This window comes from Bombina bombina, chromosome 2 (genome assembly GCF_027579735.1).
Source record: "Bombina bombina isolate aBomBom1 chromosome 2, aBomBom1.pri, whole genome shotgun sequence".
Lineage (NCBI taxonomy): Eukaryota > Metazoa > Chordata > Amphibia > Anura > Bombinatoridae > Bombina > Bombina bombina.
The window spans coordinates 1,141,336,840-1,141,625,197 of NC_069500.1; the positions used below are offsets into that span (position 1 = coordinate 1,141,336,840).

At 37.7% G+C, this 288,358-nt stretch overlaps 1 protein-coding gene across 1 annotated transcript; it reads left to right on the top strand.

Annotated features, from left to right (window-relative positions):
- Positions 1-58,018: 58,018 nt before the first annotated feature.
- ANXA10 (annexin A10) lies at positions 58,019-215,979 on the top strand. The gene is made up of 12 exons (XM_053700841.1): positions 58,019-58,036; positions 65,088-65,169; positions 113,016-113,110; positions 121,055-121,168; positions 130,322-130,412; positions 131,794-131,873; positions 146,038-146,091; positions 146,439-146,532; positions 166,375-166,470; positions 176,465-176,523; positions 192,411-192,533; positions 215,911-215,979. Exons 1-12 carry the CDS (start codon positions 58,019-58,021, stop codon positions 215,977-215,979), a joined length of 975 nt encoding a protein of 324 aa, XP_053556816.1.
- Positions 215,980-288,358: the final 72,379 nt, after the last annotated feature.

Below are 288,358 nucleotides of genomic sequence, written 5' to 3' on the forward strand. Positions count from 1 at the left end.
ACATGTTAAATAATATGCTGTATGAGCACAAGGTTTAACATATACAAATGCTATCCAAATGCCCTCTAGTGGTCAAATTGTATAATGATTACATGCACTCTTCAAGCTCTAAGAAATGAGCACACAAACCTCATAGGTTTAGCTAGCAAATTAAAATAAACACAGACAAATGATTAATTGGTGAGAAACCTTTGATATCATTGATATTACAAAATTTACTTTTAGAATAATGCAAAACATTATTTGTTTTCTAAACTGTCCCTTTAACAAAATTACATATGCTAACATATATTTGAAGATTGTTGGTATATCTACATGTACTTGTTCAAACAATAAATATTGAAATCAGATTTATATTGACGTGTTAAATAAAGTCTATTTTCTTAAAGAAACATTATTGTGTTCATTTATTTTTAGAAAGACATTTGTTTTAACAATGAATATGGTTTAAAGTCCTTTTAGGAGTGGGGGGTGAAAATATGCTAACAATAATATATTTGGAGATTAACCAATGTGGAACTCATACAGGATACAAAAATAAACATTTGCATTAAAGGGACAGTATACTATATTTTTAACAGAACTGTATGTAATAGACACTACTAGAAACAACAAGATTAACATATACTGATATCAATATTACAACTTTAAACACTTTCAAAGAAAATAGGGTTATCTCTATTGAAAATATAGATGAACCCCCATTACAACCGTAAAACAAGACAATACCCCATCATTAACATATGAAAAGACCCTTTACACAAACAGGAGAAAGCTGGAGATGGTACTCACATGAAACTCAGAGGCTTGGCGAGGAGTCTGAAAATTACTTACATTTTCTTTGAACAGAAGCAAAATGAAACGTGTATTTGTTAAACAATGGACTATTTAACTAGAGACAAAATAAAAAGTTTTGATTTATAATGTGAGTGTCTAATGAACCTTTAATAGAATATACGACAAAATTACATTTAGAAGAAGTTGGCATCATATATTTAGCATATGATAAAGATAAATGCATATTGATTACTTGATTCTAACACAATAGCGCATATTTATGAATTAGATATCTTTAACATTAAACACAACAGTCATTTTACATAAAAAGGAACATATTGTTGACAAACATATTAAACAACATGGACTATAGAGATTTGCACTTGCCTCGAAATATCTTATGCATGAAAACATTTTGCTTTTGTTCGTTTATTCAACCAGACATCCAGCAAAAGAGAATGTGGTGGTCTTTATCAGCTATGGTTCAACAATGTAACATGATGCAAACAATCCATATTCGCAATGTTTTTAAACTTGGCTTCATTCACAAACGTGTTTAACGTGCACAAACAAATATTGCGGGACTACGTAATACAATCAGACGTTTTTTTACCTTTGCATGTGACGTCTTAATTAACATGGCGCTTCCTTGATCACGTAAGAACGCAATCCAATAAAAGGCACATTCCTGATCACGTAAGAACGCAAACAAAAAAAAAGGCGCATCCTTGATCGCGTAAAAACGCCATCCAATAAAAGGTGCATCCTTGATCGCGTAAAAACGTCAGTCAATACAAGGAATCATTGGACAGCCTGGCAGGTGACGTCTTAAGCAACATGGCGCATCCGCGATCGCAGAAAAAACGCAGCCAATACAAAGACTCAGTTGACAGCTTGGCATATCACTAAGAAACGTATTTATATTTTTGAAACTAGTATGTGTCTAGATTGATATCTAGGAATGTCACGAAATCATGATTCATCTTTTCGGACTTGACTGTCCCTTTAACTATAGCTATGGTGTATATCTTTAACATTTAAAAGATACACATGAGAAATACATATGCCATTGATGTTTTAAGATATGTTTAGATTGTTTGGGAATAACAATAATGACACATGTATTGAACAAATGGGTCATTTATTCAAGTTGAAATATGGTCAGACTACCTATAGCCATATATGGGAGGAGAAGTATTTTTTAACAATATTTTGAAAAACATATTCCTCATATAAAATATGCGCATTACACACAGAGATTGATTTGGTTACACTTTTACAATAAGATAGAATAGAAAATGAAATACATGTGCTGTCAACATTACAATAAGATTGTTTATTATTAAGATTATATGTCCTTGTTCATGTAAAAAGGACAAAAACGCTTTAGAAATGGAAATACATTCATTAACAATTGTGCTCACCATCACTTAAAGGGACATGATTTTTATTTATAAAAAGAGGATACACAGAGACAATACTATTTCAATAAAATGAACACTTTACAGGGATTATATCATTGTATCAATCCTCAGATCATTTGTTAAAGGTGCATCAATTCATGCAGAGTTTATAAATACACACATGGATGTGAAATTAGAAATATACATATATAACAATCTTTATATACATATATAAAACAATTACTATGCTAATCATAATCATGCAATGATAAAGATTTTAGATAACAATATAAAGACAAAAATAAAAATTACATTGGAGATGTTAATCTTAAAGTCATTTACAATTGTATTACATATATGATTCAGGAAACAACATTATTTTGGGTATGTCCCTTTAAGGATCAACCAGATAAAATAGAGATTTCAATCAATTACATGAATAAGGAGGACAAAGAATTGTGCAATGACATGTCTTTTATTAGTATGTCAGAAAACAACAACGTTTATAAATAATATGGTAAAGATCTGGAAAATGGAGACATATGACAAGGTAACAGAGTGCATCACAGTCCATGAAGAGAGTTGCCAAGGGCCACCATAGCCCCATTGTAGATATATGACAAGGTAAAAGAGTGCATCACAGTCCATGAAGAGAGTTGCCAAGGGCCACCATAGCCCCATTGTAGATATATGACAAGGTAACAGAGTGCATCACAGTCCATGAAGAGAGTTGCCAAGGGCCACCATAGCCCCATTGTAGATATATGACAAGGTAACAGAGTGCATCACAGTCCATGAAGAGAGTTGCCAAGGGCCACCATAGCCCCATTGTAGATATATGACAAGGTAACAGAGTGCATCACAGTCCATGAAGAGAGTTGCCAAGGGCCACCATAGCCCCATTGTAGATATATGACAAGGTAACAGAGTGCATCACAGTCCATGAAGAGAGTTGCCAAGGGCTACCATAGCCCCATTGTAGATATATGACAAGGTAACAGAGTGCATCACAGTCCATGAAGAGAGTTGCCAAGGGCCACCATAGCCCCATTGTAGATATATGACAAGGTAACAGAGTGCATCACAGTCCATGAAGAGAGTTGCCAAGGGCCACCATAGCCCCATTGTAGATATATGACAAGGTAACAGAGTGCATCACAGTCCATGAAGAGAGTTGCCAAGGGCCACCATAGCCCCATTGGAGCCATATGACAAGGTAACAGAGTGCATCACAGTCCATGAAGAGAGTTGCCAAGGGCCACCATAGCCCCATTGTAGATATATGACAAGGTAACAGAGTGCATCACAGTCCATGAAGAGAGTTGCCAAGGGCCACCATAGCCCCATTGGAGCCATATGACAAGGTAAAAGAGTGCAACAGGCACAGCAATAAACTTAAAAAAAGGCCAAATGGCAACAATAACAAAAACATCAACATGTGGACGGAGGATTCTTATCTGCGACCTTGGAGCATCTCCAGATCCTCCACTTACTGGTCATCCTCTTCATCGTCCTGTGCATGTCCAGCTCCAGATTCAGGCCTTGAATTTAATAGCATGATTTGACGCAGAGTCAAATCCTGAACCTGGAGCTGGGCCTGCATGGTGTCGTTCATCCCTCTCAGGACAGCTGCGTTCCTCAACACGGCCTGCTCTACTCGTGCTATACCTTCTAGCATGAGCCATGCTGAGTCACAGCCTAAAATAAAGAATAAATCAAATATTAAGGATAATTACACAACAGAAGAAAAAATAAGCAAAGATACATTGTCATCATAAAGACAAATCATTCTTTACATCAATTTGTTAAAATTGATTCTTTACACATTAAATATGTTATTCAGACAGACCGAAATCATTAAAGGGACAGTTTACTCAAACATGTTGTCCCCTTTAATTGGTTTTCGATGATCCACTTATACAGCTTGAGTGTATAAAATCTTGTTAAAGGATTTACATTGTACTTACATTAGCAATTTAAATATTTTAATTATACTGTGGTAGGCACACCTATCCTTAAACATTTTGGCGTTGAGGACAAGCTGTGTAAACATAGCAACCTGAAGAAATTACATTCCCACTGGGTTAGACAAGAGATAATGTATCAACATTTGTACATAAATTGTTGGATCCAAGTAGTGGTGATTGGTATATGTAGTGATATCAAATTAAAGGGACACTGAACCTAAATATTTAATTGACTGATTCAGATAGAGCATGACATTACAAATATTAAAAAATTACACATATTCTTTAAATGTTTGAATTCTCTAGATAAATTTTGAATGCAAGAATGTAGGTTTATAGGGCAGGCCATATTTGTTTATCAACTTTGGTTGTCCCTGCTGGTTGATGGATCCATTCATCCAACAATAAAGAAATGATGTCCACAATTATTTTCTATTTAAAATTAATTATAGGCATATAAAGATAGCAAGAGAATGAAGAATAATTGATAAGAGTAGTAAATTATAAATTTGATTAACATTGCATGCTCTATTTCAATCACAATAGAAACAATTTGCCTTCAGTGTACCTTTAAGTATCTTATAATGTGGATTTTGAATGATACTTACAGCTGTGCCTGGGAAGGACAATCCGACACCCAGGACAATGAAGGTTGAGACAGGGGGGAGGGATGGGATTGGGTTGGGGAGGGATGGGCTGCTACTCTGGGGTAGCCCGTACAGCTGGGGAGTGGTGAGTTGGGGGCTGGGCAGCTGGGGTAGCTGTACGGGCCAAAAGACGGGGAGAGCAGCGGAGGGGGGCGAAGGGGCATTTTTTGGGAGGGATACGACAGGACAAATGGGAAGGGCCGGGAGGGTAAGGGGACTGGGCAGGGGGCTGGGCAGGGGACTGGGCAGGGGGCTGGGCAGGGGACTGGGCAGGGGACTGGGCAGGGGACTGGGCAGGGGGCTGGGCAGGGGACTGGGCAGGGGAGGAACAATGATGACCAGAAGCAGAGGATCCATCTGAAATAAATATAATAAATATATTAACATCTCATACATGAAATCAAATCAACGCATTTCAACTTGATTATGTTTGCAATATACTTAGAAGTGTGTTTGAATTTCTAAACAATGAGGATATGGTATGCATATAGGCACTCAGATGAATATCAATGACTGTCTGTACAATTCTAAAATTATTATTGTGGTTTGGGCTAGAATATGCATGTGACATCATGATGGCATGAATTTAAAATCCAAATATTTAAACAAATCCAAGCATATCTTCATGCTGCCTGACATATAAAAGGGGCAGTAGTGTATTTGAACAGACAAATAATATTCATTTTTAAAGTGCAAAAGCTGTAGACTTTGAATGTCTTCAATAAAATGATTTCCAATAAAGCAACATGTTGTAAACATAATAGATATATTTCACATACCATCAGACTTCAAGGCAGCCTCTTCCTCCTCCGTCACACATGTTAAATCAATCTCTGTAAAGCATAACATGTTGTGTACACGTTAAGATCAGATATTATAACATATGTTACTGTTGATCAAAGACACACATCAATGTTGCATTAAAGATATACACACCCAAAGTTATGATTTACATCATTTTGATGGAGCATACAAATAACATTAGATTTGTTATTCTCAATGATTCAGATTTTCAATTTATTGTTTGTATTAATTTTAAAATCATAAAAGCATAGTACATAGAACATTTAAGATTTCTCATGTGTGTATCACTTGATGATTGTTGTCAAAAATGAACATGGAAACAAACATATGCTATACATCTTCTGAATAACAAAGGTGTAGACTAAGAAAGTTTTAATTATTAATCTTTCAATATTCCAAGAAAATTAATATATAATCAGAGGAGTAAATTATATGTTTGTTTCAAATGTTATGCTTCATGAGAATCATGCTCATAATATTGATTACCAATACACCTTCAATGACATATAAATGAGTCAATGGACTTACCAGAAGACCGCAAATGCGGCTCTGTGTCAGTGCTGGATTCCTCAGGGCTCCCCACACCAACTCTCTCTATGAATGATATAGATATATATTAGTGAACACATTTGGGATAGCACTAAATCACATCTGTAGCGATTTTTAAGAATAATCAACTTGAAAATGTGAAGAATAGACCAGTCATTATCCAAAAAAATGCTTGATTGAATCAAGGGGATTCTGTTAAAAATGATGTATTGAACATATGTTTAATTTCTGACTATATTAGACATCAAAATCATCTCATACAATGCTATTGCATATCTAAATATACCCATTGATCAATGTTCTTAAAAGAATACACACAAACCACATTTTGAATAACAGCTGTTGACAAATATAAACAAAGACATGTGGCACATAGAGCCATTTGTGCAATGTACATTAATCTTGTTTAGGACACAACACATATTTATCACAATACAAAACCAAATTGATTAGTACAAATATGTAATCATGGTGCTGTTAGAGTATGCTGATATCTATAAAGTAACTCCAACAGTGAATATGTGAATTATATATAAATATTGTCTAATCCAAAGAATGTAAAGATGAATGAATCTATTGTTTATTAAAGGGATACTGACATGATTTATGTTCCAAATGATTTTACATTGACTCCTATTATAATTGGAATGTTGCTACATTTTAATCTTAAATGCAGATAAGCAATATTGGATTCAATAAATATTGTTTGTTGAAGGTATCCACCAATCATCAATCAAAACCCAGGTTGGTCAACCAAAATTGAGCTGCAGATAAACGTACATTCTTGATTTTAAAATACATTTAGCAATAGAATATTTCACATATGATTATAGTATTATATTTAAATGTTGATTAATATTGCATGCTCTATCTGAATGACAACATTAATAATTTTAGCTCAGTGTCCCTTTAATATAAAAATATATTGATTTGACAATGTTGGTGTTAATGAATTCTCTACTCCATATGTTGATGTAATGAATGGGATTGAGCATGCAATTCCAATCTAATATGTTATTTAAGGATATCCTAAGAATTATTTAATTTTCATCTATTAAAGGGACATGAAGCTCTAAATGTGTAATTATATACTTTTTGAAACTATGTACTACTGTTATCTGAACACATGATTTTAACTTTTGTCAAAATGCCAATTTATGCATAAAAAAACAGCCGGATAATACCAGTAATGCATTGTTTAACCTAGACCAAAATCCATTTTTTTTAAAAGAACTAAAACAATAGACTGAACCAATGTAGCTCATAAAATGTTTAAAGAAAACAATAAAATCACGTTTAAAAATCATTCTATGTAAAATTTAGTTGGTATGTCCCTTAAATGACGTGATCAATTTCAAAAATGGAATCTATATTTTAAAAATCTAAACATATGCAAAAGTGTGTGTATTTTTAAAAAATGTATACAAATATGATTAAGCAATACACAAGGGAAGAATATAAATTGGACATTCAAAGAATCTTACATTAAAATTAAGACATCCAGAATAGATGGGATATCTTAAATTCCAAACAAAATCAGAGTAGTCTTACAATGTAATCCTATTTTATTTTTTTTATTATTCTTATTTGCAAAAAGTTTTAAAATCCATTTTGCAGATACATATAAATATTGAACAATGTGGATTTAGTATGTAATGTTCTTTCCATGTTTCTAAGACAAATGTCAATTAAAATGAGACATACCATACTGTGACAAGCCCTGCCTTGAGGATCCAGCACCAACATCCAGATCTGTAATATATTAAATGAGGATTGGATATCATTAATACAAATCATGCCATGTTTAAAATCTTTACATTATTAGCAAATCAATTAAAAACTATTAATCCTTTGGTAGTCCCATGAGTTAATTGTTTCCTCAATTAAATTAATGATAAATATATCCTGTACTCTTATTTTCAATCAGTTGTGTTGTTTACTGTAGCTTTAATTATTTTTTTGTGTTATTTCATTCTCATCAATTGATGTGCATATGTTATAATTTTTTTGGGTTCTGCTTTTTTATTTTTGTATTATGTCTAATATTGAAAATAAGAATACAGTATTCTTCACATATATAATAATTCACATTTCATTTTGACCAACATGTGTAAAGCAATGCCACTTACAGCAAACCCATGTTAACGTGTATGCGCAATTCCATTTTCGCGATCATTGTGCAATGATTCCAAGCGGAATTACGCATCCGTCATTTGACCAACATGTGTAAAGCAATGCCACTTACAGCAAACCCATGTTAACGTGTATGCGCCATTCCATTTTCGCGATCATTGCGCAATGATTCCAAGCGGAATTACGCATCCGTCATTTGACCAACATGTGTAAAGCAATGCCACTTACAGCAAACCCATTTTAATGTGTATGCGCCATTCCATTTTCGCGATCATTGCGCAATGATTCCAAGCGGAATTACGCATCCGTCATTTGACCAACATGTGTAAAGCAATGCCACTTACAGCAAACCCATGTTAACGTGTATGCGCAATTCCATTTTCGCTCTGTGACGCATATTCTGTAGAGCACAAGAAACATCATTCCTATTTCATGTGTCACTAATCTAAAATCAGATATCTAAACATCATATGTAGTGTATGTTGTGAGATCTGTATAGGTTTAGTATCTGACTATATACACATTTTGTAAAAAAATTAAAATATTAAGATATTATATGAAGTTGGATAGTTACCTGGTTCAGATTCTCCATCATCTCCTCCCAGGCCACCGGACGGAGAAGCAGCTGCCCTGGCCCCCGCGTCAGGACTTTCAGATCCCGCAGCTGGGAGGGAAGAAGAGGAGGCCGAGGATGGCGAGGATCTAAATCTTTTGGGGACCCGGAGATTGAGGAGCTCGCATAAAGTCACCTCATAAGGGAGTAGGTATAGTTTCCGCGGGGCCTTTCTTTGGCCCCCTCTTTTACGGGCTTGTACCCAGTCCCTTATGAGGTTGACTTTTTTTGTTAAGCGCAACCTCATATCTCCGAATCTCCTCATGATTTGATCCTGGCTCCTCTGGACGTCACACACCAATCTAACTGCATTGGTGATAGACTCCCAGAGGGCCTTCTTAACAGGCGCATCTGTCAACCTCCTCTTGTTCCCAAACAGCTGGGGATAAAAGTTCTTGATGGCGTGGACCAGTGCAGCGCTCTCCTGCTTGGTGAACCTGGGAGCTGACATGCCTGCTGGGTTGTATAATAAATCCCGGTATATTATAATTAGAATATATACTGCCTGCAGGCATTAGAGAACTGACAAAGATGGCAACGTGTAATGGACTTTTATATGGTGAAGTAAACATCAGATGCACCATGGGACAAGTTATCTGTACATCTGATTGGATAAAAGTTTGAAATATTGTTATAATGTCTGTGAGACCATCCTGACTCAAGTTGTGTTTGTGTGATGAACTCTGATTGGCCGTTCCTTAATGTTTCATATCTTAGTAACTTCCTTACACATACCTCCTGGTGGTGCTGTTACTTCATTTTTCATGTAGACTTATTTGTAACTCATGGGCCTGTCATGCGGATATGTGTGAAGCAGATTTAATATCCATGATCCGTTAAATATTAATGATAAAATTCTATTTAAAATCTAATATTGTCACATTATTAAATGTTGTATACATTTTTCAGTTTAATAACGGTCTGTTTCTTTAATACAAATACACATTTAATATTGTATGTCTTTATTGTTCATAAAATCAATTTCTTTACTTATTGTGAAGTATTGATATTGCTCTATTAAATGTATTTCATAATGCACATTGATTGTGTGCTATTGCGTGACATTAGACTCTAATGTTTAAAGATGCTAATCTGGTGTTTCAAGATGCATTTCCCACGCAATATTTCTGAATGTTCAAATTCAGGTTATAATGTCATTAACTTGGATAATCTGTTTATAAATGTTAAACTACAGGTTTGTTTGTTATTAGTAAATAAACCTTGAGCTTGTATTTGTCTGAACTGCTCATATATGTTATTGTGCAATGGCGTCTTTATTTTTAAATAGACATTACAAACAAACAATTGTATCAAATGATCTGTAGAGATAGAAAATTGTTTAGACTTTAAAATGTAAATCAATTTATCTTAGTATTTAGATATCCTCAACAGAAGAAATTTAAATGCACATGGTTGAGCCAATCACATAAGGCATCTCTGTGCATCCACCAATCTTCATCTACTGAGCCTATCTCGATATGCTTTTCAAGTAAAGTATGTCAAGATAAGAAGAGAAGTAAATACACTCTTTAAATCTCTTAAAGGGACACTGTCCAAACAAATTTAGCGTTTGTGATTCAGATTGAGCATGAAATGTTAAGCAACTTTATAATTTAATCCGATTCTCAAATGTTAAGAATTATCTTGTTATCTTTCTTTGCAAATCAATAATGATATTTTAGATTACGGACAATTGTTGCAAAAAACCTGGGTTTTCCTTGATGATTGTTGGATAAATTAATCCAACCAAAAAAACCAAGTTCTGTCCAGAGTACTGAAGCAAATAAATTATCTATTTAATGCCTTATTTTTAAATTAATGATAGCAACATCACAAAGAACATTGATAATATGAGAAAATTTTAAAAGTTGCTTAAAATAGAATACTCATTCAGAATGTATAAATCATTAATTTTTTAACTGTCTCCCTTTAAGTATATTTTGAGTTCATGTCCATTTAAAGAGAAATTTCACAATAATGCTTGAAAAATCTGAAACCTAGGCACCTTCCTTTTGCTAAATTAGTATAACATATGAGTAAAGCATATTTAGATTAACTTCTGGATTGTTTTACACACTGACTGAAATATGTATTGTAAAGGATGTATTTCGGAGTCTTCAGCTTAGAGGGACATTAAGCTATATGTTATGTATGCATTTTGGATAAGATTATAATATTTGAACAACTTAATATGTTTTGGTATTCAATCATTAGATTGTAATTATATATATTCTTGGATTAAATACATATCTACATAGGCTATTTTGATGCTGATTGTTGGTTGCACATAGATGCCTTATGTAATTGACTAAGATATGTGCATTGATGTATCTTTTTCGAAGTATATTTAAAGACTGAATGTAATTCTATAGCACTTTCTAAATATGTTTAAATTCTTTTATGAATTTTTAAAAAATCAATACACAATATACTTTGTGAATGTCCCTTTAAGGACCAAAACATTTTGAATGTTGATTTAACATTGTCAAAATAAACTAAAGGGGAATGAAAATTATATATAGATATGTGATGTCTAACCCAAGAGGTAAGATTTTAAAAACTACATAATATTAATAACTATAGTTAAATGACTCCACTAGAAAATTAAATCTATTAACCTGGCATCCAATAACTAGCTTGTGAAAAATATGAAGTTAAATGACCTACCATTTTTAAATGTAAAAATTAAAAAAGTTTTGAAAATAATGTTTTGAGATACCTAAGGAAGATACAAGATCTTATAAAATTAATTTTACATTCAACAACACTGTCACTTTAATGTAATTGAACCACTTCCCCTTCTTAAAAGTGAAACAAAATAATTCTTTAAAAATTTTGACTACATATCTAAGGATTTCAAAAGAAAAGCATTAATGGATCTCACTCCCCAATTAATTTAAAAAAGATATTTTAATTTAATATTCTCTGAATCAGTGGATTTTCTAAAATTAATGCATTATTTGATCTTATCCATGTGCTTGTCAAATAGACAACTACCAGTCATGGGAGTCAAATTGTTTTTTATTGACAGATTATATGGGTATTTATTATAATCTGTTCAAAAGAGTGCATTTAAAAAATTAAAAGTTTCTTGAAAAAAAATAAAAAAAAATATATTCCTGGAAGTCATCAGATGACAATCTGAAATTAAAAAAGAAAATTTTAACAAAGTTAATACACACGTTGTCAAATATTCATAAAATACATTTACAATCATCTTGTGTCTATGCTCTAACTTTGTTCAACATTTTATCCAGATATTTATTAATTAAATTTAAAAATAAAGAAAATAAACATACACCATTATATTGTGTAAGAAAAATTAAATTTAAATATCTGAATTTCTAATTATACATAATAATGTATATCACATTTCAATAATATATATGTATGCTGAACATAAATGTAATATTTCATGTCCATTCAAATACCTCTATATCAACTATAATATGTATTCCTTTTTCAGATTGTGATCCCTAAATATCTAATTATGAATTAAATATGACTAATGTATGTAAGCTACTAATATTCAACATTCTTCCTGTGATTCTTAACTAGCATGCATTGGTACACCAACCTGGATAATGCATGGTCTTTGAAAGTCAATTCAGGGGTAAACAATTGATCTTCAATAGGTGTCTTATTCATCAGTTCATAAAATAGAGGACTGAAATACCATCTAAAAAAGTAAAATCATCTAAGTGTCTGATTGTGATCCCTAAATATCTAATTATGAATTAAATATGACTAATGTATGTAAGCTACTAATATTCAAAATTCTTCCTGTGATTCTTAACTAGCATGCATTGGTACACCAACCTGGATAATGCATGGTCTTTGAAAGTCAATTCAGGGGTAAACAGTTGATCTTCAATAGGTGTCTTATTCATCAGTTCATAAAATAGAGGACTGAAATACCATCTAAAAAAGTAAAATCATCTAAGTGTCTGATTGTGATCCCTAAATATCTAATTATGAATTAAATATGACTAATGTATGTAAGCTACTAATATTCAACATTCTTCCTGTGATTCTTAACTAGCATGCATTGGTACACCAACCTGGATAATGCATGGTCTTTGAAAGTCAATTCAGGGGTAAACAGTTGATCTTCAATAGGTGTCTTATTCATCATTTCAAAAATAGAGGACTGTGAAATACCATCTAAAAATTAGAAAATAATCTAAGTGTCTCCAATAGGATGCCTCCACAGCCTTATTCTATCAAATAGTTGGCACTTACCATGTGAACATGTCTTTGTATGGTTTTCAAGGTCAGCAGATTTGAAAGATAATGCCAGACATGATCCCATTGGTATACTTCAATTTCAATCTTGGCTTTTTCCACTGTCAGTCTGGGCAATCTTCACTGTCAGGCTTCTTATTCTTCCCTTTCAGTCTTTAGATTAAGTCAGCTCCCTAATGGCAGAAAAAGTTTAATAAAAATTACTACAAGTGTGTGAATCAGTTCTGTACCCCTATACCACCCCCCATTTCATAATAAATTTCTGTCACTAGCTTACTAAGCGTGTGTAGCATCTTGTGTTATGTTTTATCAAGTGTGAAGATGAGTCATATTGAGCATAACGAACCTCTAATGTGTGACATTGAACCATAGTCATGCTAGAGGATAGTTATGCTAGAGGATCCCTTTCTGAGTATTTACATTTTAAGTAATGTGTAAACTAAATACTAGTTTACAAAATGTATGCCATATGATGTATTTGTGTACAATTCATGCCAGCAACAGTCCATACATTTATACTTACCAGCTGAAGTCCTCTTTAAAAACCATGTGGCAAAGACTCGCTACAGGACCCAATGCCCAGAGCATCACCTATATTAATAAATGAAACACATTTTTAGCATTTGATGAGCAATCCTAACATGTTTGCACAATTCTCTACTTGTCATTTCCCTAGAGTTCACATCTATTGACAATACTCCAGTCTAACTTCTATTATTTACCGTCTAAAGTGGCGGTTGATGATGTCTGCTCTGACATTGAGCCCCTCGTCCCAGAATGGCCCCTCTAGAACAGGATCATCCTCCTCATCTCTGAGGAGGTTTCGGTGTGCCGGGACGCCCTGCAGCATCCCAGCCTGCTGTGCAATATTATGCAGGACGCTACAGGCTACAACGATCTTAGCCACCTTCTTTGGGTTGTACTGGAGGGCTCCTCCCGACCTGTCCAGGCACCTGAACCTCATCTTCAGGAGCCCGAACATCTGTTCAACCACCGCCCTGGTTCTCTTATGAGCCCTATTGTAGCGCTCCTCAGACACATCAGTCGGGCTACGCAAGGGGGTAATGAGCCAAGGCCGGCTCATGTACCCAGAATCACCTATAAATTATGAACAGAACATAATTCAAACAGAATCCTCAAAATAGTATTTGGAGTCCAATAAAACTTTTTTTACATGATAATCCACTAACAAATGTTTAATTTGTAAAAGAATAATCTAGTTCAATATTATTCTCTATCTTCCCATTTCAGCTAAGACATGCTACATATGTGTATTTCTCCTAAACCAGACCTTGTGTAAAATGGCAACTAAATGGTTACATTGCATTCTGTATCTGAGCATTTAAGGTAAGACATGCTACATATCTGCATTGAACTAAAAGTAGACATTAGCGGAAAGAGACAATGACATGGTTAAATTGCATTAGCTAATATCTTGCCATTTCAGCTAAGACATGCTACATATGCGTATTTCTCCTAAACCAGACCTTGTGTAAAATGGCAACTAAATGGTTACATTGCATTCTGTATCTGAGCATTTAAGGTAAGACATGCTACATATCTGCATTGAACTAAAAGTAGACATTAGCGGAAAGAGACAATGACATGGTTAAATTGCATTAGCTAATATCTTCCCATTTCAGCTAAGACATGCTACATATGCATATTTCTCCTAAACCAAACCTTGTGTAAAATGGCAACTAAATGGTTACATTGCATTCTGTACTGAGCATTTAAGGTAAGACATGCTACATATCTGCATTGAACTAAAAGTAGACATTAGCGGAAAGAGACAATGACATGGTTAAATTGCATTAGCTAATATCTTGCCATTTCAGCTAAGACATGCTACATATGCGTATTTCTCCTAAACCAAATCTTGTGTAAAATGCAAACTAAATGGTTACATTGCATTCTCTGAGCATTCAAGGTAAGACATGCTACATATCTGCATTGAACTAAAAGACATTAGCGGAAAGAGACAATGACATGGTTAAATTGCATTAGCTAATATCTTGCCATTTCAGCTAAGACATGCTACATATGCGTATTTCTCCTAAACCAAACCTTGTGTAAAATGCAAACTAAATGGTTACATTGCATTCTCTGAGCATTTAAGGTAAGACATGCTACATATCTGCATTGAACTAAAAGTAGACATTAGCGGGAAAATAAAATAAATGGTTAAATTGCATCCGATAGCTGAACATTACGCTAACATTTTAAAACTACAGTGGCAATTGTCAAACTAATTAACCATGTTGTGCACAAATACTCACCAACGAGATAACCAGGGGGCATTTGTCTTTCCTCAAACGGTCTCCACAGGGACGACAGAGAGAGGATGCGGGCATCATGACTAGCCCCTCCAAAATTCGCACACACATGCATAATCCTCATCCGTGCGTCACAAACATACTGCACGTTGAGGCTATGAAAATGTTTGTGATTTCTGAAGGGCAAGGCATCAATTGGAGCACGCAGCGCAATGTGGGTACAATCAATGGCTCCCAAGACATTGGGCAATTCAGCAATATCAAAGAATTCCCGCTTCAGGCGCCTCCAATCACCATCATTCTGTGGGAATCCTATGTATTGCTTACTGATACGTACCATGGCGTCCAGAAAGTTATCAAACACCACAGAGAATGTACCTTGAGCCAGGCCATGCATGTACATTTCTCCGGATTGAAAACTCCCAGAGGCCAGGACATATAGACAACTTAGCATCTTACTCATGGCAGGAACAGCAGTCCTTATTCTTATACGTGGCTCCAAATGAGGTTTAAGAAGATCGTAAAGGCCAATGAGCTGTTCGCGATTGAGCCGATACTTATCATAAACCTCAAAGTCGCTCATGTTTTCCAAGGTGGGTCTCACCCTGTAGACACGAGGACCGCGAACCAGATGACCCCTTCGTCTCAGTCTGAGCCACCGAGGCTGCCTGATTCGATCAACAGCTAGTTCGCCAATAGCAGCACCAGCAGTGTCTACCATGTCATCGTCATCCATCTTTCAAAACAGCGTAACAAGGTATGCACTTGATCTGATGTGGATAACAAGTGATGCTTTGGCCATGTTGTTTGGGGGATTTATAGTACAATTAGTCCAATGGTAGTGAGTTTGTAATGATTACTAATTGTATTCACTTGTTTGTATGTGAGCGGCGCAAATGCTTTCACAGTGGGCGTTTTTTTGTTGTTTGCTGAAATGTTGTTTTCCAACAATGAATCTCAATGTGAAAGTGTCAAATATCACACATACAGTACATGTTTGTAATGTTTGATCATATGCGTAATTAATATTTCTTAAACGCGATCTTATAGTAACAAACACACGTCCAGGCTAACATGAATGAAAGTGCATAGTTGTGTATAATGTGCATCGAATGTGATCGATCAATGTTGCTGCAATATTGTTTGTAAACGATAAAGTAACATCTGCCATCTGTAGTATTGTATATATAAGTGATTGCCGAGCAGTCAATATTGTACGCGTCCATTTAAAATCACAATAATAATTCAGAACTTCCCGTCTGCCATCTGTAGTATTGTATATATAAGTGATTGCCGAGATTTCAATATTGTATGCGTCCCATTCAAATGGCACTAATACTGAATAACTTCCGGCTGTCATCTGTAGTATTGTATATATAAGTGATTGCCGAGCTGTCAATATTGTATGCGTCCCTTTAAAATCGCAATAATAATTCAGAACTTCCCGTCTGCCATCTGTAGTATTGTATATATAAGTGATTGCCGAGATGTCAATATTGTATGCGTCCCATTCAAATGGCACTAATACTGAATAACTTCCGGCTGTCATCTGTAGTATTGTATATATAAGTGATTTCCGAGCTGTCAATATTGTATGCGTCCCTTTCAAATCGCAATAATAATTCAGAACTTCCCGTCTGCCATCTGTAGTATTGTATATATAAGTGATTTCCGAGCTGTCAATATTGTATGCGTCCCTTTAAAATCGCAATAATAATTCAGAACTTCCCGTCTGCCATCTGTAGTATTGTATATATAAGTGATTGCCGAGATGTCAATATTGTATGCATCCCATTCAAATGGCACTAATACTGAATAACTTCCGGCTGTCATCTGTAGTATTGTATATATAAGTGATTGCCGAGCTGTCAATATTGTATGCGTCCCTTTAAAATCGCAATAATAATTCAGAACTTCCCGTCTGCCATCTGTAGTATTGTGTATATAAGTGATTGCCGAGCTGTCAATATTGTATGCGTCCCATTCAAATGGCACTAATCCTGAATAACTTCCGGCTGTCATCTGTAGTATTATATATATAAGTGATTTGCGATCTGACAATATTTATTGATTGTCCCATTCAAATCTCCCTAATAATGCTGTTCCAAACTGATATTTACGTATATGTTGTATTGTAGTATTGAGTGGTAAATTTCTGAAACGGGCGGTACAGTCGTGAATCTGTGATGTGTATGGTTGAATCTTCTAATGACGTCATGATATTATTAACCTGCCTATGTAGTTCTGAAATCCTCATTGTGTTGTTGTATTGTGCTACATTGTTATTGTGTGCTGAATAAAATCTAAATGTGTGCTTTGTGGTTGCGTGATGGGTGATGCGTGTTATTTACATACAGGGAGTGCAGAATTATTAGGCAAGTTGTATTTTTGAGGATTAATTTTATTATTGAACTACAACCCTGTTCTCAATGAACCAAAAAAACTCATTAATATCAAAGCTGAATAGTTTTGGAAGTAGTTTTTAGTTTGTTTTTAGTTATAGCTATTTTAGGGGGATATCTGTGTGTGCAGGTGACTATTACTGTGCATAATTATTAGGCAACTTAACAAAAAACAAATATATACCCATTTCAATTATTTATTTTTACCAGTGAAACCAATATAACATCTCAACATTCACAAATATACATTTCTGACATTCAAAAACAAAACAAAAACAAATCAGTGACCAATATAGCCACCTTTCTTTGCAAGGACACTCAAAAGCCTGCCATCCATGGATTCTGTCAGTGTTTATGATCTGTTCACCATCAACATTGTGTGCAGCAGCAACCACAGCCTCCCAGACACTGTTCAGAGAGGTGTACTGTTTTCCCTCCTTGTAAATCTCACATTTGATGATGGACCACAGGTTCTCAATGGGGTTCAGATCAGGTGAACAAGGAGGCCATGTCATTAGATTTTCTTCTTTTATACCCTTTCTTGCCAGCCACGCTGTGGAGTACTTGGACGCGTGTGATGGAGCATTGTCCTGCATGAAAATCATGTTTTTCTTGAAGGATGCAGACTTCTTCCTGTACCACTGCTTGAAGAAGGTGTCTTCCAGAAACTGGCAGTAGGACTGGGAGTTGAGCTTGACTCCATCCTCAACCCGAAAAGACCCCACAAGCTCATCTTTGATGATACCAGCCCAAACCAGTACTCCACCTCCACCTTGCTGGCGTCTGAGTCGGACTGGAGCTCTCTGCCCTTTACCAATCCAGCCACGGGCCCATCAAGACTCACTCTCATTTCATCAGTCCATAAAACCTTAGAAAAATCAGTCTTGAGATATTTCTTGGCCCAGTCTTGATGTTTCAGCTTGTGTGTCTTGTTCAGTGATGGTCGTCTTTCAGCCTTTCTTACCTTGGCCATGTCTCTGAGTATTGCACACCTTGTGCTTTTTGGCACTCCAGTGATGTTGCAGCTCTGAAATATGGCCAAACTGGTGGCAAGTGGCATCTTGGCAGCTGCACGCTTGACTTTTCTCAGTTCATGGGCAGTTATTTTGCGCCTTGGTTTTTCCACACGCTTCTTGCGACCCTGTTGACTATTTTGAATGAAACGCTTGATTGTTCGATGATCACGCTTCAGAAGCTTTGCAATTTTAAGAGTGCTGCATCCCTCTGCAAGATATCTCACTATTTTTGACTTTTCTGAGCCTGTCAAGTCCTTCTTTTGACCCATTTTGCCAAAGGAAAGGAAGTTGCCTAATAATTATGCACACCTGATATAGGGTGTTGATGTCATTAGACCACACCCCTTCTCATTACAGAGATGCACATCACCTAATATGCTTAATTGGTAGTAGGCTTTCGAGCCTATTCAGCTTGGAGTAAGACAACATGCATAAAGAGGATGATGTGGTCAAAATACTCATTTGCCTAATAATTCTGTACTCCCTGTATACGTATATATTGTGATTGTGTCCCACATATGCTGACTTCTATATAGCGGTCTGGCATTGTTGTTCCTTCCCATAAAGTGACATCTGTAATCTGGTGTACTGATGTTCTTGTTGTACGTAATTCCTAATGGTTTCTGGTGATGGAATCATGATGTTAAAAGTACAGTAAAATCCATATGTTGTGTTTTGTGATTCCTAGAGAGAATGTAATGTGTTTTTCCCCCACCATTTGAATGCACATGTATGAGTGAATGTTAAAAGTAATGTATGTGCATCCATGACTGATCATGTGTTAAGCCTATGTAGATATGCTGTTGCTGCAAGCATATGAGTTGAATAAATGAAATGCAATAATAAAGGTAAATGAGAATTGTTTCCCATTGTGTATTGTTTGTGAATCCTGAAAAGTTTAAATTATTTTTGTGTCCGTTTAAATGTAATATTTTGATAAAGAAAAGTTTGTTACTAGTGATGTTGATTTGTAGTTAATGTAATATAAAAGTCTGAAACAATTTAATGGTGTTGTGAATATTCAATAAGTACAATCCATAAATCCACCATAGGGAAATAGTCATCTCTTGATCTATTTATCATAGCTGGGTCTAACGCATAAAAGCATGTATTTTCTAGCGCTGGTATTTGGAGTTTTTCGGTCTGCGCTATTTGCGTGCGTTAGGGAAATGTGGGTTTCACGTGCACGAGCACGTCTTCCCAATAGAAGTCAATGGAGGCTCTAAAATTTGGTAAATTTTTTTTTCAAAGACTGGTTTTCCTCGTAAAGTGAGTGACGTCATGAGCTTGTGTGAAAAAGTAAATAAATCGTGTTCTTTTTGTAATAAATAAATATTTTTTGTATGTCATGTGGTGTATATTGTTTGTATGCATCGATGAGTGTATATTTGTGATAATCTTATTAGTTAGATGTAGGTATATGAGGGTCTTTTCCCATGTGTCAATGTAATTCAATGGGAAAATGGATTTGTGTAGTTTTTTTTCTAACACCCGAGATCTCGCAACTTTGATCCTTTGTATTTTGATGAAAAATTATTAAATCATAAAAATAAATATACAGGGAGTGCAGAATTATTAGGCAAGTTGTATTTTTGAGGATTAATTTTATTATTGAACAACAACCATGTTCTCAATGAACCCAAAAAACTCATTAATATCAAAGCTGAATATTTTTGGAAGTAGTTTTTAGTTTGTTTTTAGTTATAGCTATTTTAGGGGGATATCTGTGTGTGCAGGTGACTATTACTGTGCATAATTATTAGGCAACTTAACAAAAAACAAATATATACCCATTTCAATTATTTATTTTTACCAGTGAAACCAATATAACATCTCAACATTCACAAATATACATTTCTGACATTCAAAAACAAAACAAAAACAAATCAGTGACCAATATAGCCACCTTTCTTTGCAAGGACACTCAAAAGCCTGCCATCCATGGATTCTGTCAGTGTTTTGATCTGTTCACCATCAACATTGCGTGCGGCAGCAACCACAGCCTCCCAGACACTGTTCAGAGAGGTGTACTGTTTTCCCTCCTTGTAAATCTCACATTTGATGATGGACCACAGGTTCTCAATGGGGTTCAGATCAGGTGAACAAGGAGGCCATGTCATTAGATTTTCTTCTTTTATACCCTTTCTTGCCAGCCACGCTGTGGAGTACTTGGACGCGTGTGATGGAGCATTGTCCTGCATGAAAATCATGTTTTTCTTGAAGGATGCAGACTTCTTCCTGTACCACTGCTTGAAGAAGGTGTCTTCCAGAAACTGGCAGTAGGACTGGGAGTTGAGCTTGACTCCATCCTCAACCCGAAAAGGCCCCACAAGCTCATCTTTGATGATACCAGCCCAAACCAGTACTCCACCTCCACCTTGCTGGCGTCTGAGTCGGACTGGAGCTCTCTGCCCTTTACCAATCCAGCCACGGGCCCATCCATCTGGCCCATCAAGACTCACTCTCATTTCATCAGTCCATAAAACCTTAGAAAAATCAGTCTTGAGATTTTTCTTGGCCCAGTCTTGACGTTTCAGCTTGTGTGTCTTGTTCAGTGGTGGTCGTCTTTCAGCCTTTCTTACCTTGGCCATGTCTCTGAGTATTGCACACCTTGTGCTTTTGGGCACTCCAGTGATGTTGCAGCTCTGAAATATGGCCAAACTGGTGGCAAGTGGCATCTTGGCAGCTGCACGCTTGACTTTTCTCAGTTCATGGGCAGTTATTTTGCGCCTTGGTTTTTCCACACGCTTCTTGCGACCCTGTTGACTATTGTGAATGAAACGCTTGATTGTTCGATGATCACGCTTCAGAAGCTTTGCAATTTTAAGAGTGCTGCATCCCTCTGCAAGAAATCTCACTATTTTTTACTTTTCTGAGCCTGTCAAGTCCTTCTTTTGACCCATTTTGCCAAAGGAAAGGAAGTTGACTAATAATTATGCACACCTGATATAGGGTGTTGATGTCATTAGACCACACCCCTTCTCATTACAGAGATGCACATCACCTAATATGCTTAATTGGTAGTAGGCTTTCGAGCCTATTCAGCTTGGAGTAAGACAACATGCATAAAGAGGATGATGTCGTCAAAATACTCATTTGCCTAATAATTCTGCACACAGTGTAGTGTAGTGTTTGTATGAGTGTAAGTGTAGTTTGTGTAATATTTGTTTTGTGATTCGTGGATGTTTATTTTGTCAGTATATGTTTACTACTGGGTCTGAGGTGTCGGTAGAAATTTGAGCGTTGGGTGATTTTTGAGTGTCGGTAACTGAACTCTAAATACCAGAGTCCGTAAGAAACCAGCGTTAGGGGCCTCTAACGCTGGTTTTCACGGCTAACGCCAAACTCCAAATCTAGGCCAAAGTATCTATCTTGAAAGTTTAAAGTTGTATCTGCCAATTAATATTTGCCACACTCCCACAGTGACTATTAATGGGAAGTTCCTTAACTGAGATCTATACCCAGCCTCTCTCCTGTCATAACAGAGAGTTATCACAGATATCACAGTCTTGTAAAGTGAGGTAGAGAGTTCCTACACGATAGGGGCCGATCTGGAGAAGAGGTAACAAGAGAGAAGGAAAGAAGGAGGTCATGCACAGAGATAAAGGGATGCAAGGGAGTAGTGTTATTGATGACTTTGAAAGTCAGAGTCAGGATTTTGTGTTTTATTCTGGAGGTTAGGGAAGTTACTGAAGGGATTGGCAGGTGAGGAGCAACGTGTAAGGAAGATCATCCTAGCAGGGACATTCACTATAGATTGCAAAGGAGAAAGCAGCTAGGGAGATCTGTTTGGAAAGAATTGAAACTATCACCTGTTATGACATTTCAACACTTGCAAGTAAGTGTGCAGCATTTGTAAAATCCAGGTTTAACAGATTACCATTTTTCCCGCAATGTTATCTAATGGAAACCAATGCTAAATACCTAATAGACTATAGGTACTGATAGTCTCAATTCTTGAAATCATTTTAAAGTGTAACAAATGCATGGGGCAGAGGCGTAACTAGAAGTCTCAGGGCCCCGGTGCAAGAATCCATGAAGGCCCCCCCAACTTGCAATACATACATATATATATATATATATATATATATATATATATATATACACACATAGACACAGATATACAACCCCCAGCCACCAAACACTGTAACTACATGTTTATATCACACAGAACCTCTCTTTATGGTTTATATTTACACCAAGTATTATTTAGTACAAATTCTAATTTATTTATATAAAGTACATAGGTAAAGTAGTGATTAGGAGCAGCTAATCACACGTAGTACAATATCTAGTTTATATATATGTCTGTACAGTGTAGTACAATAACATGGTTAAAGTGCAGCTGTTCAGTACTCGCTGCTCATTGGCTGCTCTACACAACCTCTGCAGCTCTATTGACCGATAAGGAAATGCTCCTATATAACATTATACACACACAGATGACTGTAATACTGTAAGGTAGACTATTTAAACCATTTAACCAATATATAAAGCAGTGAGCACAGTTATTTACAAACCATTACCTTTATCTGGCCTTCATTCTCATTAACCAAGATGCCTATACATTTTGAACCCAAAACAAAAATAGCACTGCAATTTATGACAAAAGGAACAGTTTAAATGCAGTTAATATTGTACAGTATGTATTGTACCAAAATAAAATGATTAAATATGCCCCTAACACGTACATTAACATAATTAAAAAGTTATGCATTTAAGCTAGAATGAAATGTGCTTGAAATGAAAGCACCATCCATGAAACTTATTGTAACTACTTTTAGTAGAAAAGCTTACATAGCATTGGCAGATAAGGGGTTATTTTATATTTCATAAGTTTATGATGTGGCAATAAGGTTTAGAATAGCATGGCAATTGCTATGAGCTCTGAGGGGGTTAACCAGTGTTAATGTGCTGGAATTCTATGTTGGAGAGCAGACTCCTTCAACATTCCAGTGGGCCCAGCACAGCTTCTGTGCAACCACAACAAGCCACCCTTTGTCCTCCTCCCCAGTCCTCATGCAGCCTTTTTATATAACACCAAAACAACAGACAAAAAAAACTTCCACCAAAGAACCACTGATATTCTTATTTGTCAAATTGCCAAGCAGTCCCTTTCCTTTATATGTTACCTACCAATTATGTTCTCAGTCAGTGAATATAACGATAAACACACATACATTTAATATGCTGCCCACTGCCCGTAGCTGCTCCAGCACACCCAGCCTCAAACAGACTCAGGCAGCAGGATAGCCATCCGGCTGTCATGTGACCAGACGCTCAATACGGCCAACATACTGGCACATTTTCCTAACCTCCAAACATCACATCTGCTCAACACTCAGCCCAGACCTATGCAGTCTCGCATATACACCGTGACCCTACCCGTTAGTGGGTCCGTCCGCAGCATTGTGCTATAGCCTGGCTGTGTGCGATTCTGATCTTCCTGCACAAGGCCTGTGCTGGAAGATCAGTGTCGCACACAGCCAGGCTATAGTGCAAGGCTAAGTGCGCTGCACCTGTGGCATTGGCAGCCTTGGGGATGATGTACCCATAAATGTACGGTACCTGCAGCAGAGCAGCATCCTTTTGCTGAGCCTCATGGTCCCCAAGCTGATGCAGTGACCTCACCCAGCCGGTTCCAGTATCCCAATCTCTCAACCATTTGTTCATTGTCCCCGTTTTAAGGGAATACCGGAGAAATACCTCACATAATATCAGCTGTGCTGCGGAGTTATGGGGTTGCAATGACCAAGTAGATTATAATGCATTCCTAAACCTAGCTATAATCTACTTGGTAATTGCGACCCCATAACTCCGCAGCGCAGCTTATATTAATGTGAGGTATTTCTCAGGTATTCCCTTAAAACTGCTGGGGCAATGAACAAACGGCTGATGGTGCCGTATTTAGGGTTCCAGGATGCAATCATAATGCACTGTCATGTTCTTACCTGCATGTGTACACCTTTAAGCACTGCTTATATAAACCTACACCTCCCCCTTCCAGGTGCCAATTAATTTGTTAGTGTACAGCGTGCTAACTTGCTAGTAGCTGCTTGTTCTAACCTCCTGGCTCAACTAAAGAATTTTCACCTACTATTTGGATTACAACTAAACTACTAAACGTAGAATTTTCAGTTATTTGTCCTCTCCTGATTACAAAACCTAAGGACTTATCTTTCATCAAGTGCTATCTCATTTTGTTTACTTCAACTCACTTGTGGAGCAACAACCAGGGGCGCCTCCTGTGAAGCTACATTATTACTACCTCGGATCTACAGCCTTCTTTAGCATTTATCATCCGGTGCTCACACACGCACCCTAAATCAACCGGAGATCCTGAAATCCCTCTACCGCAAACAGAGTCCGGCTCAGACGCTGCGCTGTGAACTCCTCACAAGCCTCTGCCTGTCAGCGTATTCCTGCTGCCGATTGGTCAGGCGCGACACACCCCTCTGTGCCTGTCAGCTCTCTGCAGCGGTAGCACCTCTCCGATCTCTCACGCTGACTCCACTCCTATCTCAGCAGTGTACTATTTCAGCACTCCTCAAATACTCACACAGTTGAACAGACCAGCTTTATATCTTCAAGGATTGGGACTTTAACTTGTAAAGTAGGTTCCTGCTGAATATATGCTCATTGTCATCTAACAGTCAGCTAGAACTTTCTTGCTCATCTCTCTCCTGTAACCAGTTAACAGGAGTAAAACTACTCATATTCACTTCCTTTGCACTAAGTTGTCTGCAGTTGAGATTCACAACAACAAAGTCAATCCATAGCTATCACATATTAATTGGCCATAATAAGCATGGATCCAGCAGACCTCCCAAATGTGGTTTACAATCTCTCCCAAAGGGTAGACCAATTGTCACAAGCACTTAGAGAGCTGCAATTGCAGAATGACAGCCTTAGGGCAGCCATTAGAGACAACACCCCTGAACCACAGGTATGTTTGCCAGAGAGATTCACTGGCGATAGGAAAATGTTCAGACAATTCAGAAACGCCTGCTACCTCTTATTTCAAATGAGGCCTAAGACATACCACACGGAGAGACTGAAGGTGATGACCGTCATCTCCTTCTTATCTAGTGAACCTAGGGTATGGGCTGACAACCTCTTCGAAAATAATGACCCTATCCTCACTTCTTTATCTGATTTCTTCGCACAAATGAGTTTATTATATGAAGACACACAGAAACAACTAACAGCTGAGCTTAAAATGCGCTCATTACGCCAGGGCCGTCGCCCAGTAGAGGAATATCTATCTGAATTCAAACTTTACATCAAGGATTCAGAATGGAGTGAGGTAGCCCTGCGCAATCAGTACCGGCTAGGGTTGTCCGATGCTCTAAAAGACGAACTTGCCCGTACGGATCTTCCTAGGACCCTGGAGGGACTTATGACCTTGTCTGTCCAGATCGACCGGAGAATCAGAGAACGCAGGTCAGAAAGACAACAATCCGATGCACCTCATAGGTATACGCCTGGGTTGTCTAGCACTAAGGATTCATCAGTACCCATGGAGCTTGGCTTTACCAAGGGGCCATTAACATTGGATGAAAGACATCGCCGCCAACAGAAGAATCTCTGTATGTACTGTGCTTCTCCAAATCATCCTGTTAAGGATTGTCCACTACTGCTACGTCAAAAAAGATGTAAGTCGAAACATATTTCTCATTGTTTGACAAATAAAGTGGTTGATGTCACTTACTGTACCTTGTCTCTATCTCTACAGTGGGACCTCCAGATGTTCAGAGCGGAAGCAATCATTGACTCAGGAGCATTCTCCAATTTCATCGATCTCTCCCTTGTAAATAAAAATAAAATACCCTTGTGTGTCAAAGCAAAACCTGTCTCCCTTCGTGTAATTGATGGTACATATGTTAGTTCTGGGCCTGTTACACACCACACCATCCCACTCAAGGTTACTACAGGTAAGGGGCACGTTGAGTACTTGTCTTTCGATGTTCTTCCTTCTCCTCTATACCCCATAGTATTGGGTTTATCCTGGCTGCAACAACATCAACCTACAATCTCATGGCAGTCATTACAAGTTGAACTGGATTCAACATACTGCAAGACTTCTTGCTATCCCCATCAACAGGTACTACAACTCTCCCAGACGACTTTACCACAGGAATATCAAGATTTCTCTGACGTATTCGATAAAAAGCAAGCAGAGACTCTTCCTCCCCATCGTATATATGACTGTCCTATTGAGCTGTTGCCTGGTTCCAGCATACCTTACGGACATATATATCCACTCTCCCAACCTGAATTAATTCATCTCAAGGCATACTTAGATGAGAACCTACAGAAAGGGTTCATCAGACCATCTACCTCCCCAGCAGGTGCCGGGATCTTTTTCGTTAAGAATAAGGATAACTCATTGAGGCCCATAATAGACTATCGTGAGCTAAATAGAAGAACCAAAAAGAACAGGTACCCTCTTCCACTGATCCCAGAATTAGTGGAACGCCTTAGCAAAGCAACTATTTACACCAAGTTGGATTTGAGAGGCGCTTACAACCTCGTTAGGATCAGGGAAGGGGATGAGTGGCTCACCGCTTTTCGGACACGCTACGGACTCTATGAATACCTGGTTATGCCGTTTGGGCTATGCAACGCCCCGGCTACCTTCCAGTATTTTATAAATGATATATTCAGAGATCTACTGGACGTTTGCTTAGTAATATACTTAGACGACATCTTGATATATTCAAACAATATGGAAGACCATAAGAAACATGTCCGATGGGTGTTAGGTCGATTAAGAACACACCACTTGTACGCTAAATTAGAGAAGTGCTCTTTCCACACCGAGGAAATCACCTTCCTGGGATACAAAATCACCTCTACTGGAGTTGAAATGGAAGATGGAAAAATCGACACCATTCTTAAATGGCCTACCCCTACCAACAGGAAACAGGTTCAGCGTTTCCTAGGCTTTGCAAATTTTTATCGCAAGTTTATTAAAGGATTTTCAATGATTGCGAAACCTCTCTGCAGACTCACAGGTTCTCAAACTCGTTTTATTTGGACACCTGAAACCGAAAAAGCCTTCAACTTCCTCAAACAGAGCTTCACCACTGCTCCTATCCTCCGATTCCCAGATGCGAATCTCCAGTACATCCTAGAAGTTGATGCATCTGAGTACGCACTTGGTGCAATACTCTCACAGCGCAAAACTCCATCAGAACCAATCCATCCAGTAGCGTTCTTCTCCAGACTAATGAATACAGCCGAACAAAATTATGCTGTTGGAGAGAAGGAACTACTCGTGATTAAGTCAGCTCTTGAACACTGGAGACACCTCTTGGAAGGAACGATTTACCCTATACTCATTTTTACTGATCACAAGAACTTGGAATATCTTCAATCAAGCAAAACTCTCTCTGCTAGACAAGCTCGTTGGAGTTTGTTCTTTACTAGATTTAATTTCCTCATAACTTATCGGCCAGGCTCCCGGAATGGTAAGGCCGATTCCCTCTCTAGGCATCTAATACGGCAGGACCAGGAGATACAACCACAAGCTATCCTTCCACCTCAACATTTCCTCGGTCTCACTAAAGACTTCATTCATAATCTACGTACACAACAACAAGAGGATACAACAATCCCCAAGGACATACAACAAGCAGACACCAGAGGAATTTCTCATGTAAAGGGTAAAATATACATACCTCCCAACCTCAGAGAAGAGGTCCTTCGTGACCATCATGATACCCCTCTATCGGGACATCCAGGTATCCACAGAACCAGCGAACTCATAGGTAGAAACTTCTGGTGGCCTAACCTTAGACATTCCGTGGACAAATACATCAAGTCATGCCTTGCATGTACTGTTTCTAAATCACAAAAGACCAAACCATCAGGCTACCTCCAATCACTGCCCATTCCAGAAAGACCTTGGCATACCGTTGGTATGGACTTTATTGTCGAATTACCTTTATCAAACCAGTCTAACACTATTCTAGTTGTGGTTGATCTGTTGACAAAGATGGCCCATTTCATTCCCTACAAAAAGCTGCCTACGGCCTCAGAAACTGCATCCCTGTTCCTGAAACATATCGTCCGCCTCCATGGCCTTCCATCCATCATAGTTTCCGATAGGGGCTCTCAGTTCACTTCCAAGTTCTGGAGACAACTATGCGCTGTCCTGAAAATCAACCATCGTTATAGTACAGCATACCACCCACAAACCAATGGGCAGACAGAGCGTGTAAACCAGTGGATCGAACAGTACATTCGCTGTTATTGTTCCCACCAACAGGATGAATGGGAGACCAACATTCCTATGGCAGAATTTGCCTACAATAACTCCTTAAATGGATCTACTAAGTGTTCTCCTTTTTATGCAAACTATGGCTACCATCCAACCTTCCATCTCTTCCCTCATCTGAACACTGCCTCACCTCATGTTGACGATACAGTAAATTCCTTATTAGACACCTTCGAATTTCTTAAAGCCAATATACATCTGGCCCAGCAAAGCCAGAAAAGATACTATGACTCCAAAAGAAGCAAGCCACCACTCTACCGAGTTGGAGATATGGTTTGGCTTTCGACCAAACATCTGAAATTGAAGACACCTTCGCGGAAATTCTCACAAATGTACATCGGTCCTTACAAGATAACTAACGTGATCAGCGAAAACGCTGTAACATTGGCTCTTCCTCCGGAGATTCCGGTTCACCCCACTTTTCATGTGACGTTGGTGAAACCCTATGTCCCGACCAGATTACAATCTTCGGATCAGCCTCAACCTCCCGTAGTTCTCGTAGAGGACGTCTATGAAATATCTTCTATTCTCAATTCCAGACTGCATCGTGGACAATTGCAGTATCTGGTCAGGTGGAAAGGCTACTCCTCTGACGAGGATTCTTGGGAACCATCCACCAACCTCAATGCTTCTCGTTTGGTTGCTCGTTTCCACCGTGATAATCCGGACAAGCCCGGACCCTCCGCTGCGGTGCAGCTTCCTTGAGGGGGGGATCTGTCATGTTCTTACCTGCATGTGTACACCTTTAAGCACTGCTTATATAAACCTACACCTCCCCCTTCCAGGTGCCAATTAATTTGTTAGTGTACAGCGTGCTAACTTGCTAGTAGCTGCTTGTTCTAACCTCCTGGCTCAACTAAAGAATTTTCACCTACTATTTGGATTACAACTAAACTACTAAACGTAGAATTTTCAGTTATTTGTCCTCTCCTGATTACAAAACCTAAGGACTTATCTTTCATCAAGTGCTATCTCATTTTGTTTACTTCAACTCACTTGTGGAGCAACAACCAGGGGCGCCTCCTGTGAAGCTACATTATTACTACCTCGGATCTACAGCCTTCTTTAGCATTTATCATCCGGTGCTCACACACGCACCCTAAATCAACCGGAGATCCTGAAATCCCTCTACCGCAAACAGAGTCCGGCTCAGACGCTGCGCTGTGAACTCCTCACAAGCCTCTGCCTGTCAGCGTATTCCTGCTGCCGATTGGTCAGGCGCGACACACCCCTCTGTGCCTGTCAGCTCTCTGCAGCGGTAGCACCTCTCCGATCTCTCACGCTGACTCCGCTCCTATCTCAGCAGTGTACTATTTCAGCACTCCTCAAATACTCACACAGTTGAACAGACCAGCTTTATATCTTCAAGGATTGGGACTTTAACTTGTAAAGTAGGTTCCTGCTGAATATATGCTCATTGTCATCTAACAGTCAGCTAGAACTTTCTTGCTCATCTCTCTCCTGTAACCAGTTAACAGGAGTAAAACTACTCATATTCACTTCCTTTGCACTAAGTTGTCTGCAGTTGAGATTCACAACAACAAAGTCAATCCATAGCTATCACATGCACTGACTTACCTCTTCCTGACTTCTTTTCCCTTCACAGACAGTCCCTGCATTACTGGCTGCATTCACACAGACAGCTCCTTCCTCCTTCTTTCCCGCTCTGACCACTCAGCAGCCATTGTTGCAGAGCGTTGCCATGGTAACCCACGGCAACTCTCTGATTGAAAACGGAAAACAATTCTGAAAACAAACATAAGTTGTTTTTTTTTTTTTTTTTAAATGGTTGTTAAAAAAAAAAAAAGGTTGTTGAAAAAAAAAGTTAGTTGTACTGAAGCTGAGACCCCCTTGAGGGTTTGACCTGCCGGGCCCGGTCGCAATCGTGGCCTCTGCACCACCACCGATAGTTACATCCCTGGCATGGGGTATTGATCAGCTAAAGTTATTACACAGATACTTGGCACTGTTGAAGTATGGGGGGGTGACTTTATTGCATACTTGAGTCACTGGTGGTTAAGAGTACAAATATACCATGTGTTCATACAGACCAGTGTCCTCTCATAAGCACAATATGGTATGCCCTATAATGAATATAGGAAAGTAATGTCTATATATGTATATATACTGCGGATAATACGGTTGTAAGGCACATTCAAAATATCCTGGTTGTGTCAAGATGTTTAAATAGTCCCATACCGGGGTACATAGGTAGACCCTCACTCAGGATATTGAACTACATAGGAGGATAAATATATATAGCTGCTTAAATGGTGCTTGCTGGATCGTATCTAATATGTAATGGCTTAGTTAGCACATTAATACAAAGCAATATATATTTATATATGCTGTATATATATATATATATATATATATATATATACTGTATGAGAAAGTTATTTTATAGGTAAGTATTTAATGACAAGACATGTCTGGATCATATATACAAAACTTGTATTGAATAAAAAGCACACTTGAAAAGAGTTAACTTATAATTGAGCAGTATGTCTATTGCATCGAGTATCACTGTCAGATTATGTACATGTTAGCTTAAAAGGTTAAAGAAAAAAGAGGGCGCCTCATAGTGTGGTATATCCTATGTCTAAGAATATAGGAGTACGGTGAATGAAGGCTTACCGGACTTAGATGCACTGTGCTGTAACCAGTGCTCTCTGGCAGTCTAGCTCTTTACAGCGGCTAGTTAACTGTTCCACGATCAACTGCGGGATACAGCTTGTCGTCAATTCAATTGCATGGAAATACAACTGCGGCTGCAAATAAATCCAACAACTTCTAAGAGGATTAATATATATAAACACTTTAATAGAATGCAACGCGTTTCTCAACTACAACTAGTCGTTTCATCAGGCAGGTAAAAAAAGCGAATAGAGTACAATGTAATTACTGAGATTAAATACAAAAAACGGAAGTTGTCAGAGGTAAATAAAACCAATGAAAACATAGGTAACAAAACGATCTAAAGGAAACCGTATGAGAGCTGTTAAGGTGTGCAAAATTATATAAGCAATTTCATTGGCAAACAAGAACGGCCACATTTGGACAATATGTGTTTACAAATGTCAGACTTCGTAATGTAACAAAATACTCAAATATGTATCATTAATATGAATAAATATAAAAACAATCATTTGTATTAAAAATCTAGACGAATGTTCTTTGAACTTTTTAGTGGCGTTAAATAATAAACCAACCAGTACTATAATTAAGTTCTGTTGGTTTGGTTAAAACAATGTAACTTGGTCTATATCCTTGATTATAACTAGAAAAATGATGTAAGTCTATGTGTTAGTATCATGATTATAATGAAAATCTAACAGAATATATCGCCTCTTAAAGGCGACAGACGTAATTTCTGTTTTTTTTTGAGAAATAATCTATAAAGTACTAGGATTTCTCTAAGGACGTACTATAAAGATAGAAAGAGTATGTTGAAATATGTGTAATGCATGTGATGTAAATAAAGAACGTATGTGTAGTATGTGTAAAAAGAGGGTATGTAAAAAATAAAAATAATTCAACGATTCAATTATTTTTATTTTTTACATATCCTCTTTTTACAAGTTTTGTATATATGATCCAGACATGGCTTGTCATTAAATACTGACCTATGAAATAACTTTCTCATATATATATATATATATATATATATATATATATATATATATATATATATACTATTATTTTTGTTACTAGAGCACTAAATATAACATCAAGGTTGTTGTGATAACCAATCAAGTCTATCTGAGTTAGACACTGGAGAATTGCAATATACTCAAATATCTACTTACTACTTGTGGCTCTTATGTTAACCACAGGGTAAAAGCAAAAATGACAGGAGCACCGGTAGATGAAACAACAGAGTTTATTCCAAGACAACGCTGAGTGTAAAATAGTGCACACAAAAGTTACTGATAATAACGATACTGTTCATAATGAAATAGTGCTCTTCAAGCACTGACAGTGGCTGTTTGCCAAAAATAGGATAGAGTGTCAAAGAACATCTGACGCGTTTTGGCTAGAAAGCCATAGTCTTAGCTGGTAAAAATTTAAAAGCAATCGCCCTTTTTCTAGGGCTAGCACTCATCCTATTGGGCAGCCAGTTGAGCCAATCCGGACTCACTTATGGTTAACAAGCAAATCTTAACTCTGAACACGCCAGTTTGGGTAATTACCATTTTAAACAATGAATAATGAATAAATAATGATAAATAAACAATGATGTGGTGTAATCAATTTAAAGTCACATATACCCAAATGTCACACAAAATTAAATGCAAACATATAATTTTCATAATTGCAAAATAATGCGCTACTGATTCATTCATTTTGTTGTCAATTCCTAAGTTATCAGGTACTCTCAACCTAACCATTTAAAGGGATATTACTTCTATTACACTCTTGATAGTTCTCTATTGTATATTTACTCCGCTCACTTTATTTAAAGGTTTGTGGAGCACATAATAATGTACTCTTATGAATACCCTCCAAGAAATCCAATTATACTATAATACATATGTAACAATATCGGTACTATCCATGTATATGGAGAGAGGTATATGGAATACAATTTTATAATTTTACATAGGGTAGATATTAATCTGTTTATGGAGTCTAGTGTGATGTATCCTCATTTTCATATTCATTGAGTTGGTGGTCTTATGTTAACCTTCATGCACAATGAATATAGTGGGTTATTTATAAATAGGCAATTGTGATAAATAATTGCTTTTTGTTAATGTGCTAACTAAGCCATTACATATAGAGTCTGAGGACTTATATATTAGATACAATCCAGCAAGCACCATTTGAACTACTGTTTGTTATTCAGGCCTCAATCAGCACACTTGGTGCTGCTTCACTTGTGAGTATATCGTATATCACATAGAGGGAGGATTTCCACATTTGAAACTTTATTGCACCAAGAGGCACCTTCTTTTGTTTTTCATAATATTAGATGTTAGACTATTCCAGTGATGAAATACCATCTGTCTAATTCTTAGCAACCCCAAAATGTTTCCTTATATTTATGGCTAACATACTCTTAAATATATCAAAGTCCCTAGCTGGGCAAAAACCAAGCATCATACACAATATTTGTAATTCAAAATCAGTTAAATGAAAGGAAGATAAACTGATAATTCCTTAATTAGGAGTACTCTCTTTTTTATTGTATTCCCCATTTGTTGTAAGTTATATCTTACAGCTTTGATTAAGTGCTTTGGATGTAGAAAAAGTGTCATTTGTGATTTGTAACCATAATTAGTTGTGTCCTTTTTGTATATTTAAAATTATATGATAAAGAGTCTTAGTAAGAGCTTACTAACAGGGCAGAAGGTCAGTATGATTTTGAGTGTTCTATTGTTGAATGTTTCGCTGGCTTTAGCTCGATAGAACTTTATGGATACCCCAACAATAGTATTAAAGGGACACTAAACCCAAAATTATTCTTTCATGGTTCAGGTAGAGAATACAATTTTAAACAATGTTCCAATTTACTTCTATTATCTAATTGGCTTAATTTTTTAGATATTCTTTGTTGAAGAAATAGCAATGCACATGAGTGAGCCAATAACATGAGGCATCTGTGTGCAGCCGCCAACCAGGAGCTACTGAGCCTATCTAGATGTGCTTTTCTGCAAAGAATATCAAGAGAATGAAGCAAATTAGATAATAGAGGTAATTTAGAAAGTTGTTTAAAATTGCATGCTCTTTCTAAATCATGAAAGAAAAAATATGTGTTTAATGTCCCTTTAAGGTCAATATATTTTTAATTAACTCATAAGAATCTGTTTGACATATTATAATATACAAAAATGAAACACAACAGCTTTACAGTTTATTATCTAAGAAGTGCACCAATACCTCAAGTACTCGGGCTTCATATTAGACCGTAATGAATTAAACTTATCATTGGGTGAAAATCCACTAATATAAGCAAAGCAACATTTTAGAGACCTTTAAATATGCAACCAAATGATGAAGTCTAAATGGTAGGATATATTGTTAGGTCATAAGTTGTCATACTAGTATTAAAATATGGTTGTGTGTGTTCATTTTCAAATATAGCAGAATCAGTGACCTATATGAAGTTTTCCACCATCTGTTCTACAGAGAAGTTCAAAACAATTTGATCAATACTGAAATTGACCATGTAATGGAGTTCCCTACAGGGAGTGCAGAATTATTAGGCAAGTTGTATTTTTGAGGATTAATTTTATTATTGAACAACAACCATGTTCTCAATGAACCCAAAAAACTCATTAATATCAAAGCTGAATAGTTTTGGAAGTAGTTTTTAGTTTGTTTTTAGTTATAGCTATTTTAGGGGGATATCTGTGTGTGCAGGTGACTATTACTGTGCATAATTATTAGGCAACTTAACAAAAAACAAATATATACCCATTTCAATTATTTATTTTTACCAGTGAAACCAATATAACATCTCAACATTCACAAATATACATTTCTGACATTCAAAAACAAAACAAAAACAAATCAGTGACCAATATAGCCACCTTTATTTGCAAGGACACTGAAAAGCCTGCCATCCATGGATTCTGTAAGTGTTTTGATCTGTTCACCATCAACATTGCGTGCAGCAGCAACCACAGCCTCCCAGACACTGTTCAGAGAGGTGTACTGTTTTCCCTCCTTGTAAATCTCACATTTGATGATGGACCACAGGTTCTCAATGGGGTTCAGATCAGGTGAACAAGGAGGCCATGTCATTAGATTTTCTTCTTTTATACCCTTTCTTGCCAGCCACACTGTGGAGTACTTGGACGCGTGTGATGGAGCATTGTCCTGCATGAAAATCATGTTTTTCTTGAAGGATGCAGACTTCTTCCTGTACCACTGCTTGAAGAAGGTGTCTTCCAGAAACTGGCAGTAGGACTGGGAGTTGAGCTTGACTCCATCCTCAACCCAAAAAGGCCCCACAAGCTCATCTTTGATGATACCAGCCCAAACCAGTACTCCACCTCCACCTTGCTGGTGTCTGAGTCGGACTGGAGCTCTCTGCCCTTTACCAATCCAGCCACGGGCCCATCCATCTGGCCCATCAAGACTCACTCTCATTTCATCAGTCCATAAAACCTTAGAAAAATCAGTCTTGAGATATTTCTTGGCCCAGTCTTGACGTTTCAGCTTGTGTGTCTTGTTCAGTGGTGGTCGTCTTTCAGCCTTTCTTACCTTGGCCATGTCTCTGAGTATTGCACACCTTGTGCTTTTGGGCACTCCAGTGATGTTGCAGCTCTGAAATATGGCCAAACTGGTGGCAAGTGGCATCTTGGCAGCTGCACGCTTGACTTTTCTCAGTTCATGGGCAGTTATTTTGCGCCTTGGTTTTTCCACACGCTTCTTGCGACCCTGTTGACTATTTTGAATGAAACGCTTGATTGTTCGATGATCACGCTTCAGAAGCTTTGCAATTTTAAGAGTGCTGCATCCCTCTGCAAGATATCTCACTATTTTTGAATTTTCTGAGCCTGTCAAGTCCTTCTTTTGACCCATTTTGCCAAAGGAAAGGAAGTTGCCTAATAATTATGCACACCTGATATAGGGTGTTGATGTCATTAGACCACACCCCTTCTCATTACAGAGATGCACATCACCTAATATGCTTAATTGGTAGTAGGCTTTCGAGCCTATACAGCTTGGAGTAAGACAACATGCATAAAGAGGATGATGTGGTCAAAATACTCATTTGCCTAATAATTCTGCACTCCCTGTATAGTATGTCACATATTGGTAGATTTACAGCCTAAATAATACTGTTCAAAATAAAGTTTCCTAGATGGCTATTCTTTCTGTAAATAAAATATTTATTATAATATTTAGGGAACATTTGTGTTTAAATAGTTTAAACCAATAAAACCTTTATTAGATTCATTTTTCCTAATGCGCGTGTAAAGGAAAAAAAACTTAAAAAAATAAATAAATAAATAAAATAAAAAATCATGTGCATTTCCATTTAGATTTTTATGTCACTTTAACACTAGAATACTGAATATTTTTTGGTGAAAAAGCAAATTAAAGAGAGCATGTTTTTGTCTCGCTAAGTTGTCACTAATTTTGTTGTTATTTACACTTAAACAATAATCTGCAAAAGTTTTGTTCTCTTAACATTTACATTGACAGATCCAAAACAATCCCTCATATAGGGCTACATTTCAAATGGCGCTAACTTTTGTGCGAAAGCAATATAGTCTTTTTTTGGCATCTTGTGCATGTCAGAAAAAATTGAAAGTAAATGTGTTTGCAATTTATGCTTGGCGGGTTTGCGCAACTTGAAAGCTTGTGTAAAGGTTAGGGGAAGAAACAAAGTTGTATTAAACACAACATAAATACACTAAAAAGTACAGTTACACTCATGAAAACACTATCTTATAAAAAATATTTAAAAACAATTATTACAAAAGTTATAAGGGCTCAAATATATATGGTATAAGGTGTGTGATGAATATGTTTAAACATGTGTATGTATGTATGTACTGTATACTGATGTATTTATGTATTTATTTATATATATATATGTATTTACATACATATATACACACACATATAAACACATATAAACATATGTATATATATAAATATATATAAATATATATATATATATATATATATATGTGTATATATATATATATATATATATATATATATATATATATATATATTGTGTGTATGTGTATGTAAAGTGGAGCCCTTTGTAGTCATATATATTAAAACATGAAGAAAGAAAAAAAAATATTTAATATTAATATTTAATGATATGTCTTACTGTAAATATTTTACATTACAAAAACAGCAACAGTGTATATAAAGGATATGTAATTAAATGTGTGAAGGTAAGAGGAGAGTCCTATATACTTGATAGAAGTTAGATGCAGAGAGGACATAATAGTGAAGACCGTTATGATATGGAACACAGCAACTGCAAGGAAATATACTCACATAATATATAGCTATTTCTAAGCTCTTAAAGGTAGTGCTTGTAGGTTTAAAACCTCATGGTTCCACAACAGTTATGTCCAAAATCCGACGTACATTTCATTGGTACAACGCCCACTTTTTCAAGCATAATGAGCTTCATCATGTGTGATCTTTTGAATATCCAGCAGTCCTCTGATTCGTCATAAAATTGTGTGATGTCATTCAACGCACATGATCCTAACAAATTGATATATTTTTCTGAATAGTAATTTAGGAATCCATACAATGAAAGCCATATAACAATATATACAATAGTAACTATATAGATCAACTTGATTAAAAACCTAATTGAATGTTTCTCAAACATAAAAAATTATATATATAAAAAAAAAAACATTTATAATAACATGTCATACTAGGGATTCGATCCACTGATAGAAGGGAGAGGTGAAAAATAAAATCTGTAGGTGAACACCCTACCTCTATGCTAAACCTAAACATGGTAAACAGTCATGTCTATAAATATAAGTGATTAGAAACCATGTTAGTGTATATGTAGTTGACTACAATAAACCCAATTAAAATCTCTGATAATAAGAGAATAATCATATATTTATGCATAACTATGTGAGAGTGCAAGATGATCCATAAAAGTATTATCTAGAATGTCTCCAATTCTAATATTTGGAAAACCCTAATAGGGATTCGAACAATGAAATAAAAAAGGAAAAGTCAAAATTCTTCAAGTTGGGTATTAACTCAATGAGCTAAATTCTAGGGGCAGTGCTAAGGAACAAAAATCATAAACTAACATATAATATATAATATGAGAGCTCTATTAACTCATGTATACCCATATAGCAACTATACAGGGTTATAGAAAATGAGAAAGTTCAAAATCTGTGTTTAACCCATTGGGTATCAGAGTTTTTAGATTAAAAATCCATTTAATTTCTGATTTACCCAGTGGGATTAGAAATGTAATACATAATGTAATGTAATACATAATTTTTATTTAAGTATTTAGGTAATAATATGTTTTATTGTGTATGTACTGTAAATAGTTATAGTAATATGTTCTAAGTATTTTTAAATAGATATTCACACACACACATATATATATACATATATATATATATATATATATATATTTACCTATATTTAATCATATATATCAATATTTATATATAGCGGTATAGATATATATTTTACCCAAAAATAATCATATAAATATATATAAATATTTATTTAAGAATATAAAGAGCATGTTCTTCTTTGTGAAGAAAATTGGAATGTAAAATATGGATAATTTATGTCCGATTTAGTGCTCTTGAACAAACGTGATCGGGTTAGCACGCATGTATGGGTGTTAGGGTTTTTACATTAATGCAATATCTGAAGTCCAACTCTTTGTGCCCATCTAGCAAAGTTAATGCGTGAACAGGAGCAATATATAACATGCCGCTAGCAATCTAGCCTATAATATGTAATTTTATCATATGACTTTTGAAGCCTCACTAATACATTTTTAGTAAAAGTAGATACTAAATAAATCTCTTTTTTTCAAAGTCCTTGAGGTGAAAATGTACTTGCTTACATATTTTTCATTTACAAAAGTGAAGGTTGTGAAAAAGCTAAGTGAAGACAGTTATCTAAAGATTTTGCAAGTCCACATAATTGGTCATTTGTGTATGCTCTGTATAGAATTAAAAAAATAAATTAAAATAAAAACACTTTGCAAATACGCCTTGTAAATAAGCCTTGAATTGTTTTCATAGATGCTGTCTTCATGGCCGGTGGCATAACTTGTTTACAAACTTACAAAAAAACATTATTTGTTAGAAACATAATATATTCATTTTACTTTCTCATATTAAATACACTTTATATCCACTTTACAGATGTAAAACGTTGGACCCTGACCTCCTGGGTATAGTTCTCCCTACACTGATGTTGTAAAATAAGATACAGCAAAAATAGGGAAAATAAATATACAAGGAAAAATGAAAGGTTGACATAATAATCAGAAAATAACATAAGGTTTTTAATGTGTGCATGGGCTACACAGTATGATGGTAGTGAACATATTTATACAAAAGATGAATTTGTAACTTTAGAGATAGGATGTATTATGTAAAGAGATGAGGAGCTTTTACTGTAGTCTCTAAACCTTGCAAGATCTAAGAGAACTATTGATTTCCTCAAACAAAATCTATAATAGTTTTAGTTTACCTCAAGGAGAATTGCCTTTAATTATTAATATGAAGAAGAACACAATAAAATACTTATAAAAACATTTATTTCATGCATATGATATGCACTATTTAAAGGGACATGAAAACCAAATTTTTCCTTTTATGATTTATATAGATCGTACAATTTTAAACAAATGTCTAATTTACTCCAATTATCAAATTTGCTTCATTCGATTTGTATCCTTTGTTGAAGAAGCAACAATGCACTGCTGGCAGATAGCTGAACACATTGGGCAAGCCAATAACAGGAAATATATATGTGTAGCCACCAATCAGCAGCTCTTGAGAATACCTAGGTATCCTTTTCAACAAAGGATACAGGGAGAATAAAAATAATGAGGTAATAGAAGTAAATTGGAAAGTTGTTAAACATCACCTGCTCTATCTAAATCATGAAAGAAAAAAAAATTGGGTTTCATGTCCCTTTAAAAATGCCTCAGAAATATGCAGGTAATGGGAAAAAGCACCATCATGAAAAAATCATGTAGAGAAACAGCCATTTGTCTCATGCAAAATCAATAGCATTTTTGGTTGCAAATGTTCATTTCAGTTCACAATGATAATGTAATAATATTTTAATTTGCTTTTTATAGTTTTCATTTAAAATAATGACATATTTGCAGGTCTTCATTTTCCAAATTTATTTCTGTTTTTATTTCCCCTTTTCAAATATTGTGATAGAAAAAAATAAAGCCTTTGTTTTCATATACTTGATAAAATAGTCAAATTATGATGCAAATGTAATTTACATTCTTTTTCAAATTATGAGTAAGTTGTTCAGTATATGTCCTAAAATGAATTCTCAGATAATAACTTAAGGACAACTCCTTATTACACACAGTAAAGGAACAGTAAACTTAAAAGAGTATTCAATCATAGCCAAGATCACAGTGGGAGGAAGCATTATAGCCATTAAAAAGGCATAGGGGCATATTTATCAAGCTCCGAACGGAGCTTGATGCCCCGTGTTTCTGGCGAGCCTGCAGGCTCGCCAGAAACAGCAGTTATGAAGCAGCGGTCACAAAGACCGCTGCTCCATAACCTGTCCGCCTGCTCTCAGCAGGCGGACAGACATCGCCGGAAATCAACCCGATCGAGTACGATCGGGTTAATTGACACCCTCTGCTGGTGGCCGATTGGCTGCGAGTCTGCAGGGGGCGGCGTATTGCTCACCGTATTCAGCGAGGTCTGGCGGACCTGATCTGTACTGTCGGATCAGCTCCGCCAGACCTTGATAAATAGGGGCCTAAGAGTCTTTGTGTTGCAGTTATTTGTCGCCCCCCTGGTCCAGCATCACAATTTCTGGACCACTTTGAAGCCTGGCTTTCACATTTTCTCTCTAGTAATGTCCCTTCTCTCATCTTAATGGACTTCAACATACCCCTTGATAATCCTAACATGCCTGCTGCCACTAAACTTCTATCCCTTACCAACTTTTTTGGCCTGTTGCAGTGGACAACATCTCCAACCCACCGTGAAGACAACTCCATAGACCTGGTCTTCACTAATCTCTGTGCTGTTTCCAACTTCCTTAACTTCCCCGTTCCTCTCTCTGACCACCATCTACTAACTTTCTCTCTTACTCTACCTGCTACATATTTGCAAGCCCCCAAGAAACTGCTACCTTACAGAAATTTAAATGACTTGGAACTCACAGACTTTTCCACTCAACTGAATCATCTGCTCTCTGACATTTCATCCCTCTTGCCCAAACCTCATTGCTTTACAGTATAATTTGGCACTAAAATCAACAATTGACAAAGCTGCACCCTCCATTGTTCGTCGTACATCAATCACTCGACGGCAACCGTGGCACACCAAACAAACCAGATCTCTTCAGCAATGTTCACGGGTTGCTGAACGGCAGTGGATGAAATCATGCACTTGTGCTGATTTCTGGCATTATAAATTCATCCTGAAGTCCTACAACTCTGTGCTCCACCTGGCCAAACAAGTCTATTTCTCCTCCCTTGTGTCATCTCATGCATCCAACCCCAGAAAGCTGTTCTCAAACTTTAACTCCCTTCTACGTCCGCCTGCACCCCTGCCCACTACCAACCTCACTGCTCAGATTATTGCTGATCACTTCAAAAATAAAATTGACACCACTAGAAAAGATATCTGCACCTCACATCCTTCAAACACAGCTATCCTACCCACCCCTTCTATTAACACAAATGCTACTTCCCTCCTGTAACAGAGGAAGAAGTCTCTGTACTCCTATCCTTGGTTCATCTCACAACCTGCCCACTTGACCCTATTCCTTTATGATGTCTTCCCTCTCTCTGTGCTTTACTAACCCCTACCCTATCTCATTTCTTTGACCAATCTCTCACCGCTGGCACATTTCTGCATACATTCATGCGTCAATTATACCAATCCTAAAAAAGCCTATCGACCGGACTCCTTACTTCCCTTTGCTTCAAAATTATTGGAATAACTGGTCTATAATCGGCTAACTCAATTTCTCACTACTAACTCCTTACTTGATCCACTACAATCTGGTTTCCACCCTAAACACTCAACAGAAACTGTTCTTGCAGGTAATGGGAAAAAGCACCATGATGAAAAAAATCATGTAGAGAAACAGCCATTTGTCTCTGTGCAAAATCAATAGCATTTTTGGTTGCAAATGTTCATTTCAGTTCACAATGATAATGTAATAATATTTTAATTTGCTTTTTATAGTTTTCATTTAAAATAATGACATATTTGCAGGTCTTCATTTTCCAAATTTATTTCTGTTTTTATTTCCCCTTTTCAAATATTGTGATAGAAAAAATAAAGCCTTTGTTTTCATATACTTGATAAAATAGCCAAATTATGATGCAAATGTAATTTACATTCTTTTTCAAATTATGAGTAAGTTGTTCAGTATATGTCCTAAAATGAATTCTCAGATAATAACTTAAGGACAACTCCTTATTACACACAGTAAAGGAACAGTAAACTTAAAAGAGTATTCAATCATAGCCAAGATCACAGTGGGAGGAAGCATTATAGCCATTAAAAAGGCATAGGGGCATATTTATCAAGCTCCGAATGGAGCTTGATGCCCCGTGTTTCTGGCGAGCCTGCAGGCTCGCCAGAAACAGCAGTTATGAAGCAGCGGTCACAAAGACCGCTGCTCCATAACCTGTCTGCCTGCTCTCAGCAGGCGGACAGACATCGCCGGAAATCAACCCGATCGAGTACGATCGGGTTAATTGACACCCTCTGCTGGTGGCCGATTGGCTGTGAGTCTGCAGGGGGCGGCGTATTGCTCGCCGTATTCAGCGAGGTCTGGTGGACCTGATCCGTACTGTCGGATCAGCTCCGCCAGACCTTGATAAATAGGGGCCTAAGAGTCTTTGTGTTGCAGTTATTTATCGCCCCCCTGGTCCAGCATCACAATTTCTGGACCACTTTGAAGCCTGGCTTTCACATTTTCTCTCTAGTAATGTCCCTTCTCTCATCTTAAGGGACTTCAACATACCCCTTGATAATCCTAACATGCCTGCTGCCGCTAAACTTCTATCCCTTACCAACTTTTTTGGCCTGTTGCAGTGGATAACATCTCCAACCCACCGTGAAGACAACTCCATAGACCTGGCCTTCACTAATCTCTGTGCTGTTTCCAACTTCCTTAACTTCCCCGTTCCTCTCTCTGACCACCATCTACTAACTTTCTCTCTTACTCTACCTGCTACATATTTGCAAGCCCCCAAGAAACTGCTACCTTACAGAAATTTAAATGACTTGGAACTCACAGACTTTTCCACTCAACTGAATCATCTGCTCTCTGACATTTCATCCCTCTTGCCCAAACCTCATTGCTTTACAGTATAATTTGGCACTAAAATCAACAATTGACAAAGCTGCACCCTCCATTGTTCGTCGTACATCAATCACTCGACGGCAACCGTGGCACACCAAACAAACCAGATATCTTCAGCAATGTTCACGGGCTGCTGAATGGCAGTGGATAAAATCATGCACTTGTGCTGATTTCTGGCATTATAAATTCATCCTGAAGTCCTACAACTCTGTGCTCCACCTGGCCAAACAAGTCTATTTCTCCTCCCTTGTGTCATCTCATGCATCCAACCCCAGAAAGCTGTTCTCAAACTTTAACTCCCTTCTACGTCCGCCTGCACCCCTGCCCACTACCAACCTCACTGCTCAGATTATTGCTGATCACTTCAAAAATAAAATTGACACCACTAGAAAAGATATCTGCACCTCACATCCTTCAAACACAGCTATCCTACCCACCCCTTCTATTAAAACAAATGCTACTTCCCTCCTGTAACAGAGGAAGAAGTCTCTGTACTCCTATCCTTGGCTCATCTCACAACCTGCCCACTTGACCCTATTCCTTTATGATGTCTTCCCTCTCTCTGTGCTTTACTAACCCCTACCCTATCTCATTTCTTTGACCAATCTCTCACCGCTGGCACATTTCTGGATACATTCAAGCATGCGTCAATTATACCAATCCTAAAAAAGCCTATCGACCTGTCTCCTTACTTCCCTTTGCTTCAAAATTATTGGAACAACTGGTCTATAATCGGCTAACTCAATTTCTCACTACTAACTCCTTACTTGATCCACTACAATCTGGTTTCAACCCTAAACACTCAACAGAAACTGTTCTTGCAGGTAATGGGAAAAAGCACCATGATGAAAAAAATCATGTAGAGAAACAGCCATTTGTCTCTGTGCAAAATCAATAGCATTTTTGGTTGCAAATGTTCATTTCAGTTCACAATGATAATGTAATAATATTTTAATTTGCTTTTTATAGTTTTCATTTAAAATAATGACATATTTGCAGGTCTTCATTTTCCAAATTTATTTCTGTTTTTATTTCCCCTTTTCAAATATTGTGATAGAAAAAAATAAAGCCTTTGTTTTCATATACTTGATAAAATAGTCAAATTATGATGCAAATGTAATTTACATTCTTTTTCAAATTATGAGTAAGTTGTTCAGTATATGTCCTAAAATGAATTCTCAGATAATAACTTAAGGACAACTCCTTATTACACACAGTAAAGGAACAGTAAACTTAAAAGAGTAATCAATCATAGCCAAGATCACAGTGGGAGGAAGCATTATAGCCATTAAAAAGGCATAGGGGCATATTTATCAAGCTCCGAATGGAGCTTGATGCCCCGTGTTTCTGGCGAGCCTGCAGGCTCGCCAGAAACAGCAGTTATGAAGCAGCGGTCACAAAGACCGCTGCTCCATAACCTGTCCGCCTGCTCTCAGCAGGCGGACAGACATCGCCGGAAATCAACCCGATCGAGTACGATCGGGTTAATTGACACCCTCTGCTGGTGGCCGATTGGCTGCGAGTCTGCAGGGGGCGGCGTATTGCTCGCCGTATTCAGCGAGGTCTGGCGGACCTGATCCGTACTGTCGGATCAGCTCCGCCAGACCTTGATAAATAGGGGCCTAAGAGTCTTTGTGTTGCAGTTATTTATCGCCCCCCTGGTCCAGCATCACAATTTCTGGACCACTTTGAAGCCTGGCTTTCACATTTTCTCTCTAGTAATGTCCCTTCTCTCATCTTAAGGGACTTCAACATACCCCTTGATAATCCTAACATGCCTGCTGCCGCTAAACTTCTATCCCTTACCAACTTTTTTGGCCTGTTGCAGTGGACAACATCTCCAACCCACCGTGAAGACAACTCCATAGACCTGGCCTTCACTAATCTCTGTGCTGTTTCCAACTTCCTTAACTTCCCCGTTCCTCTCTCTGACCACCATCTACTAACTTTCTCTCTTACTCTACCTGCAACATATTTGCAAGCCCCCAAGAAACTGCTACCTTACAGAAATTTAAATGACTTGGAACTCACAGACTTTTCCACTCAACTGAATCATCTGCTCTCTGACATTTCATCCCTCTTGCCCAAACCATTGCTTTACAGTATAATTTGGCACTAAAATCAACAATTGACAAAGCTGCACCCTCCATTGTTCGTCGTACATCAATCACTCAACGGCAACCGTGGCACACCAAACAAACCAGATATCTTCAGCAATGTTCAAGGGCTGCTGAACGGCAGTGGATGAAATCATGCACTTGTGCTGATTTCTGGCATTATAAATTCATCCTGAAGTCCTACAACTCTGTGCTCCACCTGGCCAAACAAGTCTATTTCTCCTCCCTTGTGTCATCTCATGCATCCAACCCCAGAAAGCTGTTCTCAAACTTTAACTCCCTTCTACGTCCGCCTGCACCCCTGCCCACTACCAACCTCACTGCTCAGATTATTGCTGATCACTTCAAAAATAAAATTGACACCACTAGAAAAGATATCTGCACCTCACATCCTTCAAACACAGCTATCCTACCCACCCCTTCTATTAACACAAATGCTACTTCCCTCCTGTAACAGAGGAAGAAGTCTCTGTACTCCTATCCTTGGCTCATCTCACAACCTGCCCACTTGACCCTATTCCTTTATGATGTCTTCCCTCTCTCTGTGCTTTACTAACCCCTACCCTATCTCATTTCTTTGACCAATCTCTCACCGCTGGCACATTTCTGGATACATTCAAGCATGCGTCAATTATACCAATCCTAAAAAAGCCTATCGACCGGTCTCCTTACTTCCCTTTGCTTCAAAATTATTGGAACAACTGGTCTATAATCGGCTAACTCAATTTCTCACTACTAACTCCTTACTTGATCCACTACAATCTGGTTTCCACCCTAAACACTCAACAGAAACTGTTCTTGCTAAAGTAACAAATGACCTGTTATCAGCTAAAGCAAAAGGCCACTACTCCTTACTAATTATTTTTGACCTATCAACGGCTTTTGACACAGTCGACCATCCTCTCCTCCTAAAAATACCATATTCATTTGGCATCCGAGACACAGCCCTTTCCTGGTTTGCCTCATATCTCTCAAACCTTTTTCAGTTTCTTTTAACAACATATCTTGTGATCCTATGCCTCTCTCAGTTGAAGTACCGCAAGGGTCTGTCTTGGGCCCCTTGCTTTTCTCTCTCTATACATCCTCCCTTTGAAAACTTATAGCCTCCTTTGGATTCCAGTACCACTTATATGCTGATGATAACCAAATCTATCTCTCCCTCTTTACTCAACCAGATTTCCAACTGCCTCTTTGCAATTTACTCTTGGATGTCTTCACACTACCTCCAACTCAATCTGTCCAAAACTGAGCTGCTACTTTTTCCCCCCTCTTCGAGACATCCAACACCTGACATTTCTCTGACAGTTGGAGACTTTACTCTCAACACCTCACCCAGGTCTGCTGTCTTGGGGTCACAATAGACTCAGACCTCACATTCAACCCACATATACAAGCATTTACCAAATCCTGCCATTCACACCTACGCAACATTTCCAGAATTCGTCCCTTCCTTACTCAAAAAACGTAAAAAATACTTATTCATTCCCTCATTTTGTCACGCATTAATTATTGCAATCTACTCCTAAATGGCCTTCCAAAACACAGCTTCTCCTACCTCCAATCTATTATGAATGCTTCTACTTGACTCATCTACCTAAGTCGCCGATCTACATCAGCTGCTCCGCTCTGACATTCTCTAAACTGGCTCCCCATACACTCCAGAATACAACAATTTAAAGTATTAACCCTAGTTTACAAAGCACTAACAGTCTAGCTCCCAACTATATTTCTCTCATCGTGAAATATTCCCCACCCTGTCCTATTCGATCAATGTCTGACCTATGTCTCTCAACTCCTGTTATCTCTACGTCCCTCTCCCGCCTCCAAGACTTTGCACATGCTGCTTCTGTCCTCTGGAACTCTCTACCCCACTCCATAAGACTGTCTCCAACCTTGTATAGCTTCAGACGCTCCTTGAAAACCCACCTATTCAGAGAGGTGTGCCATCTCTCCTCCATCCCTCATCCGAACCAAACTAATACATGAACTGCCTGACTCACTGCTGCAACTACAACCGATGTAACAAGCTACCCCAACCTTATGTCTCTGCACCCTAAACCTGTAGACTGCGAGCTCTCAGGAGCAGGGCCCTCTTCCTCCAGTACTGGATTTGTTTAGTTTTGTTATGTTTTGTATTTTATCAAAAATCCTTATCATTGTACCCAGCGATATGGAATTTGGCGGTGCTATACAAATAAATTATAATAATAGTAATAGTAATTAATATATGATTGGAAAAAGTTTTAAGGTTAATGTTCTATAAAATGTTTTTTTCTGTTTTGTTATATTTTTTTATTTATATGCAAATGTATTTTTAAAGGGAGGTTACATTAAAAAAAATACAGAAAAATTAAATATCTACTGGTGACCTTTGAGTGACTTATATTGATATATCTGATAAACAACACAGAAAGCAACAAAAAAGTGGTGCAAAGCCTTAGCCTAGATTCAATAAAACTACTTATTGAAACAAATATCTCACTGAAAAAAATTGCTGTAACTTCAACATTAAAAATGGCAAAATCTATAATATTTGTACCCAGCTGTCATCAGAGAGAAAAAAACCAACACCCTCTATAAAGTAGTCCAAACTAAAATATGCATGAAAAAGGTGAAAATAAAATAAGAAAAATAAAATAAACAAAAAATAAGACAATAGACTAGATACTACCACAATCAAGTTTTTTTAGAACATGGAATGCTCACAGTCAGGCCCTCGTAAAATTGGCAAAATTGTCAGTTCAAATTCTGTTCTATCCAGCAACATTACTTTACTATAACAAAACAGACATGTGAATATTGAAAAATGTCATGTGTTTAAAGAACACTTTTTTGCAAACCTGTTACCAAAATGCTGCTGTAATTATTGTTTTTCCGTTTTTGGCTGCAGTTCTTTTTGTCTAAGTGATATCATGTATAAGGGCAAATAACACAACTATATAGCAGTGAAAGGAATGCCAATGCTATTTGGCTAGAAAAGATAGATGAAGTGAGCCAATGAATTTCAAACATTGCCTCTCCTTAACAACGAGGTACCTCAGCAGCCTATAGAGCATCCACAAATCTAGCTCACTGTCACCAAGCAACTGCAGTTACCTGCAGGAAGCAAACATGTTCAGTTCCAGTTGGATTGCAGTGACTGACTGCAATTGCAAAGTATCTATGATGGAATGAGCAAATGTTCAGAACGATAACTATAAATAATACAATATTAGCTGCATTCATTCATTCTTAGAAAACAGTGAAAGTTTAACAAATGTTATAACATTTTATTTTCAAATGTGAGTCTCATAAATTTCAATATAATGTTTACAGCATTTTTGCAAGAATGTTTCAATAGAGGAAAGTATGTACTGTGTATGTAGGAATACATAGTGGGAATGTATAAAATTGATTTATTTACTATGGCCCAGATTACGAGTTTTGCGTTAGAAGCTATGCGGTGCTAACGAGCAGTTTTGTCTCACCGCTGACTTACCTACGGGTTTCTGAAAACTCGTAGTTAAAAGGCAAGAAGTGAGCGTTGAGCAAAATTTTGCTCATTACCGCACTCCAATACCAGCGCTGCTTAAGTCAGAGGTGAGCTGTTCGTACGTGCTCATGCACGATTTCCCCATAGATATCAATGGGGAGAGCCGGCTGAGAAAAAGTCAAACACCTGCAAAAAAGCAGCGTAAAACTCAGTAACGCAGCCCCATTGATTCCTAGGGGGAAATAAAAGTTATGTCTACACCTAACACCCTAATATGAACCCTGAGTCTAAACACCCCTAATCTTACACTTATTAACCCCTAATCTGCCACCCCCCACATCGCCGGCACCTACATTATACTTATTAACCCCTAATCTGCCGCTCCGGACACCGCCACTAACATTATACTTATGAATCCCTAATCTGCTGCCCCCCAACATCGCCGACACCTACATACTATTTATTAACCCCTAATCTGCCACCCCCAATGTCGCCGCAACCTACCTATACTTATTAAGCCCTAATCTGCCGCCCCCAACGTTGCCGCTACTATAATATTAGCGCTGCGGAATCTGTTGGTACTCTACAAATAACTAATAAACTAATAATAATAATAATAATAAACATATTAACCCCTAAACCGCCGCACTACCGCCTTGCAAACATTAGTTAAATATTATTAACCCATAACATTTATTAACCGCTAATCTGCTGCCCCCAACGTCACTGCCACTATACATACCTATAAAATAAACCCTAAGCTAGCTACAGTATAACTAATAGTTACATTGTAGCTAGCTTATGATTTATTTATTTATTTTATTTATTTATTTTTAAAATAATTTTTATTGAGGGTTAAAGAAACATAGTCATACAGGCACTTTTAAAGAAGGGTTGTACAGCCAGTACACTTCACAACAGTAAATCATAACCCAGATTAAAAAAAATTGCAGCTAATACAGGAGTGTAAAATTCAATAATAAAAACAATTGTCTAAATAGTACCTTCATTATATATCAAAAGACAACAAACTCTAACCCACATTTTTTGTTTTGTGTATCTCCTTGAAACTGATGAGGCCACTTTTGGGCCTCCAATTTAGCTAGTAAAAGGGATAGTAGGAGAATTGCAATCATATGAGGTCACTTTTGGACCTTTATAAACCTTTTTAACTATTGATATAACAAATATGTATGAGTATAACTTTATATAGCATAAATATATCCCACAGCAAGATACACCAATCGAACAACAATTATATGAAGTTAGTGGGGTTTTAACACAGATAGTAAGAATATTAGAAAACAAACAGTCACAAAGTATGTGTATCAAACTAGGCAATAAGGGAACTGGCTATACAGCAGCATGGGAGCCAGAGGAGATCTATCAGGGTTTAGCCTATATACAGTGCATATGGGAATGCAAAGGGTCCTAGAAGTTATTAATATGAATAATGAGGTGGTGAGCTTGATATCTCAGGGGAAATAGTTGGGGCTTCTAGTGGGAGGGAGTGCATTGAATTATATCCCCAAACAAAGAGACCCAGTGTTTCATACAAATATGCACAGGACTGTAAACTAAGCAATAGTATTAAGATCCAGTTAACAGGCTGCGTTGCACTATAAAGTAATATTTAAATACTAATAAAATATGCATTCTGCTCATAGTAAACATTATTCTCCAGACCAAATGGCAAATGAGTATTCCATCTGCAGTAGAACAGTGTGAGCGTACATTTAACATTCATGATGCCTAGTACAATTTACCGTTTTGACAACTTACACTCATCTGTAGCTAAACATCTATGCGGGTGCAACAGGCATCCAGTAACTTAACAGTGTGTTAATGAGCCTAGTCGTCTGCAGCGAAAGCAAAAGCCATATAATATATAAACCTATGGAACAAAGCAGGTCTAGCCCTGGATAGACATATACCACAGATGTTAGGAGAGTCGAGCAGAAAGGACCCTAAATGATATCTATTTTAAAGGGACAGTCAAGTCCAAAAAAAACTTTTATGTTTCAAATAGGGCATGTAATTTTAAATAACTTTCCAATTTACTTTTATCACCAATTTTGCTTTGTTCTTTTTGTATTCTTAGTTGAAAGCTAGACCTAGGAAGGCTCATATGATACTTTCTAAGCCCTTGAAGGCCGCCTCTAATCACATGCTTTTGTATTTGCTTTTCACAGCAGGGGAGCAAGTTCAGGTAGACCCTATATATAACATTGTGAGCACGCCCGTGAATTGTGGCAGACACTGCACTAATTGGCTAAAATGAAAGTCAAAACATAATGAATAAAATGTCATGTGATCAGGGGGCTGTCAGAAGATGTTTAGATACAAGTTAATCACAGAGGTAAAAAGTGTATTATTATAACTCTGTTGGTTATGCAAAACTGGGGAATGGGTAATAAAGGGATTATCTATCTTTTAAAACAACAAAAATTGTGGTGTTGACTGTCCCTTTAAGTCTGTGACTTCAGGGGCGCCAAGTCGGCAGGGCTTAAGTAGCATTTAGGGACAAATTGATTATGATGCTCTTTATTCCTTTATTATGTCCCAGTCACATAGCCATCAAGTAAATAAAGGAGGCAGCTGTTTAGTTAATATTAAGCCCCGCTCTGGAAAGGCATCACACAAAAGGAATGAATGTTAATCACTGCAATGTTTTGAGCTTGTGATCTTAGTTCAGGGGTATAACTTAGCCCTCATCACCTTTCTAACCTACTCCGTGTCAATCTTCCTGGTGACTACTCGCCTGAGTAAGGGATCCTGAATGTGGTAATTGCAACTTGCGTGAGGATCTTTGTTGAGGTCTCTTCATTCCCTGCAGGCAGAGGCTGTTGCCAGTGATAGGGGTTTCACTTCTCCTTAAGGGGAAGAAGCACTCAGTCTGTGGATTGTTTACTGGTAAGTGCCCACTGGTAGCACGATCTATTCCTCTCTGGGGAATATTTGCAAGTCCTTTAGATCTAGCCATATCAGAGTTTGCCGCAATCTGTGGGGTCCAGGGCTGCCTATACATTGTAGCCTCAGTCGAGAAAGGAACTTTAGGTCCGCGTTTATTCTCAGCAATCTGGGTCACTGATATCAAACTGTCGCAGGTCTGTCCTAACAGGTCATAGGAGGTCTGAAGTGCACCCGCCATCCGGGGATCCTCACTGGGGGACTGCTGGCCAGTTTCCATAATGCTGCGGTGAGAGGCCAAAGCTGGTGACTGCCAGGGCTCTAAAAAATCACTAGACATGGTAAGTTCCCCATTCAGAGTGTCCTTAATGCATTCTTTATATATGGCTTTCCGGATAGAGCTACAGGCTTCATGTAGCATGTCTGTAAAGGCTGCCTGGTGAGAGGCAAGGAGTGCGCTGAGTTCCCTTAAGACTACCTCCGCCACCATTACTAAGGTAAATACTGGTTACCGGTTCCTTTGTGAAATTGTTGTGGTGGTATAGAAATGAGGGCAGCAATAATATGCTGCTATTAACCCAGAGTCATCGAGATCCGGGGGGGGGGGGGGGGTAATATGTGCGGCAGCCTCAATGGCACATACTGAGTCACAAATTAAGCCTGCTTGCCATGCGGTCAGCTTCCATGCAATCTAGCTGAGGAACATAGGATGAGCCGTCTATATAATATTATCTCGCTAACTCCTCTAGGAAAACTTCAGGGCACTTTCACAAAGGTGCCAGGTGCAAAAGTTATTTTTTAAAAGAGAGAATAATAGTTATATCCAAGTAAGAGTCAGGAGCTCTTCATATACATGACCTTTCGCAACAGCTGTAGGCTCCGCCCCCAGCCGGTTTATTTTTATTTTAAAAGGCAAGTTTGTATTTATTTTAACTAGGTAGAATAGTTATTAAATAGTTATTAACTATTTAGTAACTGCCTAGCTAAAATAAATACAAAAGTACCTGTAAAATAAAACCTAACCTAAGTTACACTAACACCTAACACTACACTATAAAATAAATAAATTAACTAAATTAAATACAATTACCTAAATAAATTAAATTAGCTAAAGTACAAAAGCCCTATAAAAATAAAAAAAAAACTCCAAAATAAAAAAAAACCCTAGCCTAAATTAAACTACCAATAGCCCTTAAAAGGAACTTTTGTGGGGCATTGCCCCAAAGTAATCAGCTCTTTTACCTGTAAAAAAAATACAAACAACCCCCCCAACAGTAAAACTCACCACCCACACAACCAACCCCCCCAATAAAATACTATTTAAAAAAAACTAAGCTCCCCATTGCCCTGAAAAGGGCATTTGGATGGGCATTGCATTTAAAAGGGCAGTTAGCTCTTTTGCAGGCCCAAAGTCCCTAACCTAAAAATAAAACCAGCCCAATACACCATTAAAAAAACACTAACCCCCTGAAGATCGACTTACCAGGAGAAGTCTTCATCCAAGCCGGGCCTGGGTGAAGTGGTCCTCCAGACAGGCAGAAGTCTTCATCCAGACGGCATCTTCTATCTTCATCCATCTGGCGTGGAGCGGGTCCAGCCTCAAGACATCTAATGAGGAGCAACCTCTTCATCCGATGATTAAAGATGAATGAAGGTAACTTTAAGTGACGTCATCCAAGATGGCGTCCCTTAGATTCCGATTGGCTGATAGAATTCTATCAGTCAATCGGAATTAAGGTAGAATTAAGGTAAAATTAAGGTAGACAAGATCCTATCGGCTGATCCAATCAGCCAATAGGATTGAGCACGCATTCTATTGGCTGATTGGAACAGCCAATAGAATGCCAGTTCAATCCTATTGGCTGATTGGATCAGCCAATAGGATTAAAATTCAATCCTATTGGCTGATTGCATCAGCCAATGGGATTTTTTCTACCTTAATTCCGATTAGCTGATAGAATTCTATCAGCCAATCGGAATCTAAGGGACGCCATCTTGGATGATGACACTTAAAGGTACCTTCATTCATCTTTAGTCGTCGTATGAAGAGGATGCTCCTCGCTAGATGGATGAAGATAGAAGATGCCGTCTGGATGAATACTTCTGCCCGTCTGGAGGAACACTTCGCCCGGCTTGGATGAAGACTTCTCCCGGCTTCGTTGAGGACTTCGGCAGGTTTGGATAAAGACTTCTCCCGGTAAGTCGATCTCCAGGGGGTTAGTGTTAGGTTTTTTTAAGGGTGTATTGGGTGGGTTTTATTTTTTTGGTTAGGGACTTTAGGCCTGCAAAAGAGCTAACTGCCCTTTTAAGGGCAATGTCCATCCAAATGCCCTTTTCAGGGCAATGGGGAGCTTAGGTTTTTTTAGATAGCATTTTATTTGGGGGTTGGTTGTTTGGTTGGTGGGTTTACTGTTGGGGATTGTTTGCATTTTTTTTTTACAGGTAAAAGAGCTGATTACTTTGGGGCAAAGCCCTGCAAAAGGCTATTGATAGTTTAGTTTAGGCTAGGGTTTTTTTATTTTGTTTTTTTATTTATTTTGATAGGGCTATTCGATTAGGTGTAATTAGTTTAAATAGCTCTAATTTGTTTATTATTTTCTGAAATTTAGTGGGGGGGGTTGTACTTTAGCTAATTTAATTTAATTTAGGTAATTGTATTTAATTTAGTTAATTTATTTAATTATAGTGTAGTGTTAGGTGTTAGTGTAACTTACACATCTCCTTTTTGTTCCCCAATAGCGGACAGGAGCAAACAAACCCCTGTGTGGCAATCCAATGTGGATTTGTTCTAAATAGAATTGCAAGCGTTATTTACTTACCCTCCTCTTCACGGCCGCTCAATAACGGTGTGCTGACCTGTGTTTGTAGAAGCCCTCCGGTGGAAATTTCACTGTGCTGCCACCAATCTGTATATCTAGCCGGAGCTTTCATGCTCAACCAAGCTACTCCAACAGGCGCCGCACTCTGATTCACCCGGCTCACAGGCTTGATGTCACCAGACGGATGCCGACTTGTGGGGGGTAAGGAGTCCACGATTCTTTATTTCAATCGCTGGTCCTCATACTTGTAAATCCAAGCTGGAACATGGATATTGTGGAAGGTATGAACCTGCAGGCTCCAACAACGGCTTGATACAGCAAATGCAGAAAATAAATTCGGGAGTCGCAGGTGAGGTCAATTCAATCTTTCAGCATTTATTCAGATAAAACAGGTTACAGAAAGGAAAAAACAGCCCTTCAGTGTTACAAGCTTACGCGTTTCGGCTACATGCCGTAGTCATAGCTCAGCTATGAATCCAGATTCATCTTGAGAAAGCCCTGCAGAGGGAGAAACGAGTTGATGTGCTGCAACCACTATTGAGATTTATTATATGTAGCTGGAGCTACCACAGTGTTCATTGAGGATTCTGCAATACCGCTAATACAATTAGCTATTGGAAAAACTTGCAACTAACTCTCTGAACTTTCTATCGAATAATCAAGCTTACCTACAACTTAATTTTTGTACCTTGCGTGCTGGTTAGCACTAAGAGCAGGTATTATTCATCGGATGAACGCTACATTTTAGTTGAAAGAGCCACTACTACTGTTGGCTGGTCCCGAATTTGGACCAATCAGAAAGCCTGTCTGGGACAGCGCCTACATAAGTGATGTCATCACGCAAATGGCTGTAACTCACCCACGGAGGATATTGAGTGAAAAGTTTGGGGTAAGCCCTTGTTTGCTAGAAAACCAACACCTATTAAGGACATTGAAGTGTACACTGGATTGTCTTTATACTAAGAACCCTTTTCTACAATTGCAAAACTTATATGGCGGCAACCTAAGAACTTTTATTTACGGAGACGTCCGTTTTTATTGATAATAATATTATCTATGTGCAATAAATTTGTGTCAGATTTTAGTTAACGCTATTGTCCATGTCATATTTTTATATAAGTATATAGTCTCCTCTCCTATCACCTTTAGCTGTAGCGCTCCTGATACATACGTTTTTTGGTTATTTAATTTGTCTATTTTTGGAAACACATAGATACTCTCAGGAGTTTGGTGTTTTTCACCCTGCGCTCACTGGTTTAATATCCTTTGGTTAATAAATGTAGGTAGGTGGCGGCGATGTTAGGGATGGCAGATTAGGGGTTAATAATATTTAACTAATGTTTGCAAGGCGGAAGTGCGGCGGTTTAGGGGTTAATATGTTTATTATAGTGGCGGTGACGTTGGGGGCTACCGATTAGGGGTTAATAAGTGTAGGTAGGTTGCAGCGATATTGGGGACGGCAGATTAGGGTTTATAAATATAATGTAGGTGTCGGCGATGTTGGGGGCAACAGATTAGGGGTTCATAAATATAATGTAGGTGGCGGCGGTGTCCGGAGTGGCAGATTAGGAGTTAAAAATTGTATTATAGTGTTTGCAATGCAGGAGGGCTTCGGTTTAGGGGTTAATAGGTAGTTTATAGGTGTTAGTGTAATTTTTAGCACTTTAGTTATGAGTTTTATGTTACGGCGTTGTACCATAAAACTCTTAACTACTGACTTTAGAATGCGTTAGGGATCTTGACAGGGTAGGGTGTACCGCTCACTTTTTGGCCTCCCAGGACAGACTCGTAATACCGGCGCTATGGAAGTCCCATAGAAAAAAGACTTTACAATGTTTCCGTAAGTCGTTTTGCGGTAAGGCCAAAGAAGTGTGCGGTACACCTAAACCTTCAAGACTCGTAATACCAGCTGGCGTAAAAAGCAGAGTTAGGACCTCTTAACTCTGCATTTTTACCCTAACGCACAACTCGTAATCTAGCCGCATGCTTGCAATAATTGTGTAAATGTAAGTATGATTAATAAAAAACATTTTCTGACACTACTGTTTATTTGCTTGCATGACTTACATATCATGGCTATATAGCTCACACATTTCAGGTGCTTTTTTCTGCATATATCCTAAGTTGGTTTATCATAAATACTAGAAGAGTTTTAGTTATTTAATAAATATGTTGTATACAGGTCAGCTGCAAAATGAAACACATATCTACACAGTGACTCTAAAATATGCCATGTTTATTAATAATTAACTAAAATATGTTTTAATAGGTCTCCTTAAATGACTGGCTGCTTTCATATGTGCAGCAGTACAAATTAGATTTTATTTGTTTAAAAGGTGATTTTGATTCTTGGTATGTGATTGATGGTTTAGTACACAAACCTGGTACCAAGAGGCGATTTCCATTGCTTTAAACAAACAAAAAATGATTAGAACATTGCTTTCATTATCAAAATGGGTGGTGCCTATATATTCTCTTTGAAAGCTCCTTCCTAGCTTAATAGACTTTATTTCTAACTGGTGTCCACCTTTTGCATCTCTAGACAAAGACGGCATTACTATGTTTTGTGGAAATTATGTAAGTTAATATCTCTTTTTTTACTAGCCAACCTGATGAATATCTAGGAAAAATATATTTTTGCACATAAAATGAACTCCAATTAGTGTTTTAGTTATTTTGTGTATTTTTATGATTTATCTACCCATCATAATTATGCTGTAAATATACGTTATGTATGTAGTATGTATGCAATATTAATTATTACAACAATTATTTTGGACTTGTGCAGATTGTTTTATATTTAAATTTAGGTTTATAGGCACTCGAATATAAAAAAAAAAATATTCCCTTGACATACCTTGTTTTCTATCCATGAATTTATATGCATATTTAGTTTAATGGATGTTCCTTTTTATTTTACATTTTAATAAAATGTTTTGTGTATAATCATTTAATTGTCTATTTGTGCATAAGATGATTTCATACTGGACATATTGTCAGTATGTAAAGCAGAAAAAAATAAGTTATTGGCCTTGACCCTCTAAGAATTGTGGGTCTGTTTTTGGAGGAAGAAACCACCTCCATTAGTATATTATCTTATGGAGCTTACATGTATTTTTCAAAATATGTCTAGATTTTTAAATGCTGATGAACAGGCTTCATAGAATAACATAGTTACTGAATTCCACATTCTGTAGAGAGGCATCTCCATTCTTAGTGAAGCTAATTCCCTGCGACCATCTAAATTACTATTAAATGTACAAATATTTTAATTGTGATCATTTTGTTTACAACATAAGGATATACTGTTTTACTATGTATTGTATTTCTCAAAGGTGTAAAAAAGAGTGACATAATAGAAACAAATTTCCAATTCTAAATTTCTAAAAAGAAAAATATATCATGAAATTTAAAGGAATAGAAAGGTCAAAAAATAAATGTTCATGTGTGGATTTAAATTTAAAATAGCAGCATTTTTAGCAAATCTTTCATTAGGAAAAATACTTCTAGTAAAACAAACAGTTTTTCTGCAGCATACGCACATATTCTGTGAAGACCCATGCACTAGTATTCAAACACCACACCTTCTCAGAGGTGGCTTGTATACAAATGATGTTTTTAGAAGAATACAAACCCCCGCCAGCTCTTTTAACAGGCACAGTGTTTGAATACTAGTACACGGGCCCTCAAGGATATGTGCGTTTGCCGCAGAAAAGCAGTAATAACCTTTACTAATGCAAAAATTCTTATATTTCAAATTGAAATGCCTGCATGCACATTTTATTTTTGACCCTTCTATCCCATTAATAAATACATGAACACCACTCAATTAATAGAAAAAAAATATGAATTGAGATTTAATTTACCTTGCCTAATCTCACAATTATGATTACCATTGGATCATATTGCGATATGAAATATTATCTTTAATATGTAAGATCATGTGCCTATATCCTGTACAGCTCCTTTAAAATGAGACATATGTTGGGTGGTGGCTCAGTTCTCTGTTCTGCCTTATCTTCTTTGTATATGCCTTTGCATAATGCACCTATATTCTATGGCTACAAAATATGTGCATGCTCTACAAATACATGATAATAAAAATGATAATAATAAGATAATAGAAAGTTATAGGGGCATATTTATCAAACTCCGTATGGAGCTTGATATCTTTTGTTTCCGTCAAGCCTTCAGGCTCGCCGCAAACAGAAGTTATGAAGTAGTGGTCTAAAGACCCTGCTCCATAACTTGTCCATCTGCTCTGAGGCGGCGGACAGAGATCAACCCAATCAAATATGATTGGCCGCAAATCTGCAGGGGGGAGCATTGCACCAGCAGTTCACAAGAAATATGCTTTAACATGTTTTCATCTACTTAACTGCAAAGGGCTCCAATGCCCTTGTATGAATGTCTATATATATGTGTACATATGTATTTATGTGTTTATATGTGTATATATGTCTGTAAATACATCTTTACACATGTATTTTTATGTATTTCTATGTTAAAGCCATTTGCCTTCCTTTTTTTTTTTTCTAACACCTGATACCTTGTATCATTGAGCCTTTATAACTTTTGTGTGCAATATTTGATTTTAGTATTTTTTATTAGATGGTGTTATTATGAGTCTAACGATTCTTTGTAATTGATTTTTTGATGTGTTTTGTGCAACTTTTAAGTTTTGCAAAACAGTTAACCAGAGCTCTAAAGTTGCAGTAATCATGAAAGCTTGCAATTGTATCCACTATGTGCTAGCTATTAAAGATATCACCTATATAACGATTTTGTTATTTTCTTACAAAAGGAGTTTTACTTTTTATGAATACACTGACTAACAAGATACTGGCCTATTTATGCATCTATACCCTGTACTATCAGTAGCACTTCACTTGTAATCTAGTCCATTGTGTTGTGTAAGATGGTTTGTTAGCGCAAATGTGTTATTTTTCTATATATGACTCCAAGTGTATGATCTTAAAAATAAAGTACAAATTCTCTTCAATTATCAGTTACCTTTTTCTCTTTGTGTCCTCTGTTGAAACTTAGCTCCTTTTAATCAGAGCAAACTAGGGTAGTTGTGGGCACTTTCATGTGTATTAAGCACTATATGCAACAAAGTTTACAACAAAGTGTTCCAGACTCATGTTTCAGCAGAGAAAAAAATGTGGTGATATTGAAAACTTTTCTAAAATGTAAGTGGCTCTTTCTGAATCAGCGAAGTATAATTTTGACTTCCATGTACCTTTGAAACCCAAATAATGAAACATAATTTTTTGCAAATTTAATAAAAGATAACATGTTTGCCATGAACTCTGTTTAAATTACGCTAAAATAATTTTCCGTATTTTGTCCATTGTTAGATAAATATATCTCCTAAAAATACATAATGAGAAAAAAATTTGATTTGTAAGAGAAACCTTCAGACAAAAACATTAAAATGTATAAATGTGTGAATTCAAAGAAGGAAGAGATCTAAGAAAAGCTTCAGCACAATGGTGAGGAATAAATGGGAATAAATATAATTCACAAAACATTGAGAGCTTTATACGAGTTCTATTAATTAAACATGTATTGTCACAAAGTTTTAAAGGGTATAAAGTAATGCTGATAATGTGGTCTGGAAAATAGTGCATTTTGCACCTCACCCAAAAGGTCAACAATATTTAATCTAAAAATCTTAAGCAAGAGGGGAAGTGAATTTGTCATATCAGTATAACACAAAACTGGCACTAAGCCCTGTATTAGTAAGGATAAAGTTCAATGGTTATACACTTACCCAATTCTTTACCATTAATAATGTTGTTACTAAGCATAGCTCATTCGCATTTTATAAAATTATGCATATGAATCTTGATCAACTGTGCATTAATATATATATATATATATATATATATATACATATATACATATAATGCACTATAAATACGTATATATATATATATATATATATATATATATACCTGTATATATGTGTACACTCTGGGCCAGATTAAGAGTGGAGCACTGACAGTTAACAGTTACGCGCGAGCAATAAGGGGTATATCGCTGGTGTTTGTGCTCTTCAAGTTTAGAGCTCGTATTACAAGTTGAAAGTGCAATCAATAGAATGATTACCGTGTCCTCAGAGCTCTGGTTAACTGTTTCACGAAAGAAAAAAATCTAAAATATATTACAAAGTATAGTTACACTCATAATAAAAATTATTTTAAAAAAAATATTGCACAAAAAAGTTATAAGGGCTCAAACACATGAGGTCTCAGTTGTTAGAAAAAAAATACATTTCTAAAGATGTAATGTATATGTATGTATATGTGTACATCTGTATTTATGTTTTTATATATGTATACATGTATTTACAGACATATATAAACATATAAAAACACATAAATGCATTTGCATAGATATATAGAAATATATATAAGTGCATTGGAGCCCTTTGCAGTGAAGTAGACGAAAATGTGAAAAGACATATTTATGCAAAAATTATTTTTAATAAAGGTTTTAACTATGTATTTACTGTAAATATTTCACATTCATATTTTCTGCAGATAGAAAAACATAGAATACAACAATCAGTCCAGCACTTTTTTTCTGTAACCCCTCAATGGGTATTACTTTTTACAGGTTTACCTTTTGCATGCATAGCATAAGTAAGGGTCCAAGTGGCTCGAAATCTCGCTATGTTTTTATCTTAATGTTGCCTAAATAAAGAAGAAGTATTTTAAAGAAAGTGCTGTTGCCATTGTCTACTTTTGGAATTATATATATACTTTATAGCACCCTGGCGGGATACCCCTGCTAGACTTGTGAAGCTATATACATTTGGTTCATCCTAATCTTTTGAAACAAATATTCTGGGAAATTCTTTTCCCTGAATATTTGTTGGCTGCACTATTTAGTATTTGTTTCATTTTAAATTAAATGAATACTGAATATTCTTAGAACATTTACATTTGTTTTCGTTAAACGAATGCAAATGTTCCTCAGTTACAATTGAAAAAGTTCACCTGTAGCTTATACTTACCTTGAGCATAGAAGAGCCGCACTAACCCACTCCTGCTCTGGCCACATTAATAGGAAACTTTGTGTGGCGGCTCCTAGGGCCTGCACTAAAGGACCTTCACCTTCAATGTAGGCCCTGGTAGCCGCTGCACTAAGCCTCCTATTAGCACTGCCAGGGCTCTGTGAAGAAGAGGAACGGCTTAGTATAGCTCTTCAGTGTGCAAAAGGTAAGTAGTTGACTCCTTAAAGGTAATTTAAAGAAAAAGAATGAATACTGACAACTTTCATCAAAATACATCAAAACAACATTTACAGTGAAACCCTCTCTGGATCAGGACATTGCTCCAAACTGGATGAAAGAGCCAGGAGGAAACTGGTCAGAGAGGCTACTGACAAAGTGTGGTCATTGTGTGCATGTGACAACAATATCATGATTTTATCACAAATGTGGCTTGTATGGGAAGGTTGCAAGAAAAAGCCACTCCTCAAGAAAGGTCACATGCAGTCATAACTGAGCTTTGCCATACCACACCTAGGAGATTCTGAGGCCATATGGAAAAAAGGTGTTATGGTCAGATGAGACTAAAACTGAATTATTTGGCCTCAACACCAAACAATATGTCTGTAGGAAATCCAATACAGCTCACCATCCAAATAACACCCTACCTACAGTAAAGCATAGAGGAGGTAATATCCTGTTCGGGGGCTGTTTCTCTGCAACAGGCACTGGAGAAGTTTTCAGGATAGAAGGCATAATGGATAGGGCAAAATACTGTCATATTCTTGAGGAAAATCTGCTGCCCTCTGCCAGGAAGTTGTCAATGGGAAGAAAGTTTACCTTCCAACATGACAATGACCCAAAGCACACAGCAAAAATGACCACACAGTGGTTGAAGGAGAAAAATTTGAATGTCATTGCATGGCCTAGTCTCCGTATTCAGCTCTTGTGAGCTGCTGGTGCTGCCAGCAGGGGGTGTCAATCAACCCAATTGTACTCGATTGGGTTGAATTGTGGCGATGTCTGTCCGCCTCATCAGAGCAGGCAGATAAGTTATGGATCAGCGGTCTTTAGACCGCTGCTCCATAACTTGCGTTTCTGGTGAGTCTGAAGACTCGCCAGAAACACAGGCTCTCAAGCTCCATTCGGAGCTTGATAAATGGGCCTCGAAGACTGCAGTCCACAAACGGTCACCATCAAAAGTAAAGTAACTTGAGCAGTTCTCTTCCCTTTCCCCTTCTACTGCTGAAAAGCCATGTTAAGTAATGGCAGCTAGTCTGCCAGTATATAGTCAGGGCAGATCTTTTCTTTCTTTATTTTATTTATCCCCATTTTCTGCAGTGTAGGAATCCCTCCTCACTTCCCCCCTCACCAAAGTGTTTTATTTTTATTCTGTAATGTAGCGATCTCTGCCCACCCTCCCCACCTCCCGCCTAACCATTTTTTCTGTAGTGTAGGAAATTGCAACCTTTTTATGTAGAGTAATGACCCGCACCATCCCTCCCACCACCCAAGTACACTGTTTTTTTGTTTAGTTTTTATTGCTGTAGTGTAGATAATCCCTGCCTACCCATCCCCTACCCATTGATAGTGTATTTTTTTCTTTAGTGCAGGGAATTCCCCTCCATCCCACCGGTAAACAAAATTTTGTAGCATAGGGGCCCACCCCATCCCTCCTACCACTCACAATCAACTCCCACCCACCAAGATGACCCTTGCCCTTACCAGTTGCTAGTGAATTTTGTTCTCTAGTGTAGGGAACTCCCCTTCCTCCCACCGGTAAACAGAATTACTTAGCATTGGGACTCACTCCATCCCTCCCTCCCACCACCCCCGATCACCTCACACCTGCCTCCAATCACACACAGTGACATTTCTTATATCGGATCTTCCTTCATATGGTAATGGAGCACGATCAGTCACAGCTGACAGTGGGGCTGGAACTTGTACAAGAGTGTTGGATGTAGATATTACATTAACACGGTATGGTGGGCAAAGTACAGTGTGAAGTAATACCTACATCTATTTGGCACTAGGGCTTAAGCATAGCATTGTCATAGGATGTCACCTTGGCTACAAGTCAGTTAATTTGGGTTGTTTTTTAGGGTTAATTCCAGTGAAGGGCCATCTTAATGCTACAGGATATAAGACATTTTAGACAACTTGGCAACAATTTGAGGAAGGCTCTTTTCTTTTCCAGCATGATTGCACCCCTGTGCACAAAGCATCGAGACATGGTTTAACTAGTTTGGCATGGATGAACTTGAGTGGCCTGTACACAGTCCTGACCTCAACCGCATTGAACAACTTTGGGCCACACCTTCAGTGCCTGGCCTAAAAATTCTCAGAAGAGTGGCATCTGTTCTAGCCGCAAAGGGGAAACCGCTCTATATCAATGACCATAGTTTTGAAATGGGATGTCCAACAAGTTTAAATAGATGTTATGGTCAGGTGCCCAAATACTTTTGGATAGATAGATAGATAGATAGATAGATAGATAGATAGATAGATATAATTTATTCACCCATTACTATGTTCTTTATTGTTTTTCCAATAGATGTTTACTAATTTGAATGACAATTTGAACTTGTTATGAAGAACATTGTGTTACTATTCATATTTTAGCAGGTTCAGGGAACAATATTCCCCAATCCAAACTTTGATCCTATGATGGATGTCCAGCTGCTTGGGGGAGCTCTTCAAGGTTTTGGTATGTATAATATATTAACTTATAAGCTTACAAACCTGTTACCTTCTCTTCCTCATAAAAAGGAAAGAGAAGAATGGAGGAATCCTCAAAACAAATGTGCTATTATAAAATGAACCACCTAGATTACAAGTTTTGTGTTAGGAGGGGTGCGGTGCTAACAAGCAGTTTATGTTCACCGCTCACTTACAGACAGCACTTGGATTACGGGTATTTACAAATCCGGCGTTAGCCGCAGAAAAGTGAGCGAAGAGCAAAATTTTGCTCCACATCTCACCTCAATACCAGCGCTACTTACGTTAGCGGTGAGCAGGTAAAACGTGCTCATGCACGATTTCCCCATAGCTGAAAAAAAACCTAACACCTGCAAAAAAGCAGCGTTCAGCTCTTAACGCAGCCCCATTGATTCCTATGGGGAAAATACTTTTATGTCTACAGCTAACACCCTAAAAAAGACAACTTGGATGGTTTGGAAGCGCTAAAAAAGCCAAAGGGGTGTCTGGAGACCAATATATAAATATAGATTTGCACAATATAAATGGTAATACACTTGTAATTAAATTAGAATAATTTAATAAGAATAAGCAGATTATAAACAATAATATAATTTAGTAGACAATTCGGTTAAAACAGATTGCGGGGGACGTCTCCCTTTAAAACAATAATAATTCTATAGAAATTTCATATAAAAATACCAAATGACTAAGTTCTCATTAAAATAGAACTAAAGATTAATAAAACAAATTAAATTAACTAAGTACAGCTAAGTGCTAATTCCACCTTATGTATTAAGATTATAAAAGAACACAGTCTGTTTAAATTATAAAATGCCCTTAGTTATTTCGATTTGCAAATGCTGTATAGGACATAGGCTTACCGGATCTTCTGACACATTCAGTGTCCAATGTAGAGTTTTTCTCTCTTTATGCCTTACCAGAGTTAGACAGGTACTGGAGCATACTTTCTACAAACAAGAGCCCAGGCACCTGCTGCCGAAAACAAGTGTTGATATCACAATCACATGCACGCATGACTGTGCCCTTCATCTCTAACACCCGGCGAATCCTTGTATTGTACAAGTTTGAACAGTGAAGCTGGCTACTAAGTAAAGAAGAAGCCTATTACTATACCTGTCCAACTCCGGTAAGGCATAAAGAAAGAAAAACTCTACATTGGACACTGAATGTGTCAGAAGATCCGGTAAGCCTATGTCCTATACAGCATTTGCAAATCGAAATAACTAAGGGCATTTTATAATCTGCAGACAAAAGACATTTTATAACATAAGACTGCATCTGTCTATTGTGTCAAAAATTAGCCTCTGTGAAAAGATACATTTTACCTATTGTGTCAAACTAGCCTCAGTGCTAAGGAACATTTTATCGATTTGACACATATCTGAGAGAACCTTTATAATTTAAACAGACTGTTCTTTTATAATCTTAATATATAAAGTGGAATTAGCGCTTAGCTGTACGTAGCTAATTTAACTTGTTTTATTAATCTTTCGTTCTATTTTAATTAGAACTTAGTCATTTGGTATTTTTATATGAAATTTCTATAGAGCTATTATTGTTTTAAAGGGAGACGTCCCCCGCAATCTGTTTTAACCGAATTGTCTACTAAATTATATTATTGTTTATAATCTGTTTATTCTTATTAAATTATTCTAATTTAATTACAAGTGTATTACCGTTTATATTGTGCAAATCTATTTTTATATATTGGTCTCCAGACACCCCTTTGGCTTTTTTAGTGCCTCCAAACTATCCAAGTTGTCTTTTTTCTGTGTATATTTGGTTAACTTTAGGGAAGGTAACCTATAAGGGAGCTTAGGGGTATTATACTGGGCGCTGGAACTTATTACTTCTTTATTACACCTAACACCCTAACATGAACCCCGAGTCTAAACACCCCTAATCTTACACTTATTAAACCCTAATCTGCCGCCCACGACATCGCCAACACCTGCATTATATTATTAACCCCTAATCTGCCGCTCTGGACACCGCCACCACCTACATTATACTTATTAACCCCTAATCTTCTGCCCCCAACATTGCCGACACCTACATTATATTTATTAACCCCTAATCTGCTGCCCCCAATGTCGCCGCAACCTAACTACACTTATTAACCCCTAATCTGCCGCCCCCAACGTCGCCACCACTATAATAAAGTTCTTAACCCCTACACCTAAGTCTAACCCTAACCCTAACACCCCCTAACAAATATATTTACAATAAGTCTAAATAAAATAACTACAATTAACTAAATTATTCCTATTTAAAACTAAATACTTACTTGTAAAATAAACCCTAAGCTAGCTACAATATAACTAATAGTTACATTGTAGCCATCTTAGGTTTTATTTTTATTTTACAGCCAACTTTGTATTTATTTTAACAAGGTAGAATAGTTATTAAATGTTTATTACTATTTATTAGCTACCTAGTTAAAATAAAGTCAAATTTACCTGTAAAATAAATCTTAATGTAAATTACAATTACACCTAACACTACACTATGATAAAATAAATTACCTAAAATAACTACAATTAAATACAATTAAATACAATTATCTAAAGTACGGAAAAAAAACCCACTAAATTACAGAAAATAATAAAATAATTACACGTTTTTTAAACTAATTACACCTAATCTAATCCCCCTAATAAAATAAAAAAGCCCCCAAAATAATAAAAAGCCTTACCCTATACTAAATTACAAATAGCCCATAAAAGGGCCTTTTGCGGGGCATTGACCCAAAGTAATAAGCTCTTTTACCTGTAAAAAAAAGTACAATACTCCCGAAAATTAAAACCCACCACCCACACACCCAACCCTACTCTAAAACCCACCCAATCCCCCCTTATTAAAACCTAACACTAACCCCTTGAAGATCACCCTACCTTGAGAAGTCTTCACCCAACCGGGCCGAAGTCCTCAACAAAGCCAGGTGAAATGGTCCTCCAGACGGGCAGTAGTCTTCATCCAAGCCGGGAAGAAGAGGTCCTCCAGACGGGCAGAAGTCTTCATCCAGGCGGCATCTTCTATCTTCATCCATCCGGCGCGGAGCGGCTCTATCTTCAAGACATCCGACGCGGAGCATTCTCTTCAAATGAAGTCCAACTATCCAACTATCAGCACATCAGAATTAAGGTAGAAAAAATCCTATTGGCTGATGCAATCAGCCAATAGGATTGAGCTCGCATTCTATTGGCTGATCCAATCAGCCAATAGAATGCCAGCTCAATCCTATTGGCTGATTGGATCAGCCAATAGAATGACAGCTCAATCCTATTGGCTGATTGGATCAGCCAATAGGATTGAACTTCAATCCTATTGGCTGATTGCATCAGCCAATATGATTTTTTCTACCTTAATTCCGATTGGCTGATGGAGCCGCTCTGCGCCATATGGATGAAGATAGAAGATGCCGCCTGGATGAAGACTTCTGCCCGTCTGGAGGACCTCTTCTTCCCGGCTTGGATGAAGCCTTCTGCCCGTCTGGAGGACCACTTCACCCGGCTTCGTTGAGGACTTTGGCCCGGTTGGGTGAAGACATCTCAAGGTAGGGTGATCTTCAAGGGGTTAGTGTTAGGTTTTATTAAGGGGGTATTGGGTGGGTTTTAGAGTAGGGTTGGGTGTGTGGTTGGTGGGTTTTAATGTTGGGGGGTATTGTACTTTTTTTTACAGGTAAAAGAGCTGATTACTTTGGGGCAATGCCTCGCAAAAGTCCCTTTTAAGGGCTATTTGTAATTTAGTATAGGGTAGGGCTTTTTATTATTTTGGGGGGCTTTTTATTTTATTAGGGGGATTAGATTCGGTGTAATTAGTTTAAAAAACTTGTAATTATTTTATTATTTTCTGTAATTTAGTGGGGGGTTTTATTTCGTACTTTAGATAATTGTATTTAATTGTAGTTATTTTAGGTAATTAATTTAATTATAGTGTAGTGTTAGGTGTAATTGCAACTTAGGTTAGGATTTATTTTACAGGTAAATTTGACATAACTATTCTACCTAGTTAAAATAAATACAAACTTGCCTATAAAATAAAAATAAATCTTAAGCTAGCTACAATGTAACTATCAGTTATATTGTAGCTAGCTCAGGGTTTATTTTACAGGTAAGTATTTAGTTTTAAATAGGAATAATTTAGTTAATTGTAGTTATTTTATTTAGATTTATTTAAATTATATTTAAGTTAGGGGGTGTTAGGGTTAGACTTAGATTTAGGGGTTAATAACTTTAATATAGTTGTGGTGATGTTGGGGGCGGCAGATTAGGGGTTAATAAATGTAGGTAGGTGTCGGCGATGTTAGGGACAGCAGATTAGGGGTTAATAAAATTTAACTAGTGTTTGCGATGCGGGAGTGTGGCGGTTTAGGGGTTATTATATTTTTTATAGTGGCGGCGATGTCCGGTTCGGCAGATTAGGGGTTAAAAGTGTTATTTTAGTGTTTGCGATGTGGGGGGCCTCGGTTTAGGGGTTAATAGGTAGTTTATGGGTGTTAGTGTACTTTTTAGCACTTTAGTTAAGAGCTTTATGCTACGGCGTTAGCCCATAAAACTATTAACTACTGACTTTTAAATGCGGTATCAGTTTTGACAGGAGAGGCTGTACCGCTCACTTTTTGGAAGACTCGTAATACTGGCTTAAGGCAAGTCCCATTGAAAATATAGGATATGCAATTGACGTAAGTGGATTTGCGGTATTTCCGAGTCTGGCCAAAAAAGTGAGCGGTGCACCTGTACCTGCAAGCGCTGGGACGTCTCAACACTGCTTTTTAAGGCTAACGCAAGACTCGTAATCTAACGAAACATGTTTTCAGTTTGCTATGTTATCAGTTACAACTCTATTGATATATACTTTTTATCTTGGAAATTTGTTTTGAAGACTATTTTTGTACACAAACCCAGTGATTTAGAAATATTACTGTATTCACATTCCTAGTAATTGTTAAACATAACCCATTTGCCATTGCAACTTTAAACACATATGCAAATAATCAAATATATTTGTTGGTGTTTGACAATTCAACTGATATAAATAGAAAAGCAACTCACAAATAAAAGCAAATATAATATCTTTTCACACTAAGAAAAAATAATATTCCAGATGGCTGCAAAATAGTTGATTATATTATCATAGAAAATGTGTGCAAACAGTGAAATGTTTGGTTTCAACTATTTATTTAAAGCTACAGTCTAGGTCAAAATAAACTTTCATTATTCAGATAGAGCATGTAATTTTAAACAATTTTCCAATTTACTTTTATCACCAATTTTGCTTTGTTCTCTTGGTATTCTTAGTTGAAAGCTTAACCTAGGAGGTTCATATGCTAATTTCTTAGACCTTGAAGCCCACCTCTTTCAGATTGCATTTTAACAGTTTTTCACCAATAGAGGGTGTTAGTTCACATATTTCATATAGATAACACTGTGCTCATGCACGTGAAGTTATCTGGGAGCAGGCACTGATTGGCTAGACTGCAAGTCTGTCAAAAGAACTGAAAAAAGGGTCAGTTTGCAGAGGCTTAGATACAAGATAATCACAGAGGTTAAAAGTATATTATTATAACTGTGTTATGCAAACTGGGAAATGGGTAATAAAGGGATTATCTATTTTTTAAAACAATAAACTTTCATTATTCAGATAGGACATGCAATTTAAATAACTTTCCAATTTACTTTTATCATCATATGTGCTTTGTTCTTTTGGTATTCTTTGTTGAAAACTAAACCTAGGTAGGCTCATATGCTAATTTCTAAGCCCTTGAAGGTCGCCTCTTATCAGTGCATTTTTACAGTTTTTTCACAGTTATACACTACTAGTTCATGTGTGACATATAGATACCATTGTGCTCACTCCCATGGAGTTGTTTATAAGTGAACACTGATTGGCTAAAAATGCAAGTCTGTCAAAAGAACTGAGATAAGGGTGCATTCTGTAGAGGCTTAGATACAGGGTAATCACAGAGGTAAAAAGTGTATTAATTTAAAAGTGGGTAATGGGTAGTAAAGAGAATTTCAATCTTTTTAAATAATAAACATTTTCAAGTAGACTGTCCCTTTAAGGACAATTTATTTATTATATAAACAAAACAAATCCTTAAATGCTTGAAAGTTACATTCATTTCTAAATGAGCTTTAAAGATGACTTTTTGAAAAAATATTACCTTAAATGGGATTTCAACCTGAGAATTTAAAAATAACTCTTTATAAGGCCCGCAGCAGTTCTATATTTTGTAATCACAGAGATACAAAGACAGTGCTGTAGATATATGAGTAAAGCATGTTTATAAGAAAAATCTCTGTTCAAATGATCTACACTGAGCATTTTCTTTGTCATTAAACCATGGTTAAAAAAATCTGGGAATCTCTCTATAGGCCCCATGCATGCAGCTTTGGGGGCCCAAGAGTTGCTGGCTTGCATGAGCAGGCCTGAAAGACTATTTAAATAGTGGTCTTAAGACCACTGCTATCTATCCTCTCAGGATCAACCGGTAGGATTGACAAAATTGTTGCACAAGAGCAGGGTTCCTGGCTGGGAATTTAGTCAGTCTTGGCTTTGATAAATGGGGCCTATAAGTTAAAGTTGCAGTTTGAGCTTTGAAACATGCTTTAAGCTCTCCAAATGTTCACACCCATGTATTCCCATACCAGCTCTCAGCCACCTAACTACAATTACTAACCCCTAATCTGCCGACAGGACATCGCCGCCAATATAATAAATGTATTAACCCCTAAACCGCCGCACTCCTGCCTCGCAAACACTATAAAATTTTTTATTAACCCCTAATCTGCCGTCCCTAACATCGCCGCCACTTACCTACAATTATTAACCCCTAATCTGGCGCCCCCAATATCGCCGCTACTATATTAAATGTATTAACCCCTAAACCTAAGTCTAACCCTAACCCTAACACCCCCTAACTTAAATCTATTTTTAATAACTCTAAATAAATATTCCTATAATTAACTAAATTATTCTTATTTAAAACTAAATACTTACCTATAAAATAAACCCTAATATAGCTACAATATAACTAATAGTTACATTGTAGCTATTTTATGATTTATTTTTATTTTACAGGCAACTTTGTATTTATTTTAACTAGGCACAATAGTTATTAAATAGTTATTAACTATTCAATAACTACCTAGATAAAATAAATACAAAAGTACCTGTAAAATAAACCCTAACCTAAATTACAATTATACCTAACACTACTCTATAATTAAATTAATTACCTAAACTACCTACAATTAAATTCAATTAAATTAAATAAACTAAATTACGGAACCCCCCCCCCACACACACACACACTAAATTACAGAAAATAAAAAAGAAATTACAATATTTTAAACTAATTACACCTAATCTAATCCCCCTAATAAAATAAAAAAGCCCCCCAAAATAATAAAATTTCCTACCCTACACTAAATTACAAATAGCCTTTAAAAGGGCCTTTTGCAGGGCATTGCCCCAAAGTAATCAGCTCTTTTACCAGCCCTTAAAAGGGCTTTTTGCGGGGCATTGCCCCAAAGTAATCAGCTCTTTTACTTGTAAAAAAAAGAAATACAATACCCCCCAACATTACAACCCACCACCCACACACCCCTACTCTAAAACCCACCCGATCCCCCCTTAAAATAACCTAACACAACCCCATTGAAGATCATCCTACCTTGAGCCGTTTTCACCCAGCTGGGCACCAGTGGTCATCCGATGGGGCAGAAGAGGACATCCGGACTGGCAGAAGTCTTCATCCTATCCGGGCAGAAGAGGACATTCGGACTGGCAGACATCTTCATCCAAGCGGCATCTTCTATCTTCATCTATCCAACGAGGAACGGCTCCATCTTGAAGACCTCCGGCGGGGAACATCCTTCTAGGCCAACGACTACCCGACGAATGGCTGGTCCTTTAAATGACGTCATCCAAGATGGCGCCCCTCGAATTCCAATTGGTAGGAAAAATCCGATTGGTTTATTTAATCAGCCAATCGGATTGAATTTCAATCTGATTGGCTGATTGGATCAGCCAATAGAATGCAAGGTCAATTCTATTGGCTGAACCAATCGGATTTTTCCTACCTTAATTCCGATTGGCTGATAGAATCCTATCAGCTAATCGGAATTCGAGGGATGCCATCTTGGATGACGTCATTTAAAGGACCAGCCATTCGTCGGGTAGTCGTCGGCCTAGAAGGATGTTCCGCGCCGGAGGTCTTCAAGATGGAGCCGGTCCTCGGATGGATGAAGATGCCGCTTGGATGAAGATGTCTGCCGGTCCGGATGTCCTCTTCTGCCCGGATAGGATGAAGACTTCTGCCGGTCCGGATGTCCTCTTCTGCCCCATTGGATGACCACTGGTGCCCGGCTGGGTGAAAACGGCTCAAGGTAGGGTGATTTTCAATGGGGTAGTGTTAGTTTTTTTTAAGGAGGGATTGGGTGGGTTTTAGAGTAGGGGTGTGTGGGTGGTGAGTTGTATGTAATGTTGGGGGGTATTGTATTTCTTTTTTTTACAAGTAAAAGAGCTGATTACTTTGGGGCAATGCCCCACAAAAAGCCCTTTTAAGGGCTGGTAAAAGAGCTGATTACTTTGGGGCAATGCCCCGCAAAAGGCCCTTTTAAGGGCTATTTGTAATTTAGTGTAGGGTAGGGAATTTTATTATTTTTGTGAGGCTTTTTTATTTTATTAGGGGGATTAGATTAGGTGTAATTAGTTTAAAATATTGTAATTTCTTTTTTATTATCTGTAATATAATGGGGTTTTTTCGTAATTTAGTTTATTTAATTTAATTGAATTTAATTGTAGGTAGTTTAGGTAATTAATTTAATTATAGAGTAGTGTTAGGTGTAATTGTAACTTAGGTTAGGGTTTATTTTACAGGTACTTTTGTATTTATTTTAGCTAGTCAGTTATTAAATAGTTAATAGCTATTTAATAACTATTGTACCTAGTTAAAATAAATGCAAAGTTGTCTGTAAAATAAATATAAATCCTAAGCTAGCTACAATGTAACTATTAGTTATATTGTAGCTATCTTAGGGTTTATTTTATAGGTAAGTATTTAGTTTTAAATAGGAAGAATTTATTTAATTATAGTAATTTTATTTAGATTTATTAAAAATAGATTTAAGTTAGGGGGGTGTTAGGGTTAGGGTTAGACTTAGGTTTAGGGGTTAATACATTTAATATAGTAGCGGCGAAGTTGGGGGCGGCAGATTAGGGGTTAATAATTGTTTGTAGGTGGCGGCGACGTTGGGGGCAGCAGATTAAGGGTTAATAACTATAATGTAGGTGTCGGCAATGTTGGAGGCAGCAGATTAGGGGTTCATAGGTATAATGTAGGTGGCGGCGGTGTCCAGAGTGACAGATTAGGGGTTAATAATTATAATGTAGGTGTCGGCGATGTCAGGGGTGGCAGATTAGCGGTTCATAAGTGTAAGGTTAGGGGTGTTTAGACTCGGGGTTCATGTTAGGGTGTTAGGTGTAGACTTAGAAAGTATTTGACCATAGGAAACAATGGGGCTGTGTTATGAGCTGAATGCTGCTTTTTTGCAGGTGTTAGTTTTTTTTCCACCCAGCTCAGCCCCATTGTTTCCTATGGGAAAATCGTGCACAAGCACATTTTATCGAGCTTACCGTTACCGTAAGCAACGCTGGTATTACAGTGAGAAGTGGCGCTAAATTTGCTCAACACTCACTTTTCTGAGGCTAACGCAGCCATTGAGAAAACTTGTAATACCAGCGTTGTTTAAAGTGAGCGCTGGAAAAAAAAGGCTCGTTAGCAACACAAGTTTTTACCGACAAAACTCGTAATCTAGCCGATAATGTTTCTTTAAATAGAAACCAATTCTAATTGTTCAGCAATATGCAATTTGTAAATATATTTTCTTTTACTCGGTACTATATAAAACATTTATACTGTATAGGCAAATCTTTAGGATAAGATAGTTTTCATAAGAGACAGACTTAATGTACTGTTACTGTTTTATTTATAGGTATTAAATTCACCCTTTATGTGTAACACAGTCAAATATGTATAGTTGGTGTAATTGGTTGCAATTGAACATATTTGGCCCCATGTACTAAATTACAGGTTGACAAGGTTACCTACTCTAGAACCCGTCCTTTGCAGTCAACAGGCAGTGGACATTGTATGTCTGCTGCCTGTATGTACTGTTCTGCACTGTACAAGAACTTCCTTGTGCAACAGCCATCTATTCTTACGTAACCAATCCAATGAAAGTAAGGCCTATCAATCACCCTGAACGAACATGAAGAATAAGCTACTTCTGAAACAAGCAGAAAGCTTGTGCATCCACTTCTTTATATGTTGAGCCTAATCTGTTAAACCGTTCAACTGATGTAAAGTGTTTTCAGCTTCTGTGTTTCACTAGGTTTACATACTTCTTCATTTTGTTTTATAAGTGCACAACATTTTAACCATGTATTAGGGGTAACCATAAACCTATTTTGATTTAGCATCCAGTAGCTTGGTAGTTTTCAGAAAAAAGATAGTGTCTTACTTGTGTAATTTTAAAGCGATATTAAACACCCCTTGTTTTTGTGTAAAAACTATGATTTACCCCATTCTTACTAGAAAGGCCAAAAAGCAAAATGTGTAATCTAGACTTTGAAAATGCTGCAAACTGCCTAAGACAGCTATTTGATTTGCAGCATTTGTAGGTTAAGAAATGTGTTTTCCAGCTACCAAGGGAACATGGCACAAGCTCAATTTTTACATAAAAGTAAGTTGTGTTTAATGTGATTTTTATAATACGACTTGATTTAATGTATGGTAATATATTTTATATTTAAAATAATACAGTCGATATTTTAAAAATGTTTCACACTCTGCAATACTAGTGGATACCATTGTTCATTCATATACACATTTTTATTATTAATTGTACTTTTACTGTAAGTGTCAGTTTATCTTTAATAAAAATGCTGTATTTTTTATAACTTTATTTATTCAGACATTAAAACACATTATCAAGATATTGTCCATTCTGTTCAGAAGTTAATGAATAAGTGATGTCTTAAGTCCCAATATTAGATGAGAGATGTGTTGTCACTCAAGACTCTCCTCTTCCTTTTTCCATTTTAATAAAATAAAATTAACTTAACAAAACAATCTGAGTTATACAAAAGCATAAATAACAGCAATATTATAAATGAACAAATATCTTACCTGGAACACCCCCAGACCCCCGACCGCAGATACGCCTGGACAAAGAAGATGGAGGGATGGATGGGCAGGGCATAAGAAAGAACTATATCCAGGACAGAATTTACTGGTGCTATTGCTCTCCCTGCTCTGAGCTACACCATTTACCTCTAAGGTTTTCAGATAATACAAATAGGCTGTTCCGAAATGGGTAAAGCACTCTATCTTTAACATCACTTGGTAAGTGAAGTAGGTATGCTTCCCATTTATTGAGAATCTTCTTACTCTATTTCCATGTCTCCCTTTACGTCCACTTGATCTATGAGCATTTGAGTGTGTGTTTTTGCTAGTAATTGTTGAAATAACAGAGTGTTACTATTTGCCCAGTCCTGTAGAATCAACTGTCGCGCAAGCAATATTACTGTAGTGACAAATGTATCATGTTTTGATCTATTGTTTTGTGACAAAAAGAATCACCTGTTGGGCAATCCCAGAATATATTAATCCAATATGGAGAGACATGGCTGCATTTAGTGCATATATCTCTAGCGTTTGGTATTGTCAGGTATCTGTTCTGTTGGAGTGTATACCTTTAAATCCTGCCTTTATAGCCTCACGTCATTCAGCACCACCTGCTAATTAATTTTGTTAGCTAGTTGCACAGGTACGTTTATTACAAGCACTGTGCTTTCCAGGAAGAAGTTGCTAAACCTATTCCTAATTAAATACCTCAAATTTATCGAACTTTGTCTGAACACTGAATAGAGGAGTTCCTTTGAAATCTACCTGCACCAAAATCTAAATATCTTCAGTGGAACTAACAGCCGGCTGCTGTATATGCAGAGACCAGCTCCTACCTTTGACTCCACACCGCAGTTCTGGATCACTCAGAATTTAATCTCTTCCTTCTTCTGCCAGACGGATCTCTACAGGGAGTGCTGCCATCCAGGAACAAAACCGCAGGGTCTGCAATAATATTCCTAAAATTAAAAGTTTGTTATTACTGAAAATCGAAATGAGTCATTGGCTCCGCCCCCCCCCCCTCTGTTACATCATCGGAACTGTGATGCAGAAGCCTGTAATTGGACAAGCCTCCAGCACACCCCACTAGCTGTCATCAGCACACAGTGTACAGATTTGAATCTGCTCGCAGCAGCACATACACAGCTGCAAAAAAAGAAAAGATCCTCTGACTCTGTCACTACAAGACAAAGGACACTTCTATTACTACAGAACGGTTCTAAACATCCTCTTCACCACCAGTAAAAGCCTGAACAGGATAATCTATCTCTTTTTCTCCTGTAACCAATTTAACAGGGAAAATAATTTCCAATTGCTTTCTCTTAAAGCAACATACTCCTCAAAGTTTTATGGAATACTGCAGTTGAGGTCCACAACTATATTACTCAAAGTTGTTAGCAAAAATCAACCATTCTTACTTACAGTTGTGACAGGTATCCAAATAGATCATAGTCTAGGTGTTATAAATGCTTGATGTATGATTTTTATATGGGATTTGCGTAATGTTGCAGACAGAATTACTGTTTTAACTTTTTCGAGGCTGTCAGTGATCATGTCCTGACTAAAGTTCAAAGATCTATAGTTTAGCCATTTCAATGCAAGTTTTTGTTTAATTTGGGTTTCATGATGCTTAACAAGGAATTCATATGTGTTGGAGATTCTGTGTGATCCTTGTCTTACCAATGTACATATTCTGTCTATATTTGTAGTTTTTTGTGTTATGAGTTCTCTGATATTAACTTCGTTATGTAATGTTTACATTGAAAATATGCAAAAATGTGTGTGTTCGGGAGGCTATGGACATGTTGTAATTCTTGGAAAGGTAGGATTTCTAAGGTGAGAGGATTGATTAATTGGCCTATTTTAGGCCTAGATTTGGAGTTTGGCGGTAAAAGGGCTGTTAACGCTCCGCAGGCTTTTTTCTGGCCGCACCATAAATTTAACTCTGGTATCGAGAGTTCAAACAAATGCTGCGTTAGGCTCCAAAAAAGGAGCGTAGAGCATTTGTACCTCAAATGCAACTCTCGATACCAGAGTTGCTTACGGACGCGGCCAGCCTCAAAAACGTGCTCGTGCACGATTCTCCCATAGGAAACAATGGGGCTGTTTGAGCTGAAAAAAAACCTAACACCTGCAAAAAAGCAGCGTTCAGCTCCTAACGCAGCCCCATTGTTTTCTATGGGGAAACACTTCCTACGTCTGCACCTAACACTCTAACATGTACCCCGAGTCTAAACACCCTAACCTTACACTTATTAACCCCTAATCTGCCGCCCCCGCTATCGCTGACCCCTGCATTTTTTTTTTAAACCCTAATCTGCCGCTCCGTAAACCGCCGCAACCTACGTTATCCCTATGTACCCCTAATCTGCTGCCCCTAACACCGCCGACCCCTATGTTATATTTATTAACCCCTAATCTGCCCCCCACAACGTCGCCGACACCTGCCTACACTTATTAACCCCTAATCTGCCGAGCGGACCTGAGCGCTACTATAATAAAGTTATTAACCCCTAATCCGCCTCACTAACCCTATCATAAATAGTATTAACCCCTAATCTGCCCTCCCTAACATCGCCGACACCTACCTTCAATTATTAACCCCTAATCTGCCGAGCGGAGCTCACCGCTATTCTAATAAATGTATTAACCCCTAAAGCTAAGTCTAACCCTAACACTAACACCCCCCTAACTTAAATATAATTTACATCTAACGAAATAAATTAACTCTTATTAAATAAATGATTCCTATTTAAAGCTAAATACTTACCTGTAAAATAAATCCTAATATAGCTACAATATAAATTATAATTATATTATAGCTATTTTAGGATTAATATTTATTTTACAGGCAACTTTGTAATTATTTTAACCAGGTACAATAGCTATTAAATAGTTAAGAACTATTTAATAGTTACCTAGTTAAAATAATAACAAATTTACCTGTAAAATAAATCCTAACCTAAGATATAATTAAACCTAACACTACCCTATCAATAAAATAATTAAATAAACTACCTACAATTACCTACAATTAACCTAACACTACACTATCAATAAATTAATTAAACACAATTCCTACAAATAAATACAATTAAATAAACTAGCTAAAGTACAAAAAATAAAAAAGAACTAAGTTACAAAAAATAAAAAAATATTTACAAACATAAGAAAAATATTACAACAATTTTAAACTAATTACACCTACTCTAAGCCCCCTAATAAAATAACAAAGACCCCCAAAATAAAAAATTCCCTACCCTATTCTAAATTAAAAAAGTTACAAGCTCTTTTACCTTACCAGCCCTGAACAGGGCCCTTTGCGGGGCATGCCCCAAGAATTTCAGCTCTTTTGCCTGTAAAAGAATAAATACAATACCCCCCCCCAACATTACAACCCACCACCCACATACCCCTAATCTAACCCAAACCCCCCTTAAATAAACCTAACACTAAGCTCCTGAAGATCTTCCTACCTTGTCTTCACCATCCAGGTTCACCGATCCGTCCTGAAGAGCTCCTCCGATGTCCTGATCCAAGCCCAAGCGGGGGACTGAAGAGGTCCATGATCCGGTCAAAGTCTTCATCCAAGCGGGGCAGAAGAGGATCTTCCATCCGATTGAAGTCATCATCCAGGCGGCATCTTCTATGGTCTTCCATCCGGAGCGAAGCGGCAGGATCCTGAAGACCTCCAGCGCGGAACATCCATCCGGACCGACGACTGAACGACGAATGACTGTTCCTTTAAGGGACGTCATCCAAGATGGCGTCCCTCGAATTCCGATTGGCTGATAGGATTCTATCAGCCAATCGGAATTAAGGTAGGAATTTTCTGATTGGCTGATGGAATCAGCCAATCAGAATCAAGTTCAATCCGATTGGCTGATCCAATCAGCCAATCAGATTGAGCTCGCATTCTATTGGCTGATCGGAACAGCCAATAGAATGCAAGCTCAATCTGATTGGCTGATTGGATCAGCCAATCGGATTGAACTAGATTCTGATTGGCTGATTCCATCAGCCAATCAGAAAATTCCTACCTTAATTCCGATTGGCTGATAGAATCCTATCAGCCAATCGGAATTCGAGGGACGCCATCTTGGATGACGTCCCTTAAAGGAACAGTCATTCGTCGTTCAGTCGTCGGTCCGGATGGATGTTCCGCGCTGGAGGTCTTCAGGATCCTGCCGCTTCGCTCCAGATGGAAGACCATAGAAGATGCCGCCTGGATGATGACTTCAATCGGATGGAAGATCCTCTTCTGCCCCGCTTGGATGAAGACTTTGACCGGATCATGGACCTCTTCAGCCCCCCGCTTGGGCTTGGATCAGGACATCGGAGGAGCTCTTCAGGACGGATCGGTGAACCTGGATGGTGAAGACAAGGTAGGAAGATCTTCAGGGGCTTAGTGTTAGGTTTATTTAAGGGGGGTTTGGGTTAGATTAGGGGTATGTGGGTGGTGGGTTGTAATGTTGGGGGGGGGTATTGTATTTATTCTTTTACAGGCAAAAGAGCTGAAATTCTTGGGGCATGCCCCGCAAAGGGCCCTGTTCAGGGCTGGTAAGGTAAAAGAGCTTGTAACTTTTTTAATTTAGAATAGGGTAGGGAATTTTTTATTTTGGGGGTCTTTGTTATTTTATTAGGGGGCTTAGAGTAGGTGTAATTAGTTTAAAATTGTTGTAATATTTTTCTTATGTTTGTAAATATTTTTTTATTTTTTGTAACTTAGTTCTTTTTTATTTTTTGTACTTTAGCTAGTTTATTTAATTGTATTTATTTGTAGGAATTGTGTTTAATTAATTTATTGATAGTGTAGTGTTAGGTTAATTGTAGGTAATTGTAGGTAGTTTATTTAATTATTTTATTGATAGGGTAGTGTTAGGTTTAATTATATCTTAGGTTAGGATTTATTTTACAGGTAAATTTGTTATTATTTTAACTAGGTAACTATTAAATAGTTCTTAACTATTTAATAGCTATTGTACCTGGTTAAAATAATTACAAAGTTGCCTGTAAAATAAATATTAATCCTAAAATAGCTATAATATAATTATAATTTATATTGTAGCTATATTAGGATTTATTTTACAGGTAAGTATTTAGCTTTAAATAGGAATCATTTATTTAATAAGAGTTAATTTATTTCGTTAGATGTAAATTATATTTAAGTTAGGGGGGTGTTAGTGTTAGGGTTAGACTTAGCTTTAGGGGTTAATACATTTATTAGAATAGCGGTGAGCTCCGCTCGGCAGATTAGGGGTTAATAATTGAAGGTAGGTGTCGGCGATGTTAGGGAGGGCAGATTAGGGGTTAATACTATTTATGATAGGGTTAGTGAGGCGGATTAGGGGTTAATAACTTTATTATAGTAGCGCTCAGGTCCGTTCGGCAGATTAGGGGTTAATAAGTGTAGGCAGGTGTCGGCGACGTTGAGGGGGGCAGATTAGGGGTTAATAAATATAATATAGGGGTCGGCGGTGTTAGGGGTAGCAGATTAGGGGTACATAGGGATAACGTAGGTGGCGGCGCTTTGCGGTCGGAAGATTAGGGGTTAATTATTTTAAGTAGCTGGCGGCGACGTTGTGGGGGGCAGGTTAGGGGTTAATAAATGTAATACAGGGGTCGGCGGGGTTAGGGGCAGCAGATTAGGGGTACATAAGTATAACGTAGGTGGCGGTCGGCAGATTAGGGGTTAAAAATTTTAATCGAGTGGCGGCGATGTGGGGGGAGCTCGGTTTAGGGGTACATAGGTAGTTTATGGGTGTTAGTGTACTTTAGGGTACAGTAGTTAAGAGCTTTATGAACCGGCGTTAGCCAGAAAGCTCTTAACTCCTGCTATTTTCAGGCGGCTGGAGTTTTGTCGTTAGATGTCTAACGCTCACTTCAGAAACGACTCTAAATACCAGCGTTAGAAAGATCCCATTGAAAACATAGTATACGCAAATGGCGTAGGGGGATCTGCGGTATGGAAAAGTCGCGGCTGAAAAGTGAGCGTTAGACCCTTTAATCAATGACTCCAAATACCAGCGGGCGGCCAAAACCAGCGTTAGGAGCCTCTAACGCTGGTTTTGACGGCTACCGCCGAACTCCAAATCTAGGCCTTAGTAAGGTGTTTTGGGTGCCATATTTTGAATACCTCTGTGGTGTATCCCGGTATAAAATGCAGATTACCTCAAATAGGTAAATATTTGCTTGCGGTCTTTTTTATGCCCCACAATTTGCATACTTTTTCCCAGGCTCTCAAAGGGTCTCTATACAGGATGTGCGTTTGAATATAAAGGAGCAATATTAAATACTATGATGTAAAAATTCTTTGTGATGTTTTTTTTTTTTGTTTAAATAATTTTTTATTGAGGTTACATAAAAAGAGAAAAAATAAAATAAAATAATGGAACAGACACAATGAGTTACAACAAACAGATACATATGCAGAAAAAGACATATCAATCAAGTTGCCATAAAAAAAAAAACATATCTGTTACAGCACAGTCATATAAAAGATGAACCTCACGTTTTCCATTATTTCTTTCTCTTGTAAAGAGAAGAAGAAAATTTTAAACCTCACATTTTCAAAATAAGAAGTAATCATTACACATATATAAAGTGACCTAAATATAAGATATATAAATTGTAGCACAGCTATACTCATTACTAAAGGCCATTGGTTTTCATTAAATAGGGGAATGTTCACGATAACAATGGTGTATCTGAAGAACTGAACTATTGTAGATAGGATAGCACATGTTTCCTACTCCATAACTTAGGTTTCAACAATTAGGGCAGCACAGAAGTATAACCAGATACAGCATAGTAATAATAATAGTATCTTTTCCAACAATTACTCAGGCTATCCTATGCGTTACCATGTACAATCTCTTTGGCAGGCCTTCTATAATAAATGAGATCTATTTGTTTATTTATAGTTAAGATTTTCAGGCTAAATGGTTTAGCTCTTAGCTGCATAGCTGAAGTAACGAAATATATGAAAGCCATAATGTGTCACAAATATAACATACTATGGAGAAAGACACAAACATTATCTGTCATCTTGCTAATCATACCATATGCCAGTATATAGAAAAAGCCTAAGCCTATATATGTGTGACCTATAAATGGAACTGAATGATACAGGAATCAATTGCATGGCGGGTATAGCTGCCGATATGGGGATTGCAGTGTGAAAAAAAAATATGCAGTCCTCAATATCTATTGTCAAACTGAATATAGTGTATACCATTGTATCTCATAGTTAAGGCGTAAAATAGTAGAACATAAACAGGAATTGAGTGAACATAGGGAAAAAAAGTTTTTGCAGTATGTTACGAGAAAAAAATGCGAAAGTAACTACTGGGGGGGAAAACCCAGAGCACATTGGGACACTCGCATGAGTCAAAATAGACCAAGAATATATAAATAAAAAAAAAAAGGGCAAGAGTCATATGCTTTTATAAAACCCATCAATCAGAAGAGCACCCTAAACTAATGTTTTATGGTTGTGTGATCCTTGGAGAGTAATAAATGATAACCAGAGAAGGCATTGCCTCCCAACAAGTTTGAAAGTTACAGTTATCTGGGGACTGGAGTAAAATATTTAGATATAGTGTATATTGGTTAGCTATTGAAAACTCAGACTCCACCTGCATGTAATGAGGCAGTGTTAGTTAAAAGTAGAGGGCAGCTTAGTGTAGTTTTTACATACACCTTGGGATTATGACAGAAGTTGAGCCAGTTAACAGATAAGCATTGTGAGCAGGTCAGGGTCAGCCCCTGTAAAGAGGCTGAATCTGTTTTTGCTGGTATAGAGGTTAAGTTCATAAATATTGCTATGATTAGAAAGTATGATGAAGGGTCAATGTTGGCTTTAGATCAAGATGTGGTTATATCTAGTTTGCAATATCGGGAGAACATTTTCTTTACCTTATGTGTAGACCTTATCACCTGGGCACGGGCCCTATCCCCAAAGACAGGTCAAATAAATTGAAAGAAGTGTACTCCATTAAATAATTAGTGTACCTCACTGTAGCAACACCTAATTGGTGAAAGGTAATGTCAATTTCATAGCGACTACTACATTGCCCATGTCTCTCAACTAGATGGATTGAAAAAAATAACTGTTCTGCTGGCCTCTATAAACATTAAAAGGTGCATAAGACAGTGACCTACCTGTGTGTAATACATAAACAAGCTTTAACATCGTGAAACAGGAGTAACATATTACTAGTGAACAGATTGGAAGCAAGAGTAAGTGTTGTTAACATTTAACATGGGTATAACAAGCTAACCTTATGTCTCGGCATATAATCAGCTAAATGTAATATTGCCTGTAAAACACTTTGCTTAAGTAACTAACTATGGTCAGGTGTAGGACAATGCATAGAGTAGTAGTGCAAGGAATAATATATAGTGGGCTACCCTCCCCTATATTTCTAAAGTCATCACTCTCTTAAATATAAACAGCTTTAGTTGATGCCTGAAGCTATTAAGAGACATATAGGTAAGCACATCAATAATAGCAAACAAATACACTCTAAGATCGCAAGTGATATCGGCCCTAAGACCGCTAATAAACATAAACATTCACATATCACCGTGAAAACATTGTCTCCAAAGACCCCCTATATGCAGTTCATTGAGTCCATCTCAAATGTCACCAGTTCTCATAGAGGTATAGACCACTCATAGGAGATGCAATTCAAGATAAGGTGGTAGGAGCCTTAAGTTGTCTGGGGAACATGTCCTCCAGGGTCCCATTGTAGAACCCATACGTGTGTGTGGTAGCGATAATAGCGGCAATAGAAATGAAAACGCTGATCGGGTGGAAGTGCACACCTGGCTAGAGGCCAGGAACATCCAAGCTTGGAGCGGCTCCACTGTCGACTGCATCCGAAGAAGAAGGTAAGACTTTGTGAGCTTAAGTGTTTCTCCTTCATAAGCGGTATTAGCCAACTGAATGAATCCAAGTATGTGAGGAGGAGAGGGTTCTCTCTGTCGCTACTGCCATTCCAGGATTCACTTAGAGTTATGTTTGGGGCGCAGGTCATGAACGGTCTACCTCCCAAAATGATCGCCCTCGATTGCAAGCCATGCTGCCTCCTATTGGAGACCCGTTCATCAGCGGCTCCCTGTTCCACTATATCCTCCACGTTAGAAGGTAGTGAGGCATGATCTGCAGCTTTAAAGCAAGATGTCGGTTTTCGCGGGCAATTGGTTGTTGCCAAATTCTTCTCCCCATAGTCGAGCACGGCAGATGAAACAGTAGCATGAGTAATTAGGGGTTTGAAAGCCTCATCCACTGCATACAAAAGGGCTTCATTGTAATGATTGAGCAGCTCCTTCAGCTGCATAAAAAAGAGAGCGTCCATAGTTTTGCGTATGTGGCTTTTCAGGTGAAGCTAAAAAGTAGGGTCCTCCGGCACTATTCAGCACAGCTAAGCTGCTTCCACAGCAGCAAAATGAATGTTCATCTCTAAAGTATCCAGGTTGAGATTAAAAAAAGAGTACAGTATTCATGAAAATCTGTAAAATTGTGACTTATATTGGGAGCTCTTGAAATGTGCGTCTTGCTTCCATGCTAGTTGGCTCCGCCCCCATTCTTTGTGATGTTTAATGTATAGTAACGTGGTACTGTGATGTGCAATACAAAAATTAAATATTATACATATCTAATGGAAAGTCGATACAATTTAACATATATGTATGGTATAGACAATAACACAATAAATCTATAACAATATAAGACCAATAAGGAATAGAACAATGTGTCATCTAATGATATGTGCCAGCACAATACATATAACTAATAAGAGATCTCTTAGACTCCAAACAAACGATCCTGGAATGATAAATAGCCTCACAAATCCTGTTCAGAATAACGTTTATGCGTTTCAGTCCTATAAAAGGGCCTTTCTCAAGACAAAGGGCCATTCTCAAGACATGTCAAAATGTGTCTCTGGCTTGTTTACGTGCATAGTATGTTTGTCTATTTGTTGGGGAGGGGTTAGATAAATATTTTTTATAGGCCACTGTTCATTTTGCTAAAAACTCGTTGTCAATGCAATGGAGGGTTTTATTATGATGTGCCGTGAAATATGTTATGTTACAGCGCATGACCGCTTTAGACGCATGCCAAAACAAATCTGGATTATTCATATGTTGATCATTATCTAATGTGTAAATTAGCCAGGGTGATTTAAGGTGCTGATGAAAGTCAATATTATTCTAAAGAAACGAGGGGAACCTCCATGATTTGTTCATTGGTTTTTGAGGCAATGGTTGCAGTGTCAAACTAATCATTGCATGATCGGAGATTTTAATTTGTTCTATTGTAGTTAGCTGTATTTGCGATGCTAATGTTGGGTAGGTCAGAATAAAGTATATTCATGATAGGGTGTTATGTGTCTTTGATATGCATGCAAAGTCCCACTTGTCTGGGTGTTGTACCCTCCAAATATCTATAAGATCCAGGGTTTCTTTAAATGTGTGTATCATGTGCACCTCCTTTTTTGTATTTAGCAGTGTTTATGTTAGGTGTTGTAGTAGATCTAGGATCTTTGAATCTGTCTAGCAGCAGGGCTTGTGCTATGTTAAAATCCCCCCACCACAATTGGTGTATTGTCAAATTTGGCTAGTTTAGCTATTAAAGATGACCAGAAAAAGAGGCAATACATGTATGGGCCATAGATATTACAAATAACATAAGTGTAGGTGTGAATGTGCAAAAGGGAAATAATGAATCTGCCTTTCTTGTCTACCTCTGTATTGGAGAATGTGATTGGAAGTCCCTTGCTAACCAGTATCGCTACTCCGCGTTTTCTACTTTCTGTTGGGGTATATATGATTTGTCCCACCATTCTAGATTTTAATTTTTCATGTTCTATAGCGGATAATCTGGTTTCTTGGAGCAACACAATGTCTGCTCACAAAGTTCTAAGGTGTTGTAATATCATGCCTCTTTTTGCTGGCAAGGTTATACCTCCTATGTTCCAAGAAATTACTTTATACCTCATAGTCATCGTAAAGTGGGATAGAAGGAAAATTAAGTGGGAATTGTAACTGGGGGTTAACGATTCTTTTAACCAGCAAGAGATTTCAACAGTGGGTATACAAGTTCCTCTTTTTAATAGAGGGGCGGGTGATTGGGGAATTTCAACTTTTTTAATCAAACGTCTATTTGTCCAGAGAAACAACCAAAAAATACAAACAAACAAAGAGAACAACAAAAACCTAGGAATCTGTTTTTGGAACAGTGCACTTAGTGATGACTCCACTTTATAAAGTGAACCCAGACATTTTGCTTTTAGTAAAACCAAAATTGCGAAATAAAGAACAATATACATTATACATAACGTGACTGTAAGCAAATGTAGTCCTGTAGAGTATCCTAACTGGATAGGTCAAACTCAGCCATTATCTTTTCTTTGCTCAGAGGCTAGATAGGCCTGTATCGCTGCTGGAGAATGAAAGAATTTCGGACTAGAAGGTGTTTGAAGTCGTAGCTTTGCTGGGTATATAAGAGTGACTTGACGGCCTTGTTAGCATAAGCAGGTACAAAGCCGAGCGAAAACCTTTCTTTTCCGTGTTACTTCTGCAGAGAAGTCTTGGACAGGAGAAGTCGAGGATCTTCATATTTGATCTTATATATTTTATAGCTCTGTATGCTCTCATCACCGTCAACTTCTCTTGGTAGTTAAGGCATTTGAGGATTACTTGGCGGGGTCTTGCCTTTCCAGTCAGTCGAGTTGTCTGTCAGAACCCAAGCGGTGTGCCCTCTCCACATCCAATGGCAGCTGATCTGGGTGAATCTCTAACAGCTTTGGGGATGTCAGTGCTGTGAATTCCAACAGGTCTTTATCTTTGACGGATTCAGATATAGATATTGATTTTGTTTTAGGAGATACTTTAAGGAACCTTCTGATCCTTGTTGTTTGTCCTCAACTTCAGATATTCTCTGTTTAGCTGTATTAACTCTGGCGGAGTATTGCATCACTTCACTTGTCAAGGTTTCCATCACCATTTGTAGGGAATCCGTTTTAGGCAAGAAGAACGCTTTTAGTTCCTGTAATAGTGTAGTATTATCTCTTGTTAGTGTACTATCCTGTTCATTTTGAGGTTGGGTGGTCACATGAACATATGCTGTATGTCAGAGGCCTTTGCCTGCAGCTTTAGATTTAGAACCCATAGGGGGGTAGTTATCAAGCCGTCTACTTTTCTGGCTTCGCCGGCCCAATACGCCCGCCTAAGCTCGCCTACCTTCGCCGCCGTGGACCTGAAAAAATACGCCTAAGTTATCAAATAAAGCTGTCAAAAAGCCGCGGGGCGATGAGCAGCGGACTGTGACAGTTATCACTCATCCGATCTCGCTGCCCTTCGGCTTTTTCCCAGCTTTATTGCTAGCCTGTCACTAAGCACTCACACTAAACTACACTGCTCTACCGGCGCCCCCGGAGCCTCCCGCAACTCAATAAAGTTACTAACCCCTAAACCGCCGCTCCTAGACCCTGCCGCAACTCTTATAAATGTATTAACCCCTAAACCGCCGCTCCTAGACCCCGCCGCAAGTCTTATAAATGTATTAACCCCTAAACCGCCGCTCCCGGACACCGCTGCCACCTATAGTATACCTAGTAACCCCTATCCTGCCCCCCACTACGCCGCCGCCACTGTAATAAAATAATTAACCCCTAAACCTAAGTCTAACCCTAACCCTAATGCCCCCCTAACTTAAATATTAATTAAATAAATCTAAATAAATTAACTCTTATTAACCAAATGAATCCTATTTAAAACGAAATACTTACCTTTAAAATAAACCCTAATATAGCTACAATATAAATAATAATTATATTCTAGCTATCTTAGGATTTATTTTTATTTTACAGGTACCTTTCAATTAATTTTAACCAGGTACATTAGTTATTAAATAGTTATTAACTATTTAATAGCTTACCTAGCTAAAATAAAGAGAAATGTACCTGTGAAATAAATCCTAACCTAAGTTACAATTACACCTAACACTACACTATACTTTAATAAATGAATCCTATTTAAAACGAAATACTTACCTGTAAAATAAACCCTAAGATAGCTACAATATAATTAATAATTATATTATAGCTATCTTAGGATTTATATTTATTTTACAGGTATCTTTGTATTTCTTTTAGCTAGTTAGAATAGTTATTAAATAGATAATAACTATTTAATAACTACCTAGCTAAAAGAAATACAAAATTACCTGTAAAATAAATCCTAACCTAAGTTACAATTAAACCTAATACTACACTATCATTAAATTAATTAAATAAACTACCTACAAATAACTACAATTAAATACAATTACATAAACTAACTAAAGTACAAAAAATAAATTGGCTGATCGGAACAGCCAATAGAATGCGAGCTCAATCTGATTGGCTGATTCCATCAGCCAATCAGATTTTTCCTACCTTAATTCCGATTGGCTGATAGAATCCTTTTTGGGGCATGCCCCCACAAATGGCCCTTTTAAGGGCTGGTAAGGTAAAAGAGCTTTGAAATGTATTTAATTTAGAATAGGGTAGGGAAATTTTTTATTTTGGGGGGGTTTGTTATTTTATTAGGGGGCTTAGATTAGGTGTAAGTAGCTTAAAATTGTTGTAATATTTTTAACATGTTTGTAACTTATTTTTTTATTTTTTGTAACTTAGCTTTTTTTATTTTTTGTACTTTAGTTAGTTTATGTAATTGTATTTAATTGTAGTTATTTGTAGGTAGTTTAATTAATTTAATGATAGTGTAGTATTAGGTTTAATTGTAACTTAGGTTAGGATTTATTTTACAGGTAATTTTGTATTTCTTTTAGCTAGGTAGTTATTAAATAGTTATTAACTATTTAATAACTATTCTAACTAGCTAAAAGAAATACAAAGATACCTGTAAAATAAATATAAATCCTAAGATAGCTATAATATAATTATTAATTATATTGTAGCTATCTTAGGGTTTATTTTACAGGTAAGTATTTCGTTTTAAATAGGATTCATTTATTAAAGTATAGTGTAGTGTTAGGTGTAATTGTAACTTAGGTTAGGATTTATTTCACAGGTACATTTCTCTTTATTTTAGCTAGGTAAGCTATTAAATAGTTAATAACTATTTAATAACTAATGTACCTGGTTAAAATAAATTGAAAGGTACCTGTAAAATAAAAATAAATCCTAAGATAGCTAGAATATAATTATTATTTATATTATAGCTATATTAGGGTTTATTTTAAAGGTAAGTATTTAGTTTTAAATAGGATTAATTTAGTTAATAAGAGTTAATTTATTTAGATTTATTTAATTAATATTTAAGTTAGGGGGGCGTTAGGGTTAGGGTTAGGGTTAGACTTAGGTTTAGGGGTTAATTATTTTATTACAGTGGCGGCGGCGTAGTGGGGGGCAGGATAGGGGTTAATAAATTTATTATAGGTGGCGACGGTGTAGGGGGGGCAGATTAGGGGTTAATAAATTTATTATAGGTGGCGACGGTGTAGGGGGGGCAGGATAGGGGTTAATACATTTAATATAGGTTGCGGCGGGTTCAGGGAGCGCCGGTTTAGGGGGTAATAACTTTATTTAGTTGCGGCGGTGTAGGGGGGACAGATTAGTGGTGTTTAGACTCGGGGTACATGTTAGGGTGTTAGGTGTAGACAGCTCCCATAGAAATCAATGGGATGTCTGTCAGCAGCGAACTTGTACTTTCACTATGGTCAGACTCCCATTGATTCCTATGGGATCCGCCGCCTCCAGGGGTGGCGGATTGAAAACCAGGTACGCTGGGCCGTAAAAGTGCCGAGCGTACCTGCTAGTTTTTTGATAACTAGCAAAAGTAGTGAGAATGTGCCGCACTTGTGTGCGGAACATCTGGAGTGACGTAAGAATCGATCTGTGTCGGACTGAGTCCGGCGGATCGATGCTTACGTCACAAAATTCTACTTTTGCCGGTCTCGAGCCTTTGATAACTAAGGCGAATCAGCCTCGCCACAAATACGCTGCGGAATTCCAGCGTATTTGAGGTTGACGGCTTGATAACTAGGCCCCATAGTGTCTGGTCTAGGGAGAGACAGTCTTTGAAAGTACTTGTCAACTTTCATAGGATATTTGTTCCCTTTGATGTTTCTATGTCTCTATTGTTGTACACTTTTTCCTCTTGTGGTGTGTTATATTAGTAACCAGGTGACGCTATCGGCCCTATTATAACAAGGCCTGTAGTATGGCAAAATAGAACAGTCACTATTTAGCTAGCTATGTATGTGTAGTATACTGTTGCTCCGCACTGATGTATCCACAAAATAACCACAGAGGAACTATGATGCAGTAACACTTTCAGATAGTCAGTCTATGTATGAGAATATAGTCTTTTAAGTGCATCCCATATGGTTCCAAATAATGGGTACAGAGCAATGAACATACACTCCAACCAGTATGCTGAGTTTAACTTAATCTTTTTAACTGCAGGTTATATGGCAGGCATTTACAATAACGCAAACCAACAGAATGGAATTAAGTCCAAAGGATGCTGTATAAGCAGAATTTAGTGTGCTCACTAAGTTCTCAGAGTTGTTTCATAAAACGTTGTAAACTATGCAGTAATTATACTGTAACTAAGCAGGGGTACCTCATGACTTTTCTGGTAGTCGCTGTAGGCAAGCTGAAACTTGTGGCCTCAATCTTGTATGCAGACCGGAGAGTCTGCTGTGCTTCTGCAGTTGGACAGCTAAGATGCTGTAGATGCTGTAGGGTTTCCGATGTTCCCCTTTGAGGTACCTTTTTGCTGTGCTCTGTCTTAGACAGTCTGATGTAGGCACCTGGTGTTTAACACCCTTTCACTGTCTGTGTGAGTCTCTTTATAGGCTCTGGTGATCTGCCGATTATTGTGCAGGTTCAGACACTGCGTATGTCCAAAATTCTTCAGCTGGTGTGGCTGTGGGGCAATTAAGCTCACTGTTGGTCAGCTGATCCCAGCAAGAAGGGTGCGCAGGAGCAACCGGGACCAATGTTTTCCAAAGTGTGGACACAGAACTCTTCCACCTCGGTCGCTCCACCCACCGAAAGTTGCTGTATTTTTTTTAGTTAAGGGGGCAACATTTTTCTTACTGTATCAATTGTAGATTGTCCCTTTAATGATTCAGATAGAGCACGCAATTTTCAACAACATTCTAATTTACTTCTGAAAAGGTGGGGAATAAATAATAAAACTATATTGTAATTTTTTTTTAATGTACCCAGATAAAATATTTTTTATTAAAATATGAAGTTTTTTACTGTCCATTTAATTCATTCTTTTTTTTCCTAAACCTCTCAAAAAATAACAAATGTATGCCTCAAAACCATTCTAAATGACTGACAAATGACAGACATCATTTACTGAAATTATATCCACCAACTTTCCTTCTACTTCATTTAGCTTACAAACGACTTGAATGAACACCCAATGTTTGTGTTTAAAACAAATATTTACTGGATTAGTAAGAGTTCAAAATTCTAGCATCAGTCCAGTTTTAGCATGTCTGCGCTCCATAAATACTTCCTTACTTTTATGATTTACTTAAGCACATCAGCACCTCAGTCTACTGTCTAAAGGGTCATGCAATTCTCAGTTTTAGTTGTTAATTTAATCCTGTCAAAACCACCTGCACATTATTTCCACATTCCAGCACATTCTAAAGCCTTATCTTAACTAAAAAAATCCTTAAAGTGTCAGTAAAATAAGATACCTCTCACCTCACTGCCTGTCCCCTCGACCCCATCCCCTCACAGCTACTCCCCTCCCTCTCTTCTACCCTTATGCTCACACACATTTTCAAACTCTCCCTCAGTAAGTTTATTTATGTTTTCTTTTTATGTTTAACATATACATGTATGTGTGTGTATATATATATATATATATATATATATATATATATATATATATATATATATATATATATATATATAATGAAAAAGGATGTAGACAACACTCACAAAAATTTCAGACAAATTTAAAAAATCCATCTATTTATTAAATTGAACTTTTTGTGGATAGTCTGCTCTCCCTCAGACCCACCAGAAGTAGTGCACATAACAAGCATATAGTGCCCAAAAGCCCCTCACTCATGAGAAATCGCACTAAAAATGGCAATTACCATGGTTACAAAAACATAAATATAACCAAAGTAAATTCATATGATGAACAATCAAACATAATATGCCCTAAGCAACAATACTTCTACTATACATCAGTTATGTTTGATGGTAATGCTCGCATCTACTTTCCTCTAGAATGTAAAACAAAAATATGTCTCATAACTCAGTTGGTTATCTTAGCATTATGAAGTTTGCTCCACACTAATGAAAACATCATAAAACAGTTAAGACTAACAATGCAGCTATTGATTAAATGTAGCAAACATATAGAAGTAAAACACCCCTATGTGCATATTATAATTCACTACCTAACTACCTAGAGAATCTTTCTATGAATAGAAAGTATCGCTCATAGTATTGCGTCCACAGGTATGGGATCATACAAGTTCACCATTGATATCCCTGTTTTACTTGGTAAGATATTCAACTATTACCTCTAAATAGTTTTCTTATTTTAAAATTCTGTACAGTTATCACAAGTTGAAAGCACTGTCTTTATAGGTGGATCCAACATGTCACATTTAGCTTATGGGTGTGAACCATCATAACAACTAATCAATATATTGGAATCTTAACTTTGTATCTCAAATAGCTACCGAACAATAGTAGTTTTAGGTCTCACTCAATATGATAACATACCTAAATTACAAATGGCAATCAGGATGCAACTTTCTATGTGTAGATCAAATGTTTTCCTTGTACCAATAAGTGAGTCCCAATCAATTCACTATAGACATAACAATTGCTAATTTTACAATATTAGCGTGTCAATGTATCATGTCATCGTTTACTATTGTTCAGTGGCTATTTGAGATACAAAGGTATAGTCCCCTGTATTGATTAGTTGTTATGATGGTTCAGTCATGCCCATTTGCTAAACGTAATATCTTACATCCGACTATGAATCCCATAGCTGTGGACACGATTATCTTATTAGTTAGATGGTGAATTGTAATATGCAAATATGGGTGGATTTCTTGCATATGTTTGCTTAATTTATTCAATAGCTGCATCAATGGCCTTAACTGTTTTATGAACCTTTTTTATCGGTGTGGAGCAAACTCCACAGTGGTAAGATAACCAGATGGGTTATGAGACAAATTTTTGTTTTTAATTTCTGGAGGAAAGTAGAAGTGAGCATTATCCTAAATATCACTGTTCACTATATGTATTTACTTTTGTTATGTTTATGTTTTTTTAACCATGGTAATGGCCACTTTTAGTGCAATTTCCCATGAGGGGTGGGCTTTTGAGCTTTATAAGCTTTATTATGTGCAATACTTCTGGTTGGTCTGAAGAAGGGGAAACTGTCTCAGAAACATCTCCTACAATAAATGGCTTTTTGAACTTTGTCTCTTCGTCTGAAATTCCAGTGAGTGGGGTCTGTATCCTTTTTCATTATTCATTACTATACCAACACTATGTTTGTGGGGGTTTTTGACAGACAGTGAGAGTGCAGATATATATATATATATATATATATATATATATATATGCACACATATAGTATATGTTTATAAATGTAGATAGATAGTAAGAAAGATAGATGATTGCTAGATAGATAGATAGATAGATAGATAGATAGATAGATAGATAGATACAATTCTACGGTAAAGTAAAATAAGAATTAATTTTATAATTAAACAGTAATAACCTAAGACTGAAGTACCATTTTAATTAAGTAAAGATAATGTAATTGTTCAGGTAAAGAAGCAAGGAATATATTAAATAAAAATAATAAAGAATATGAAAACTACAATAATATAACATTTATAATAAAGCAATAAACAAAAAATAAAAAAGGCTAAAGTTGCAACTTTTAAGGACATTGTTTAGCCCAATGTTTACTGGAAATTTCAAGGTCATGTATCAAGTACATCTGCTGCTTTGCTCTTACATCAGGATATTTTAATTGTATACATATTGTATATACATTCCATACATAAATTTCATATATACCTTTTAACTCTATTGATTAGAAATAACTTCTTTGAGAGACCACTTTTCAAGACTCTCAGTAAACACTCAAAAGAAATTCAATGTCCAGCATATCTTGCATTCCAGAAAAAAACACAATTGTTCCTCAAGATGGATCTTCATCCTACTTTGTATAGACATTTCACCAGTAGAGTTGGTTGTAGTCTTCCAGAAGACTCACATCCATGGTGTTTCTGGACAGAAACTGTATCTAAGAAAACCTGTTGAGGAATCTATTCACACTACAATACTTGAGAACGCTACATGTGTTAATCACTAAGCAACATTGAAGGCAAATATATCAGAGAAAGAAAACAGCAACGGTATAGTACTTCATTTTATTGGTCCATCAAAGGTTACGTGACCGGAAAAACAGACTGTCAAGCTATAAACTAACCGCTCTAAGGATATCAAGGTAATCGGAAGCTGCGTTCAGCGCGGTTTCATCCACCAAAGTATTACATTTTACCATCTGGAAGATTGAGTACTTTTAAGTCAAAGACTTTTTGAGTATTAGTTTTATGAGCCGCACCAACCTCACAATCTTTACAAACTTAGTTCCTTTTCATCACAGACATGTTGACTCTGCCATTATTTCACTTTTTTATTTGTTATATTTTATTATATAAACTTTATTAATTATTTAACCTTATGCCTATTTATTAACCTCATGTAAATTATCACAATTCTCCTTATTTTTTTTTTTGCACTGAGTTTTTATAGTCCCCAGTATATATCAGATACATACCCATCTTTTAAAATAATAGCACCACGTATTCACATATGACTAGATTACGAGTTTGGCGTTAGCCATAAAAAGCAGCATTAAGGGGTCCTAAAGCAGCTTTTTAACGCCTGCTGGTATTACAAGTTTGGAAGGTACAGGTGTATCGCTCACTTTTCTTCCGCGACTTTTCCTTACCGCAAATCCCCTTACGTCAATTGCGTATCCTATCTTTTTAATGGGATTTTGCTAATGCCGGTATTACAAGTCTTGGAAGAATAGTTAATAACTATTTAATAACTATTGTGCCTAGTTAAAATAAATACAAAGTTGCCTGTAAAATAAAAATAAATCCTAAAATATCTACAATGTAACTATTAGTTATATTGTACCTACAGGGAGTGCAGAATTATTAGGCAAATGAGTATTTTGACCACATCATCCTCTTTATGCATGTTGTCTTACTCCAAGCTGTATAGGCTCGAAAGCCTACTACCAATTAAGCATATTAGGTGATGTGCATCTCTGTAATGAGAAGGGGTGTGGTCTAATGACATCAACACCCTATATCAGGTGTGCATAATTATTAGGCAACTTCCTTTCCTTTGGCAAAATGGGTCAAAAGAAGGACTTGACAGGCTCAGAAAAGTCAAAAATAGTGAGATATCTTGCAGAGGGATGCAGCACTCTTAAAATTGCAAAGCTTTTGAAGCGTGATCATCGAACAATCAAGCGTTTCATTCAAAATAGTCAACAGGGTCGCAAGAAGCGTGTGGAAAAACCAAGGCGCAAAATAACTGCCCATGAACTGAGAAAAGTCAAGCGTGCAGCTGCCAAGATGCCACTTGCCACCAGTTTGGCCATATTTCAGAGCTGCAACATCACTGGAGTGCCCAAAAGCACAAGGTGTGCAATACTCAGAGACATGGCCAAGGTAAGAAAGGCTGAAAGACGACCACCACTGAACAAGACACACAAGCTGAAACGTCAAGACTGGGCCAAGAAATATCTCAAGACTGATTTTTCTAAGGTTTTATGGACTGATGAAATGAGAGTGAGTCTTGATGGGCCAGATGGATGGGCCCATGGCTGGATTGGTAAAGGGCAGAGAGCTCCAGTCCGACTCAGACGCCAGCAAGGTGGAGGTGGAGTACTGGTTTGGGCTGGTATCATCAAAGATGAGCTTGTGGGGCCTTTTCGGGTTGAGGATGGAGTCAAGCTCAACTCCCAGTCCTACTGCCAGTTTCTGGAAGACACCTTCTTCAAGCAGTGGTACAGGAAGAAGTCTGCATCCTTCAAGAAAAACATGATTTTCATGCAGGACAATGCTCCATCACACGCGTCCAAGTACTCCACAGCGTGGCTGGCAAGAAAGGGTATAAAAGAAGAAAATCTAATGACATGGCCTCCTTGTTCACCTGATCTGAACCCCATTGAGAACCTGTGGTCCATCATCAAATGTGAGATTTACAAGGAGGGAAAACAGTACACCTCTCTGAACAGTGTCTGGGAGGCTGTGGTTGCTGCTGCACGCAATGTTGATGGTGAACAGATCAAAACACTGACAGAATCCATGGATGGCAGGCTTTTGAGTGTCCTTGCAAAGAAAGGTGGCTATATTGGTCACTGATTTGTTTTTGTTTTGTTTTTGAATGTCAGAAATGTATATTTGTGAATGTTGAGATGTTATATTGGTTTCAGTGGTAAAAATAAATAATTGAAATGGGTATATATTTGTTTTTTGTTAAGTTGCCTAATAATTATGCACAGTAATAGTCACCTGCACACACAGATATCCCCCTAAAATAGCTATAACTAAAAACAAACTAAAAACTACTTCCAAAACTATTCAGCTTTGATATTAATGAGTTTTTTGGGTTCATTGAGAACATGGTTGTTGTTCAATAATAAAATGAATCCTCAAAAATACAACTTGCCTAATAATTCTGCACTCCCTGTATATTAGGGTTTATTTTATAGGTAAGTATTTAGTTTTAAATAGGAATAATTTATTTAATTCTAGTAATTTTATTTAGATTTATTAAAAATAGATTTAAGTTAGGGGGGTGTTAGGGTTAGGGTTAGACTTAGGTTTAGAGGTTAATTCATTTAATATAGTAGCAGCAATGTTGGGGGCGGCAGATTAGGGGTTAATAATTGTAGTTAGGTGGCGGTGACATTGGGGGCGGCAGATTAGGGGTTAATAAATATAATGTAGGTGTCGGTGATGTTAGGGGCAGCAGATTTGGGGTTCATAGGTATAATATAGGTGGCGGCGGTGTCCGGAGCGGCAGATTAGGGGTTAATAATATAATGCAGGTGACGAGGATGTAGGGGGTGGCAGATTAGGGGTTAATAAGTGTAAGGTTAGGGGTGTTTAGACTCAGGGTTCATGTTAGGGCGTTAGGTGTAGACTTAAAAAGTATTTTCCCATAGGAAACAATGGGGCTGCGTTAGGAGCTGAACGCTGCTTTTTTGCAGGTGTTAGGTTTTTTTTTTAGGTTTTTTTTCAGCCGTCTCAGCCCCATTGTTTCCTATGGGGAAATCGTGCACGAGCACGTTTTGCCAGCTTACCGCTACGTAAGCAACACTGGTATTACAGGGAGAAGTGGCGCTAAATTTGCTCAACGCTCACTTTTCTGAGGCTAACGCAGCCATTCTGAAAACTTGTAATACCAGCGTTGTTTAAAGTGAGCGCTGGAAAAAAAAGGCTCGTTAGCACCGCAAGTTTTTACCGACAAAACTTGTAATCTAGCCGATAGTGTTTCAATATTATTGATAGATTTTTTAACAGTTAGCTCTTTGTTTTGAGCTCTTACCCTGCCTGTCTACACAATATGTGCTTCTCCTTATCCAGAATCACCTCATTTTACTAAAAATATGAATATGCTACAGTTATGCTGCAGAATTGATTCCCCAATATATCACATCATCTTTAAATTGTCATCTGAAATTTCCTCTAAAATATCCTATAATCAGATATGCTTAACATTTACCCCTTTTACAATATGTCACATAATCTTCCAAACCACAGTCTCTAGCAAATCTTATCCAGACATCAGACATTTTCTTAATGAATAATTCATGAAATTTATGTCTCTGTTAAGTCAATCACTACCCACATTTAAGGTCTCAGGATGTTTACTTAAGTTTTCTTTTTATGTTTAACATATATATGTGTGTGTGTGTGTGGGTGTGTGTATATATATGTATGTATGTATGTATGTATATATATATATATATATATATATATATATATATATATAAATGAAGATAGGAAGAAAACATCCAAACGAGGCTCCAGCGTAAAAAATGATGTGTTTATTCAGGAAACATTAAAAAAAACGGCGTGCAAGCCAGGTAGGTGCAATGTTAGACAAATTCCCATTCTAACGCATTTCAGCTTGAAACCGTACTCATAGACTTATGGGAAACCTTGTAAATACATACAATATATACATATTCATCATAATTGATTAATTTAAAAACAATTGTCTCTAACAAGCACCTGTATGTGTTTAACTCTTCATGGGCAAAATGCCTCCAGTTTTTATAAAGTTGTTAAACCTTTTCCTGTATAACATACATGTATAATGCCTAACTATTGTCATACTAAAGTGTTAAAATATGCATCTCTTTACTTATAAGTGTGCTTTTGCACCACATATATATGTCATATTTTTATTTATGTTTATAATTTGTGTCAATGAAAGCTACCATCTTTTTGAATCATTATGTAGCTAAATGTTTGTAAATGAGATGCATAAGTGTTTGTACTATCTTATTAAATTTAAAGTACAAAACATATATATAATTAAAAAGGATATAGACCTTTACTATGACAAATCCCAATGATAACCAAAAAAGGACAAAATTAGCTAAAGCATAGAGCTACTATTTAAACTACACTTTTATTAAGTGGCTTGTGCTTTTCCTTATCCAGAATCACCTCATTTTACTAAAAATATGAATATTCTACAGTTACAGTTATGCTGCAAAATTCATTCCCCAAGAACTTTATTTCTCTGTTAAGCCAATCACTATCTAAATTTTAAGTGTCCATAAGGCAGAACCCTTACTCCGTCTGTATCAGCATGTTTACTTGTGTTTTATTTTTATGTTTAAAATATATATGTATGTGTGTGTGTGTGTGTATATACAGTATATATATATATATATATATATATATATATATATATATATATATATATATATATATATATATATATATAAAATGAAAAAGGATATAGACAACACTCACTAAAATGTCAAACAAATTTAAAATTATTAAATGTAACTTTTAGTGGATGGTCTGCCCTTCCTCGGACCACCCAGTAGTGCACATAACAAGCATATAGTGCCCAAAAGCCCCTCACTCATGAGATATTGCACTAAAAATAGTGATTACCATGGTTACAAAAACATAAATATAACCAAAGTATATACATATGATAAGCAATCAAACATAATATGCCCTAGGAAACAATACCTCTACTATAAATCAGTAATGCTTGCATCTACTTTCCTCTAGAACGTAAAGCAAAAATATGTCTCATTACCCAGTTGGTTATCTTAGCATTATGAAGTTTGCTCCACACTAATGAAAATGTCATAAAATATTTAAGACCAACAATGCAGCTATTGATTAAATGTAACAAACATATAGAAGTAATTCACCCCTATGTGTATATTATAATTCATTACCTAAAAGATACCCTAAAAATAAAGGATATATGGCGAAACCTCCATCTGGATATTAAAGCTTATACATGCAAATCCCGCACTCATAAAGGATTTTCCTGATTGGATATGTTCTTGGTCTCAGAGAGAATGCTCTCCTTGGATCTGAAAGCTGATATCAAAGACTTTATAATTTCAGATCATGCTCCCATTTCTCTTTATTTACATAAAGTGGTTGATAGTCGGGCAGCCAATAACTTTTTCCCCAAATTCATGATAAACATGAAAAATCATGATAAACAACGAAAATTGTATACTCTTGCTAAAAAACAGATGAAGGGAATAAATATTAATAATCAAGATTACAAAGATAAACGTGAAATCATTTGGGAAGCAGCCAAAGTTGTTTTAAAAGGTGAAATAAAAGCATTCATGATTAAGTTCAAGAAGAAAATGCTAGCTAGTTTTCTAACCAAGTTATGAATGCTTATTTAATTAATTACACCAGGATTAATTGGTCTAAATAAATTTCATCTCACAAAGAAAGGGATCTTATTAAGATTGGAGCTGCATTTTTCTCTGAGACCCAGTATAAATCCAATGAGTTATACAAATATTATCAGAAAGTGTATGATAAGGACGGGATTGATACTCAAAACAAATTTGCACCCCTACTATATCTTCCCAGGAATGTTCAATTCTCAATGAACCTATCACAGAACTTGAGATACTGGCAGCCATCTTTAAACAAAGCAGCTCGTCCAGATCAAATACCTATTGAATTCTACAGAATTGTAGCCCTGGATATTGTCCATACTTTATTACATTTATTTAATCATTATTATTCTCAGGGGAAGATACCATCTTATTACTTTAAAAGAGCTCTTACTATATTAATTCTGAAAAAAACAGAAAACCCCCTTAGTCTCAGCGCATATCGTCCGATATTACTCTTAAACTCTGATTACAAGATTTTAGCTAATATTCTCACCAAAAGACTCAAAATACTCTTACCTAACCTCATTCACCCGGACCAAACAGGTTTCATGGTCAATCATAATTCATATGCAAATATTCACAAGGATTTAAATAAAATCTTCCCCCCGAATATTCATAAACATATACTCTACCCTTTTGAAAAATTATATTATTTTTACTGAGTTTGAACCCTTTTTCCCTCTGTTTGGAAGAGAGGGAAGTTTTGCCGAGGGAGGAAATAGCACATAGTCATTTTTTTTCTCTTTCTCCTCTTTCTCCCCTCTCCCCTCCTAGTTTAAACCCTGTGTGGTCTATATTCTGTTCTCAGCCCTTATGATGACACTACACCACTAGACACCCGAGTGGACATATCTGAGATGGTTGCCAATTTTCAGAAAAAGGTCTGAAATGATATATTCCAGAAAAAAACACAATTGTTCCTCAAGATGGATCTTCATCTTACTTGTTATGACATTTCACCTCTAGAGTTCACTGTAGTCTTCCAGAAGACTCACATCAATGGTGTTTACTGTAAGAATTCACCAAATACTGCTAAATGGTTGTTTTCCAAAAAGACTGATGCAATATAGGATGATTGTGTGTACTTCTGGATATCATATTTAATTTTTATTTATTTCTTTATAAAATATTTTACCAGGAAGGATACATTGAGATTTCTCTCGTTTTCAAGTAATGAACTATTGTTTAAATAGAACAGAGATGCTTTTGAGTTAAAAAAGTAAACATAAATGTTAAAATGACAGGATGCAAGGAAATGGGTATAAATTTGAAATTTGTCAGAAAACAATCATTTGAAATTAAGAGTCAGTGGTAGTTTCTTATTTTCTTTTGCATTTGTTCATTATGCAATTTTGTTGCATTTAATGGTCCTTTAAAGGGACATGAAATCCAACATTTTTCATTCATGATTCAGATAGAACATGCAATTTTAAACAACTTTCCAATTTATATCTATAATCAAATTTTCATTGTTCCCTTGTTATCTTTTTTGAAAAATCAGGACCATGCAAATGTCTGGAGCCCTATATGGTAGCAGTTTTGCAGGAATGTTATCCATTTGAAAGAACACTAGATGGCAGCATTATTTCCTGCCATGTAGTGCTCCAGACTGCTACCTAGGTATCTCTTCAACAAAGAATACCATGGGAACAAAGCAAATTTTATAGTAGAAGTAGATTGAAAATGTTTTTAAAATGATATGCTACATCTGAATCAGAAAATAAAATGTTTGAGTTTCATAACCCTTTAAGCTAAGAAAGAAAAATAAATAATATAGAAAGGTTGAGATAAAATAAGTTAAAGTGGAGACAGTGGCCAGTATTTTGGTGATCATTTAGAAAAAACTTGTTTAAAAAGTTACAGGTTAAATTTCTTCCTAATATGTGCACAATTTCTATCTCAAAATGTTGTCCCTTTAAGAAGACTTCAGTTTAACCAAATTCAAATCAGCCAGTAGAATGAAAGCTTTTTCTATCGGCTGATTTGAATTTGGATTTGAAAATCAGCCAATAGGAATGCAAGGGCACTGCTATATAAAGGGAATCTCACATTCAAGCTTCAGTGTGTAGTGGTGACCGCATGAAAACGGAATGGATGGAAGATAAGAAGAAAATAAGAAACTTCAGATTGAAGATTAGAAGCATCGGATGGAAGATAGAGGAGCACCTCCATCGATGAAGAAAGATGAGCACCCCTGGAGGCGATTACCTAGGAGCCCCATTTAAGTTTGGTGAGCCCCAATTTTGGGGTTTAGTGATAGGATTTTTTGGGGTGGGTTTTTTTAGTTTAGGGGGCAAAAGAGCTGTAATTACTGATGCCCTTTTCAGGGCATCATTTTTAGGATAGGTTTTTTTTTATTCATAAAAAAACTGTAATCATTTTAGGGCAATACCCTACAAAATGCCTTTTTAGGGCAACTTTTCTTAGGATAGGGTTTTTTCTAGGTTTTTATTTTTAAATAGTTTGTTTTTATTCACAAAAGAACTGTCATAATTTTAGGGCATTATCCTGCAAAATGCCCTTATCAGAGCAATTATTAGGGTAGATTTTTTTTTTTGGTGGGGTGGGCAGTTACTTTGGTTTTAGTATACTGTTTTGCGCACCAAAAGAGCTATTCACTTAAACTAGCACACTGCCCAACTTTAGTTTTAGAATAGGCCTTCCTGGTTTTTTTTTTTTTTTTTCTGTAATGGTACTTTTTTATATAATGATAGTATTTTTATGTAGCTTAGGGGTGTAAGGTCAGGGGTGTTGGGAAGTTAAGTGGTTATGAGGTTAGGGGGTACTTTGCGATGGGGGTGTGTGGCTATTTAACAGTGTTGCAGGGTAGTTTGCAATGGGGGTGTGGCGGAATAGGGGTTAATAGTGTAGTGGGGTGTTTTGCAGTGGGCTATGTTGTGGTTTAGGGGTTAATAGTGTAGAGGGGTGTTTTGTGTTGGGCTATCTCGCAGTTTAGGTGGTTAATAGTGTAGCAGGGTATTTTGTGGTGGGCTATGTCGTAGTTTAGGGGTTATTAGAGTAGGGGGCTCATTGTGATGTGGGTGAAGGCGAAGGTATGGGTTCTATGGGGGAGTTTATTTCTTTGTGTGTGTGTGTGTGTGTTGGGTTGCCCTTACATGCAAACTTTTTACTTTCAACTTATACGAGCGAAACCCGATGCATGCAGTTTACTTCTAGCAAAGTTAATGTGCAACACAGAAGCACAACATGGTGCTTTACTGGTAATCTAGCTTTAAATAAATGCTATAGTGAACAATAAATTCAAAGCAAACATTACTCTAAGTATTATTATATGTTAATGTACTGAGAAAGTTATGTTAGATGTTTGTTTACTTAAAAAATAAAATAAGTGTAAAGTTGTAGTGTATTTTAGATGTTTATTTACTTAGAAATAAGTGTAAAGTTGTAGAGTCCTTAAACCAAACAATTACATAAGGAAAAAGTGCCATATCTAATAAACGGGTACATCCCACACTTGGATCTAAAGGAAATATAGCACAGAATCCGCTCTATGTTTTATAAACCATATAATAATGTGACAAATATAATTGTTAATCTGTACAGTGCCAATTATAGAGATTCATAATTTTCAGACATTTTATTTAGATTTATGAACAATTTCTAAAGTGTCATTTGTTAATATGAATGTGACTTCTGAATTCAAGGATTCTTTTCTGGAAACAAGTAATACTCTCTGAATGGCTACTTTCCAACATATTTAGTGGCCTTGGGAACAGTACATCCAAGATATTGCAGACTTATTCAAACAATAATTATCACTTCATACAATCATAAATGCAATTTGCAATCATGAAAATTAGCCTGCTTTTTCTCCCAAAAAGTAAGCAAGTACAATTGAGGAGTTATATGATTTAGTTCTATTTAACTTTAAATTTCCTATCGTATATATGCAGATATTTTCTTTACATTTATTTATTTATTATGTAACATTTATGGAATATAACTTTTAATCTGAAAATATGTTGGTAATGAGATGTCTTCATTTATATTTGGTTATAATTCTGCCTAACCTTTATATGTTGTAAGTCAGATTAAAATTCATTGTGGATGCATTACTTAAACTATAAACTGAATGTATCTCTGAAGAGCAATATGTTTGTCTGCAGCATACAGTGCATAGTAATTAAATTACAATAAATTCCTGCTAAATGAAAGAATGTTTTGCAGCACAGTTGTTAATTTAAAAAATAATAATAATCATAAAATAGTAACAGTTGCACATCTCTAAACAAATTCCAAAATATATATATATATATATATATATATATATATATATATATATATATATATATATATATATATATATATATATAAAGTACAAGAGAAACTGTAAAACCTTAATAAATATTCTCTTTATAATAACACTGTAATAGGAAATATTTGGCTCACTGGAGAGACCTGAGAGCCATATACATTCGTGAATCTGTATCAATCTTAAAAGTTTTTTTTTTTCTTTGGTACATTATTGTACTGTTAATGCAATTGGCCATATATTCAATGAATATTATAATAATTAATTTTAGCTTTTATTTTTGTGCGTTTTTAAAAACAATCTTGCTATCCCCCATTCCCCTCTCATCTTTTCAATTAGAAATGTTATGTTGGTTTGAGAAGGTTTAAAGGGAAATTAAACCCAAAAATTATATTTCATGATTCAATGCAATTTTAAACAATAACAAGATTACAATTTATTTCCATGATCTAATTTGCTACATTGCGTACAAAATATCTAACAGCGCTCAACCTACTTCCTTATGGCTCCTGGATATAGGGTATCTAGCTTACCCTAATAAGAACACAAAAAACAACAAATAATCCGAGAGTGCCAACTAGAGGCAAAGGAAGATTCTAACAAATAAATCAATGATTATCAGACATTTATTAAACATATATCTTATTTATTGGACTCTTTTCCTCCAGAGATCATTTTATGTGACTCACATCTCGCTTATCCCCGTAATTGGTGATATTAATAGTTTTAATATATCTTTTATTGTTTTTAATTATTTTCTTTTGCTTGTTATTACTATTTATGATTGTATTTTTAGTATATTTGAGTATATAAGTTACATGGATCCATGCTATTAAGTATATGTTTAATAAATGTCTGATAATCATTGATTTATTTGTTAGAATCTTCCTTTGCCTCTAGTTGGCGCTCTCTGATTATTTGTTGTTTTTTGTGTTCTAATTTGCTACATTCTTTAAGTAACCTTTGTTTAAAAAATAGCAATGTACATGGGCGAGCCAATAACATTAGGATTCTATCTGCAGCCACCAATTAGCATGCTTTTCAACAAACAGTATCAGGAGAATTAAAGGGACAGTCTTGTACAAAATAAACTTTCATGATTCAGATAGGGCATATAATTTTAAACAATTTTCCAATTTACTGTTATCATCAATTTTGCTTTGTTCTCTTGGTATTCTTAGTTGAAAGCTAAACCTAGGAGGTTCATATACTAATTTCTTAAACCTTGAAGGTTGCCTCTTTTCTGAATGTATTTTGACATTTTTTTACCACTAGAGGGTGTTAGTTAATTTGTGTCATATAGATAACACTGTCCTGACGCAGGTGGAATTTCCTAGGAGCCAGCACTGATTGGCTAAAATGCAAGTCTGTCAAAAGAACTGAAATAAGGGGGCAGTTTGCAGAGGCTTAGATACAAGATAATTACAGTTATGCAAAACTAGGGAATAGGTAATAAAAGGATTATCTATCTTGTAAAACAATATAAATTCTGATGTAGACTGTCCCTTTAAGCACATTAGATAATAGAACTACATTTAAAAGTTGTTTACAATTGCATACTGTTTCTGAATCATGAAAGAAAAAAATTGGGTTTAAGTATTTTTGTACTACCTGCAAACATTGGAAAGTAGTCTATAGGGGCTACTTCATTTATTGTAATGACCAGAGAAATGAATGGTGACAAAGATGAAACAGTATGCAGACTTTATGGTGTGGACTAGAGTAAAAAAATAAATGAAATGAAAAACCTTATGACTTCAATAAAGATTTAAGATGTCAAACTGTACAAAACTGTTCTTTAAAAAAAACAAAAAAAAACATTGTGCAGCAATTCTTATGAAAGATTTTTTTCTCCCCAAGAATCCGAAAAAGCAAAGTTGTTTTTTTCAGCAACTGCTAAAGAAACAGATAATTCCCATTAATATCATGACCTCTGTATTCTTAAGGTATGAATACAAAGGAAGAAAAACCATTAGGCAGCCTACAGAGTAAAACAGTGTCCCCTTTGACAAAACCTATTGTTCTGAGCCAAAAAATGATGGATCAATAGCAATGTTTTATTGTTTTATCTTTCAGTGCTGGTTGTCTGTTTCAGTTGTGAAACACACTTATATAAAGGGTTAAAGCCCAGTTAGTGAAAGGTTGCAATGGTACAAAAATGATGAATAAGTGTTTTAAATGGTGCAAAAAGAAAAAAGAAAATGTTCTGATGTTGTTCTGGTGGTTGTTGCAGGATTTAAAAAAAAAGGGGTTGAAGGAAGCACAGAAAATATATAGTTCACTGGCATAATTTACTTTTAGCCTAAAGACATACCTAAAGTATCTTATTGCACATAATGTAAAAACTACTGGATATATTTACTATCCCTAGTGAAGTTGTCATCATTAAATCAAGAGTTATATTTTAGCAGTGAAAATAATGAGCTTAAAACTATGTAATTTTTCCTTACTACAAAGTGAGCCAGATTACAAGTGGGGCGCAATTAAGACTTTCGCTCATGTGCAAACATGCTGGAAGTAAACTTTTAAAGCATGGGTTAGCATGCGTATTACAATTTGAAAGTAAATTGTTTGCGTGCGAGTAAAGTCCGATATTGCAACCTTCCTAACTTCTTCCCATAGACTTTAATTGAGCACACTTTTAAAATAAATTGACTCATCACTTGTGCGCTAACCCGACAGTGCGTTATACCTACACCTGAAGGTAATTATGCGTATTTTACATTCCAATATTTTTTATATAAATAAATATATATTTATATATACTTTAATATATATATATATATATTTATAAATATATATATATATATATATATATATATATATATATACCTATATATCTACATGAATATATGCAGGTATGGATAGATACAGATATATATATAGGAATATATATGTAAAAATTCTGATAACATTTTCTACTATGTGAAGAACACTGGGGTGTAAACTATTTAGAGTAAATACAGAGTAAAACACATTAGAAAATATTAAAATTGAATAAAAATTATTTTTCATGGTTTAAGGTATTTGAGTGAAAAGGGTTCCAAAGTGTATATACATGTGTTATTGTGTGTTTATTTGTGTGTGTATGTGTGTGTATATAAATATATATATATATATATATATATATATATATATATATATATATATACACATGTATATACATATTTATACAGGGAGTGCAGAATTATTAGGCAAGTTGTATTTTTGAGGATTAATTTTATTATTGAACAACAACCATGTTCTCAATGAACCCAAAAAACTCATTAATATCAAAGCTGAATAGTTTTGGAAGTAGTTTTTAGTTTGTTTTTAGTTATAGCTATTTTAGGGGGATATCTGTGTGTGCAGGTGACTATTACTGTGCATAATTATTAGGCAACTTAGCAAAAAACAAATATATACCCATTTCAATTATTTATTTTTACCAGTGAAACCAATATAACATCTCAACATTCACAAATATACATTTCTGACATTCAAAAACAAAACAAAAACAAATCAGTGACCAATATAGCCACCTTTCTTTGCAAGGACACTCAAAAGCCTGCCATCCATGGATTCTGTCAGTCTTTTGATCTGTTCACCATCAACATTGCGTGCAGCAGCAACCACAGCCTCCCAGACACTGTTCAGAGAGGTGTACTGTTTTCCCTCCTTGTAAATCTCACATTTGATGATGGACCACAGGTTCTCAATGGGGTTCAGATCAGGTGAACAAGGAGGCCATGTCATTAGATTTTCTTCTTTTATACCCTTTCTTGCCAGCCACGCTGTGGAGTACTTGGACGTGTGTGATGGAGCATTGTCCTGCATGAAAATCATGTTTTTCTTGAAGGATGCAGACTTCTTCCTGTACCACTGCTTGAAGAAGGTGTCTTCCAGAAACTGGCAGTAGGACTGGGAGTTGAGCTTGACTCCATCCTCAACCCGAAAAGGCCCCACAAGCTCATCTTTGATGATACCAGCCCAAACCAGTACTCCACCTCCACCTTGCTGGCGTCTGAGTCGGACTGGAGCTCTCTGCCCTTTACCAATCCAGCCACGGGCCCATCCATCTGGCCCATCAAGACTCACTCTCATTTCATCAGTCCATAAAACCTTAGAAAAATCAGTCTTGAGATATTTCTTGGCCCAGTCTTGACGTTTCAGCTTGTGTGTCTTGTTCAGTGGTGGTCGTCTTTCAGCCTTTCTTACCTTGGCCATGTCTCTGAGTATTGCACACCTTGTGCTTTTGGGCACTCCAGTGATGTTGCAGCTCTGAAATATGGCCAAACTGGTGGCAAGTGGCATCTTGGCAGCTGCACTCTTGACTTTTCTCAGTTCATGGGCAGTTATTTTGCGCCTTGGTTTTTCCACACGCTTCTTGCGACCCTGTTGACTATTTTGAATGAAACGCTTGATTGTTCGATGATCACGCTTCAGAAGCTTTGCAATTTTAAGAGTGCTGCATCCCTCTGCAAGATATCTCACTATTTTTGACTTTTCTGAGCCTGTCAAGTCCTTCTTTTGACCCATTTTGCCAAAGGAAAGGAAGTTGCCTAATAATTATGCACACCTGATATAGGGTGTTGATGTTATTAGACCACACCCCTTCTCCTTACAGAGATGCACATCACCTAATATGCTTAATTGGTAGTAGGCTTTCGAGCCTATACAGCTTGGAGTTAGACAACATGCATAAAGAGGATGATGTGGTCAAAATACTCATTTGCCTAATAATTCTGCACTCCCTGTACACACATATGTTTGTATGTACAGGGAGTGCAGAATTATTAGGCAAATGAGTATTTTGACCACATCATCCTCTTTATGCATGTTGTCTTACTCCAAGCTGTATAGGCTCGAAAGCCTACTACCAATTAAGCATATTAGGTGATGTGCATCTCTGTAATGAGAAGGGGTGTGGTCTAATGACATCAACACCCTATATCAGGTGTGCATAATTATTAGGCAACTTCCTTTCCTTTGGCAAAATGGGTCAAAAGAAGGACTTGACAGGCTCAGAAAGGTCAAAAATAGTGAGATATCTTGCAGAGGGATGCAGCACTCTTAAAATTGCAAAGCTTCTGAAGCGTGATCATCGAACAATCAAGCGTTTCATTCAAAATAGTCAACAGGGTCGCAAGAAGCGTGTGGAAAAACCAAGGCGCAAAATAACTGCCCATGAACTGAGAAAAGTCAAGCGTGCAGCTGCCAAGATGCCACTTGCCACCAGTTTGGCCATATTTCAGAGCTGCAACATCACTGGAGTGCCCAAAAGCACAAGGTGTGCAATACTCAGAGACATGGCCAAGGTAAGAAAGGCTGAAAGACGACCACCACTGAACAAGACACACAAGCTGAAACGTCAAGACTGGGCCAAGAAATATCTCAAGACTGATTTTTCTAAGGTTTTATGGACTGATGAAATGAGAGTGAATCTTGATGGGCCAGATGGATGGGCCCGTGGCTGGATTGGTAAAGGGCAGAGTGCTCCAGTCCGACTCAGACGCCAGCAAGGTGGAGGTGGAGTACTGGTTTGGGCTGGTATCATCAAAGATGAGCTTGTTGGGCCTTTTCGGGTTGAGGATGGAGTCAAGCTCAACTCCCAGTCCTACTGCCAGTTTCTGGAAGACACCTTCTTCAAGCAGTGGTACAGGAAGAAGTCTGCATCCTTCAAGAAAAACATGATTTTCATGCAGGACAATGCTCCATCACACGCGTCCAAGTACTCCACAGCGTGGCTGGCAAGAAAGGGTATAAAATAAGAAAATCTAATGACATGGCCTCCTTGTTCACTTGATCTGAACCCCATTGAGAACCTGTGGTCCATTATCAAATATGAGATTTACAAGGAGGGAAAACAGTACACCTCTCTGAACAGTGTCTGGGAGGCTGTGGTTGCTGCTGCATGCAATGTTGATGGTGAACAGATCAAAACACTGACAGAATCCATGGATGGCAGGCTTTTGAGTGTCCTTGCAAAGAAAGGTGGCTATATTGGTCACTGATTTGTTTTTGTTTTGTTTTTGAATGTCAGAAATGTATATTTGTGAATGTTGAGATGTTATATTGGTTTCACTGGTAAAAATAAATAATTGAAATGGGTATATATTTGTTTTTTTTAAGTTGCCTAATAATTATGCACAGTAATAGTCACCTGCACACACAGATATCCCCCTAAAATAGCTATAACTAAAAACAAACTAAAAACTACTTCCAAAACTATTCAGCTTTGATATTAATGAGTTTTTTGGGTTCATTGAGAACATGGTTGTTGTTCAATAATAAAATTAATCCTCAAAAATACAACTTGCCTAATAATTCTGCACTCCCTGTATATATATATATATATACACACACGCACACAATTAGAAATAAATGGCACTATCTGGATTTATAGTGAACCACAATGTTCCTATATTCAAACAGAGTTGACACTGTTTGAATAAAGGAGCACTCTTGTTCACTTTAAATCCAGAGAGTGCCATTTCTAATTGTGTGCGTAGTATGTATATTTGGCACCCTGATATATTTGTCTCTACAGTAGGTGAGAGTGCAAATGTTGTTGTCTATATATATATATATATATATATATATATATATATATATATATATAATATTTATACATACACACACATATTTAGACATAAATAAATCAATTAAAGCCCTTTCCATTCAAAAACCTTGTCATATACGTTTTTTCCTTTTATTATTTATTTTTTTTAACTCTTACCCTTTATGCTAGGACTCTACTCAAGCAAACCTTAAGCCCGCTAAATTTGTTTGCACACAGGTTAGTGTGGTCGCGATATTGCTTATCGTGACTCGCCATAACAATAGTGCACCACTTGTAATCTAGCCCAGTACGTGCAATCAATTATACAGTATATTTTAATATAAGAAAATTATTTCTGCAATGATTGGTTGCATTAAAAACATAACAAATAGTTATAAAAATAAGGACTTTTTAAATAAGTAACTAAACTAATCAATAAGATGCCTCTCACTAAATCAATAAAAATGATCAAAGCAGGCACATTTAGCATAAAAGCAATTTCCACAGAGAAAAGTATTCGAAGATATTCTAATGATTTATAATATTTAAATATGAAATATATATGCTTTTGTATTGTAATTGTTCCTGTAAAAATGTTAATTTTGCTAAGCTGTACATTATTGTATGTTTTATTTTTACTGGAGGTTATGGAGTGATCATTACGTGCTCTGAATTAACTGTTAGTCAAAATAGTGTCTATTAAAGATTTTTCAATAAATCCAAGAACTGTATACTTTTGGTGACTGTTATTAAATATCAAGAGGGTATCAGTTGAAACATGTTCTTCTTTTTCTACAGGATGTGACAAGGACGTCTTGATTGATATTCTAACTCAGCGCTGCAATGCACAAAGGATTATGATTGCTCAGGCCTATGGGAACTTATATGGAAGGGTATAAAATGTCTCAAATATGCTGTCAATCATAAAAGTTCCTACTGCTCTCCTTTGACATACAAGGAGAGTTTATTAATTGGTTTTAAAATACAAAGACCTCTATGAGCAACTTAAATAGCCTTAAAACATCATATAAACCATTAGTATTTTATATTTTATTTTTTCATTGTTATATGTCAGTAACCTTTTAATAATATCCTATTTAATGTGGTTAGTTAAATAGTTAAATGAAAGATAATAAAGAAATTAATCAGGGGCCATAATTTTGAGTTTACCTTAAGGGGTTTTTGTCATATTATATAGGAAGCAATGCATAATATTACAGCATGAAGATAAGTATAATATAGTAACTGTGTTATAGATTTAGCTCCATTGTACTCTTCTTATAAACGCTGATTTAAACTCACCAAACTCAAAAAAAGTCTGCATTAATAATAAAAGTTATTTATTTTAAAAAAATGTTAGTAGTTCTTTGCATTTTCAGTTTATCTCTAGCTGTAAGATGGTGATGTGGATTGCTAAGCCTTGCCATTATAACCAAGTATAATAAGACAATAGTAATTTATCAAAAATGTGCACTTGTCTAAGGTATATATTAAAGGGATAGTAAACACAAAAATGCTATTGTTTAAAAAGATAGAAAATCCCTTTATTTACCATTCCCCAGTTTTGTATAACCAATACTGTTTTAGAAATATACTTTTTACCTCTGTAATTACCTTGTATCTAAGCCTCTGCAGACTGCCTCCTTATATCAGATCGTTTAAGAGACTTGCATTTCAGGCAATTAGTGCTGACTCTTAAATAACTTCGCGTGCATGAGCCCAATGTTATCTATATGAAGCACATGAACGAACGCCCCCTAGCTGTGAAAAACTGTCAAATGCAATTAAATTAGAGGCGGCTTTCAAGAACTTAGAAATTAGCATATGAACCTACTTAGTATTATCCTTCAACTAAGAATAACAAGTGAACAAAAGCAAATTAGATGATAAAAGTAAATTAGAAAGTTCTTTAAAATGTCATGCCTTATCTGAATCATTAAAGTTTAATTTGGACTTTACTATCCCTTTAAAGAATATAGTCTTTTAGACTGTTTTCTTTTACTAGATCAATCTTGGGAAAATGTCCCTTTAAGATCTTCACTTTTCCATGCCAGAATCCTCAAATTAAGAGAGATGAACAAAAATAATGAAGTTCTGAGATACAAATGATATATGTGAATACTACAGGGCCATACTCACACACTTGAGAGCTAATGACTGAGCTCTCAGTTGTATTCACTCAAAAATATCCCACTCCTCTTAGATGACAGGAGACTACAGGGTCTAGGTAAACATTTATTTAAAATACATAAAAACATCAGATATAGGACAATATATAAGCACACTATAAGGACAAGCAACATTACAAATGTATGATCTACAGCTGAAGGAATGCCGTGGCATCTCAGCATTCCCAGCTGAATTTGGATCAAGGTAGTTCCGTTGCATTCAAAAGTCCCGCCTTACGTGCTGTATCCTAATCGATAAGCGACGTACGTTTCCCCCACAAAGACTTTTTCAAGGAGTCCTCAAGGAGTCTCAAGTGTGTGAATATGAATATATATATATATATATATATATATATATATATATATATATATATATATATATACATATATTATATACCTTAGACAAGTGCACATTGTTGAAAATTACTATTGTCTTATTTCACTATTTATATTATTTTTTTTAGTAATTTCTCATTGTAAAAGGTAATTACCTCATTTTTTTTGTTTGCACAAAGCATAGCAAATGAAAAATTATCAGCATGCCCATATTGGGTATCACATTATAGGTGTAGTAACTGCAATGAATTACGTGTTATGCTTCTCAGTGATAATTCACAACTGGCTAGTGAATTTAGGTCAGTCTTCTAGATAAAGAAAAGCATCCTTAAAGGGACATGAACCCCCCCCCCAAAAAAAAAATAAAATATGATTTAGACAGAGAATACAATTTTTTAAAAGTTTCAAATTTACTTATTTTATTAAATTTGCTTAATCCTCATTTTATTCTTTGTTGAAGAGATATCTGAATAGGTAGCGTGCACATGTCTGGAGCTCTATATGACAGGAAATAGTGCTGTCATCAAGTGCTCTTGCTAATGCAAAACTACTGACATATAGGGCTCCATTTAACAAGCAGTGATACCTGCTTTGGTGTTCCTGCATTTCAGTCTCGACAATAGTGAGCCGGAAAGGCTAGTTAGTGCTACTTGTTCTATCCCCACACTTTAGGTGGCGATTTGCAGTTATATCAATCCAATCAGATCGAGATGATGGACAGCCCCCCTTTGCGTGTAATTGGCCTTGCACAAGTTGGCTTTGCACAATAAGGGAATTGTTTAATGTTAACTACAGGCAGCGTGCTGCTGCTCGCTAACCGGGAGGCTGGATGGATGAGGTTTAAGACTGCGAACCTCATCCTCCCAGCCTTTGATAAATGTATATTATAGTACTGCAGACATGTGCACAATCCTAAATTTACCTTCCTGTTCTTCAACAAGGGATAACAAGAAAATCAAATAAGGGCTAAATTACTAGTAGAGAGCTATTTATCACTCCTGATCTCGTCTTAACGCCACTAGAAGTAATAATTTTTCATGCGACGGGAAGTTGGGAGTAAAAGTTTTCACTTGCACGCTAACTTGACATGCACAAAAAAGTAGAACTTCAAATATCACCATCATGTTAACGTATTACCCCATAGAAGTTGGCGCTCTACAAATAACTGATAATAATAATAATAATAATAATAATAATAATAATAATAATAATAATAATAAAAGTCAATGGAGTGTGAAAAGTGGAAATATTTTTTTAACATAATTTTTATTATATGGTATTATTATGAGTGTAACTCTACTTTTAAATAAATTTTTGATGTGTCTTGCGAAAAATAAATTTAAGCGTAACAGTTAACCAGAGTTCTAAAGTTGCACTATCCAAATAAATTCCATTGCACTTAAGTGATCGCGTTTACTTTTAACTTGTAATGAACACAATACTTCCAACATGTGCAGTCACTTGCAATAAACCCGATATCGCTTGAGCACAACTGTTAGTGCGCCACTCGTAACCTGTCCCAAAATGTGGTAATAGAATTACATTGGAAAGTTGTTTAAAATTGCATGTTCTATATGAATCATGAAAGAAAATTTTTGTGTTTATGTCCCTTTAATTACTTTATTACTAGTATGGACAAGCTGAAAAATGGTTCCAAAAACTATCATATAACTTGTATAGACTAAACAAACAAGAAAAAAAAAAAACATATATCACAGTATAAATATATGTCAATACCTACAGCATATAATTTCTTAGAGTGACTACATCATGTGAAACTAGGAGCTCGCTAGAGTCCAGGTTCCAGTCCAGGTTTTGCAGCTAGCTTTCTCAGACACAGCAGCACACAGGAATCTTAAAGGAGAATATTACTGAAGAATGAAATGAATGATGTATTTTTCAGACAACCCAGAAGGAAATTCCATGTTAATGATTTCTCCCACTGTTCAAGTGAAAAATCTATAAGAGTATATCTGCTAGAAATACTACAGGATATAGCAAATTGTGATGTGTATTACTACATCAACCCAAACAAGATTGTAGCTGCTGCTCTGGGAGACAAGGGAACACGGAACGGACGGTTTTAGAGGAGAGCATCATCTAAGTGAACATCAGAGTCGTTACTAACGACCGCAAAGATCTCCCAGTCGCTATAAAGTGACCGCCAAGCTCTTCTAATCAAAGACTTTCTAGTCGTTTAGTCGTTTTTAATAACGACCGCAAAGATACACCTGCCCAAATAGTCGTTTTTGAACGACCGCCAAGTTTCAACATCAAAAGGACCCACCAGTTGCTACTAGCAACCAAAGGGAACAAACCGCACTTTTAGTCGCTACATCACGACCGCACAGCCTGCACAATTTGAGGATCATTTATCCCCATATTGCATTAAGCAACCATCAAGTCATTTATTTTGACCGCCAAGTTCTACAGTTATTCCCCCAAGACTTTCACAACCTTTGCGGAATAGGGGCTACCATAGAAACGCCGTACGCAACCGGCTTTAGTGACGTCACACCGGTCACGTAAAAGGCGCAATCAACACCATCTGGTAACGCCAAGCCGCACACAACGCGGTCTCTACCCGACAGTTAATTCGCATCTCTACTGAACACCTTAGGAGATACATTTTTACTCCACATTTGCTAACAGCAATTTAAAAACGCAAGTACTTTACACTGCCATTTGATCTTTTTTATCAACTGTTACTAAACAGTAACGAATAAGGGAGACGTCCCTGCACTTTTAGATACATATGTTTTAATTGTCTAAACACTTGATATATTGTTTTAAACCTTTATTTTAATAAATTGTATCTATATTTGTACTCTCTTCGCTTCTTTCAATCTTTTAGTTCACTATACCGATATATACAGGGAGTGCAGAATTATTAGGCAAATGAGTATTTTGACCACATCATCCTCTTTATGCATGTTGTCTTACTCCAAGCTGTATAGGCTCGAAAGCCTACTACCAATAAAGCATATTAGGTGATGTGCATCTCTGTAATGAGAAGGGGTGTGGTCTAATGACATCAACACCCTATATCAGGTGTGCATAATTATTAGGCAACTTCCTTTCCTTTGGCAAAATGGGTCAAAAGAAGGACTTGACAGGCTCAGAAAAGTCAAAAATAGTGAGATATCTTGCAGAGGGATGCAGCACTCTTAAAATTGCAAAGCTTCTGAAGCGTGATCATCGAACAATCAAGCGTTTCATTCAAAATAGTCAACAGGGTCGCAAGAAGCGTGTGGAAAAACCAAGGCGCAAAATAACTGCCCATGAACTGAGAAAAGTCAAGCGTGCAGCTGCCAAGATGCCACTTGCCACCAGTTTGGCCATATTTCAGAGCTGCAACATCACTGGAGTGCCCAAAAGCACAAGGTGTGCAATACTCAGAGACATGGCCAAGGTAAGAAAGGCTGAAAGACGACCACCACTGAACAAGACACACAAGCTGAAACGTCAAGACTGGGCCAAGAAATCTCTCAAGACTGATTTTTCTAAGGTTTTATGGACTGATGAAATGAGAGTGAGTCTTGATGGGCCAGATGGATGGGCCCGTGGCTGGATTGGTAAAGGGCAGAGAGCTCCAGTCCGACTCAGACGCCAGCAAGGTGGAGGTGGAGTACTGGTTTGGGCTGGTATCATCAAAGATGAGCTTGTGGGGCCTTTTCGGGTTGAGGATGGAGTCAAGCTCAACTCCCAGTCCTACTGCCAGTTTCTGGAAGACACCTTCTTCAAGCAGTGGTACAGGAAGAAGTCTGCATCCTTCAAGAAAAACATGATTTTCATGCAGGACAATGCTCCATCACACGCGTCCAAGTACTGCACAGCGTGGCTGGTAAGAAAGGGTATAAAAGAAGAAAATCTAATGACATGGCCTCCTTGTTCACTTGATCTGAACCCCATTGAGAACCTGTGGTCCATCATCAAATGTGAGATTTACAAGGAGGGAAAACAGTACACCTCTCTGAACAGTGTCTGGGAGGCTGTGGTTGCTGCTGCACGCAATGTTGATAGTGAACAAATCAAAACACTGACAGAATCCATGGATGGCAGGCTTTTGAGTGTCCTTGCAAAGAAAGGTGGCTATATTGGTCACTGATTTGTTTTTGTTTTGTTTTTGAATGTCAGAAATGTATATTTGTGAATGTTGAGATGTTATATTGGTTTCACTGGTAAAAATAAATAATTGAAATGGGTATATATTTGTTTTTTGTTAAGTTGCCTAATAATTATGCACAGTAATAGTCACCTGCACACACAGATATCCCCCTAAAATAGCTATAACTAAAAACAAACTAAAAACTACTTCCAAAACTATTCAGCTTTGATATTAATGAGTTTTTTGGGTTCATTGAGAACATGGTTGTTGTTCAATAATAAAATTAATCCTCAAAAATACAACTTGCCTAATAATTCTGCACTCCCTGTATATATATTTCTAGTACTGGTACCTATACAGCACTTATCACCAATCTAATATTAGATTTGAACCCTAACCTGAGGGCGGGTCTCGGGAATAAATTGTGGGAGGAGATATGAGTGGTAGTCAGCTGCTTAGGCTGCAATTGTTAAACTGCAAGCAAAAAGCATCATTACCACAACTGCAGGAGGGAAGTGCCCCTAGTAATTTGGTCATTCCAGGGACAGTCCTGCTTGAATAGCCCTGGCTTTGCAGCCTGTCTTGCAATAGGGCATATAACTGATATATTTGTTCCCTGGTGAGTCTGAAACTTTCAAACACCTGCTGCTCATTCAGGGTTTCTATATCCAGCCTCACTCTGGGGATGTCTCTCACCCTGCATTTTTAAATATCTGTTCTGAGGTTAGGTTAGGTGTGGTCTTTTTCATAGCTGTGTGTTGCTGGTTAAAATTTGTGAAAGAAGGCCCCGGGAGCATATAGTGGGAGGGGCATTTGACCCCGTAGCAGGGCAAGTGGAGCCGGGTGGATGCTGGTGGGGTGGAGCATGTAGAGGAGTTAAAGGGGTGAAGACAGGAAGTGCTGCTCGTCTTCGCATCCGGACCTGATGGTGGGATGAAGCTCCCTCCCGCTCTCCCCTTTTTGTTCAGAATTGGTTTTAAGTTGTCGCAGCGATTGGCGGGGGGGCTTGCCTGATTTGGGTGGTAGCTCCTGGCTTGGTATCTCCTGTGGAGACAGGAGAGGTTGAATTGTGGAAGGGTTAAAAATAAAATGGAGAAGTGATGGTAACTTGGCAAGCCCCGGGGTAGTTATTAATACAGTTGTATTTATGATGTTTTATATTTATGTAGTTACATATCGGAAATTCAAAGACACTGAATGTAGTTAGAATATTTTTCAATTTAAATATATTAGCCTTTATCATAACATTTAAAAGTAATTATTGTAATTATATGATTTATATAGCTCAAAGATATATATACAATTATCATACATATATACATGTAGGCGAAGATTATTATTAGATATAATTATATTTATATATATATTGAGAATATATATAGCATCCCTGGGCAAAGGTTGCATTTGAAATAGGTAGACACATGCTTGCATCTATTTTTCTAAGTACATAGATATTGATATTTCAATGAAAACATAGATGTAAATATTCCTATACATAGGACCAATAAATGTTGCATATATAACCTCTTTCTACATGGAATGTTTGCAGGATTTGCAATTTCAATGAGAAACAGGCCTCAAAAAGCTCCTTTTTCCTCATTTACACCTAGTTGAGCTGGGTGTAATATTTCTCAATGTATCGACAGCCTCCGACAGTGTATTAACGGTTTGCGCTTTTATTGGAATCCTGGTATAATTTATCAATTAATGGCTTCTATTACTTTCTATGGGACGCAAAGATTTTTTCGTCAGCCAGAGTCCGGCTGCCTATATTGAGGTATAATGCGCCACTGGAAGCAGTCAATAAACAAAATTGCTTCCAACAGCATATTTATTGGTTTGCGAGCGCATGCAAACCGAATTGCGGCTTAATGGAAAGAAGCTCTAAGTCAGCTATTATTAATGTGTTTAATGTTATAATGTACATGGATTTTATACACATACTATCAATCAAATTAATGCTGCACACACATACATTTCTGTATTTTAAAAGGGTCCGATATATGCAAAAGTAAATGGCTCCATTAATTGCTGTTTATTTTTTATCACAGAAGCATGTTTAAACAAAATGAAAACTGATATACATGTCACTTATCACATTTTATTTCAACACATTCTTACAATGTCCCAGCCAAAATTGCTTTAGCATTATGTCACAAAAGGGAACACTGATAAAGATTGTATTAATTTCTTCATTAATTCATTTCTTCTATCCTGCATTAAAGGATTTGCTTGGGGACTTAAAAGAAAATCTTGACGGTCATTTCAAAGAAGTTATGGTTGGCTTGATGTATCCTCCACCATTGTATGATGCCCATGAACTTTGGCATGCTATGAAGGTAAATATTGCAATTCAATTAAAAGTGAAAATGTTATTTGAAAAACAAGCAACAAATTAACAGTGCTTACTTGTAGTTGTAAGGTGTAAACAATGTGCTTTATATTCAATTCAATTCATATACAGTACAACGTATCCACATACAAAATACAAAGCATAATTGCACAATTAAAATACAAAAGAATACTTGCACAATATAAACAGCTCAGCCGCACTGTAATGAGGGATAAACTGTCCAGCCAGACTTCTGTGAACAGGATGTGTTTAAAAACCACGCCCCTTTCTTAGAAAATGTTAAGCAAAAACATAAATACACAAACATACATAATTCTAGCAGAGGAAAGCACGTGAGAGTTAAAGTGAATGTAAAGTTTAACGAATAAGTGCCCAGTATCTAAATACTCTTAAAAACAGGGGCACTTTAATTGATTTAACTTTACATTGAAGCTTCTTTTTTTAAATACTTACCTTTTCTTTATGGAAATCAGACCGGCGATCCTCCGTCCACGGCTCCTGCTGTAGTTAGCACAGTGATGACAAATCTGGCTTCCTTCAATCGTTGCGTGACCCCCTTTGGCGTTCACCTCTTATACTTGAGAATGGAGTCCCCAGAATCATTTAAAAAACCCTGGGAGTGATATCCAGACCAAATGTAAGAGCAATAGACTAAAAATGCTTGTCCAGGAATGCAAATCTTAGAATAGATAATGATCAATGTGAATAGAGATTTGAAGATACGCATCCTTCATATCTATTGTGGACATACACTTTCATTGCTTAACAAATGGAAGAGTAGTGTGAATTGTTTTCATCTTGAATAAAGAAACCTTGAGAAACTTTAAATCCAGAACAGGCCTGTAATATCTCTACTATTTGGAACAATAAAGAGGTTGGTATAAAACCCTGACCCTGTTCTGACCTCAGAACTGGGACTATTACACCCATAAACTCTAGACCACTGGTTTTAAAAACTGTCCTCAGGCCTCCTTATCAGGACAGGTTTTCAGTATCATCTTGGGTGAGAGCAGGTAAAATAACCATGTTTACTAATCAGCTGATTATTTTAGCTGTGCTCTAGTTCAGATATATTCAAAATATGGCCTGTTTGGGAGGTCTGAGTACAGGTTTGAAAACCAGTGCTCTATATTGATGACTGATTGAAAGATGGTTCTTGCCTTCACAGGATTCTTTGGAACATGAGACAGAAGAAACCTTCCCATGGGAGGCATCAACCTTCCCTCTGGGAGGCATCAATTTGAAACAAATTCTGTATCCCCGGAACACTATATTTAGAACCAGGCTGAAACTAGGCCCCCTGAAAGGTACAACAATTATTAGAAGCCCTGGCTTTGCCCAGGAAGAAAAGCTCTCTTACGTCCCGTCACAGTAGAAATAATAGCATCTAAACCAGGCCCAAACAACAATTTCCCCTGAAAAGGTAGGGACAAAAGCCTAGACTTAGAAACCATATCAAGCTGACCATGTTTTATATCATAACCAGAACTACAAATTCCATATTCTTGGCATTGAGTTTAATAATGTCTACAACAGCATCACAAATGAAAACATTAGCTGTGTTAATGAGTTTTAACTGATTTAAAAACTCTTCACCAGCAGTCTCCTCTGAAAACTGTTTAGACAAACCTTCACACCAAAGAGTAGAAGTTGCAGCAACACAAACAATACTATTTGCAGGACTACACAGATAACTTGATTTCTAAAAAGCCTTTCTATGGAAAGATCTTAACCTTCTATCCATAAGGTCTTTAAAAGAGGTACTATCCTCATCTAGGATAGCCAGAAAAGAAATAGTGTCATCTAATTAAGGGATAGTTTCCCAAATCTCTATATTATTTATTTATTTATAAAATATTTTACCAGGAAAGATACATTGAGATTTCTCTCGTTTTCCAGTATGTCCTGGGTACACAAAATATTGCATTGATACAATGGGTACAAAAAAATAAAAAACAATAATAATACACGATATATGCACAAAAATTTAACATAGAACAGGTAGGAAATATATAATCAACAATGACAGGTGCATTCTGTTTTGAGATATGTAGAGAGGGATCTCTTAAAGGATATTAGGCATGGGGAAGGTTTGAAAGTGTGCGGGAGGTCGTTCCATAATTGTGGTGCTCTGTAGGAAAAGGAGGATCGAGCTGCTTTCTTTTTGTGTTGAGGCACGCTAAATAATGTGCTGGTACTGGATCGGAGGTTATAGGAAGTGGGAATAACCGGTGAGAGCAGTCTGCTCAGGTATGGTGGGAGCTTCCCAGAAAAGCTTTTAAACACAAGGCAGGAAAGATGGAGGGTGCGTCTGGATTCCAGCGACAGCCAGTTTAGTTCTTTTAGCATGTCACAATGCTGGGTCCTGTAGTTACATTGTAGCACAAAGCAGCAGAATGAGTTATACAATGTATTAAGTTTATTAAGGTGAGTTTGCGGTGCAGGTGCATATACTACGTCCCCGTAATCCAAGATAGGCATCAGCATTTGCTGTACAATCTTTTCCTTTACAGTAGGGCTGAGGAAGGATTTGTTTCTGTACAGGGCACCTATTTTTGGATAAAGTTTAGATGCCAGTTTTTCTATATGGAGGCCAAAAGATAGATTGGGGTCTAACAACATACCCAAGTATTTAAAAGAGTGGACTGCGGTCAGTGTGTAATTTGATTTTGTTTTGATGCATAGATGGGAATTTTGTAGTTTGTGTAGTTTAGGTCCCGTTCCAAAGATCATTGTGACAGTTTTGTCAGTGTTTAGGAAGAGTTTGTTTTTTGAGATCCACTTTTCTACCTCTGTGAACTGGTCTTGGAGCACTGCTTCAAGCTGCGGTAGATCGGAATTGTTTGCATAGATTACCGTGTCATCTGCATACATGTGTACAGTTGAGGATTTGCAGACATTAGGCAGATCATTTATAAATAATGTGAATAGCAGGGGGCCGAGAATGGAACCTTGGGGAACACCATACGTGACTGGGAGAGGGAGGGAGTCAAAGTCAGAAATGGAGACATATTGTGATCGATCCGATACATATGATCCAAACCAGGTTAGCGGACGATCACCAATACCTGAGTTTTTTAGTTTGAGCAATAGTATGTCGTGGTCTACTGTGTCGTGGTCTACTGTGTCAAAGGAAAATAGCTCCAGTTAGGTCTCCTTGTTCCATTCCAGTTTGTATGTCGTTGCAAACTTTTAGGAGGGCAGTTGTAGTGGAGTGATTTGTACGAAAACCTGATTAATCAGGGGTCAGATAGTTAGATTGTTGGTAATATTCACATAATTGCATATGGACGCATGTTTCTAAGATTTTTGAAAATACTGGTAGCAATTATATTGGGCGATAGTTAGAAACCAAGGTTATCTCCCCACTTTTATGGATAGGCACTACTCTTGCAGTCTTCCAGAGTTTGGGAATGTATCCAGACACCAAGGATTCATTAATTAGGGTTGTGACAGGTTTAGCAATTGCTGGCGCACTAAGCTTCAACAGCATTGCTGGGATTTGATCAGGTCCAGACTGGTTTTTCATTTTTAGGTTATTAAGGTGTTTCTTAATAACATTGATGGGTACAGGTCTAAAATTGAACTTCTCTATATTGGGGCTTTGCTGATTTAGTGGGGCCTGATCCACATTTGTAGCTTCAGGATGCATGCCATTTATTAGTTTGTCAATCAGGGTGGTGGAGCATCCGACAAAATATTTGTTAAAGGCATTTGCTACATCTAAGGGAAGTTGCAGGGTTTGTTTGTCCACATTGACAGTGGAGGGTTGGGAGTAGATTGGTGGAGTTTGTAAATTATTTATGTATTCCAAAACTTTCTAGGGTTTGATATGTTATTGTTCAGATTTTCACAGAAATATTGGGCCTTGGCCAATTTTGTTTGTTTAGTGCATATATTTCGCCATTGTCTATATACACAGTGATTAGAAGCAGGCAAAGGATACATCTTCTTAAATTTTAATGCAAGATTAAAAGGCATACCTGGCTTAGAACACCCCTTTGAAATAAATTCAGAGATAGCATTTAGAACCAGAGAACTGAACTCAGGAGATATAGCAGCAAGTTTAAATATCAAATCCAATTGCTTAACGGGCTTATCCTCAGAAACTTTCGTATCCTGAACCCCTAAGGTACATAACAGTTCTCGTAAAAGAGAATGAATATGCGCAAGCTTAAACAGAAAAGAGGATGACTCTGATAATCTGAAAACACCTCACCCTCAGAGGATTTAGAAGCACCAGGTTCAGAAACATGTAGCTAAACAGACATTTCTATTTAAATCAGAAAAGCTAGTGAAGGGATGTTCAGTAACTGAAGAAACTGTCTAGACAAAATTTAACTTTCATGATTTAGATAGGGCATGCAATAAAAAAAAAATCCAATTTACTTTTATCATCAAATTGCTTTGTTCTCTTGGTATTCTTTGTTAAAAGCTACACGTAGGTAGGCTCATAAGCTAATTTCTAAGCCCTTGAAGACCACCTCTTATCTCAGTGCATTTTGACAGTTTTCACAGATAGACATTGCTAGTACTATATATATAAGACCATATAGTTTATACACTTAACAAGAGATATCCTATTCTTGTAGCAATCATGATACATACCCTTGTTAGTAGTGGGGGTGGATAATGAGTGAATGGGAGAAACATTAAAATAAGCACTGGTATACAAACAAGTTGTACCTTAAACTCTAGGGATTATTGAATATTAAATATAAAACATTAAATAAATATATATAAATATATCAAAATAACAAGAGTATTGCATTGAGCAATGATATTTTTTTATTGGACTAACTATACATTTATAAGTTGACAAGCTTTCGGAAGAGTTCCTTCCTTTATCAAGTCTGAAGCAATACTGACCTATTCAATGGAATTTACAGATTATATCTTAAAACACAGAATAGCTAAGAAGACAGAAAGTGCACGGAGAGGAGGAGGTGTCGTAAAAATCATGAGGGGGGCTAAGGGTAACAGGCAGACAGTGTCCAGTATAGGACAGACAGGGGAAATATATAGCTATACATAGAGCTTAAACTGACATAAAGTTATATATCAACATTGAATCAATATCTATAAAGATGTGAAATTGTATATACAGGGGGAATACAAAAGTTAAAAAAAGACAAAAGTGTGGACATAGGCTTACCTGTGTACCTATGTATAAAGAATGTGGAATATACAATGTAATTGACTAAATGAAAGTACATTACAAAAATTTTTGATAATGTGTTAAGAATCCAGAGTCCACATATAGTCCAGAATTAAACAAGTTGAAGTGCATTATCATTTTCATTTCAAAGGTTTTTCTTTCAAAGGTGTTTTTGAAGTCATTTAGTCAATTACATTGTATATTCCACATTCTTTATACATAGGTACACAGGTAAGCCTATGTCCACACTTTTGTCTTTTTTTTAACTTTTGTATTCCCCCTGTATATACAATTTCACATCTTTATAGATATTGATTCAATGTTGATATATAACTCTATGTCAGTATATGCTCTATGTATAGCTATATATTTCCCCTGTCTGTTCTCCTACACTGGACACTGTATGCCTGTTACCCTTAGCCCCCCTCATGATTTTTACGACACCTCCTACTCTCCCTGCACTTTCTGTCTTCTTAGCTATTCTGTGTTTTAAGATATAATAAATCTGTAAATTCCATTGAATAGGTCAGTATTGCTTCAGACTTGATAAAGGAAGGAACTCTTCCGAAAGCTTGTCATCTTATAAATGTATAGTTAGTCCAATAAAGAAAGTATCATTGCTCAATGCAATACTCTTGTTATTTTGATATCTAAATCTCTGGACTAACACGGCTACTCCAATCAAAGTATATATATATATATATATATATATATATATATATATTCATCAAGAAGAGAGCGGCACTCACTGGGTCTTATCCATAGCAGTTTAATACATATGTATTAAACTGCTATGGATAAGACCCAGTGAGTGCCGCTCTCTTCTTGATGAATATATACATAATTACTGAGCACCCTGGGCATTGAGATATTACAAAAGGGATACCTGGAGTGCTTTACCGATCTTTGATGTCTCTCTCTCTCTCTCTCTCTCTCTCTCTCTCTCTCTATATATATATATATATATATATATATATATATATATATATATATATATATATATATATATAGTACATTGGAGCCCTTTGCAGTCAAGTAGATGAAAAAACATGTAAAATCATATTTATGTAATATTCATATTTAATAAAGTGTTTAACTATGTATTAAATATAAATATGTCAAATTACAATGTTCTTCACATAGGGGGATATGTTCTAATCCTTTATATATAGATATTCCAATATATATCAGTATATATTTACCAAAAAACCATCATATATAGATATATACTCTCTAATAAAACACTTTTTGTTTCACTGTGAGTGCATTCTATGGACCTTTATTCTAGATAGATATATATAAATTAAAAGAGAGAAGCGCTCAACCTGGGAACGAACAATAGCAGTTCTATGGCTAGTTAACACCCAAGAAGCAGCCTCTTTTTGCTCAACATGTGCCTTTCACATAGAAAAACTTTCCTGTAGCATATCAATCTTATCCTGACTTAACAGTACAGTCCAGCCCCGAAATACCAGGCAATCCCTCTCTGAATAAGGGAAACGGCAAAACCCTCCTGTGAGTGTGCTTCTACTTATATGTATTTTTTCTCCCTAAGGGAAAAAGGGGCAAACAGACAGGGATTCCTTGCTCAGGGTGCTTAGAGGAATATGGCTACACCTCACTGACTATGCCAAATGAAAGTCGAAACGATTGTCTGGGGTTGCTGTGTTCCTTGTTCAGCGAGGAATTGCCTGGTATTTCGGCACTGGACTGACCGTAATAGGCAGGATGAGTCTGATATACTACAGGAAAGTTCTACTTTGTGAAAAGCATTACTGGGCTAAAAAGAAGCTGCACCTAGGTGGTAAATTGCCATAGAACAGGCTAACAATGGTACTGAGCTGGCTGTTCATTCCTGTGAGTGTGCTTCTCTCTATATGTGTATATATATATATATATATATATATATATATATATATATTATGCATTTATGAATAAATAGAACATACTCTGCTATGTGAAGAATATTGGAATGTGTAATATTAATATTTCATGTTGGGTTAGCGCACTTGAGAAAACGCTATTGTGTTTGCACGTGAGTAAGGGTGTTATGTATTTTTTCTAACTTGCATGCTCCATTGAAGTCTGTGGGGGAATACGGTAATGCAGTTGCTATAATCGAAGTTCGTCTTTTTGCGTGTTTGCGCTTATACAAAATGTTTTACTTTCAAGTTGTAATATGCGTGCTACCCGATGGGTGCAAAAGCTTTCTTCTAGCGAAGTTAACACACTTGTGAGAATGCAAAGTATTGCTCCACTCATAATCTTGCCCTTTATGTGTTCAACTAGCTCCTAGTGCCTTGCTGCTCCTTCAACAAAGGATACCAAGCGAATGAAGCAAATTTGATAACATAACATTAAACTCTTATGATTCAGATAGAGCACATAATCGTAAACAACCAGTTCACTTCCAATACCAGAATGTGCACAATGTTTTTATATGTACACTTTCTGAGGCACCACCTCCTACTGAGCATGTGCAAGAATGCACAATATATATATATATATATATATATATATACACACATACATTTTTGTGATTGGCTGATGTCGTCACATGATGCAAGGAGAAGGAAAATTCAACTAACTTTGAAATTTGTCAGAAAAAATCTACTGCTCATTTGTAATTCAGGCTTTATGCTTTTGCATTTTATGTATTTGTTGATAAAGCCCTTCTACAGTATTTAATGACCCTTTAAGTACTCAGTTAATGAAAATGAACTAAACTGAAACTCTGTGCTCCTCACCTCGAAATCCATATTAAATACATGGCAACCAAATTACCTGCTTATGTACCTATAATATAGAGGGGCCTCATAAAAAAATCTAAAATAAACGTACCTAATTGTTTAAATCACTAGACAATGTCATTTTGTTCTCTATCATGGGCAAGAACCAAAGAGATAATATTACAAATGTTTTGCCTTATTTTGCTAACAAAAATATCCCTTAATTGCACAGTCAGTGCAACACTGTTGTCTTTAAAGTGCCATAAAACATGTTGAGATCTGTGCATATTCTAAAAGGGCTAATTAAGTAAAACATAGTTTGCATTAAAAAAAAAATTAAAAAATTGCTGGCCAGTATTTTAAAATAATTTTCAAAAATAAGCAAAATTACTTACATAGCTGTGCTTTCTGAAGTAGACCGATCCCCCCTTTATCAGTGTTAAACATCAGAAACACAGGCATTGTATTTTAACTGAGTTCATAGCAGTCTATTTGCTTATAGGCATGCTGTAGTAGATAATGACTGTTAAAGTCTTGCATTCTACCATATCAATGGTGGATATATACACAGCCATAAATGGAATTGTGTTGGGGGAGTTAGATCTGTACAATTCAGACACTTAAAAGAAAGTTTTAATGACGAGGCAATGCAGTATAAATTTGAAGGTAAAGTAATTAAAGTACATATTATTATATTTTGTCTCTATCCCAAATGTGTTTTATGTCCCTTTAAGGTGTTCTGGCAAAGTGTTTTTACTGGAATAGGGACCCCAGAATAGCTTATTGCATAGGGCCTCTGGGTAAGGAAGTGTTTTCTTTTATAAATACTTTATCTGAGGGAGTGAAGAATTTTCCAGTTTTCATTAAAATTGAACACATATAGCAGGAAGGTCTCCACATTTTGAGATTGATAGAGAACTAAACTATATGAGTTTAGTTTTCTTAAATAGTTAATATTTATTGACTTGGTTAGTTGTTCGTTTTGTTTCTTTGAAATGCCCATAATATTTTATTTAAAAGGAGAATATTTCAAAGACCTTATGCAATCTTCTAAAAATGATTTAATATCTAAAACAAAACTCAACCAAAGGAAGATAGGTTTGACAATATGAACTTTATATTATATATATATATATATATATATATATATATATATATATATATATATATATATATATATATATATATATATTTGCATTGTATGTAGATACTCTTATTTAAAACATTTATCTTTATTGTGTCTATGTTGCAGGGTGTTGGCACAGATGAAAATTGTCTCATTGATATTTTAGCTTCAAGAACACCTGGAGACATATTTCAAATGAAAGAAGCATTTCAAATGGGTAACTGTCTCGTTCACTAAAGTCAGACTTGTCTAATCTTTTATTTTTCATTTTGGAAAGCCTATTTCAAGGGGTTGTACAAAAAATGTAAGTACAGTTGTTATATCTCAGATACTGTATATAAACCAATATGATGCTGAGTAGGGATGGGCGAATGTGTAAATTTTCGAATTTCGAATGTAGAACGAATGTTATTACCGAAATTCGAATTCTAAATCCGAATGTCGATAAGAACGAATATTCTTAAAAATTTGAAAATCAAATGTTATTTACAGTTTTCGAATGTCACTTTCGAATTTGAATGTTTATAATTATATCGAATGTCCACATTCGAAATTTCGAATTTAACATTCTATTTAACAAATACTATTCAGACGTTCAATAGTTCTTGCGGTAGGGCGGGAATCTAGTAAATTGATACATAATAGAAATACTATTACAAACATATAAATTCGAATTTTTCGAATTCAAATATAAATTCGAATTTTTCGAATTCGAATATTGCATAATTCGACTATTACATTTAAAGAAAAAGCATTAGAAATACTATTACAATCTAAATTCGAATTTTTCGAATTCGAATATTGCACAATTCAAATATTACATTTAAAGAAAAAGCATTAGAAATACTATTACAATCTAAATTCGAATTTTTCGAATTCGAATATACGTATTGCATAATTCGAATATTAAATTTAAAGAAAAAGCATTAGAAATACTATTACAATCTAAATTCGAATTTTTTGAATTCGAATATTGCATAATTCGAATATTACATTTAAAGAAAAAGCATTAGAAATACTATTGCAATCTAAATTCGAATTTTTCGAATTCGAATACACGTATTGCATAATTCGAATATTACATTTAAAGAAAAAGCATTAGAAATACTATTACAATCTAAATTCAAATTTTTCGAATTCGAATATTGCATAATTCGAATATTACATTTAGAGAAAAATCATTAGAAATACTATTACAATCTAAATTCGAATTTTTCGAAAAGAATATTTTCGAATGTAATCGTAAAATTCGAAACCGAACATTCGAAAATCGAATGTTAGAATGTTATGTAAACATTCGAAATTCGATTCGAACGAACGAATGTGTTAAAATTCGTGCCGTTTTTCGAATGTTGCGAAACATTCGCCCATCCCTAATGCTGAGGTGTATTGCTTCATAATTTTTTCAGCTTGCTCTGTAACTGAAAGGTTAACGCATTTTTTAAACTCATAATCATAATTCTAGTGTGGGTTTTTTCATATTAAAACATTGTTTTCACAATCAAATTCATTAGAATGAATATTGAAATGCAATGAAAGACTGTCAATAAAATACTAGTGATTTCCTTTCAAAATAATAACTCATTGTTTCTTTTTAGAATATGGCAACAACCTTGATCAAGACATTTATTCTGAGACCTCAGGACATTTCCGAGATGCATTAATGAATTTGGTTCAGGTAGAAAAAGTATAATGTAAACCAATTTTAATGTTGACAAAACTTTAATGTATTAACATACAATGGTGTCACCTAGGGAGATAGGACGGGGGGACAGTAGCCCCCCTGTACCCCCATTTGTGATTGGCCCTTGTTTTCCCACTCCACTCTGCCCATGCTTCCCCAGCACTATGCTGGCCAATCCAACAGTACGTCTCAACCCTGCCCACGTACTGTCTGACGCTGCCCGTGGACCACCCTGCCCTGCCTGCCCCCTCCCATCATGACCGTACCCACAACAACAGTTGGCCTCTGGAAAATGCTCCACTTCTAACTATTTTCTGGAGATGTCACTGTTTACATTGTTTTAACATTCATTTCCCTAAATGTTTCTTGCTCAATACCCTCTTTATGTGAAATGAATGTTAGGGGATTTTTCTAATGGAACATTGTCTCCTATTTTATTTTTTCTTGCTGAACAATAATAATTAATTTTTTTTTTTTAATAATTGGGAAAATAGAAAAGGGGAGGTGGAAGGCGTTTACAGTGCATACTGGATAATAAACATGCCTGAACCCTCTGTTTTCCCTGTCTCAAATATTTCGTTTTTTGTTGTTTTTTTTGTTATTAATTTAAGTGTTTTTAAAGGACCATTTACTTAAAAAAACAATTAAAGGGACAGTCTAGGCCAAAATAAACTTTCATGATTCAGATAGAGCATGCAATTTTAAACAATTTTCCAATTTACTTTTATCACCAATTTTGCTTTGTTCTCTTGGTATTCTTAATTGAAAGCTTAACCTAGGAGGTTCATATGCTAATTTCTTAGACCTTGAAGCCCACCTCTTTCAGATTGCATTTTAACAGTTTTTCACCACTAGAGGGTGTTAGTTCACGTATTTCATATAGATAACACTGTGCTTGTGCACGAGAAGTTACCTGGGAGCAGGCACTGATTGGCTAGACTGCAAGTCTGTCAAAAGAACTGAAAAAAGGGGCAGTTTGCAGAGGCTTAGATACAACATAATCACAGAGGTTAAAAGTATATTATTATAACTGTGTTAGTTATGCAAAACTGGGAAATTGGTAATAAAGGGATTATCTATCTTTTAAAACAATAACAATTCTGGTGTAGACTGTCCCTTTAAGTCAAATTATATTGTCATGATTCAGATGGAAAATAATCAAAGTAAAGTTGTTTAAAATGATCTATTGTTATCTTGGTATTCTTTTTAAAGGATACCTAGGTAGGCTCAGAAGCAGCAGCAGAAGTGGCTGTACATTTTGTTGTTTCTTGTCGCTGTCTCACCAGATGTGTTCAGCTTGCTCCCAGTAGTGCATTGCTTCTACAGCAAAGGAAACCAAGAGAATGAAGATAATTTGATAATAGAAGCTAAGTTGAAAGTTGTTTAAATCTGTATGCTCTTTCTGAATCATGAAAGAAAAACTTTGAATTTAAAGGAACACATTGAAGCCAGTTTTACAGCATAGTCAGTCATTGTAGCAGTAGCACTTTATTTAGTTTAAGCTGCTGTCCATTTTCTCCTCTGCTCCCTAAAAATGTTCCACATTGGCAAAAGCAGACAAACAAATTTTTGTTAACAAGCAAAATACAATATTTGTGTCTGTGTAAATGTATAATACGAATAGGAAGTCTAGTCAAACTTTCAAAAGCAGAAGTCACCTGAAATGTAGACGGCTTGAAGAAAGCAGGATAAAATAAATTCTGTGGGGCATATTTATCAAGCTCTGAATGGAGCTTGATGCCCCGTGTTTCTGGCGAGCAGTTATGAAGCAGCGGTCACAAAGACCGCTGCTCCATAACCTGTCCGCCTGCTCAGAGCAGGGCTAGAAACAGGGCTAGTTTCTATTGAGGTGGTAAAGTTTGGAAACTGGTGGTAAATTAAAATGTCTCCATAGACTTTAAAGGGACAGTCAACACCAGAATTGTTGTTGTTTAAAAAGATAGATAATCCCTTTATTACCCATTCCCCAGTTTTGCAAAACCAACACTGTTATATTAATACACTTTTTATTTCTGTGACTAACTTGTACCTAAGCATCTTCTGACCACCCCTAATCACATGGCTTTTAGTTATTATCTATTGACTTGCATTTTAGCCAATTAGTGCAGTGTCTGCCACTAGCCACAGGCGTGCTCACAATGCTATCTTTATGGCCTACATAAGCTTGCTCTCCCCTGCTTTGAAAAGTAAATAAAATAGAGGCAGTCTTCAAGGGCTTAGAAATTATCATATGCACCTTCCTAGGTTTGCTTTCAACTAGAATACCAAGAGAACAAAGCAAAATTGTTGATAAAAGTAAATTGGAAAGTTGTTTAAAATTACATGCCATATTAGAAAAATTAAAGTTTTTTTTGGACTTGATTGTCCTTTAATGGAGATAAATGTTTTTATCATCAGTTTCCAAACTTTACCACCTCAATGGAAACAAGCCCTAAGTAACAAATAAACTCCACTTGCCTAATAGTTGTCCTCATCTAACTCTGCATTAACATCATTCTCACCTTTGCAGTTCCCACCTCCTGTTTCTCACCCTCCTACCCCTCTAGATTGTAAATTCCAACAGGAATAGGGCCCTTAATTCCTCCTGTATTGATTTGATAAATTTTGTCCTGTGTCTTAAAGGAATAGTCTAGTCAAAATTAGACTATCATGATTCAGATAGAGCATGCAATTTTTCTTCATTCTCTTGGTATCTTTATTTGAATGTAAGCTTAGGAGCCGGTCAATATTTGGTTAAGCACCTAAGTAGCGCTTGCTGATTGGTGGCTACATTTAGATTTCAATCAGAAAGTTCTACCCAGGTGCTAAACCAAAAATGGGCCATCTCCTTTTCTTAAATTCTTGCTTTTTCAAATAAAGATATCAAGAGAACGAAGAAAAATTTATAATAGGAGTAAATTAGAAAGTTGCTTAAAATTACACGCTCTATCTGAATCACAAAAGAAAAAAATTAGGTTCAGTGTCCCTTTAACACTCTGTTCTCTACAAATGTTTTTCAGTAGTCAAACTCCGCCCATCACTTGCCTTATTTGGAAGAGTCAATCTGGACTGGCAACTGGAATAGACAAGGCTTTTCTATGCTTTTTTGCTACATAATGTTCCATTATTGTGTAGTTTCTTCTCTGATTATCTCTGTTGAGGCCAAGTAAGGATAGATATTGTATGAAGCATGCTCTATCTGAATCATGAAAGTTTAATTTTGAATCGAATATTCCTTAAAATATATGGGATCATCATTGTACTTTATCTTTTTTTACCTATGGACAGCAATGCCGAATGTGTTGGCAATAGATGATAGATAGATAGATAGATAGATAGATAGATAGATAGATAGAAACACACCTTTTAAATATTTCTAGGGAGATTGACATTTTACAAAAGATAATGAATGACTACATTTGGCGCTGCAGACCTCCGCGTATTAATAAAAGCACAATATATAAACCCACAATCCAAGGGGGTCTGGGTGTTCCCCACCTTAGTTCCTATAAGTTGGCTACATCTCTTCAGAGAGTTTTAGACTGGTGCGGATATGAGGGAGATAAGTCTAAAGGATGGGTACAAATAGAAACATATCTAGCGGGTACAGATCACCTAGGCAATAAGTGTTGGAACCCTCAAGCTTTGAAAAACCCAATAGTTTCCCAATCATATATTACTAATGAAACAGGGAAAGACTGGCTGTTTGTTCTTAAATCATATCGAAAAATCTCTACTAAATACTCTCCACTCACAAATTTACTATTAAAACCTGAATTCCCTCCGGGTTTTAAAATGGAGAGAAACACAGACCCCCTCATTCTCAACCTGGATCCAAATCCATACATTATTAGATAAAAATAAACTAAAGACAAAACAGCAAATTGATTCATTGTCTCTCCCATTTTTCACCTCATGGTTTAATTATCACCAGGCCAGACACTTCATTCTTTCACACAGACATAAAGCTGATCTTATACGTCCACTCACACAGTTTGAGCAGGCCTGCTCAAATGGTTCGAAATCTCTTAGGTCAATCTCCACATTATATAAATTAGTGCTAGAAAATAGATTTGCCAAATTACCTTCTTACACGATAGGGTGGGACAAGGAAATGGCATCAAACACACCTCCCACGGAATGGCTTACTAGATTTAGAAGGCTAGCACAGTCTGCGCATTCCTCAAGAGCAAAAGAAACAAACATTAAAATTTGCATGCGCTGGTATATGACTCCAGCAAGACTTAAACATATATATAAAAATAGCTTGGGTACATGTTGGAGAGGGTGCGATCTAGAGGGAAATATGAAACACATCTGGTGGGATTATGCACCTATTAAGGAATTTTGGTTTGAGATCTTTAAGGATATTAATTTGGCGTTATCTACACAACTGAGCCCGAACCCAGAACTAATCCAACTCCAAAAAGTCCCCCAGATAGCGTGTAAGATACGTAGACAACTATTCCAAATCATGATAAACGCAGCAAAACAAATGATCCCCAGATATTGGAAAACCACTAAAATACCCATTGTTAGTGAGTGGAGAAGACTAGTTAATACGGATCTAATGTTAGAGAGATTTTAATACCTCAAAATAGGCAACCTAGACTTCTTTGAAGACATCTTCTTTTTTTGGAAGTCCTTTACTTTCGGGCTCAACCAAGTAAGAGACCCATAAGAGCTGTTTAATTATATCACACAAAAGCTTCAGTTCATCTTGTACTTTACTTCCCGCATTGCAACATACAGTTTCTGTGGTAGACTCTATTTATACCTGGGTACACATGGTTTATCATTCACTATTTGTTTTAGTTATTATTTTTATTATATTGTTTTTTATTTTATTTTTTTATTTCTCCTGTACAACACATTCCATAAAGCTCGTACGGCTAGATTTGGAGTTTTGTCGGTAACGACCCGAAAAACTAACGCCGGCTTTTTTCTGGCCGCACCATAAAAATAACTCTGGTATTGAGAGTCCACAGAATGGCTGCGTTAGGCTCCAAAAAAGGAGCGTAGAGCATATTTAACGCAGCTTCAACTCTCGATACCAGAGTTGCTTACGCAAGCGGCGAGCCTCAAAAACATGCTCGTGCACGATTCCCCCATAGGAAACAATGGAGCTGTTTGAGCTGAAAAAAACCCAAACACCTGCAAAAAAGCCGCGTTCAGCTCCTAACGCAGCCCCATTGTTTGCTATACGGTAACCCTTCCTACGTCTGCACTTAACACTCTAACATGTACCCCGAGTCTAAACACCTCTAACCTTACACTTATTAACCCCTAATCTGCTGCCCCCGCTATCACTGACCCCTGCATATTATTATTAACCCCTAATCTGCCGCTCCGTAAACTGCCGCTACTTACATTATCCCTATGTACCCCGAATCTGCTTCCCTAACATCGCCGACCCCTATATTATATTTATTAACCCCTAATCTGCCCCCCACAACGTCGCCTCCACCTGCCTACACCTATTAACCCCTAATCTGCCGAGCGGACCTGAGCGCTACTATAATAAAGTTATTAACCCCTAATCCGCCTCACTAACCCTATAATAAATAGTATTAACCCCTAATCTGCCCTCCCTAACATCGCCGACACCTAACTTCAATTATTAACCCCTAATCTGCCGACTGGAGCTCACCGCTACTCTAATAAATGTATTAACCCCTAAAGCTAAGTCTAACACTAACACCCCCTAAGTTAAATATAATTTACATCTAACGAAATTAATTAACTCTTATTAAATAAATTATTCCTATTTAAAGATAAATACTTACCTGTAAAATAAATCCTAATATAGCTACAATATAAATTATAATTATATTATAGCTATTTTAGGATTTATATTTATTTTACAGGTAACTTTGTATTTATTTTAACCAGGTACAATAGCTATTAAATAGTTAAGAACTATTTAATAGCTAAAATAGTTAAAATAATTACAAAATTACCTGTAAAATAAATACTAACCTAAGTTACAATTAAACCTAACACTACACTATCAATAAATTAATTAAATAAACTACCTACAATTACCTACAATTAACCTAACACTACACTATCAATAAATTAATTAAATACAATTCATACAAATAAATACAATTAAATAAACTAGCTAAAGTACAAAAAATAAAAAAGAACTAAGTTACAAAAAATAAAAAAATATTTACAAACATAAGAAAAATATTACAACAATTTTAAACTAATTACACCTACTCTAAGCCCCCTAATAAAATAACAAAGCCCCCAAAAATAAAAAAATGCCCTACCCTATTCTAAATTACTAAAGTTCAAAGCTCTTTAACCTTACCAGCCCTGAACAGGGCCCTTTGCGGGGCATGCCCCAAGAAGTTCAGCTCTTTTGCCTGTAAAAAAAAACATACAATACCCCCCCAACATTACAACCCACCACCCACATACCCCTAATCTAACCCAAACCCCCCTTAAATAAACCTAACACTAAGCCCCTGAAAATCTTCCTACCTTATCTTCACCCTGCCAGGTTCACCGATCCGTCCTGAAGAGCTCCTCCGATGTCCTGATCCAAGCCCAAGCGGGGGGCTGAAGAGGTCCATGATCCGGCTGAAGTCTTCATCCAAGCGGGAGCTGAAGAGGTCCATGATCCGGATGAAGTCTTCATCCAAGCGGGAGCTGAAGAGGTCCATGATCCAGATGAAGTCTTCTATCAACTGCATCTTCAATCTTCTTCCTTCCGGATCCATCTTGCAGACCTCCGACGCGGAACATCCTCTTCTCCCGACGCCTACTAGCCGAATGACGGTTCCTTTAAGGGACGTCATCCAAGATGGCGTCCCTCGAATTCCGATTGGCTGATAGGATTCTATCAGCCAATCGGTATTAAGGTAGGAATATTCTGATTGGCTGATGGAATCAGCCAATCAGAATCAAGTTCAATCAGATTGGCTGATCCAATCAGCCAATTAGATTGAGCTCGCATTCTATTGGCTGTTCCGATCAGCCAATAGAATGCGAGCTCAATCTGATTGGCTGATTGGATCAGCCAATCGGATTGAACTTGATTCTGATTGGCTGATTCCATCAGCCAATCAGAATATTCCTACCTTAATTCCGATTGGCTGATAGAATCCTATCAGCCAATCGGAATTCGAGGGACGCCATCTTGGATGACGTCCCTTAAAGGAACCGTCATTCTTCAGTTGGACGTCGCCGGAAGAAGATGGGTCCGCGGTGGAGGTCTTCAGGATGGAGCCGGTCGTCATCGGATGAAGATAGAAGATGCCGCTTGGATCAAGATGGTTGCCGGTCCGGATCGCCTCTTCTTCACGGATAGGATGAAGACTTTGGAGCCTCTTCTGGACCTCTTCAGCCACCGGATGATGGATCGCCAACCCCCGCTTGGGTTGGATGAAGATTTTGGAGCCAGGACGGATCGGTGATACCTGGTGAGGTGAAGACAAGGTAGGATGATCTTCAGGGGCTTAGTGTTAGGTTTATTTAAGGGGGGTTTGGGTTAGATTAGGGGTATGTGGGTGGTGGGTTGTAATGTTGGGGGGGGGTATTGTATGTTTTTTTTTACAGGCAAAAGAGCTGAACTTCTTGGGGCATGCCCCGCAAAGGGCCCTGTTCAGGGCTGGTAAGGTAAAAGAGCTTTTAACTTTAGTAATTTAGAATAGGGTAGGGCATTTTTTATTTTGGGGGGCTTTGTTGTTTTATTAGGGCGCTTAGAGTAGGTGTAATTAGTTTAAAATTGTTGTAATATTTTTCTTAGATATTTTTTTATTTTTTGTAACTTAGTTCTTTTTTATTTTTTGTACTTTAGTTAGTTTATTTCATTGTAGTTATTTGTAGATATTGTATTTAATTAATGTATTGATAGTGTAGTGTTAGGTTTAATTGTAGGTAATTGTAGGTATTTTATTTAATTAATTTAATGATAGTATAGTGTTAGGTTTAATTGTAACTTAGGTTAGTATTTATTTTAGAGGTAATTTTGTAATTATTTTAACTAGGTAACTATTAAATAGTTCTTAACTATTTAATAGCTATTGTACCTGGTTAAAATAATTACAAAGTTGCCTGTAAAATAAATATTAATCCTAAAATAGCTACAATGTAATTATAATTTATATTGTAGCTATATTAGGGTTTATTTTACAGGTAAGTATTTAGCTTTAAATAGGAATAATTTATTTAATAAGAGTTAATTAATTTCGTTAGATTAAAATTATATTTAATTTAGGGGGGTGTTAGTGTTAGGGTTAGACTTAGCTTTAGGGGTTAATCCATTTATTAGAATAGCGGTGAGCTCCGGTCGGCAGATTAGGGGTTAATAAGTGTAGGCAGGTGGAGGCGACGTTGAGGGGGGCAGATTAGGGGTTAATAAATATAATATAGGGGTCGACGGTGTTAGGGGCAGCAGATTAGGGGTACATAAGGATAACGTAGGTGGCGGCGCTTTGCGGTCGGCAGATTAGGGGTTAATTATTGTAGGTAGTTGGCTGCGACATTGTGGGGGGCAGATTAGGGGTTAATAAATATAATATAGGGGTCGGCGGTGTTAGGGGCAGCAGATTAGGGGTACATAAGGATAACGTAGGTGGCGGTCGGCAGATTAGGGGTTAAAAAAATTATTCGAGTGTCGGCGATGTGGGGGGACCTCGGTTTAGGGGTACATAGGTAGTTTATGGGTGTTAGTGTACTTTAGAGCACAGTAGTTAAGAGCTTTATAAACCGGCGTTAGCCCAGAAAGCTCTTAACTACTGACTTTTTTCCTGCGGCTGGAGTTTTGTCGTTAGATGTCTAACGCTCACTTCAAACACGACTCTAAATACCGGAGTTAGAAAGATCCCATTGAAAAGATAGGATACGCAATTTACGTAAGGAGATCTGCGGTATGGAAAAGTCGCGGCTGAAAAGTGAGCGTTAGACCCTATTTTGAGTGACTCCAAATACCGGCGGTAGCCTAAAACCAGCGTTAGGAGCCTCTAATGCTGGTTTTCACGGCTAACGCCAAACTCCAAATCTAGGTCTATGTATGTTATTTACTTCACTGGTTAGGTGGAATATAAGGCACAAAATTTTGTTATCAATGTTATAAATGTTAAAGACTGTTTTGCCCTTGATTGGCAGCCCGGTATTAATGAGATCTGGCATCGGACATTCAACGAACTTTAAGATCTCCCCATCATAAAGGATTGCCAGAGTCTATAGCATAAGTGAAAGGAATATATACCACAAGGAATGTCCTCTTGTATACTGGGGGTCTCTGTAACCCTCTACATCTACGACTTGTCTATTAACAGTTGTTTTTGGATTAATGTATTTGCACTTATGTACAATTTTTTTTATGCAAGATTCAAATAAAAAACAAATATATCTAAAAAAAGAAACACACCTTTTAAATTGTAAAGTGATATAACATATCATTGAAGAATATATAAGCACACAATACATATTATATAAATGACCAGTTTTGAATGCTCTGAATGGGATGTTTCTTAGTTTTTTTTTTTTTTTTATTTTATTTATTTTAAAATACGTATTAAGGGCCAGATTACAAGTGGAGCGCTATTTAGTGCTTTTGCTCATACACTAACTGCACTACAAGTAAACTTTTTGCATGCACCAGGTTGTGCTCGTATTACAAGTTGAAAGGGAACAGTTATCACTCACGCGCTAACCTGATGCACGCACAAAGTCAAATACAATATGGCATGATAACCAATTCCCTCATAAAAGTCAACGGAGAAAAAAAAAGTGAAAAAAAACAACTCTAGTACTAACCCAAACGCATATTCTCAACTGCACTAACCCAACATAAAAATATGAATATTTCATATTCTAATGTTCTTAACATAGCAGAATATGTTCTATGTATTCATAAATACATATTTCTACATTATATCTGATGGTATTTTGTTACAATATAGGAATATCTATTTATAAATACATAGAACACATTCCCCTATGTGCAGAATATTGAAATGTGAAATATTTACAATAAATATGCAGTATAACACTTTATTAAAAAATGAATATTGCATAAATATGCTTTTACATGTTTTCGTCTACTTAACTGCAAAGGGCTGCAATGCACATATACATATATATATATATATATATATATATATATATATATATATATATATATATATGTCAACATATGTATTTATTTACATGTGTATAACTCTGTAAATACATATATACATATATAAATACATATGTATACATATATATAGACACTCACATATATATATATATATATATATATATATATATATATATATATATAAATATATAAATATATATTTATATAGATAGATAGATAGATAGATAGATAGATATACATTTTTAGACATTTATAGGTATGCATCTCTATCTTAAAGCCCCAAACCACTTTGTTTTTCTTACACCTGAGATTTCATATATTTGAGCCCTTATAACTTTTTTGTGCAATATTTATTTTTAATAATTTATATTAGTTGGTGTTATTATAAGTGTAACTGTACTTTGTAAAGTATTTTTGATGTGTTTTATAAGACTTTTTTGTTTCACCAAACAGTTAACCAGAGCTCTGAGGTTGCACTTATCCTTCTCGCGTAAATTGTGAATGCACTCAAGCATTCGCATTTACTTTAAACTTAAAATATGAGAGCAATTTTACTTGCGTGCAAACTATAGTGAAAATCCATTATTGCTCGCCCAAATACTATAGAACTCCACCGTAATATGGCTCTTTATTTCTATTTTTAAATAATCTGTTTTTGTATTATAAACATGAGACAGGATGCAAATAATTTCAGTACTGAGATTAAAGTTCTATCCAATATAAAATGAAGGACATCATAGTGCTTATGAATTATTCACAAGAATTGGGCAAGTACACACTAATCATCAATTACTCACTAGAATTCATAATTTGTGTTATATGAGAAAAAATCCTGCATACAAGCATTTCTTTTCAGTCATATTGATATAGTTGATGTACACCATATTTGTTTCAGTCTGATCACATACAAATGACAGGATTCCAAGTATGATTGGGTCCTTAGTGAATTAATATTTAAGCCTAGGGCATTTTGATAAATACAAAGTGCTAAGTATGCAAAGTATACATCTGCTGTGCTTCATTAACAATGAATATAGGTCCAACACTGTACCTAATTTTGTCATAATAATTGTTCCCTGATGGAAGGAAATATGCCCTATGAATATTGCATCACACTTGCAATGTTACAAAACTAATTTACTTTTGTCCTGTAATAAAGAGGAACCTAGAGGTAAAATTCGGCTAATTATAGGTAATATAAACCAAATATATTAAACAATAATAAACAAATAGCAAAGAGGAATCATCAACAGGAGCACAGTTCAAACATAACAAACTAGTCTAATGCTAATGATGCCAAATGAATCTTATTGACCAGTTATAAGCATAGTACATGAGTAGACAATGAAAAAACAGACACATGATTGTATTGCACACAACACAAAAGTTAGAAATTATTAGCAATGGTAAAATAAAGTAACAGAAAATAAGGATATTTAGCATAAACAAATCTATCCATACAGTGACAGTTGTACAAAATATGCACACGTGGGCCTTAAAGGGACATGAAACACATTTTTTTTTTTCGTGATTCGGATAGAGAATGCAATTTTAAAAATGTTTCCAATTTACTTTTATTATTAAATTTGTGTCATTCTCATGTTATTTTTCATTAAAGAGATATCTAGATAGGTAGCGTGCACATGGGCGGAGCACTACATGACAGGAAAACTAAGAAAATTTGATAATCAAAGTAAATTGGAGAGTTATTTAAAATTGTATGTTCTATCTGAATCATGAAAGAGAAAATGTCAGTTTATGTCCCTTTAATGAAATATAAACAGTTCTACATTTATAGGAGTAATGTGTTACAAAATGTAACCCTTAGTTTAGAAGTAACATGATGCATTTAATTATGATATATATTTACTCAGATGAGCTGTAGCATAAAGAGACAGTAAACAGCCAAGTCTAAACATTTTAAAACAAATTTACACACCGTTTTCTGAAATTGTTTTTCAATAGCCAAACTCCACCTACCTCTTGCCTTATTTGGAGGAGCCATTCTGGGCTTGAGTCTACAGCTAGACAAAGTCACTATGCTAGTATATAGAGAAATGTTTTGCAGGTGTTATCAGCTAGGTCTATTAGGGACTTATGTAGCAGGGTTAGCCTTGATATGTCTGCAGGGTGCATTTCCAGCTATAAGAATTAGAAAAAATAATTAATGAAAGTGTATTGCAGCATTTTTCCCCACTATGCATAACTAAACTGTTTATGTTAAAGGGACACTGAACCTAAATTTTTTCTTTCATGATTCAGATAGAGCATGCAAATTTAAGCAACTTTCTAATTTACTCCTATTATCAATTTTTCTTTGTTCTCTTGCTTTCTTTACTTGAAAAAGAAGGCATCTAAGCTATTTTTTTGGTTCAAGACCATGGAAAGCACTTGTTTATTGGTGGGTGAATTTATCCACCAATCAGCAAGAACAACACAGTGTGTTCACCAAAAATGGACTGGCATCTAAACTTACATTATTGCATTTCAAATAAAGATACCAAGAGAATGAAGAAAATTTGATAATAGGAGTAAATTACAAAGTTGCTTAAAATTGCATGCTCTATCTGAATCACGAAAGAAAAAATTTGGGTTCAGTGTCCCTTTAAACATTCAAGGTGTTTGTCTTTCCTTTCAAGGTCAAAAATGAGTTAGTAAAAATATTTAGACTTAGATTACAAGTGGAGCACAAAAATATTAGAGCTATTGTGCTTCATCGCTCAAGTGCAATCAATAGTGCTTTTTTGCACTCATATTACAAAGTTATTTTTATAGATGTAGCTATAGTCTGCATGCTGGACAGGACAGTGTGATAAACCACTCACTTAACAGACTTCTATGACAATGTGAACTAAATTTATGTCGGATATCACTCAACCGCTAAAGTGATGGTGCGCCAGTAGTGCTAATAATAATGGTTTACTTAAGTTTTACAGCAATATTTTGCATTGCACTCGAGTGCAACAGTTAACTCACAACTTGTAAAAGAGAGGGGGAGAGAGAGTGCAAAAGAGAGGGGAGAGAGAGCAAAAGAGAGGGGGGAGAGAAAGCAAAAGAGAGGGTGGAGAGGGAGCAAAAGAGAGGGGGGAGAGAGCAAAAGAGAGGTGAAGCGAGAGAGAGAGCAAAAGAGAGGGGGAGAGAGCGCAAAAGAGAGGGGAAGAGCGCAAAAGAGAGGGGGAGAGAGAGTAAAAGAGAGGGGGGAGAGAGAGAGCAAAAGAGAGGGGGGAGAGAGAGTGCAAAAGAGAGTGGGGGAGAGCACAAAAGAGAGGGGGAGAGAGCACAAAAGAGAGGGGGAGAGAGAGAGCAAGGGGTGGGACAGCCGTACTGAAAAAAAATGGCACGTTTGAACGGGCTTTAGGACTAGTACATATATATTTAAAAATGCTGCCCATCACTGCGCTACATACCTCCTTCATTGTGCGAGGTTCTGATGCCCTCGTTGACAGCATCAGAACATGGCTCTCATAGGAGTGTTTGAAAGTACGCTCTTGTGAATGCTTCCTACCTCGCGTTTGCATTGTGATTAACTTGTAATATCAGAGCACATTATCGTGTCATGTAAGTGATATTTAGCGCTCCACTTGTAATATGTACGTTTAAAATCAAATGTATTTTATTAGCATAGTATTGGGGTTCTCTATTCATAGATGTCACAATATTGAAATCTAGCTGACAAAGGGCCAGTTGATAAGAATGATGACATTGCAATACTGCCCTATGATTCATCATTGCACAATGATTATAAAAGTCTAGTGGGACACCATAAGTATTCTTGATTACACATCTATCAGTATAACATATTGGTTAATACACAAGTATAACAGTATATATAACAAATGAACATAAGCTGACCTCCTAAAATACTGTTGACTATTTCTTGAACTGTCTACAGAAATATATAATAAATAACAAACCCTAGAGATATTTTAGTTTATATTTTTATAGTTATGTTTTTTCTTTTATTGAAGTAATCTAAATTGTTTCATGCATATTAAACTGTATACTGTATACTAAACTGGCTGAAATATAAACACTATTTTCTGCATAATTAAAAGAATTGTTCATAACCATTTATTTCAGGGAACTCGAGAGGAGGGATATGCTGATCCTGGCATGGCAGCCCAGGATGCAATGGTAATTACTCATTTTGCATAGCTGCATAATTTACTTTCCAATTAAATTTCTGTTCTAATATAAGTTAGACTATATGGTTATCATTATTTAAAATGCTTCTATTATTATTACTATTATTTTATCTAAAAAATATATTATTTGGCATTTGGAGCTTAATATAATTTGCTGTTTATTATTTTATAATGTTTTATAGTTGATAAAAAAATGATACAACAATCAAACTGTAAAGTCAAAACACAAAAGTTAAAGAATAACAAAAGATCCATTCTACATAATGAACATTTGTTAAGTAGTTTACATTCAGTTCTTCATACAGACAGTGAATATCTGTGTTTATTTGGACATAGGTCCTTTGGGAAGCATGCCAAAGAAGAACGGGAGAGCATAAAAACATGATGCAAATGATCCTATGTAACAAAAACTATCAGCAACTCTGGATGGGTAATAACTATGTACTTACAAATCTACAACATTTAAAATCTCTTATTTTCGATAATTATGTTAACTCTTGTAAAAAAGTAAAACCTTTTTAAAGAACTCTCAGCTTTTAATATATTAGGTCAAGCGGTATTAGTAGATGAGACATTTGTTGAAGAACGCAAACATATGGTACATATAATATATAAATGATTTCTTCTTTTTTTTCTTTTATTTTAACAAAGTTCAGATTGTAATAATTTGCATACAAAGAGAGAAGCGCTCTACCAGGAACGAACAACAGCTCAGTGGCTTGTTCTATGGCGATTTACTGACGAGGCCCATAGGAGGCTGAAACGATTGTCTGGGGTTGTCATGTTCCTTGTTCAGAGGAGAATTGCCTGGTATTTCGGGGCTGGACTGACCTTAATTGGCAGGATCAGACTGATATACTTCAGGAAAGTTTTCTTCTGTGAAAAGCACACTGGTCTAAAAGAGGCTGCTTCCGGGTGGTAAATCGCCATAGAACAAGCCACTGAGCTGTTGTTCGTTCCTGGTAGAGCGCTTCTCTCTTTGTATTCAGATTGTAATAAGTTTGACGAACACAATTTTTGATCCATCATTTTTTTTAGATTAGATATCTTATGAATGACTCCAAAACAGATTTTTATTTAATAAAGTAAAAATATAATTCTGATGTAATACTATAGATATGATTCACTAAGATTTCTACAGCTACTTCATGCAATAGTGAATTATCTCAATTGGATAACACATGATTTGGAGAATTGTGTGTCAATGGAGAAAGTTTTATGGAAACTCAGATAGACTAGGATTCTTATATAATGTATTAAGTAAAATGTAATCTATTGTTATGCTAACTTTCACCTAAATTTCGAGTCTTGCGTTAGCCTTAAAAAGCAGCGTTGAGAGGTCCCAAAGCTGCTTTTTAACGCCCACTGGTATTACGAGTCTTGAAATGACAGGCTCACCACTCACTTTTTTGGTCAGACTCGAAAATACCGCAAATCCACTTATGTCAATTGAGTATCCTATATCTTCAATGGGACTTGCATAACGCCGGTATTACAAGACTTCCAAAAAGTGAGCGGTACAGCCTCTCCTGTCAAGACTGATACCGCATTTAAAAGTCAGTAGTTAGGAGTTTTATGGGCTAACGCCGTAGTATAAAACTCTTAACTAAAGTGCTAAAAAGTACACTAACACCCATAAACTACCTATTAACCCCTAAACCGAGCCCCCCCGCCCCACAGCGCAAACACTAAAAAAATATTTTTAACCCCTAATCTGCTGAACTGGACATCGCCGCCACTATAAAAAATATATTAACCCCTAAATCGCTGCACTCCGGCATCGCAAACACTAGTTAAATTTTATTAGCCCCTAATCTCCCGTCCCTAACATCGCCAACACCTACATACATTTATTAACCCCTAATCTGCCACCCCCAACGTCGCCGCAACTATATTAAATGTATTAACCCCTAAATCTAAGTCTTACCCTAACCCAAACACCCCTTAACTTAAATATAATTTAAATAAATCTAAATAAAATTACTACAATTCACTAAATTATTCCTATTTAAAACTAAATACTTACCTATAAAATAAACCATAAGCTAGCTACAATATAATTATTATCATTTTTTTGTAAACCGCCAACAGATTCCACAGCGCTGATATATAACTAATAGTTACATTGTATCTAACTTAGGGTTTATTTTTATTTTACAGGCAACTTTGTATTTATTTTAACTAGGTACAATAGTTATTAAATAGTTATTAACTATTTAATAGCTACCTAGTTAAAATAAATTCCAATTTACCTGTAAAATAAATCCTAACCTAAGTTACAATTATACCTAACACTACACTATAATTAAATTAATTACCTAAACTAAATACAATTAAATACAATTTTTAAAAAATTATCTAAAGTACGAAAAAAAAAACCACTAAATTACAGAAAAGAATAAAATAATTACAAGTTTTTTTAACTAAATAAAAAGAGAGAAGCGCTCAACCTGGGAACGAACAATAGCATAATAGCTTGCTCTATGGCTAGTTACCACCCAAGAAGCAGCCTCTTTTTGCTCAACATGTGCCTTTCACAGAGAAGAACTTTCCTGAAGCATATCAGTCTGATCCTGACTTCACAGTACAGTCCAGCCCCGAAATACCAGGCAATCCCTCTCTGAACGAGAGAAACAGCAAAACCCCAGATGTACGTTTCGGCCCATTGTGGGCCTCGTCAGTGAGGTGCAGCCATATCTCTCTAGGCACACTGAGCAACGGGTCCACGTCTGGATTCCCGCATCACACTTAGGGAGACTTCCCAAAATGTCATAATTTGCATAAATAAAAAGAGAGAAGCGCTCAACCTGGGAACGAACAAAAGCATAATAGCTTGCTCTATGGCTAGTTACCACCCAAGAAGCAGCCTCTTTTTGCTCAACATGTGCCTTTCATAGAGAAGAACTTTCCTGAAGCATATCAGTCTGATCCTGACTTCACAGTACAGTCCAGCCCCAAAATACCAGGCAATCCCTCTCTGAACGAGAGAAACAGCAAAACCCCAGACGTACGTTTCGGCCTATTGTGGGCCTCGTCAGTGAGGTGCAGCCATATCTCACTAGGCACACTGAGCAACGGGTCCACATCTGGATTCCAGCATCACACTTAGGGAGACTTCCCAAAATATCATAATTTGCATAAATAAAAAGAGAGAAGTGCTCAACCTGGGAACGAACAATAGCATAATAGCTTGCTCTATGGCTAGTTACCACCCAAGAAGCAGCCTCTTTTTGCTCAACAAGTGCCTTTCACAGAGAAGAACTTTCCTGAAGCATATCAGTCTGATCATCGCAAACACTAAATAACTAAATATAAAAAAATATATTAACCCCTAAATCGCCGCACTCCAGCATCGCAAACAATAGTTACATTTTATTAGCCCCTAATCTGCCGTCCCTAACATCGCCAACACCTACATACATTCATTAACCCCTAATCTGCCACCCCCAACGTCGCCGCAACTATATTAAATGTATTAACCTCTAAATCTAAGTCTAACCCTAACACCCCCTAACTTAAATATAATTTAAATAAATGTAAATAAAATTACTACAATTCACTAAATTATTCCTATTTAAAACTAAATACTTACCTATAAAATAAACCATAAGCTAGCTACAATATAATTATTATCGGTTATTTGTAGAGCGCCAACAGATTCCGCAGTGCTGATATATAACTAATAGTTACATTGTATCTAGCTTAGGGTTTATTTTTATTTTACAGGCAACTTTGTATTTATTTTAACTAGGTACAATAGTTATTAAATAGTTATTAACTATTTAATAGCTACCTAGTTAAAATAAATTCCAATTTACCTGTAAAATAAATCCTAACCTAAGTTACAATTACACCTAACACTACACTATAATTAAATTAATTACCTAAACTAAATACAATTAAATACAATTTAAAAAAATTATCTAAAGTACGAAAAAAAACCCACTAAATTACAGAAAAGAATAAAATAATTACAAGTTTTTTAAACTAATAACACCTAATCTAATCCCCCTAATAAAATAAAAAAGCCCCCCAAAATAAAAAAGCCCTACCCTACACTAAATTACAAATAGCCCTTAAAAGGGCCTTTAGCGGGGCATTGCCCCAAAGTTATCAGCTCTTTTACCTGTAAAAAAAAGTACAATACCCCCCAACATTAAAACCCACCACCCACACACCCAGCCCTACTCTAAAACCCACCCAATCCCCCCTTAATAAAACCTAACACTAACCCCTTGAAGATCACCCTACCTTGAGAAGTCTTCACCCAGCCGGGCCGAAGTCCTCAACAAAACCGGGTGAAGTGGTCCTCCAGACGGGCAGAAGTCTTCATCCAAGCCGGCCAGAAGAGGTCCTCCAGACAGGCAGAAGTCTTCATCCAGACGGCATCTTCTATCTTCATCCATCCGGTGTGGAGCGGCTCCATCTTCAAGACATCAGACGCGGAGCATCCTCTTCAAACGAAGTCCAACTGAAGAATGAAGGTTCCTTTAAATGACGTCATCCAAAATGCCATCCCTTCAATTCCTATTGGCTGGCAGAATTCTATCAGCCAATTGGAATTAAGGTAGAAAAAACCCTATTGGCTGATGCAGTCAGCCAATAGGATTGAAGTTCAATCCTATTGGCTGATCCAATCAGCCAATAGGATTGAGCTGGCATTCATTCTATCAGCCAATCGGAATTCAAGGGCCACCATCTTGAATGACGTCATTTAAAGGAAGCTTCATTCTTCAGTTGGACTTTGTTTGAAGAGGATGCTCCGTGTCGGATGTCTTGAAGATGGAGCCGCTCCCCGCCGGATGGATGAAGATAGAAGATGCCGCCTGGATGAAGACTTCTGCCCGTCTGGAGGACCTCTTCTGGCCTGCTTGGATGAAGACTTCTGCCCGTCTGGAGGACCACTTCGCCCGGCTTCGTTGAGGACTTCGGCCCAGCTGGGTGAAGACTTCTCAAGGTAGGGTGATCTTCAAGGGGTTAGTGTTAGGTTTTATTAAGGGGGTATTGGATGGGTTTTAGAGTAGGGTTGGGTGTGTGGGTGGTGGGTTTTAATGTTGGGAGGGGTATTGTACTTTTTTTTACAGGTAAAAGAACTGATTACTTTGGGGCAGTGCCAAGCAAAAGGCCCTTTTAAGGGCTATTTGTAATTTAGTATAGGGTAGGGCTTTTTATTATTTTGGGGGGCTTTTTTATTTTATTAGGGGGATTAGATTATGTGTAATTAGTTTAAAAAACTTGTAATTATTTTATAATTTTCTGTAATTTAGTGTTTGTTTGTTTTCGTACTTTAGATAATTGTATTTAATTGTATTTAATTGTATTTAGTTTAGGGAGTTCATTTTATTATAGTGTAGTGTTAGGTGTAATTGTAACATAGGTTAGGTTTTATTTTACAGGTACATTTGTCTTTATTTTAACCAGGTAGCTATTAAATAGTTAATAACCATTTAATAACTATTCTACCTAGTTAAAATAAATACAAAGTTGCCTGTAAAATAAAAATAAATCCTAAGCTAGCTACAATGTAACTATTAGTTATATTGTAGCTAGCTTAGGGTTTATTTTATAGGTATTTAGTTTTAAATAGGAATAATTTAGTTAATGATAGTTATTTTATTTAGATTTATTTAAATTATATTTAAGTTAGGGGGTGTTAGGGTTAGACTTAGATTTAGGGGTTAATAACTTTAATATACAGGGAGTGCAGAATTATTAGGCAAGTTGTATTTTTGAGGATTAATTTTATTATTGAACAACAACCATGTTCTCAATGAACCCAAAAAACTCATTAATATCAAAGCTGAATATTTTTGGAAGTAGTTTTTAGTTTGTTTTTAGTTTTAGCTATTTTAGGGGGATATCTGTGTGTGCAGGTGACTATTACTGTGCATAATTATTAGGCAACTTAACAAAAAACAAATATATACCCATTTCAATTATTTATTTTTACCAGTGAAACCAATATAATATCTCAAAATTCACAAATATACATTTCTGACATTCAAAAACAAAACAAAAACAAATCAGTGACCAATATAGCCACCTTTCTTTGCAAGGACACTCAAAAGCCTGCCATCCATGGATTCTGTCAGTGTTTTGATCTGTTCACCATCAACATTGCGTGCAGCAGCAACCACAGCCTCCCAGACACTGTTCAGATAGGTGTACTGTTTTCCCTCCTTGTAAATCTCACATTTGATGATGGACCACAGGTTCTCAATGGGGTTCAGATCAGGTGAACAAGGAGGCCATGTCATTAGATTTTCTTCTTTTATACCCTTTCTTGCCAGCCACGCTGTGGAGTACTTGGACGCGTGTGATGGAGCATTGTCCTGCATGAAAATCATGTTTTTCTTGAAGGATGCAGACTTCTTCCTGTACCACTGCTTGAAGAAGGTGTCTTCCAGAAACTGGCAGTAGGACTGGGAGTTGAGCTTGACTCCATCCTCAACCCGAAAAGGCCCCACAAGCTCATCTTTGATGATACCAGCCCAAACCAGTACTCCACCTCCACCTTGCTGGCGTCTGAGTCGGACTGGAGCTCTCTGCCCTTTACCAATCCAGCCACGGGCCCATCCATCTGGCCCATCAAGACTCACTCTCATTTCATCAGTCCATAAAACCTTAGAAAAATCAGTCTTGAGATATTTCTTGGCCCAGTATTGATGTTTCAGCTTGTGTGTCTTGTTCAGTGGTGGTCGTCTTTCAGCCTTTCTTACCTTGGCCATGTCTCTGAGTATTGCACACCTTGTGCTTTTGGGCACTCCAGTGATGTTACAGCTCTGAAATATGGCCATACATGTGGCAAGTGGCATCTTGGCAGCTGCACGCTTGACTTTTCTCAGTTCTTGTTGGTTTTTCCACACGCTTCTTGCGACCCTGTTGACTATTTTGAATGAAACACTTGATTGTTCGATGATCACGCTTCAGAAGCTTTGCAATTTTAAGAGTGCTGCATCCCTCTGCAAGATATCTCACTATTTTTTACTTTTCTGAGCCTGTCAAGTCCTTCTTTTGACCCATTTTGCCAAAGGAAAGGAAGTTGCCTAATAATTATGCACACCTGATATAGGGTGTTGATGTCATTAGACCACACCCCTTCTCATTACAGAGATGCACATCACCTAATATGCTTAATTGGTAGTAGGCTTTCGAGCCTATACAGCTTGGAGTAAGACAACATGCATAAAGAGGATGATGTGGTCAAAATACTCATTTGCCTAATAATTCTGCACTCCCTGTAGTGGCGGCGACGTTGGGGGCGGCAGATTTGGGGTTAATAAATGTAGTTAGGTTGCGGCAACATTGGGGGTGGCAGATTAGGGGTTAATAAATATAATGTAGGTGTCGGCGATGTTGGGGGCAGCAGATTAGGGGTTCATAAGTATAATGTAGGTGGTGGCGGTGTCCGGAGCGGCAGATTAGGGGTTAATAATATAATGTAGGTGTCGGCGATGTCGGGGACGGTGGTTTAGGAGTTAATAAGTGTAAGATTAGGGGTGTTTAGACTCGGGGTTCATGTTAGGGTGTTAGGTGTAGACATAAATGTATTTTCCCAATAGGAATCAATGGGGCTGCGTTAGGAGCTTTACGCTGCTTTTTTGTAGGTCTTAGGTTTTTTTTCAGCCGGCTCTCCCCCATTGATTCCTATGGGGAAATCGTGCACGAGCACATTTAGCCAGCTAAGTAACCGCTACCGTAAGCAGCGCTGGTATTGAGGTGAGATGTGGAGCTAAATTTTGCTCTACGCTCACTTTTTTGCGGCTAACACCGGGTTTGTAAAAGCCCGTAATACCAGCGTTGTCTGGAGGTGAGCGGTGGGGGAAAACTGCTCATTAGCACCGCACAGCATTACCAACAAAACTCGTAATCTAGGCGTTTGCTTTAGACTATACCAAACTCATTTTTTGGCTTTCTTTTCAGACACTTTAACTCATTAGAGAATCTGAAGTTTTATAATAAGTAAAACTTCACAAAAAAAGTAAAAGTACAATATTAGTTAAAAAGCCAAGGCAACTTCCTTTTTAGGTACATCACTCTTTTACCATTTTTTTTTTTTTTTTTGCTCACCCTAGCCATTACTCTCCAGAAAATGAACTATATCCAAAAGCTTTACCAGGTAGTAAAAATAAACTAGGAAAAACTTGAAATGCCCACAAAAAAAATATTATTATTGTTGAAAAAACTAGTATCCAGTATTTGTAAGAGAGTGAAAAAAGAGTGGGACATTTTCCAAATAGTAGCATTACAAAATGTATTTGGAGTTCCACTCATTTCAGCTGCCCATAATGTAAAGAATGCCCTACTGGAATGCACCCCAAACTTTTGAGGTACTAGAATATGTTTAAGATGTCAACTCAAAATACTTCCTTACCTTTGGCATTTATGATAAAAATTAGTTTGTCAGTCAAACAAATTGTTGTTTCTTGCTAATGGCTGGGGGTACAATGACCCGAGAGGAATGAAGGCCTTGGATTTTCCTAGGTAAAAACTTAAGGACATTGCTGAAAGTTAAATTTACACATATATTGGCTGAAACCTTTGGGACAACCATTATGACAATACTGGAGACTGTATAAATATTATGCTTTAACATTCATATAGGAAAAGTGGCTCAAATTCAATAGCAAACAGAGGCCTAGATTACGAGTTTTGCTTTATGGTGCGGTACGAGTGTACTGCCTAAAAAATGACGTTTGAGTGCAGGATTTTCCATAGTGCCATATTACGGGTTGAGCCGTCCGGCTAAAATGCTTGCGTTACAGCCTATACCAACACGATCCATTCTGCCATCTGAGACCAGTAGTTATGGATTTTGCAAAACAAAAATGTTTCACAAAACTTATAACTAAAATGTTACAAAGTACACTGACACTTATAAACTACCTATTGTCATGCGTTACTGTGCCTTTAACTGGAAGTCTCCACCTTACAACTAAAACCAATGTAAGCAGCACTTGTTCCACTGATTAACTGCTTGATTATTAGCTATGTTAGTGTGAATGGTTTGTTACCTCAGACTCTCACTCTAAGGCTCATTAAACCTGAACCAGCAAACTCTATTGAAAAGCTTTAAGGAGACTCACTTCGGTTGCTACCTTGGTCATTCTGCCTAACAGGGATCATTCTGTCTCAAAGGACTTACTTGTCAGCTTACGCTGCATTACCTTGCTTCCAAGCCAGACTCCGGTGCTCTTTCTCCTCAAGTATTCAGCATCACCTCTCACTGAATCTCTCTTCGGACTGATGTCATCCCAAGCCGACACTCTCTGCCTGCCCTTCTCATCCAGCCGCTTCAGGCAAGGCAGTAAAGGGGAACGCTGAGCTTTCTGTGTACTCATTCGTATCACAAGTCGGATACACACCGGACATTGAACAGCTGCAAACCGCAAGTATAAATCTTAGCATATCTATTACCTGTATGATTTATAACTGCTGCATCATAGGAAACAAAGTACTGTAATCACCTCCATTACGTTACTGGGCTAAAGACTTTAAGGTACTTTTGTTATTTGGTTACATCACATCAGAACAAGTAATTGATCTGAACAGAAACGATTCCTTACAATTGCCTTATTAAATTTCCTTGCATCTTCATTGTTACCAGGGATCAATTCAAAACCACAAAATAACTTTTGGTTACTTCTGTGGAAACACTGCAACTTTAACTATAAACAGGATTGCTATTTCTCTGAACCACTCACCAAATTCATAGTGAGTTGGGAAAACAGTAATAGCTACACACTTCTAGTAACATTTATACCAAATCTAGTTGTAACAAGATTGAGTCATTGCACCTATTAACCCCTAAACCGCCACCCTCCCACATCGCAAATACTGTATTATACCTATTAACCCCTAATCTGCCACCCACCCACATCGCGACTATTAAATAAACCAATTAACCCCCAATCCACCGCCACACACATCACCAACACTAAATAAATCTAGTAACCCCTAATCCGCCACTCCCTGACACTAAATAAAATTATTTTTATTTACCCCTAATCCGCCGCCCAACATTGTGGACCTCTAAATAAAGTGATTAACACCTTATCCGCCGCTCCCCGACATCGCCGACAATAATCAAACCTATTAGCTCCTAAACCACCGGCCCCCCACATCGCAACTAATAAATAAACCTATCAACCCCTAAACCACCAGACCCCCACATCTCAAAACACTAAATTAAACTTTTAACCCCTAAACCTAACACCCGCTAACTTTAAATTAAAATTACAATATAACTATCTTACAATAAATTAAAACTTACCTGTGAAATAAAAAAAACTAACATTAAACTATAAATTAACCTAAAAATTACTATTCTAATAAAATAAAAAAAAATACCAATTAAAAAACCTAAAATAAACATTTTAAAAAATATAATACTATGAAAAAAATAAAAAAATCTAACCTTACAAAAAATAAACACTAAATTACAAAAAAATAAAAAACTCTAAGATTACAAAAAATAATAAATTAAATGATCAAAAATAAAAACAATAACACCTAATCTAATAGCCCTATAAAAATAAAAAGCCCCCAAAATAAAAACACCTCCTAACCTACAATAAACTACCAATAGGCCTTTTGTAGGGGATTGCCCTAAGTTAAGCAGCAATTTTAATTAGAAAAAAAACAAAGTCCTCCAACAGTAAAATCCCCCATTCAACCAACCCCCCAAAATAAAAAACTTAAGTCTAAAAAAAACCTAAGATACCCATTGCCCCTAAAGGGCAGCGAGAAGTCTTCATCCAGGCAGCGAGAAGTCTTTATCCAGGCGGCGTCATCTTCATCCATCGCAGGGCCATCTTCTATCTTCATCCCGGAGGCGCGGAGCGTAGCGGAGCTATCCAGGACCAGTGATGACATCCTGCGCGGAGCTTCTTCTTCATACAATCACCGCTGTACACTGAAGTTAAATGCAAGGTACCCATTTAAAAATGGCGTACCTTGCATAGCTATGGGCGGATTTAATTCAAATCAGCCAATAGGATGAGAGCTACTGAAATCACTACCGCTTATTTTATTGCTTTATTTACTCACCCTGTTTAGCGCAAAACTCGTAATCTAGGTGAGAGTGGGATAAATATTTTCTTGTAATAAACATAGTCTTAATAATGTCTGGAAGTTTTCAGCTGATATATAATTGGGGGATATCAGGAATGTATTTACAACTCAGATGAAAACAGGAAAACATGAAATTTCCAAATCTAACTTTTGAGGGAAAAAGATTGCTATGGCTTTGAGATCTTTTGAATCCACAAATTGACTTGGCAATTAATGCAGTTGGGGGAAATATGTAGACTAGATTAACATTGCACCTTTGAAGAAGATATTCATGCCTAGAAAGTTTTCTGACAGAAAACCGCTGGAAAATGCAGGCGTTTTAATAATTATTGCCTAAAACCATCAAGTCTATTTTTGTCGTTTCCAATTTGGATTTTTATGATGAGGTAGTATGTCTGAGTGTTCTTAAGGCCAAGAAGAAAACCCCCTAAAAGACTTAAAACATTTATTTGAGCCCAACAGAAAAATTTAGTATTTTGTTATAGCAAATGAAAGATTTTTATTCCATTTTGATGTTTAAGATAGTACACAATAAACTTGCTGTCTCAGAAAATCCCTACAGATGCCCTGCTTGGCTTTTTTTTTTTTTTTTTTTTGGAAATGCTATAAGAAAATTGGAGCAGTTTAAATAAGTGTTTTTTTTAAGCACCAAAGATCTATGATTGATCTACAGGAGCACTTCTTTTTCTTCACTAGGAAGAGACAAGCATAAAATACTTGTATTTGAGAAAGAAGAACGCTCTGAATAGCTTTTATGTTCAAAACCTGTGAAATGTGCTGGTGGTAGTGTTAGGGCAAAAGTGCATGAATGCATGTTCAAATTACATCCCACGAAGGCACCCATAGTGGTGCCCACCACTTAGCCACCAGGATCAGGAAGAAAGATCTACAAAAATAAATCACTACACATTTCTGCCAAGAAGCAAAGAGGTAAATGACTTAAGGGCTGATTCTGTAAAGCCCTCTGGTCTGGCAAGACTATATATGATGCTTTATCGGTATTATTTGGCTCTTCAGGGATAATTTTAAAAGCATAGTTTACCTTGGGATCTGTGAATCTCATAAATAGGAGTTCACTAATATGTGAAGGAAAAGCACTTACATTACATATAATACTAATAGTAAAATACACTGATGATTTCTCTCCATGCAGACGAGTTTCCAGTCTGCTAGTAAAATTATTATTTATTCTTTTTAATTATTATCAGGTATTTGTAGAGCGCCAACAGGTTCCGCAGCACTATGAATCTCGCAGTGTTCCAGCGCAATGACCCACGTTATCTACTGGAATCTCTATATGTAGGGAATAAAAGAACAAAAACTAGTGTAAAAATCACTGAACAGACCTCCACCATAAATGCACCCTATAAAAAAGTAATCACAAATAAATTAGCACTCATATGTGCTATATTAGGTGTGCTGATATCTCTCAGTGTATCAGCTCACTGTTCACCAGATCTTTCTGTTCCAATCTATGATTGACTCCACAATGCCGTATGAGGTCAAAAATACAAGCTTTGATAAAACTTTAAAATATTAAAAACAATATAAAAATCGATAACTCACATATAATGCATGCAACGTGTTTCTTGGCTGTATCCTCCATTTTCTCAGACATAATATATAATGTGGCTCGAGTCTCATTTAACCCCACGCCAATCACAGGGTGCCTTCCTACAGGAGTACCTATCAAACACCTCCTGTATAGATTACATCACCCCACAACCTATAGGTTGGGGTGATTGACCCCAAAACGTCACTTGTTTGATTAAAACACTTTTTGAAGAAATCCAAAGAGTGCAAGCTGTTCTTTTTGATATTTACAGCTCTTGCAAAAACCCTGGTGGATGTGTTTCTTTAAAGTGAGAGTGCACTTCTACATTGCTTTACACACACATACACACACACATATATTTTTATATATATATATATATATATATATATATATATATGTATATATATCTATATATATATACAGTATATCTGTATGTGTGTACATATATGTTTATCTGTTTATATGTGTATATATGTCTGTAAATGCATATATACACATATAAACACATAAATACATTTGTACACACATATAAACACACACACACACACACACACACATACATATACATATACATATCTAGACATGATAATGTATGTACCTGAGACCTCATATCTTTGAGCCCTTATAACGTTTTTGTGTAAAAAATAAATTATTATGGTAATTATGAGTGGAAATGTACTTTTTAATGTATTTTTTTGTATGTGTTTTGTGACACGTAAATCGTTAATGCTGTTATACGTTGGCATTTACTTTCAACTTGTAATACGACCCATAAATCCCAACGTGTGCAAAAACATCCACGATACACTCCTTTTCACTCGTAATCTGGCCATAAATTTCTTTATTGTATAGAATAAAAGATTTTTGGCCAGATTACAAGTGGAGTGCTAATTAACGCTCCTGCTCAAGCATTAAAGGGACATTGAACCCAGATTTTTTTCTTTTGTGAATTAGATAGAGCATGCAATTTTAAGCAACTTTCTAATTTTCAAATTTTCTTCATTCTCTTTGTATCTTTATTTGAAATGCAAGAATGTAAGTTTAGATGTCGGCCCATTTTGGTGAACAACCGGGGTTGTTCTTGCTGACCCAAAAAAGAAGCTTAAATGCCTTCTTTTTCAAATAAAGATAGCAAGTGAACAAAGAAAAATTGATAATAGGAGTAAATGAAAAAGTTGCTTAAAATTGCATACTCTATCTGAATCACAAAAGAAAAAAATTGGGTTCAGTGTCCCTTTAATTGTGTTAGAAGTAAGCTCATATTGGGCATAATTACAAGTTGTGCGCTACAGCTATACCACTGAAAAATTGGCCATAGCCCGCGGAATAGCAGGTCTCCCTTATTACAAGTAACGTTGATACGGCTATACTGCTAGCGTTTTAGCCTGTACCACAACTCTCCAATACGCACTCAAAAAAACCAAACTTATGCTTACCTGATAAATTTATTTATTTCTTGACACGGTGAGTCCACGGATCATCATCAATTACTGTTGGAAATATCACTCCTGGCCAGCAGGAGGAGGCAAAGAGCACCACAGCAAAGCTGTTAAATATAACCCCCCTACCCACAATCCCTCAGTCATTCGTCCAAAGGGAAATTAGAGAAAGGAAGTAACACAAGGTGCAGAGGTGCCGGAGGTTTATATAAAAAGAAACTGAATACAGGGCGGGCCGTTGACTAACTGCGTCAAGAAATAAATACATTTATCATGTAAGCATAAATTTTGTTTTTTTAATAATGACAGGTTAGTCCATGGATCATCATCAATTACTGTTGGGAACCAATACCCAAGCCCGAGGACACAGATGATAAGGGAGGGACAAGACAGGAACCTAAACCGAAGGCACCACTGCTTGAGGAACCTTTCTCCCAAAAGAAGCCTCAGCCGAGGAAAAAGTGTCGAATTTATAGAATTTGGAAAAAGTGTGCATAGATGACCAAGTTGCACCTTGCAAATCTGTTCCACAGAAGCTTCATTTTTGAAGGCCCAGGAAGAAGAAACAGCCCTTGTGGAATGAGCTGTGATTTTCTCAGGAGGTTGCTGTCCAGCAGTCTCATATGCCAAGCGAATAACGCTCTTCAGCCAAAGGGAAAGTAAAGTAGCCGTAGCTTTCTGACCCTTGCATTTCCCAGAAAAGCAAACAAACAATGCAGAAGACTGACAAAAGTCCTTAGTTGCCTGCAAATAAAATTTTAGTGCTCGCACAACATCCAGATTATGCAACAAGCGTTCTTTGTGAGAAGAAAGATTAGGACACAAAGAAGGTACAACGATTTCCTGATTAATATTCTTGACCGAAACAACCTTGGGCAGGAAACCAAACTTAGTTACGCAGAACCACCTTATCACAGTGAAATATAAGATAAGGGGAATCACACTGTAAAGCAGAGAGTTCAGAAACTCTCAGAGCAGAGGAAATAGCAACAAGAAACAAAACTTTCCAAGATAACATCTTAATATCTAAAGAATGCATAGGCTCAAACGGAGCCTGCTGTAAAACTTTAAGATCAAGGTTAAGACTTCATGGAGGAGTAACAGGTTTAAACACAGGCAGAATTCTAACCAAGGCCTGACAAAATGATTGCACGGCTGGCTCATCCGCCAAGCACTTATATAACAAAATAGTCAATGTCGAAATCTGACCCTTTAGAGTACTTGTCGACAAACCCTTTCTCCAGACCATCCTGGAGAAAGGACAAAATCCAAGGAATCCTTACTCTACTCCAAGAGTATCCTTTGGATTCACACCAATACAAGTATATACGCCAGATCTTATGGTAAATCCTGCGAGTCACAGGCTTATGAGCCTGAATCAAGGTCTCAATGACCGACTCTGAAAATCCAAATCCAAATGAAGTTCCCACTAACCTCTAATCCGACGCCCACCAATATCGTCAACACTAAAATAAAGTATTAACCCCTAAACCGCCAACCCCCCACATCGCCAACACTAAGTAAACCTATTAACCCCTAAACCGACAACCCCTTACATCGTGACACACTAAAGTAAACTAATAATCCAAAAACCTATCACCCCCTAACTTTAAATTAAAGTTACAATATAACTACCTTTAAATAAAAAAAACATACTTGTGAAGTAAAAAAACCTAAGCTTTTTTTTTAGGGCTTTTTTTATTTTTTATGGGCAGCAAAAGAGCTGATTCCCCTTTTAAGGGCAATACCCATACAAATGCCCTTAGGTTTTACTGTTAGGTTGGTACTTTCTAATTTTTTTATGTAAAAGAGCTGATTGCTTCAGAGCAATACCCTACAAAAGGCCCTTTAAAGGGCTATTGGTAGTTTATTGTTAGATTAGGGGGTGTTTTTTATTTTGGGGTGGCTTTTTTGTTTTTATAGGGGTATTAGATTAGGTTTAATTTTTATTATTTTGGATCATTTCATTTATTATTTTTAGTAATCTTAGATGTTTTTTATTTTTCGCAATTTTAGTGTTTGTTTTTGTAATGCTAGTTTTTTTTTTTCCTTTATGTTAGTTTATTTTAAAATAGTTATATTAGGTTTTTGTATAGTTTAAGCTTATTTTATTTTTATTTCACAGAGAAGTTTTTTTATTTATTTAAAGGTAGTTATAGTGTAACTTTAATTTAAAGTTAGAGGGTGTTAGCACTATGGAAAGTGCAATACCGTTAAATTGTTAGCATTATTTACGCACCGGGTTTAGCACACAACTTTAATTATTGGTGATTATGCGTTAACGCAATGAGGGCAAAAAGCTGACCTTACAATATCACATGCACGTTCATGTATTCCACATAGAAGACAATGAAGAAGAAAAAAGTGGAAAAAGACCTAACAACCCACTCTCGCGCAAACCCATTCCCATATTCTCATGTGCGCTAACCCGACATGAAAATATGAAAATTTTACATTTAATGTTCTTCACATAGAAGAATATATTCTTTGTATTCATAAATAAATATTTCTACATATATCTGATGGTATTTTGGTATAATATATATTCATACCTATCTATATAGATAATTATATATAAATATAGATATATACAGATATATAGGAATATCTATTTAAAAATACTTAGAACATATTCTGCTATACATATACATAGTTACAACTTTTTTAATATTGCATAAATATGTTTTTTTCATGTTTTCATCTACTTAACTGCAAAGGGCTCCAATGAACACACACACACACACACACGCATATATATATATATATATATATATATATATATATATATATATATATATATATATACAAAAATAAGTATATAAGAAAAGTGGATATAAGGTGCATCCAAAAGGCCAGGAGTAAAGCACACTCACTATCTATAATAATTAACAGACGTCTAGATTACGAGTTTTGCGTTATGAGGGGTGCAGTACTAACTTGCACGTTATTGTCACCGCTCACTTACCTATAGTGCTGGTATTACTGGTTTTTATAAACCCAGCGTTAAAAGGCAAGAAGTGAGCGCTGCTTAAGTCAGCGGTGAGCTGGTTGTACGTGCTTGTGCACAATTTCCCCATAGACATTAATGGGGAGAGCCGGCTGAAAAAAAGTCTAACACCTGCAATAAAGTAGCGTAAAGCTCCGTAACGCAGTCCCATTGATTCCTATGGGGAAATCAAACACCCCTAATCTTACACTTATTAACCCCTAATCTGCTGCCCCCGACATTGCTGACACCTACATTATATTTATTAACCCCTAATCTGCCGCTCCGGATAGCGCCGCCACTATAATAAACCTATTAACCCCTAAACCGCCGCACTCCTGCATCTCAAACACTATTTAAATATTATTAACCCCTAATCTGCCACCCCTAACATCGCCGCCACCTACCTACATTTATTAACCCCTAATCTGCCGCCCCACTATACTAAAGTTATGAACCCCTAAACCTAAGTCTAACCCTAACCCTAACACCCACTAACTTAAATATAATTAAAATAAATCTAAAGAAAACCTACTATTAATAACTAAATAATTCCTATTTAAAACTAATACTTACCTATAAAATAAACCCTAAGCTAGCTACAATATAACTAATAGTTACATTGTACCTAGCTTAGGGTTTATTTTTATTTTACAGGCAAGTTTGTATTTATTTTAACTAGGTAGAACATTTACTAAATAGTTATTAACTATTTACTAACTACCTAGTTAAAATAAATACAAATTTACCTGTAAAATAAAACTTAACCTGAGTTACACTAACACCTAACCATACACTACAATTAAATAAATTACCTAGATTAAATACAATTAACTAAATTAAATACAAATACCTAAATTACAAAAAAACAAACACTAAATTACACAAAATAAAAAACAAATTACAAGATATTTAAACTAATTGCACCTAATCTAATAGCCCTATCAAATTAAAAAAAAAAAAAAAAACACCACCCACACAACCAACCCCACAAATAAAACCCTAACTAAAAAACCTAAGCTCCCCATTGCCCTGAAAAGGGCATTTAGATGGGCATTGCCCTTAAAAGGGCATTTAGCTCTATTGCAAGCCAAACCCTAATCTAAAACTAAAACCCACCCAATAAACCCTTAAAAAAACCTAACACTAACTCCCGAAGATCCACTTACAGTTTTGAAGACCGGACATCCATCGTCTACAAAGCCGAGAGAAGTCCTCAACGAAGCGGCAAGAAGTCCTCAACGAAACCGGGAGAAGTCTTCATCCAAGCCGGGAGAAGTGGTCCTCCAGACGGGCAGAAGTTTTCATCCAGACGGCATCTTCTATCTTCATCCATCCGGCACGGAGCGGGTCTATCTTCAAGACATCCGGCGCGGAGCATCCTCTTGTTACGATGACTCCAGATGAATGAAGGTTCCTTTAAGTGACGTCATTCAAGATGGCGTTCCTTAGATTCCGATTGGCTGATAGAATTAAATCAGCCAATAGGAATTAAGGTTGAAAAAATCCTATTGGTCCTATTGGCTGATGCAATCAGCCAATAGGATTGAACTTCAATCCTATTGGCTGATTAAATCAGCCAATAGGATTGAGCTCTCATTCTATTGACTGTTCCCATTAATTATTATAGATAGTGAGTGTGCTTTACTCCTGGCCTTTTGGATGCACATTGTACCGGTGTATCCACTTTTCTTATATACTTATTTTTGCATATAACGTTTCCAGGCTGCACCTCATTTAATGAAATTTTATTAATAATAATATCATACATCATAGTTGAGTTAGCTTTTTGTTCATCGCATTATTTGTAATATTTATATATATATATATATATATATATATATATATACTGTATATATATATATATATATATATATATATATATATATACATACAGTATATAACAGAAGTGAGTACACCCCAGTGCAATATCACTTAAATATCAAATGATTCAAAATCGTATAACCTAAGAGCAACTGCATTATGTCTAAGTTTTACAGTAGGGTATTTGCTCTTATGTAAAATTAAAAACAAACAGTTTAGATTTACTATATTAAAAATATCGGTCCCAAAGCAGGAAATCAATGCAACAAAAGTCAGTGCACATTTCATTACTGAGATTCAAATGTTTTATTTTTTTCAATACTTTGCTTGTCCACCTTTATTTTTGATGACACACTCAATCCTCTTTGGCGTGGAAGAATCCAGTGTCGTACACATTTCTGGAGAGATGTTCTGCCTTTCTTTTAGAGATAATTTTTTTAACCGGTTTTTGCTTGAGGGGTTGTGTTGCTCTACCATATTTTTAAAATACACCAAAGGTGTTCAACTTGATTCAAGTCAGGTGACATACTTGGCCAGGTCATAGTTTTCAATTGTTTGTCCTTTAGAAACTCTTTTGTGATTTTGGCAGTGTGCTGGAATATTCGTCCTCTGCCAAACTTCTTTTCAGCCAGTATTTTGGTATATTGCAGGCATTTATGGTGCCATCTATAAATGTCATCTCCCCAACACCTTTTGCAGTCATGCATCCTCATATCATCACACTCCCACCTCCATGATTCACTGTTGGGACTAGGCATTCACTGTAATAATCCTGACCAGGTTCACACCAAACATGCTGCACCCCATCTGAGCCAAAAAAAATAGTATCTTGGTCTTGGCAATCTTACCAAATAATGTGCTCCCAGTAATCATCAGACATTTCATGTTGTATATGTACTTATACATCTCTAGACATGAATATGCATGTACTATATCTCTATGTTAAAGCCCTTTACATGCCTTTTTTTCTGTAATATGTGAGATCTCATATCTTAGAGCCCTTATAACTATTGTGTGCAATATGTTCTGTGAATAGTTTGTATTAGATAGTTTTGAGTGTAGCTGAACATTGTAATGTGTTTTTGATGTGTTTTGTGCAAGTTTTTTGTTTTGTGAAACAGTTAATCAGAGCTCTGAAGCCGTGGTAATCATGCTAGCGTAAATCACGAATGCCCTCAAGTGATCATATTTACTTTTAACTCGTAATACTAGCAGTACGCCTGACAAGCGCAAACACCTGCGATAATCTCCTTATCACTTGCGCGCACCTTGGAGATGCTGTTAGGAAACTAACCAATATTTATACAGATGAAATACTACGCAAAATTATTTTTAAAAAAATGTCCAATATATTTTATGCTTGTTTTTTTTTTTTTTTTTTTTTTTTTTTTAAAGTGTTTCAGGAATTTCAGAATGTTTCTGGACAAGACATAGCTACAGCCATTAGTGAATGTTATGATGGATACTTCCAACAACTTCTTCTGGCAATAGGTAGGTGAATTGTAAAAAAAGAAAAAAATGTGATTATTTACTGTGCAGACAACATTTGGAGAGAGCTGAATGGACACTACTTCCATATTGCCATGCTTAGATATTTGCATACCATAATTAGAATATAACATAGAATCTGTTTTGTCTTAATTCATTACTAAATGAAAACTGCTGGGCACAACTACATTGTCACGGTTACCACTCACCATGTTATTGTTCGCCTCCTGTGTCTGCATCTCTGTTTAAAGCCATTCTCTTATTTAACCCCTTACTGGTGCCAGTTCTCAAGCTCCACATCTTCATACTTGGTGATGATGCCATATTGGAGCATAGGTATTCCACTCTGTGTCACAGATCAGTGACATTGCCAGCTTTTTGACAGCTGTATAGTACATGTCTGTAGTCGCCGCATTGCTCCCTATAATATTCTTATAACTATTCTGTTGAAGTTGAGTCAATCAGTTATTTGAAGTATTAGAAAAGAACATAAATAAACAGAATGCGGGCAGCAATACACTGCCCGGATTTATCATTGTTCAAGCACAAGTAGGGGCTGTCAATCACCCCGGGTGAACATGTGTGGGGTGATTTTAATCCGCTAGCTAAAAATTGGCGCAAAGGTTAAGAAGCAGCTGTCTGATGACCGCTGCTTCTTTAAGGGATGGTAAACTCGGCAATATATCTTTTTAAAAAGAACATGCCAAATTTGTTCTAACATTTTGTTTAATACTTAGCTCAATTATACTTATTTTAATAATCTATTTATTACAGATTATGTTACACCACTGGTCCTCCACCTTTTTTTTTTTTAACTGTATTTTTTTTTTTTGCCCAATCATAAGCTCAGTCACCTGGCCCATTATAATTTTTGCATTTCTCTACACGCATCCTTAGTAGCATGTATTTATATAGGGCTAGATTACAAGTGGAGCGCTAATTTATTATTGTCATAAAACGCAATAAATAAGTGCCATAATCAGATCTCTGGTTATTTTTTAAAAATGTGCCCAGTTGCCCCCAACATTTAGTGTAGTGTGCCTTTTAAAAAATAATAAAAATATTCATTTACATATATATATATATATATATATATATATATATATATATATAATCTGCTGCCCATCAATGCTCGACTTACCCTTTGCTGTGCTAGTAGTCATGCCTCACTTGTAATACCAGCACACATTTGCATGCGCTGATATTACCAACTTTAGCGGAAGTGATATTTTACAGAGGCTGATTTATCAAGTGTCGGGCGGACATGCCTGACATCAATAGCATACGCTGTCAGCATTTATCATGTCACAAGCATTTAGTGTGAAATGCTTGTGCAATGCTGCCCCCTGTGCATTCCAAGCCAATCATCGTCCGCTAGCAGGGGGTGTCAATCATCCCGATCGGGATGATTGCTGTCCACCACCTCAGAGGTGGCAGATGAGTTAAGAAGCAGCGGTCTTACGAAGGCTCGGGCAGAAACTGCTGTATTCACAGCATGATAAATCAACCCTATAATCTAGCCCATTGTGCTTAATGTCCTTTTTAAATGGAAGGAATACATTTGCAGTATTGTCATGACAAATGTAGTTAACTCAGTAATATAAGTATATATAAAACCTATAATAAGATAAAGCCATACTAATATTGTTGGGTTCAAAACATGCTATGCCCCATGAATTCATTGTTTATAATTTATATGTGGTTTCTTTTTCAGATTATTATACAATGTTTATTTTCATGTCGGTTGTTTGAAAGGAACATATTACTGCAAAAGAGATTGTGCATAAAAGCGATTGCTTCTGCTGCACAAAGGCTTCTATCTCCTTTTGTTACTCATTGTCTGCATTGTTACCATGGAGAGAAATATTAAAAAAAAAAAAAGATTCTTAGCTTCTATCTGTTTATGCTGTTAAGTAGAAAATCATACATTTTATGTTCTTCATTGTTATTGAAGGGGACAGCCAAGGCAATCATTTTAGGAGTATGGTTTATATTAACAAATATAGGCTAAATGCTAAAAGCATTATCATTACGTAACAAAATGTTATAATAATTTATTTATTCACCAACAGTGACTAAATACATCAAATAGGAGTTTTTTGCTCATGTTTACATCAATCTGTGTATTTTAAGTTATCAAAGCTTTAAATGTACAGCTACTTTTGTGTTTTTTATTGCATAGTCAATATACATAAACCACTATTATCATTTCAGGGAAAAGAGTTCATATTCCAAAAGGGACTACATTTATAGATAACCCCTTTGATGAATAAGAATCTTTTATTTGAAAGCAAAAGTTGATTTCCATATGAAAAAAGTTTCCAATATGGTTAATATGGCACATATATCCGTATGGAGCTTGATGCCCCGTGTTTCTGGTGAGCCTTCAGGCTCGCCAGAAACACAAGTTATGAAGTAGCGGTCTAAAGACCGCTGCTCCATAACCTGTCCGCCCGCTCTGAGGCGGCGGACGCACATCGCCGGAAATCAAGCCGATCCAATACGATCGGGTTGATTGACACACCCTGCTAGCGGCCGATTGGCCGCATATCTGCAGGGGCGGTATTGCATCAGCAGTTTACAAGAACTGCTGGTGCAATGATAAATGCCGAGAGCGTATGGTGTCGGTATTTATCGATGTGCAGCGGACATGATCCCCAATATCGGATCATGTCCGCTCGCACGTTCTTAAATAGGCCCCTTAATGTCTATTAACAAAAACAAATTTTCAGTAAGAGTAATCAAAATGTGGAAGTCTTTGCATGAAAACGTATGAACTTCCAGTTCAACAGATAGCTTCACAAAGGGCTTGGATATATTTTGACTAAATACAGAATCCAAAATAATGATTCCTTTAAATGGGTTGGCAACATTTAATATATTACTGTTAGTTCACATGGCAATTTGTTATTATAAAACAGGGATATGGAGGATTTGTTTCTAATAGTTGAACTTGATGGACTTTTAGTCTATTTTTTTTTAACCTTGCTATATTACTGTTATGTTGCTATGCATTACAATGTACTTAAATGCAATTTTTGCAACTTTTATTTGAAGATTAGAAACATAGAGTATAACTTGTCTTGAGATTTTAATTTCTTCAGGATCCTGCACTAATGTGGTTTACAGATCATGTCAGCTGTAGGTAAAATCTTCTCCCTTCTTAGAAATGAGGAGCCTAAAAACACTTTCTTTTTTTTATCTGAAGGGATAAATAATGAAGTTCAATCTGAAAAAGAAATTAGACAATCAGATCTCATATTTATCCTAATGTGCTCAAAATCACGAAAAAGGTTAAAGGGACATTAAACCCAAACGATTTCTTTCATGATTCAGATAGAGGATACCATTTGTAAAAAGTTTCCAATTCACTTCTATTATACATTTTGTTCATTCTTATGTTATTCTTTGTTGAAGAGATACCTAGGTAGGTAGCGTGCACATGCCTGAAGCACTACACGACAGGAAATATATCTAGTGCTCCTGCTAATGTATAACATTGTTGCTAAACTGCTGCTATATAGAGCTGCAGACACGTGCACACTCTTGAGCTTACATTTCTGCTTTTCAAATAAGTATAAATAAGTATAACAAGAAAATGAAGACAATTTGATAATAGAAGTAAATTAGAAAATTGTTTAAAACTGTATGTTCTGTCTAAATCATGAAAGAAAAAAAAAATGGGTTTTATGTCCTTGTACGTAAGTGAATACAGTATTTAAATAACAAATTGGAACCTTCTATATTATAAATTATAATTTAAACTTGATCAAACTTTTCAAAACACTTAGATAAAGGTAAACTTTAAAAATAAATAAATCAAATCAAATAACTTGGTTGAATTAAAACTGAAGTGAATGGAAAAGCTTTAATGATATCTTATTGAATTTTGTTCTCTATGTGTAGATGTTTAGAGACAATTTGAAGTAATCTATAAAGGAGCTAAATTCCAATCTAGATAACAATCTTGTCATCAGTATTAATATGATCTGTTTAGCTATTTTGCCATTCTAAGCTATTGCAAACACTTTGTTGACAGCAACCAATGTCAATTAAAATAGCCACCAATGAGAATAGGAATATAGAGGCTGGTTGAGGGCTAGATTACCAGTGGAGTGCAATCAATAGCACTGGACAGGTTGTCTTTTACGCACTCAAAGAATTACAATCATTCTGGTATTACAAGTGGATGATTAAATATTTTGTGGCCAAAATTTTAATGGATATCGCAGGGAGTGTAGTGTTTGAGTGCAATCCAAAATAGCCTCAAGCAAATATTTGTGCACAATTTTATGAGGGTAGAGATGAGGCATGATAAATATGTTCGGATTATGTTAAATGGAGTTGAGTTAGGAGACCCTGTGATTAAATTTTCTGTTGAATGGAAGGCATAAGGTTAAGGGGCTCTTTGGTTGGGGCTGCACTGGATGGAGGATATTAGGTTTGGGTCCCTTTGGCTGCACATGTGCTAGGTTAGAGGTAATTTGGATAGGTGTGTTACCCAACTGGTGCCTTTAGATTGGAGGTGTTAGGTTTGGTAAGGGTGTGATCAGTAAGGAGTCACAAAGGGGTGATATCATTAGTAGGTAGGTGTTCGGAGAAAAATTAGTACTTAAGACACTGAGTGTATTTTGGTGATGTCATATGGTATTTCTTTTTATGCTGTTGTTTCTCTCTGCTGTTGTCTTGTATGTAGGAAATGTAGATACTTCAGAAGTATTGTATACTTCCATCAACATTAATCATATGTGTATCAAAGTTAAATATAGATTAAAACATTTGAATTGTTTTGGTACTGTACTACTGTTTTACCAATAGGTAAACTAGTTTTTGGATGGGATTACAATCAAAGTTGGAATACACCCAGGTTTTAGGAAACACTAGGTATTGTTGTGTTTTGCAACTAATGTCCATGCCTATATGGTCATAACTCTTGCTAAAATAATAATGTACCCCAAAATATCACTTTATGCCTACATGGATTTTACATTGTAATTTTTTATTTTGGAATTATAGATATTTTTATTGAAGCTTTTGAGGTGTCATTATAACTATCCTTAATGGGGGTTTAAGACCTTAACGCAATATAAAATGCTTTTGAGCTATTCTTTAAATGAATAGTCTAAAAAAGTGTTACAGTTCTATAAAAGTCCCATGAATTGCTGAATTCTACATGAAGTTTCAGTCATGTGACTAATTTTCACTACTCAAAGAACCTGTGCTCCTTCTGGTGAAATTACTCTTTCATGGCAAGATGCTCACAAACTTACAGGCATGGAAAGAAACTACACAAGATCATTGAGGGCTTTTGTTGATAATTAAATGGTAATGTAGGAGTATTTCCTTCACATCTACTGCCCTGCATAACTAGATAAAATTGGCCTTTCTAAAATAATTTGAAGGACTTTGAAGCAATGGCTATACTTCTTAGATAGGATCACCAGAGCAGAGAGCTTTAGCTCTTAAAATCCCTAGTGAGAAGGCTAAAAGTACCAGCATGCTAACGGCTAGATTTGGAGTTTGGCGGTAAAAGGGCTGTTAACGCTCCACGGGTTTTTTTCTGGCCGCACCATAAATTTAACTCTGGTATCGAGAGTTCAAACAAATGCTGCGTTAGGCTCCAAAAAAGGAGCGTAGAGCATATTTACCGCAAATGCAACTCTCGATACCAGAGTTGCTTACGGACGCGGCCGGCCTCAAAAACGTGCTCGTGCACGATTCTCCCATAGGAAACAATGGGGCTGTTTGAGCTGAAAAAAAACCTAACACCTGCAAAAAAGCCGCGTTCAGCTCCTAACGCAGCCCCATTGTTTCCTATGGGGAAACACTTCCTACGTCTGCACCTAACACTCTAACATGTACCCCGAGTCTAAACACCCCTAGCCTTACACTTATTAACCCCTAATCTGCCGCCCCCGCTATCGCTGACCCCTGCATTACACTTTTAACCCCTAATCTGCCGCTCCGTAAACCGCCGCCACCTACGTTATCCCTATGTACCCCAATCAGAATCAAGTTCAATCCGATTGGCTGATCCAATCAGCCAATCAGATTGAGCTCGCATTCTATTGGCTGATCGGAACAGCCAATAGAATGCGAGCTCAATCTGATTGGCTGATTGGATCAGCCAATCGGATTGAACTTGATTCTGATTGGCTGATTCCATCAGCCAATCAGAAAATTCCTACCTTAATTCCGATTGGCTGATAGAATCCTATCATCCAATCGGAATTCGAGGGACGCCATCTTGGATGACGTCCCTTAAAGGAACCGTCATTCGTCGTCTAGTCGTCGGAAGAAGAGGATGGATCCGCGCTGGAGGTCTTCAAGATGGAGCCGGTCGTCATCGGATGGAAGAACATAGAAGATGCCGCTTGGAGAAGATGTTTGCCGGTCCGGATGTCCTCTTCTTGCCGGATAGGAGGAAGACTTTGGAGCACCGGATTATGGATCGCCAACCCCCGCTTGGGTTGGATGAAGATCTTGGAGCCAGGACGGATCGGTGATACCTGGATGGTGAAGACAAGGTAGGAAGATCTTCAGGGGATTAGTGTTAGGTTTATTTAAGGGGGTTTGGGTTAGATTAGGGGTATGTGGGTGGTGGGTTGTAATGTTGGGGGGGGGGGTATTGTATGTTTTTTTTTACATGCAAAAGAGCTGAAATTCTTGGGGCATGCCCCGCAAAGGGCCCTGTTCAGGGCTGGTAAGGTAAAAGAGCTTGTAATTTTTGTATTTTAGAATAGGGTAGGGAATTTTTTATTTTGGGGGTCTTTGTTATTTTATTAGGGGGCTTAGAGTAGGTGTAATTAGTTTAAAATTGTTGTAATATTTTTCTTATGTTTGTAAATATTTTTTTATTTTCTGTAACTTAGTTCTTTTTTATTTTTTGTACTTTAGATAGTTTATTTAATTGTATTTATTTGTAGCAATTGTGTTTAATTAATTTATTGATAGTGTAGTGTTAGGTTAATTGTAGGTAATTGTAGGTAGTTTATTTAATTATTTTATTGATAGGGTAGTGTTAGGTTTAATTATATCTTAGGTTAGGATTTATTTTACAGGTAAATTTGTAATTATTTTAACTAGGTAACTATTAAATAGTTCTTAACTATTTAATAGCTATTGTACCTGGTTAAAATAAATACAAAGTTACCTGTAAAATAAATATTAATCCTAAAATAGCTATAATATAAATGTAATTTATATTGTAGCTATATTAGGATTTATTTTACAGGTAAGTATTTAGCTTTAAATAGGAATCATTTATTTAATAAGAGTTAATTTATTTCGTTAGATAAAAATTATATTTAACTTAGGGGGGTGTTAGTGTTAGGGTTAGACTTAGCTGTAGGGGTTAATACATTTATTAGAATAGCGGTGAGCTCCGGTCGGCAGATTAGGGGTTAATAATTGAAGGTAGGTGTCGGCGATGTTAGGGAGGGCAGATTAGGGGTTAATACTATTTATGATAGGGTTAGTGAGGCGGATTAGGGGTTAATAACTTTATTATAGTAGCGCTCAGGTCCGCTCGGCAGATTAGGGGTTAATAAGTGTAGGTAGGTGTCGGCGACGTTGTGGGGGGCAGATTAGGGGTTAATAAATATAACATAGGGGTCGGCGATGTTAGGGGCAGCAGATTAGGGGTACATAGGGATAACGTAGGTGGCGGCGATTTGCGGTCGGAAGATTAGGGGTTAATTATTTTAAGTAGCTTGCGGCGACGTTGTGGGGGGCAAGTTAGGGGTTAATAAATATAATATAGGGGTCGGCGGGGTTAGGGGCAGCAGATTAGGGGTACATAAGTATAACGTAGGTGGCGGTCGGCAGATTAGGGGTTAAAAATTTTAATCGAGTGGCGGCGATGTGGGGGGACCTCGGTTTAGGGGTACATAGGTAGTTTATGGGTGTTAGTGTACTTTAGGGTACTGTAGTTAAGAGCTTTATAAACCGGCGTTAGCCAGAAAGCTCTTAACTCCTGCTTTTTTCAGGCGGCTGGAATCTTGTCGTTAGAGCTCTAACGCTCACTGCAGAAACGACTCTAAATACCAGCGTTAGAAAGATCCCATTGAAAAGATAGGCTACGCAAATGGCGTAGGGGGATCTGCGGTATGGAAAAGTCGCGGCTGTAAAGTGAGCGTTAGACCCTTTAATCACTGACTCCAAATACCAGCGGGCGGCCAAAACCAGCGTTAGGAGCCTCTAACGCTGGTTTTGACGGCTACCGCCGAACTCTAAATCTAGGCCTAAAACTGTTGCTAGTGCATGTTAAAGTAACAGAACATCTCATTAAAAATTGAATAAATCCAATATGGTGAAACAATTATCCTTAAGGTGTGTATACAAAAATATTAACTCATTAATGGATATGGAACTCTAATTTCAACTTTCAAGATTCAGACAGCGCATTTTATTTCTGTATGAAAATTAACTCTTTATTATTTGTTTAAACTTGGTCCGTTTCCATGAGAACAAACTGAGGCAAGCTCAGGAGTATGGCCATGTTTTGAACACCAGTTTTTGCAAATACTGCTGCTTTATAGTGCCCAAGAAATGTCCATGGTACTGAGCCTACTTTCTCTATCTTGAAAATGAGATATATTTTAACAAAGAATACCAAGAAAAAGAAGTCATATTTAAAACAAATGGAAGGAAAGTTTAATTATGATGTATGTTACCTTTTGATCAGAATATTATTATCTGACATTATTTTATTAATGTGTTTTTCCATCAAGCCTATCAAGCTGTCCTGTAATATGGAATGTGTATGAGAATGAATGTGATAAAAAAAAATGGCTTAACATGCACTAAAACCTTTCATTAGTACTCTTGGATGAATTGAAACCGAGGTTGTAGTACGAAGTCATCCAAAAAAATGTCAGATGAGAGATGGCAGTTAAAGCCCTGATTGTAATGGTCCATAATCTGAAATGGCTTTTCAGACCATAGAAATTGTCTGAAATAGAGTTTTATTATTTAGCGGTTAACCATGATTCTTTTATTTTTTTTATTACTATTTGTTGCCCGTTGTTGTAGAATCTGAGAAGTCTAATGGTTCTTTCAGTATAAAGAAAGTTATTGATATTTATATGGTAAAAAACTTTGACTTGTTTTAACTTCCATTAGATTTGTTCATATAACATCTGGTTCAAATTAACAAAGCCAGTTCAGAAACTAAAATGTTGTTTTATGCTATGTATACAGATACTTCCCATGCCTAAATTATTTTATTCTTCAATATAATTGAAACCATCTGATCAGCCATCTCAGTTTCAGCTTTTAAATGCCTTTCAGTGCCTGGCTCAGCAGTACCAAATGTTTATGTGTGTGTGCTAAATAATGTTCAACAATGCCTGTAGCTGAATTTGTCCCAGACAAAGAAAGAGACATTATACTTTCTGACAAGAGTCTTACAACGTATTATGGCCAACAGACATCATCAGATGTGTTACAAAGTAATGTAAAATTAGATATATCATATATATATATATATATATATATATATATACTAGTAATTTTATTATAGAAACCTATTTAGATTATCCACTTATTTCATAAATATATTTATATGTTTCATTATTTTAAAGCATATTGGTATTGCCAATCAAAAAACAAAAGAAAGATTAGAGATTGTGTACAGAAACAGAAACTGCATTTTCATCACTTTTTTGGTGGGAATACTAGTAGAAATGAAGAAATACTAGCATTAAAATGTTTTAGTTAATTTTTAGTTTTTGTTCATATTAAATCAAAATACAGTTTGGCTGATTATCTTCTGGTTACTTATTAAACATTGATCAGAAAAAAATATACAAATTACAGAAAAACCTCAATGTTCTACTGCATGAAAGCTGTGGTTGTAACTTAGCTGCTAGTTAATTGAATGGCTTGTAAAATTCAATTTAAGCTACTGCGCTTTCATGATACACAATATAAAATCAGGCTATTCATAAAACACAATCAATATTAATTAGATACTTTGCTTTGTATATCTTCACAGTTTCGTGTGTTCGAGACAAGTCATCGTATTTTGCATATAGACTACACAGCGCAATCCATGTAAGTAATTATTTTATGAATTATACATAAAAATGAAAATGATTTCTAATTATTTGCAGTTGAGTTGGTCCAAGAGTGAACTCTAGTCCACCTGCATTTGTTTGTATGAATTGCTAAAAATATTGTTTACTTTTTTTGTTCAACACACAAAAGAAAATTCCTGAGTTTATGTCATTACTGAATGAAAACCTTGAAATTAAAGAAACAGTAAATATTACAGAATTCTTAAAAATATTTAGTACTTGTAACTTTTTTTTTTTTTTTTTAAAGTGCCATTATACTGCATATTTGCACCCCTTGCATGCTTGTTCTCCTGTATCCCCAGTTTAGAGGTTGTTTTTTTATCTGTGACAAGACAGGCACCATCCACCCCATAGACTCTGCAAGTGCTCGCTACCTCTGCTATGCATTAGAGAATATAGAACAAAAATAATCAGTAGATAGTAAGCGATTTTATCTCACTGCACCATTTATCCATATTACTACCCCGTGAACTCTCTCTGCCTCTCCGCTCACTTATTGCCCTTTCTATCCCTCCCTTATTGGCTGTATACAGCTTTGAGAAGATAAGAGATAAAGAGACAATATCAACTTTTAAAGAGACATGGAATCTGCATTTTTGTTTCATGATTCAGATACAGAATACAATTTTAAAAAAACTTTCCAATTTACTTCTATTACCAAATTTGTTGTTGTTCTCTTGTTATCCTTTGTTGAAGAGATATCTAGATAAGTAGCGTGCACATGCCTGGAGCCCTACATGACAAGAAATAGTGCTGCCATCAAGTGCTCTGGCTAATGTATAAAATTGTTGCAAGAATGCTTCCATATAGTGCTGCAGACGCACGCACACTACTGAGCTTACATTACTGCTTTTCAACAAAGGATAAATGAAAAATTTATAATAGAAGTAAATGGAAAAGTTTAAAATAAAGAAAAAGGGGCACCACATAGCATGAATCTGTAAATGTCTGTGATATAAGATAAAAATGCAACTCACAAACAGGCTGAAAATACACAGCCCAAACAGGCAGACTGATGCTAAAGTAGTCAGCTCACTATATCACCGGCTCAGCTGCTTCAGAACGCCACCATTCTTATATGGACCAGGAGGGACGATATTAGTGCATGAAGCTCTTATTAGAGTACTCTGCACGACTTTAGTGAGCATACTGCTACTGTGAACTGTGACCACTGCCGACACAGACTGTATGAGATCTACTGAAAATAAAATACTATCCAGTTACGGCTACCAAAATATATTTCATGTGAAAGAGAGACTATCATGGACAAGGAGCCGAAGGAAACAATATTTATTTATTCATGGCACGTTTCTTGGCGAAAGCACCGTTTCATCAGGCAACAGATGCCTAAGGAAATGTCGCTTATGCCTGTCTTTATTAATTTGATATATACCTGTGACATGTTCTCCACTCTCCTTTCATTTCCTGATTAGGGCTAGATTTATCAAAAAGGTGGAGAAGAGGGTAGGGAAGCAGTGGTATGATGAATGCTGCTTGATAAATCGTGACTGCAGGTTCTCACACAGGAAGGCAAAGGGCTTGATAAATCGAGGCTTATGGGGCTGATTTATCAAATGCCGGGTGGACATGATTCGCTGTAGTGAATCATGTCCGCCCGGCAACGCTAAATGCCGACAGCATAAGCTGTCGGCATTTAACATTGCACAAGCATTTCTTGTGAAATGCTTGTGGAATGCTGCCCCCTGCACATTCACGGCCAATTGGCCGCTAGCAGTGGGTGTCAATCATCTCGATCATATAGGATTGGGACGACTGTAGTCTGCCATCTAAAAGGTGGCGCATGATCACTGCTTCTTAACTTATGTTTCCGGCTAGCCGGAAACATTGGGGGTAGATTGCAGCATCCGCTGCTTGGTAAATCTACTCCTATGTATCGTGTGACTTAGAGAGCAGTCCCACCCGCTCTCTACTTAGGCGTTAATGTGCAATCCCGAGAGAAAAGATTGTGTGAATGCGCATTTGCCCATCATAGATCCGATTTAAACAATGTATCATACTTATTGTACATACTTATTGTTAATTCTGCAGCACAAAATGAACCATTTTTGAGACACATATATGTTAAAAATGTATTATATTTTGAGCCATATTTATTATTTTTGGTTGTACAGCTATTAAAACGTATCTATTAATTGAATATGATTAAAGGGACATGATACCCAAATGTTGAAACACTTGAAAGTGATGCAGCATAGCTGTAAAAAGCTGACTAGAAAATATCACCTGAACATCTCTATGTAAAAAAGAAAGATATTTTACCTCAAAAGTTCCTCAGTAGCTACATCCTATTGTAAAGGACTTCTAAGCAGCAAATCAGTATGTCTGTCCCGGGACAGCAAAGGGATTGAGCCTTGTGCACTCTCATGTTATTTCCCTATTCAGTTTAAGCAAGTTTACTATGAAACCTCATGAGAAAGTCAAATCTCATGAGATCACAGTAAAAGAGTTCATGACCTCAGCACTGTTGATGCTGATTGGCTGCAGTTCATTTCTTCATATTTTTTTTTTTACCTGCAGCTGGGCATCAGCTGAATTATAACTTTTTTTTTTACACAGAACTTACTCTGCTGAGCTGAGGAGATTGTGAGGAAAAATATCTTCCTTTTTTACATAGAGATGCTCAGGTGATATTTTCCTGTCAGCTTTTTACAGCTATGCTGCATCAGTTTCAAGTGATTTAGAATATGAGTATTATGTCCCTTTAATGCAAGATTGAGCGCTAATATAACCCTTTGCGCTTTGTAATTGTATATTCATAAAATCAGATTATGAGTAAAAAATTATTATTTAAAATTTGGATGCTAAAAAATAACTTATTTTGTATTAATAAACGGACAGCTGCGGTATTTTAAAGATCAGCAGGTAACTGAGCTATTCTCTGCACAGATTACGTAGGCTGGGATTTCTTTTTGATTGCCAATGCGCATGTCTCTACAGTGCACACTCACAGAGGCCGTCAATCATCCAGGTGCATGCACAGAACGGAAAATAAAATGTATTTTATTTTTTATTTTTGCTATTAATGCCGATCGGCAAGTGTTTTTTATTGGATCTTATAATTATCCCAACCCAATATGATCGGGATGATTGACACACGTGAATGTGCAGGCGGCATTGGACAAGCAATTCACAAGAAATGCTTGTGCAATGATGAATGCCGACAGCGAATGCTGTCCATCTGCCATTTGATAAATTGGCCCCTATGAGTTAATTAAAGGACCAATAGAGTAGAATTGCATAATAATTAGACAATGTAATAACAATTACTCGGTATCTCAAATGAACTTCAATTTTTTTGTCTATCAAATTTTCCAAGTTACTTTCATTTTCACTGCCCCTGTATCACATGACAGTCATCAGCAAATCACAAAACACCTATATGTATGTACTGCGAGCTCTTACACATGCTCACTAGGAGCATTAGAAAGTGTGCACATTTTAATAACTAAAATAGATTGGAAAGTTGTTTTTTTAAGTTACATGGTCAATCTGAATAAAAAAAAGTTTGATTTTGACTTTAATCTTAGAAAGAAATATGGGCGGACTTGTTTGGCATATTGGCTCTTATATGCTGTACAAAATTGACATATTAATATGAAATAATCGAAAACACTGATGTACATATGACAATTATGTATCCATTGTTAACTGTGCATATGCAAACAACTCATAGCTCAGATTTTAATACCAGTATTTCATGAATTCCTGGCTGTAATGAATAAGGTCAAGTTAAAACTGTTATAAGGGAAAAGAAAAACACAAGCGCCCACAATGGACCTCTAAGGGTAAAAGTTTTAATGTAAAGTAAAATTGCGCTAAAAGTGCACGTACAAGATAAAAACAAAACAATAGCAATAGTGATTAGTGTCACCGTATGCCGCTCCTTTGCCAGACCGTTTCGATCTTGAACTTAAAGGCTCCTGTTAAAATCCTTATTTCATCACCGATCTGGTGTACATATTATTTACCAGGGCTGGTTCCCTTTTCACGGACTGGTTGGCGTTGCTGCGGTAACCCTCTGTTCCTCAACGCGTTTCATCTGGGAGCGCCCAGACTTTTTCAAGAGGTTATACATTGATACTGAAACTAACATGATATGAAAAGCTGCTCTTTAGCTCATTGGCAAATAAGAACAACTCCCACAGATCAATTGATAGGCATAAAAAAGTTCTTTAATTCATAACAGAAAGGTCCATTTGTTTGTAGAAACAAAAACTATGACACTTTCTACCTTATAGATAATACAAAGATAGAATGACTGTCTTTTAAACCTTATTTGTTTGTTTGTAAATAGATATAATGTAAATGTCTTCAATAGTTTTGGGTTCAGAAAGGACATCAAAAATAAAGCTTCCACTGTGAGTGAAAAAACATTGCTATATCTTACGTTTTCAGCTGCAATTAAGAGATAATGGGACATGCATTACTTGTTCAGAGCTGAACAACACCACTAAGCCAATCAGAGACTGCCTGAGGATAGCTGCCAATCAACTCTTTGTGGGGGTTTACAAAGATAGATTTTTTTTTTTTCAAGCACCAGTGAAATATTAAAAATGATTTAGCACATTAGTGCTTTTTATTACTATGTTCCTTTATGTCCATTTAAAAGAACATGTCAAATTGTCACTTAATGTCCACAATACATTTTGTGAAATAGGACGTTATTTGATTTAGACGTTGTGTTAAAACCATAGTATATACGTACTTAGCAAAGGCTGGCAAGGTATACCGTACAGTATATGGGTTATGTAAAAAATACTGTATACTGTATGTAGGCTAATATGTCATTTGTACGTGCCACAATTACGTTATGAACACAGTAATACAGTGTACAGCTGTGTGTACAATAAATACTTTTATTATTTATCTTATTTCTATAAACTAAACTAACATCGGACGTATATGCGGTAGAACTTTGCATGAACAGACGTTATGAAGCGCATAACTGTATAAAGAAACATTTGTTTTATCATTTTGTAACTGTTGTATAGTTATAGAGGTCTATTTATCAAGCTCCGAACAGAGCTTGATGCTCCTTAAAGGTTCGCCAGAAACACAAGTTATGAACCAGCGGACTAAAGACCGCTGCACCATAACCTGTCCGCCTGCTCTGTGGCGGCGGGCAGAAATCAACCCGATCAAATACGATCGGGTTGATTGACATCCCCTGCTAGCGGGCGATTGGCCGCAAATCTGCAGGGGGCGGCATTGCACCAGCAGTTCACAAGAAATACTGGTGCAATGATAAATGCCAACAGCATCTGTTGTCAGCATTTATCGATGTGCAGCAGACATGGTTCACTATAGCAGATCATGTCCATCCGCACAATGATAAATGAACCCCCTTGTATCTAATCTATAGTGGATTGTATATAGTCTATTGTAAAAGTAGATTCAAAATTTGTAATTACAATAAGGCATGCTTATTTATTGTATTAACTCAATATTTCTGTCCATTTGGGCCCTATCTAAAAGTAAATTGTTACTATAGTGTCTTACATAGATTGAAATTCATAGTAAGTAGTATATGCTATTTTTAGTTGCATATGTTAAACAGCATTTTAATAATTAGAAGCTATTTAATTATTTATTTAGGGCCAGATTACAAATGGAGCGGTATTTAATATTCCCGTTCGCGCACTAACCGCTAGAATTAAGGTTTTTGCACGCGTCTGGTAGCACTTGTATTACAAGTTAAAAGTAAAAAGATTTTGCTTGCATGCTAACCCAATGCGCTCAAAAAGCGAAACTTAAAAAATTGCAAACGCCTTAACGTATTCCCCCATAGAAGTCAATGGAGGGGAAAAAAAAGAGAAAAAAGAAAAATAACACCTACTTGTGCGCAAACCTGAATGCATATTCTCAAGTTTGCTAACCCTACATGAAAATATTAATATTTCATATAAAAGAATATGTCCTATGTATTCATAAATAAATATTTCTACATATATTGTGTAGATAAACTATATATCTATACCTATATATATTATATATATATATATATACACTTATTTAGACATGTGTATGTATGTATCTCTATGTTAAAGCCCTTTGCATGACTTAATTTTTTCTCTAACATCTGAGACCTCTTATCTTTAATCCCTTGTAACCTTTTATGTGCAATTTTTTTATATAATAATTTTGGTTAGACAGTGTTTCTATGAGTGTAACTGTACTTTTAAAAGTATTTCTGATGTGCTTTGTGATACTTTTTTGTTTCACATAAGAGGTAACCAGCGCTCTGAGGACACGCTCTGCCAACGTGTGAAAACTTCAATTGCGCTCAAGCAATTGCGTTTACTTTTAACTTGTAATACGAGCGCTACAAACGATGCAAGCAAACAGCTGCAATTTACCAGTATCACTTGCACGCAACTGTTAGCGCGCCACTTGTAATCTGATCCAATACCTGAAAAAAATAAAAAAAATATGTTGCCGTCTCCTGAACTGCAATTAGGATTGCTTTCTTTGTAATATGGTGAAAAGTAAATGTGAATGTTTTGCTTGTAATTTGCTGCCCTCTGGTGCTCAAATGTCATAAGACAGCCCTTGGGATAAAATATAAAACAGCAATACGATTAGTATTATTCAATTTAAAAATTTAATTTTATGTAATAAATTATGTTCCATGATATTTACACAAATACATATAACAACCTATTTGTAATACAATAAAATATAAGGTTATCAGGATCCTATTTTTTAAATTGCATAATATTGATAGTTTAAGAGTTCTCTGCCTTCTTTGTTTCTGTTTTGGCAATCTACAGCATGTACACTTACCACTAGCATAACCCAATAAAAAGGAGATATAGATTGTAATTGCATCTTCTAGACAAACAAGAAGGCATCCGTAGTATACAACTTGCAGTTTTGCATAACAGAACCATATGTATTAATCTATAATATTACATTAAATATATGAAGACTGCACATATTATTCAGGTGTAAGACAATAAATTATAGATTTATTGATACAGGCATGCCTCTAAGATATTGCGGGTTCAGTTCCAGACCAGCGCAATAAAGAGAATATAGCAATAAAGGGAGTCACACTAATTTTATTGTTTTCCCAGAGCATATTAAAGTTATATTTACACTATACAGTAGTCTATTAAGTGTGAAAGAGCACTTTGTCTAAAAAGAAAAAAATGAAATTTATGCTTACCTGATAAATTTATTTATTTCTTGACACGGTGAGTCCACGGATCATCATCAATTACTGTTGGGAATATCACTCCTGGCCAGCGGGAGGAGGCAAAGAGCACCACAGCAAAGCTGTTAAATATCACTCCCCTACCCATAATCCCCCCAGTCATTCGACCAAAGGGAAAGGAGAGAAAGGAAGTAACACAAGGTGCAGAGGTGCCTGAGGTTTATATAAAAAGAAACTGTCTGAATACAGGGCGGGCCATGGACTCACCATGTCAAGAAATAAATAAATTTATCAGGTAAGCATTAATTTTGTTTTCTTTCTAATGACACGGTGAGTCCACGGATCATCATCAATTACTGTTGGAACCAATCTTGCAACAATGTATCATGAAACACAGCACTCACTGCACAGCCAGGAACAGGTTCACTAGACCCAGTATCGATATATAGAAACAAAAATTGTTCCAGCTGGTGCAACAAAAGACTTTTATTATGCAAACAGGGATAAAGAAGCGACGTTTCAGGCCCACACTTGGCCCTTTCTCAAGCTTAACCAAACAATAGTGAACAAACATTTAAATAGCCATAATGGCGCCAAATATTGTGATTGAAAATAATAAAATGTTGCCCTCTGGTGGAGAACCATAATATAACATACAAATGTATTTCAAAGTGCACATTGATGGCCTCAAAACTGCCACCTAGTGAATCAACATCATATTGTCTGACAAATATATTTCTCATATCATATGTGAAAAAAATCTTGTATTAAAAATTAAAAATAATAAACAGCATTACAAAATTTCATATTAATAAAGATTAAAATACATTGAGAATTTCATCATTGTTTTAATAACCACAATATATTAAACTAAAAAATATATGTCAAGTGTATCTATTCATAGATGGATCAATTGTATTTGATAACGTTGTTTTAATCAATTAACTTAAAGGGCCATAATACCCAAATGTTTAAAGACTTGAAAGTGATGCAGTATAGCTGTAAAAAGCTGACTAGAAAATATCACCTGAACATCTCTATGTAAAAAAGAAAGATATTTTACCTCAAAAGTTCCTCAGTAGCCACCTCCCATTGTAAAGGATTTCTAAGCAGAATTTTTGTGTGTTTGTCCTGGGACATCTGAAGGGACTAGCATCGTGCACTCTCATATTATTTCATCAATCAGGTAAAGGAAGCTTACTATGAAATCTCATGAGAGTTAAGTCAAATCTCATGAGATCACAGTAAGAGTTCATGACCTCAGCACTGCTGATGCTGATTGGCTGCTGTTCATTTCTTCATTTTTTTTTTTATTTTTTTACCTGCAGCTGGGAGCAGCTGAGTATAACTTTTTACACAGAACTTACTCTGCTGAGCTGAGGAGATTGTGAGGTAAAATATCTTCCTTTTTTACATAGAGATGCTCAGGTGATATTTTCCTGTCAGCTTTTTACAGTTATACTGCATCAGTTTCAAGTGATTTAGCATATGAGTATTATGTCCCTTTAATCTTTATCTTGGTTTATAATCCATCACTACATAGATACACCCACATAATTGGTCAAAATTAGATATTCAACACTATGTATCTATTCAAATTTATAAAGACATTTAATCTCATATTAATGTCATTAATATCTACATGAGAATGCACATTCATTTATATAGTATAACATTGCAATGGAATGATATAAAGAACTTCTTTTTGCAATGTTATACTATATAAATGAATGTGCATTCTCATGTAGATATTAATATGACATTAATATGAGATTAAATGTCATTATAAATTTGAATAGATACATAGTGTTGAATATCTAATTTTGACCAATTATGTGGGTGTATCTATGTAGTGATGGATTATAAACCAAGATAAAGATTGAGTTAATTGATTAAAACAACGTTATCAATTACAATTGATCCATCTATGAATAGATACACTTGACATATATTTTTTAGTTTAATATATTGTGGTTATTAAAACAATGATGAAATTCTCAATGTATTTTAATCTATTTAATCTATTAATATGAAATTTTGTAATGCTGTTTATTATTTTTAATTTTTAATATAAGATTTTTTCACATATGATATGAGAAATATATTTGTCAGACAATATGATGTTGATTCACTAGGTGGCAGTTTTGGAACCAATAACCAAGCCAGAGGACACAGATGATAGGGGAGGGACAAGACACTGCTTGAAGAATCTTTCTCCCAAAAGAAGCCTCAGCCGAGGCAAAAGTATTGAATGTATAGAATTTGGAAAAAGTGTGCAAAGATGACCAAGTTGCAGCCTTGCAAATCTGTTCCACGGAAGCTTAATTTTTGAAGGCCCAGGAAGAAGAAACATCCCTTGTGAAATGAGCTGTGATTTTCTCAGGAGGTTGCTGTCCAGCAGTCTCATATGCCAAGCGAATAACGCTCTTCAGCCAAAGAGAAAGTGAAGTAGCCATAGCTTTCTGACCCTTGCGTTTCCCAGAAAAGCAAACAATGCAGAAGACTGACGAAAGTCCTTAGTGGCCTGCAAATAAAATGTTAGCTCTCGCACAACATCCAGATTATGTAACAAGCGTTCTTTGTGAGAAGAAGGATTAGGACACAAAAAAGGTACAATGATTTCCTGATTAATATTCTTTACCGAAACAACCTTGGGCAGGAAACCAAACTTAATACGCAGAACCACCTTATCAGAGTGAAATATAAGATAAGGGGAATCACACTGTAAAGCAGAGAGTTCAGAAACTCTCAGAGCAGAGGAAATAGCAACAAGAAAAAAAAATTTCCAAGATAACATCTTCATATCTAAAGAATGCATAGGCTCAAACGGAGCCTGTTGTAAACCTTTAAGAACAAGGTTAAGACTCCATGGAGGAGTAACAGGTTTAAACACAGGCCAAATTCTAACCAAGGTCTGACAAAACGATTGCACATCTGGCACATCCGCCAAGCGCTTATGTAACAAAATAGACAATGCCAAAATCTGACCCTTTGGCATACTTGCCGACAAACCCTTCTCCAGACCATCCTGGAGAAAGGACAAAATCCTAGGAATCCTAACTCTACTCCAAGAGTATCCTTTGGATTCACACCAATACAAGTATTTACGCCAGATCTTATGGTAAATCCTGCGAGTCACAGGCTTAAGAGCCTGAATCAAGGTCTCAATGACCACCTCCACTAGATAAAACTAAGCGTTCATACTCCAAGCAGTCAGCTTCAGAGAAACGAGATTTGGATGAAGGAAGGGACCCTGAAGTAGAAGGTTATTTCTCAGAGGCAGTCTCCAAGGTGGAAAGGATGATATTTCCACTAGGTCTGCATACCAAATCCTGTGAGGCCAGGCCGGGGCTATGAGAATTACAGATGCCCTCTCCTGCTTGATTTGAACAATGACTCTTGGAAGGAGAATGAAGGGAGGAAACAGGTATGCTAGACTGAAGTTCCAAGGAACTGCCAGAGCAACGATCAGAAATGCCTGCGGATCTCTTGACCTTGAGCCGTATCTCAGAAGTTTGGCATTCTGACAAGAAGCCATGAGATCCAACTCTGGCTGCCCCCACTTGAGGGTCAAGCTGGAATACACTTCTGAATGAAGTTCTCACTCCCTGAGATGAAAAGTCTGTCTGCTCAGAAAATCCGATTTCCAATTGTCCACTTTTGGGATGTGGATCGCAGAAAGACAGCAGTTGTGGGTCTCTGCCCACTGAATAATTCAGGCCACCTCCGTCATGGCCAAGGAACTCAGAGTTCTCCCCTGGTGGTTGATGTAGGCCACTGAGGTTATGTTGTCCGACTGGAATCTGATAAACCGGGCTAAGGCTATCTGAGGCCAGGCCAGAAGAGCAATGAAGATTGCTCTCAGCTCCAATATGTTTATGGGCAGGACTGACTCCTCCTGGGTCCATAAGCCCTGAGCCTTCAACGAGCCCCATACTGCTCCCCAACCTAGAAGGCTGGCATCCATGGTCACAATCACCCAGGAGGGTCTTCGGAACCAAGTACCCTGGGAGAGATGATCCTGAGAAAGCCACCACGGAAGAGAGTCTATTGATACCTGATCTAGATCTACACACGGAGACAGGTCCATATAGTCCCTGTTCTGTTGTCTGAGCATGCATAACTGCAGAGGTCTGAGATGGAACTGAGCAAACTGAATGATGTCCATGGAAGCCACCATCAGTCCAATTACCTCCATACATTGAGCCACTGACGGCTGTGGAGAGGACTGAAGGGCAAAACAAGAGTAAAAAAATCTTTCTTTTTCTGACCTCCGTCAGAAAAATCTTCATTAACAGGGAGTCTATTATGATCCCCAAAAATATGACCTTTGTAGCTGGAACCAGAGAACTTTTTTCCCGATTCAACTTCCATCCATGGGATTGAAGAAAAGATAACAAGATCTCCGTATGAGATTCTGCTTGTTGAAAAGATGGCGCCTGAAACAGAATGTTGCCCAGATAAGGTGCCACTGCAATGCCCCAAGATCGAAGCACAGCTAAAAGAGCCCCCAGAACCTTTGAAAAAATTCTGGGAGCTGTGGCAAGGTCGAATGGAAGGGCCACGAACTGGAAATGATTGTCCAAAAATGCGAATCTCAGAAACTTGTGATGGTCCCTGTGAATAGGAACATGAAGGTCTGCATCCTTTAGGTCTATGGTTGTCATGAACTGACCCTCTTGTACCAAGGGAAGAATGGAGCGTATAGTCTCCATCTTGAAGGATGGCACTCTGAGAAACTTGTTTAAACATTTTAGATCTAGGATTGGTCGAAAAGTTCCCTCCTTTTTGGGAACTATGAACAGATTCAAATAATATCCCAGACCCCTTTCCTGAAAGGGAACTGGAACTATTACCCCCAGGGCGGCAAGGTCCTTGACACAATGTAAGAACGCTTCTCTTTTTATCTGGTCTACAGATAATCTGGAGAGGAGAAACCTGCCTCTGGGAGGAAAAGATTTTAAGTCTATTTTGTATCCCTGGGAGACAATGTCCACTGCCCAGGGATCCAGTACATCTCTTATCCAAGCCTGGGAAAAAAGAGAAAGTCTGTCCCCTACATTATCCGCTCCCGGATCGGGGGCCAACCCTTCATGCTGACTTGGAATCAGCTGAAGGCTTTGTAGATTGCTTTCCCTTATTCCAGGACTGGTTGGGCTTCCAGGAAGGCTTGGTTTGATGTTGCATGGAGGAAGGGGAGGAAGACTTGCCTTTAAAGTTACAAAAGGAACGAAAATTACTCTGACGTCCCTTCTGCTTATTCTTTTTATCTTGAGGAAGAAAAGAACCCTTCCCTCCAGTAATATCTGAGATAATTTCCACCAAACAAGGTCTTACCCTTGTAAGGAATAGCCATGAGCTTAGATTTAGATGAAATATCTGCAGACCAGGACTTCAACCACAAGGCCCCTTGGGCTATGACCGCAAAAACAGAAATTTTGGCTCACAGTTTAATAACCTGTAAGGAAGCATCTGTAATGAAGGAATTGGCTAACTTGAGAGCCTTAATCCTGTCCTGGATCTCATCAAAAGAGGTATTCATCTGAAGAGATTCAGACAACGCATCAAACCAGTAAGCCGCAGTGCTGGTAACAGTGGCGATACACACCACAGGTTGCCATTGTAGACCCTGGTGGACATACATCTTTTTTAGTAAAGCCTCCAATTTTGTATCCATTGGATCTTTAAAAGAACAACTATCCTCTATTCCTCTATGGGAAAAGTAGTCGTCTTGGCTAAAGTGGAGTTTGCTCCTTCTACCTTAGGAACCATCTGCCACGACTCCTTAATAGAATCCGCTATAGGAAACATTTTCTTAAAAATAGGAGGTGGAGAAAAGAGAATACCAGGTCTTTCCCATTCTCAAGCAATAATCTCCGCAGAACGGTCAGGAACCGGAAAAACCTCCATCGCGGAGGGAACATCAAAGTATTTGCTCAATTTACTAGACTTTTTAGGATTGACTACCATAGTTGTGTCGGAGTCGTCCAAAGTAGCCAAAACTTCCTTAAGTAATAAGCGAAGGTGTTCTAGCTTAAATCTGAAGGATACCACTTCAGTATCAGAAGAAGGAATTACACTGTCTGAATCTGAGATTTCCCCTCAAATGCTACCGACATGTCTTCTTCCTCAGGTTTATGGGAAGGGACACTCTGGATAGCCAGAACTTGATCAGAAACCTTACTAACTGTTTCCTTAAATTTCCTTTTATGCCTTCCCTGCAACATGGGGAAAGCTGAGAAGGCCTCAGATACCACAAGGGATACCTGGGAAGCAATGTCTTGTAGAGAAAATCCTACAGGATTGCAAGAGGCAACTCAGGGCACTGTATGTGGAGACTGAAAAAGTTTGGACGCTTGAGGAGAAAGCTGCGGCATATCTGCAGCAGTGGACACCTGAACAGCATTTGCTTGGAATAATGGTGGCTCATGGTCAAATATTTTATCTCTATAACTTAAAGTTCTCTCAATGCATGAGGAACAAAAAGGAACTGGGGGTTCCACCTGAGCATCAAAACATAACGGACAAGCAGCAACTTTGCCTGGGATAATGGTTTGAAAAGCCTCTTGATTCATCTTATGTAATAAATAAGGATAAAGTGTACAAATTATTTATTTGAAACTAAAAAATAAATGTGTACTGTGTCTTTAAATAGAAATGTGTGTTCGTGCAACAAACCAAATAGACCTTAGGTTACCTATACACCTCAGGGAGTGACTTCCCTCACAGAAGAAACAATCCCCTTTTCAAATACAGAGCGGTTACAGAGACCTAACTGCCGAAAAAAACAGCTTACAACAGTAATCTCCATGACCAAAAGTTAAAGTATAAAAACTACTATAACACACTGAGCCACCGTAAATCACCTCACAGTCTCAATGCCCAAACTGCCTAAAAGAAACCCCGAACATGAAGGTTTAATAAAGTCCCATATTAAGACAGCGTTTAGCTGTAACAAGTGCCAGCAATCTCCTTGCAAAAGAAAATTAAAATGGCACTTACCTGAAAGTGCTGTCCGGCAGCAGGACAGCTCACCTGGTTTGAGAGGGTGCAGCACCTCACATGGACCTGTGAAGAGAGAAAAACTGAGTAAACCTACTCAGGTTTTCTAGTTAGGGCAGCAGATTCTTGAGAAAACGCAGTGAGGATTGTACCTCACAAGTTCTCAAGTGCTCAAAAGCCACCAATGAAGAGACTGATGTGGACTAGGCTAGACCCCAGAAAGTAACAGAGTAAGCATACTCTGCTAAAAAAAATAATAAATTCTTGATTGAAGAAAACTTCTCATCAGACACCTAAACTTCACCTCCTCCTTATGGGTAGGGGAGTGATATTTAACAGCTTTGCTGTGGTGCTCTTTGCCTCCTCCTGCTGGCCAGGAGTGATGTTCCCAACAGTAATTGATGATGATCCGTTGACTCACTGTGTCATTAGAAAGAAACAATGTACATACCTTAATTAAAAAATACTTTACTGCTAAAAAATGCTAGCCATCATCTGAGCCTTCAGTGAGTCATAATCGTTTTGCTGGTGGTGTGTATATATGTGTATTTATGTGTTTATATGTGTATATATGTAGGAAAAATGGCGCCAATTTACTTACTCAACACAGGCTTGCCACAAACCTTCAATTTGTAAAAAGAGCAATATCTGCGAAGCGCAATAAAGCAAAGCGCAAAAAAACTAAGTATGCCTGTATATATTATATATATATATATATATATATATATATATATATATATATATATATATATATTGGTATTGCACCATATAAATACTGCATGTGTTTCTTATATGATTTCCTAACTTCAGTAAATCTACAGCATTGTGACTGTTTCAATATATAATAAAGAATTATTGCACTATAAGTTATTGATGTGGTCTTTAATCTATCAATCAGAGTTGTGGACCTAAGTCAGTAAATATATTATACACATAATATATTATTTGTGACAAGTAGATTTGCTGTGCCAGCAGACAGTATTTCAGCCTAAAGAATGATAAAGATATTTGCTCAACCACGTTTGCCAGTGTTGACAGGGCTTGACAGATGGATAAGGTAAACTGAGTATACAGAGTTACCTTTGTAGGAAGATTCATATGTTCAGTAACACAGTATCACAGTTTTGGAAATAATTGCATAAAATATTGATAAGCAATAATCATAGTGAATAAAGATATTTATATTTTATTTGTGTAGGTGTATTTAAGTACAGGTACACATAGAATGTGCCTAGGGCAGAATTATTTGTAGAAATGGCAATAGTTTAGGGGCCTCTCTCTGCTCTGGGATCTTACAAAATTCTCCATGGTGGTCTAGTGGAGACACATAGAAATACAATGCTTCATGCTTGGCCAGTGCCTTTCAGGGCTGGGCAGAGGTAAGTTACATTTCTTTAGAGGAACATAATACAATTAGGAGATGTTTTGCATGTGACTTCTTTTATACTCTCCTGGCCAAAAGAGGTATTTACCTAATGGGTGGTGGTGACTATGTTGGTTGGGGTTAAATTGATCTATATGTTTCTCAGGGATGGGGTTAATCAAGTACTGATTAGAAACATCTGAGGGAAATATGATCTAAAATGAGAAGTGGGGAGGGAAAAGGGTGGCATAGGGCAGCATGAAACCTATGATATGTTTATTGGATAATTTCAAAAGATTTCTATTTGTTTTTATTCATTTAGGATTTTGGATTCCATAACAAAACAGTTATAAGGATACTTATCTCAAGAAGTGAAATAGACCTGATGAGTATAAGGCAGAGATACAAAGAGAGATATGGAAAATCTCTCTTCCATGACATTAAGGTAATTCCATTTAAATAATTTCCAGCAATCAATATGAAGTAATCATATAGATAATACAAACAAATGTTCAGATTATTTGATAATATTGCAGTTATAAATCTAGTTAATCTAGTTGTATGACTTGAAAATATTTACCATAACTTACACTACAACAGGCATCATATACACAATGTACACAAGGATTAATACAAAACACACACATACTTTCCAAATAAAACTGCCTAAGCTGTTAATATTGATTTTACATACATTCACGTTTAACAGCTTCATTTCATATTGATAAATATTATAATTAAAGTTTTTTTAACCCCTTTATGGCGCTTGACACCTCATTATGGTCACCCACACGAGTTAAAAGCAGATGACAATCATGTGTCACCTGGGGGACCTTGTGGAGATCATTTTGCCCCCCCCATACTTACCATCAAATTCCTGGTGATCCAGTGGGAGCTGAGATTGAGGAATTTAAATACTCAACCCCCATTCAGCTTCCAGAATATCTCAACTGAATTAACTTATTTTCCCCTCATAGACTTCAATGGAAAGCGCAGAAGAAAAAACCTAACACTTAATGTGTGTGTGCTAGCCAAACATGAGTTATTAATATTTTACATTCCAATGTTCTTCACATACAGGAACATTTTTTTTTATTCTAAATATATATTCCTATATACTGTATATCTGTATATACCTACTGTATATATCTTTTCCTATAGATATATACTGTAGGCATAGATATCTATTTTACATTAACATCATATACAGTATATACATATATAGAAATAGATATTTAATAATACAAATTAAAAAAATTCTATGTGAAGAACATAGAAATGCAAAATATGCCAAACACGCTTCATGTTTCATACTTTGGGGCCTATCTATCAAGCTCCAAATGGAGCTTGATGCCCCGTGTTTCTGGCGAGCCTGCAGACTCGCCAGAAACAGTCACAAAGACCGCTGCTCCATAACCTGTCCGCCTGCTCTGAGCAGGCGGACAGACATTGCCGGAAATCAACCCGATCGAGTACGATCGGGTTGATTGACACCCCCCTGCTGGCGTCCCATTGGCCGCAAGTCTGCAGAGGGCGGCGTTGCACCTGCAGCTCTTGTGAGCTGCTGGTGCAATGCTGAATACGGTGAGCATATTGCTCGCCATATTCAGCGAGGTCTGGCGGACCTGATCCGCACTGTCAGATCAGGTCCGCCAGACCTTGATAAATAGAGGCCATTGGGTCTAATAAGTGAGAGGTTAGCGCAGCGCATTCTTGAAATATTGAATACAAAATATTTTAAAATATTAATATTAATCTGCACTGCTATAAGGATATGTATAGTTAAAAATAAACTTTTATTGGATAATGAATGATACTAAATAACTGTGCACTGAAATTTGAAAAGAAAAATAGATATAAGCAGTAGGCAAATTAGGTGATTAACACTTAACATTTAAAGTTTTGCAAAAGCCCAGTCAGTCGAGGGATCAGCATCTAACTATGGCCCGGATAACAAGTTGCGTGGTATGGCTCTTCTGCGCATGATATGATCATATTGCATCGAAAATATCCATAGCGCAGCCATTACAAGTCTTGAAAACTCGCTTTTGCGTACACAAAATAGCCTTTTAAGCAAAAATACATTCCACACTCGAAGAGCTGTAGTTAAGTGTATTCCGCAACGAAAAAGTTTCACAAAACACTTCCAAAATACATCACAAAGTACACTCTCATATTAACACGGTCTAATAAAAAATATTGCACACAAAAGTTATAAGGGATCAAAGCTATGAGATCACAGGTGTTAGAAAAAAAGGCAGGCAACAGTCTTTAACATAGAGATACATACATACACATGTCTAAAGATGTACAGTATAGGTATGGCAATAGGTTATCGCACATGCAATAGTGTAAGTTCGGATTGTTACACTCGTCGGGTTAGCACATGAGCAATTATTATTATTATCGGTTATTTGTAGAGCGCCAACAGATTTTGCAACTGTTTACTTTCAACTTGTAATATGAGCCCAACCTGACGTGCCAAAAAGCTTACTTCTAGCGCAGTTAACGCTCAAACGGGAGCATTAAATAGCTCTCCACTGGTAGTCTAGCCCAATATGTCAACGCATATCACTCACAAACAAGAAATAGCTTTTAGATTTCATGGTAAGTAGGTAATTGGTAACCTCAAAGGTTGCAGTCTCTGTAAACAAATTACAAAGGATAAAGGAGGGAGTTTGATATAAGGAAATGTGATAGACATTTGTAGATTAGCTTTCCTGCAACTTTTAAGGCAATGGGAGTGCGAAAATAGGGTGGTACTGACTACTGCATGTTTAAGAAATAAGGGAAATATACAATTTTTGAGGGAGAGATGGAATATTTCTGTGAGGACAGGAGTAAGTAGGTGAAAATGAGGTAATAAGTTATGAGGAAATGGGATTAAAGTGAAAGTCAATCCTAGCATTGTACAAACTCTAGGATTGACTATTGAAACAAAAAAAGGGGACTTTAATAAAGGGGACATTACAACATACTGTATGTTGGAAGGGCAAAAAGTGTATCTATTAAGGGACATATTAGGGAGCATATAAAGTTTTCCTCTGTAAAAAAAGCACAGTTGGGCTAAAAGAAGCTACTCCCAGGTGGTAACTGGGCCATAGAACAAGACACTGAGCTGTTGTTTGTTATTGGCAGACTGCTTCTCTTTCTGTACCTATTAGAATTTAAAGTCTGTTGAAGATATGCCCCGTGAATAAGTGACTAAGCACTTGAAAAATATTAGGGTAAGCTATTTAATTCCATTTTCTGTATACCAGAACATGTTTTCATTAACTTTAGAGGAAATGACAGGTTTAATACACTCAGTTCTAAATATATTCACCATCTCTACAAGATGGTCCAAAAGTGTGAATCAAGAATGAGATGTGTTTGTTTTCACAGGTTAATAAGTATATTCTCCTGGATCTACCATTTAATTTAATATGTTACTTAGTTCATTTTATGGGATGACCCATATTGCATATATAGCATGTTTTCTTTCCATCCAATAGGTTGCAGCATGGTGTTGTTTTTTTTCCAGCCCTGGTTGGCAGAAGTTGATGTTGTACTGTTTTCCATCCATGGATGAAATCATTGGGGCCTATGTATCAAAGGTCTTGCGGACCTGATCCGACAGTGCGGATCAGGTCTGCAAGACCTCGCTGAATGCGGAGAGCAATATGCTCTCCGTATTCAGCATTGCACCAGCAGGGAGGTGTCACTCGATCGGGTTGAATTGTGGCGATTCCTGTCCGCCTGCTCAGAGCAGGCGGACAGGTTATGGAGCAGCGGTCTTTAGACCTCTGCTTCATAACTGCTGTTTCTGGCGAGTCTGAAGACTCGCCAGAAACACGGGCCCTCAAGCTTCATACGGAGCTTGATAAATGAGCCTCATTGTGTGTTTGTTTTTTCTTGTTTTTGTTGTTCTGTTTTGTTTCTGTTTATTTCTTTTTTTAACAAGAGAACCTGTGCACGTCTATGCAAAACTAAAGATGCAATAGCAAACTGTTTTCAAAATCTAATAACTCTATAAGAAATTTAGATCATTGTTTATTTGTTAAACAGAATAAATTAGCAGGTTTCTGTTTCAAAACTGATCCCAGTATTCACTGTTACTGATCCCAGATTTCCCTTGCTGCAATGCAAAGTACGAAGTCAATGTTGGTATAAAAGAGATATTGGTGCCGATTTCCTATCTGACGAAACAGAGGATACTATCATCAAGAAGGCTATGGCTGTCACAGAATTTATGGTCACTATTTCCTATTTCTTTCATGTAATTGGCAAGAGTCCATGAGCTAGTGACGTATGGGATATACAATCCTACCAGGAGGGGCAAAGTTTCCCAAACCTCAAAATGCCTACAAATACAACCCTCACCACACCCACAATTCAGTTTTACAAACTTTGCCTCCTATGGAGGTGGTGAAGTAAGTTTGTGCTAAGATTTCTACGTTGACATGCTCTTCTCAGCATTTTGAAGCCCAATTCCTCTCAGAGTACAGCGAATGTCAGAGGGATGTGAAGGGAGTATCACCTATTGAATGCAATGATTTTCCTCATGGGAGATCTATTTCATAGGTTCTCTGTTATCGGTCGTAGAGATTCATCTCCTACCTCCCTTTTCAGATCGACGATATACTCTTATATATACCATTACCTCTACTGATAACTGTTTCAGTACTGGTTTGGCTATCTGCTATATGTGGATGGGTGTCTTTCGGTAAGTATGTTTTTATTACTTAAGACACCTCAGCTATGGTTTGGCACTTTATGCATTAATATAAAGTTCTAAATCTATGTATTGTACTTATATTTGCCATGAGTCAGGTTCATGTATTTCCTTTTGCAGATTGTCAGTTTCATATTTGGGGAAAGTAAATCTTAAGAAATTTTTTTCTTACCTGGGGTTTAGTCTTTTTTCAATTGACTACATTTTCAAATTGCGGGCTGGATTAGGCTCACGGGTGCGCCAAATGCTACACTTTATTGCGTATTTTTTGGCGCAAGAATTTTTGGTGTGAAAGGCACGTCCGTTGACGAAAGATTGTCATTTCCGGCGTCATAGTTGACGCCGAGTTCTTCACACAGGGTGCATCCTTAGTGATGCGAGTGTGTCATTTCCGGACATGGTTGGCGCAAAAAATTTTTCATTTACGTTGTGCGTCATACTTGGCGCCAAATTTTTTTCATTATTTATTACCCCATTGCTATTTGCCTCTTGCCTTTTTCGTTGTCAGAGGGCTATTCTATTTGTATTTTTTCCCATTCCTGAAACTGTCATATAAGGAAATTGATAATTTTGCTTTATATGTTGTTTTTTCTTTTACATTTTGCAAGATGTCTCAATCTGATCCTGACTCAGAAGTATCTGTTGGAACTTTGCTGCCTGACATCGGTTCTACCAAAGCTAAGTGCATTTGTTGTAAAATTGTGGAGATTATATCTCTGAATGTCTTTTGTATTAGTTGTCATGATAAACTTTTACATGCAGACAATGGCCTCTAGTTATCAACGCGTCTACTTTACCTGCCTTCGCCGGCACAATACGCCCGCCTAAGCTCGCCTACCATCACCGCCGCGGACCTAAAAAATCTCGCCAAAGTTATCAATAAAGCTGTCAAAAAGCCGCGCACCAAGTACGGGGCGATGAGCAGCAGACTGTGATAGTTATCACTCATCCGATCTCGCTGCTCTTCGGCTTTTTGACAGCTTTATTGACAAGCTGTCACTAAGCACCCACACTAACTATACTGTTCTACCCCCTATACCGGCGCCCCCGGAGCCCCCGCAACTAAATAAACTTATTAACCCCTAAACCGCCGCTCCTGGACCTTGCCGCAACTCTTATAAATGTATTAACCCCTAAACCACCGCTCCCTGACACCGCCGCCACCTACATTATACCTAGTAACCCCTATCCTGCCCCCCCTATACCGCCGCCACCTATAATAAATTTATTAACCCCTATCCTGCGGATCCCGGACCTCGCCGCAACTAAATAAATAGTTTAACCCCTAAACCGCCGCTCCCGGACCCCGCCGCAACCTATATTAAACTTATTAACCCCTAATCTGCACCCCCTTACACCGTCGCCACCTATAATAAATTTATTATCCCCTATCCTGCCCCCCCACACCGCCGCCACTGTAATAAAATTATTAACCCCTAAACCTAAGTCTAATACTAACCCTAACACCCCCCTAACTTAAATATTAATTAAATAAATCTAAATAATATTTCTCTTATTAACTAACCGCTAGATTTAGAGTTCTGCGGCCAAAGGGGTGCGTTAGCTACGTGTGCTTTTTTTCCCCCGCACCTTTTAAATACCGCTGGTATTGAGAGTTCACAGAAGGGCAGCGTTAGGCTCCAAAAAGGGAGCGTAGAGCATAATTTACCACCACTGCAACTCTCAATACCAGCGGTGCTTATGGACGCGGCCAGCTTCAAAAACGTGCTCGTGCACGATTCCTCCATAGGAAACAATGGGGCCGTTTGAGCTGAAAAAAAGTCTAACACCTGCAAAAAAGCAGCGTTCAGCTCCTAACGCAGCCCCATTGTTTCCTATGGGGAAACACTTCCTAAGTCTGCACCTAACACTCTAACATGAACCCCGAGTCTAAACAACCCTAACCTTACACTTATTAACAACTAATCTGCCGCCCCCGCTATCGCTGACCCCTGCATATTATTATTAACCCCTAATCTGCCGCTCCGTACACCGCCGCAACCTACATTATCCCTATGTACCCCTAATCTGCTGCCCCTAACACCGCCGACCCCTATATTATATTTATTAACCCCTAATCTGCCGCCCCCAACGTCGCCGCTACCTACCTACAATTATTAACCCCTAATCTGCCGACCGGACCTCACCACTACTATAATAAATTTATTAACCCCTAAAGCTAAGTCTAACCCTAACACTAACACCCACCTAAGTTAAATATAATTTTTATCTAACGAAATAAATTAACTCTTATTAAATAAATTAATCCTTTTTAAAGCTAAATACTTACCTGTAAAATAAACCCTAATATAGCTACAATATAAATAATAATTATTTTGTAGCTATTTTAGGATTTATATTTATTTTACAGGCAACTTTGTATTTATTTTAACCAGGTACAATAGCTATTAAATAGTTAATAACTATTTAATAGCTACCTAGTTAAAATAATTACAAAATGACCTGTAAAATAAATCCTAACCTAAGTTACAATTAAACCTAACACTACACTATCAATAAATTAATTAAATAAACTACCGACAATTATCTACAATTAAACCTAACACTACACTATCAATAAATAAATTAAATACAAATAAATACACTAACTAAAGTACAAAAAATAAAAAAAGAACTAAGTTACAAAAAATAAAAAAATATTTACAAACATTATAAAAATATTACAACAATTTTAAGCTAATTACACCTACTCTAAGCCCCCTAATAAAATAACAAAGCCCCTCAAAATAAAAAAATGCCCTACCCTATTCTAAAATAAAAATTGAAAAGCTCTTTTACCTTACCAGCCCTTAAAAGGGCCTTTTGCGGCGCATGCCCCAAAGAATTCTGCTCTTTTGCCTATAAAAAAAAACATACAATACCCCCCCAACATTACAACCCACCACCCACATACCCCTAATCTAACCCAAACCCCCCTTAAATAAACCTAACACTAAGCCCCTGAAGATCTTCCTACCTTGTCTTCACCATGCCGGGTATCACCGATCGGTCCAGAGGAGGCTCCGAAGTCTTCATCCAAGCCCAAGCGGGGGCTGAAGAGATCCATCATCGGGCTGAAGAGGTCCATCATTGGGCTGAAGAGATCCATCATCCGGCTGAAGTCTTCTATCAAGCGGCATCTTCAATCTTCTTTCTTCCGGATCCATCTTCATCCCGCCGACGCGGAACATCCATCCTGGCCGACGACTTCCCGACGAATGAGGGTTCCTTTAAATGATGTCATCCAAGATGGCGTCCCTCGAATTCCGATTGGCTGATAGGATTCTATCAGCCAATCGGAATTAAGGTAGGAAAATTCTGATCAGATTCAAGTTCAATCCGATTGGCTGATCCAATCAGCCAATCAGATTGAGCTTGCATTCTATTGGCTGATCGGAACAGCCAATAGAATGCGAGCTCAATCTGATTGGCTGATTCCATCAATCCTATCAGCCAATCAGAATTCGAGGGACGCCATCTTGGATGACGTCATTTAAAGGAACCGTCATTCGTCGGGAAGTCGTTGGCCAGGATGGATGTTCCGCGTCGGCGGGATGAAGATGGATCCGGAAGAAAGAAGATTGAAGATGCCGCTTGATAGAAGACTTCAGCCGGATGATGGAGCTCTTCAGCCCGATGATGGACCTCTTCAGCCACCGCTTGGATCAAGACTTCAGCCCGATGATCGACCTCTTCAGCCGCCGCTTGGATCAAGACTTCAGCCCGATGATGGACCTCTTCAGCCCGATGATGGATCTCTTCAGCCCTCGCTTGGGCTTGGATGAAGACTTCGGAGCCTCCTCTGGACCGATCGGTGATACCCGGCGTGGTGAAGACAAGGTATGAAGATCTTCAGGGGCTTAGTGTTAGGTTTATTTAAGGGGGTTTGGGTTAGATTAGGGGTATGTGGGTGGTGGGTTTTAATGTTGGGGGGGTATTGTATGGTTTTTTTTACAGGCAAAAGAGCAGAATTCTTTGGGGCATGCCCCGCAAAAGGTCCTTTTAAGGGCTGGTAAGGTAAAAGAGCTTTTCAATTTTTATTTTAGAATAGGGTAGGGAATTTTTTTTATTTTGGGGGGCTTTGTTATTTTATTAGGGGGCTTAGAGTAGGTGTAATTAGCTTAAAATTGTTGTAATATTTTTATAATGTTTGTAAATATTTTTTTATTTTTTGTAACTTAGTTGTTTTTTTATTTTTTGTAACTTAGTTACTTATTTATTTAAAATGGAGTATATTCATTCTTTGTTAAAATAAGTGTTAATTACTTTGGATATTGAGGAAGTTAGTCCTCTTGATATTAAAACTAGTAAACATTTAAATTCTGTTTTTAAACCTCCTGTGCTTACTCCAGAGGTTTTCCCTATTCCTGATGCTATTTCTGATATGATTTCTAAGGAATGGAATAAGCCGGGTACTCATTTTAATCCTTCTTCAAGGTTTAAAAAATTGTATCCTTTACCAGCTATTTCAATAGAGTTTTGGGAAAAGATCCCCAAAGTTGATGGGGCTATTTCTACTCTTGCTAAACGTACCACTATTCCTATGGAAGATAGTACTTCTTTTAAAGATTTTTTAGATAGGAAACTTGAATCTTATCTAAGGAAAGCCTATTTATATTCAGGTCATCTTCTTAGGCCTGCAATTTCTTTGGCTGATGTTGCAGCTGCATCAACTTTTTGGTTGGAGAATTTAGCGCATCAAGAATTGGATTCTGACTTATCTAGCATTGTTCGCTTACTGCAACATGCTAATCATTTTATTTGTGATGCTATTTTTGATATTATCAAAATTGATGTTAGATCCATGTCTTTAGCTATTTTAGCTAGAAGAGCTTTGTGGCTTAAATCTTGGAATGCTGATATGACATCTTAGTCTAGATTACTATCTCTTTCTTTCCAAGGTAATCATTTATTTGGTTCTCAGTTGGATTCTATTATTTCAACTGTTACTGGGGGGAAGGGATTTTTTTTGCCTCAGGATAAAAAACCTAAGGGTAAATCTAGGGCTTCTAATCGTTTTCATTCCTTTCATCAAAATAAGGAACAAAAACCTAATCCTTCCCCCAAGGAATCTGTTTCCAATTTGAAGCCTTCCTCAAATTGGAATAAATCCAAGCCTTTTAAGAAACCAAAGTCAGCCCCTAAGTCCGCATGAAGGTGCGGCCCTCTTTCCAGCACAACTGGTAGGGGGCAGATTAAGGTTTTTCAAGGATGTTTGGATAAATTCTGTCCAAAATCAATGGATTCAGAGCATTGTCTCTCAGAGGTACCAAATAGGATTCAGAGTAAGACCTCCTGTGAGAAGATTTTTTCTCTCACGCATCCCAGTAAATCCAGTAAAAGCTCAGGCTTTCCTGAAGTGTGTTTCAGACCTGGAGGTTTCAGGGGTAATCATGCCAGTTCCTTTTCAGGAACAAGATCTGGGGTTTTATTCAAATCTATTCATTGTCCCAAAGAAAGAAAATTCATTCATACCAGTTCTGGATCTGAAAAGTTTGAATCGTTATGTAAGAGAACCAACTTTCAAGATAGTGACTATAAGGACTATTCTGCCTTTTGTTCAGCAAGGACATTATATGTCCACAATAGACTTGCAGGATACATACCTTCATATTCCGATTCATCCAGAACATTATCAGTTCCTGAGATTCTCTTTTCTAGACAAGCATTACCAATGTGTTGCTCTTCCATTTGGCCTAGCAACAGCTCCAAGAATCTTTTCAAAGGTTCTCGGTGCCCTACTCTCTGTAATCAGAGAACAGGGTATTGCAGTGTTTCCTTATTTGGACGATATATTGGTACTAGCTCAGTCTTTACGTTCTGCAGAATCTCATACAAATCAACTAGTGTTGTTTCTTCAAAAACATGGTTGGAGGATCAATTTACTAAAAAGTTTCTTGATTCCTCAGACAAGGGTTTCCTTTTTAGGCTTCCAGATATATTCAGTGTCCATGACTCTGTCTCTAACAGACAAGAGACATTTAAAATTGGTTGCAGCCTGTCGGCACCTTCAGTCTCAGTCATTCCCTTCAGTGGCTATGTGCATGGAAGTTTTAGGTCTCATGACTGCAGCATCGGACGCGATTCCCTTTGCTCCTTTTCACATGCGACCTCTTCAGCTTTGTATGCTGAATCAATGCAAAGATATCACAATTAATATCCTTAAATCCCAATGTTCGACACTCTCTGACGTGGTGGTTAAATCACCAGCGTTTAGTTCAAGGGGCCTCTTTTGTTCGGCCAACCTGGACTGTGATCACAACAGATGCAAGTCTTTCAGGTTGGGGAGCTGTCTGGGGATCTCTGACAGCACAAGGGGTTTGGAAATCTCAAGAGGCAAGATTACCAATCAATATTTTAGAACTCCGTGCAATTTTCAGAGCTCTTCAGTTTTGGCCTCTGTTGAAGAGAGAACCGTTCATCTGTTTTCAGACAGACAATATCACAACAGTGGTATATGTTAATCATCAGGGTGGGACTAGCAGTCCCCAAGTTATGAAAGAAGTATCTCGGATACTTGCGTGGGCGGAATCCAGCTCCTGTCTAATTTCTGCGGTTCATATCCCAGGTGTAGACAATTGGGAGGCGGATTATCTCAGCCGTCAGACTTTACATCCGGGGGAGTGGTCCCTCCATCCAGATGTGTTTTCTCAGATTGTTCAGATGTGGGGTCTTCCAGAGATAGATCTGATGGCCTCTCATCTAAACAAGAAACTTCCCAGATACCTGTCCAGGTCCAGGGATTTTCAGGCGGAAGCAGTGGATGCGCTGACACTTCCTTGGTGTTATCAACCTGCTTATATTTTCCTGCCTCTAGTTCTTCTTCCAAGAGTGATCTCCAAAATCATCATGGAACAATTGTTTGTGTTGCTGGTGGCTCCAGCATGGCCCCACAGGTTTTGGTATGCAGATCTTGTTCGGATGTCCAGTTGCCAACCTTGGCCACTTCCGTTAAGGCCGGACCTACTGTCTCAAGGTCCGTTTTTCCATCAGGATCTCAAATCATTAAATTTGAAGGTATGGAAATTGAACGCTTAGTGCTAAGTCATAGCGGTTTCTCTGACTCAGTGATTAATACTATGTTACAAGCTCGTAAATCTGTCTCTAGAAAGATTTATTATCGAGTTTGGAAGACTTACATTTCATGGTGTTCTTCTCATAAATTCTCTTGGCATTCTTTTAGAATTCCTAGAATTTTACAGTTTCTTCAGGATGGTTTGGATAGGGTTTGTCTGCAAGCTCCTTGAAGGGACAAATCTCTGCTCTTTCTGTTTTATTTCACAGAAAGATTGCTAATCTTCCTGATATTCACTGTTTTGTACAGGCTTTAGTTCATATTAAGCCTGTCATTAAATCAATTTCTCCTCCTTGGAGTCTTAATTTGTTTTTGAAGGCGTTAAAGGCTCCTCCATTTGAGCCTATGCACTCTTTGGACATTAAACTACTTTCTTGTCCTTTTGGCCATCTCTTCTGCTAGAAGAGTTTCTGAGCTATCTGCTTTTTCTTGTGAATCTCCTTTTCTGATTTTTCATCAGGATAAGGCGGTTTTGCGGACATCATTTAAATTTTTACCTAAGGTTGTGAATTCTAACAACATTAGTAGAGAAATTATTGTCTCTTCCTTGTGTCCTAATCCTAAGAATTCTTTGGAAAGATCCTTACATTCTTTGGATGTGGTGAGAGCTTTGAAATATTATGTTAAAGCTACTAAAGATTTCAGGAAGACTTCTAGTCTATTTGTTATATTTTCTGGTCCTAGGAAAGGTCAGAAGGCCTCTGCTATTTCCTTGGCTTCTTGGTTAAAGCTTTGGATTCATCAAGCTTATTTGGAGCCGGGTCAGGCCCCACCTCAGAGAATTACAGCTCATTCTACTAGATCAGTCTCCACTTTGTGGGCTTTTAAGAATGAAGCTTCAGTTGATCAGATTTGCAAAGAGGCAACTTGGTCCTCTTTGCATACATTTACTAAATTCTACCGTTTTGATGTATTTGCTTCTTCAGAAGCAGTTTTTGGTAGAAAAGTTCTTCAGGCAGCTGTTTCAGTTTGATTCTTCTGCTGATGTTTTAAGTTTTTCTTTTCATTATGAGAATAACTTATATTTTGACTTGTGGATTTTTTTTTCAGCGGAAAATGGCTGTTATTTATTTTAGAATGCGAGCTCAATCTGATTGGCTGATTGGATCAGCCAATCGGATTGAACTTGATTCTGATTGGCTGACTCCATCAGCCAATCAGAATTTTCCTACCATAATTCCGATTGGCTGATAGAATCCTATCAGCCAATCGGAATTCGAGGGACGCCATCTTGGATGACGTCCCTTAAAGGAACCTTCATTCTTCAGTTGGACGTCGGAAGAAGAAGATTGATCCGCGCTGGAGGTCTTCACGATGGAGCCGTTCGTCATCGGATGAAGATAGAAGATGCCACTTGGATCAAGATGGTTGCCGGTCCGGATCGCCTCTTCTTCCCGGATAGGATGAAGACTTTGGAGCCTCTTCTGGACCTCTTCAGCTTTGGATTATGGATCGCCAGCCCCCGCTTGGGCTTGGATGAAGATTTCGGAGCCAGGACGGATCGGTGTGATACCCGGTGAGGTGAAGATAAGGTAGGAAGATCTTCAGGGGCTTAGTGTTAGGTTTATTTAAGGGGGGGTTTGGGTTAGATTAGGGGTATGTGGGTGGTGGGTTGTAATGTTGGGGGGGGGGTATTGTATGTTTTTTTTTACAGGCAAAAGAGCTGAATTATTTGGGGCATGCCCCACAAAAGGTCCTTTTAAGGGCTGGTAAGGTAAAAGAGCTTTGAACTTTTTTAATTTAGAATAGGGTAGGGCATTTTTTTTATTTTGGAGGTCTTTGTTATTTTATTAGGGGGCTTAGAGTAGGTGTAATTAGTTTAAAATTGTTGTAATATTTTTCTAATGTTTGCAAATATTTTTTTATTTTTTGTAACTTAGTTCTTTTTTATTTTTTGTACTTTAGTTAGTTTATTTAATTGTAGTTATTTGTAGGTATTGTATTTAATTAATGTATTGATAGTGTAGTGTTAGGTTTAATTGTAGATAATTGTAGGTATTTTATTTAATTAATTTATTGATAGTGTAGTGTTAGGTTTAATTGTAACTTAGGTTAGGATTTATTTTACAGGTAATTTTGTAATTATTTTAACTAGGTAGCTATTAAATAGTTATTAACTATTTAATAGCTATTGTACCTGGTTAAAATAAATACAAAGTTGCCTGTAAAATAAATATTAATCCTAAAATAGCTACAATATGATTATAATTTATATTGTAGCTATATTAGGGTTTATTTTACAGGTAAGTATTTAGTTTTAAATAGGATTAATTTATTTAATAAGAGTTAATTTATTTTGTTAGATTTAAATTATATTTAACTTAGGGGGGTGTTAGTGTTAGGGTTAGACTTAGCTTTAGGGGTTAATAAATTTATTAGAATAGCGGTGAGCTCCGGTCGGCAGATTAGGGGTTAATGTTTGAAGTTAGGTGTCGGTGATGTTAGGGAGGGCAGATTAGGGGTTAATACTATTTATTATAGGGTTATTGAGGCGGGAGTGAGGCAGATTAGGGGTTAATACATTTATTATAGTAGCGGTGCGGTTCGGTCGGCAGATTAGGGGTTAATAAGTGTAGGTAGGTGGCGGCGACGTTGGGGGCGGCAGATTAGGGGTTAATAAATATTATGTAGGTGTCGGCGGTATTAGGGGCGGCAGATTAGGGGTACATAGGGATAATGTAGGTGGCAGCGGTGTACGGAGCGGCAGATTAGGGGTTAAAAAAATTTAATAGAGTGGCGGCGGTGTGGGGGGGCCTCGGTTTAGGGGTACATAGGTAGTTTATGGGTGTTAGTGTACTTTAGAGCACAGTAGTTAAGAGCTTTATAAACCGGCTTTAGCCCAGAAAGCTCTTAACTACTGACTTTTTTCTGCGGCTGGAGTTTTGTCGTTAGATTTCTAACGCTCACTTCAGCCACGACTCTAAATACCGGTGTTAGAAAGATCCCATTGAAAAGATAGGATATGCAATTGACGTAAGGGGATCTGCGGTATGGAAAAGTCGCGGCTGCAAAGTGAGCGTTAGACCCTTTCCTGACTGACTCCAAATACCAGAGGGCGGTAAAAACCAGCGTTAGGAGCCTCTAACGCTGGTTTTCACGGCTACCGCCCAACTCTAAATCTAGCCGTTAATAAACCACGGAACTTTAGTAAAGCTGATATTTGAAGTTTTTTTTTTCTCCCATTACAAAAATGTATACTGTATGTGTCATTTAAATTGTATAATAAAAACCATGAAATAACTTAATTCTAAGGATCATAGGATAAATAAAACCAGATTTGTATAAAACAATATTAAATAGTTATTTGGATTACACATTTCTCTTGGCCAACGAAAAGTAGTATTTTCTTTGCATGCAAAGAACATAAAAAAGTCTAAACAGAAGCACATATTTCCCGAACTTTTTGTTTTAGATCTTATCTACACTGTTTATTGCCAATGCATTCAACACCATATGGTGTATTTTAGACATTCAAGTGACAATGCAGATTTATAGGTGTCTGTTTGTCATTTCATATTATAAAATAACTCAGTCGTGGCAAATTTTAGCCAGAAGGGGTAATAATCCTATCTGGCCATTTTGCTGATTTGCAGCAGCACAGATAATGCAAAATGTCAAAAGCTATTAAACTAGCAGATTTTAGTTTTTCATCTGATTTAGTAAGCGTTAGCAACAAACAAAACAATCCAAATGACGTTCATGGCTTTCTTTATTTGCAAAGATATGTTAGAATGGTTATTGGGTTCTGTGATGCATATGGAAGAGAACAATTTCTAATTTAATTTGAACAAGGGTATGTTTTAGATTTATTTGCTGAAGTGTGTGCTGTATGTAAGACATTTACATTATATTTTGATAACATGTCAATCACATTTAAACGTATTCTATCTCATTATTTTGCTTTGTGGATGCAGATGTTTAAAAATATTTTTAGAGCAAAGTGTCAAATTCATTGTTATTATTATTACATTATTATTATTGTTATAATAATTTATTGTAAAGGAATGTTTTTTAAATTATATATTAGCAATTGAGCACTGCATTAAAGGGACAGTAAACCTTAAAAATAATGTTATATAATTCTGCACATAGTGCAGAATTATATAACATTATTTAGGTGCTATAGCTATAAACGCCTTTTTTACCTTTTTTAGAGAGCAGAGAGCGGGTCTGTAAAAGCGCCATATTTTTAACAAATTAAAAGGTAAAAAAAGCATTTATAGCTATAGCACCTAAATAATGTTATATAATTCTGCACTATGTGCAGAATTATATAACATTATTTTTAAGGTTTACTGTCCCTTTAAAACTTAGTTTTTTTAGAAAAACTTGCATTGTTAGCATTCCAAGGAAAAGCATACACATTGTGGCTAGATTACAAGTGGCATGCAAACGTTCGAAGAATATACATATGTATGTATGTATGTATTTATATATATATATATATATATATATATATATATATATATATATATATATATATATATATATACACACACACACATATACATATACTGTATATCCACACATATATACACACACACACACACACATATATATATATATATATATATATATATACACATACATACATACTTTTCACACAAACAAGTTGAAAGAAACGCCATCGAGTTAGGCTTAAAATAAAAGTTCCACCAAACACAACATTAATGCATTCAAATAAACTCTGTGTCATGTTAGCGCGCAAGAAAACGTAGTTATCTTAATGCGTGTTTTTGAAATATTAAATATAAAAAAAAAAAATATTCAAAACTATTTTTGATACTATAAAAATTTCTAAATAATCACCACAACAAAGGTTTATCTTTTCTAGTATAAAGATCTTTATGAATCATGGTCAACAAGGTAGAAAAGTTGGCCTCAAAAAGCAACTGAGGATTGCGGGTGAGCGACATACCCAAGTATATCAAAGCTATAGGCTGGGGTTATATGGTCAGACGGTTGATAAAGCTTGACGTTCCAGGAGTGTTAGAGCAATATTCAGAATTTACTAGAAAATTAGAAAATATGCCAAGCTCCTGAAATTTAATGTCTGACATCAGTTTTGTTAACGTTAAAAGATGACATCTGCATATAAGGAGACCTTGTACTCATTAGGTCCTATCGTCACCCCAGAGATCATTTTATTCCTTTGCATTCTAGATGCTAATACCTCCATGCTGCTATATATGCAGTGTATATATATATGTGTGTGTTTTTATTGCAATAAATGTTTTAACACTTATTAAAAGGTATATGGTATACAACAAGGTGTTGGATTGGGAAGGGCTCAAAGTTGTATATGTATGTGTTTAGATCTGCAGTATGTGTGTATGTATATTTTTATATATTTGTGCGTGCACACATACATACATATGTACACACAGATAAATACTTACACATATATTTCTGGACATTAATATATATCAATAGAAAAGCATCAGTAGTGTATTATGTGATGGATTTAATGCACGAGAGCAATGCGCCATCCAAGTGTTAGCAAGCCTTAGGCTTTCACTTGAGAGCTAATATTTTACTTTGATCTTGTAATATAAAAGTAAAAAGGGAAAGTGCTATGGATTGTGCAATGTTAGCACACTATGCACTAACATTTTTTACCTCCACTTGTAATCTACATCTATGGGTTAGATTACAAGTGGAGCTTGCTCCGTTCAAACTGTGCTAGAAGTAAGCTTTTTGCATGCATCGAGTCGCGCTAATATTATGAGTTGAAAGTAAACTGTTTTTGCTTGCACTCTAACCCAATGCACCTAAAAAGCCAAACACAGAATATTGCGCATAAGATAACGTATTCTCCCATAAAAGTCAATAAAGCAAAAAAAGTGGAAAAAAACACACCCTACTCGCACACAAACACTAACGCATATTCTCAAGTGTGCTAACTCAACAAGAAAATATTTCATCCCAATGTTCTTGACATAGTAGAATATCTTCTATTTATTCAGAAATACACATGTCTACATATTTTGATACTACACTAGAGCAATGGCACCACTCAGGCTTTTCCCTCTTAATAGTAAGTAAGGGCAAAAATTCAGTAATTAATCCCAAATTATACAGAGGGAATGGTGCTGGTGCATAAATAAATATTCAGAACACCAAAAAGGATGGTACACTGAAGAAGTGTGCCCAACCTAGAAAAGGATGCACATATAGCACTCTATGCCCTGACTAATGGGCAGTATTAACTGGATTCACTATATGTTTCACAGTAGCTGTGAGTCCGGTATTTCTGGATACGTCAAAACATTGAGTTACTATAATACTCTAAAGAACACTGTGAATTATGTTACACATACTTTAGTGGTTGATATATAAGCTAGAGTGGAGCCAGATATTTGGTCATTATTGAGCAACTTTATTGTGTGTATAGTAGGGGTACAACTCATTGTTATTACAAATAGGCCTGATTGTCCTACATTATTATCCCCCTACCTCACTTTTTGATAGCGCGACAGTTCTAGTGTCCATGTCGTTTTTAATTATTTGTGTGTGTCACTCAATTTTAGCTTATATCAATAAAAAATTAAATTTTAACTAGTCAGGATTTTCACTGCCCATTAGTCAGGGCCTAGAGAGCTATATGTGCATACTTTGCTAGGTTGGGCACACTTCTTCAGTGTCCCATCCTTTTTGGTGTTACATTTCTACATATATCTGATGTTTTTTGGGTGAAATATATATTTATACATAATAATACATAATATAATATAACATAATAATATATGTATAAAGGATTATATATAGGTATAGATATATACAGATATATATATATATATATATATATATACACAGAGAGAAATGCACTCACAGGAACGAACAACCAGCTCAATACCATTGTTAGCCTGTTCTATGGCGATTTACCACCTGGGTGCAACTTCTTTTAGCCCAGCAATGCTTTTAACAGAGTAGAACTCTCCTGTAGTATATCAGTCTGATCCCGCCTATTACGGTCAGTCCAGCTCCGAAATACCAGGCAATTCCTCTCTGAACAAGGAACAAAGCAACCCCAGACGATCGTTTCGGCCTTCATTGGGCCTCGTCAGTGAGGTGTAGCAGTATTCCTCTAAGCACACTGAGCAAGGAGTCCACGTCTGGTTTCCCCTTTTTCCCATAGGGAGACTAAATACACACAGAGAGAAGAGGCTAAAAAGCTGCACCCAGGTGGTAAATCGCCATAGAACAGGCTAACAATGCTATTGAGCCAGTTGTTCGTTCCTGTGAGTGCACTTCTCTCTGTATGTATATATATATATATAATAATAATATCTATTTATAAATACATAGAACATATTCTGCTATGTGCAGAACATTGAAATGTGAAATATTTACCGTAAATACACAGTATAACACTTTATTAAATATGAATATTGCATAAATATGCTTTAACATATTTTCATCTACTTAACTGCAAAGGACTCCAATGAACTTGTATATATATATCCATATATGTATACATACCTGTATGTATACATATGTATTTATGTGTTTATATGTGTATATATGTCTGTATACTTATGTACACACATATAATATACAGTATATATATATATATACACACATACATACATATTTAAACATGTACAGAATATGTATGTATCTCTATATTAAAGCCCTTTGCCGGCCTTTTTTTTTTTTCTAACACCTGAGGCGTTATATCCTTCAGCCCTCATAACTTTTTTTGTGCAATATATCGGCTAGATTTGGAGTATAACGCCGGCTTTTTTCTGGCCGCACCATAAAAATAACTCTGGTATTGAGAGTCCACATAAAGGCTGCGTTAGGCTCCAAAAAAGGAGCGTAGAGCATTTTTAACGCAGCTTCAACTCTCGATACCAGAGTTGCTTACGCAAGCGGCCAGCCTCAAAAACGTGCTCGTGCACGATTCTCCAATAGGAAACAATGGGGCTGTTTGAGCTGAAAAAAAACCTAACACCTGCAAAAAAGCCGCGTTCAGCTCCTAACGCAGCCCCATTGTTTGCTATGCGGAAACACTTCCTACGTCTGCACCTAACACCCTAACATGTACCCCGAGTCTAAACACCCCTAACCTTACACTTATTAACCCCTAATCTGCCGCCCCCACTATCGCTGACCCCTGCATATTATTATTAACCCCTAATCTGCCGCTCCGTAAACCGCCGCTACTTACATTATCCCTATGTACCCCTAATCTGCTGCCCTAACATCGCCGACCCCTATATTATATTTATTAACCCCCCACAATGTCGCCTCCACCTGCCTACACTTATTAACCCCTAATCTGCCGACCGGACATGAGCGCTACTATAATAAAGTTATTAACCCCTAATCCACCTCACTAACCCTATAATAAATAGTATTAACCCCTAATCTGCCCTCCCTAACATCGTCAACACCTAACTTCAATTATTAACCCCTAATCTGCCGACTGGAGCTCACCGCTATTCTAATAAATGTATTAACCCCTAAAGCTAAGTCTAACCCTAACACTAACACCCCCCTAAATTAAATATAATTTACATCTAACGAAATTAATTAACTCTTATTAAATAAATTATTCCTATTTAAAGATAAATACTTACCTGTAAAATAAATCCTAATATAGCTACAATATAAATTATAATTATATTATAGCTATTTTAGGATTTATATTTATTTTACAGGTAACTTTGTATTTATTTTAACCAGGTACAATAGCTATTAAATAGTTAAGAACTATTTAATAGCTAAAATAGTTAAAATAATTACAAAATTACCTGTAAAATAAATCCTAACCTAAGTTACAATTAAACCTAACACTACACTATCAATAAATTAATTAAATACAATTCCTACAAATAAATACAATTAAATAAACTAGCTAAAGTACAAAAAATAAAAAAGAACTAAGTTACAAAAAATAAAAAAATATTTACAAACATCAGAAAAATATTACAACAATTTTAAACTAATTACACCTACTCTAAGCCCCCTAATAAAATAACAAAGCCCCCCAAAATAAAAAAATGCCCTACCCTATTCTAAATTACTAAAGTTCAAAGCTCTTTTACCTTACCAGCCCTGAACAGGGCCCTTTGTGGGGCATGCCCCAAAGAATTCAGCTCTTTTGCCTGTAAAAAAAACCATACAATACCCCCCCAACATTACAACCCACCACCCACATACCCCTAATCTAACCCAAACCCCCCTTAAATAAACCTAACACTAAGCCCCTGAAGATCTTCCTACCTTATCTTCACCCTGCCAGGTTCACCGATCCGTCCTGAAGAGCTCCTCCGATGTCCTTGGATTGGATCAGCCAATCGGATTGAACTTGATTCTGATTGGCTGATTCCATCAGCCAATCAGAATATTCCTACCTTAATTCCGATTGGCTGATAGAATCCTATCAGCCAATCGGAATTTGAGGGACGCCATCTTGGATGACGTCCCTTAAAGGAACCGTCATTCGGCTAGTAGGCGTCGGGAGAAGAGGATGTTCCGCGTCGGAGGTCTGCAAGATGGATCCGGAAGAAAGAAGATTGAAGATGCCGTTGATAGAAGACTTCATCCGGATCATGGACCTCTTCAGCTCCCGCTTGGATGAAGACTTCATCCGGATCATGGACCTCTTCAGCTCCCGCTTGGATGAAGACTTCAGCCGGATCATGGACCTCTTCAGCCCCCCGCTTGGGCTTGGATCAGGACATCGGAGGAGCTCTTCAGGACGGATCGGTGAACCTGGCAGGGTGAAGATAAGGTAGGAAGATCTTCAGGGGCTTAGTGTTAGGTTTATTTAAGGGGGGTTTGGGTTAGATTAGGGGTATGTGGGTGGTGGGTTGTAATGTTGGGGGGGGGTATTGTATGGTTTTTTTTACAGGCAAAAGAGCTGAATTCTTTGGGGCATGCCCCGCAAAGGGCCCTGTTCAGGGCTGGTAAGGTAAAAGAGCTTTGAACTTTAGTAATTTAGAATAGGGTAGGGCATTTTTTTATTTTGTGGGGCTTTGTTATTTTATTAGGGGGCTTAGAGTAGGTGTAATTAGTTTAAAATTGTTGTAATATTTTTATTATGTTTGTAAATATTTTTTTATTTTTTGTAACTTAGTTCTTTTTTATTTTTTCTACTTTAGCTAGTTTATTTAATTGTATTTATTTGTAGGAATTGTATTTAATTAATTTATTGATAGTGTAGTGTTAGGTTAATTGTAGGTAATTGTAGGTAGTTTATTTAATTAATTTATTGATAGTGTAGTGTTAGGTTTAATTGTAACTTAGGTTAGGATTTATTTTACAGGTAATTTTGTAATTATTTTAACTAGGTAGCTATTTAATAGTTCTTAACTATTTAATAGCTATTGTACCTGGTTAAAATAAATACAAAGTTACCTGTAAAATAAATATAAATCCTAAAATAGCTATAATATAATTATAATTTATATTGTAGCTATATTAGGATTTATTTTACAGGTAAGTATTTAGCTTTAAATAGGAATAATTTATTTAATAAGAGTTAATTAATTTCGTTAGATTAAAATTATATTTAATTTAGGGGGTGTTAGTGTTAGGGTTAGACTTAGCTTTAGGGGTTAATACATTTATTAGAATAGCGGTGAGCTCCAGTCGGCAGATTAGGGGTTAATGTTTGAAGTTAGGTGTCGGCGATGTTAGGGAGGGCAGATTAGGGGTTAATACTATTTATTATAGGGTTAGTGAGGCGGATTAGGGGTTAATAACTTTATAATAATAGCGGTGCGGTCCGCTCGGCAGATTAGGGGTTAATAAGTGTAGGCAGGTGGAGGCGACGTTGTGGGGGGCAGATTAGGGGTTAATAAATATAAAATAGGGGTCGGCGGTGTTAGGGGCAGCAGATTAGGGGTACATAAGGATAACGTAGGTGGCGGCGCTTTGCGGTCGGCAGATTAGGGGTTAATAAGTGTAGGTAGGTGGAGGCGACGTTGTGGGGGGCAGGTTAGGGGTTAATAAATATAATACAGGGGTAGGCGGTGTTAGGGGCAGCAGATTAGGGGTACATAAGTATAACGTAGGTGGCGGTCGGCAGATTAGGGGTTAAAAAAATTGAATCGAGTTGCAGTGATGTGGGGGGACCTCGGTTTAGGGGTACATAGGTAGTTTATGGGTGTTAGTGTACTTTAGAGCACAGTAGTTAAGAGCTTTATAAACCGGCGTTAGCCCAGAAAGCTCTTAACTACTGACTTTTTTCCTGCGGCTGGAGTTTTGTCGTTAGATGTCTAACGCTCACTTCAGACACGACTCTAAATACCGGAGTTAGAAAGATCCCATTGAAAAGATAGGATACGCAATTTACGTAAGGGGATCTGCGGTATGGAAAAGTCGCGGCTGAAAAGTGAGCGTTAGACCCTATTTTGAGTGACTCCAAATACCGGCGGTAGCCTAAAACTAGCGTTAGGAGCCTCTAACGCTGGTTTTCACGGCTAACGCCAAACTCCAAATCTAGGCCTTAGTTTTTAATATTTTTTATTAGATAGTGTTATTATAAGTGTAATGTACTTTGTAATGTATTTTTGATGTGTTTTGTAAGACTTTTTTTGTGTGAAATAGTTAACCAAAGCTCTGAGGTTGAGCTAACCCGACGCACATGAGCACTCAAGCAATTATGTTTACTTTCAACTTGTTATATGAGCAGAAAACCAGGCGCACACAAACAGCCGCGATAAACCCATAATTGCTCGCATGTAACTGTTAACGTGCCACTCTGGCACTATATGTGTAAACTGTTAAAAAAATAAGTCTTCATTAATGTAGTCAATTAAACGCATATCTCCTACAAAAATATTGAAAAAATGATTAACTATAGAGTATAAAATTAAAATGGTACAATTCATGCCAATAAATTACCTCTACATAAATGAATGTAGAGGAAAATAGCTTAAGAGCTTAACTCATCAGGAAAAAGGAACTTATACAATAAATGTAGCTATTTTAATTGACATGAATAGTATATGTGATTAAGTCATATGTATAAATATTTTTATGTGTATAACTATATAAAAACTTTTTTTTTTATTGCAGCATTTTGCATCAGGACATTATGAAAAAGCATTGCTTGCTATCTGTGGTGGTGACACTCAAGAATTCTAAACCATGCTTCAATAAAGGCCAATTAACTATATTCAACAAATAATTGTTTAGTCATTTGGGGCATGTTGGTTATTGCTTCAATTGTATTACATTTATTATAACAATTCAAATTATAAATAAAAAAATTCAAAGAAGAGTTAGTGACTATTTCCACAAGTTTGTATTTCCCCAACATTTATACATAGGGGCATATTTATCAAGCTCCGTACGGAGCTTGATCTTTCGTGTTTCTTCAGGCTCGCCCAAAACAGAAGTTATGAAGCAGCGGTCTAAAGATCACTGCTCCATAATCTGCCTGCTCTGAGACGGCAGACAGAAATCGCCAGAAATCAACATGATCGAATACGATCGGGTTTATTGACACCCCCTGCTAGTGGCCGATTGGCTGCTAATCTGCAGGGGGCGGCATTGCACCAGCAGTTCACAAGAACTGCTGGTGCAATGATAAATGCCGAGAGCGTATGCTGTCGGCATTTATCGATGTGCAGCGGACATGATCTGCGATATCAGATCATGTCCGCTCGCACAATCATAATTAGGCCCCAAAATCTGTATGTACTGATTACAAAATAAATGTTCCTTCAATTATGTGATGTTGTACACAGGCACACATATGCACGTACACACATGTGCACACATACACACAGAAAATTAAATAGCATTCAATTTTAAGAATCATTGCACTGTTTTTTTTTCCAGTAAGTTATTGTTTTTGTGGTAACGAATATGAAATGTTCAAATTAGAATGAACAGTGACTTACTGTTTGTACTTTATTAAGATCACTAACAAAATCCAGACTTTTGCCTTACTTTAATAATTTACCACACAAAAATTGTTATTTTGTAAAACTAAAAATAAAATGAGCAATATCAAAGAACCAATATTTTTTTTTCAATGAAAGACATGACAAAGTGTCCTTTTATATATATAATGGGCTTTATCAATGAGAAGTACATTTTTGGAACATCTAGATAAAGGGACATTGTGCACTAGATTTTTCTTTGCATAAATGTTTTGTAGATGATCCATTTATATAGCCCATCTGGGGGTGTTATTGTAAAAATATATAGATTTGCTTATTTTTAAAAAGCATTGTGCTGATTTTCAGACTCCTAAAAAGCCCCCAAAATTTAGATGTATACTGATGTATACAGACTTCAGATTGATTTTGTTTGTTTAATGGTCTTTTCATACACAGGGGAGGGTCTGCTCTCAGCCCCTTTCAATGAGTGTCCCAGTCTAACCTAATCAAAAGTGCTAAATATGGAGCTTCTAAGTAAGTTTTTAAAAGGTTTATACTGGATTTTTATATCAGTATCTGTGCATATTATTCATTATAGTAGTGGCTGTTACACAGAGTTAAGTGAAAATAGGTGTCTCTTTAAGAGTCTTTACCTAAATGCTCATGAATGCTCAAGAAGACTCTTGGCAGATCAGCGATTCAACAGTGATAGCAGGTAAAAAAAAAAATTTTTTTGCAAAAAGGGAGAAAAAAAAGTGATGCATGTTTGAAGAAATTAGATAAATCTGTCAAGTAAGCTTTCAAAAAATCTAAAAACAATATTAAAAACAAATGTTCCAGTCTATTAGAGTTTTTCACACAAATATATAATATTCTAAGCAGGTGACTGAATATGATAAAACCGGTTAGCACTCATAAACTAGGCTTTTCTCTGACTTCTCATTGTTTTATTTTAAGAGGATTTCTACATGCCTAAACAGAAGCATAGCTTTAGCTTATTTATTGTTTATAATGACTGCTTAATGTGTTTTTAAGTCCAAAGCAATTAAGACCAGTGTTCTGTTGAAATTTGCTACCTTGTCGAGATATGCTACCTCGATGCACACAATTACGTAAATCGCACCCCACGTTTCAAAAGAATGTGTGGAATGTGATTATGTAATTACAAGTATGGGCACATCGATATGTAGCAAATTTCAACAGAGTAGGAAATTAGTCCTTGCATTTCTTCGTAAAGCGGCCATGTACATATGCGCATGTGCAGTTAAAAATGGTAGTAGCAAATTTCAACAGGGTAATTTCTCATTCAATTACACAAGGTTTTTGACTGTTCATGCGTGCATGCCACTTCTTAGTTACAGATCCATATCTAATCAAAATGAAATAAAGTGTCTCTCCCCCTCTCCAACAGATTTTGGAATGCACATTATTTAATCAAGCTTACTCTTCTATTCATGTTCATGTGACCTTTAATATATTAAATGCATTAACTCTACTCTACATTGTCTTGTCTGCTTGATCAGCCCCTGTGTTGTGCCATGCAAATGGTGGATTCAAAAATTAAGAGGAGTAAGCTTTATTAACCCCTTCACCCAAATAGACATTTATATACGTTGTGTGGTACTTTGTCTATCGTACCGCATGATGTATATATTTACATCTGACATTCAGGAAGCTTTAGTAGTCTTGGCTGTAAAGTTACAGCAAGAGCTGGAGTTCCTGAGCTCCAGGCATCAGCCCACATATGGAACCGGAGCGCAATCGGTGCTCCACTTCCATATGAGGGCAGATGCCATATCATTACAGACGGTGACACTGTGTGTGTCACCGTATGTAACGATCATCTGCTAGTCCAGCGGGAGGTGTGGGAGGGAATCCGGGAGCTGGGTGGAGTAGTCCAGCAGCAGAGGGGGAGGGAGGGGGAGGGAGTGGGAGGGCCCTACGCTAGAGAAAAAAAATAAAGGGATGGGGCAGCTACACTACAGAAAAAGTTTGGGGTGAGAGGTGGGGGATCTCTAAACTAAGGATCGCGGGAGGTGGGGGGACAACTAGACTACAGAAAATAATTTTAAAAATTATGTATAAAGGGTGGTATAGGTACTGGCAGACAGCTGCCAGTACCTAAGATGGAGGATAATAGTTGGAGGGGGGAGGGTTAGAGAGCTGTTTGTGAGGGATCAGGGAGATTGTAGGGTAAGGGGGGATTCTACACTGCAGCAAATATTTACTTATTTTTAAATTATTTTTTTTTTTAAAATGCCCTAAATCTTCATACTGTCAGACTTTTTGCCAGTACCTAAGATGGTGGTGAACAGTGTGTGTGTGTGTGTGTGTGTGGGGGGGGGGGTTTGAGGGAGGGAAGAGAGCTGTTTGGGAGGGATCCGGTAGGGATCAGGGGGTTAGAAGTTTCAGGTGGGAGGGTAATCTCTATACTAAAGCTAAAATTAACCTTACAAGTTACCTAAATAAACCCTTCACTGCCGGGAATAATAGAAGTGTGGTGAGTAGCTGTAATTAGCAGCCTTCTAATTACCAAAAAGTAATGGCAAAGCCATATATATCTGCTATTTCTAAACAAAGGGGATCTCGGAAAAGCTTTTACAAACATGTGTGCCATGATTGCACAAGCATTATGTAAATAATTTAAGTGAGAAACCTAAAGTTTGTGAAAAAGTTAACTTTTTTTATTATTTGATCACATTTGGTGGCAAAATGGTGGCATGAAATATACCAAAATGGGCTTAGATCAATACCTTGGGTTGTCTACTTAATATATATATATATATATAGTTTTGACAGGTAAATAAAAAAAAACAATGCGCTATTTCTGTTTAAATGGAGTGTTAGAAAAAATGCTAACAATACTCCGGTATTTTGGGCAAGTTTTTCTCTGAAAGTCCCGGTAGTGAAGGGGTTAAATAATAATGTGCATATTAAAAACTGTTGCAGAGGTGGAGAGATATTTTATTTCATTTTGATTAGAAGTGGTTTGCGCACGTGAGCAGTCAAAAACCTTGTCTAATTGAAAGAGAAATTACTTCGTCAAAATTTGCTACAACCATGTTTAACTGCGCATGTGCACGTGTAAATGTTTAAAGGAATAGTCCAGTCAAAATTAAACTTGCATGATTCAGATAGAGCATGCAATTTTAAGCAACCTTCTAATTTACTCCTATTATCAAATTTTCTTCATTCTCTTGGTATCTTTATTTGAAAAATCAAGACGGTAAGCTTAGGAGCCGGACCATTCAGCACCTGGGTAGCGCTTGCTACATTTAGACACCAATCAGCAAGTGATACCCAGGTCTGAACCAAAAATGGGCCAGCTCCTAAGCTTACATTCAAATAAAGATACCAAGAGAATGGATAAAAATTGATAATAAGAGTAAATTAGAAAGTTGCTTAAGATTGCATGCTCTATCTGAATCATGTAAGTTTAATTTTGACTAGACTATCCCTTTAACTATGCATGCTCGCATGTGCATGGCTGCTTCAATTTGAAATGTAAGGACTAATTTCCTCCTCCTTCGAAATTTGCTACCCAACGATGTGCACATGCTTGTAATTATGAAATCGCATTCCACATATTCTTTTGAAGCATATGTAGAGTGCGATTATGCAGTTGTGTACATGTGCACATTGAGGTACCAAATGTCAATGAGGTAGCAAATTTTGAAAGAGCACCTGCACTCAGCAGTATGTATCCTGCAGAAAACAAGAAAACCAATTGCACTACTGGAACAATTATTGGGAAACAAATGTATATTATGAGTTTAAATCTTGTATAGATAAGTTATCTACACATTAGATTATTATTATATTGGTGTAGGTGATGTGTACTATATACAATATTTTCAAAACTGTACAAAACTGCAAAAAAATGTACAACTTTGAGCACTCAAATTCCCTATTGCAAGTAATTGAACATTTGGAGCAAAATATAGCGGATTTGAAAAAGGAAAAAATAAAATATAACTTTTATTTAGCAATTTTAAAAATTAATTGTGGTTTGTTAAAAACACAAGGAATTAAAACTGGACCAGGATAAGTGTTCCACAAATGTAATACTGAAAATGATGCAGGGTATATATTTCCTGTCTAATGGTGCAGGAGAAGGGTTAGTGAGATGCAAATTATCCCTTTAAGTGGCTTAGGATGTCGGTATTACCCCATAGTCATTTGCTTAATACCACAGAAATTTAAAATAACTAATCGTTATTGCAAGTGTAACCAGTGTTAAGTAAATGGAGAGGATGTATAACAACTGCAAAGTGAGCTGTTGCAGTAAGTTCTAATTTGAACATCCAGTATACAAATGTTCACTAGTACCGGCTCTATAAAAGTGAAATAATTTGGAGGCGGAGCTTAGCCTGCAAGGGAAATGGCTGCATGTCTGAGTAGCTCTTAGGCCCAAGTTCCCCAAGTCCTAACCGTATCACCGACAACGGCCACAATATTTATCTAAAAGGAGTCCCTACCTCTCTCAGCAATAGCAGCAACAGCGGAGAACTGACCTGCAGCTACGCGCAACTTCGCCACCATAACCGACCAGGCGGCCCCCTGCCTAAACAAGTACCGCATCACTCACAGCGGAAGGCCGCAGCCGGGATCAGACACCGGGTGACTAGACCCGAACTTAACCCCCAAATAGCCAGCAGGGCGTACGCCCGAAGAAACGGGGACCGGTGACAGGGATATCGCTAACCCACGTGGTCCCTCACAGCGCGGCTTGCAAGAACCTGCAGCACTGTGGTGAGATAAATCACGGCTCACAATAAGAGCAGACCCTCAGCCCGGTACAACCACCTTAAAACATAGTGGGACACATAGCAACACAAAAACAGGGGAAAACAAAAAAAAAGCAGTAACAAGAAACTAGCTAAGAGGGAGTAACAAGGAGAACATTAACAAGCACTAAAAGGGAACACAGGGACAACACAAGCAAGAGCCTACACGCTCAAGCTACAGAATATAATTCTAAGAAAGGACTGCATAATCTCCTGAAAGAGAGGCCCACATATAGCATATTATCAGCACCCCTAAGCTCTTTACAAAATATGCCAGGCCGCAGGCCTACTAAAGCTCACAACACACCAAGTTCAAAAATGATGCAACAATTCCTGAAGCCAGTAGAAATACCCTCAGAACCCAACCTAGCAACTCAAAATGCTGACAACCCTCAGAATATACATGCAGACATATTAACACAAAGTACTAGCCACACAGGACTTACAAAAGAGGATATTCTCCCATTATGTACCAAAAATGACCTCAAAGAGATAATGTCAGAGGTGAAAACCTGGTATGGGGACCTGAAGAAAGATTTAACACGGGTGACCCACAGAGTTAATATACTAGAAGAGAGCCACAACACAATGGACACAGATATCCAGCACATGTCCAGACTGGTATATGATCAAGAAGACACAATACAACACCTATTGGAAAAGGTTGAGGACCTTGATAACAGGGGCAGAAGAAACAACCTAAGAATTAGAGGTATACCGGAGTCAATTCAACCAGTGGCCTTAGAGGGATGCCTACAAGATTTATTCAGAACACTCAGAGGGGACAACAGTGCATCAGCAATAGAACTTGAGAGAGCACACAGAACCCTCAGGCCAAAACCGCCGCCCAAAGCCCCCCCGCGGGATGTCATAATTAAGGTATCACACTTTAAAGACAAAGAAGAGATACTGAGGCATGCCAGACTGAGACAAAACATTACGCATGCAGGAAATAGGATCCAAATCTTTCAAGACCTCAGCCCGACAACACTTCAAAAAAGAAGAGAACTAAACTATATTACTAGTGCCCTGAGGGAAGAGAAAATTACATACAAATGGGGCTTTCCAGTCTGCATAATCGCAAGTAAAGGAAACACAACAGCTATCTTCAGAAGGAAAGAAGATCTCCCACGCTTCTGCGAGATTTTACAACTCGATATCCCAGAACCAGATCCAGAAGATCATACAGGAAGGGAACCACAATTCCACAACCGCAGCCAGCAACAACCAAAAATAAGGCCAACTACAACAGCATCCCTCACGACACAGTTGGAAGCCTCTAATAATGGAAGCCTTGAACACATTGACTGATACAGATATCCCTTACATAGAGACAATAATAACAGGGACTCCGACAGCGAACAGATGATCTCAGGTCGTATGCTAATGACATGTATATGCTAATTTTCTTTTACAGGTTGGGACTGGGGACTGGGATACTGCCCCAGCTATATTATTCTGTATTGTACTGAATTGACTTGCTCAAGTTGTGCAGGGAAGTTTGTAAGTTCTGGTTTATACTAGAGTTATCTTTTGTAAAAGTTACCAAGTTTTATTGATTGCTTTTGTAACCTAACCGCCAGGGGAAAATTGTGAAAAGCTGACACTTGTATAGTCATAGGTTTAGTGCAAACTACTGTCTCCTAAAACACTCGCACCATACAAATACCACACAAGAATATTACCAACACACAATTAGTGGATCGGGAAATTTTCTTAAAGTCTTTCCCTGCGGGCCCCCCCTTGGGAACCCCCGCATTGTGACATAATACACATAGAGGGAGAATACCCCCTCGCTTCCACAAGTATAATATCCGAGATTAAGCCTGAAGCATGACACCGAGGCCCATCAAACTGATAACTATCAACGCCAAGGGCCTTAATAGCCCTGAAAAGCGCTCCATAGCCTTTAATCAACTATATAAAATGTCAGGAGATATACTGTATATACAAGAGACCCACTTTAGGAAGGGCAAAGAACCGAAGTACATTTCCAGCAGATACAAAACAGCCTTCCTGACATCGGGCCCATCTAAAAAAGAGGGGGTAGGCATCTTCCTGAAACAAAACATACACTTTACCCCGACAAATATACTTAAAGAACCCACCGGCGCATACATTATAGTGATTGGTCTACTCTTTAATATCCCAGTTACACTCGTGAATGTGTACCTACCGAATACAAAGCAACACCAGATGTTCAAACAAGTATCACAGCTGTTACTGGAGCACGCAAAGGGCATTATACTGCTAGGGGGGGATCTTAACCTACCTTTGGAACCGGCACTTGACACCTCATTGGGGATGACTAGCACCCCCCAAAGGGTGATAAAAGCCATACAAGCAAAATTACACCAACTTAAATTACATGATGTGTGGAGATCAAAACATCCAGGCACACGGGATTACACATTCTACTCCCACCCACACACCTTATATACCAGAATAGACTATATAATTACCGATCAACTAGGCCTAGCTATGATAGAAGAATCCACTATACAACCAACCACATGGTCGGACCATGCCCCTGTACAATGCACGATCAATTGGCCAAACATACCCGTTAAACTATTCTTGTGGAGGCTAGACGATCACATGCTAAGTGACCCTCTAATAAATACTGAGATAGACAAAGCCATAGGACACTACTTTGAGGATAACACTAACGACGACACAACACCATCAATACTTTGGGAGGCACACAAATGTGTAGTAAGGGGAGAACTGATAAGGCATAAAGCCAGGGAGAATAAAAATAATAGGCAATTTGTAAACTCAACCACCTCACAAATAAGATACTGGGAGTCGGCACTTAAAAAACAACCAGACTCCACTGAAATACTAAGTAAACTGACAACAGCAAAAACAGAACTGAACTCCCATCTGGTAAAAGAATACCAAAAAAAAGCAGACAGGTTAAGACAAAAATATTTTGATGTCAACAACAAAACAGGCACATCCCTAGCAAAAGCTCTCAGGAGAAAACAACTAGACTCATATGTACACACGATGACGGACACATCAGGCAACGTACATAACGATAGCATACAAATAGCCAACACATTCAGACATTATTATGAGGCACTATATAACATTCAATCAGATAGCAATCAGACGAATATAGACAACTTCCTGGAACAGGTACAACTCAATGAAATAAGCAAGGAAGACGCAGACAAACTAGAAGCCCACATAACCCAGGAAGAGATTAAAACAGCCATAACAAACATGCCAAACGGCAAAAGCCCAGGGCCAGGCGGCTTCAGTGTGCAATACTATAAGACCTATATGCGTCATGTGTTATCGCCACTAACAGAGTTATTTAATACACTACTCAAGGAAGGGGGATTCCCCGCTGACATGCTAGAGGCACATGTTACGGTTCTCCCAAAACCAGGGAAAGCCCCGAATAAACCAGAAAATTACAGGCCCATCTCGCTCCTAAATGTGGACATTAAAATATTTGCCAAAATCCTAGCCACTAGAATAAACAAAATCCTCCCTGAGTTGATCCATCCCGACCAGGTGGGATTTGTCCCTGGCAGAGAGGCCAGGGACAACACCCTCCGGACGTTCCAGCTAACACATTACGCCCAATCACATAATATGCCGATGGCCCTCATATCCACCGACGCGGAAAAGTCAACTGGCTTTTCCTTAGATCTGTCCTCCACAAAATGAAATTCAGCGATACCTTTATTCGACTAATCTTTACATTATATCAAAACCCCACTGCACGAGTCAAAGTAAATGGCATACTTTCGGAGAAATTTGTAATAAGAAACGGAACAAGGCAGGGCTGCCCCCTCTCCCCTATACTATTTGCAATTGCTATAGAGGCCCTAGCACAAAAAATCTGAGAGGACAATACAATAAAAGGTATCACCATAGCGAACAACACTTACAAACTTGCGTTGTACGCGGACGATATTCTGCTCACGTTAACTAACATTGACCGCTCCCTACCTAGGGTGTTGGAGACTTTTTAAGAATACGGGAAAATCTCAAACTTCCAATTGAATCTATCCAAATCAGAACTGTTAAACATAACATGCGATGTGGAGACTCTAGATAAAACGTTAAGGAAATGCCCGCTTAGAAGGCAAGAGTCCAAAATGAAATACCTAGGTATATATATATCCCCCGACCTACAAGAGATCTTTCAGGCCAATTACAAACACCTAGAGAACACCTTAGTAGCAGATCTGTCAAATTGGAAAAACAAAACGATATCATGGTTAGGCAGAATAAATGTTGTCAAAATGAATATACTACCTAGACTCCTATATACATTACAAACAACACCTATCCCACTACCACCACATTTCATACCAAAAATCCAAGGTATAATTGAACAGTACATCTGGGGGGGCATCAGACCCAGAATTGCGAGGAAAATGCTATATCTACCAAGGGATAGAGGGGGGCTGGGACTCCCTAACATATTAATGTACAAACAGGCCATCACCCTGAGGACATTGATAGACTGGTGTAAAAACATGCAGGGCAAATTATGGGTGCAATTAGATTGTGACATTCTGGAAACTGGAAATGTTGGGGGCATAGCTTGGTTACCAAAAAAGAACAGACCAGCTGCAGTCTCCACATACCCACTGTACACAGAGTTTTTTGCCAGCTGGGACAGATTGATGAATACCAACACAAATATCTCATCTCCACTATCACCACTGACCCCTCTGTGTCACAACGTGGAGGTACCATGGACGAGCAGGGAGCCTATTTTAGCAAGCAGAGCACACATTGGGGAAAGATCAATCTCGACAATAACTGACAAAGGGAGACTGATGGCCCTAGAGAACATAAATGACACAGAGATAGGAGAAAACTTGAACTGGTTGGCACACTCACAACTAAACCACTACTTGGCAACACACAAACAGAAGCACAACCTCCTCAGACCACTTACCCCATATGAAACCCTATGCTCACGGGAAGAACCGATTACGCATGCAATCTCTTTATTATATAAATTACTACTAATTGAAGATGCACAAACCTTACCCACATACACAAAGGCATGGGAAAAAGAGCTAAACACAAACATTGACCTACAGGACTGGCTGACGGCATTTCAAATCACTAAGAAATCCTCAATCTCGACAGGAATACAGGAGTCTAGTTACAAATTCCTATCACGATGGTACCTCATCCCCCACAGACTAAAACAAATATATAAAATGACCACAGGAAGATGCTGGAGGGAATGCGGTGGGGTGGGCACTTTAGCGCACATATGGTGGGACTGCCCAGGCCTAGATCAGTTTTGGACCGAAATACTAAACCATATCCAGACGGCGACAGGGAAACCCCTACAAAATAGCCCCACAACCTTACTGTTTCTCTCATTACCCCCTTTAGAGAGCAAAGCTCTTACTGCACTCAGACTAGTCATGTTGAATGGGGCGAAAATGTTGATCCCCAAGCACTGGAAAAGCAAAACACTCCCAACAGTGAAGGAATGGAAACAGCAGGTAGACTCCCTATTACACTTAGAGAGGTACCACCATCTACAACACAACACAGTGGACATACACGAGATCATGTTACTACAATGGGAGGACTGTCAAACAAGAGGCAGACTCAAAGACAGTTAAAACAGTACTAACTTGACATAGGGAACCTGGCGGTGGGGAATTATATAAATGATGTAAAGGTTAACACCACATGTTTTTTCTTCCTAAAAACCTAATCTGCACAACAGAATGCTGAAAGGCCAGCGATATCTAAAAACAGACAGCCAGGACTTACATGGTGCAAACTGGCAAAACTGAACATTTACATTCACTTTTATAAACACTAGATCCGATACAAACCATGGACAATATGGATCTTCTGCAGATAATGGACTTGATACCTCTATATTGTGATTTTCTTTTTGATGTATATTCTTTTTGATGTATATTGAACAATACTTTCCGTATACCATGTTTGCTTATAATTTTTTCAAATAAAGCTTTTTTGAAACTAAAAAAAAAAAAAAAAAAAAAAAGTGAAATAATTTATACATATATATGTACAGATATATAGTGCTGCGGAATCTGTTGGCGCTCTACAAATAACCGATAATAATAATAATAATAATACATACATATACACCTGAGATCTCATATCTTTGAGCCCTTATAACTTTTTTGTGCAATTTTTTTAAAAATATTTTTTATTAGATAGTGTTATTATGAGTGTACTTTGTAATGTACTTTTGATGTGTTTTGTTCAACTTTAATCAAAGCTCTGAAGTTGCGGTAAATCTTTCTAGCATAAATCGGAATTGCGCTCATGCGATCACCTTTACTTTCAATTCGTAATATGATCGATAAGCCCGATGAGCAAAAACACCCACGATAAACCCCTTATCACTAACGCGCAAATGTTTGCACTCTACTCGTAATCTGGCCCATAATAAGCAATAGCTCATTTTAGTGATGCAAGATACGAAGTATTAAAAAGTGTTAATTTGCCTACTTTTATTTTGAATGCAAATACACACCTGATGAACAAGTCTATGAAGATATTAATGTGAAATATTTTAAAAGGACATAAAACCCACATTTTTTCTTTCATGATTCAGATAGAACATACAATTTTAAAGAACTTTCAAATGTAGTTCTATTATCAGATTTTCTTTGTTTTCTTATCCTTTGTTGAAAAGTAGGCTAAAAGTAAGTTCAGGAGAGTGCACGTGTCTGCAGCACTATATGGCAGCAGTTTTGCAACGTTATACACAAGCAAGAGCACTAGATGGCAGCACTATTTCCTGTCAGGTAGAGCTCCAAACATGCGCACGCTACCTATCTAGATATCTTTTCAATAAAGAATAACATGAGAAAGAAGCAAATTTGAAAACAGAAGAAAATTGGAAACTTTTTTTTAAAATGTTATGCTCTATCTGAATTATGAAAGAAAAAATGTGTGTTTTCTATCCCTTTAAGTTTATACAAAGATTTGTTTACCATTATTATAATTATAAGAACATTGAACACATTGAAATCTAAAACAAACAAACTTTATATAAATCAAGTGTGAATGGAAAAATGAATAAATGTTATTTGAATGTAAACAACACCATTAGGGATATAAACCATCAAACTTGGCATAAATTCTGTGCTGAATAAGGTCAGCTTGTGTTTCAAAGGTAAAGTAATAAAGTGGCACAACAAAGCGGCAAGTTATATGTAAATATTAACACAATAATAAATGTTAAATTAATCTACTTAAAACAGAAAATGGAATTATACGCCTCTACACTGGGAATTTAGGTTTTATATCATATACCTTATACACAAATTATTTTATTTGTATTTATGTTTTATGAGTGCCTCACTTCTGTAATCATACTAAACACATACGGCTAGATTAGTTTTTTTTTATTACGCATATTTAAACATTGTCTATATTGGAGTGGAGCACAATAAATAGCACAGGGTACATTATGTTTTGTGTGATCACACTCAAAGAATAATGCACAAAAACTGGCACTTAATGACCAAGCACGTACCCTGCACATCCTCAGTGTTTTCAAGCGCTGTAAGCAATTGTGATCACTTCCAGACACTTTCAGGTTATTGTAGTGATGCCTTGATATTGGTACCACCTATTTGGATCTTTATGCACATTAATACCCAAATATTTGATGGTCTCTACCTCCTTAAAGGGATGAGATTTAAAGCTATGTTTATTCTGGGAGATCCAGAAAACTTCGGATTTGTTTAAGTCAAGTTTATAGCCTGAAAATGAACGAAAAAGAACAAAAATATTTAGCGCAATGGGAATATTTTTACTGATATTTTTAAGGAAGAGAAGAAGGTCATCCACATATAAAGATAAGACTATGTTCTGGTTCCCCAAATCTATTCCTTTTAGTTCTTCTCTGAGGGAAATGGCTAAAGATTCTAGCGTAAGGTTAAATAGAAGAGGAGAGAGTGGGCATCCTTGTCTTGTTCCTTTGTGTAAGGAAACCATCGAGGTTAGACTACCATTCACTAAGATAGATGATGTAGGATAGTTGTAGATAGATTTAACAAAGGTAAGATAATTACCAGAGAAACCAAATTTATTAAGAGAGGTGTATAAATGGTCCCATATTACCAAGTCAAAAGCTTTCTCAGCATCAACTGTTTTGAGGGCAAAAGTCTTGTTTTATGTGAGATTTATTTTTATGGAGTCTATTCCATAGATCTTCTAAGAGAGTCGTAACTCTACGAACATTTTTAATTGAGATCTACCTTCCATGAAGCCTGTTTGATCCTCATGTATGATTTGATTTAATCCTGCTTTAAGTCTATTTGCAATAATGGAAGCGAGTATTTTATAATCTACATTTAGTAGTGAGATAGGCCTACAAGATCCTGGGTCACGGCAGTTCTCATCTTTTTTCAGAATAAGAGTGATAACCGAGGCCGAGAAGTCATTATACATGGTTTGTTTTTTGATAAAGTAATCATTGAAGGGGGGGAGGAGCCAACTACCGAAGTAACCAGACATGTTTTTATGAAGCTCCCGGTATATTCCTGAATAAACTCACCAAAATAAGCTATTCATTTCTAATATAACGCTAAAAATCTCAAAAACACTCTCAGTCCACAGGGAGATATCATTTTGAGGATCTACAGCCACCATATGTACTTTAACAACGCCATGTGGTGATATCTACTGTCCTGAATAGAGGCCTGGGATATCATATCTTTACCCTTCTGAGAATCCTGGTGGAAAAGGCAATATCTAACTCTATATACCTAGGAGAAGAATGGGGGCTACAATTGCTTTCCTAAAAGATTTGCATACTGGGGCTATCTGACTAAGATATATAGAAACGACTCATTTTCAAACGGTGCCATCAGTATGGAGGCATTGGGAGCTTGGGAACAACAGGCCCAACAGCTTATAAATGCGCATTTCCAGAGCCTAAAGGAAAACCTTGCATCCAAACTACTCTAACACAGGAAGCCGACCGTACTGATCCTGAACAGGGTATCGAAAGCTGTATCACATCAGTACACACGGCTCAGTAGAACTCAGACATTCTTTTAAGCAGACCTGCACTAGATCCGCTGTACTGCAGGATTGGGCGACCACCAGATACCAGGTTTCTACCATCAGAAGCTGTTCCAGAGGATTTGGAGGCAAGGGGGACCTTGAGCTCAGACATCTCTCCTATGCAAACAGAGGCAACATCTGCACTCTCGAACATATGGTGCGATCCTTCTCAACTAGCCCGGCACCAAGAAATTGCTACAGAGTGTGGAGAATATTTGAAGGGGTCTAACCTTTCAGACATAGAAGAGAGAGAAGACAAAGTTTGGGCACAGAAAAGGGGCTTCAAACGCCATAGGTCCCTATACACAACGATGATTTTCTTTCAATATGGTCCTGACAAGCTGGCCTCGGATGGCCCTTTACTCTTCAAGATTAACAATCTAATGCTGGAGCTGGTAAAAAGACAGAACCGCTATGGTGTTGGCTAGTAATACAATATATTTTTAAGATGTCGGTAGAAGTATATGGTTGTATAAAATGGATTATATCCTTGTTTAATCATGTTCTGTATGTGTTATTGGGTAGAATACTCCTATACAAAAGATTTACTTTTCTAGTTGGTTAACGTTTCTGTTTATTCAAATGCTGGAGATCTTACAAGTAGGGTACAAGCTATTAATATATTCTTTCTCAGCCATAACCCCATAGTTTGAACCTGGCAGTCCAAATGTAATCTACACAAGCATTACACATATAATTATGCTTGTTTAAAGTGGTTAAGTAATCATTGAAACGTCTGATTAATGTATCTGCGATGTCTACTTTCAAAATTTTATAGAGTTCAGAGGGGAAGCCTGGGGCTTTGTTTATTTTGGCATAATCAATTGCATTCAGAACTTCCTTGTTGGTAATAGGAGCATTTAAGGTGTCCATAAAGCTATTGTGTATCTTAGGAGAATTGACTTTATTCCCAAATTTGTTTTTATTTTCTATATTAACATTTTTTTCCGCATAGATATTTTGGTAATCTTTTAAAAAAATGTTCTTGATATTTGTTAAATCTGTGAATCTTTCCTACCTATCTATAATATCTTCTATTGTATTGATTTTCTTCCTGGCTATGTCAAGCCTAGACAAAAATTGGGCGGATTTACCAAAATGGTCTTTAAATTTTGCGTTTATTTTAAGGTCTTCCCAGGCAGTTTTTTGTTTTGTAAAAAGATCTCTCTCCTGTTTTGCTGCTTGTTATCTATCCCACCATATTTTGCTAGGATTATTTATATATGTTCTGTACATATTACTAACCTGATTTTGCCAACTGAATCACGGCAGTTCTCATCTTTTTTCAGAATAAGAGTGATAACCGAGGCCGAGAAGTCATTAGACATGGTTTGTTTTTTGATAAAGTAATCATTGAAGGAGGGGAGGAGCCAACTAACGAAGTAACCAGACATGTTTTTATGAAGCTCCTGGTATATTCCTGAATAAACTCACCAAAATAAGCTATTCATTTCTAATATAATGCTAACAATCTCAAAAACACTCTCAGTCCACTGAGAGGAACAGGGAGATATCATTTTGAGGATCTACAGCCACCATATGCACTTTAACAACGCCATGTGGTGATATCTACTGTCCTTAATAGAGGCCTGGGATATCATATCTTTACCTTTCTGAGAATCCTGGTGGAAAAGGCAATATCTAACTCTATATAACTAGGAGAAGAACGGGGGCTACAATTGCTTTCCTAAAAGATTTGCATACTGGGGCTATCTGACTAAGATATATAGAAACGACTCATTCTCAAACGGCGCCATCAGTATGGAGGCATTGGGAGCTTGGGAACAACAGACCCAACAGCTTATAAATGCGCATTTCCAGAGCCTAAAGGAAAACCTTGCATCCAAACTACTCTCCTTAATGCCTCCACTAACACAGGAAGCCGACCGTACTGATCCTGAACGGGGTATCGAAAGCTGTATCACATCTGTACACACGGCTCAGTAGAACTCAGACATTCTTTTAAGCAGACCTGCACTAGATCCGCTGTACTGCAGGATTGGGCGACCACCAGATACCAGGTTTCTACTATCAGAAGCTGTTCCAGAGGATTTGGAGGCAAGGGGGACCTTGAGCTCAGACATCTCTCCTATGCAAACAGAGGCAACATCTGCACTCTCGAACATATGGTGCGATCCTTCTGCACTAGCTTTTTATTTTCTATATTAACATTTTTTTCTGCATAGATATTTTGGTAATCTTTTAAAAAAATGTTCTTGATATTTGTTAAATCTGTGAATCTTTCCTACCTATCTATAATATCTTCTATTGTATTGATTTTCTTCCTGGCTTTGTCAAGCCTAGACAAAAATTGGGCGGATTTACCAAAATGGTCTTTAAATTTCTCGTTTATATTAAGCTCTTCCCAGGCAGTTTTTTGTTTTGTAAAAAGATCTCTCTCCTGTTTTGCTGCTTGTTATCTATCCCACCATATTTTGCTAGGATTATTTATATATATTCTGTACATATTACTAACCTGATTTGCCAACTGAATTTTGCGGGCTTTAAACTTTTTTTTTTTTGTTTAATCATGTAAGTCTTAATCTCCCCTCTAAAATATGTTTTCGTGAAATTATTTTGATTTAGTCTCAAACACATCACCCTATCCTTATAATACTATTTATTTACACTAGGGCAGAAAAAACGAATCAATAAAATCGATAATTGATTAGCTGGTAAGCATGACATCATCAGTGACAATGGCAGCGCATACACTCAAGAGCAGAGGGACAGTGACACCAGACTCACACACACGCCTGTGTAAACCCACTTGGGTGTCATTGTGGGTCACTCGCCTCCAATCGCCGGCAATCACACGGGAAGACTTCTTGCTCATTATTTGGTACCACAACATGCAAGCAGAAGTGACCAGTCAGAGACTGTGACATGCAGCGGTGACCTTTTACCCAGGAAGCTTTCCGATAACTTTTGCAGCTTTGTCTTTAGGAGCTGTTCCAAGCTGCTGCTTCAGGGATTAAGAACTGTTCTGCGCTGGAGGAGCCCAGTTAGGCTTGTGATACTGTCCTGATTGTGCTGCCAGCTTCCCAGTGGCTGTCAGCGCCGTATATAATGTTTCACATTAAAATTAAACATTCCCTTTTTTTCCTTTATTGTGTTAGCACCATGTAAGGAGTTAGGAATGTGTTTAAATATTTGCTAAGGACCTGATAACATCTGTAGGATCAAATTCCAGAACTATAGGGAGATAGATGGATGTATAGATAGATAGATAGATAGATAGATAGATAGATAGATAGATAGATAGATAGATAGATAGATGATAGATACATAGTAACATAGTAACATAGTAGATAAGGTTGAAAAAAAGACTGAAGTCCATCGAGTTCAACCTATACAAATCTAAAATACTTACAAAAAGCTCCAGTTAAGCTTAAATAACCCCATTAAAATGTGACCCATTTAATACTAGCAATCATATCCATGAATTTTGTTTGTATACAGAAACTTATCCAGACTATTTTTAAATGTATCTATGGTATTGGCATTCACTACCTCCTTTGGTAATGAGTTCCACAATTTTATTGCTCTCACAGTGAAAAAACGTTTCCGTTGCAGGAGATTAAATATCCTTTCCTCCAACCTTAAATTATGACCTCTTGTCAGAAACAATTTTCTTGGAATAAACAGAGCTTCTGCCATCTCTGTATATGGGCCTTGAATATATTTATATAAAGTAATCATGTCACCTCTCAAGCGCCTCTTTTCTAAAGAAAACAGACCCAGTTTGGCTAGCCTCTCCTCATAGGTTAATTTCTCCAATCCCCTTATTAGCTTTGTGGCCCTTCTCTGAACTTTTTCTAGTTCTGCAATATCTTTTTTAGCATCTGGTCCCCAGAACTGCACTCCAAACTCAAGGTGAGGTCTTACCAGGGCTTTATATAATGACAGAATTATGCTTTCCTCCCTTGAATCAATGCCTCTTTTAATACATGCTAGTATCTTATTAGCCTTTGAAGCCGCTGCCCTGCATTGTGCACCCATTTTTAGCTTGTTATCTATTACTACTCCCAAATCCCTTTCCTCCTGTGTTTGGCTAAGTCTTGTCCCATTTAAAAAATACGCAGCCTGCTTATTTTTACTTCCAAAATGTAGAACCTTGCATTTTTCCGTATTAAATCTCATTTTCCATTCACTTGCCCATAGTTCTAATTTTAGCAAATCCCTTTGTAAAGACAGTTCGTCCTGCTCTGACCTTATGACCTTACTTAACTTAGTATCATCTGCAAAAATAGAGATGTCGCTATTTAATCCTTGCTCCAAGTCATTTATAAAAATATTAAAAAGAACAGGGCCCAGTACTGATCCCTGGGGGACGCCACTGATTACCTTTGTCCAATCTGAGTATGATCCATTTACTACTACTCGTTGCTCCCTATCTTTTATCCAGTTATTTATCCATGAGCTAACATTTTCAGCTATTCCCAGTCCCTTAATTTTGTGCATTAATCTCTCATGTGGCACTGTATCAAATGCCTTTGCAAAATCTAAGTATATCACATCCACTGATTCCCCTTTATCTATATTTTTACTTACTTCCTAGTAGAATCTAATTAGATTAGTTTGACATGATCTATTTCTCCTAAAGCCATGCTGATTAGAACTCATAATCTTGTTTACACGAATATGCTCATCAATATAATCCCTTATAATCCCTTCAAATATCTTCCCCACTATTGATGTCAGACTAACTGGTCTATAGCTTCCTGGATCATCCCTGCTTCCCTTTTTGAAGAGTGGCACCACATCAGCTTTACGCCAATCCTGGGGTACCATGCCTGAGGATAATGAGTAAAGGTTTGTCTATAACAGTGCTAAGTTCCCTTAACACCCTTGGGTGTATTCCATCTGGGCCTGGAGTTTTATTTACCTTAATAATTTCCAGTTTTTTCCTGATATCCTCTAAACAAAACCCAGTTAGTGGTATGGACTGGCATGTTCTATTATGTTCAAAAGTATCATTCAATGGTTCCTCTCTTGTGTATACTGAAGAAAAAAACTGGTTTAGTACCTCAGCCTTCTCCCTGTCATTATTTATCATGCTACCCTCCACGCATTTTAATGTACCTATATTATCCTTCTTAGATTTTTTGCTATTTATGTACTTAAAGAACCTTTTAGGGTTAGACTTAGAATCCTTAGCAATTAATTTTTCATTTTCAATTTTGGCTAATTTGATTGCTTTTTTGCATGCTTTGTTACATTCCTTATAAATATTGTATGCTGAGTCTGTACTATTTTCTTTTAATAATTTAAATGCCCTACGTTTTTTCCTAATTTCTCTTAACACATTTTTATTTAGCCATAACGGCTTTGTTTTTTTATTTTTACTTTTATAACCATATGGTATGTGTTGATATGTATATTTATTTAACACATTTTTAAATATTATCCATTTATTCTCTGTATTTTTATTAGAAAATACATTGTCCCAATTTATATTATTTAATGATTTCCTTAAATCATTGAATTTTGCTTTCTTGAAATTAAAAGTCTTAGTTAAGCCTTTAAAACACTGCATTTGAAAATAGATTTCAAATGTGACCATGTTATGATCACTGTTACCCAAATGTTCTTTAACTTCTATGTTTGATATTATATCTGTATTGTTTGATAGCACTAAATCCAATATAGCTTTACTCCTAGTTGGCTCCTCTATTAATTGTGACAAGAAGTTATCCCTGAGAACATTTAAAAATCTATCCCCCTTAGCTGAATTACTAGTTTCATTGACCCAGTTTATATCAGGGTAGTTAAAATCTCCCATAATTACAGCACTGTTATTAGCAGCCTTACCTATTTGGATAAGTAGTTGAGTTTCCTCCGGGTCACTAATGTTGGGAGGCTTGTAGCATGTTCCTAGTAATATTTTTTTAGGATTTTTCCCCCCACTCTTTATTTCAACCCACAGGGTCTCTACATTGCCACTTGTATCATAAATATCTTCCCTTATTGTAGGTTTAAGGTTAGGTTTAATATACATGCAGATTCCTCCACCCCTTTTATTATTCCTGTCCCTCCTAAATAATGTATACCCCTCTAAGTTAACTGCCCAGTCATGTGAATCATCCCACTAAGTTTCAGTTATACTGATAACATCGTTGTCCTCTTCTGCAACTAAGAGCGTCAACTCCCCCATTTTACCTGTCATGCTTCTTGCATTTGTTGTCATATATTTAATTTTCATGTGCTTTCTGCTGCTACTCGGTGTGCTTTCCTCTATATTTTCTAATGTGACATTTCTTAAGTCATCCCTTCCTTGAGATATTAAGGGATTGTCATATTTATATATGAGGAACATAGATAGATACATAGATAGAGTCTGTCTCTTAATTATTAACCCCTTTAATTACCTGTAAAATAAATATAAATCCTAAAATAGCTACAATGTAATTATTAGTTATATTGTAGCTATCTTAGGGTTTATTTTACAGGTAAGTATTTATTTTTAAATAGGAATAATTTATTTAAGTATAGTGTAGTGTTAGGTGTAATTGTAACTTAGGTTAGTTTTTATTTTACAGGTTAATTTCTCTTTATTTTAACTAGGTAGCTATTAAATAGTTAATAACTATTTAATAGCTATTGTACCTAGTTAATATAAATTGAAAGTTACCTGTAAAATAAAAATAAATCCTAAGATAGCTACAATATAATTATAATTTATATTGTAGCTATGTTAGGGTTTATTTTAAAGGTAAATATTTAGTTTTAAATAGGATTAACTTAGTTAATAATATAAATATTATTTATATTTATTTAATTAATATTTAAGTTAGGGGGGTGTTAGGGTTAGTGTTAGACTTAGGTTTAGGGGTTAATAATTTTATTACAGTGGCGGCGGTGTAGGGGGGGCAGGATAGGGGTTAATACATTTATTATAGGTGGCGACGGTGTAGGGGGGCAGGATAGGGGTTAATAAGTTTAATATAGGTTGCGGCGAGGTCCGGGATCGGCAGGATAGGGGTTAATAACTTTATTATAGAGGGCGGCGGTATAGGGGGGGCAGGATAGGGGTTAATAGGTATTATGTAGGTGGCGGCGGGGTCTGGGAGCGGCGGTTTAGGGGTTAATACATATATTATAGTTGCGGCGGGGTCAGGGAGTGGCGGTTTAGGGGTTAATACATATATTATAGTTGCGGTGGGGTCAGGGAGCGGCGGTTTAGGGGTTAACATATTTATTAGAGTGGCGGTGGGCTCCGGGAGCGGCGGTTTAGGGGGTAATAAATGTATTTAGTTGCGGCGGTGTAGGGGGGGCAGATTAGGGGTGTTTAGACTCGGGGTACATGTTAGGGTGTTAGGTGTAGACAGCTCCCATAGGAATCAATGGGATGTCGGGCAGCAGCGAACATGAACTTTCGCTATGGTCAGACTCCCATTGATTCCTATGGGATCCGCCGCCTCCAGGGCGGTGGATTGAAAACCAGGTAATCTGGGCCGGAAAAGTGCCGAGCGTACCTGCTAGTTTTTTTATAACTAGCAAAAGTAGTCAGATTGTGCCGCACTTGTGTGCGGAACATCTGGAGTGACGTAAGAATCGATCTGTGTCGGACTGAGACTGGCGGATCGAAGCTTACGTCACAAAATTCTACTTTTGCTGGTATCTAGGGCTTGATAACTAAGGAGAATCAGCCTCGCCACAAATACGCTGCGGAATTCCAGCGTATTTGAGGTTGACGGCTTGATAACTACCCCCCTTAGACTCTAATGCAGCCCCTACACCTGCTTTTGCACAACCAATTGCACAAGAGCAGGGCTTGTCAGTCATTACAGCTGACATATGCTGTGGGTTCAAGGAATATTATCTGTATTATCATCAATCCACAGATGAAGTAAATAATATACAATTCTATAAAACAATATATATATATATATATATATATATATATATATATATATATATATATATAGTGGCATAAAAAATCTTTCCAAAGTGCCTTACCTGCTCTTTTGAGAAGGTTATGACATTATAAAGAACCAATTGTTTAAGGGATATGAAACCCAATTTTTTTTTCCCATGATTCAGATTGAGCATACAATTTTAAACAACTTTCCAATATACCTCTATTTTCTAATTGTTTTTGTATTCTTTGTTGAAAAGCATACCTAGGTAGGCTCAGGAGCTGGGAGATAGCTGCTGATTGGTGGCTGCACATAAATGCCTCTTTTCATTGACTTGCCAATGTGGGCAGCTAGCTACCATTAGTGCATTGCTGCTCATTCAATAAAGAATATCAAGAGAATTAAGCTAAATTGATAATAAAAGTAAACTGGAAATTTCTTAAACATTGTATAGGGACAGTCTACTCCAGAATTTTTATTATTTAAGAAGAAAGATAATCCCTGTATTACCCATACCCCAGTTTTGCATAACCAACACGGTTATATTAATATACGCTTTACCTTTGTGATTACCTTGTATCTAAGCCTCTGCAAACTGCCCTCTTATTTAAGTTCTTTGGTCAAACTTGCATTTTAGCCAATCAATGCGGACTCATAAATAACTACACAGAAGTGAGCACAATGTTATATATATGACACACATGAATTAATGCTGTCTAGCTGTGAAAAACTGTCAAAATGCACTAATATAAGAGGTGGCCTTCAAGGGCTTAGACATTAGTATATAAGCCTACCTAGTTTTAGCTTTCAACTAAGACTACCAAGAGAACAAACCAAATTTGAAGATGAAAGTAAATTGAAAGTTGTTTAAAATTGCATGCCCTATCTAAATCATGAAAGTTTCTTTTTGACTAGACTGTCCATCCAACTACTGCCCTATTTCCCTCCTCCCTCTTGCATCAAAGCTTCTCAAAAAACTATCTTATGCACGCCTATCCCATTTCCTTACAACAAACTCCCTCCTTGACCCATTGCAATCTGGATTTCGTCCCCATCACTCCACAGAAAGAGCAATTGTTAAGGTTACCAACGACCTACTTACAGCAAAATCAAAACCATAAGTCACTGCTACAACTGAGCAAGGGGGTTCAATTTTGACAATGGGGGCTGCCAGTAATCCACGCTCCTCTTTGTCATTTAAAATGTATTGCATATTAAATTTTGGAAGCTTAACACATTGAAATGTAATCTATAAATGGATTGAAATTCCCTAGAAAGAAAGTCAATCATGATCCATTGTACTTATTTATCAGTTATTTCTTAAAGGGATAGAAACTATCAAAATTAAAATGTGAAAGGGTGCATTTGAATTCTAAAAATGTATTTTATTTTATTTTTGCAATAGACTTCCACTAGCAAAAATACTTCTAGTAAAAGGTGTTACTATTTTTCAGCGGCATATGCACATATGCTGTGAGGACCTGTGCACTATAATTCAAACACCAGACCTTCTCAGGTGTTCAGCAGTGGCTTATATACACACAACCACCAGCTAGGATTGCCACCTCAGCCATGTTTTCCTGGACACTTATGCTGCCGGGTGTACAGAGGGAAACATGCATTATGCTGCTGGACAGCACAAAAATTGTGACCCTGGAAAGCACTATTCATGTTCCACCCTGCAGCATCTGTAACTCATAAGTGTCCTGGAAAAAAACCCTACCATCCACTCTATAAGCAAGCATAGTGTTTGAATTAGGGTGCTCTTGTTACAAGTAGTACATTTGCAATTGACTTTCACTAGAAGTATTTTTTCTAGGGGAAGTATATTGCAAAAATGCATTTATTTAAAATTGAAGTGCGCATTTAAATTTTGACCTTTCTATCCCTTTACAGACAAGTGTTTCTCAGTTAATTCCTCAAGAAGCACTAACATGCCAGGTTTTAAAGTTTCAATGACTCTGCAGAATTAATTTAAGTCAGGGAGCATATACCCTGTCCTTAAAGGGACATGAAACCCCTTTTTTTCTTTCATGATTCAGACAGAGATTACCATTTTAACCAACTTTCCATATAACTTCTTCTAATTTGCTTGATATAATTAGGATGCCAAAAACGTCCTAGGGAGGTGCGCTCATTCAAGAGAGGAGGTGAATCAAATTGAAGCAGGCCGCACTCTTGTCGAAAAAGATGATGATCAGGCAAGTCCTATTGAGGGAACATAGAGAGGCGCCACATAGGGTGATATTGACTTAGATCGCCAAAAATGCAAAGATGTGTTACAAAAACCCTTCAGGGTGGCTACTCACAAGACGTGGCGGCACAACCGGAGTGCCTAGCTGGACAGTACGGGACCAACAGAGTCGCCCGTAGGACTCAACAGGAAGCTGGAACGTCGTACACCAGGTCACGTAGCGGGGCAAGCCAATCACAAAGGCAGTGTAACAAGCCAGTCACCAATGGTAGGAGGGATGGCAGGAAGTGGTCAGGACGTCACAATGGAACTGGGAGATCAAAAATACATAAACCGATCCTCCAATCGAATAAAAAAGAGATCAGAGCAAGTAGAAAAAACAAGTGTGTAAACTTTATTGTATACAACACTAACACAGCAACGCGTTTCTCAGCAACACATATGCCGTTTTATCAGGCTGTATGAGAATCAACAACTACTTGCTCGATAAATAGAAAATGCTAGCCAATCGTAAGCCGATGCTGAACCACACTTCCCAATGTCAGAGTGTGAGATACACCTCTAATGGTAAAGACTATAACAGTCATGTGTGGTTAAACTATGGTCATACGATAGGAAACGTTAGGCACATAAATCAAACACTCTAAAATACAAGTAAATAAAACAACCTCTAAAATATATGAAAATCGATAAAGATGGGTGTACATATTACTTATGATTAAAAACATAATTAAATTGTGTATAGTAAGATAAAAAATTATCAATATCATTCAATGTATATACAAATTAGCATAAGCGAATAGAGGATAACCATATTTATCTATATTAAGTCCGTACATTTAGCTTCCACTCATCTATATTTGGACTACATGTTCTAGTATGCCTATGGTCCAGTAGGATTTGCCTTTTGTCTTATGGTTATCCTCTATTCCCTTATGATTATATAGACACACAAATAATCTTCAGTTTACAGAGGGTTACACTTGCAATATTAATTTGCCAAATGTACATGATGTGTTCTCCGATTTTTTATTTGTATATACATTGAATGATATTGATCATTTTTTATCTTACTATACACAACTTAATTATGTTTTTAATCATAAGTAATATGTACACCCATCTTTATCGATTTTGATATATTTTAGAGGTAGTTTTATTTACTTGTTTTTTAGAGTGTTTGATTTATCTGCCTAACACTTCCTTTCGTATGACCATAGTTTAACCACACTTGACTGTTATAGTCTTTACCTTTAGAGGTGTATCTCACACTCTGACGTTGGGAGGTGTGGTTCAGCATTGGCTTAAGATTGGCTAGCATTTTCTATTTATCGAGCAAGTAGTTGTTGATTCTCATACAGCCTGATGAAACGGCATATGTGTTGCTGAGAAACGCGTTGATGTGTTAGTGTTGTATACAATAAAGTTTACACACTTGTTTTTTCTACTTTCTCTGGTCTTTTTTTTTATTCGATTGGAGGATCGGTATATGTATTTTTGATCTCCCAGTTCCATTGTGACGTCCTGACCACTGCCTGCCATCCCTCCTACCATTGGTGACTGGCTTGTTACACTGCCTTTGTGATTGGCTTGCCCCACTACCTGACCTGGCGTATGACGCTCCAGCTTCCTGTTGAGTCCTACGGCGACTCTGTTGGTCCCATACTGTCCAGCTAGGCACTCCGGTTGTGCCACCACATCTTGTGAGTAGCCACCCTGAAGGGTTTTTGTAACACATCTTTGCATTTTTGGCGATCTAAGTCAATATCACCCTATGTGGCGCCTCTCTATGTTCCCTCAATAGGACTTGCCTTCTAATTTGCTTCATTCTCCTGGTATACTTTGTGGAAGAAGAATCAATAAAGTACTTGGAGTTAGCTGAAAGCCAATGACAAGAGGCATATATATGCAGTGACCAATCAGCATCTCCTGAATCTACCTAGGTATCCATTTCAACAAAGGATATCAAGACAACAAAACAAATTAGATAATATAAGTAATTTGGAAAATTGTTTAAAATCACAAGATTTATAAGAATCCTAAAAAATTGGGCTTTGTGACCCTTTAAAGGACCTCTAAACCCAGTAATTGCACAAATAAATGCATAATAAAAAGACAATGCAAAATCAATTTTTTTTTTCCAGACAAATTTCAAAGTTAGTGAAAATTTCCTTCCACTGCATCACATGACAGCTAATCACATAAAGCATATATGTATATACAGTGAAATCTTACACATGCTCAGTAGAAGCTGATGCCTCAAAGTGTGCATATAAAAAGATTGTACACGTTTAGCTAATGGAAGTGAATTTAAAAGTTGTGACCTTTTGAGTCGTCAATTACCGGCCTACCTTTAAATGACGATCTAATCCAAACACAACTTATTAACCCTTGTAAATAAAGACACCAGACAACATTCTTGGTATAAAAAACTGGCCGCAGCTCCTTTATTGAATATATAAATAAAACCTTTTATATATTTAAATAACCATTTTAAATAAGTGCAAATAACATATTGCAATAATAACAACATCTGTAAACATATGATCAAGCAGTGCTAGTTCAAATATTTCAGCAGTATGGCTGTTAAATCCCTGGACGCAACCTTACTAAGGATTGAGTCCATTACCCCTCTTTAAAAACCTGACTCTAAGAGACCCCCTTATCCCTTGAGATGTTTTCCACAAGCATTCCACCCCGTGGGAATACAAAAGTAGTTAACACCTTCCAATTGGCCATAACCCGCTGTTTTGCAGTGAACTAGCACCCTCGCCATCCAACTGCGACGAAACATAAAAGAAACAAACAAAAAGAAAAGGGGGGGTGGGAGGGAGATGATTCTCCTAAGATTTTTATAACGGTCTGGCACTTTTTCCCACTCCGACCACTTAAGTAGCGCCTTCCTTGCTCCACCCCTTCCTTCTCTCCACCCACCATAGGCCTATTCCTCCGAAGGTCAAAGACCCCTGCCGTCTACCCTACGCTCGCCTCTAGGGGCCCCATTGACCTTTTGAGTCATCAATTATCGGCCTACCTTTAAATGACCATCTAATCCAAACACAACTTATTAACCCTTGTAAATAAAGACACCAGACAAGATTCTTGGTATAAAAAACTGGCCGCAGCTCCTTTAATAAATATATAAATAAAACCTTTTAAATATTTAAATAACCATTTTAAATAAGTGCAAATAACATATTGCAATAACAACAACATCTGTAAACATATGATCAAGCGGTGCTAGTTCAAATATTTCACCAGTATGGCAATCAAATCCCTGGACACAACCTTATTAAGGATTGAGTCTGTTACCCCTCTTTAAAAACCAGACTCTAAGAGACCCCCTTGACCCTTGAGATGTTTTCCACAAGCATTCCACCCTGTGGGAATACAAAAGTAGTTAACACTTTCCAATTGGCCATAACCCGCTGTCTTGCAGTGAACTAGCACCCCCGCCATCCAGCTGCGACAAAACATAAAAGAAACAAAAAAAAGGGGGGTGGGAGGGAGATGATTCTCCTAAAATTTTTATAACAGTCTTTTTCCAGCTCCGACCCCTTAAGTAGCGCCTTCCTTGCTCCACCCCTTCCTTCTCTCCACCCACCAAAGGCCTATTTCTCCGAAGGTCAAAGGCCCCTGCCATATACCCTACGCTCGACTCTAGGGCCCCATTGACCTTTTGAGTCGTCAATTACCGGCCTACCTTTAAATGACCATCTAATCCAAACACAACTTCCTAACCCTTGTAAATAAAGACACCAGACAACATTCTTGGTATAAAAAACTGGCTGCAGCTCCTTTATTAAATATATAAATAAAACTTTTTAAAAATTTAAATAACCATTTTAAATAAGTGCAAATAACATTTTGCAATAACAACAACATCCTGTAAACAAACACCCTTCCTAACCCTTGTAAATAAAGACACCAGACAAGATTCGACCCTCTGCGAAGCCGCCCTCCGGGCCCAATAAGTAAATGAGTGGCCAAAAATCCACATCCTTTTAAAACCTACAATACAAAGAACAGGAGAAACATAACAACACTTTAAACCTTCATATCGGGACGAACATACAATTGATAACAACGAGACCCCCACCTACCAATGTTCTTAACCACACTCTCATGTAAACCCAAAGACGACGCCTCTGTAGTAGCCCCAATCCGAAAGGAATGGGACCCAAAATCCAAAGGGGACAAACCTAAGTGCCCCAATGCTTTTGATAAAATAGCCGGAAATTGAAAATGAGTCAAAGAGCTGCCATCCAAATGCATCAACAAAGAACCTTCAAGCAAAGGACGACAGCGCAAATAGTCCCCCAAACAAACCCAAGGACAAACTTCCAACCCACTAGGAAACAAAACAACCAATCTACCCTTTCCCACCTGATCAGTCTTACTACTTCACAGGAAAAGCTCAACTCGCGACGCTGACAGCACAACGTCAGATAAACCCAAACCACCCGAGGACCACTTACTCCTACTAACCGGTTCTGAGATACAGAATGCCCCGAAAAACGCCAAATCAAACGCCAAACGAAAAAGGCAGACCTCGTCAACAGAGGAACAAATATTCGGCAAAACCACGCAAATACGTAACAACAGCGCAAAAGTAATAGGTGTCCTATGATCAAAACTCCTCCCACCTTTTTTCATACCCTTCAAAACCTGACGAACACAAAAGTCTTTTGTAACATCCAGCAGGCCCCACAACTTAAAACGGAAAGCCAAAGCAGCTAACCTCCTGTCCATCCCAGAAGGAGAAACACTGCAACAACTCTAAGACCACATCCATTCCAACAAACAGTCAAGGACCTCAGGAGAACCCTCCCGAATCCCACGCTCCGACAACAGGACCACCCAATCACGCCAAACTCTATCATAAGATGCCCAAGTACCTGGAGCCAAAGAATCCATCACCTCTCCAGTCAGTCCTCCGTTCCAAGCTTCCACAGATGAGTAGGGAACTGGCACCCAACAGGATCCGCACCTGGAGATAGTTGTCGGAACATGCGCCACTGAAAATGAGAGAGGGAATCAGCTATAGATTATCTACACCAGGAATATGTTTAGCTCGAACAAAGCCATTCATCCTCAAACATTTCAACACCAATAAGCACAACAACTGCAACACCGGACACGAGGAAGAAGACAAGGTATTCAGCGCAGAAAAAAAAAACATGTTATCTGTAAAGAAAACCACAGACCTGCTAACCAAGGATTCCTCCCACACAAATACAGGGAGTGCAGAATTATTAGGCAAGTTGTATTTTTGAGGATTAATTTTATTATTGAACAACAACCATGTTCTCAATGAACCCAAAAACCTCATTAATATCAAAGCTGAATAGTTTTGGAAGTAGTTTTTAGTTTGTTTTTAGTTATAGCTATTTTAGGGGGATATCTGTGTGTGCAGGTGACTATTACTGTGCATAATTATTAGGCAACTTAAAGGGACAGTCTAGGCCAAAATAAACTTTCATGATTCAGATAGAGCATGTCATTTTAAACAATTTTCCAATTTACTTTTATCACCAATTTTGCTTTGTTCTCTTGGTATTCTTAGTTGAAAGCTTAACCTAGGAGGTTCATATGCTAATTTCTTAGACCTTGAAGCCCACCTCTTTCAGCTTGCATTTTAACAGTTTTTCACCACTAGAGGGTGTTAGTTCACGTATTTCATATAGATAACACTGTGCTCGTGCACGAGAAGTTATCTGGGAGCAGGCACTGATTGGCTAGACTGCAAGTCTGTCAAAAGAACTGAAAAAAGGGGCAGTTTGCAGAGGCTTAGATACAAGATAATCACAGAGGTTAAAAGTATATTATTATAACTGTGTTAGTTATGCAAAACTGGGGAATGGGTAATAAAGGGATTATCTATCTTTTAAAACAATAACAATTCTGGTGTAGACTGTCCCTTTAACAAAAACAAATATATACCCATTTCAATTATTTATTTTTACCAGTGAAACCAATATAACATCTCAACATTCACAAATATACATTTCTGACATTCAAAAACAAAACAAAAACAAATCAGTGACCAATATAGCCACCTTTCTTTGCAAGGACACTCAAAAGCCTGCCATCCATGGATTCTGTCAGTGTTTTGATCTGTTCACCATCAACATTGCGTGCAGCAGCAACCACAGCCTCCCAGACACTGTTCAGAGAGGTGTACTGTTTTCCCTCCTTGTAAATCTCACATTTGATGATGGACCACAGGTTCTCAATGGGGTTCAGATCAGGTGAACAAGGAGGCCATGTCATTAGATTTTCTTCTTTTATACCCTTTCTTGCCAGCCACGCTGTGGAGTACTTGGACGCGTGTGATGGAGCATTGTCCTGCATGAAAATCATGTTTTTCTTGAAGGATGCAGACTTCTTCCTGTACCACTGCTTGAAGAAGGTGTCTTCCAGAAACTGGCAGTAGGACTGGGAGTTGAGCTTGACTCCATCCTCAACCCGAAAAGGCCCCACAAGCTCATCTTTGATGATACCAGCCCAAACCAGTACTCCACCTCCACCTTGCTGGTGTCTGAGTCGGACTGGAGCTCTCTGCCCTTTACCAATCCAGCCACGGGCCCATCCATCTGGCCCATCAAGACTCACTCTCATTTCATCAGTCCATAAAACCTTAGAAAAATCAGTCTTGAGATATTTCTTGGCCCAGTCTTGACGTTTCAGCTTGTGTGTCTTGTTCAGTGGTGGTCGTCTTTCAGCCTTTCTTATCTTGGCCATGTCTCTGAGTATTGCACACCTTGTGCTTTTGGGCACTCCAGTGATGTTGCAGCTCTGAAATATGGCCAAACTGGTGGCAAGTGGCATCTTGGCAGCTGCACGCTTGACTTTTCTCAGTTCATGGGCAGTTATTTTGCGCCTTGGTTTTTCCACACGCTTCTTGCGACCCTGTTGACTATTTTGAATGAAACGCTTGATTGTTCGATGATCACGCTTCAGAAGCTTTGCAATTTTAAGAGTGCTGCATCCCTCTGCAAGATATCTCACTATTTTTGACCTTTCTGAGCCTGTCAAGTCCTTCTTTTGACCCATTTTGCCAAAGGAAAGGAAGTTGCCTAATAATTATGCACACCTGATATAGGGTGTTGATGTCATTAGACCACACCCCTTCTCATTACAGAGATGCACATCACCTAATATGCTTAATTGGTAGTAGGCTTTCGAGCCTATACAGCTTGGAGTAAGACAACATGCATAAAGAGGATGATGTGGTCAAAATACTCATTTGTCTAATAATTCTGCACTCCCTGTAGTGACACCACAATTGGAAACAATTCCAGAAAAACTAGATTGCGTACCAGCTCACCATCAAACCACGAATCCGGCCAAGCAGCCACACACCAGTGACAATGCTGCCTTCTCGCCACATCCTTTCTTCCTAGCGTACTTGATGAGCCATGGCTCCATCGCCCTTACCCTCACCGGGGTTACCCCCTTTGTCAACCGACTCAAGACTCCCACCGGACTTTCCTTTTCGGAAACATTTGAAAAAGGGGTAGGAACCCCCACATCCCGAGTATTCGTGCCGGAATTTACAGGTCGCTCCCCACTTACAAAACTTCTTGTTTAAGGTAAAACAGTAGCCCTTTTTTTCATGAACTGGCGACCTTCCCCCCGAAGATTGACTGCCGGCTCCAGCTTGAAAGGGCTGGGCAGCCCTCAGCGGAGTCATGATCTTCAACCACAACCCCATATCCCGATCGTCCCAATGCATAGTGGGCTTAACTGATAATCGCTGCCTAAACTGCTCATCATATGCCCACTAGGCCATACCCCCATACATTCTCCAAGCAGACGCAATTTCATCAAGGTAGCAGAACAGTGCCACGCCCTTCTCGGGAAACATCCCCGACAGGACACTGGCATTAATCAAGAAAGCCTGGAACCAGTTAGTAAATGTTTTCGGTAACTTCTGATAATGTTTTTTACACTTCTCCTTTTTTACCAAATCTTTTTTAGAATCCTCAGGGATTTCAAAAGACTGGTCCAGAGGCAGAAGGGAGAAAAGTTCAATAAATTCCCTCTTAAAGATCTTGTCCCTAAGCTCAGTCATCAAGTGCATACCTAAAGGCCCAAATGAACAGAGGCAGGACCGTGACATTGCTGTGTCCGCCACCTTAAGCTCCGCTAGGCACTTTTTCGCCTGCCCCACCAACCGCGACCACCAAACTAGATACCTGACTACTGCCAGACCCACCCGCCAAGGGCCCACTCGCTGGAGCACTCACTGTAGTCTCCTTCACCAGCGAGGAGGCCGAGGGAGATCCCTCCGGGGGACCCACATCTTCGCCACCGACGGCAACACTGACCCACCCTGGTCCTCCAGCTGCTCCAGCAATTCCCGCAACCCTGCCAACAATGACCCAGACACAGACTCACCGCTAGACACACCCCCACACCCCAATACAGACGTCCCACCCACAGCCATCTCACCTGAACTGGACCCCGCTGACGGTCGAACACCTCCGACAACGCTTTCACACAGCATTCTCGACTGAAGCCCGCTCCTGCGCTGCTCCGTAACTACGCTTTCCGCAACCGACATCCCGGCAACCACACCCGTACCTCCGACTCCACTTGGGGCGGCTGCCGTATCGAAGTCTGCAAAACAGGGACACATGAAACCATATTCAGGGGCAAATATCCTCCCCATCCCCGTCTCCCCCTAGATTGGCTGACCCCGCCAACCGTAGCATTCCCTCTACCTCTTTTTGGGGCAATCACTCCAAAACCCACTGACCCCGAAACACATCAGGGTTAGGGCCTCCTACATGTTCTCCCTCTACCCACCCCCACAGGACCCCCAGGCCTACGCGGCCATCTATCAAGTGACCAGGCACCTTTAAAAGCGGCTGTAGAGGTAAACACCCCACTACACACAGGCCCCTTGGTACCTCCATCATCTGCACCCACCAGTTGAATGTGACCAGAGGGACCAGGACCCCCAGACCAAGGGACTCTGTCATCTGGCTCAAGGCGAATGGGCTCCGTTCAAGAACTGGGTAAGCCGAAGGATTCATCCTCCCGGCCATCAACGACATCCAGAACTTAACCAGAAAGGCCAGCTGGATCCACAGGCTGTTCACACCGCTGCTCAACCACTGAAAAAGAAACAGAAGCATGTGACAAATGTCCCCCCCCCCTCTACCCCCTTTCAAAACCATGAACCCTCCTGCCATAAAAACCAGGGGGAGGGGCCACGCCCCGGCCGGCAGAAAAACCCAGATACCCCAACCCAGAGATGTGAATATGGGACCCAGACCCGTGGGCATCTGGAGAGGGAGGAACATAAACCTCGCCAGAGGAAGGGGACAAACATAAGGCCATGTCACCCTGAGGAGGAGACTCTTCTTGGACACCTCTAAACATCTCCTCCAGCTCCCCTTCAGAGTATATTTCTTCATCTTCCCCTCAAAAACCTGCAGCTTGGCCTCTGTCCCTACCGGATCCCACAACATAAACTTGGCCCTCATTTGTGGCCTGAGATAAACCTAAAAGACCCGCTTCCCCCCACAGGCCTTATCCCCCACGGCCTCCACACCTACTAAACATGACCCATCCACTACAGCAGGCCCTGCCGGGCCGTCATACCTCTCCCAAACCTAATGTCCACTAGTAATAGCCTCCCCAGACCCCACGTGGCCGTGAGCAGCTGACCCCCGTCGAGACTTACCACCTGGAGCCATATTTGGGGAAGCGCACTGCTCCGGATCAGTGACGCGCACATCACCACTAGGCCCTGCCTCCGCCGACACTAGGAGACTCAATGCAGCCGAGGACCCAGTAGAATACAAACTCTGACGGCCATGAACGGAACTGCCTCTCTTCACTCCAGACGACCAACCAGCAGGCTCCGGACTCAACCGGACAGGAGGACGGGACTTCGCAACTTGGGCCTCACTGACGCAGAATCCGAACCAGGACCCGCTCACCGAAGATGGACTGGAACTGCTCTTCCAACCAGGTAGGTCCTTTCTCCACAGTAGCCTCCCGGATGCGGCATAGCAGCTCCTCCAAGGAAACCATCGCTCAAAAGGCCAGAGCGGGAAAAAGCCAAACCGGACGACAAGATGATTCTCCTAAAATTTTTATAACAGTATGGCACTTTTTCCCACTCCGACACTAGTGCCTTCCTTGCTCCACCCCTTCCTTGTCTCCACCCACCAAAGGCCTATTCCTTTGCAGGTCAAAGGCCCCTGCCATCTACCCTAGGCTCGCATCTAGGGGCCCCATTTTAAACTCGAAAAGCTCTATCTGAATAATAAAAGATTCATTTTGACTTTTAGGGTTCCTTTAAAGGGACAGCAAACACCTCAACATTTCTGTTGTCCTGCTATAGAATAACACATTGGCTAAGTTTAAACATTTTAAAAACAAATTAACATCTTGTTTTTTGCAATTGTTTTTCAGTAGCCAAACTCCACCCACCACTTACCTTACCTGGTGGAGCCAATATGGCCTGCAGAGAACAAGGCTAGGCACAGTTGGACCGTAACTATAAAGTGCATTCTTTTGCAGTTATCATCTTAAAGGGACAGTAAAATCAAAATAAAATGTTCATGATTCAGATAGAGCATGCAATTTTAAACAAATATCAATCTACTTCTATAATCAAATATGCTTTATTCTCTTGCAATCCTTTGTTGAAGAGCATACCTAGGTAGGCTCAGGAGCACAACTGCACTACAGGGAGCTAACTGCTGATTGGTGGCTGCACAAATATGCTTCTTGTCAATTAAAGTATATTGCAAATGTGTTTTACTCAGTGGCGTATTTAGGTTTTGTGCTGCCCTAGGCACTCAAAATTCTGCTGCCCCCTAACCCCCCTACCCCCTAGGTTTTAGGCTGTTTTTGGCCATAATATTTTTCAGTCAGGGTATAATGTAACTTTCATTAAACCTGCATACACCCAGGTCAAATATCTATGTATGTGTCTGTTTATATATACACACTCTCTCTCTCTCTCTCTCTCTCTCTCTCTCTCTCTCTCTCTCTCTCTCTCTCTCTCTCTCTCTCTCTCTCTCTCTCTCTCTCTCTCTCTCTCTCCCACTATTTTTTATAGAAAGTAACTTGCAGTTTACAGGAATTCCTACACTGGCCCATTTTCTTAATAACCTCCATAGGGTCTGAGTGCAGATGTCTGTGTGATCCGTGAATTGCTAAAAACAGTGAGGACCTCAGGACACTAAAATATAAAGCTAATAGATAGCTTGCATATAGCAAATACAGATTTAGACATGGAGCCATAGTGACAGCTCCCACTAGAAGGTTGCTGGCTGGGCTGTATGGAAATAAAGTGGTTGTCACGGTCTGATCAATAAACTGACTGCTCACCTGACCGCTCTATATGCCGGCTCAAGCACTCTCCTCTCCCGCACTGAAAAAGGCTCCAAAAGCAGATAGAAAAAACTGGCCACGCTAATGCATGAGGCTAAGGAAGTGAAGATTGCTAAAACGCCGCTCCAAGAGTTTTCAAGCTCCAGGAAACAACTGAAACTGATGGGCCAGAGCGGAAAAAGAATTCAGACACTCCAGTGCGGTACACGCTGTAATGGCTGAGCAAACCGGAAAGCGGAAGCCAAATACAAAAAGAAAAACAGTTGCACTCAAAAAGGCTCCAAAAAATAAATATTTATTCCTGACAATTTAAATGGCACAAGGAAGGACAATCATCATTGTGCCATTCAAATTGTCAGGAATAAATATTTATGCCGTTACAACGTGTACCGCACTGGAGTGGATTCTATTTTCCTCTCTCACAAGCCCATCGGTGTCAGTTATTTGCTTGAGTTGGAAAGGACTTAGAGCGGCATTTTTTAAATCTTCACTTCCTTAGCCTCATGCATCAGAGTGACCAGTAACAATTCTGCTCTAAGCACCATCCACTGAGCACCATCCACTGCTTGTTGCGCAGCTGCCGCTATAATGAATGTTGCTAGCCACTGGACTGGGGTGAGACACCAATAAAGGGCCAATTCTTGAGTGCCTCTGCCTCCAAAAAGTGCCGCCCCCTCAAATCTGCCGCCGTAGGCTCGTGCCTTGTTGGCCTAGGCCATAATACGCCCCCTGGTTTTATGTTATTTTAAAATTTTAAGGTATTTTTATTGTGCTTATGCATCATATCTAAATATGCATCAGCATTTTAAACAACATGTCTGCTCAGAGAGTCGGCAGTGGCACATGTATCAAGTTAACTGTGTCATTGCCAGCGTAACACAACACAGGGCACCAGCTCTCCAAGCAAACACACGGTTTAAAACCATAATGCATGAAGCACATTTGTTAAGCTCGCTCCGAGTAGTGCATTGCTGCTTTTTCAATATTGAATACTAAAATAATAAAGTAAAATTAATAATAGAAGTAAATTGGAAAGTTGTTTAAAATTGAATGCTCTGAATCGTGAAAAATGTTAGGTTTCATGCCCCTTTGAGAATATTGAAAAATCAATATAAAGACATAATTTTAGTTATAACAAAAGTCATAAATGCATACACTCATAAATACATACTACTGATTCTGAGCATATACTTTCAATCAACTAAAAAATGAAATTCTGCTTTAAGTTTTGGAATTCTTGGTTATAATTGAAATGCTCAATACTTTTTTGCTAAAATATTATTCATGTGATCCCCTCTAGATGGCATCATAGCTATATCAAATCAAATAAAGTATCATTGAAACAAAACATGCAAACAAGTGTTTTTTGGGCTTTACTTTCTACTCCAGTTGAATCCATTAGAAAACTGCTGTTTAAATTAGTCAAATTGCTCAAATTGCGTTATGGGTTTACGCAACTATAACAAGTTGCAAAATAACTTATTTTGCGCGCGTGTTAAGCTGCATAATCTAAACAGCCAAATCACGTATGCGTTAACGTATTCCCCATAGAAGTCAATGGAGAAGACAAATAAAAAAATAAAAAAAACTACATGAAAATGCGAATATTTTATATTGCAAAAAAGTTTTCATAGCGGAATATATTCTATCTATACTATAATTGCGTTTGTAAAGTCCGTCGCCGTCTGGAGTTGCGCACGCATCCTCAATGGAATGTTGACAGTGCGAGGACAAAATAATTCACCTGGATGCAGCGAAGCAAAGGGAGCATTACAAAAGCAACAACTAATCGCCCACATTAAAGTATTTAAAAAAATAAATAAATAACCACCCGCATAAAGTATTAAAAAAAATACAGCTCACACGAAATATAACAAAAAAAAACCTACACAATGTATTAACTCCTAAACCGCAAAACCCCTACATTGCAATAAACCTATTTACCCTATTAAACCCTAAACCGCAAAACCCCTACATCACAATAAACCTATTTACCCTATTAACCCCTAAACCGCAAAACCCCTACATCACAATAAACCTATTTACCCTATTAACCCCTAAACCGCAAAACCCCTACATCACAATAAACCTATTTATCCTATTAACCCCTAAACCGCAAAACCCCTACATCGCAATAAACCTATTTACCCTATTAACCCCTAAACCGTAAAACCCCTACATCGCAATAAACCTATTTACCTTTTTAACCCCTAAACCACAAAACCCCTACATCACAATAAACCTATTTACCCTATTAACCCCTAAACCGTAAAACCCCATACATCGCAATAAACCTATTTACCTTATTAACCCCTAAACCGTAAAACCCCTACATTGCAATAAACCTATTTACCCTATTAACCCCTAAACCGCAAAACCCCTACATCGCAATAAACCTATTAACCTTATTAACCCCTAAACCGCAAAACCCCTACATCCCAATAAACCTAATTAACTTATTAATCCCTAAACCGCAAAACTCCCACATCGCAATAAACCTATTTAACTTATTAACCCTTTAAACCGCCAAAACCCACAACGTAAATAACTATTTATATAACTAAGTACACTAACCTAACACCCACTAACCTAACACCCCCTAAACTAACACCCCCTAACCTAACAACCCATTAAATAAACCCATATTACCTAAACTAATAAATTCTAAAGTTACAAAAAATAAAAAATAAATAAGTTTACAAAAAATAAAAAATTAAACCTAATCCCTATGAAAATAAAAAAGACCCCCCAAAATAAAAACACCCCCCCCTCTAAAAATAAACTACCAGTAGCCCTTATAAGGGTTTTTTGCAGGGCATTGCCCCAAGATAATCAGCTCTTTTACAAAAAATAGACAAAGTCCCAACTAACATTAAAAACCCCAACCCCCCCAAAATAAAAGAACCTAACACTAAAAAACCTAAATTACCCATTGCCCTGAAAAGGGCATTTGTTTGGGCATTTCCCTTAAAATGGCATTTAGCTCTTTTCCTGCCCATCCCTAATCTAAATAAAACACCCCCCGCCCCCCCCCCCCCGAAAAAACCCTTATAAAATCCTAACCCCCAGGTTGGTACTCACAGTTCCTGCAGTCCGGCGGAGAAGGTTCTGTTCCAGGCGATGAAGTCTTCTTCCAAGGGCAACCTCTTCTTCTTCCACGAACATCCTGCGCGGAGCGGAGCAGAGCGGAGCGGAGCTGAAGACCGAGGAGCTGAAGACCGGTGACCCTGGAACTGAAGACCGGCGTCCGCGGAGCCATGGAGCGTGGAGGATCCTCTTCGAACGATCTCCGCCGTACACTGAATAGTGAATTCAAGGTCCGCGTTTAAAGATGGCGTCCTGTTACAGAAGCATTAGTTATTTTGTTGTGAAGAGCTTATTTCCCAGCAGCAATGCCTGAACCAGCAAGCCAGCGCCTAAGAAGGGCTCCAAGAAAACCGTAACAAGTATCATTTCATAAAGAGTTAACTCTTTTTTTTTCAGCTTTTAGAAACTATTGTCTAATCACCTCTGGAGCCAGACTGCTAATTGATAAGATGAACTTGTAAACTTGTTATCTTAAGTACTGTAATCCTATTGTGGCCTGTCAAAGGACAGTGCTCTCTATCTAAATGTGTGATGGGGGATTTTGTGCTTCCCCCCCTCTCCCCCTGGGAGTGCCCTGTGTGCATGTAACCTTAATAAAAAGCAGGCTGGGCATCCCAGTCCTGAGTTCTTGTTTGACCCTCAATCGCAGCGTTGACTCGTTTTTGTGGGCAGAAGGGTATCCTAGCGGTACTGCAGCTAAGGGAGATTATTCTATATTTGCGAGACTCATATAGAATACTATGGAAAGCAGCTTCTCCCCTCTTTAGCAATAGGGATCCAGGCTACTAAGCGGTCCATCTCTCAGCGAGACTAAGGGTAACCGTAACATTTGGCGGCAGCGGCGGGATTTTCCTGGATTTCCTAGGAGAGGTACAGAACGGATGGAGAGCGCTTACGAAAAATTGAAGCGTACAACCCAAAAGGATTTACTTGAAAGCAGAGGGGGGTACGCCAGCAACCGGCCGAGGAGAGAGCTGATCGCAGAATTGACCGAACTGGATCAGAGCTTCACAATGGCGGAAACACCGACCACGATTAGTGACGAAAAAACCAGGATTGTTCGGGAAAGGCTCTCATTATACGGGCCGAACCCCTCCATGGAATTGGTACAGCAGTTGATGGCAGAGGCGGACGAGGATATACGAGAGACTCGAGCCCACGAACTCAACCTAGCGAATGCACACCGCAATGCTGAAGCCCCGCAGGTAATCATCCCTGTCGAAAATGCTGGGAGGCCCAAGATACCCTATGCGGCATTTCGACCCTTCCTAGAGAGCGAGACAGGGATTGATGAATATTTGGCGGACTTCGAAAGGCAATGTGCCCTGCACCAGATTCCCAACAGAGAGTGGCCCACGATATTGTCTGGGAAACTATCCGGGCGAGCCCTGGAAGCCTTTCGTACTCTGGGTGCTGAGGAAGTGACACAGTATGAGCTAGTTAAGGAGACACTGTTGCGACGGTACGCTGTAACTCCGGACACGTATCGCCGACAGTTTCGGGGCACGGAAAAGAAGCCTAACGATACCCATATGGAATGGGCGCACCGAATGCGGAGAGCGGCAAATCACTGGCTGAGCGGAAGTAAAGCGGTGACTGGGGAGGAAATTTTACAATTGTTTCTCTTAGAACATTTTTATAATGGCATGGAACAGCAAGGGAAGGAATGGCTGCGAGACAGGCGGCCTTCTACCTTAGAAGAAGCAGCCAAATTGGCCGATGAACATTATGACTCCCGTCTTCACGAACCCATGAACTACCGAGCTCCAGCACGGGTCGAACCCAGAGAGGTTTACCGTGCACCCCCTCGTACTGAATTCCGAGCCCCGGTGCCCACAAGGCCCGTCCGACACTCAGGACCACCCAATAACAGCTCTGAGCGTCCCAGACCGACTTGCCACCGATGCAAGCAACCAGGGCATTTCATGGCTAGCTGCCCCCTTAATACGCACCAGACACCCAGGAATTACAATTACCCCTCTGGGTCCTATCGTCCGGCCCGGGCCCTCTGTGTTAACCAAGAGGCCCCTATGGAGGGATATGTGGGGCCGCTTCACGAGGCAGACCCTGTATATGCTGCCTCAGATAACCGCCAGCACCATCGGCAGAGGGTATGGCTCGAGGGGCGATCTACCGAGGGATTGCGAGACACAGGGGCTACTATCACGCTGGTACAGAGTCATTTGGTGCCAGAGCACAAGCGATCCGGACAGACTGTGGCCGTTAGAGTGGCGGGGGGGGGGGGATGTGTACAAAATTCCAACAGCTAAAGTGCATCTTGATTGGGGAGCGGGAAAGGGGGCTGTGAACGTGGGCCTAATGGATAATTTACCTGCCGAAGTACTACTGGGCAACGATTTGGGCCCCATGACTTCTGCCTATGCTCCAGTATGCAACAACGAGGCGGACCCAGTGACTACACGGGCCCAAGCCCGGACGGAGCGAGAGCTCTCACCAGTGCGGGAGACACAGGTAAGACCTACCCCGACCTTGCCTGACAGGCCCCATACCCTGGGACACCCCAGATGCTTTCGAGGCAGAGTCTAAGACTGACCCGACCTTACAAAAGTACCGGGAACGAGCAGAGACCGGAGGGGGCGGGGCAGATAACGAAACATTCTTATGGGAAAAAGGGAAACTATACCGCTGGACAGAGAAAAGGGGACAGCGTAGGCGACAGCTGGTAGTGCCCCACAAATACCGTCAAGAAATCCTCAAAATAGGCCACGACATCCCCTTAGCAGGCCACCTAGCCGTTACCCGTACCCTACACCGCATTACTCACACGTTCTTTTGGCCAGGGGTGCACGCTGACGTTAGAACTTACTGTAACACCTGCGATGTGTGTCAACGAGTAGGAAGGCGAGGCGATCACCCTAAAGCCCAGCTAGTAAATATGCCCATTGTAGAGGAACCCTTCAGCCGGGTTGCTATTGACCTAGTGGGACCACTGGCTACCCCTAGTCCCTCCGGTAAGCGATACATTCTTACCGTAGTGGACTACGCTACCAGGTACCCAGAGGCTGTCGCCCTATCCAACATACAAGCGGATACGGTAGCGAATGCACTAGTACAGGTGTTCTCCCGGGTAGGATTTCCAAAAGAAATCCTATCCGACCGAGGCACCCAATTTACGGCTGAATTGACCCAACAACTCTGGCAGGTTTGCAAAATTAAGTCCCTCCTGAGCTCCCCATACCACCCCCAGACGAACGGGCTGTGTGAGAGGTTCAATGGGACCCTCAAGCAAATGCTCAAGACGTTCACTCAGGAATACCGAGACTGGGAACGCTTCCTGCCGCACCTCCTATTTGCTTATCGGGAGGTGCCCCAGGAAACGACAGGGTTCTCTCCCTTCGAGTTGCTCTACGGAAGAAAGGTACGGGGACCCCTAAACCTGATCCGGGAGCACTGGGAGGGAGAGATGGAGGCTGACGGTGTCCCCATTGTGCCATACGTGCTGGAACTCAGGGACCGAATGGAGCAATTAGCCAAATCCGTGCGGGCTAATCTCCAGTTGGCCCAGAGAAGACAGAAAGTATGGTACGATCGGGGGGCCCGAAAGAGAATCTTCACCATAGGACAAAAGGTGTTAGTACTTAAGCCGGTGAAGACAGACAAATTGCAGGCGTCCTGGCAGGGTCCCTACCAGATCGTAGAGAAAAGGGGAGACACCACTTATGTGATAGCTAGCTGCCACGACAACAATCTTAGAAAGACATTCCATGTAAACATGCTCAAGGAATATTTTGAGCGGCCAGAGAACGTGACGGCCGTATGTTGTTCCCCTCAGGAAGACCCCGACAGTTTACCCATTCCAGACCTATTAGAAAAGAGCATCCCCACAGGTATAGTGGCGCAGGTTCAGATAGGGGACCGACTTAGCCCCACTGAAAGGGAGCAGCTCAACCAACTCCTCCAGTCTAAACACCTCACCTTCTCCCCGAAGCCAGGGTACACTACTTTAACCACCCACCAGGTAGATACTCCGGGACAAGCTCCCTTGCGCCAGGCTCCGTACCGAATCCCCGAAGCAGTTAGGACAGGAATGAAGAAGGAGATCGATGAGATGCTCCAGCTCAGGGTAATTGAGCCCTCCGATAGTCCCTGGGCCTCCCCAGTTGTCTTGGTGCCCAAGAAAGATGGGACCACCCGGTTCTGCGTAGACTATCGGAGGCTCAATGAAAATACCGTGACGGACGCTTACCCTATGCCCAGGGTAGACGAGCTACTCGATCGTATAGCCAGGGGAAATTACCTGACCACTATTGACCTCTGCAAAGGTTACTGGCAGATTCCCCTGGCCCCGGAGGCTATCCCCAAGTCGGCATTCGTCACCCCATTCGGCTTATATCAGTTTAGGGTAATGCCGTTTGGGATGAAGAATGCCCCAGCTACATTCCAGCGCTTGGTGGATAGGCTCCTGGATGGCTTCCAGAGTTTTGCTTGCGCCTACCTGGACGACATAGCGATCCACAGTGAGTCCTGGGAGGACCACTTAGCTCATGTGGGAATTGTTCTGGATCAGATCCGGGCTGCTGGCCTGACTCTGAAGCCAGAAAAATGCCACTTTGGGATGGCCGAGGTACAGTACCTGGGTCACCGGGTGGGGTGTGGAAAGCAGCGACCAGAGCCGGCCAAAATAGAAGCTGTCGCCAATTGGCCCACCCCCATCACTAAGACTCAGGTCCTAGCCTTCCTGGGCACGGCAGGGTACTATAGACGGTTCGTACCAGACTACAGCACACTTGCCAAACCCCTGACTGACTTGACCAAGAAGAACTTACCTCGACAGGTCCTGTGGTCTCCCCACTGTGAAACGGCTTTCCAGGCTCTCAAAAATGCTCTAATTAACGCTCCTGTCTTGGCGGCCCCAGCCCTTAACAAACGTTTTATCGTCCATACAGATGCTTCCATGTTCGGGCTGGGAGCCGTCCTCAGCCAAGTAGGCGAAGATGGAGGGGAGCATCCAGTTGCCTACATCAGCCGGAAGCTCCTGCCCCGCGAAGTCAGCTATGCAGCGGTCGAAAAGGAGTGTTTGGCTTTGGTGTGGGCATTAAAGAAATTGACTCCCTATTTATATGGTCAGGAGTTCACTCTGGTCACCGACCATAACCCGTTGGTGTGGCTGAACCGGGTCTCTGGAGATAACGGCAGGCTATTACGTTGGAGCTTATCGTTGCAACCCTTCAATTTCACCATTACTTACAGACCTGGGAAACAGAATGGCAACGCCGACGGGTTGTCCAGACAAACCGACCTCAGCCCCGCATAATCAGCGGTCTGGACAGCCTTAGTCTGCCCCGAAAAGGGGTCAGACCGTGTCTGCCAGAGTGTTCCACAGAAAGGGAGCACTGTTACAGAAGCATTAGTTATTTTGTTGTGAAGAGCTTATTTCCCAGCAGCAATGCCTGAACCAGCAAGCCAGCGCCTAAGAAGGGCTCCAAGAAAACCGTAACAAGTATCATTTCATAAAGAGTTAACTCTTTTTTTTTCAGCTTTTAGAAACTATTGTCTAATCACCTCTGGAGCCAGACTGCTAATTGATAAGATGAACTTGTAAACTTGTTATCTTAAGTACTGTAATCCTATTGTGGCCTGTCAAAGGACAGTGCTCTCTATCTAAATGTGTGATGGGGGATTTTGTGCTTCCCCCCCTCTCCCCCTGGGAGTGCCCTGTGTGCATGTAACCTTAATAAAAAGCAGGCTGGGCATCCCAGTCCTGAGTTCTTGTTTGACCCTCAATCGCAGCGTTGACTCGTTTTTGTGGGCAGAAGGGTATCCTAGCGGTACTGCAGCTAAGGGAGATTATTCTATATTTGCGAGACTCATATAGAATACTATGGAAAGCAGCTTCTCCCCTCTTTAGCAATAGGGATCCAGGCTACTAAGCGGTCCATCTCTCAGCGAGACTAAGGGTAACCGTAACACGTCCCTTGAATTCCTATTGGCTGATTTGATTCCTCCAATTCAAATCAGCCAATAGGATGAAAGCTATTCAAATCCTACTGGCTGTTTAAATTAGCCAATAGGATGAGAGCAAGTGAAATTCTATTTGCTATTCAAATCAGCCAATAGAATTTCACTTGCTCTTATGCTATTGGCTAATTTAAATAGCCAATAGGATTTGCGTAGCTTTCATCCTATTGGCTGATTTGAATTGGAAGAATCAAATCAACCAATAGGAATTCAAGGGACTCCATCTTTAATCGCATACCTTGAATTCACTATTCAGTGTACGGCGGAGATCGTACGAAGAGGATCCTCCACGCTCCATGGCTCCGCGGTTGCCGGTCTTCAGTTCCAGGGTCGCCGGTCTTCAGCTCCATGGTCTTCAGTCTTCAGCACCGCTCCGCGCAGGATGTTACTTGAAGAAGAAGAGGTTGCGCTTGGAAAAAGACTTCACCGCCTGGAACAGGACCTTCTCCGCCGAACTTCAGGAACCGTGAGTACCAACCTGGGGGTTTGACTTAGGATTTTTTAAGGTTTTTTTGGGGGGATTTGTTTTATTTAGATTAGGGATGGGCAGAAAAAGAGCTAAATGCCCTTTTAAGGGCAATGCCCAAACAAATGCCCTTTTCAGGGCAATGGGTAGTTTAGGTTTTTTAGTGTTAGGTTATTTTATTTGGGGGTGTCAGGGTTTTTTCCCTCCTTTGTTTGCCATGTGCTGCTGGCAGCCATTTTACTCACCTCTCTTGCTGACTCTGGTGCATACTGTGTGATGCTGCTCATTTCCTGCACTTCCTTTTATGGCCAGACTAGTTTTCATCATCAGTGTGAGACAGGATGCAGTCTCAGAATTGTGATGTCATCACTTATTATTTAAAGGGCCTCTGTTCAGTATGCCTTGTCCTTGCGTTGTCTCAGACCTGTTTGTGAGAGCTCCTGTGTATGACCTGGATATCTGATGTCCCTCCTGGTTCCTGATCCCTGGCTTGTTCCTGACTCTGCTGTTCTCCTTGTTCCTGATTCCGGCTCGTCTAACTACTTGCTTTGGCTTCTGACTCGGCTCGTCTGACTATTCGCTTTGGCTCCTGACTCAGCTCGTCTGACTACCAGCTCTGGTTTTGATTCCTGGCTTGTTATTTGTTTTGTGGACTTTTTATTATGTATTGCTATTAATAAAGGTGTGATTATTTTTGCACTTCTCATCTCAGTCTGATTCCTGGCACCCTGACATTACGCAAGGGCCATGCATCTTGATGGTGCTAATAATCCACCTTTACCTGCCATAATTTCCAGGATGGATGAACAGGATCACCGCTTGGATCAATTTGCACTAGCCCTGCAAACCCTGCTGACTCGCACTGCACATTTGGACCAAAGTGTCAAGCAAGTTATGGCTGCTCCTGTTTCCGCTGCTGCAACTAGTCCTACCAGGAGCATGTCCGGTTCTGCACCTCTACCTCAGCGATATGGAGGCGATCCTAATCAGTGCAGAGGGTTTTTTAACCAGGTGGGCATTTACTTTGAGATGTTACCTCAGACGTTTCCCTCTGACAGAGCTAAGGTGGAATTTATCATCTCGTTACTCTCTGACACAGCTCTTGCCTGGGCTAATCCCTTGTGGGAGACTAATAAACCTGTGATTTCAAAATACCCTGAATTTCTGGCCTCCTTTCGAAGGGTATTTGATGTTCTGTCTTGCTCCTCCTCTGCTGCTAAACGACTCATGTCCATTCAGCAAGGTACAAGATCTGTTGCTCAGTATGCCATTGAGTTCCGTACGCTTGCCGCAGAGGTAGGTTGGAACAATGAAGCCCTTGTTGCCACCTTCTTTCATGGGCTCTCTGATGCGATTAAAGATGAAGTTGTTGCCAGAGATTTACCAGAGGATTTACCAGAGGATCTTGGTGTCTTTTTTGATCCTAATTGACATCTGACTCAAAGAGAGGCCCTCTTTCAAGGAGCGCTTGCGGAAGCCTCCTGTTCCATTGTCTCCTACGTGTTCATTCCCACCCATTCCTCCCTTGCCTCCTGCTCCAGAGTCACCAGGTACTGCTGAGCCGATGCAGTTGGGATTCACGCGTCTCTCCGCGGCGGAGAGTGTCTTTAGGAGGAGGGAGGGGCTCTGCCTCTATTGTGGGTTACAGGGCCACCTTTTGAAGTCTTGTCCTACACGGCTGGGAAACGCTCACACCTAAGGTCCTGACGGGGGCAGACCTTGGGTGGTTTATCCTTGTCCCCAGAACCACTAAAGGAGAAACCTTTGGTCACAGTTGTCCTTTCCTGGGTGGACTCCTCCATAGTCACCCAGGCTCTTGTTGACTCCGGTGCTGCAGGCTATTTCATTGACAGTGCATTTGTATCAAAACACCCCATTCCTGTTCCTTTTTGTTTGCAACGTGCTGCTGGCAGCCATTTTACTCACCTCTCTTGCTGACTCTGGTGCATACTGTGTGATGCTGCTCATTTCATGCACTTCCTTTTATGGCCAGACTGGTGTTTATCATCAGTGTGAGACAGGATGCAGTCTCAGAATTGTGATGTCATTATTTATTATTTAAAGGGCCTCTGTTCAGTATGCTTTGCCCTTGCGTTGTCTCAGACCTGTTTGTGAGAGCTTCTGTGTATTACCTGGCTGTCTGACGTCCCTCCTGGTTCCTGATCCCTGGCTTGTTCCTCACTCTGCTGTTTTCCTTTTTCCTGATTCTGGCTCGTCTGACTACTCGCTTTGGCTTCTGACTCGGCTCTTCTGACTACTCGCTTTGGCTCCTGACTCGGCTCGTCTGACTACCAGCTCTGGTTTTGATTCCTGGCTTGTTATTTGTTTTGTGGACTTTTTATTATTTTTTGCTATTAATAAAGGTGTGATTAGTTTTGCACTTCTCGTCTCAGTCTGATTCCTGGCACCCTGGCAGGGGGGTTTGGTGGGTGGGGGGGGGGTTTACTGTTAGGGGGGCTTTGTGTATTTTCTTGAAAAAGAGCTGATTATCTGGGGGCAATGCCCTGCAAAAGCCCTTTTAAGGGCTACTGGTAGTTTATTCTTAGAGTAGGGGGTGTTTTTATTTTGGGGGGTCTTTTTTATTTTCATAGGGATTAGGTTTAATTTTGATAAATTTGGAAATTTGATTTTTTTATTTTCTATAATGTTAGCTTTTTTTATTTTTATAAACTTTTTTTTGTTTTTATAACTTTAGAATGTATTAGTTTAGGTAATATGGGTTTATTTAATGGGGTGTTAGGTTAGGGGGTGTTAGGTTAGTGTACTGTACTTAGTTATTTAACCCCTTAATGACCGCAGCACTTTTCCATTTTCTGTCCGTTTGGGACCAAGGCTATTTTTACATTTTTGCGGTGTTTGTGTTTAGCTGTAATTTTCCTCTTACTACTTTACTGTACCCACACATATTATATACCGTTTTTCTCGCCATTAAATTGACTTTCAAAAGATACCATAATTTTCATCATATCTTATAATTTACTATAAAAAACATTATAAAATATGAGGAAAAAATGGAAAAAAACACATTTTTTCTAACTTTGACCCCCAAAATCTGTTACACATCTACAACCACCAAAAAACACCCATGCTAAATAGTTTCTAAATTTTGTCCTGAGTTTAGAAATACCCAATGTTTACATGTTCTTTGCTTTTTTTGCAAGTTATAGGGCCATAAATACAAGTAGCACTTTGCTATTTCCAAACCACTTTTTTTCAAAATTAGCGCTAGTTACATTGGAACACTAATATCTTTCAGGAATCCCTGAATATCCATTGACATGTATATATTTTTTTTTAGAAGACATCCCAAAGTATTGATCTAGGCCCATTTTGGTATATTTCATGCCACCATTTCACCGCCAAATGCGATCAAATAAAATTTTTTTTTCACTTTTTCACAAATATTTTCACAAACTTTAGGTTTCTCACTGAAATTATTTACAAACAACTTATGCAATTATAGCATAAATGGTTGTAAATGCTTCTCTGGGATCCCCTTTGTTCAGAAATAGCAGACATATATGGCTTTGGCTTTGCTTTTTGGTAATTAGAAGGCTGCTAAATGCCCCTGCGCAAAATACGCGTATTATGCCCAGCAGTGAAGGGGTTAATTAGGGAGCATGTAGGGAGCTTCTAGGGTTAATTTTAGCTTTAGTGTAGTGTAGTAGACAACCCCAAGTATTGATATAGGCCCATTTTGGTATATTTCATGCCACCATTTCACCGCCAAATGCGATCAAATTAAAAAAAACGTTAATTTTTTCACAATTTTAGGTTTCTCACTGAAATTATTTATAAACAGCTTGTGCAATTATGGCACAAATGGTTGTAAATGCTTCTCTGGGATGCCCTTTGTTCAGAAATACCAGACATATATGACTTTGGCGTTGCTTTTTGGTAATTAGAAAGTCGCTAAATGCTGCTGCGCATCACACGTGTATTATGGCTAGCAGTGAAGGGGTTAATTAGGTAGTGTGTAGGGAGCTTGCAGGGTTAATTTTAGCTTTAGTGTAGAGTTCAGCCTCCCACCTGACACATCCCACCCCCTGATCCTTCCCAAACAGCTCCCTTCCCTCCCCCACCCCACTATTGTCCCCGCCATCTTAAGTACTGGCAGAAAGTCTGCCAGTACTAAAATAAAAGATTTTTTTTTTTTTTTTAAAAAGAAAAAAAAAAAAGCATATTTACATATGCTGTGTTTAGGATCCCCCCTTAGCCCCCAACCTCCATGATCCCCCCCAAAACAGCTCTCTAAGCCTCCCCCTCTGCCTTATCGGGGGCCATCTTGGGTACTGGCAGCTGTCTGCCAGTACCCATTTTGCACAATCAAATATTTATTTCATTTTTATGAACAAAGTTATCAATGAGCTCCTTTACTTTCTACTATAGACATCTCACATGCTGCTGATTGGAGCCAACCCCCACCACCTAAATAACGAATACGGTGGGTTTTTTTTAATTACTCGTCCCACTTTTATTTTGGGACACATTTTTTTCTGTAGTGCAGCGGTCCCCACCCGGTCCCTGCCCCGGCGCGCACCCGCGCGCGCCCCCTCGTGCACGTGCGCGCGCCCCCGCGCGCGCCAGGACTTGCACGCCCACAATCCCGCCCCCCTCCACATGACAAGGGCCACCTCCCACACCGGCTCCCACCCACCAACGATACCGGCCATCGATGTCCGGTGCAGAGAGGGCCACAGAGTGGCTCTCTCTGCATCGGATGGCCATCTAAGGTTATTGCAGGATGCCTCCATATCGAGGCATCACTGCAATAACCGGAAAGCAGCTGGAAGCGAGCAGGATCGCTTCCAGCTGCTTTCCACACCGAGGACGTGCAGGGTACGTTCTCAGGCATTAACTGCCTTTTTTCTGAGGACGTACCCTGCACGTCCTCGGTCATTAAGGGGTTAAATAGTTATTTGCGTTGTGGGTTTTGGCAGTTTAAAGGGTTAATAAGTTAAATAGGTTTATTGTGATGTAGGGGTATTGCGGTTTAGGGGTTAATAGGGTAAATAGGTTTATTGCGATGTAGGGGTTTTGCGGTTTAGGGGTTAATAGGGTAAATAGGTTTATTGTAATGTAGGGGTTTTGCGGTTTATGGGATATGTATATTAAGAAATATACTTAAATTAGATATAATTTAAAGAGAAGAAACTTTGTATTTATTTAGGACAGTAGTTTGTCTAATTAAAGTGTGGCTATATATGTAGTTTATTATATAGAAAATATGTTTGATATATTTAAGATAGTAGTCCATTAAAATTATAGTATTGCTACACCTGTAGCTTAAATTTTTATATAAAAGAAGAGTTACAAAATACTTTCACCTAGATTACGAGTTTTGCTTTAGAGGCTGTGCGGTGCTAACGAGCAGTTTTCCCTCACCGCTCACTTACCTACAGCGCTGGTATTACGAGTTTTCAGAAACCCGTCGTTAAAAGACAAGAAGTGAGCGATGAGCAAAATTTTGCTCATTACCGCACTCCAATACCAGCGCTGCTTAAGTCAGCGGTGAGCTGGTCGTACGTGCTCGTGCACGATTTCCCCATAGGAATCGACGGGGAGAGCCAGCTGAGAAAAAGTCTAGCACCTGCAAAAAAGCAGCGTAAAACTCAGTAACGCAGCCCCATTGATTCCTATGGGGAAATAAAAGTTATATCTACACCTAACACCCTAACATGAACCCAGAGTCTAAACACCCCTAATCTTACACTTATTAACCCCTAATCCACACTTATTAACCCCTAATCTGCCGCCCCCGACATCGCCGACACCTACATTATATTTATTAACCCCTAATCTGCCATCCCCAACGTCGCCGTCACTATATTAAAGTTATTAACCCCTAAACCTACGTCTAACCCTAAACCTAACACCCACTAACTTAAATATAATTTTAATAAATGTAAATAAATATTCCTATCATTAACTAAATAATTCCTATTTGAAACTAAATACTTACAAATAAAATAAACCCTAAGATATCTACAATATAACTAATAGTTACATTGTAGCTATCTTAGGGTTTATTTTTATTTTACAGGCAAGTTTGTATTTATTTTAACTAGGTAGAATAGTTATTAAATCATTATTAACTATTTAATAACTACCTAGTTAAAATAAAGACAAATTTACCTGTAAAATAAAACCTAACATAAGTTACACTAACACCTAACACTACAATATAATTAAATAAATTAACTAAATGAAATACAATTACCTAAATTAAATTAAATTAGCTAAAGTACAAAAAACCCCCACTAAATTACAGAAAATAATAAACAAATTACAGATATTTAAACTAATTACAGAGCCCTATTAAAATAAAAAAGACCCCCCCCCCAAAATAAAAAAAAAACCCTAGCCTAAACTAAACTACCAATAGCCCTTAAAAGGGCCTTTTGCGGGGCATTGCCCCAAAGTAATCAGCTCTTTTACCTGTAAAAAAAAATACAAACAACCCCCCCAACAGTAAAATCCACCACCCACACAGCCAACCCCCCAAATAAAATACTATCTAAAAAAACCTAAGCTCCCCATTGCCCTGAAAAGGGCATTTGGATGGGCATTGCTCTTAAAAGGGCAGTTAGCTCTTTTGCCGCCCAAACCCTAACCTAAAAATAAAACCCACCCAATACACCCTTAAAAAAACCTAACACTAACCCCCTGAAGATCGACTTACCGGGAGACGTCTTCATCCAAGCCGGGCCGAAGTCCTCAACGAAGCCGGGAGAAGTCTTCATCCAAGCCGGGCAAAGTGGTCCTCCAGACGGGCAGAAGTCTTCCTCCAGACGGCATCTTCTATCTTCATCCATCCGGCGCGGAGCGGGTCCATCTTCAAGACATCCAACGCGGAGCATCCTCTTCATCCGGAGTCTTCTTACTGAATGAAGGTACCTTTAAGTGATATCATCCAAGATGGCATCCCTTAGATTCCGATTGGCTGATAGAATTCTATCAGTCAATTGGAATTAAAGTAGAAAAAGATCAGCCAATAGGATTGTTTCTACCTTAATTCCGATTGGCTGATAGAATTCTATCAGCCAATCGGAATCTAACGGACGCCATCTTAGATGACATCACTTAAAGGTACCTTCATTCAGTAAGAAGACTCCGGATGAAGAGGATGCTCCGCGTTGGATGTCTTGAAGATGGACCCGCTCCGCGCCGGATGGATGAAGATAGAAGATGCCGTCTGGAGGAAGACTTCTGCCCGTCTGGAGGACCACTTTGCCCGGCTTGGATGAAGACTTCTCCCGGCTTCGTTGAGGACTTCGGCCCGGCTTGGATGAAGACGTCTCCCGGTAAGTTGATCTTTAGGGGGTTAGTGTTAGGTTTTTTTAAGGGTGTATTGGGTGGGTTTTATTTTTAGGTTAGGGTTTGGGCGGCAAAAGAGCTAACTGCCCTTTTAAGGGCAATGTCCATCCAAATGCCCTTTTCAGGGCAATGGGGAGCTTAGGTTTTTTTAGATAGTATTTTATTTGGGGGGTTGGTTGTGTGGGTGGTGGGTTTTACTGTTGGGGGGGTTGTTTGTATTTTTTTTACAGGTAAAAGAGCTGATTACTTTGGGGCAATGCCCCGCAAAAGGCCCTTTTAAGGGCTATTGGTAGTTTAGTTTAGGCTAGGGTTTTTTTATTTTGGGGGGGCTTTTTTATTTTAATAGGGCTATTAGATTAGGTGTAATTAGTTTAAATATCTGTAATTTGTTTATTATTTTCTGTAATTTAGTGTTTGTTTGTTTTTGTACTTTAGCTAATTTAATTTAATTTAGGTAATTGTATTTAATTTAGTTAATTTATTTAATTATATTGTAGTGTTAGGTGTTATTGTAACTTAGGTTAGGTTTTATTTTACAGGTAAATTTTTCTTTATTTTAGCTAGGTAGTTAATAAATAGTTAATAACTATTTAATAACTATTCTACCTAGTTAAAATAAATACAAACTGGCACCTATGTGAAGTTGGCACCCCATGTTTGTAAAAACTGAATTAAAATATACCATTCGTTTGTGCTGCGTTTTATGCTGATTTGCGCCGCAAAAACCATCGTTTGTACCGGTTTGGTTTAGGAGATAATGCACATTATTTTTTTATGAAACCCCGCCCACTTTGCACCCCATGTTATGCAATTTTAAAAACAAATATACCATTTGTTTGTGCTGCGTTTGTGCTGATTTGTGCCGCAAAAACGAACGTTTGTGCCGGTTTGGTTTCGGAGATATAGCGCATTATATTTGCTGAAACTCCGCCCACTTTGCACCCCATGTTATGCAATTTTAAAAACAAATATACCATTTGTTTGTGCTGCGTTTGTGCTGATTTGTGCTGCAAAAATGAACATTTGTGCTGTTTTGGTTTCGGAGATATAGCGCATTATTTTTTACGAAACCCCGCCCACTTTGCACCCCATGTTATTCAATTTTAAAAACAAATATACCATTCGTTTGTGCTGCGTTTGTGCTGATTTGTGCCGCAAAAACTAACGTTTGTGCCGGTTTGGTTTAGGAGATATAGTGCATTATTTTTTTATGAAACCCCGCCCACTTTGCACCCCATGTTATGCAATTTTAAAAACAAATATACCATTTGTTTGTGCTGCGTTTGTGCTGGTTTGTGCCACAAAAACGAACGTTTGTGCCGGTTTGTTTTCGGAGATATAGCACATTATATTTGCTGAAACTCCGCCCACTTTGCACCCCATGTTATGCAATTTTAAAAACAAATATACCATTCGTTTGTGCTGTGTTTGTGCTGATTTGTGCCGCAAAAACGAACGTTTGTGCCATTTTTGTTTCGGAGATATAGCGCATTATTTTTTATGAACCACGCCCACTTTGCACCCCATGTTATTCAATTTTAAAAACAAATATACCATTCGTTTGTGCTGCGTTTGTGCTGATTTGTGCCGCAAAAACTAACGTTTGTGCCGGTTTGGTTTAGGAGATATTGCGCTTTTTTTTAATGAAACCCCGCCCACTTTGCACCCCATGTTATGCAATTTTAAAAACAAATATACCATTTGTTTGTGCTGCGTTTGTGCTGATTTGTGCCACAAAAACGAATGTTTGTGCCGGTTTGGTTTCGGAGATATAGGGCATTATATTTGCTGAAACTCCGCCCACTTTGCACCCCATGTTATGCAATTTTAAAAACAAATATACCATTAGTTTGTGCTGCGTTTGTGCTGATTTGTGCCGCAAAAAAGAACGTTTGTTCCGGTTTGATTTCGGAGATATTGTGCATTATGTGTACATGTACTCTTTGATTCAAAAGTATTATAACAACAAAAATGTTTGTAAGTACAAATAGAATTATAAAACTTTGGGGTATACAAAAGAACAGATGTGACTCCCACACCAGAAAAAAATATTTAAGAACATATGGAGGAGATTACATCCCTGGCAACTGGAAAAAAAACCTGTTTCAGTTTTCTATGCAGCGCAGGAGTGTAGCTGCTCAGCGCAACAGTCTAATTACGCTGCATAGAAAACTAGTGAGACAATTTTTTCCCCATTGCCAGGGATGTAATGCCCCCCTAAATGTTTAAAAAAAAAAAAAAAGCGACTAAAAAAGAATTGACTTATATAAGAAAACTTGCTTGAGTGCTTTTAAGCGCTTGTTAGATCTAAGCAAGTTAATATTGGGCTGTCTGTGGTTAACATGACATTACAGGCTTCTTCCAATCCATTACTCTTCAATAACCCCATGTATGCCGTATAAACCGGCATGTTACCATGTTAATACTTTAATGCCCAGGGCCGGATTTACATTTTGGGCGCCCATAGGCACAGAGTGCACTATACAGAGTGCATCCCCCTTGCTTTCTGTTACTGTCTTCTTCCGTGGTGCCAATGAAATGCCTGCCTGAGCTGGACATACTTTTTAATGGGTAGCCTACACCGAGGTCCCTCTCTGCCCCCACGGAAGCTGCCGATCATGGAAAAGAAGGAGGTGCGCTCTGAATAGTGTTCTTTATAGAGTGCACCCTCCTTGTTGTTGCCGGTGTTCTGTTGAATTAATTGACAGAACACCAGCAATTAGGCACGGCTCCCCTCTATGGAGGGCGCCTGTAGGCACATGCCTACTCTGCCTCATTACAAATCTGGCCCTGTAAATGCCACATTAACCTCTCTGGTGCAATATTAACCCTCTTACATTTTACTTTCTGGTGCAGTGTTAAAGGGACAGTATACACCAATTTTCATATAACTGCATGTAATAGACACTATTATAAAGAATAATATGCACAGATACTGATATAAAAATCCGGTATAAAACCATTTAAAAACTTACTTAGAAGCGTCCAGTTTAGCTCTGTTTAAAAGGTTACTGGAGCACCCATTGCAAGTGGGAATTATCAGACACTCCCCCTCCCCCTTCCTTTGCATATGAAAAGACCCTTTACACAAACAGAAGCAAAGTGGAGTAGGTATACTTCGGTATTCTCCTAAAACTTTGGGGCTTGGTTAGGAGTCTCAAAATCAGAGCAATGTTATTTAAGAATAAGCAAAAACTATCAGTTTTTTTTTAAAAAACAACAACTTTATGGGCTATATAAATAGATCATCTACAAAACATTTATGCAAAGAAAAAATGTGTATAATGTCCCTTTAATCACTGGTGTTCTATATTTCCCTTAACACAACTCGACACAAACGTTCGTTTTTGCGGCACAAATCAGCACAAACGCAGAACAAACAATCAGTATATTTGTTTTTAAAATTGAATAACATGGGGTGCAAAGTGGGCAGGGTTTCATAAAAAATAATGCGCTATATCTCCGAAACCAAAACGGCACAAACGTTCGTTTCTTTCATGTAATTAGCAAGAGTCCATGAGCTAGTGACGTATGGGATATACATTCCTACCAGGAGGGGCAAAGTTTCCCAAACCTCAAAATGCCTATAAATACACCCCTCACCACACCCACAATTCAGTTTTACAAACTTTGCCTCCGATGGAGGTGGTGAAGTAAGTTTGTGCTAGATTCTACGTTGATATGCGCTCCGCAGCAAGTTGGAGCCCGGTTTTCCTCTCAGCGTGCAGTGAATGTCAGAGGGATGTGAGGAGAGTATAGCCTATTTGAATGCAGTGATCTCCTTCTAAGGGGTCTATTTCATAGGTTCTCTGTTATCGGTCGTAGAGATTCATCTCTTACCTCCCTTTTCAGATCGACGATATACTCTTATATATACCATTACCTCTGCTGATTCTCGTTTCAGTACTGGTTTGGCTATCTGCTATATGTAGATGAGTGTCCTGGGGTAAGTAAGTCTTATTTTCTGTGACACTCCTAGCTATGGTTGGGCACTTTGTTTATAAAGTTCTAAATATATGTATTCAAACATTTATTTGCCTTGACTCAGAATGTTCAACTTTCCTTATTTTCAGACAGTCAGTTTCATATTTGGGATAATGCATTTTAATTTAACATTTTTCTTACCTTAAAATTTGACTTTTTCCCTGTGGGCTGTTAGGCTCGCGGGGGCTGAAAATGCTTCATTTTATTGCGTCATTCTTGGCGCGGACTTTTTTGGCGCAAAAATTCTATTTCCGTTTCCGGCGTCATACATGTCGCCGGAAGTTGCGTCATTTTTTGACGTTATTTTGCGCCAAAAATGTCGGCGTTCCGGATGTGGCGTCATTTTTGGCGCCAAAAAGCATTTAGGCGCCAAATAATGTGGGCGTCTTATTTGGCGCGAAAAAATATGGGCGTCACTTTTGTCTCCACATTATTTAAGTCTCATTTTTTATTGCTTCTGGTTGCTAGAAGCTTGTTCTTTGGCATTTTTTCCCATTCCTGAAACTGTCATTTAAGGAATTTGATCAATTTTGCTTTATATATATGTTGTTTTTTCTCTTACATATTGCAAGATGTCTCACGTTGCATCTGAGTCAGAAGATACTACAGGAAAATCGCTGTCAAGTGCTGAATCTACCAAAGCTAAGTGTATCTGCTGTAAACTTTTGGTAGCTATTCCTCCAGCTGTTGTTTGTATTGATTGTCATGACAAACTTGTTAAAGCAGATAATATTTCCTTTAGTAAAGTACCATTGCCTGTTGCAGTTCCTTCAACATCTAAGGTGCAGAATGTTCCTGATAATATAAGAGATTTTGTTTCTGAATCCATAAAGAAGGCTATGTCTGTTATTTCTCCTTCTAGTAAACGTAAAAAATCTTTTAAAACTTCTCTCCCTACAGATGAATTTTTAAATGAACATCATCATTCTGATTCTGATGATTCCTCTGGTTCAGAGGATTCTGTCTCAGAGGTTGATGCTGATAAATCTTCATATTTATTTAAAATGGAATTTATTCGTTCTTTACTTAAAGAAGTACTAATTGCTTTAGAAATAGAGGATTCTGGTCCTCTTGATACTAATTCTAAACGTTTAGATAAGGTATTTAAAGCTCCTGTGGTTATTCCAGAAGTTTTTCCTGTTCCTAATGCTATTTCTGCAGTAATTTCCAAAGAATGGGATAATTTGGGTAATTCATTTACTCCTTCTAAACGTTTTAAGCAATTATATCCTGTGCCGTCTGACAGATTAGAATTTTGGGACAAGATCCCTAAAGTTGATGGGGCTATTTCTACCCTTGCTAAACGTACTACTATTCCTACGTCAGATGGTACTTCGTTTAAGGATCCTCTAGATAGGAAAATTGAGTCCTTTCTAAGAAAAGCTTATCTGTGTTCAGGTAATCTTCTTAGACCTGCTATATCTTTGGCTGATGTTGCTGCAGCTTCAACTTTTTGGTTGGAAACTTTAGCGCAACAAGTAACACATCGTGATTCTCATGATATTATTATTCTTCTTCAGCATGCTAATAATTTTATCTGTGATGCCATTTTTGATATTATCAGAGTTGATGTCAGGTTTATGTCTCTAGCTATTTTAGCTAGAAGAGCTTTATGGCTTAAAACTTGGAATGCTGATATGGCTTCTAAATCAACTTTACTTTCCATTTCTTTCCAGGGTAACAAATTATTTGGTTCTCAGTTGGATTCCATTATTTCAACTGTTACTGGTGGGAAAGGAACTTTTTTACCACAGGATAAAAAATCTAAAGGTAAAAACAGGGCTAATAATCGTTTTCGTTCCTTTCGTTTCAACAAAGAACAAAAGCCTGATCCTTCATCCTCAGGAGCAGTTTCAGTTTGGAGACCATCTCCAGTCTGGAATAAATCCAAGCCAGCTAGAAAGGCAAAGCCTGCTTCTAAGTCCACATGAAGGTGCGGCCCTCATTCCAGCTCAGCTGGTAGGGGGCAGGTTACGTTTTTTCAAGGAAATTTGGATCAATTCTGTTCACAATCTTTGGATTCAGAGCATTGTTTCAGAAGGGTACAGAATTGGTTTCAAGTTGAGACCTCCTGCAAAGAGATTTTTTCTTTCCCGTGTCCCAGTAAATCCAGTAAAAGCTCAAGCATTTCTGAAATGTGTTTCAGATCTAGAGTTGACTGGAGTAATTATGCCAGTTCCAGTTCCGGAACAGGGGATGGGGTTTTATTCAAATCTCTTCATTGTTCCAAAGAAGGAGAATTCTTTCAGACCAGTTCTGGATCTAAAAATATTGAATCGTTATGTAAGGATACCAACGTTCAAGATGGTAACTGTAAGGACTATCTTACCTTTTGTTCAGCAAGGGAATTATATGTCCACAATAGATTTACAGGATGCATATCTGCATATTCCGATTCATCCAGATCATTATCAGTTCCTGAGATTCTCGTTTCTGGACAAGCATTACCAGTTTGTGGCTCTGCCGTTTGGCCTAGCTACAGCTCCAAGAATTTTTACAAAGGTTCTCGGTGCCCTGCTGTCTGTAATCAGAGAACAGGGTATTGTGGTATTTCCTTATTTGGACGATATCTTGGTACTTGCTCAGTCTTTACATTTAGCAGAATCTCATACGAATCGACTTGTGTTGTTTCTTCAAGATCATGGTTGGAGGATCAATTTACCAAAAAGTTCTTTGATTCCTCAGACAAGGGTAACCTTTCTGGGTTTCCAGATGGATTCAGTGTCCATGACTCTGTCTTTAACAGACAAGAGACGTCTAAAGTTGATTACAGCTTGTCGAAACCTTCAGTCACAATCATTCCCTTCGGTAGCCTTATGCATGGAAATTCTAGGTCTTATGACTGCTGCATCGGACGCGATCCCCTTTGCTCGTTTTCACATGCGACCTCTTCAGCTCTGTATGCTGAAGCAATGGTGCAAGGATTACACGAAGATATCTCAATTAATATCTTTAAAACCGATTGTTCGACACTCTCTAACATGGTGGACAGATCACCATCGTTTAATTCAGGGGGCTTCTTTTGTGCTTCCGACCTGGACTGTAATTTCAACAGATGCAAGTCTCACAGGTTGGGGAGCTGTGTGGGGATCTCTGACGGCACAAGGAGTTTGGGAATCTCAGGAGGTGAGATTACCGATCAATATTTTGGAACTCCGTGCAATTTTCAGAGCTCTTCAGTTTTGGCCTCTTCTGAAGAGAGAATCGTTCATTTGTTTTCAGACAGACAATGTCACAACTGTGGCATACATCAATCATCAAGGAGGGACTCACAGTCCTCTGGCTATGAAAGAAGTATCTCGAATTTTGGTTTGGGCGGAATCCAGCTCCTGTCTAATCTCTGCGGTTCATATCCCAGGTGTAGACAATTGGGAAGCGGATTATCTCAGTCGCCAAACGTTGCATCCGGGCGAATGGTCTCTTCACCCAGAGGTATTTCTTCAGATTGTTCAAATGTGGGAACTTCCAGAAATAGATCTGATGGCGTCCCATCTAAACAAGAAACTTCCCAGGTATCTGTCCAGATCCCGGGATCCTCAGGCGGAGGCAGTGGATGCATTATCACTTCCTTGGAAGTATCATCCTGCCTATATCTTTCCGCCTCTAGTTCTTCTTCCAAGAGTAATCTCCAAGATTCTGAAGGAATGCTTGTTTGTTCTGCTGGTAGCTCCGGCATGGCCTCACAGGTTTTGGTATGCGGATCTTGTCCGGATGGCCTCTTGCCAACCGTGGACTCTTCCGTTAAGACCAGATCTTCTGTCACAAGGTCCTTTTTTCCATCAGGATCTGAAATCCTTAAATTTAAAGGTATGGAGATTGAACGCTTGATTCTTGGTCAAAGAGGTTTCTCTGACTCTGTGATTAATACTATGTTACAGGCTCGTAAATCTGTATCTCGAGAGATATATTATAGAGTCTGGAAGACTTATATTTCTTGGTGTCTTTCTCATCATTTTTCCTGGCATTCTTTTAGAATACCGAGAATTTTACAGTTCCTTCAGGATGGTTTAGATAAGGGTTTGTCCGCAAGTTCTTTGAAAGGACAAATCTCTGCTCTTTCTGTTCTTTTTCACAGAAAGATTGCTATTCTTCCTGATATTCATTGTTTTGTACAAGCTTTGGTTCGTATAAAACCTGTCATTAAGTCAATTTCTCCTCCTTGGAGTTTGAATTTGGTTCTGGGAGCTCTTCAAGCTCCTCCGTTTGAACCTATGCATTCATTGGACATTAAATTACTTTCTTGGAAAGTTTTGTTCCTTTTGGCCATCTCTTCTGCCAGAAGAGTTTCTGAATTATCTGCTCTTTCTTGTGAGTCTCCTTTTCTGATTTTTCATCAGGATAAGGCGGTGTTGCGAACTTCTTTTGAATTTTTACCTAAAGTTGTGAATTCCAACAACATTAGTAGAGAAATTGTGGTTCCTTCATTATGTCCTAATCCTAAGAATTCTAAGGAGAAATCGTTGCATTCTTTGGATGTTGTTAGAGCTTTGAAATATTATGTTGAAGCTACGAAATCTTTTCGTAAGACTTCTAGTCTATTTGTTATCTTTTCCGGTTCTAGAAAAGGCCAGAAAGCTTCTGCCATTTCTTTGGCATCTTGGTTGAAATCTTTAATTCATCTTGCCTATGTTGAGTCGGGTAAAACTCCGCCTCAGAGAATTACAGCTCATTCTACTAGGTCAGTTTCTACTTCCTGGGCGTTTAGGAATGAAGCTTCGGTTGACCAGATCTGCAAAGCAGCAACTTGGTCCTCTTTGCATACTTTTACTAAATTCTACCATTTTGATGTATTTTCTTCTTCTGAAGCAGTTTTTGGTAGAAAAGTACTTCAGGCAGCGGTTTCAGTTTGAATCTTCTGCTTATGTTTTTCGTTAAACTTTATTTTGGGTGTGGATTATTTTCAGCAGGAATTGGCTGTCTTTATTTTATCCCTCCCTCTCTAGTGACTCTTGTGTGGAAAGATCCACATCTTGGGTAGTCATTATCCCATACGTCACTAGCTCATGGACTCTTGCTAATTACATGAAAGAAAACATAATTTATGTAAGAACTTACCTGATAAATTCATTTCTTTCATATTAGCAAGAGTCCATGAGGCCCGCCCTTTTTTTGTGGTGGTTATGATTTTGTATAAAGCACAATTATTCCAATTCCTTATTTTATATGCTTTCGCACTTTTTTATCACCCCACTTCTTGGCTATTCGTTAAACTGAATTGTGGGTGTGGTGAGGGGTGTATTTATAGGCATTTTGAGGTTTGGGAAACTTTGCCCCTCCTGGTAAGAATGTATATCCCATACGTCACTAGCTTATGGACTCTTGCTAATATGAAAGAAATTAATTTATCAGGTAAGTTCTTACATAAATTATGTTTTTTGCTGCAAAAATCAGCACAAACGCAGAACAAATAAATGGTATATTTGTTTTTAAAATTGCATAACATGGGGTGCAAAGTGGGCGGAGTTTCAACAAATATAATGCGCTATATCTCCAAAACCAAACTGGTACCAATGTTCGTTTTTGCGTAACAAATCAGCACAAACGCAGCACAAACAAATGGTATATTTGTTTTTAAATTTGCATAACATGGGGTGCAAAGTGGGCGGGATTTCATTAAAAAATAATGCGCAATATCTCCTAAACCAAACCGGCAGAAACGTTCGTTTTTGCGGCACAAATCAGCACAAACGAATGGTATATTTGTTTTTAAAATTGCATAACATAGGGTGCAAAGTGGGCGGAGTTTCAGCAAATATAATGCGCTATATCTCCGAAACCAAACCAGCACAAACGTTCATTTTTGCAGCACAAATCAGCACAAACGCAGCACAAACAAATGGTATATTTGTTTTTAAAATTGCATAACATGGGGTGCAAAGTGGGCAGAGTTTCAGCAAATATCATGTGCTATATCTCCGAAAACAAACCGGCACAAACGTTCGTTTTTGTGGCACAAACCAGCACAAACGCAGCACAAACAAATGGTATATTTGTTTTTAAAATTGCATAACATGGGGTGCAAAGTGGGCGGGGTTTCATAAAAAAATAATGCGCTATATCTCCTAAACCAAACCGGCACAAACGTTAGTTTTTGCGGCACAAATCGGCACAAACGCAGCACAAACGAATGGTATATTTGTTTTTAAAATTGAATAACATGGGGTGCAAAGTGGGCGGGGTTTCGTAAAAAATAATGCGCTATATCTCCGAAACCAAAACAGCACAAATGTTCATTTTTGCAGCACAAATCAGCACAAACGCAGCACAAACAAATGGTATATTTGTTTTTAAAATTGCATAACATGGGGTGCAAAGTGGGTGGAGTTTCAGCAAATATAATGCGCTATATCTCCGAAACCAAACCGGCACAAACGTTCGTTTTTGCGGCACAAATCAGCACAAACGCAGCACAAACAAATGGTAATCTTTGTTTTTAAAATTGCATAACATGGGGTGCAAAGTGGGCGGGGTTTCATAAAAAAATAATGTGCAATATCTCCTAAACCAAACCGGCACAAACGTTGGTTTTTGCGGCGCAAATCAGCATAAAACGCAGCACAAACGAATGGTATATTTTAATTCAGTTTTTACAAACATGGGGTGCCAACTTCACATAGGTCAAACTGGCCTGTAAAATAAAAATAAACCCTAAGATATCTACAATGTAACTATTAGTTATATTGTTGCTAGCTTAGAGTTTATTTTATAGGTAAATATTTAGTTTTAAATAGGAATTATTTAGTTAATGATAGGAAAATTTATTTAGATTTATTTAAATTATATTTAAGTTTGGGGGTGTTAGGTTTAGGGTTAGACTTAGGTTTAGGGGTTAATAACTTTAATATAGTGGCGGCGACATTGGGGGGCGGCAGATTAGGGGTTAATAAATGTAGGTAGGTGGCAGCGATGTTAGGGCCGGCAGGTTAATAATGTTTAACTAATGTTTGCGAGGCGGGAGTGCAGCGTTTTAGGGATTAATATGTTTATTATAGTGGCAGCGAAGTTGGGGGAGGCGGATTAGGGGTTAAAAAGTGTAGGTAGGTTGCAGCGACATTGGGGATGGCAGATTAGGGGTTAATAAATATAATGTAGGTGTCGGCGATGTTGGGGGCAGCAGATTAGGGGTTCATAAATATAATGTAGGTGGCGGCGGTGTCCGGAGTGGCAGATTAGGGGTTAAAATTTTTATTATAGTGTTTGCAATGCGGGAGGGCCTCGGTTTAGGGGTTAATAGGTAGTTTATGGGTGTTAGTGTACTTTTTAGCACTATAGTTATGTGTTTTATGTTACGGCGTTGTACCATAAAACTCTTAACTACTGACTTTGAAATGCGTTAGGGATCTTGACAGGGTAGGGTGTACCGCTCACTTTTTGGCCTCCCAGGACAGACTCGTAATACCAGCGCTATGGAAGTCCCAAAGAAAAAAGACTTTACGAAGTTTACGTAAGTCGTTTTGCGGTAAGGCCAAAGAAGTGTGCGGTGCCCCTAAACCTGCAAGACTTTTAATACCAGGCATAAAAAAGCAGCGTTAGGACCTCTTAACGCTGCTTTTTTACCCTAATGCACAACTCGTAATCTAGCCGCTAGTTTCTACATCTGTAGCTTAAAAAATAATTAGACTTCCCTCTGGGCAGGCTTATCGACTAGTTTATTTATAAATAAATATTTCTCTATTTGTGCGATGATATTTGGACTGATATATCTATTTATAGGGAGATATGTATATGAATATATATATATATATATATATATATATATACTGTATATATATGTCTAGATATCTTGAGATCTATATGCGAACATCTCTTTGAAAATCCATCTGTGATATTGTTTAATGGGCATAAGATTGTAATGTGAAATCTTTTCATTTCTCCATAGTTAAACATAACTCTATACACATAAATCCATGTTTCTCTATGTATGTCATCAATACATATCAAGTGAGTACCCAACACTGTATACACAATCAATTAGATCAGAACAAAAAAGGTGATTATCCCCATTGACCAGTGTACTGCGAGTACAAAAAGATCCCTATCTCTGACTCATTAGCCAAATGGCCTATCTAAACTTTCATAGTACTCCTGATCAATTACTTAAAAAAGCTGGGTATCCCCGGGCTGCATCTACTATAAAAATGAAAAAGAAAAGGGTTCAAAAGCCACAATTGTAGCTAACAACTGTATAGCAATATCAAAGCATATATCATAGAGGGTGGCAGTGGCGAAAAGCACATCAGGAGTTTGCACTGCCCCCCTCTATTATATATGCTACGATATTGCTATATGGTTGTTAGCTACAATTGTGGCTTTTGAACCCTTTTCTTTTTCATTTTTATAGTAGATGCAGCACGGGGGTACCCAGCTTTTTTAAGTAATTATCTCTGAGGGGATTTTGTAGTGTGTCACAGATCCCCTTTTTTCCTTAAATCTGTTCAAAGGGGCATATACACTTCTCTATGTATGTGTATGTATGTCAATGTAAAATCCCTGTGTCAGCTTTTTTTTTTTCTAACACCCGAGATCTCCTATCTTTGATCCCTTATAACTTTTGTGTGCAATATTTTTTTAAATAATTTTTTATTAGACAGTATTAGCATGAGTGTAACTGTACTTTGTAATGTATTTTTGAAGTGTTTTGTGAAACTTTTATGTTGCCAAAAACGGTTAACTAGAACTCTTCGAGCGTGGAAAGGATTGTTGTGTAAAAGGCTTAGTAAAACTTAGCCAGTAAGTATTTTACATAAAAAGGTAAATTCAAGAACAAGGGGTCATGATCTCAAGCTGAAGGGTAGTATATTCAGGAATAATTTGAGGAAGCATTTCTTTACAGAAAGGGTGATTGATTCATGGAATAAACTTCCACAAGAGGTAGTAATGACAAACACTGTGGGGGACATTAAGAATGCCTGGGACAAGCATAAGGATAACCTACGAACTAGATGAGTTTATACTTTTAGGAAATATCGTAGAAGACTTGCTGGGCCTATGGCTCTTATCTGCCGTCAATATCTATGTTTCTAAAAGGCAAATGCGCGCGCGCAATCACGATTTTTCAAGACATGTAATAGCTGCATAATGGAAATTGATTGGGAAAAGACATATCATGCATGGAAAACTCATAACGTGCGATTTGTAATTTGTAATGGCAGCAACCAGGCTCTAATTCTAAGATCCAAACTAAGCCAGAGGTGGAGCCTAGCTATCACACCACTGAAGACAGGGGCATCAACTCAAGCCTTGAGGTCTACTACTTACCTGAAGGAGCACCCCCTGGATGTAATTGACCACTCCAGCTTTTAAGGACCCCAAACTGTTGATTCCTACAGCATGACTATCTGAGGGGAGTGCAAAAATTACTAGCTCAGACTTACCTTCTCTAGGTCAACCTACCCTGTGGGAGCCAAACTGCAAAGCAACACTAGTGGAAGCTGTAAATTCTGATTGCCAAGCACCAAATAGGGAGGGATGGTAGGAAAATATCTTTGGTCTAGGAAGCAAGAAGAGGCCAGGACCTATGTGACTGCTCTCCATGAATTGGTGAATAGGCCACCCCACACACTTGCAACAAAGTTGCCACACAGCCACCTCCACTCAGTAAGGGCCTTAAATGGACAGTCTAGTCACAATTAAACTTTCATGATTCAGATAGGGCATGTAATTTTAAACAACTTTCCAATTTACTTTTATCATCAAATTTGCTTTGTTCTCTTGATGGTATTTTTGAAAAGCTAAACCTAGGCAGGCTCAAACTGATTTCTAAAACTGTTGAAAACCGCCTCTTAGCTCAGAGCATTTTGAAAGTTTTTCCCAGTTAGACAGTACTACTTCATGTGCGTCATATAGATAACATTGTGCTCACTCCTGTGGAGTTATTTAGGAGTCTGCACTGATTGTCTAAACAGAATGTCTGTCAAAAGCATTGAGATAAGGGGGCAGTCTGCAGTGGCTTATATACAAGGTAATCACAGAGGTAAAAAGTATATTAATATAACTGTGTTGGTTATGCAAAACTGGGGAATGGGTAATAAAGGGATTATCTATCTTTTTAAACAATTAAAATTCTGGGGTAGACTGTCCCTTTAACCATTCTATCTATAACAGTCTAGGGCCTTGCATTTCCATTCTAAAGGGACTTTAAACATCTGATGCTTGTCCCACGACTTACAAGGGAACATGCATCTGATATGTGTTTTCCTCCTCAGTTAAAGGAAGTGAGATCATAGTAAAGCAACTCAGCACTGATGAAGCTGATTAGCAAAGGGATAACTACTCACAGAGCTGGTGACTGATGTGCTGAAGAAATTGCAAGATAAAATATTTTCCTCCTTTTATATAGAGATGTTCTTGTGATATTTTATAGTTAGCTTTTTAACAATATTCTGCATCACTTTCAAATGATTTAGCATTTGGGTATCATGTCCCTTTAACCAATAATATTGATATACCTGCAATTTACAATTTCACATAATGTTGAGTAATTGTATAATGGCAAGTAAAGCATTACACTATCATTTACATTTTGCTCAGGTTTTATATTTTAAACTTTTTTTTTTTTTTTTTTTTAAATATATTTTTATTGAGGTTGTGAGCAAATATTACAACAGGTATTTGCAGGTAAACAAAGATAACAGTTTGGTACAGAGTACATTTCTTAGTAAGAAAAAAAAGAACAGAGTACAAATATAAAACGGCAATAACTCTAGGCATGTAATCTAAAATACTCTAGACAGGTTTACATGGTCTTTCGATGCAGTAAATAGCCCAGATTATTAACCTATCAATCTATATAATATCATGTGGTGCCAATGAGTAAGGATATTAGTCTGAAATAGCATGTACCAATTTGTATAGAAAAATGATATATAGAGTTTGATAAAACCTCATTTTTATATTATATGTCAAAGAGAGATGAACTCCTCATTGCTGTATAGATATTTATTAAAGAGTTTGTTCTAAAAAAAGAAAAGAAAAGGGGAGCAAGAGGAGGTTAGCTTTTTATAATTTTTGGGGGAAGGGAATGCAGCGGGCAAGAGCCGCTCATAGTAGAGTAGGGGGATGGGGGGGCGGAGCCAGTTAGTATGGATAAGGAAACCAAATTTAAACATGGCTGTATTTCAGTCATTGAGGGATTGAAGTATAAACTGTTTGCCTAGTTACTTTTAACTAAGGTAGTAATGTAGATTTTTATCGCAAATGAAGTGGTAATCGACCCAAACATTAAATAATACGGGTACTAGATATATGCTGTATCTCCCCTCGGGGTTAATGTCACCACTGGACGAGATCGGAAAAGGAGAATTGGATATGGCCCACTCTGGTTAACAGAGTGGGAAAGGGTGAGGGGAGATACTTCACCCATCTGTCCTATGTTATGAGTAAAGCCAACATTATATATTATAGGAATGGAAATGTATCCATCCGCTACGTTATGTCAGTCATATGTAGTATATCATGGTAATTATTAGTTTTGAGAGTTCTGTATATAAGTAAGTATATTAAGTATCACACTTAGAATAGTGAAAAGATGAGTCTGGTAATATGAGAACAGATAATGGATGCGCTATCTACTAGGTCCTGCAAAAAGGCATAGTAGTCAACAAGATATCTGCAATATTGGTTTATAGTAGCGCCTATTGGAGCATAAAAGGAGCGTGAATATTTTTCTCTAAGTTAGACATGAAATGGATTAACTTCATTAGAGATAAATACATTGCAAGTAATCCTATTGCCCTATATCTGAGCTATCTGCCCTATGCTACACAAGGTTTTATACGATAAAGTACATCATAGGAAATGAGAAGGAAATAAAATAGACATATACTTTAGCAGACAAGGTCTGATAGACAGCCCACTCTGTACTCAAAACACTTAGAAACTTAACCTAGCATAACATAGAAAGGGTAAATATAAGTATGTTTCATCTGATAAATTTTGGAAAAAGTAGTGGAGGCTGTATATAGTATTTAGTAATAAACAAATGGAACCAGATAGGCAGAACATGGCTAAGCAGGCTATTGGAGCATATAGGCAAGTAATTTACTAAACAATAGTATAAATAAATAAATATAAACAAAACAAAAAAAACAAATAGGCATATATTTCATGCATAATTCCTACTATACACAGTGTATGTTCAATTTACATACATTATAAAATAAAATAAATTAACCAATGCCTTGAGGAATGCCTGCATCACAATGATATTTTAAAGAACTGAATAGAATATGTTAAAGGTAGTAACCAGAACAAAATGATTGTACTGTATAACCTGTCACATCAGAGGCCAATAATCTCAGTGTCTATGTGACGTTGAATAAACATTGGCAGTAGGCAAGGCCATAAGTAAATATGACAGCAAAAACTATAATGATAGACAGGACACTTAGAGTTATAATACCAAAAATCCATAAGCAGAACGTTTGCAGTAACTTGTCTATATTAATGGAGGGATTGGGCCAAAGACTCAGCAGTGTTTAAAGCTACTCATGAGGGTGTGTAAATCTCACTATAGCAAGATCAGGGTCTGTGAAATAGTACCTCACAACGAGTCTGAGTTTAGGCAGTGCAGACGTAGGGCACAACGACCTCAATTCTGCCTAATAGTAGAGCGCAGCATTGAGAGATAAAGTTTCTAAGATAGAGTCACTAGTCCTGCATCCTAAACACACGTCTATATAACAGACCATAAGAAGAAATGACAATACAACATCGGTAAGCTTTGTACAGATAAACGTGCCATCAAGCTATCGATATATTATATACAATTAATCTCGAGTAGGAGATATTAGAGCAGAACAGCATGTTGGATTGAATGCAAAACAATCAAATCATTAAACTGTTTGGGACTTAGTTAATATAGCAGCCTTCGGCACTTGGAGAGAGCTGAGGCATGAGTGCGTTATGAAGTGTCTCACAGTTATGTCAATTAGCCCAATATCCTAAGGCAGAGTTAATATTGCTGCTCCGCTGACATATTAAAGTTATAGCCTCCAGGATCCCACATACCAGCCCGGCACATCTTGTGGTGCATGATATTTGCCTTCCATATCATGACCGCTGTTATATTGCAAAGAGTCATGCAGACAAGCCAGATGTGAGGTGGCTCCGGAAAGGGACTCTTCTCGTTGATCTCGGAGGGGACAAAGATCTGCAGGGAGGAGATCATAGGCCCGAGGTGCTGTGGAGTGAGTGGCTGAAACCGGCACTTAATTGCAGCTTTAGATGTTACTTGGAGATCCTCTGTAAGTACGATCTCACCTATGTCAATCCGGACTTTTGATGTCCTATAGTTCTCTGGTTGGGGTTCCCAATTAAGTAGTAAGCTCTCATCTACCATCGGGTTGTGGAAAGGGAGGTTCCTTATATTAGGTAGGTCTGTTTCGGTAGGCAGCGTCCTAGGAGTCGGTTTCTCTATTCTTATCTGTAGTGTTTCTGTAGGAGGTTGCGCTAGGAGAAGAAGCTGACTGATCTCCGCCTTTATGCTCCGAAAGTGGTTCTGCAGGAACTGGTCCATCTTAAGCTCCCATCTTCTCACTGCTTCCATGATCAGTATGTGCGGCTCTATACACCCCAATGGAGTATATGACTGCTTTACTGAGTCGGGTGGTTTCTGCGTATGCGATAGATCAGCTGAAATCCAAAATGGCGATTCGCACTTCTGCTGTTTGACTTCAGCCCCACTCTAGATATGCATCTAAAAATGCTAGGAAAGTTCTCGTTTCGCGCATCAGTGTCCACAGCCTAAATAAATGTTCTGGCCCAATTAGAGATAGTTTCTGCACTTTCAGGAAAGGTGATAAATGTTAATAAACCAGATTGAGAGTCTGGAGCTCTGCAGATATGCGTCCAGCAGCTACAGCGGTTGGCTCCGCCCCCTTATATTTTAAACTTGAGCTGTATTTTAATTGTTTAGAAAGAAGTTTTCTTTTATAATGGACTGGAATACCAAAATCAAATTCTGTTCCCCCCAAATGTTGCCCCTAACTGTCCCTCATATTGACCCACTGGCCCACCCGTACCATTCCCTTTGCTATAATTATCCCAGATTTCAAAGAGAAAACAGTAAACATCAGACTCTGCACATTGCATGACTATAGACCACTTAAAGGGACATGGAACCCAAACATTTTCTTTCATTATTCTGAAAAAGAATACAATTTCAAAAAAGTTTCTAATGTACTTCTATTATCAAATTTGCTTTGTTATTCTTTGTTGAAGAGATACCTAGGTAGGTAGCGTGCACATGCCTGAGACGCTACATGACAGGAAATAGTGCTGCCATCTAGTGCACTTGCTAATGTATAACATTGTTGCAAAACTGCTGCCATATAGTGCTGCAGCCACGTGCACACTCATGAGCCTACCTTCTTGCTTTTCAACAAAGAATAACAAGAAAACAAAGAAAAATTGACAATAATAGTAAATTGGAAAGTTGTTTAAAATCATATGCACTAATTCCTAAAATATTTTTTGGGGGTTTTATGTCCCTTTAATCTTACTCACAGACTGAACAAAACCATCCATGAAACACCTTAAACTCAACCCTTGACAGTAATGGCACCAACCATGGAACCATTCAGTCAATTCACCTCTGCCTAGGCCTCCAAGTGTCCAGGAAATGATGTCCAGGAAATGACAGGAAATGATGTACAGGAAATGACAGGAAATGATGTACAGGAAATGACAATATTTTGTCTAGGAAATGATGGACTAGTCAACACAGTTTTCAAATGGGTTTCAACTTGATTGGAAATGCTTTAAATTTTAAAACTCCAAGAAAAACCAAGTGCAGCACCTTGCAAAAAATATATTTTATATAAAGATGTCTATTTGCTAAATAATCATCAGCTTGCAGAACTGTAATTCTCCAAATATGTCATTTTTCTTCATTCTATTTGTATTTTTTGTTGAGAAGCAGGGACAAATGCTTAGGAGCCGGCCCATTTCTGGAGCACTATATGGCAGCAGTTTTGCAAGAATGTTATCCATTTGCAAGAGCACTAGAGGGCAGCACTATTCCCTGCCATGTAGTGCTGCAGATGCCTACCTAGGTATCTCTTAAACAGAATATCATGGAAACAAAGCACATTTTTAAAATGGTGTGCTCTGTCTGAATAAAAAAATAATTGTTTTGGGTTTCATATCCCTTTAACTTTCATTACCTCTCAACACAACAGCAAGGATAAAAAGTAACAAATTTGAACCAAACAGCTCAGTGTTTATTTCATTTTTATTTTACTTGAGGTTTTTTTTGTTCTCATTTTTGTACTTAGGTTTCCTTATTTTTTTCTTTTCTGCTATAATTTTATTTTCAAGTAATCTATTTTTTTGGTGAACAGTTTATTTATACTTACCATTTAGGCCTCTGCCAAACACTCTTACAAGTCACCACCATCTTTGTTGAGATCATTTCCGCCTTCCTACCCTTTGAGCATGCGCTGGGTCATGTCCGCAATCTTTCATGCTCCCATAATTCCGCATTGGGTAGATTGGTGCCAGCAGCCATCTTCGTGCTCCAGATTTTGTTTTCTTCACTGATC

Excerpts from the sequence above, each read along its gene's own strand:
- ANXA10 (XM_053700841.1), top strand. Across the intron at positions 65,170-113,015 it reads GGGAGCTCTTCAAGGTTTTG|GATGTGACAAGGACGTCTTG; the intron begins GTATGTATAATA and ends CTTTTTCTACAG. Across the intron at positions 121,169-130,321 it reads AACTTTGGCATGCTATGAAG|GGTGTTGGCACAGATGAAAA; the intron begins GTAAATATTGCA and ends TCTATGTTGCAG.